This window comes from Apostichopus japonicus, chromosome 10, assembly GCF_037975245.1.
Source record: "Apostichopus japonicus isolate 1M-3 chromosome 10, ASM3797524v1, whole genome shotgun sequence".
Lineage (NCBI taxonomy): Eukaryota > Metazoa > Echinodermata > Holothuroidea > Aspidochirotida > Stichopodidae > Apostichopus > Apostichopus japonicus.
In genome coordinates this window covers 17925840-18214197 of record NC_092570.1, presented here as the reverse complement: position 1 = coordinate 18214197, position 288358 = coordinate 17925840, and the positions used below count along the sequence as shown (strand labels likewise).

Here is a 288358-nt window from a genome sequence, read left to right as displayed (position 1 = left end):
GTGATTTAAGGATTACAGGTTCGAGCCCTGGCCAGATCATTGCGTTGTGTCCTTGGGCAAGGCACTTTATCTCCATTGCCTCTCTTCACCCAGGTGTAGAAATGCAGACTTGTGAGGTAACTTGTAAATATAGTTGCGTGCATCGGTTTGTGGCTGCACCTTATGGGAAGACCCCAGGGGGACACATGGTTGTGGTGCACTGTGGTGCCGCCCCAGGAGAGATTGTTTGAATTGCGCACACTTTGGTGTGTAGGTGTGACAAGTTACCAATGACCAAGGCTAAGTTGTACACGCTATAGTACATTTAGCTCATTTGAACAATTTCTGTTGACTTTGGCGCTATATAAATGTCTTCTGATTGATTGAGTGAAAACAATACATTAAATGTAAAGCATTAGATATAATATGACCACAAGCCGACCTTTGACACTTACCCTAACACATGCCACGGGTAGCCATCCTTCTCGACTACCGATATGCCCCCACCACCAATTATTGTCGGTCGTGTCTGTTATCTCGATGACATCACCAACTTGAAAGACCAGTTCTGATTCATCCATGCTGACGTTATCCCATATTGCTTCTGCAAAGACTGGCACATTCTCTTGGTCATAACACTACCGATACAGAAACAAAGCAGATATAAATTATTATTAATTAAATTTAATAATCGTTGCTAGTAATATGAAAACAGATATCTGACTGGAAAAAGTTTTTAAACTTATTTTGATAAGCAAAGCAATCATTACTTAGTACAGGATTCATATGATGAGTGGCTTCAGGATAACAAATCCTGTGCTGGTGATCCGTATGTAAACAAATCCTGTGCTGGTGATCCGTATGTAAACAAATCCTGTGCTGATGCTCCCTATGTAAACAAATCCTGTGCTGGTGATCCCTATGTAAACGAATCCTGTGCTGGCGATCCCTATGTAAACATATCCTATGCTGGTGATCCCTATGTAAACATTTCTTTGTTGGAGTGCTAGCCAGAAGCTACAGTACCAATATCAAACCTCAATATCATTAAACACATCCCAGAATGAAGCCACAAATTTTTTTTGCCTTTTTGTGTATGAAAATAAATAAAATCCATGCCTTGCTATAAATAGCATCAAATGTTCTACTCAGTACAATGAAGGAGGAAACTGTTCCCGTTAGCTTTTGAAAGGGGAATGGGGAAGGAGTAGGGGGGACCAAAGTCACAAAACCTAATCTCCTTCGTGTAAAACCTGATTTACTTTTCCTTATTTCACTCTTTTTTCACTCTGTATGTATCTCACATTCTCCTCTCTACTAGCATTTTAATCTGCAGTAAATTCACTATATACTGTGAAATTTCCGCACAAATAATCATTATTTAATTCACAATTTATGGTCTATAATCATTGAGCATGCAGGTAGGTTGAATGGGAAGGGAGTGGTCAATGGGTGACATCAGCATTTTATTACTTTGGACAAGTCTTTACCCCCCCCCCCTCCATACTGTGGATTTATCCTTTCCCCCTGCACCCCTTTTCTATCCCCTTCATTCTCCCTGATCCCTAAATACAGAATAGGAGGTGTCCATTCGTTCTGCTCTATATGTGCACATTTCGAAAGTTTTTTTTAAATCTTTTTGACAGACTTTTGACAGATATTACTTCTGAAGGGTGGGGCAAGGGGGTGGGTGATCTGGTTTGTTTTGTAGACTTACCTCTGAGAGCCTGCTCCTTGACTTGTGTTGAAGCTTTCTGTATCTTGGCTTGCACCTTAGCAGCTCTCTATCGTCACCTAAACCTGAAAATGTTTCAAGGAAAGAGAGCAGTTTATCAAAACGCCTCATAGAAAGCTTGCCTGATTGGCAATGGATGGGTAAGAAGAGGCAAAAAGGCATCAATAAAAGTGAAATATTAAAATTGCTTGGGTTTATAATACTTCACATCCAATTATCTTGTTACCAAACACAGTTTATTAGATATTTGAAGACCATCAAAAACAATTTTATATAAATCTATAGACTATGGTTTGCCTTTAAAGTATTTAAAAATATGTTCATTTCAAGGCGATGAAATGCACAACTTCCACCACATTCAGAGGTTAGCGAGGAGAGGCTAATTTCTGAAGAAACCTTTGATAAAACAGACCTTGAAGCAACAGAAATCTGTTCAAACCATTTTCCTTCAGAGACAACTAAATATAAGAGAATAAATGTCCTAATTTCTCTCAGTAATGTGTGGCAGGTGCCTCCCGAAAAATTCCTCATTCCAAATGCACCTGCTACTCGGAGCATTTGATAAATGTTTCTCACCAGCAGGTAATGAGAGAGTTCTGTTGATACTGGACGGAGGTTGTGAAGTTGCCTCGTTCAACGTCGTCAGAGACCGACTGCGTGGCAATTTTTCAGGGCTTTCTGTTTCCGCCACTAATTGCAGAGCGTCAAAAGATGAACTTCTTCTTTGCTCCAGCTTTGCCAGTGGAGAAGTCGGCTGAAAAACAAACAAAATGTGATGAATTATCCGTCGTACGTCACCAGTCGAGATGCTGAACATTCCAGTGAGTCTGTTATTTTGGAGAGCAAATTATACACAGAACGGCAGTGATTACAGTAGCAATCTCCGCCTTACAAGAATGTGTTAGTATTCTCTACATCCATCTATCCTGTAAGCATAGCCTCATGCTCTGTCAGAAGTAGCATAAGGGAGAAGACCCCCAGTGCAACCCTGTCAATGGACCAATCATGTGAACAAAGGCACATGTATTCTCCAACTCTTTCTCCCAACCCCTTCCTCACTGCTACCTGTCATGTTGGATACGCTACCACTTAATTATAACACATTATAACACCTCCCCCTCCCTCCCCCTCCCCCTCCTCCACCCTCATATTTTTCAGGCTACCTTTCACCTATGACCCTCAGTGCCAACAGCACCAATTTGGTTGTATGGAGGGAGCATGCACAAACTATGACTAAAAAACTATGACTAGCCCAAACAAAGCCAACAAATAAACTGATCTCTTTCAAACTGTGAAAGAAAATTACGCAGACTTTCTTTCGAGCATTTTTGTTCCCTATCACACCCACATTAAGCAAAAGTATATTGTCCTGTTAAACAAATTCCTGACAAAGTTCATAACTCTTTCTTTGAACTTTTTCATGTAGATAACCTTGAAATTGATACTTACTGATTTTTCTGGGGTTCCCTCATGAGAAATATGTCCTAGCTTTCCATATGCAGACAAAGGACGCCTCTGGGAAAGGCTTTTCCTCCTTCTTGTGACCTCTGAGGAATTTTCTGTAAAGTTGAGAAATGACATCTTATATCAACATTTTGATTCCTTGATTCCAAAAACACTTGACAAACATCTTGAAGATGGTTTACACTTTTTAAGCCAAAACCAAATCCTCTTTGTAATTTCTATGCCAAAGATATGAATGATTTATTAAAATTTGGTGATACATTGTGCTAGTTTCTGGCAACATAAAAGTGAATGATGTCATGGCAATTGAGCATAGCTAGTTTGTTGTTCTCAAGTTTTTCTCAACAATATTTAATTTGCTTAAATTCACAGAGGAAATTCATATTTCTACAAAAACTGCAGTTTTGATGGAATCCTAAATACAAAGAACATTAAAAACTAAGCATACATTCCAAAAATATCAACAATAAATCAACAAGAAAATTATACTAGGAAAGCAAAGCTTTTGAATGAAGAGTATCTGCCATGACATTACACATTCAAACATTATGTTGTCTACTGTCTGAATATAAACATGAATGCATACCTATCTGATGTAATATTGGTATTCAAACATTGTGTTGTCTACTGTCTGAATAAAAAGTCTACCACATATCCACATACATAGTACCTAAGCCTAGTCTACCACACATTCACAACAGTGGTAACTAAGCCTAGTCTACTGAACATCCACATACATGGTAAGTAAGCCTAGTGTACCACACAACCACATACATGGTACCTAAGCCTAGGCCACCACACATCCACATACATGGTACCTAAGCCTAGCTGTCTACCACACATCCACACATACATGGTACCTAAGCCTAGTCTACCACACATCCACAACAGTGGTAACTAAGCCTAGTCTACTGCACAACCACATACATGGTAAGTAAGCCTAGTGTACCACACAACCACATACATGGTACCTAAGCCTAGGCCACCACACATCCACATACATGGTACCTAAGCCTAGCTGTCTACCACACATCCACACATACATGGTACCTAAGCCTAGTCTACCACACATCCACAACAGTGGTAACTAAGCCTAGTCTACTGCACAACCACATACATGGTAAGTAAGCCTAGTGTACCACACAACCACATACATGGTACCTAAGCCGAGCCCACCACACATACATGGTACCTAAACTTGTGTATTCTACCACACATCCACATACATGGTACCTTAGCCTAGTCTACTACACATCCACATACATGGTATATTAGTGTATTCTAGCTACCACATATCCACATAAATGGTGCCTAAACCTAGTCTACCACACATCCACATACATAGTCCCTACGCCTAGTCTACCACACATTCACAACAGTGGTACCTAAGTCTAGTCTACTGCACATCCACATACATGGTAATTAAGCCTAGTCTACTACACACCCACATACATGATACCCAAGCCTAGTCTACCACACATTCACAGCAGTGGTACCTAGCCTAAACTACTGTACTTTACATATAAAAATCAGGGATAAACATGTCCTTGTCAATAACTATTGTGACTAAAACTACTGCTATTTAAAATTGCCACATTTTAAGCACAACCAAACCATGCATTTCAATATCTTACTAAGTAATATTTCTTTACAACATGTTTTAAATATGGCAGTACAATTAACATACATTTCTCCTACAGTACACACACTCACACACGCTTACAGGTACTTTCTATAACACACAGTGGCTGCTGCCACTTACCTTCAGTTGAAGTTTCCTTCAATTCAGCAAGTATAGCTTTGAAATCTGTTGGTAAATCCGATCTGCTTCTCCTCTTTGGGCGATGTTTCGGCTTCGGTGGCCTCTCTACAACATCCCCTCCATCTCCTTTCTGTCCGGACTCATCGATGATGTTGTCAGCGCTCCTGAACTGTGGAGACATTGGCAAAGATTGTGGGGCATCGTTCATCTCAAGGATGTCTTCCCTGCTAGTGTTGTAAGGAGTCCTATATGGACTCATTGGGGCAGATGAAGGGTACAGGTGGGGTCTGGTACAGAGCGACTGAGGGCGAGAGACGGATCGACTCATGTCAGATGACAGCGTACCTTTCCTTGCCTCTGGAATGAGCTGCAGTGATATAAAAGTTGAAACAGAACCTCAATACTGCATTGACAGCATGCCTTAACACACAAGGTTAAACAATCACAGTATGCACAAACAGGTAACAGACATAATTGGAATGGGAAGTGTCGAGTCCTGAAATATTATTGACTATTTTGTCGTACGTCAGATGGGATTAACCTCTCGATCACTATTCATTAATTTCAACCGGAAGGAAGTTACAATGCAGATGTAATTATATCTCAACCGATATTATGTCATTAATTGACCTGTGAGTACACACTGAACATTAATAACAAGTGCTGAGAATACTTATAATATGTGTTACTATAGTAACAGTTCATTAATTGACTAATAAAAGAGATAAACGATTATAGTCACTGAAAACATCCAAAGCAAAATTTGCAATTTATATTATGAATATTCATAGTGAAAGAAATTGACTCTGCCCCCTCCCAGGGTTATAATTTAACTGATAAAATAATTCAGTTTGTCGTACCTGGGATCATCCGATGCAAATTAACAGAACTGTTAATTTGCATCGGATGATCCCAGGTACGACAAACTGAATTATATCATGCATATTCACAGTGACAAAACAAACATCCATTAGGTTATCATTTGACTAATGAAAAGTACTAACGTTTATAGTACCTAGATCATCTTAAGCATTTGAGTGATGAAAGTGAAAATTAAACTTAATAACTGATTTGACCTATTTCAAATGAAATCCTGACATCAAGTGGCACAAGTGAAAGTTGAACTATGCATACTTATCATACATAATCAACCTACCTTATCATACATAATCAATTTTCATAATACTTCAAAATACTAACCCTCAGTTACAAGATCATAAGTTGACTTTTAATTCCAGTCTTTCCCCATACCAAATGTCTCTGCTTCCCATCTCATTTGACTCACATGACGTAACTTACAGTATATTATTATGAAATGAATATTCATCAAATTTAAGGAAACTCTCCTCGGTTGCAAGACCATGATTTGAAATCTTTTTCCCATACCAACCATCTCATGTGACTCACATGACTAATATTATGAATATTCGTAAGGGTTAAACCTACTGTACTCACCTCGGTTACAAGATCATCATTTGATTTTGAATTCCACTCTTTCCCCATACCACTGTCACTACTTCCCATCTCATGTGACTCACATGACTAATATTATGAATATTCGTGACAGTTAAAGCTACTCACCTCGGTTACAAGATCATCATTTGATTTTGAAGTCCACTCTTTCACCATCCCACTGTCACTGCTTCCAGTCTCATGTGACTCACATGACTAATATTATGAATAATCGTGACAGTTAAAGCTACTCACCTCGGTTACAAGATCATCATTTGATTTTGAAGTCCACTCTTTCCCCATACTACTGTCACTGCTTCATGTGACTCACATGACTAATATTATGAATATTCGTAAGGGTTAAACCTACTGTACTCACCTCGGTTACAAGATCATCATTTGATTTGGAAGTCCACTCTTTCCCCATACCACTGTCACTGCTCCCTGTCTCATGTGACTCACATGACTAATATTATGAATATTCGTAAGGGTTAAACCTACTGTACTCACCTCGGTTACAAGATCATCATTTGATTTTGAAGTCCACTCTTTCCCCATACCACTGTCTCTCCTTCCCATCTCATGTGACTCATATGACTAATATTATGAATATTCGTAAGGGTTAAACCTACTCACCTCGGTTACAAGATCATCATTTGATTTTGAAGTCCACTCTTTCCCCATACCACTGTCACTGCTCCCTGTCTCATGTGACTCATCGTTTGTGACTGTTAAGGATTCTTCTTCATCTAATTGCACAACTCCCATCTTCCTACTAATCTTTACCTCCTTTGGTGAGCTTTCTTTGTTAACTGCATCCCCTTCTGCATCTCCTTCGGATATCAGGGCTGAAAATGGCCAGGTAAGCCTCACACCATCTCCTTTCCTGCCCGGGCTTTTCTTCCGCAGAGATACTCTGGTCTCGGTTTTATCAGCATTTGAAACGAGAGATACTGTTTCATTTCTAACTGCCTCGTCGCTCACCTTCGTGGGTGACTTTAACGGACTAGAACTTTTGGGTGAGAGAATTCTGTTTTTCAAACGTGCTACGAAAGTTGGAGAGGCAGGTTTACCTTCAGATAATTTTCCAGTTGAAGTATTGACATCAACTTGTAATCTTAAAGCAGGTTTGAGCTTTGACCTCTTTTGAGGTGAACTGGTTTTAGGGCTTTCCTCTGGACTCGACTGAAGTTTTTCTTTCGACCTTTGACGAGAAAGCTTCGAGTTGCTGCTGGATCTCCCCATAGACGATGAGGGTCTGACGTCCAACGGAAATTTTTGTCTTTTTGGCATCTGTGATTCAGAGCCACTCCTAGTAAGTATGGGGGTTGATGAACTCATTGCTTCGCTGCTCAAGCCAGCACTGTTTGTGCTAGCAATGCTATGTGACTTGGTGAGTGGAGGTTTGGCCCTAGTTGTCTGTGATGTTGGTTGAACCCAGCTGTCATGGGCTTTTAGATTAAGCTCATCAAATTGCTGATTTAATTGATTCAATTGTGCAATTACGTTGATGTCAGATTCAATGTCTAGTGATCTCTCTGTGACATCGTTCATATCGAGCTGTCCGTCTTCGAGAGCTAAGATAAGGCTATTTTTCCGATGGACTCTAACAGGATGAGGATCCCCATCCACACAGGTTCCAAATCTACTACTTGCTTCTGTCGATGCAGACACAGTTTTCAGATTATTGTTCTCCTCCTGCTTGCAGTTTCTGCTCTCCGAAATCTGGATGATTCGATCGGCGATTTCGAGCTGCTTTTTAATTTCAAGATGACCAGTGTTTGGATAGTTTGATAGAACAGGTTTTGTTCCCGAACACAACACATCGATATCTGTTTCCTGTAAGTTGGTGTTCCTCTCCATACCCTTTGACACACAGTGAAACGACTCAACTTCTGCGACTGTCTGTGTTTCCTCACCTGTAACTAATCTTGCTATTTTGCCTTCTGTCCGTGGCGCTCTCATTTTATCTCCAACAATGGCCCTCGCATGTTCCTCATCCTTGGACAATGAGTCGTCGTCCTCCTGCTTGCTTTGATACCAATGCTCTGCAGCTGGACTATCCTTCCTTTGATGATCGTTCTCCAGTCTCTCCTGTTGGACTAATTCGAGTTTCTGACAGAGTTCCTGAGGCTGAAGAATCCACGGGTCCTTGGGTTTGTCCTCACTTATCTCTCCTTGCTGCTTTGAAGAGACTTGTTCCTCTTTGTTGTCTGAAATTTGTTGTTGAGAGAGCTCCTCTTGATTCTGCAAAATAATGTAAAGGAAAACAAATTGTTACTAGTATTGTTGAAACAGTTGAGAAAACTGATCTGCTGGCTGAGTGGTGCAAAGGATATGAATATTAACAATAAAATGTTGTTTGATGCAAGACCATAAATATCAAACATGTTTCAAACAATATTACTAATACTTAAATAACAGTTTCTCCTCCTCAAACCTTTTTATGCAATTTTCATGCTGTTGTCTAAGCTGTACAAATTTTTTTCGTTCACTAAATGAAAGTAAAAGTGTGTTCATATAATAATCAATTTCTGTAAGTGCTACAGGGGGTCAACTACTTGAGATTATGATATTAATGCCATCTGCCACGTACAAACTTCTCATTTAACAAAGTCATAATGATTATCACTTCAACAAACCTCTGCACGTAATGCAGCAGAATACTAGCACTGTGACAATATCAACTGTAGACTACTGCACAAAAACATTAAATATACTTAAACTAAACAGAACATTAAATTCATTTAATATGCATGAAAGACTGTTGAACTATAGAGTCAGTAGTGGACTCAGCCGGTTTGCCTAGACATACTGTATGTCACACTGGATGAGAAGGGAAAGTAGAGAGTCATGAGGTGGAGAGAGAGAAGGGAAGGAGGGGTTGGGGGGGGTTGGGGGGATGCTAACAATACCACTTAGATTAGTTAGTACCTGAAGTCAAGATAAGCCCTTACCTGATGGTATCCATATTTAGTAAAGACTGCCACATTGTTAAGTTGATGTTACCAACAAAAACTTGTTAATTGATATTTTTTTGGCACAAAATTTTACAACCAGGCAAAACCATATTCCAACACAGTCAAACCTAGCTATTAAACACACAAAATTTTCTGACCACTATAGCATATCTAGAAATTTTGTGCCAAAGCATATTCTCGATGTATAGGAGCTGTTTTGGTTTGGTGGGCAGATTTACCAAACCTTTGAAACGTTACCCAAATAATATTGCAAATACGTACTCAAATAAAGTGATCTTCCTGCATTTATTTATTATTTCTTTAGTTTTTGTACAAAATTTAGGCCACAGAGGGAGTACTCAACTTAGTTCCATTCGGCATATACTATAAAGTTCTCAACATTTCATTCCCCAAATGCTTTTCTTATTCCAATCAATCACATGTTAACTGCAACCTGTTGAGCAAAAAATTTATTCAAAACATGCTTTTTATTTTACCGGATAAAAGTTATGACATTGTGATTGTGCAACAAATCATCCAACACTGAATGATCCAATTATCATGAGATGTCACCTCCCTAACATACCCTACCCCCCCCCCCCTTAGGGCTGATAAACATCATCTCCTTAGTATACAGGAGACAGGTAAGCGGGGAACAAAGTAAATATATGAAATATATCCAGAAAGGCAGATTACTTTGATAATTCACTCTCCATAGATCTCTAAAGCCGTTAAAAATCCATGATTTCTACAGATTTCAGTATTTCACCACAATACAATTACTGTATGTAAACCACCTCAATACAAAAAGTATTATTTTATTTCAAAGTTGAACTGCCTACAGCCAATAGTCCATGATACAGAAGAAGTGCAGCGAGAATAAAAACTTTCTCAAGATGTAACCTAATATTGGACACTCACCATGACCTGGCCAAGTGTAAAATAATTTAGCCTCAGGTTATAACTTCTTTGACAATATCTACAAATCAGGCCATTCAGGCATGACTTTAAATAAATTAAAGAGGTAGAATATTTTTATATACTTGGAAATATCTTCCCTAGGGACATGCATTTCACTGTCATCTGCAACAAAATCTCCTGTTGCCCCCCCCCCCCCCCCCCTCTGAATGACTAAAGAAAATATATGAAAGGAAAACCTTGTCTCATGGTATCCCCTTGAGGGGTAACAATGCAGTATGTCTTATTTTGCCATGTTTTCTTATTTTTTCTTTCTTTTTCCCAATTTTTTGGAATAAACTAGTACTGTTTTCTTCATAATACACCCAAAGGGACTTTGGAAATGATGAGAAAAAGTAATGACAATATCAAGGCTTTATGACAGAAAACACAGATCTATATAAATGTATTTAAGATCAATCAGCCACAGGCTAAAAACCAATTTTTTGGGTTAAAATTGGTTTAATTTCCATATTCTGGCCTTTCTTCACCTTTCCCACTTTTAGCAACACTTGAGTATCTAGTTGGCAAGCGTGTTTACGAAACCCATCAGGATTTGAAGGATGATGGAACAACATTTACATCTACACCAAAACTAGCCTTCGCAATAAAAAGAGAAGCAAACCCAACCAGTCTCCTATCCTCCCAGATAATAATAATGATAATAAATGAGACTTATATAGCACCAAATCAGTAGACAAAAGTCACTGCTCAAGGCGCTTTACAAAGGAAAGCAGATAGATTGGGAAAATACCATGACATGACTCATGTGAGAGCTGGCTGCCATTTTTCCTGACTATATGATCTTGAAGCATGACACAAAATTGACACAGTTTAGTGATTAACTATATAGACAATGGAGAAGGAATAAGTCTAATAAACATGTTCTATTAATAATAGAGCTATTAAAATGAAAAAGTTACGAAAACTAGAGTAGGAGATTGAAACTTGACTTAACAAAACTGACCATTAAAGCAAAGATTGATAAATAAAGCAGAGAAAACCATAACTTACCAACTATTCACACAACTGCAAACTGGACAATGAATTGACATTTCTGCTTTCACAAGCATGGAGGGTAAAACAGAGATACCCAAGACAATATAATAAGTTGAAATTAACACTGGAAAGGTGAAACCACATCAATCACAATCAGTGTATTGAAGATGACCTGAATCACAACAATTACACACTCTGTGAGATCCCTTTCATTGAAAGCGAGTCTAAAGGCACAGGTCTATCAACTGTTCAAAACCACAACCATCCTGTCATCAGACCACAAAAAATTAACCATCCATGCAATCTCCTCTCATTACAGTCCTGGACAGTAACCAGACTCGTACCACCAACAACACCATTATGTCTCCAACTCAAAACATTCTCAACATTCTAAAACATTCCTAGTTGCTTTCGATCCATCCACAGGTTCTCTGCAACTACATGTGTGTTTTCCCAGTAACTGATGGTTTTCTTCACTATCTACACAATACCTACAGGTGTTTGGGTGAGACTAGCTATTAACTATGTGGCCTGTGATGTCATATTCTGTCTTGGGGATTGACTTACAGAACCTTTAAAGGCTAACCACAAAAATATTAAAAATATTTCAAGAGTTCTACATCCCACTGAGGGCTAGAAGCCCACCAGAGGTCATGATTAAATCAGGAAATTATTAAAGAAGTATATACCTGAGTGTATTACATACTTGAAATTCATTACTGCAGTCAGCACTGTGAAACAGTTAAAGAAGTAGGACTCAATCGACGTCAGTGGTGTTGAACATGCCACCTACACACAGCAGCAACATACCAGCAAAGTACAAATCGACTCTACAATGTGCGGTCCAGAGGGCCAGTAGGGGTCAAGGTAATAAGGCCCCTGGAAGGTCCTAGAATTTAGAACATTTGTGATACATATTCTAGCCCTTATGACACTCTACTGCACAAAATAAAGTTGGATCTCATTTTATCTTATATTTTTAAAGCTAATTTGGAAGTCATTGCTCTGAAAATCAGTTTCGTAGGGGAGGGGGAGAAACTAGACTGAATTCCATCAGTCCGTATCTATTCAGAATATTAGAAACATTTGTAGGTAATTATGCAGAGTAACTGCACAATCAGTTGTGATAAGAATTTGACACCAACCCTAACTCTAACCATTCACTAGAGAACTGTCAATATGTCATTTTTCTTCTCCAAATTAAGTTTTTTATTTTTATGAATAATGTCATATTTTCACTACCCTTTTTTAAAGTACTTCTCTTCCTTTTACAACATGTCTTATAGTAAATAGTCATGATTTTTTTAATGTGAGTGATCAAAGAATGTTGAAATGTAAGAGGAGAAGGGTCACTCATCCATCCCTCTCCCCCCCCCCCCCCCCCCGCTAACTGCCATAGGCGTACGGGACCATTTCAGTTTGGGGGGGCAGAACATTTTGTGCCCGAAAGTTCCCATGACACTATCTAAGCGGAGCGCCACCATCGGTTGGCGCGTAGCGTACAAGAAAATTTTTGGCACACAATGCCTCTCAGATTGCCGGAAACGGCACTTCTGAGGCCTTGCAAGTTGTATCTAAACATTCTTTATTTTATAATCTCACGTTTTAGAAATTTACACTTCCCCAAAAATTTGGTAAATTAGAAGAAGAAAAAATGGTAACATCACTTTGAAGGGGAAAAATGGGACAGTATATTTTTTAAGCTCCTATATTTAGTTACCTTATTTATTATTTTAACACAGTACTCAGCTACCTCCAGAAAAACATTCATTGTTCAACGACACGTAGGCGGGATAATGTCGCTGTGTCGGGTGAGACTGCAATTTGTCTCACAAAAAAGTATAAAATATAACAAAGAATATGATAAACATGTACTTCTAGGCTTGTAGGCACTCCCCCCCACCATCCATGAAAAAGAAAATGTTTCTTATATACACTCATATCGGGGATGTCCAGGTCAAGCGCGGCGGAAGCACTTTTAATCTGGGGGGGGGCACATAGGCGTAGGAGGCGGGGGGCTGCAGCCCCCCCAACCAATTTTTTTGGTGAAAATTCGGGCAATATGCTTAGAATTTTTCGGGCACCTACTGGAAGAATAATAATTTGCAATGTGTTTTTCATTTTTTTTGGGTGAAAATTCGGCAATATGCTGAGAATTATTCGGGCATCTACTGAAAGAATAATAATTTGCAATGTGTTTTTCAATATTTTGGTGAAAATTCGGGCAATATGCTGAGAATTTTTGTCGGGCACCTACTGAAAGAATAATAATTTGCAATGTGTTTTTCAATATTCTGGTGAAAATTCGGGCAATATGCTGAGAATTATTCGGGCATCTACTGAAAGAATAATAATTTGCAATGTGTTTTTCAATATTTTGGTGAAAATTCGAGAATAAGAATTTTTTCGGGCACCTACTGAAAGAATAATAATATGCATTTTTTTCACAATTTTTTTTGGTGAAAATTTGGGCAATATGCTGAGAACTTTGCGTGCACCTACCAGTGGCGGAGCGTCCATACAGTCAGAGGGGGCGGATGCCCCCCCCCCCTGACGGACTCAAATGGACTGCTGGCGCCCTTTCAGCTTTTACCACTTTTTACTTATTCGCGATTATTGACTTTTTTATTGCGCTCTCAAATACCTATTGACATTTGTCACATTTTGTTGGTGCAATTTTCTGACAAATGGCGATGACACCTATTTATTCTTCGTTTATCTGCAAATTAGCAAGGCTCGGGAAGGGTCATTTCCGGCGATCTAGGGAGTAACTTTACTCAAAAAATTTCTGTACGCTCCGCGCCAACCTGTGGTGGCGCTCCGCTTAGATAGTGTCAAAAGCGCCCCTACAGACCATTCTCTCCCCCCCCCTGACCAATACCCCCTAGCTCCGCCACTGGCACCTAGTGAAAATGATGAAGAATTTGCAATGTGTTTTTCAATGGTTAAACTTATATTATTATTATTATCATTATTGTTGTAACGACTTCCCCAATAATTCTAACCAATATGGAAGGGTAATAACACGGAAAATGATTTTATGTTATTGGCAGGTGATTTAATAACTGATGGAAGCCTATATGATATGCACATTAACATGTGGAACGCGCGCGGAGCGCGCGAAAAAATTTTGGTTATATTTTTCGGGCAAGTCGTTACAGCCCCCCCAAATCAAATGAGGCTCCTACGCCTATGGGGGGGCACCGACATCAAAGGGCACTTTGCAGAAATTCGATTGGACTGATGCAGCCTTATATTAAGTACCCTTTATAACTCTAATTGTATTATCTTATTTGTGTATACACATCACTCCATCAACGCCCCCCCCCCCCCCCCTTAAGGAAAATATGCATACTAGCACTGCAATATCCAATGCGCAAATTGGGAAACAAGAAACAAGTTTTCTTTTGAGACAAAATGAGGTGAAATCATGCTAGTTGCTAATGTAGGAATCTTCCGAATTAGAGTTTTTTCCTTGTTAATATCTTAACAAATTTTTTTCCATTCGAAATAGCTTTGAGTTTGACCCACAGAAATTCATTAAAAGTCACGGGCTTAGCCAAGATTTGCAAAGTTGTATGTACGACTATCTGAGCGGAGCGCCACCATCGGTTGGCGCGGAGCGTAGAAAATTTTTGGTTTTACAAACCCCTCAGATGGCCGGAAACGTCCCTTCCCGAGTGTTCATTCTGGTTCCCTGGCCTCTTGCTAACTTGAGGCACCTCAATTTTTATGTAGAAAAAAAGGCACATTTTTAACCTGAGGAAAAGAGGGGGGCACGTGCCCCCTGTGCCCCCGGTTCCGCCGCCCTTGGTCCAGGTATACAATTGACTAGTTAGAAAAAAATTGATCGTGCAAAAAGCGTGGTAGCCCAGATGAACTGCACTTACGGTGGTGTTACACGGAAATATTCGGGCATCATGATGCCAAATAAAGAAAATCATGGAATTGTCGGGCAAAAATTTGAAAAAGATTTGGGCAAGCTACTGCATATTTATATATATATATATATATGAAATTCGGGCAAAAGTCCTGAAAAATTCGGGCAGCCTAAGAGGAGAAAAAAAAAAAAATATATATATATATATATATATATATATATATATATATATTTTTCTCCTCTTAGGCTGCCCGAATTTTTCAGGACTTTTGCCCGAATTTCTTGTCCTCTGGAAATTTGGGGGGGCAGTCTGCCCCCCCTGCCCCCCGCCTCGTACGCCTATGCTAACTGCTCTGCTTGCTCACTCTCCTTTATTGAAGTGAATGATATTAAGTAATAACCTTCCTTTCGCTTTCCCTGTACTATCCATCCAGAAAGACTATATGGGCCAATCCTCAGCTAGCTGTGCTATACAAACATCCATTACAGGCCAACAGGGAGATACATCACATGGATACACTTCTGTATACTGACAGTTGAATTTCAAGGGCACTTAAAATGTAAGTTATATTCATCTCATCATACATAATGTTTCACTATAATATCTAACTTGTATACATACAGTTCCAACATGAGAGAATGAACCAATCAGGAATCAGCTTCTTATAAACACAGCATCCTGCTTTAAGGTAGTTTTTGTCAACTTTAACCCCAATTTTCAACAAATTTCACATTCAGACAGTGCCTCTCATATTTAGCTGGAATGAAATATCCTCCAGGGAAGAACAAAATGCAGTTTTTTTTACCACTTGAACAGAAAAATAAAAGGGAATATTTTTAAGGAGGGATAAAATACCTTCACCATTAGAGTAATAGGTAGATCAAGTTAAATATTATCGACCAGGAATACTTCAGAGATAGAAAGAACAACAAAAGGTTTATAAATGTGGGATGCATGAATGTTTGTAAACAGTAACGGGGTAAGAGTACGATAAAATGAAAGAACCAGAGAAGAGGAGGATGGGGATTGAGGGAAAGTGATGAAGGGGGGAGGGAGGGAGGGGCGGAGGGGGGAGGGGAGTTAAAAAAAAATTGCTGAAAGAATGCATAATAATTGTTTCAGTGCTATGACATGCTATCTGTAGGCTTATTAATATAACTGGCACACAAGTGTGGTAGGTAACATCGTCATGGAGACACAACCAGCTGTAACTATTGAATATATTTACATTCTCCTCCTCAAATCATATGAAAGATAAGTTTCATCATTATACACTGAAGCCCAAACACAAACTGACACTGACTTGACCACACAGAATCCCAATTTTTTTAACTCTAACTTGACTTTTGGCAGTTGCAGAAACTTGGTCAATACAATTGTTTTAATTAACTGTTTATCAATAAAAAGAGAAAAAACAGAGCAAATGGACAAATTATTTGCTAGGTTTCAATATTAGGTAATTGTCTTCAATTCCATGTTAGCATGCACAGTAAAAGCCCTTAGTACACAGATCACATATGTGTGCATGCCGCATGGCCATGATTTAGACATGCTGTGAACCTCATCATAGGGTCAGGGGGTCCCACTGGTTTCTGAACTCATCTCTTCAAAAACCAAGAGATTATAATATTCCTGGTCAGAATTACTTCAGGTAAGTCCCAAGGCTAGTTAAAACAGCTTTTTTGAGTTAATTTCAGGTGAGATTTGGATAACATTTGTAACTTAAATCTATTAACAAGGTACTTCCAATAGCTTGTCTGTGCAAATTTGTTATGTATGTCACTTAATTTCAAGAAATTTTAACACTAGCTCCGTAAATTAGGTGAATTGACAAAGACAATAAAAGCTGCTTAAAAGGAGCAGACTCATTAGGAATGATATACCTGTATGAAATATTCTCTAGGACAGAGAGAACCAGTTGAGTCTGACCTGCATCTGAGATCAATTCAAGGATCGCTGGAAATAATCTCTTGCACAGTATAATGGATAATGAGGCAAATTACATGGCTGTTAGCTTCTTCGCTTTCATCAAAATTTAATTCATCCTACTCTTAGTCTGAACTTACAAGAGCAGCTATGCACATTCCATAAAATAATACAAATTTTAAAAATTTTCCTTCCAAAAATCTCCTCAAGTATCAGTGAAAGGGTAGAAATTTGCATATTGGTTCAACATATCTATTTTTCTTTAAATAAAACCTTGAGAATTAAGCAGACAACTTGAGACAAGGGCAACTTGTTTTCAATGATTGTTCACAGCAGAGTTACAATGTACAGATTAAGAGGAAATAGTATAAGCTGTGTATTGAATACCCTTGAACAAGTGAAAGTTAATATCAATTGTAGTGTCTGAGTGTCTTTATAGGCCATATATATTTCATGTCTAGGAAACTAATAATGGGTACTCTGGTCGGTGGAGGGAAATATTTAAATTTCATAAGTAATGAAACACAATGGAGAGTTTATCATGTTATTTAATCATACTCATTTCCTATCATTTGTAATCTCTGCAACATGCACACACAGCATAGAACAAGGGGAAAAATTTACATCTTTTAGCAATAAATACCATAATCCCCAACACCAAATAAACATTGAATTATCTTCATGTTTTTATCAAAACCACACATTTTGTTTCATCCATCCATAGTCTATCCATTTATCAAATATTAATGTGGAATAAAAATGGAACATCAATTTTCATGTATCATTGTTTATAAACATTTAAATGTGGAATGAAATAGATGTTATTTCATATTTTACAACAGCTGTAGTAAATGTTAAAAGTGTGTTTTGAATAAATAAATGTTCTGCTACATAATAATCTTGATTATATTTACTTCTATACTGTATATATGATGCACCAATACAGGATATGATTCACTTTGAGCTCATGAATATTCATGAATATCCAATACCATGAATATTTACTATTAATCAGCCAGTTGGGACAATTTCCTAATGCTTATACCTCTCTAAACTGTACACCAATGCTCTGAAAGCACTGGTATTGACAGTACAAACAGTTCCTAACCTTAATCTCATAGAAATATGATATTCATACTGCTCGTACTGACAATACAAGTGCTCTGAAAGCGGGACATGACACAACAGTATAGAAAAAATTGTCCCAACTGGGTGCTTTTTATGAAGCCCACTCCAAGTACCTGTCCCCCCTGCCTCAACAAAGGCCACCTACTGTAAGAAGTGGTTTGTCAAAAGATCCCATTAGGGAGCTACTTATTTACCTGCCCAAGCTCATTCACACAGAGACCCTTTAGAATAATTCAATATACTGCCTAAAAATAGAGTTTCCCAGTGGATCGAGGTGCTGAGAGCTATTATAGCTGTTTTGCTAAATGGAAACCTTGACGAATACAAAGAGCTTGTTTACATGATCTGTGACTGAGATGGAGAACATTGTTCATACGTTGAATATGCATGAAGGGTTTAATGTGAGAATTTGACATAATGGTGCAATTCTTCAAGTGCCATGTGTTTACAGCCACAATAAAATGGGGAATGCAGAGAAGAAATATTTGGTGGTAAAAGAATTCTTCTGATTTTGTAACAGAATGAGATCGTACTTTTAATCTCAGTCTGAATTTTTGTGTCCCATGTTCTTGTTGGAACTAGATAATTAGCAATATAAGGCAACTCCTGTACCAGGGCTGGGTGATAGTAAGTAATTCAGACCATGCAAAAGATTTTCAAAGGTCATATGCATCACCAATCTGTTGTTCCAATTATACACCTCCCCCCCCCCCCCTTCCCACCATGTAACACATGTTTTTGATGAAGCTCATATGTAATCTGTATAAATCAGAGATTTGAGACAATCTCAAACTCAACATGCAAATTTAAAGGTTGTTTGTATATGTTTACAGGCATACATGTACTAACGAAAAGTTTCAATATGGGTTATGATATGTTCGCATGCAGCTGTGGCTGCTCTGAGTGACGGTGATAACAGTGAATATCGTTTTACCTGAACTTTAGTGACATGTGCTATAATAACCTGTACAATTATGATAATATGAACCTTGACCAGCTGCTGTGGCTATTGGATTACAGTATTGGATCAATGCACTTAGACATGTTGATATAGAAAGTCATTTAGTCACTCAACATCTGACGGATAAATTTGTAATAGAAACCTACCAAGAGACTGTTGGCAGTGTTTTATGTCCTTAAATTGGATCAAAGCACATAAAGACACTAATATAACATTTATATACTCATTAGCTTAACCTAACATATAGGCTACATTACTGACAGCAATATAACACCAGTTCAATCTAGACTCTATACATCAAGAGTGCTAATGATGTGTGGAGACAGGTGTGCAAGGTATTAGTACATTAAATATAGTCTCCTGTTAAACGGTTGTTTTCAGACATGCAACTTTCCCAAACTTACAAAAAACACCCAACATTGTGATTTAAGAATAATGTACATGTTATCATGGAATTTTATCAAATTTTCAATGTTTTATCGCCCAAACATTTCTCACATAGTAGCATCAAACACATTAAATATATACAGTTACAATTAGGATATATGCCAACAAATTTTAATTAGCACTGAAAATACAACTTACCATGTATCCAAACCTAACTTCAACCTTATATACAATGTATTCCAACCTTACTTCATACCTTATATACAATGTACTCCAACCTAACTTCATACCTTACACATGTATCCCAACCTTACTTCATACCTTATATACTGTGTATCCCAACCTTACTTCATACCTTATATACTGTGTATCCCAACCTTACTACATACCTTACCATGTATTCCAACCTAACTTCATACCTTATATACCATGTATCCCAACCTTTCTACATACCTTACCATGTACTCCAACCTAACTTCATACCTTATATATATACCATGTATCCAAACCTAACTTCATACCTTATATACAATTTATTCCAACCTTTTTTCATACCTTATATACCATGTACTCCAACTTAACTTCATACCTTACATACCATGTATCCAAACCAAACTTCATACCTTATGTACAAGGTATTCCAACCTGACTTTATACATTAAATACCATGTACTTCATACCTTACTTCATACCTTATAGGTTTACACAGCAGAACCCTCACAACCCTTGCAGTATATATATTCAAAAGATTTCCAGTCACATACAAAATTTAAAATATGAAATTTCCTTCTAATGGACTTTTTTAGCAATTAAAGTACTTCTTTTCTAAATACCACAATTAAAGAAAATAGAAACTACACACATGTGACTCTACCTATTATTTGATCAAACTTACAGTTTTGGTTGAGGCAATCGATCAGCTGATCTGGTTTTAAGTATATATCTCAGTAATGACTCTGTAAGATCCCTTGAGAATTTCACTCTTCTTCCATCTCTCAAAACAACTTCACAAGAAAGAGGAAGCAATGAACTCTATCAGAAACAGCTCCTCTTCATCACACATATATGCCAGGAATGCTGACATCAAAGATGACATACCGCTTGAAACAATCTCAAAAATTGAATGTCTACACTTGTTTATAATCTCCCGAAGGAGATGCAGACAATCCAGCGCTAGTTACGCAGGATCTCTCGTCAGAACCAGCACGGATCTATTACAGACTCCTTTAAACAAATGAAACGGATACAGAGAGCACTGGAAACAAAGGCTTGTTAAGAATTATCTATTTCTTATAAACAGAAATCTCAGCCATACAAGATGGCAACAATAGCTTCCTAAAAGAAAAGGGGTTGTTTTATATTTCAAACAAGGTGACTGACCGAATGGATTTTCACAGGGTGCCAAAAAATTCGCAAAGAAGAGAGTGCGTTGTTCTCCGCAACAAAAGATGTAGATTCTATAAGGATGATTTGCATACAGTTCGTTGCACAATGACATTTAAACCTAGCAAATCGTCATTGCAGAAGATCCGTCCTTTGTCCAGGGCTTAGAGGGGCACAACAAACCCCTCTGTCCTCCTTTTTCCCATGTTTCCAAACTTTTCCAGAGGATCACAAAGAAATAATTAAAATCCTCTTAGAAAAGAATTTGGATTTTTGCAAATTCCTGAGCAAAAAAATTTAACCACATTTGCTTTGTACTTTCCAAGTGGTTAGGGAACTGAATAACTGATACTTAACTGAAAGGAGAGAGCATAAGTCCATAAACCATGGAGTCTTAATTTGTCAGTAACTTGAAGTGAACAGAAGCTATGGATACGGCAAAATTATTCAAAAGTTGAAACTGATGAATTCTGTTTTAATTATAATGCTATATATAAGCAATTGCCTCCTGCCCTCACACCCTTCCACCACTCCCATCTCTCTCCAACCTTCCTTTCCACTCCCACTCTTCTCCCTTCCCTCTCCCATCCTTTTGCTTCCATCCCACCCCTTCCTCCTCCCCTCCCCCCCTCTCCTCCACTCCCTCATGACCCATTGATGTGACTCATAACATAATTAACACACATCGATTCAAGATCCATATTAGATGCAATACACTTACTTCATTGAGTTATTAACTCGGTAAAAAATAGGGGCATGTTTTACACCAGTATTGGCGGTACTTTCAGGCTTCCCGGCCTTTGGTGTGACGGTTCAAACACACCAACTGTATGTTATTGCAATTCATCGCTATACAATATTGATGTAACAAAACAAATGACACACACAACACTGTGTCAGAGTGAAGTTTAAGGTACTTTAACTTGATACAGAAATAAAAACATCAATTGCTACCAGTACCAAAAATTCAGTGATGACTTTACTTAAATCCTTATGATACTTGTGAACTTTTTAAGATTGTAATGATCATAATAATCAGCAATTATTTTTACAACGCTCATTAAGTGACCACAATTGTGGGAGAAACCTGAAAGGGCTTATGGATTACAATGGCTTCCAATTCAACATTTTAACTCAAATTTGGGAATCTTTTTAACTAAAAAAGTCATTTCAAATGGGAAAACCGTAGATTGCTTTTTCCATGAAAAGCCCACCTTACTATGACCTGGCCAGGAATCGAACCCGGAACCTCCCGCAGGCGCGTAGCCAGGAATGTGCCAAGGGAGGGGCGAAACTGTAGATTCGGCAATGCAAACTATCTAAGCGTAGCGCCACCATGGTTGGCGCGAAGCATACAAGAAAATTTTGGCTGAAAATGCCTCCCAGATCGCTGGAAATGGCACTTCCCAAGCCTTGTAAGTTGCATCTTAGCATTTTCTCTTTTGAAAATACTAGCGATATCATAAAAACATTTAAAAAAAAAATAAAAAATATGCTCAAGGGGGGGGTGGCTGCCCCCTTCGCCCCCCTATCCCCTTGGCTACGCGCCTGACCTCCTGATTGCTAAGCCTCATAGCTTCAAATGCCACCGCCTTAATCCAGTAAATAAAAGAATATCATGAAAACTGGTATTGAAAAGTTTACCAGTTCACTCTTTACACAGGAAACCGACTGAGAGTGCTAAAGTTGTGAGGGAACAGGAAAGCAGGGAAGTGAGTTAAGGCATTGTTTTGTTGAGGCAGCTTGAGAACTACTTTTGTTATAATAACTTGGAAAATTCATGATTCCCTACCTTTTTTTTCTGATCTGAGAGTTTGAAATTAACCGAAAAGCAGATACAAATATCAGGCTATGATTTTAAGTCCATGCAAACTGCCATTCCATGTGAAGAACAAATGGTTTACAGCATCTTCATCTACTCTTTAAAGTAATGATATTATTTTTAGTTAAAAAACAGTAATAAGAAGAAAAAAATTACAACCTGCTGTAAGATAAATCATGAAAAGGTTCCAGAATAGAGATTCTCTCTATATCTGTAGTGAATCTTATTAAACTTTAAGTCAGATTACAAAAATGAACGACATTTCTGATTTGACCAAACAAAGACTATTAAAACTACATGACCAATAGTGGGTCAAATCAAATCAATATAAAATACAAATACAATACCATCTGTTTGGCAGAAGGATATGTGCCTTCCTATTTTCGATCTTATTGCGATTTCTTCAGAAGAACATCATATTTGCTCACACAATATTCTTCTTTCTTAATCATTTTCGAACTTACTCATTTATAAGCTTGAGATGACAAACAGCTGGTTCAACTTTCCAGTTTGGTTGATCGCCCGATTAACTTTCCAGCTTGGTTGATCACCCGAATAAACACTTCATCTGCAAAAGTGTATCATCTCCTCCAAGTAAAGCTATTCTCCAGTTAATACAATAATTTTAATCATAGTATATCAATGGCTATAACATGACTGTCACTGGCTACAAACACATACTAACTATCATCATAACTTCAGGACTCCTAAGAATCCTAAGATCCCGTTTCAGACAAGCCCTATACTATATGTGATGTAATCAACTAGCTTAAAATAGACCGCATTGAATAGCGGCCAGGCAGTATTAACCGCTGAATGGTTAAGGGCAGTTGTACCTATGTATGATTGCTGGAAGACTTACGGATCCCTTAGGACTTAACACTTGAAATACATCAAACAAGAGTCAAACTCTAAGCCAATCCTTTCAAGACAACTTTCTCTTCCCTCTTGTGTGCAAATGATATTAAAGTTAAAGAAATCCTTGTAGACCATTGAATGGATGAATAAACTGGCTATTTAAGTAAAGGATGAAGTTATTGAAGTGATCACTCTGACCGGGATATTTTGTTACAACAATGTAAGGGGACCTTCCTTGTTGGTGGGAGTTTTGTAGTATCTATTGTTGGGAACTGAGATTATTATAACTGTGTATAAATGTCATCACTAGGAGGCCGGTCACTGTGCACCCAACGATATACCCCAAGCTTAGTGGATATGACCCCTTCCTACTACTCCATAGTTGTGCTACTAGTAAGAACATAGTGTATATATGAGCCCTAGCTGCCAGTAAGAACATAGTGTATATAAGCCCTAGTGGCTATCCTTTAGTTGTGTTACTAGTAAGAGCTTAGTGTATATGACCCCTTCCCACTACTCCATAGTTGTGCTACTAGTAAGAACATAGTGTATATATGAGCCCTAGCTGCCAGTAAGAACATAGTGTATATAAGCCCTAGCGACTATCCCATAGTTGTGTTACTAGTAAGAGCTTAGTGTATATGACCCCTAGCTTCCAAATTTGAGTTAAAATGTTGAATTGGAAGCCACCCGACATTTAAGTTGTAATCTATAAGCCCTTGCGGGTTTCTCCCACATTTGCGGTCGCTTAAGCGTCGTAAAAACAACTGCTGATTATTATTTTCATTATTATTATTATTATTAGTGTCTTAACGGATGACTTAAGGTAGAATTTTTAGTCTTTACTCTCAAAGTCCAACTTGGGTGATGGTAAGGTTTCTATCACGATTCCAGTTCACCTTTAAAATATGCTCAATCTCTGAAATGCTCCTTTAAGACCAAATTGATGATATTAATCCATTTGCTTTATGTATTCTCATAATCCAACTAAAACATGTGCTTATCTCAGTTATTTTAAAGGGTAATTTCTCAGAAAAAGAATAGTGTTCTTGATGTGCAACTTGGACTGATAGAGGTGTCTTTCAATGGTCCAAAATGATGTTTTGCCTAAGAGTGATACTTCAATGACTGTACAGCTACTATGCCAGTTATAATATTAATTCATATCTAATAGTGAGCCATTCTAGTGCACTGATATATTTTAAAGTAGAACAATCATGACACTAAGAACACTTATGAATAAAATCGTTTATTTTTTTCCAATGCTTGAATGTCATTATTGCCTTACTTTAATCTTCCCTGAAAATGAACTCATTTTGCAAAAGTGTTGGAATATACCCCTTTCCTAAGCAAAGAGACACAATAGTGTCCCAGAATGATTCTTGGGCGATGGCAATCTCCAGAGGTGAGTGAGGTTAGACAGGACTGGTCTTGCCTGAAGCAAAAGTAATTATAGAGAAGGTAGTGCTTCTACCTCTTTTCACAACATAATTATATTTCAATCAAAATCCCTTCTGTATCCAAACTCACATATTTGAATGGATGCAAGAAATATTTCAAAATGAAAGCTGAGATAAATTTGGTAAGAGTTCAAGAGAAGATTTGTTTGAATTAAATTTGATGAGTTTTTGGTATACTTTGGATTTTGTTTTCAATGTGGAGCATGGAATCATTTATCTGGCATAGCATAGTAACATAGTTTCTTTGGCATCAGAGGAATAAAGGCAAGTTAATGGGACACAGCCACAACCCTTCAATTTCAGTCTGATTTCAGTCTGATCAGGCATAGCCAGCTCTTATGTTTATTTATGGTGCTACTTATTTGTGATATGTTGTGTTTAGTTCATAAGTAGAACCCCACATCATTCAACATTTAGGCTGTGTGTACTCATGTTCCATTGACATGGATAAATCTGAAGCCACTGTAAAACATATGCTGTCTACATACACTTTCATGGTAACAAGCTAGGACTATTTCTTAATATTCTTTCACTGCATTGCACATAACACTCTGTAAAGTTGCAGTTTCTTAATTGGCCAAAGTTGTTTTAACTGTGGGTGAGAGTCAGTGTTGTCAATGCAAAATTCCACTTTATTTAATGGGGCTTAAATTTAAACACCAGCCTGGAGTTTATACCTACAGCCCAATGGTAATAAATCTGAGAAACAGAGTGTTACCACATGTTCAAATAAAATGACAATACCATACCTGAGGGATGGCAACCGTCTTATGTCTGAGAGGACATACAGGAAGCTTGGACCACATGCAGATAGGGTACATGGATAGCTTCTTGTAAACACACCTACCAGCGAAGTGCAAAGCTGCTACACTCACTCTTAACATTATGTAGCTGAATGTGTCTAAACCACCACATAGCCAGACTACCAATCTATGCTAATTGCTTCAGCATATTTGTAGGGTAGTCTACTCTTGTAAATGTCTTCCATTTTGCTGTGGGTCAATTGCAATGTAGCATAACCCTGACCAAGCTATTGAAAATTCATACAATTGTAAAATAGCTGTCAATCTGTCTAAGATATCTATGTGCTTAAAGATGATCAGTATTGATCCCAATTGTTCTAAAGAGTCAAATAAAGGTCACCCAACCACAGTCAAATTTCAACAAACATTTGACTCCTAAATTAGTTACCATAGTATTTACTGAGACACTGGATTGTCTATTTAAATGATCTCTTCAGTTTGTAGGAATAATTTGTAGGATTAAGGCCCGGTCACACTACAGCGATATTTTATCAAAATACGGTCCGATTTTTCCGATTTTAGGCCGAAGAGTGAGGTTTGTGGTAGTGAATATAATGAATGCAGTAGAATATTCGAATACCTACTTCAAATCTGAGGGGTTCTAGAACTGACTACATTCTGAAGTGACGTCACATCGAAAAACGATAAAAATCGGAAGAGAAATCGGATAGCTAACCGATAAAAGGAAACGGAGTCAATATCAAAAGTTAGGAGAGGGCTATTCCACATCGGAATGGCTCAACAGATAGCAAATCAGGTCCTTTATCACTGTGGCTAGAAGACCCGAACGAAAAACTGTCTGTTTCGATTCCTCTGGGAAAATCGGATAGTATTCCGATAAAATATCGGTATAGTGTGACCGGGCCTTAAGATCCTCTAGGAAACTACTTTTAGAAACTCCTAGCTGATGGGAAACATTTTGTGTCCCACAAACCTGTAACATAACTCCTAGCAGATGGGGAATCATTTTGTATCCCAGAAACCTATAACATAGAATTTGTTAAATTAATCACTTGCAAAACCTATAAAGGTATTACATCAAACACATATTTGTCTTTTCCTGTAACATTTTTGTGGACTATACAGTAGCAGGTATATTTTCATGTAAAAACCAACACAGAATGCAATATGCTATGGGCCAGCACATATTAAGACACTTCACATGTTGTTAATACTCTACTTACCATAGCAAATATGCCCTCCAGTACTGGCTTCAGAAGCCAAAGGGTAAGATACATAGTTAATCCCATCACTAAAGTGGCCTCTATAAGCATTCCAATACTTAACTCCTCCATATCAAGGCAAGTGATTAGCGTTGGTAAAGAGATCGCCGTTCTAATAGAATCATCATAACTACCTAATTTCCAGGTCATGATTCGTAATCTGTGAACCTTGACCGATGTTATTTATGATATGCTGCATCCAGTGCTCACTCATCTAATTTTGGAGACGTTGGTCAAGAACGACGAATGTCTGCTTTCCATGGTTCGCCATGACAGTCAAGATAATATCGCATTAACACACAATTATCACTTGCACAATATATGTAAACAAACATCAGACAGTAATCAGCCCGGATACAGCTCAGCTATATGCAGAACAATCCAGGAGGTATACTTCGTCAATCGCATCAAAAGTGAAAGTGACTTCTCTTTAAAGTTCTGTCAAATGCCTGGACAGAGCGATCTGTCTAAAATCAATGCGGGTGGTCTGAGCCGAAGAATTTTAATAACTTATTAACAATAAAAGATTTAATACTTTGCACAGTGCATAGGACTTAGATTCCAAACAGGATTAAACACCACTTCTGAAGTTCTGATACATTATAGGCAACTGATGCACAACTGATGCTGTTACACTGCCTGTCTTTCCGTCCCTGTTTATCATTCCTTCGATCCACTATTGGTAGCAAACAAAGATTAGCCCTAGGAGAAACAACCTGTCTTATTTGATTCACTCCCAGATCTTTCTCCTCTCTGACAAAGCCAAAGGTCATACATAGAAGAGTTGGAATCAATTTAGTTTTTTTCTCCTGATTTTTCAGACTAAACTACAAGTTTATAGCTTTAAGTCTCCTGTGTATGTAACTGTATCCCAATTGGAGAAAGGTACATATACAGCTACAGTATTATATCATTGATAAAGAAATCCAAGATGAGAGAAAAACTAGCACAGGTATTAGCTGGATAGTGATGGTAATTGGTCTTTAGTATACATACTAGACTATTACCCACTCTTTGATAAATGTGAAACCTACTCTAGGAATCACTGCATGGCACAGCTGCAGCTTTACAGTAGATTAGTGAAATAAAATCACTGCATGATATCCGTCCGAAATGGTCAATGATTTTCCACAATAGAACAAAGATGGTCAAACAATATATGGGAACAGACAAATGAACCAACAGTCTTTGTCAGCTCAGCATATGGTATACAGTACTTAGATCTTGACCAAATGTTACATGTTTCTTGTTCTGTTACTAGATTTAACATGAAAAGATCGCTTTTCCTGTGTTGGTAAAAAGTTAATCCTCATCCAAGTGGAAATAAATCTCCTCGAAACAGCAGCATGATTGACCAATTATCAGTTCTGCTTACACAAAATCACATCAATAAACCATTTTTTAAAGAGATTACCAACATATGACTGCCAACTTTACACTTCTATGAACTACAAATTCAGAGATATGAGTTCCATTTGAGGAATTCCCTCCAATTGACCAAGACCCCTAGTGGGGTCATGCTGTCAGCCAAACATCCCATTCCTCGGTGAGATGAGGCCGGTATGTACTTTGACAATTTTCGCTAATATAATCCATCAAGCAAACTGATCATGTGGTTAGTGCCATTCATCCCAAAAGAATTTTCTAAAAATTACCACGAGGCATCGGGCGCATATTCTCCGAGGAACACAGTTTTCAAATGGCTGGTTAGAGACGAAATAAGCACAGGCTTGTTAAATCCAATTCTCAGCGTCATCCACAAGGACCATATTCCTAATTTCCCATGAAATCACTTGATAGTTACTACTGGTTATCTCAGAATTGTCATGGGATATTATCTATGCCAAACTGTACCTAACCTTGCAAAAACAGTGATAGTGTTTAGGTCTTGTTACTTACTTGTCATATACAACACTTAATCAAGGAACCATATGTCCGTCCTCAAAGGTTATTGTCATAGTGGCCACCTGACTATTGAAATATATATTCTATCTGAGAGGTAAGTGACCAACTTGACCAAATGATTTGTGTCGCTAAATCACTAAGCTGAATACAGGAGCAAAACTTTTAAGAAATACATTTTGCTCTAATAATGATAATTACCTGAGCACTGTCAATGAAATCAGACCTATTTCTTAAAATTGTCCTCAAGACTTCCTGCTCCTTTTAGCAACCTGTTAGCAATGTTTCTGTGTAAAATGCTTCATTCAAATGTACTTTAACATGAAAAACAATCTTGGAAACAAATCACAGATGATAGCTTACACATCACTCCACTACAATAAACGATATACTTCTCATAAACTGAAGAATATTACAGGACAAAAAGAACCATATGCTACTATTGCTCTGCCTGCTAATCAATACAGTAACTTATCGCTGACAAAGTAGACACCACACAGTGGTCCTATCTGCAAGTAATGTAACAGAATGTTCTTCTGATAAGAGTCCTTCTGTCCTATCAACATCCACCTTCATTCCTTATGTCCTTTTTGACATCCACCTTCAGAACAGAAGCTCATTATTTTCACTTTTTCGGTCCAAAGAAATCCCTCAATTGAAAATGTCTCTGAGTTCATTTTCCTCCTGTTTGAAACTACACATCATGCTATTCATTCCAAGGTTCACACCAAGCTGTCACTAGCTAAAAATCCACACATTTCCAACAATAACCCATCATTTGTCAAGCAAGGGAACAAGGCTGTATGTAGTCAGATCTGCTCTCCTGAGTGCACATATGATCATGAGGATGAGACTGCAAGTATAAGCAGAACCTTCCAACTAATGCATGCAAGATCAATACACTGGCTAGGCTTTTTATGCATTAATTATCAACGTTGCTTGGCAGTAAATTCTAAAACAATGTTAGTGTAATTGCAGCTTGCACAAATAATATAATCATAATAAATGAGACTTATATAGTGCCAAATCAGTAGACAAACGTCACTTGCTCAAGGCGATTATGAATTTGAGAAGAGCATTAGTCGAAAACTTCTACTTGAGGAGAACAACATACTGCTTGATGTATGAAAGGCAGTAAGTTCAGAACAAATATTTTGACAAAATCAAGAATGAGTTAATAATTTTTTTATCAACCTTAGATTTGAAAGTTATGTCGTGCAGTACAAATAAAATAATAATTCACTTTTATTGAATAAAGAAACCCTTCAATATTTTTTTTTTCCCATTAGAAATAGGTCATGCATGAATTTTCAAGAATTTATGCATCCTGCATGCCTAAAGATTTCACAGTTCAATTGACTGTATCTACCAGATCCTATCATCAAAATATATTACAGATACATTCAGTGGCAGTTATTAATTTACCAGGATGAATACCAGATTAGCTATACCAAGACGGCATGATAGCTTCGAGTTAATCTAATTCATTATCATAAAAATTTCATCTTAAATAAAAGCTCTCTAAAAGGTAGGAGTGCTCACTAATTAATCAAAAATGCTTGCCCATAAAATTTGAAATACTGATGCACTCACCCAAATTGAAACCAAATTGAAAGCAAACAGGCACGTAGCCAGGAATTTGCCAAGGGAGGGGTGAAGCATGTAGGCAAACTATCTAAGCGTAGTGCCACCATAGGTTGGCGCGAAGCGTACAAGAAAATTTGGCTGAAAATGCCTCCCAGAATGCTGGAAATGTCACTTCCCAGGCCTTGTAAGTTACATCTATGCATTTTCTATTTTGAAATTACTAGCGATATCATATGAAAATACAAAAAATATGCTCGAGGGAGGGGGGGCGGTCGCCCACTTGCCCCCCCTTTGGCTACGCGCCTGAAATCAAATGTGCTCTTAAATACGAGAACTTCCAACAGCCAGAGCATGAAGATCATTATACAGTCACCATTGGATGAAGTACACTGAATCATGATACACATGCAATGCATCCATGTGGAAGCTGTACCAGTGTAAACACACCTGGGTGATTCCATGTAGATGCACACACAGATGTTAAAATTTCAATTTCTAACTAGAATTCCATAAGTAGTAGATTTTGGTAGAAGAATAGTTAAATTTTTAAGTTTTGAAGGTTTTGTATTGGGAAAATTTAATTTTTGTGATGAAATGCCTACTCATGCTAAGAAAGTCTGTTGAGCTATTAATAAATTTTGATATATGTAGGGAAAAGAGGGAAATATACACATAGTAACATTTGATTTGAAGGAAAATCCCAGAAAGCAATTAACAGTTGATATTTGAAAGTACACTTACTAAAATTTATCGAATTTGTATTTTGCTCGTTAGTCATTAACTAAATTTCCATTAATTGCTATGTCCCGTATGACATATTTTTCTTAATGTTTTTTCATCTGCACTTATCAAACTATATGAAATTCCATTTCCTTTCATATCCTCTGTTAAGGCCTCATGTAATCCTATCAAACAGTTGCTTCACAGTATCTCAATTAAAAATAACCATTAATTAATTAATGTCCCGTACGACAAATTTAATGTTGTACAGGACACACCTTTCGCTTTCTGTACAAGAACTTCAGTTGAAATTTTGACTCAACACATAGTTTAGTTTACAAACCAGGACTATATTATACTGTATGTAAGTCATACAATGTTTAATCCTCAAAGTTCAATCAACTCTAAAACTCTTATATTGCATGTAGAGTTAATAATTTCATTACATTTGCTGCTAAACAAATCTGTAGAACAAGTTTAACCTTGAAGAAGTTGAACGATGAGCGTTATTCAATTCCTCATCAAAATATCCTGGTATCATAAATTTTCTAACTAAAATGACTATTTATAGTTCACAATACATACTATGGATAATTCATCTTGAAATGAAATGAAATATCGCATCAATATAATTAACTAGAGCCTTTTTTTTTTTTGCATAAGGGACGGACATCAATAGAAATGACAATCTTGACATTGTTTTATTACAAAGGATTCTTTGCTGTTTGATAACTTTGTCCTGATTACAGTACACAGTTTTCATTGCTTTTCTTGCCTTCATTACCAAGGGTGATTGTACTGAATAGCTTGCTTCACTGTAGGGCTGACCACTTGTACAACTGCTTGTAGACATAGGCATACGAGGCGGGGGGGGGGCATGGGGGGCAGACTGCCCCCCCAAAATTTCCAGAGGACAAGAAATTCGGGCAAAAGTCCTGAAAAATTCAGGCAGCCTAAGAGGAAGTAAAATATAGTTTGCCCGAATCTTTTTCAACTTTTTGAAACTTGCAAGGCCTCAGAAGTGCCATTTCCGGCAATCTGAGAGGCATTTTTTGCCAAAAAATTTCTTGTATGCTACGCGCCAACCGATGGTGGCGCTCCGCTTAGATAGTGTCACGGGAACTTTCGGGCACAAAAGATTCTGCCCCCCCAAACTGAAATGGTCCCGTACACCTATGCTTGTAGATTGAGCACAATTAAATATCAAATCCTCCTCAAAAATTGCAGTACTGTATCTACACTATTAGAGTCTATAGTACAGTTAATATAGTACTAGATGTCCCCTGTTGCTTTTTGCCCTTTTGCTGATATATAGGAGAACATTGAGTTAGATTGACATATTGTATAGAGACCCTGTACTGTATGTATCGTTATTCTATGTGAAAATTACAGACAAATTGTCCTGTAAAATGCATTTTTTATGTTTCTTACCACATGCTGATTTTTGCATTCCACCCCACCAATGAAAAACTTATAATGACTTTAATTGGCTAATTTACTGATAAGATCAACATGTTTTACTGATTACATGTAATTACAAACCAGAATGCAAAAACGCATTGTGGTTTCGATGATGTAACATGAGCAGTTTCTTCATGAATCTGAAGTAATGTATAGTGAGGGTGTACGACATACTTGATCTTAGTAATATGTACAGTGAAAAGCAATGTGATGTGACAAACAATGAATTCACAATGACACAGACTGTCCTGAAAAGACAATTTTCAAATGGAACAACTTCAACTTTGGCACTACTTACATCAGCAAGACCAGGTTATAAGCACTTTAGTGTGAGGAGTAAAAGACACAGAAAATAATAGATGGGTATTACTACTAGAATCAAGTAACTGAACACTCTTCTACTGGTAGCAGAGTTCTTCTATGATTACAACACTACAATAGTTCCTATTAAAAGGAAAACTTTTTTTACGACAAGTTCCAATGTTAAAGATGTACATTTACATAGCAAGCTGCAATTTCCAGCTTTCTAAATGTTCATAAATGTTCATAAACGCATCTGATGTTACTGAAAATATAGGTCACTGTACTGTTTATGTGAGACTCAAGGAAATGGTATGTATACACAGCTTTTGTTAACTAATGTTGAAACTGTCTCAGTATATACACTACTTACTTAATTAAACAAGATATTGCACTCACAGGGTGGCTGGCTCAAGGAAGGAACAGTAGGATCATCTTTCTACCTTTATAGTTTTCAAGCAGACACTCTGACCAACTAACCTTTAGTCATACTACAGTGTAATCCTACACTGGAGTATATGCCAAACTGGATGATTTATGTAAAATCATTACACCTACTACTTTCAATTTCTGAAAACCATAAGTTTTAAGATTGTTTGCCTGATGGGATTCAAAGCCATAAATTAAACTGATACAGCTGGGGGTAGGGGGGGGGGGATCTGCAGTAGAGCCTGAAAACATAGACAAATGTATTTTTCAGGTAAAAATGAGGAGGCGAAGGGGAGGGGGGAAAAGGGGAAAATGTAACATTTATACTTACTAAGCACTGCAAGCTGGAAAACAAGCCTGAAAACTTCAAACATATCATTGCTTCTCTATATGTCTAGTGAACACTCCACTGATGCACGCATAAAAGATAAGATAATTATGAGCTTATTGCTTGAACCATCAAAAAATATGTTGCAATTTTCCTTAACAGTTGATACTTCATTGCCCCATGGAACACAGCAACACAAATCTTGATAGTAAGATCTCCTTGGTTGTGTTCTTGACCTGTTGTAGTTTTTATGTACACAATATACAATAACATTCTCCATCATGGTTGAAATGACGTCTGCTATTGGTTTCTAGGTCATACCTAGAGAAAGCTCATTACTACTCATTTTATTAATTATGCTATGAAATCTATATTCAGCTAAATAATATAACATGCAGTCCTTATCAGTTTCTATCTTTTCAAACTTTTTTGTAAGTTCGCTCTCTAGATATTAAAGACATACTTTATTTAAAACAGCTATTTCCTATTGAAAATCACACCATTTCCACATGGATGGAAAAGCCATGAAAGTTTGCAGGTCAATTTTTTTGTATTTCAGGGTTATATCAATAACCTGGAATGGCTATTGTAGGTACTCAAGTCTAGTCAGATGGTAATATAGCTTCCACACAAAAAGTAAACCACTTGCAAAGATATTAATAGCAGTCAACGATCAATACATGTGGTGTGCTGATGAACTCTGCAGTACGGAATTACTGTACTATCCACCAAGAAATATAACATCTGGAAAGTAAACACACAATTTAAAAAGTGATAATGATCTTGGTGCAAAGTTAGAGGCCAAATCACAATAAATTCAACTCCCATGAGATAGTCAAGTAGTAAAACATTTCATGTAAAATTGTTGACATTCCTATACATGTCTTTATAAGGTTATCTCCAATATCCTTTTCGTGGTTCCCCAGACTGTTTTATTCATTTTCCTGTTTAGGAGAGTGGTACTGTCAGTAATTAATCACTTTCATTGAATTACAAGTTTGCAACCTTCTATCCAACAGCTTATTTCCTCATTGCTATCTCCTGTAAACTTCCAGCAGTTTCCTCTCTACAGGGTTCACCATTTAAATATCTACACATTGACTGCTCTTTGTGACACATATCCAGACTTAAGCATACATGTATGTCTCAAGAGTAAACACGAGACGTCCAATAATATGAGGCTTTCAAAATTTAACTATTTAGCATGTTATATCATAATCACTTTTCATGCTTTAAGTAATTTATAGGAGTGCATGTATGATTTTACATTTCACTTTTCTCTGAGAAAAATACAGTAAGGAGTAAAGTCCACTCTACTACCAGAAGTAAATGATTAACATCTCAAATATAACAAGAATTTGATTTTTTTTTTAGTTTTTAAACTATATCTGAGAAGGGGAAAGGAACAAATATTGGCTAAATGGGATTTAAATTAGTGACTGCAGGGTTAAAGGTCTTGTAAGGCCAAGGTCATCACTGTATGGTTCAAATACTATTCTAGCCAAAATACACTTTTGCTCTTTAGATCAAGTCGCTTTCCACAGCGATTTAGAATTAGTAAAACAGAATGCAAAACTTGATCTCCTTAAACTTTGGAGTATCATACGTTTGATTTCCACGGGAAAACCTTGTCATAAGATCTGATCCGACAATGTCAAATATTTAAAAAGACCTACCCAGAGTAGCAAACTTACCCGACTTCTGTAAATCCTTTGAAATGACACTTGTCGTATTTAATACTGTATTGTTCCTTTGCAATCGAAGGAACAATACAGATAAGAAACACAGCAAAAAAGGGCTGAGAATTTTGAAACACAGTATTATTGCTCTACATTTTGACTTACTGACATTTTGAAAAGTCAAAATTGTGTGAATTAATATTAACTTTCATATTGTTTTGCTTATGGTAATTTACAAACCATTTGCAGTGAAAATAGTGCTTGAAAGTTCGGAAATGCCTAATTGATCAATTTTGTCATCTTTGCTGTCCTTGACTCCCAAGAAGCTCTTTCAACACTTGTTTTGATTGATATTTTTTATAATTTTGCAGTAAATTTTCCATTCTTCATTTTTCTATATATACAGTATAATATATCAGAACTTCTTCCCATCCCATCCATTGTCCCCTCTCCCTCCTCTCCCCCCCCCCCACCTTCACACATGTAAAGCTATCTTCTTATATTTAAGCTCTGATCACAGCTATGGCATAATGAAGAAAGATACTGAATATAGTCTTTCAACTATCCCTACCCACTGCTTCCTTCTGCCTTCCCCCTCCCCTTCCCTCCCCTCCCCCTCCACTTTCCCACCACTATGCTCCCAAAACCCAAACAAAAGAGGTAACCTCAACTTGTACTTTTTACATGATTACAATCATGGCAAACTCATATAGACTGAGTTTGAAGTCATCCCTTCATTGTTTAATAACTACCATATATATATATATACATCAAGATCCAAAATGAATTTTAGCTTTAATAATGTTGTCATAGCTCAACTCTATTTTCTTTTGGTCTTCCTTCAGCCCAGATGCTAATTAATTCAATTCACATTCCAATAATACGACATCTGCAGTCAATCTCATAAATGGGAATTTTACGAATGATGATGATGGAAAAACATCAAGTCATATTTTCATAAGCCTGGTTGCCCATGACAACTGGGGTTCCAAACTATAAAGTTTGTAGCCATCCAACTGTGTTATAAGCGGTCATTGAAGTCTACAGCTTGTAATGCTCATTGCAAGTATTCCAGTATTGTATTTCAAACACATAAAAAAAAATCACAGCGATATTCTGATTTTAGTTGGATGGAGATGGGAGTAAGCAAGAATTGTTTTTATTATCTCTGTTATTGTGCATCTTTTAGGAGCAAAATCAAGTGGAATCTTAGAGCCAGACAAAATATGTGTAGGTACAAATTAAATAAAAGAATATACAGATGAAAATTTATGAAAAGAATGCCATAATATTGATGGTACCTCAAAATATTTAGACTAACTTTACGCCACTATGTATTGGACAAAAGACTTTCCGGAAATTCTGGTACATTTTATAAAGTTAAACCAATTAATTCTCATAATTTACAGGTAGATATAGCAATGTATACATCTGTGCATGATGAGAAATCAATTAATTGTAGAACTTAGGGTTTGGGCACAAATAGTGATTTTCATGCATAAGGCACCTTATCTCTCCTTGAAGATTCAAGTACGATACAACTACATTGGCAAATCTAATGCAAAATACATTTTTTAGTTCACCATCTATTATACTTTTCTCTCTTCCTCATTCTGCTGTTAAATATGATAATATTAGAAAGCATTAAATATAGTGTAAACCTAACTGAGATTATGACTATATTTTTAAACTACCTCAGGGAAACTTTTAGCTACTACAAATCCTTTTGACCCTCAGTCCATAAACTTTAACCACAATTACCTTTACACACTTTTGATACATTCTCCTAGCTGTGTTAAGCTGTTACTCAAACTTACCACAAAAACAATCACAGTTTGAACTTTTACTCAAGACAGAGAGTATGCTGCCCTTTCTTCTTTCGGATTCTGATCAAATTGATTGAACTTTTCCAGAGTGCATTAACTTTACACAGATCTGGCCGGGCCAAGAATAAACTTTACAATCCAAATATTGATGAATGAGGGTTCACCATATGCTCCATACTCAAACTGAGCTGCAAACAAATTTCCTGTTTCAAATTACTCTCTCATCAGTTAAACTTTGGGTTAAGGCAGGCCCAGCTAATGGTATATCCTCTTGCAGGATAATGCTTAATTGTGTCATGAATAATGGCCAATTGTTCGGGTAAAATCTCTTCCAAAGGATTTTTCATTACTGGCTTAAGGTACTTGAGTGTTTGTTTGGTAGACAAAGGACTGAATAACTGAAAAAAAGGAGGGGGATGTAGTGAGAGACTGAGGTTCCTCCTCTTGCAAGCAATAATCGTTGGACTTGATTATCCTCTGTTGGAGTCACCCAGTCATCGGAATACTTTCAGCCTCACAGTTTATGATTGTGCCTAGATACACTGGCTCCATTAACTTTTTTTTCTTTCTTTCAAAGGTCATTTGAACTGCCTACCACATTGGATAGAAAAACCATCCAACCAGACAACCACTTGCTTCATAATCATTTCTTGCCACATTTTTCAAGGATTTGATCTTTGTTGACTTCAAGTCATCAGGATGGTTCTTACACTCATCAGGACCTCTACACATCATGTGTTTTATGTTCCAAGCAAAACAGAGGTACGATCATTCACTTCCAATTGTCATTCCTGGGAAGGTCCGTACCTCAGTGGCAATTATCCAAAAAGCTAAAAAGGGGCCCCTAAAGAGGCACCTCATGTGTTTGAGATAAATGTGTTACATTCCCAGACTGAGTAGCTTCTGCATAGCCTACCAGAGATTTGAGACATTAATGAGTAAAGATAGCAATTAATAATAATTCTATGCTTCAACACTTGTCTACTATTTTCATGCTCCGTTTACTGTCTGAGTATGTGTGTCTCCTCCCAACTTTTTCTATCTGTACCCCCTATGAAGAACTGGTGCTCCTATGTACCACTTTTTACCACTTCCACAACTGATCAAACCTTTCTGAAATGCCTTTAACATTCCGTCTTCATTCTTTCTCTGGCCTTCTTCAGAGGAAAGAAAACTTAAATCAATTAAAGTTTTAGCTATTTGTAATGCTCGTACCCACTGTTTTACTCTTAATATGTTTATTATTTGCATCCTGCGTTAAAGATCTGCTTTATTGGCACCAATTATAGCACACTATAGCTAGGAAATTTTTTGATTACATAATCGACCTGCCACGGTCTTAAATCGACCTCAGGCTCTACAATTAGCCTGCATAGCTTCTTAACACCATTGGGCTCTTTGTGCTAACACCGTGTGGAAATATGTACATGTCTACAATGTAGTTAATCATACAGCATTCACACAAATACCCTCATACAAGAAAAAATATGTGGCAGCTGTTGCAGACTAATTGGTAAAAAGAGGTCATTTTACGATCAAGGCAAGAAACTTTTCCATGATAGCGTGCCATAGTTGGGGTCTATAAAGCAGACCTTTAATATCTGTGTGTGCCTGGGAGCCCTGCATCTCCACACATTTGAAGAACCAAGACAGAACAGAAAATTCAGTAATTGAGGCAACAAAAAAAGTTGAAGAAAAACTAATGACCTTTAAACGTTTGGCCATATGTGGACATTTCAATTTTTTGTTTTATCATATTTTGGAGATAGCACTATTTATGAATTACTTTCATGAAAAATATTTCTGTCAAATTAGAGTGTCTTGAAAATTAACAAATTTATTTTCACATGGTTTTTCTGCGCTACAGCAGTTATGATAACACTATTATGTATAGTTAGTGACTATATATAGTGACTACATATTAGTGACAATATATAGTGACTATATATTAGTGACTATATATAGTTAGTGACAGTAGTTTCTTGTGCTTATCCTGCATCTTAACAATGTTTAGAAGACAGCTAGCTTTACATATACTTACCATCTTTGCTATTTCTCCGTTGCCTTTCCTATTAAAGTGTCTTAAACTTTGTGTCTTCAGGCTCACATTCTTTATAAAAGTAAATTCCATGGTTCACAACCAAGAGAAACTCCAAATAATGATTCCCATGCACAATATCCGCTTTAAAGTGATTCCATATTGTAAAAAAAAAAATTGTATTGCAAATTTGCCTTGAGACACAATTCAGTCAATGTTCATGCCTTTGGTATCTATGAATGATATATACTTCAATGCAGGATTACTGTAATATACAGCAACAATAAAACAAATATCCTACCCTGATCAATGTTTACAGACAATGGGTAAAGGGCAACTGTACTTCCAGTAAAAGATAAGGGTAGGATCATGACCAAACAAATAAATTCAGCACACTCCTGTCAAAACAAACAGACAAAATATCCTTCCTTTTACAGAGGTGGAACAGATCCTGGGAGTTGATAAAAGTAAACTCAGCCTATATATATATATAGAGAGAGAGAGAGAAGAAATTTAACACCCCTCATAACAGGGTGATATAGAAGTTACACAGAAATGTCACTGAGCTATCTTACTGCACATTAATTTTTCCAACCCTTCTGAGCTCAGGTGCTATTTTGTTTTTTAAAGGGATCCTTTCAAGTAAGAGTTTGTGTTTGATATTCTACAAAATTACCCTCAACTGACCATGTTATATGGAAAATCAGATTACAATTAATTAATTTTTAGTTATGATGTTCTTCTAGCCTTTTCACCCTATGGAGTTTAAAGGGTAGTCAGTATAGGCCCCAAATTATAGCCCGCTATAATTGCTAGAGGTTATCGAAAAGTACTTTCCTGGAAAGTCTTTACTCTCCAAATTGTTCTCTGACATATTTAAGAACACACAAGATGACTGAATGTCCCAGTGAGAGAAATTTCCTCAAAGGTTGTGATAAAATCAGTTTAAAAATGTTGACTAATAACTGACCATATTTGAATATCTAGCATATTTTGGGCCACTACAGCATAACTTTAATGAGTCAGGAACTTGACACAGATTTGGGATTGTGGGAAGTGGGCATAGGAGGAGGGGAGGAGAGGGCAAGAGTCAGTCAGACCAATATTCTGCAGTGTTCAAACTGCTGCAGTTTCCACTAGCACATTTTTCATATTGGTCAACTAATATGACTCAGCTATTAAAGAGAACCCTGAGAAAGTTAGAAAAATTAAATGAAGCAATTGTTTATATACGGATTCACACTGCATGAGTATTTCCCGCTAGTATCGACCAGTGAAGATGAACAGAACCCAGGAAACCGAACACATGTTTGAAATTGGGAGGGTGGGGGGTGCAGTCGTCGTAGCAATGCTCACTGGCACTATAAATGGGAGGGGGGCAGTAGTCATAGCAATGCTCATTGGCATTGAAATTGCCATCTGTTGAGGTGTCAGACCCATGTGCAAAATATGCTTGTAAAAATGATTGGGGGGGGAACATGACCGGGCCCCCCTGGTATGAAGGGCCCTGTGAAAGAAGCAAAGCTAAATTGAAATGCTGAACAGAAATAGAAGGTTTGAAAAGAAGGCAATAGATAGTCAATAAAATTACCAAAGTATGATTGAAAATGTAAATCCTCTTGTAACACATAGTCAATAAGCTAAACAGATTATGAAAGTACACACACACACCTATACAAAACCTTGGCTGCATTAAATTAGACACTCTGGATTATTAATTACAGTAAAAAACAATCAATCCAGGGAGTTGTCATGACAACTGTCTGATCAATCAAAACATATTCAGCAAACGATGCTTAATGAAATGTATCCATATCAAATGTCTTCATTGTTACAACATGTGTGCTATCATATTTTCAAGTGCACCATTTTCACGTTGACATCCAAATGGTGCCTAACAGTGCTTTATGAAGTGTCACTTTCTTTCAACAAGAAAGGAATGAAATCTGATTTGCAGTTAACAATGTTCCCATCAAAATCAATAGTATTTTTACCACATGTAATTATTATTATATAGCTGATCAAACTCAAATACCCTCCATGTTTTTTCCTTTGAGAGAATAAGTTGTAAATTTATGACTACCTTTGATCTTTACAAATTTGCTGGACAACCCATTTGTCATGCAATCATCAGATTGATTCATCAAAGAGAAAATGATGGAGACAAACAGTACCAAACAGTATCAAAATATTTTGAAAATGAAATTCATCAGAACAACAAAAATATGCAATTAAAGCTAAACTTGTCAGTGGATCAGCAAATAGTGAAAAATCTTTGGACTGTGAAAAAGATTTGTGTATTAAAAGGTTTGAACATACGGTAAGATAGCATAGTGAATCTGGCACCTAAAATATGCTTATGTTAAACTATGGTAAAAGTCAAAATAAAAAGTAAAATAAAACAAAACAAAACTGTTAGCAAACTGCTTATCCACTAAAGAGCCTGTGTAAGAGAATGTGTAAAAGTATTGTGGGCCTGACTTTTGATCCTAGCAGGATCTTCTTCAGAGGCTGAATATTGTTCAAGTCAACAGAACTGTGTGATACATAGTAGTAAAATATCTACCTTAGCTCTCTGTTAACATCATTTGTTTGGAACTCCATGGCACATTGTGTACTACTTTACTGGCACTGCATCTTATAAGTAGCGATAGATTCATTTACAAATGTTGTGTTACAGTTGAATAACTATAGTAAGCACTCGAATTGTCGACCCTTTATGCCAATTGTCCTGCTCCTAGTATTATTGCACTCACCTTTTCAATTGGACTGAGAAGAGACTGATGGGGGGGGAGGGGGAGGGGGAGAGGGCAGGAGGGTTGAAGGGTTGCACATGACTTATGTTATCGAATGTATGCTTGACAGGGGTAGGTAAGTGCATAGAGTCTGCATTGCAATATATTCAGAGCAATACATGTATTGTTTGTTAACAGGGATTAGCCAATCCCTTTAAGGCAGATATCCTGTCAGCTGTACTGAAGCTAAAGCAGCCAAACCTCTTCAAAAGTTATCCCTTTGGTGTGAAATTTGAAACTGAGTGAATTATGGTTTCTGACAGCTGAAGCAAGTCTTGCACTACCAAGGTGATCAATACTGCGGGGATTTCTCTCACAAAGAAGCAGAAACACTGGCAGGGAGGGATATTAAATCGTGGAGAGATTTGTTTACTGAACTTTACGCTAAGACAGTATTTCATATCGTCAGTAATTTCATGTGTTTGGTAACCATCCAGGAACATGCATGGAAAAGATAATTCAATCCCAATGAATGGTGGTGACCCTTCACAAACATTATTTTACATCCCAAAGATATCCTTTACTCTGAGCAATTTACCTACAGAATGTGAACCATCGTAACACAGAGTAAAGCAGAACAAAGTTTGGCCGTGAGACCATTATGACAAGCATGGACGGGCATCTTTCTGACCTTCGACATCAATTCCTCGTGACTTTTAGATACATCTGGTACTTGATGACATCCAGTTCTGTTACATAGTTGTTGGTCCTCAAACAAAGCAAAAGGTTCCCCTGCCACTTACAATAGAAGTATACATTGACAGCTCACCAAAAGTGCTGCACTCATTTTGCCACCTCCTTTTCATTACAGAACTGTCTATAACTTAGGGATAAAATTTACATCTGAGTTTGACAACTTGAAGATAAGTCTAGCTTCCAAGTAATAAGTTGGGTTATTTAAACTACAAACTTAGACTGACTATGCATGCAATGCATGCAGGTGTAGGCCACAAACTCTTAGAGATCCTTTTCATAGTTACTCACCAGGCTGTCTATCACCTCAATGCCACTGTCTCTTTTCCCTCGTCCAGCTACTGCAATCCCCTCAGACCCCATCATCTCTGGGGATAATCCTGTCATAGCCATCCTCTTCTCTCCTCCATCACAAGTGATGCCTTCACACCCCATCATCTCTGGGGTTAATCCTGCCATATCCATCTCCTTCTCTCCTCCATCTGAAGTGATGCCTTCAGACCACATCATCTCTGGGGTTAATCCTGCCATATCCATCCTCTTCTCTCCTCCATCTGAAGTGATGCCTTCAGACTGCATCATCTCTGGGGTTAATCCTGCCATATCCATCCTCTTCTCTCCTCTATCTGAAGTGATGCCTTCAGACCGCATCATCTCTGGGGTTAATCTTGCCACCTCCATCCCCTCGGTCCTCTCTTCACCTCCGCCTGAAGAAATCTCTTCACTTTCACCGACACCGCTAGACATAATATTCAGCTTTATTGACATTCCACTTTTCTGTTTCATCTCTGAGGACATGTCTTTGCTAAGATCTTCCTCACTCTGTGACAATGATGACATAATCAAGGTTTCAGGAACGCATTGCACATTAACTATGTCATACATCAAAACATCATCCAAGGATTCTAAACTCACATCTGCAGAATGTTCCATAGTATGTTTAGTCTCATGGGTAACCTCTGTTATGGTATTGGCACGGATTTTCCCCTTTAGCTGTTCCATTGATGGAGTACTGTTAATGGACCAATTAGGGTGATTAATTTGCATAAGTTGAGGTTGACCAGCCCATGAGACTGGTCTAGTTGTTTTAAGATGCTGTTGTTGCCTCTGTTTCTTATTGCTGAAGTCACTGCTGGCACCACATTGGCAAGAACAGGTGGAAAGATTACCGTGAAAAGACTGCGGTCTGGGATAACTATTTGGCTTTGGTGATATCATTGGCAAGGAATTTCTCTTAGGTCGACTCTGCCTGTTTGACTTAGCTTGCCTCGGTATTCGACCGTTACCGTCACTTTCTGCTTGACCCCCGACTCTGTCTAAGGAAACAAATTTGGGGACGAGGCAGGGTGACCTCTGTTCCAACCACCACTGAGACATTCTAGCTGCTGCTCCGTCCTGTACGTGAATGGAGGGAAAGGACTCCATTCTTCTCTGGCCGAGGTTTCTTCCACATTTATCACATCCGTTAAACCCATCCTCTGTCGTGACTGACGGTAAAGTTACATAGGAGCCATCATCAGACTTAACACTATCGGAGGTCATCTCTCTCTTCATTGAGTCGGACTTCCCTGTCTCCGGGTGGGTCTCTCCTTCCTGAGGAGAACGTTGCTTTCTCTTGGCGCTCTTTCTCCTGAATGAAAGACGTTGAGCCCATCTACCGAACAAGGAGGGTAAACTTCTCCTCTTGTTGGATAGGTTACTTTTATCACGTTTCGATTTCCTCCTGACCAGTCTTGTCGGTACCATTTTCTCTTCTCCAGTCTGGTCCCTCATCTTCTCCGGTGGTGTCTCTGGAGGACACGTGTTCCTCCTCTTGCGATAATGGTGCCTTCCGCCTGGCGTGTACTCTAAGTCTCCATCTACATCCAAGACGGTCACAGACGGGCCAGAATCTGTTATAAAATTTCTATTGCCACTAAATGAACTTACTTGACTTTCGACCGGAGACGACACAAACGACGATGGATCCGAGAGTTCGCCGTGCCTTGATGGTATCAATGGCTCCACCACCACTGCAGGGGTATGATTCTGTGATGAACCCATGGACGTGGCAGTTTCTGGTGTCGCGGCCAACGAAGACGACAACTCTTCCGTGGATGACTGTAACGAATCCTGTTGGTTCCGTGGCTCTCTCATCACCACCAGAGTTTCACCGTCATCTTCAAAGCTAAGAACGTACTGCTCATCTGGACGGATGGTACCCCCTGGAGGCTGGTTGGGAATATCCATCAACTTCTCCAGGATCCACAGAGATGAACAACTACCGGTTGGTGATGCCATTGTTCTCTCGTCTTTGGTTTCTTTTAACTGAAAGCAATGAAAAAGTATTTGGTTATCAAAAAGGTGACAGAAATAAATAAATACATTTTTAATCATTTTTCTTTATTCTTCTTTACTATGACCAATAGGAAATGAGCTTGATATCTGTGATTGATAAAATGTCCTTTATAACTGTGTGATCTTGTCCAATGACATACAAAGACTCTCTCAAGACCAGATGATACCAGCCCCATTTAAACATGAAAACATGTATCATGTACCACCTTTGGTGGTTGCAATTTGGTTCACAAAATACTAAACAATGAGAATCAAAGAAGGGGAACTCTACCACTGAATATAATTTTTAAGGACCCCCTGTTTTAATTCTGTACTAAGTTTTTGAGTCACAAATTAATGACATAACTTTTGTTGGAATACATGAATACACTCTCCTTGCCCATCTGCTTCAGGTAACTTGATAGTTACTCAGATATACCTTCCTTTTCCTCCACACCCCATCCCCACCCCTTCCCCCATGACATCTTGCTATTGTCGCCTTCCCTTTTATCTTTTTCCTTTCACATTCAATAGGGGATCTGTTTGGTTACAAGTTAAGCCCCGGGACAGTTTCTATTCTTATCGATGGAATTTCTTTGTTGTAGTTTTTTTTCAGTACAAAATGTCTTCTTCTAAGATATGTAATGAACGGTCACCACAAAGACCCCAAAATACTGTAAAGTACATGTGCCATACAGTCATATCATCTCAGAACTGCAACTGGTTTTGCCATATTCTTATTTTTTCTCTCCTTTTTCTTTTCCTTTCTCATTCCTGCAAAGGCTCATTTGCATTTTTCAATATTGTTCTCTTTAGTCACAGTGTCCCTGAAACAGATGCAGTAGTGTCCTACTTAATTATGAGCTAACTAATGAGCACTTTACAGAGTTAATACTATATGTATCAAATTGTAACAAACTGATATTATTTTGCATCACACTGTTGATATCAATCTGATATTGTGAAACAACTGGCAACTCCCATGAAAGACACAAACCAAAGTTCAAACATGTCTCACGTTGAATAAAACTTTCACTTTTATTCTTCACATGCTTATATTGATTTGTAACATGCTGATATAACTTTTGATATATATGTTGATATTGAATCATAATATCTTGATTTTAATATCGGCATGCTTATGTTAGCATACCTTGTAACATGCTGATATTTTCCCACTACTATTATGAAACAGATGGCGTTCTGTATAAAATGACTGGGAAAATAGATAGTACAAGAAGCAGGGATACCCAAGTGGGGGTGCTATTTATAAACTACAACCATTTGATGCCAAGATATAACCTCCTCCATCTAGTTGTCTGATTTGTTCTAATTCTGCTGCCTGTTTCCAATTGCACAGTATATAGGGATGCATGCTTCTCTCATTGAAATGCTTAATAATCACCATGGCAACGACAAAGATGGACGTCAGCCTAAATGTCCTGCCATATGAATTATATGAATACAGTTTGTTTTAACTGTTTATACTAGATGCGATGCATACTTCACTAAGAAAATATAGCTTTATAGCATGGCACGTCAATTTTCAATTTAAGGAATTTTCTGGTGGCTGAAGTTGATAACTTAACGAAAATGCTCATCATTTTGGCATCTGTAGGTCAAAATACATCCTGATCCACATTTTGTATAGCAAAAATATGAATTTGTCAAATTTGGTGAGATTTTGTGAATGCGACTGGCAATAGTTAAGTACACGATATCACCATGGCAATTGACCTGCCAATGTTTTTGTTTATCGTTACAGTAACTCACTAATTTATCGTTACAGTAACTCACTAATCCAGGGAGGAAAATAGTTTTCTTTCAAAATGTTGCATTTTGATGAATTCTAACTACTGAGAATATTGACAGCCAAGCAAACATTCTAAAGGTATCAAATTTCAAGGATAAATTTAACGAGAAGATTATAACGGGAAAGTAAAGCTTTTGAATTACATTTACCAAACTGACATCATGTGGCACCACCCCTTGGTAGACTCAAAGGGGTTAGCGAGTAACAATAGGCTTAATACAAAATGTGGAGGATCACAATAAATTAATTTATCATTGGTTTAAAACCTTCTTTAATGAAAACAGTCTAGTAGCATATTCCTTACTCACTTATTGCAATTCTATGATTCTGACTACTGCTATGATTTGGTGAACTTAACTACAAAAGCTACCTCAACAGAAAATCCAAACAGGAACATCACTAACAGGCCTAATCCCCCAACCCCTAACCCTCTCCTCTCCTCTCCTCCCATCCCAGTGTCAGAGGCCCTTCTCCCTGAGTCATGAATGACCTACTCAGTTTACCTCAACGTCATAAATCAAAATTCTCATAGAACAGGAATCGTTCAACAGGTGATAAATGAAATGAAACTGGCACCATGTGACCATCTTACAGGCCACTCAATGTTTCTGTTTTTAAACATTCTGTGAATGATGACAGTATTTACTTAATAATGTTTGTTCTTCCTCTATGATACACCAACAATGCTCCAGCTGTTTAATACCTTACTGCACGAGAAAACTCTGCAAACCAATGATATGCATATAAAAATGTACTGTTCACATACAGAGGGATGAATTTGTTCATCTAGCATTTTTATGTCTGGCACACATGAGAGTAATGCAAAGTGCAGTCTACTATACTGTAGGTCAGCAGATTGCAAAGCTGTCACAAATTCTGCTACAGACTGCTACAAAAAACTTGAAAAGACATTATTTGCAATTTTGGGATTTAAAATCCAACAGATCTTCCCACAGGTGCATGATTCAAAACATTTTGTATGATACACCATTTTGCATTGACCTATTCACAATTTAGTGACTTACAATTCTTGACAAATCAAAGGGAAAATAAGGTATCAAAGCATAATCAGTCACCTTAATAATTCACCAAAATTACATTCCTAATTGCAAAGTAATTAGCTAAAACTTCAAAAGTTTGCAAATTAAACTTTCTGGATTAAAATAAATGATTGATATAACTCCTTTATAAGGTACAGCCAAATACTTGTAAGATCTCTTAGTTTGACATAGGATAATCCAATGAAGTGTATCATACATTCATAGCAGATGGTCCCTGCTTTGTATATGTAGTGATCTAGGCTAAAGCTTTTATTTGCTGTTCAGGGAATGTATACCACACATTCACATATTCATAGCAGATGGTCCCTGCTTTGAATATGTAGTTATCTAGACTGCAGCTTTTATACGCTGTTTAGGAAATGTATACCACACATTCACAGACCATGCTATGTACATGTATTAGTCTAGGCTTAAAGGGTGTGAAGACTAGCGCAAAAAGAAACGTCTAATGCCGGTAATCTGACCTGGTTTCGAATGAGGTATAACAGAAGTGTTAGACACCACCATCGATCACTCAAAATACACACACACAGCTTGCTACCGTCGGTAATTAGACACTAGTATACAGTCAGTACATACAGCTGCGGTCAATACCCACAGCACAGTGTACAAACGATACAGCGATGGACATCTCAGGTCCAGCTTAAGATAACAAGGTATCACGTTTCATTACTGTCTGCATTTTGTAGCGACACGAAAAAAACTTCACTTGCAAACAACGGAAAGTTAACTTTTTCAGATGGTCGCACGCGGTTTGGGGCGAGTCTTCAATGCCTTTAAGCTTTTATTTACCTGTTCAGGATAACTATCAGCTAATTGAATTTTAACAGTATCATACAGAACATTTCTTCAGTAACTTGAGGGCCTAGCTTTGTATGTCTGTCCATATGTCTGTCTATCTATTTAAATATTCAAATTCCACATCTATGTGGAATATCCTCGTTGATATCCTTACTGCACTGCAACTAGAACATGGGTGATATATAACAACTGTACATCTTTGATGAATACATGATAAGGTTAAGTTAAATTAGTATGCGAATATATGCAGATCAAATATTTACTTTGGAAAGCACAGGTAGGGAGGGATGCCACAGTGCCTTTACAAACGTCTACAGCTGTCACAGCTCTGGAAAATAAACATCTTTATCTGAAAGAAACAATCAAAGTTCAAGTTAACAAAAGATGTTAAGTACCATAAGGATGTAATTAACAAGTCCTTGGAAGTATCACATGCTATATAAAATAACTTTGAACACAAGTTAATGCAAACCTTGGCATAAATATCCCGGGAAAAATAAACACAGGGACCTCGCTGGCACGTGTATACAGTAACTAATAAGAGCCTGCCCAACTACCTATAGATTCTATGCAGATTAATGAACATTAGACTTCTAAATCTCACGTAGCAAACGTAGTAGTGGTATATTAGTGTGTAACACTGTGTTCAATGTGTTGCCTTCAAGGGGACTGTATCATGCTGTTTTCATTTACCCACCCACCTGTGTTCAGTAACACAGTGCTGTTACACCACTGACCTTCTGCCAGAAATTAATGTCATTTTAAATGCACATATATGACAATTGTTATTTGATAGGACAATTATGGTTGCAAAAGAGAATACAAAATTTCAGAAAGAATTGAGGGTTTTTTGCCCAGACCTGTACTAGGAGACAGGGGAGAGGAAGGGAAGGACAAAGATTGGGTTTTTACCACATAAATGGAAGCCTCTCCTCACACAAATGTGGTTGTTTGTTGGTATTCTGATATTTGGTACAAAAATCACTGATATTTAATCAATAATGGAAACTTCCGACCCCTATGGCTTGTTGCTCTGATTAGAACATCTTACATGTAAGTAAAACCCTGTAAGATCACTAACGAAGGATAAGAAGTGTAAGTGTTTTAAACTTGTGATTTCAAGCTGACCTTGTCTTTTGGATAATTGTCAAGCATTCACATGGAGCAATATTCTTCAATCAGCTACAAATTGACAACATTTCCTGATATTCTACTACCAATAATAATTTTACTACCGTTTTTATTTTGTAGTGGATGACTTTATCACCGTGGCCTTCAAATTTGATTTCTTATGGAATGACATGCAGTCGGCATAGGCACAAAGCCCTGGATTAAATTATATTTGAATTTTTGAAGTCTATCTATGGTATGATGTAATATCAGCTTTGGTCTATTTGTATCTTCATAATTAATGTTTATATTACAATATCACCAGAGAAAATCACTTGTAGAAAATTTTAAAAATGAAATTTATGTCAATTTCAACATTGGATGAGCAAACAAACTGCTTTTTTTCAGAAAGGTTGTAGGTGCTGGTAAAGGTTGTAGGTGTTGGCCTCAAAACTTATCATGCCAAAAATTGCTAAAATTTACTCAATGTCCTTTCCACATATCAAGGAGGGTAAATTAGCCAAATGAATGTTTCCATGACAAAATGTACTTTGGAGACATTAGAGCATGGATGACATTTATTTTACTTTACATTGATTTATTTTCGTTAACAAAATGAATTTTAATACATTGAGAGCAGAGGAAAAACATGATAACTACTAAAATCACAAGAGCACTATGGTTCCTTGCTTATAGTGGAATATTTAAGTGTCGTATGTTATCAGGGAGTTGTTATGGTGCCATAATAACTACCTGATGTAATCACCCTATAACAAAATATTTATGCCCACATGCACCAACTATTAACCAACAATTGTATTCCAAGTTTGGATACAATCTGATTTAAGGTTGTGGAAATTATTTCAATTTTAAAAATTTGGACCCTCCCAAATATTGGGCCCAATTAAATTTTGTGCCTAAATGGTCCCAAATATATTAAGCCAAAACATAGTGGCTTAAAAATATATTTGCCCCCAAAAAATGAACCCCCAAACTATGAGCCCAAATGGTTCCAAATATATTGGGTCCCACAAATTCAGGCCCAAAGAATGTGTCACAATATGAACTTGCAGTGGAAATCAAATCTGGGCCTACCCTGCCAACAAATGGGGCCCATAATTTTTCAGTTTGCAGAGTTATTACAATGTGAAGATTTTAAGGTTTGACCCATAACCTCATTAATATTCATAAGGTCAGTGCCAAATATATTAGGGCACACCTTCTCACTTTAATGCACATGCATACAAACGCTAACCTGACTGCAAAGGTTTCCTTTGCTTCTAGCCAAAAATGGCAATTGATTCTTAACTTTTAAGTCTTCAGTAATTAATTATTTGAATTAGTAATTAGTAGGAGATAGGTTTAGAGAGGTGCGAGCTAAATACATCAAATCAAATACTTGTAAAAACTCTGAATTCTTACTCCTTTCTTTGAAAGAAAGTTTATCTAGTTTAAACATAGTGAAATGAGTTACTGTTAGTACTGTATTTGAAACATCCAAAGTCAACTCAATGTTCAGTTCCTTTTCATTCCCAGACTCAGACAGTTGGATATCAATGGCTGCTGAAGTCTAGAATTAACATGAATCACTGTGGGGATTGAAATTAGCAAATTGCATTAGTAAAGTTGATTTCCGTGGAGAAACGTTTTCTGAATGATTGATCTTCGTGGTAAAATATTGTTAGATTTATAATGGCGGCATATCCACACCTGAGACACAGCATTTGCATTCCCTTACGAGAGTACTTGTGAAGAGAGTGCATAGATAATGAATGTTACTTTAACCAAGATATGTAAGGCAAGAAGGGAAGCTAACATCAATGTTGTCTGTCTGTTGTTATCTTCACAGAAATTATACACAGTATAGTAGAATGTGTATTGCACAATGCAAGTCATGTTTGAGTTTGAGTATATTTCCACAACAATAAGAGAGGAGTAGTACAAAGTCAAGATAAAACAAGGTGGTGGAGGAGGACTGTAAAAAGCATTAGCTTGTACGAGCATTCCCCCTTAAACAAGTTAAACAGTACAGATATACACAATACAACAATAGAGGAAAAGAACAAAGAAAAAACACAAAGTTAATCAACAACTAACAAGCAATCATGATTTAAAAAACAAAGATAATTAACAACTTACAAGCAATAATGACTTCCCAAAAAAAATATGAATGTTCCTATTAACTTGAGATATATCAATTCACAGTCATATGTGCAAGCTAATTAACAGGTTCATAAGAGACACTTAATCATGTGATACCATTAGGTGAAATATTTAGCAAAGATGTGTATAGTGGAAATATTCAGCAAAGATGTGTATAGTGGGGATGTGTATAGTGTATTCAGCAAAGATGTGTATAGTGATGTAATCCATCAAGAAGAGATGGAAGTCAATGTATCTCAAAATGTAAGCTTTGTGGAAATTTTGGCCCTATCTGCAACCATATTATACACAATGAACATATAACATGGTGATGTCACATATCCTATGGTGATATCACATTAGTCACATATTTGTCATATCTGTAATGTTATGATGGATGTCACATCTACCATGATATTATATTTGCAGACCATGGTGATGTCACAGCTACTGTAACATGATGATATTATATTTACATACCATGGGGATGTCATATCTACCATGATATTATATTTGCAGACCATGGTGATGGTCTCCATGATGATATTGAACCCTGATCTGCAGACCATGATGATGTCACATCTAACATGATGATATTATAGACCATGGTGATGTCACATCTAACATGATATTATGTCTGCAGACCACGGTGATGTCACATCTACCATGATGATATTATGTCTGCAGACCATGGTGATGTCACATCTAACCTGATGATATTATATCTGCAGACAATGATGATGTCACATCTAACATGATGATATTATTGTCTGCAGACCATGGTGATGTCACATCTAACATGATGATATCATGTGTAAAAGTATGTGGGCCTGACGTTACGATCCTAGCAGGATCATCTTCAGAGGCTGAATGACAAGTAACAGAAACTTAGAGACAATATGATGAAATTACATCTTCAGACCATAGTGATGTCACATGATCTGCCATAGTGATATCTCTCATCATGATGTGATATCTGTCATAATAATGTTATATCTTACCGTCATGATGTTGATGTCAGATCTAACATGGTGATATCTGTGTCAATGTCTTCTACAGAGATGGTGTTAATAAATTCAGATAAATTCCAAATTGTTCTTAACACTTATTAAAATTCATAACTTCCTTGAATGCAACATACTATTCGGATACATGAAGGTTTTACTTAGATTATTGAAACTTTATGGCACACTTAAAGAACAAAAATTAGACAAAGCACCACCATATGAGAATCAAAGCACTCTCTGAGTGGTTTTCTTAATTAAAGATAAGAAAGGAATTATCTTTATTACGGTGCACACCTGACATTTATGGTCAGGTTGTGCATTATCCACAAAAGTTTAATAGAAAAGGTGACTTTATAGATTTTCCAGAAAACAAGAGCACCAAAAATTATGGCGATGATCTGATAATCATGTGTTTTGGAATATACTGAATACTAAAGTATGACTTGCTCAATTTAGTCTTTACTCATATTTTCTGGGGCTTCAAAGGCACCAGAAGAGCTTCAAGAAATAATCTGCATTACATTCACTACCATTTAGCATGCAAATCTGCAATGGAACTTGAAGTGAGAGTCTGCATAGAACTGTATAGTCAGTCAGAGAAAATATACAATTGAACAGTTCCAATGCCAAGATTTACATTATAAGATGTGAGCGAGAAAGAAATTAAATGTTGATAAAGTTGGTTGTGTCTTCTGGATAGGCATGTCAAGTTGAATTACCAGATTAAACTTGAACACATGTGACAGTATTCATACTGAGATATGCCTTGCAATCAAATTATAGTCATTCAAGCGATAAATTAAAAGACATTTTAATGCATAGATTTGAGACTCTCATATATTTTAAATCTGCAATCTGGGGGGGGGGGGGGGAGGGGTATATTGCTCGAACAGATAGTCAATAACCTGCCGTTGTAAAAGTGTTGTCAGATATGATATTCATGATTATCATAGTAAGATCAGAACTAACGATTTAATCACAATGGTGATTACTATTGGAGGATTGTATCGCATCAGAGTCAAGGAAGATTTGAGTTCATGTTATTCCACATCAGAATTGGCTATCTGTGTTGAATTTTGTGGTGGAGGAATTTTGACATGCCTGTTGTTTTGGTTATTACTGACATTGTTGGATATTAAATAATAATAGCATTGAATTAATTCCAAAAACTTGAAAAATATCTTAAACTCAGTGACTTCGTTTTTTTCTGCATGTGATCAACTTATATTTACAATTATATTATTGTTTTATTATTCTATATATGCTATACCTATGGGGCTCACAAAACTTCTGAGACATTCCTTATATAAATAACTAGAGCATTTTCTATTTGAGGCAACTTGGGCCACATACTGCCAATTTAGAACTATTTTATCTGAGTAGCAACATTAAGTACAATAGATACAGAATACTATTAAGCAATTTGTCACTTTAAAATATAGGTTATGTCTGCAGAAAGAGAGAGAGCACATGTACTCACTCAGTGATAGTGACAAAGCTTCAAAGATGTGCACAAAAGAGTTGTCATAGCAACAAACAGAAATCCATGTATCAAAGGTGACTTTACCACAGACAAAGTGGTTCATGAGTCCAACATGATCACTAATTTATCAAATATGAAGAAGTTATTAACATCCATTATTTCCTGATATGAAGTGGGAATTCTCCACAGAGGCACCTTTGTCTATACTGTATATATATCTAAAGGTTAAAAGATACAGAACATGTCTGGCTGTTCAGAATAACCTATATTCACCAGCTCAAAGTTCAGGACAGCTTGTAAAAAAAATTTATCTTTCCATCTTGTCATATCATCTCCATTATCCGAAAAGTAAACTATGGCGGGACTAGCACAGAGGTAACTGAAGTAGGATTAGTATCCTGGCTGGAGGCCTCAGACTTGCCTATCACAACAAGGAACACTCTTCACTTTGATATTGATCCCATAAAGATCAAAGAAAGAAGAAACTTTATTGGTGAATCGATTCACCACTCCTCAGCTTGAATGGAGCCCTAGAAGATACCAAAACAATCTTATCTTGGGAATGTTTTCTAAAAGTCACCCCCGTCCCTTGAACAATTCACATTTATCTCGTAGTCGTAGTTGCTTATATACATTAAAATGATACAGTGGTCCGTGCACTGACAGTACCGACAAGTCATTGGGCACAACAAATGCCGGTTAAAGCCGCTTTTTACATTAATTTGGGTGAATTTTCAGTAAAGCACAATCTATTAGCTTGATTGCAAATTTGAGTTAAAATGTTGAATTGGAAGCCACCCAACATGAGAGTTGTAATCCATAAGAGACCTTACAGACCTCTCCCACATTCGTGGTCGCTTATGCATTGTAAATCTATCTGCCTGATACTTATTATTATTATTATTTATAACAACCTACAAACACATTCTTAAGTACTTATTGGTTATCATAGGCAAATATGTTCTATACCCACAATAGCTTAAAGGTTTGCTGTATTGGCCTCAAATATGCTAGATATTCAAATATAGGCCTAGTCACCTTGGGTCAAAATTCTAACCTGTTTTTATTACAACCTTGGAGGAAATTTTCCTCACTGGGACATTCATTCATCTTGTGTGTTCTTCTTTACAAATGTCTGAGAACGATAAGCGAGTAAAGGCCTCAAGGAAAGTACTTTTTGAAAACTTCTTGCAATTATAGCGTGCTATACTTTGGGGCCTATACTGACTACCTTTAAATAGAACATCCACAAACTTACAGGGTTTGCATATAAATTTATGAGCAACAAGATGATAACTAAATCACACAATCCTATTCTTAGGATGTGATAATTACATAATTTTGCCCTCAAATTCAATCTTCACATTCTTGGGATAGATCTAAAATCTGTAATCTGAGCAAGCATCTTATAATATTTATACATGTAGGATACAAGTCATTACTGACAGAGGTCAACAGACATGGACTTTATAAGGTCTTCAGGATCTTTGACATGATGACCCCATTAATGTGACACCCTGAAGATTCTAAATTCCAAGAGTGCTCTAAATTATGTAGTCTTTAGATCTATGCTTTAATTTAAACTACGACAGAAGGTTCTGGTAACATCATTAAACTTTGTCAGCTCACACTGCAATGCACAGAAATAGTTAGTGCACTATATACAAACCTACCCGATTTAACCAATTTGTCTTCTGGCCAAATTGCCTTAAAAGAGACTAAAAAGTATTTCATGGTCAAATTCCTGAGCTCCAGGGATATTCTTAACACTTATTACGATGAAAACAAACCGAGTAAAATACAGTTTGGGGCTAGAGTTTGATAAAAGACCCAAGATGCTGTCCTCTCATGGAGCAAAGACTGAAGTGTTGCTGCTGGGTATATTACTTAGTCAAATGTGTTCAAACCAGCATATATTCCATTGTATACATGGAGTCGATCATAAAATTAAAAAAATATTTAGGATCCCTTAAGCTTTGTACTCTTGACCTTCATCATCCTGTGAGTAATCAGAAAACTATTGATCAGTGAATCGCACTACTGGAAATTGAACGATCGTTAGCTAGCAGACTATTACTTTTACTCCAGCCAACAGATGAAGGGTAGAATATACAAACAGTACAAGAAGTGATCAGAGTAGAAACACTAGTGCACTGAAGTCCACCACCCACAGAGTATACAACTCACTGCTCTCAGAATGGGAAAATATAAAACCTCTCCTACAATTATTCTATCCATATAGCCAGCCTTATGCATCCAGTCTTTTCATTTTGTAAACTGCTTGAGAAAACCACAAACTGTCATGAAAGCTACCCCTTCAAATACCCCTTTGCTGACCCCCATTGAGCCTCTGACCACAACCCCTACCATTAAAAGGTAATAAAGTTGATTTGTGGTTTGACAAGTATATTACTTCTCCTAAGGAAACAGACAGTAAAGGCAATTACATGTACCTCAAAAGATGTCTTTGTATAGTGGAGGCTTTCAGAAACCAGCCTTAAGGTTGATGATATCTCTAATGAATAATGAAAAATATCAACCAATATCCATGAAGCATTCAAATCTGTATTACTACACACTTAATTAATAGAAACCAATTTCCTGGAAAATTTCCCTTTGCAGATGTACGTGACAGATACAGTCCACTGTTAGACAATGTGGGTCATTTGATATTTGTGCTAATTATTCATTATATGGTTAAATAGTTTATTGGTGCGAGTATTATCTGTGGACAGTGTAATAACTCTGTTATTAATATTGTTTCTGATTTCCAGATTGACTATGGGTCATCAGTATCAATTGGCGCAATCGTTTATGGCACGCATAACATTATGATTTTTCAAATGTACTTTCTTCGATGTACTGATTCTCCATATTATTTTCAGCTGATTATGGAGGATTTTTATAATAGACATAAATGTCTAGCATATTTGGGGACAATACCAATGAAATTTAAACTAAATGGGAGGAACATGTTTTTCTTACAACGAATATTGGTAGTAGTGTAACGCTAAACTCAGTCTCAGATTCCGGGGGCGCCCAAATATTCCCTACGGAGGACTGGTGGGGGTATGGAAACAAATGTGGCTTAGATGGTTGTGTGTTAGTAATGACGAGCCTTGAATCTCGCTATTACATGCAAAGAATATAACACATAGATAAATGAGTAAAAGAACAAGCGCTGAGTAGATTATGTTATCTATTGCTTTAATCAGCCACGGTACAGACAATACATCGGCACAAAGCCCCCAGTGATAAATAGAAGAACATGCATTTGAAGGAAACTGATTACAAACGAGATCTCAATACCATAGTAGAGTCCTATAACAATACATATGTACAATAGCGTATAAAAGACGAAATTCAGAACAGGAGCGAAGACTGATTAACAAGTCTCGAGATCTGATCCACCTCAGCTGATGAACAGATGTCACGTGACCTGTAATACTGACTTCACTGTCCTCAAAACAGTGACATGTAGCCTAGATAAATAGAGGGCGACAGATATGATGACCAACGGCATCACACTAGGATGTCAGACTGAATATTTTCATATTACCTGTCAAAATTCCGCAGAAATTAGGGCAATCTGTCACAATTGTATCACAAAATTTTCCTTCATTTTTTGTTGGCAATAAACAGCTGTGAACTGCACTGTGTGAAATTTTAGTATCAAATAACATAGAAGACAAAACCCTGCTTTAACGGTTGTCTCCGATCAAATCCATTCCGATGAATGTCTGAGATACAAACACTTTCTGACAATTTCCTATCGATTTTTTTCGTGAAATGTTTGTGACAACTAAATGAGAGTAATGAGGAGTAGCAGCCAAGGTTGAAATGTATATTCCTCCACCCCCTTTACCATTACAGAAACCCTCCTCCCCTGACATTGACAAATCCAATCAATTTTAACATCATCCCCGAGACATTGACAAATTGTAATAATGACAAAGTTAGATTCTACTGCACGGCTTCACGTCTGGGATGGTTACTACTCAATGTTCCGTCCTCCTCGTCGTCGTTGTCATGGCCTACTTGCCCTCTTTTTTTGTTAAGCCCTTCAGAATCAGGTCAGTCATCATTTAACATCATCTCCGAGGTTCTTAATTTAAAAATATCCTCCGTAACTAGACATTCAAACTAATAAAAGGACCTAATGAAGACTTACGCCTACCGTCGTCGTCAGCTTGCTAAGTCTTCCTCATTTTGTTCCGTATCTATTTGCCATTCTAACTATGACTCGGTACTTCAAACGAGAGTATATATATAGTAACTAAGGGAAGTAGATACAGTGCAGTAGAGTGTTAAAATTAAAATGCAAACAGCAATACTGGTATGGGCTTCAGGTGGGGGAGCATTGACAAGAAATCTCAAACGCAACTTCTTTGGAAGTTCAGTAACCTCACTGGAGGAGATTAAAGCAACACCAGAAGGTTTTAAAATATTGTTAGGTCTTTGTAAAAATGATTGTTTTCCCACAAGAATTCTTGAAAAGTTATACTATTCCATGATTAACTATGTAACAGGTTATTAATACTTCTAAAAAAAAAGAAGTTAATCCTAGGGATGATAAACTCACAAACTCAGATTCAACAAGTTAATAAAACTCAAGAAAATTACAACAACAAAAATTATATTAAGAGTCACCATTTTTAATAATCCAGCTTTTTAGGAATTCCCTATTCAGAGTACAGTACGACACAGTGAATGCTGCATCTGTTATACAGGTCTAGAGTATTATAGATTTCACTATGTAGAGTACAGTACGACACAGTGAATGCTGCTTCTGTCATACAGGTCTATAGTATTATAGATTTCACTATGTAGAGTACAGTACAACACAGTGAATGCTGCCTCTGTTATACAGGTCTATAGTATTATAGATTTCACTATGTAGAGTACAGTACAACACAGTGAATGCTGCTTCTGTCATACAGGTCTATAGTATTATAGATTTCACTATGTAGAGTACAGTACAACACAGTGAATGCTGCTTCTGTCATACAGGTCTATAGTATTATAGAGTTCACTATGTAGAGTACAGTACAACACAGTGAATGCTGCTTCTGTCATACAGGTCTATAGTATTATAGAGTTCACTATGTAGAGTACAGTACAACTATTTAATTAAGTTAATATTTATCATATTTTGTTGTAAGAATTTAAATTTGAAGTCACAGAAAGCTAAGAAAAGAAAGAGCATTGTTTTAATATTATTTGATTTATAGGAGACCTTTGCAATGAGGCACAGTGTTGCATCAGACGATTGTATCCTTCGGTTAGAGATGAGCTTTAGTTCTAATATTTAAGTTTAGTACTTCATGCTCAACAGGTATTGCAACATGGTATGATGAACTTGTCTCCATCCATACTTCTTTTCTTTATCGACTTGGCTGTAAACATTGTAACAAAGTAATTTCAATTGTACATAGCTCCCTCTACTTGGCATACTACCTTCTACATTTAATGAGGCCTTCTCAATCTACCAGTTATAAACACTAAATACAAGTGAGTTGCAGCGGTTGGAAACTCTTCAGATTCTACCTGCGTAGATTATACCGTATAATCGAGATTTCTTCACAGTTCTCTTTTTATACCAGCCAGGAATATAGTCAGTTTATCGACCATACCGTGACATTCATTTGGCGACAGGTTAACCATTGAATTTGATGAAACAGGAAATTGAGCCACGATCTTGTAAACAGCTTTCCAGATACAAATACATAACGGTTGGATAAAAACAGAAAAGGTGTTTTTTCAAGTTTGGAGTCCTGCTAGTTCATTCAAATCTGTCACAGGTGCAAAAGTTCCAATTGATTAAAAACTTTAACATCACCTCTCGCTGTGCATACTTGGTGATGGGGCGACTTAGTAATTTCTGAAGGGGCAACTAATCACTTTGACTTTCATGTTGTACGAGATGATATCAAATTACTCCAGACACCAATCCACTTCACTTAAGTGCTGTTTTTATGTCATCCGTATTTTGGTGATAAAACAAGTTGCAAGATCACCCTTCTACTCAGCCACAACAACAAACTCATCCATAGGCCTACTTCCACAGCTAGCAAGGTAAAACGATGTCAGAGTTAGACTAAACTGAAACCTCCTTCCAGGGCTTGAATTTAAACAACACTCTGAGTTAACCCCAATAATAACAACCAAAAAACATTTCTTCCTTACACATCTTGGTACACAAAGTATTCCTATTCCTACTGTAAAGAAGTGTTTTTTACTGAAAAAAGTTGTTTACAAGATGGAGATTCTTGATGCCAGAGTAAGCACTTAAATTGCTCTCATTTCCAAAACCTCACAAAGTTAAAGAGATTTATTCTTTTATTACAAATTCTGTTCAATGTCTTATTAGTTGATGGGAAATACGTTTACAACAATTAACTGTCACTTTGTACAATTAGTTGTAATACTACTACATTTCTTATGTGTTTCAATCATATATTAAACATGTTTCATTCCATACAACTGCGATCTCTAAAAATTCCAAATGAAGGTTACTGACCTCTTGCAAACTTTTCCAACTTTAAATGTGCCCTATTGCCTTTTTCTTTTGCTTTTGTTTTATGCTAATTTTTACCGCATAATCAATACAAGAGCTGTTTTATATTAGGCATGGTTACACTTAGGAAAGGACCAACTGGGAAGAACTTTGTGGAAAGCTGACAAACACAGACTGATATAAACCAATTGTTATAGCTACTGTACATGAGATTTTCAATGGTATCCATTACCTCTCTGGCAGAATATATTTTCACTCTTCTTTACTGTACAACTGTTTTGCTAGTACTCTTTCTGGAATTCTCACGAAACTGATACTCCAAAAGTAGAACTACTTCTCCATGGAGCAAGATGTTCAGGTGATGAATGTTACAGACCAAGAAAGAATTTGAAAATTAAAAGTGTATTTGGGGCATATTCCTAATGGCAGATTGACTATAAATTTAAGCTATTTTACCTTCAGTGAGAAGTGCAGTGAATATATCTGAAACTGACTACTAAAAGCCAGCTGCAAGGCACCCCCTAAAATGAAACAAGTTAGCTCATCCATAAAATATTTAAATTAGAACAAGCGGGTACAGCTGCAGCTTCAGGGAGTGAGATAGCTTAACAATGACCTAAAGGGGTATGTGTTTGTAAGGGCACAACAGTCTCTTTGGAAAGATCCATCTTCCAAAAACAATCAGAGATGGCCAATTAAGACCATTATCTCTACCAAGCGCAGGAAATTTCAGGGACTTTCTCCAGTCAGGTGCAATTCTGGTCAGTAATAGACATCAATTCCACGCATGATTTGAAACTTGGAAATGACAAAAGAGTTGAAGCATGATGAAGACGATACGGAATTTATTCCTGTTGTTGACAATAACATTGTCAGCAGAGCATCAGGACGGTTAAAAGTATGTTTCTCTTGACTTTCTGCTCTTGGAGGATGTAAGTGACTTTAATATCAAAGGACTTTCTGCTCTCTGAGGATGTAAGTGACTTATCAAAGGACTTACTGCCCTCGGAGGATGTAAGTGGCTTAATATCAAAGGACTTTCTGCTCTCGGAGAATGTAAGTGGATTATCAAAGGGTTATCTGCTCTCAGAGGATGTGAGTGGCTTAATATCAAAGGACTTGCTGCTCTCGGAGGATGTAAGTGACTTATCAAAGGCCTTTCTGCTCTTGGAGGATGTAAGTGACTTATCAAAGTACTTTCTGCTCTCAGAGGATGTAAGTGGCTTTTCAAAGGACTTTCTGCTCTCAGAGGATGTAAGTGGCTTATCAAAGGACTTTCTGCTCTCAGAGGATGTAAGTGACTTATCAAAGGACTTTCTGCTCTCGGAGGATGTAAGTGACTTATCAAAGGACTTTCTGCTCTCGGAGGATGTAAGTGACTTATCAAAGTACTTTCTGCTCTCAGAGGATGTAAGTGGCTTTTCAAAGGACTTTCTGCTCTCAGAGGATGTAAGTGGCTTATCAAAGGACTTTCTGCTCTCGGAGGATGTAAGTGACTTATCAAAGGACTTTCAGCTCTCGGAGGATGTAAGTGGCTTATCAAAGGACTTTCTGCTCTCGGAGGATGTAAGTGACTTATCAAAGGACTTTCAGCTCTCGGAGGATGTAAGTGGCTTTTCAAAGGACTTTCTGCTCTCGGAGGATGTAAGTGACTTATCAAAGGACTTTCTGCTCTCGGAGGATGTAAGTGACTTATCAAAGGACTTTCTGCTCTCGGAGGATGTAAGTGGCTTTTCAAAGGACTTTCTGCTCTCGGAGGATGTAAGTGGCTTAACAAAGAGCTGTTATACCACTCTACAACATATATATACCTATCAATGTGAAACTCACCTCCCAATGACCTAATGAACTTTCAAGTTCTTGACTTAATTATTCTCAATTTATATACATTTGGAAAAGATTATGTTGTTTATTAACTCAATTTAAAGTTTATGAAACATGGAAATGCAAAGTATGGATAATCTATAAGTCTGCTTACAATTTTCCAACAAACCGTTCACTATCCTTTCAACCAAATGACCGATGATAATTCCATGAAACATCAGGAAGGGAGAACACAGAGGGTTGTAACATGGGTCCAATCAACATAAAAATCATGTTTTAAATAAAAGTAGGTCATGCAATTAATGTACAATGATATCAAAGTTGCAACATGGCTGCAAACTTGATATTGAGTTACATTTTTATTTGATGAAAAGTGAAACAGTGTTGTCAAAGTAACAGTTATAAAGGGTGTAAATATCGTCTTTTCATTTGCAACCCTTTGCAGGTTTACACCAGTACCATTGTTCTCTGGTGTGAAATTGGAGGAATTAAAGTAACAATCTGTCAGGAACATTATTTATCTACCACACTTAACTGTATTAATCTCAACAGTTGTTAAATTCAAACTTTTTGAGAATTATGCAAAAAGTATATTATTATGTAGTTATGTGGAATTAACTTTTATCTATGGAATGACATGTTGGGAATGTTTGCATTCTCATGTACATAGCTATGTGAAGATTGTTTATTAAACAGTGCATCATGCCATGTATCCACCTTTCTCATATCCCTGTCTAATTTTTATTATTATTATTATTATTACAAACCAGTGCATTCTGGGCTGATATCAGCTTAAATTAGATTGTGTTAAAGCATAGATCTCTCTCAAAATCTGGCAGGCTAATCACTGAATCTGTCTCTTGAGGTGTAACACCCAGAGGCATACAGGCAAGATATCTCTTTACAGAAAAGTGAGAACGACTATTGAACAAGGTGTGAAAGTTGGTGAAGAAGTTACATACCGACTGGGACCAAACATAGATATCATCTTTTGTTTTGAGGGTCTGATCAAATACTGCATGAGAATGAGAATCATATGTCCATCTCAATCAATTTACCTTTAAAGGAGGAGGGTTGGATATTTCTCGGGGAATATGAATATTACCCAGCCGGGTGGGAAATAGTGGGAAATACCGGGCAAAGTTGACCAATTTTCAATAACATTCTGTAACTATGTTGGACTTAAGTTGGTGACAACCCACATGCAGATAGCATGTTTTCTCCTTAAAATTATGTTTAACATTATGTTCCTGGTAATATGAAGGGTGGATCCAAATAATGTAAATGTAATAGAAGTTACAGTAGCTTTCATCTCCGAAATATTGAAGGTTGTAAATTGCTGGGAATAATATATCCAGAATCTCATCGTAAAATGCTGTGCAGAATTGGTAAATCGTGATACATGTACAAAGATGCAGAGTATCGCAGTGTTTGTACACAGGAGCCAGGTATAGTATTCTATAATATGAGGCTAAATTCTGAGCCATCAAAATTGCCAATAACAGTAAATGATTACGAGACTGAGTCAGGCGCGTAGCCAGGAATTTGTCAAGGGAGGGGCGAACCTGTAGGCAAACTATCAGAGCCGTAGATTCTGCATAGAAAACTTTCTAAGCGTAGCGCCACCATGGGTTGGCGTGAAGCGTACAAGAAAATTTTGGCTGTAAATGCCTCCCAGATCGTTGGAAATGGAACTTCCCAGGCCTTGTAAGCTGCATCTTAGCATTTTCTCTTTTGAAATTACTAGCGATATCATAAAAACATACAAAACAAATATGCTCAAGGGGGGGGGTGGCTGCCCCCTTCACCCCCTCCCCCCTTGGCTACGCACCTGGACTGAGTATTGTTTAGAGCACAAACCTCTTAAAGTAAAAATTGTAAATACGAACCGACTGTGAAGCTTCGCTCCTGCTGGTCTGTAGATCCAACTTGCAGACCTGTCTGTACCACTTCTGCACACCAAAGTTATCCAGTATTAAAAGTTGTCTGTTTCTAGTTGTCTATTTTCTGTACAAACAAGAGTGAGAAATGCCTTTGTCTTGCTTTCTCTGTTAGGAAACCCAATCTGTTTTGCCCTGCAATGAGGTCGTGACATATATTTCTTAAGTCTTCAACCCTGCTTGGTCAATAGCCTCTTGACAGTCACACTAGGGAATCAAGCTTAAATTTCTTGACCGCATCATGTCTCTTTATTGCATTACAGATTTGTAAGGATACCACTAAATGAAATTATGAACCAGAATCAAATGCTTCTCAGTACTTTTTTCTAGCTTCATAGCTTCAAGGTACAAGATTCAGGTATTCAAAAGGCCATCGAAAGACAGAAATGCCTTGTACAGCGGCCTCTTGTTAAACTGTAAGATTATATCGTCATTAATACCAACGTTTCTTGTAAAACATGTCACAGCACACAGACTTAATTTACTGCTTTGTGTGTGCGCAGAAAAAGTTACTACTGATATAAACCTCACTCACTGTGCCATCAACCCTAGTATTGTACTTGATATCAGGTGCTTCATAAGTTTGACACAAGCTCAGAATTGGATAATATATGCACGTTTGCTCAAAAAGTTCTATCAATAACACCTGGGCAGGCCTGACTAGAGGTGGACATCAGAGGGATATAGCCCCCAAGGCCGAGTGTCGATAAGGGAGTGTTAGAAAGTTTGGGATAAGGAATAATATCATCTTTTTCACAATATACTTAATGAAATATGAAGACTTGAAAGAGAGCGCCTGGGGACATAATTTGCCAAGGGTTGTGCATCTGACAATGCTGGTTTAATATGTTTACAATGCTGAATTAGCTGCATGAATAAAGCTCATCTGCAAAAAGTAAAATAACAGTAAAAACATTGCTGTGTCATTAACAAGTTCAATAATGAAGTAAAATTAACATACATCTTCTGAAATGTTGCCTCAACTGTTTACGAAATAATTTCCAAGTTTTCAGGAATTTTTATAATAATATTGTTCAGATTATGCAGGATAGGCTGTTTAAATTCTGATTAATGTTGTCCAAAGTCTTGGCAACTTGTTTCAAAAGAAACGTTTGTCCAATATTTTCAACCTTAAAATTATAATTTTTACTTGAATTTTAAACAGTTTAAGTCAAACTCTGATTTCTTGGTTAATACCTGGAAATTCAAGGTTACTTCACTGTGCCATTGTTTCCTAACGTACTAATTTTCTTGTATAATGCTATCCATGACAAATATTGTATCAAATTTGTTTTCAGATTACAACTTAGACCAGTTGTTGTGAGGATGCTCTAATGAGCAAATTATAACTTGTATTGCCTTTTGTTTCCAAATCTTATCACAGTATTTTTGACATCTAATTATTAATGGAGAAAGTACAAACAACTTTATATGCATTGGCTAAACTATCAATGTTATTACTTTAATACATAATTCTGCCAAATATAGACAGGTGGTCATTCTAATTGTTTTTGGAAACTGAGCAAGCTTAATAATAATAATAATCAGCAGTTATTTTCATGACGCTTAAGCGACCACAAATGTGGGAGAAAGGGCTTATGGATTACAACTTACACGCCGGTGGCTTCCAATTCAACGTTTTAAACTCAAATTTGGAATATTTTCAATTTAGAAAGTCATTTCAGATGGGAAAACCATAGATTGCTCTTGGATGAAAAACCCACCTTACTATGACCTGGCTGGGTATCGAACTCAGAACTCAGAACCTCCCAATTGCTAAGCCTCATTGCTTCAAATGCCACCGCCTTTATCCACTCGGCCACAGCAACGGTAGCTTGATGAAATATAGACTTACGGCAAAAATAATACCAAAGCAAATCTCTTCTATAGGCACAACTGATTGACGAAGAAATCGTACATTTTAAAGTATCATTACAAATGGCAGGTTTGGTAAAAATTTTGTCTGTCTTGCACTACTATTAGAAGGTTACACACGTAACACATGAGTGAGAGACAAAGATTTATCAAGATGTTTATAATCTTCAATATTGTCGAACATGATGATGTAAAGCCAAAATAAATTAAGGGCTTACAGTATACTGCTTTTTACATCAACATCTTTATCGTCTGCTCGATGAAAAGTGACAGCGAAGATTTCATGGTTATATGAATTTTGTTTTGATGGCATTAAGGATCTTGAGGGAGAATTTTGTGATTTATGAAAATATAAAAACAAAAAGTGCAAGAAAGGGAGAGGAACTGCAGCTTTTGACCGAGGTACTCTGGCATGGCATGAGCGTAGCTCTGAGTCTGCACTATTACATAAATAAGAGATGAGAGTCATCCAACTCTTACAACTGAAGTGCTAAAATAACTTTCTGCATAAATTTGTGTCCCAATATATCAAATCAACTATGTCAGGAAATAATCTAGTGTTCAATTTTTGTGTAGCAGTTTTGAATTTATGATTTTTTTCTTTATGTAAAATCAGATCATTCTGTATAAAGAATGGCTCCATATCTTTGCACTATACTATAGGAATTTGCCCATTCTGCTATCTGATGTACAGGATAAATTATTAATGTAAAGATCAATTTGGTAAATTTCAAAATCTTAAATCTTACTTAATTCACTATATGAAAAAAAAAAAAAAAACTCCTAACGTCTTCTTTTTCATTCCTTATCTTGTTTTCATGAAAATGCCAAACCTGACTGGTTTGGATATTTACTTCACTCCTCGCTTACCTGTCTCCCCACAACCTTAGCACCCTCGTTCTACCCTGCCTAGAATGATAACCTTTTAACACTGTGCACCCTCCTTCCTTTTCATCTACCATCCAAAGTGCCAGCGTCGTGCGTTTTTTCGTCTGGATTTTCTTTATCTGTAACTGTGACCTTATCTTGTTTACATGAAATACTAAGGACACTAGCTACAGTTCTGCCATTTAAAAATCTGCTACAGTCCTATATCTTTGTATCTGTGAACAATTTGTGCATTTTTCATAGCACCTTGTTACATGATTACAAAATTCTCTGATGTCTTCATACTGATATGTTTACAACAGAAATCTAGTTATAAATATTCCAAACATACTCTACCTTAAACTACTGCTTGATGTCATTTGCATAATGCATTAAGAAATCCAGTACATAGTTACTGAGAACCCATCACACGTTAAAAATGGAGAAATCTCTCGGGAATACCAGAATGCAGATTACCGTAACACATTTTCATTAAGAGCTGCAATCACTGCCTTAAGGATGTTTCCAGCTATCATATTATCTTTGCTCTTTAAGAAAACATCTTCTCTTAAATCTATTGTTTTTGCTAATGAGGATAGAGACATTTCTGGAAGCAAATCAAGGGTAGTTTTACTGATTCATTTTTTGCCTAACCTTTTAGCTGAAAGTTTGAGGAAATATTAGGACTCATGTAAGAAATATTTTTAATAAAATGTTGGGAGTGTTAGCTCAGTGGTTAGTTAACACCGGTGCCTTCCAATCATAAGGTCCCGAGTTCGATTCACTCCAAGATTATACATGTCGTCCATCCAGTTACAGAGTTGTTGACAATTGACAATTCGTAATCATGGACGTTAAATATGAATCTAAGAGACTGACTTTGGTCAGCTTGCGGCTTTGATAAGCCAATGATGGCTTCTTCGCGGGTTCCTGCTTGCAGGAGGATCTAAATACATACATAGAACTCAAAAGGCTATTGCTATAAACGTTCAATGATCAGTAATATTTCTTTTCATATTTGTTATTTCACAGGTATGACATTAAGTTCATGCACTATCACCTTATATTATACATATCAATTCTGATGTTATTAGTAGTAATACAGTTTGGCACCAAATTGTCATTTTCATCAAACCTATAGTACCAACTAGGAATAATCTATACTCACAATGCAATGGAAATTTATGAATTAAGATGGAAATTCTAAACAGAATTTAATGTTTTTTTTTTAATTTCTTGAATTGTTCAAAAATAAAGCTTGACTCTGGGTCAAGATGGTTAATGCATTGTTGAAGGATTTGAGTATCCAAATAACATCAAAATTAATACCAATGTCAACTGAAAAAGTCACTTAACTGTCATCAGTATTGGCTTGGAAATGTAAGAATACTGTAGATTTATATAACGACACTCCAGGAAATGAGTAACTGCCCACGACGCTTCAAAAAGTGGAAAGCATCAACACTAAAATTCCCAAACAGAAAAAATGAGTCTTCAGTAAACTCTTAAAAGTGGATAGATTTGAACAAGTTCAAAGATGGTCTGCTAACTGATTCCAAAGACTTGCGGCAGAGTAAGTCAAACTTCTGAATCCGTAAGCCTTCACACAAGGTTAAGGTACACAGAGGTATGATTTGCTGGTCGAACATAATGTCAGAAAGTCAAATAAATGTTCACCAATGATTCAACTTGAACAAGCATTTTACCCTTAAGAAATTTTTCCTTACTGTGAAATTTACACCCCACAATGTTCTGGATAATCAGAACTACCACCACATGTAATTTGAATACTTCTAGCTAAAATTTGGAGCCAGTATTGATAAACTTACTTGGATACAATAATGCATATATATATATTCATTATACAGAACTACAGACAATCATAAGGATAATACTGTATGTCACAGCAGGTGAATTTACCTCACATATTTTGCCTATGTTTTAGATGTACAGTAATTGTAATTATCATTGTAAATCTTTGATGCAGATTTAATGAATCAGGGGACCTACATTATGACAGATGATATAATGAATGTATCATATAAATCATCAAAATGAAGGACAAGACTCCAATCGCACATACTGTAGTAATGTACAGACAAGCCACGATTTCACATCTAGGTACATACACCATTAATGTCAGCTTGGAAGCCTTGGGTGTTATTGACATGCTTTGGGAAATGAAGAATACAACAAATTATGAAAACTGCTTACTTTTTATCATTTCCAATTTCTTTTCTTTTTGTCATCTAAACTACTGATTGTAACATTATAATGAAAAGAGAAATAGACAAGACGGAGTTGCAGGAATATGATTTGAGGAAATGACCTAGCTTCTAACAAAATGTGACATAACTACTGTTATATTCCTAGCAGAGCAATCTAATGTTAGCTATGCAATCAGAGATATCACCTATTAAAGCATAATCAGCAATATAGGGAGAACAAAAATGTTATATGCATCCTAACCAGTCAAATTTGCTGTTATTTGCTTACTTTACATAGAGAGTACTAAATTTAAGTATTATTAATTTTAAATTTATGTTACTATATTAAACATATGAAAATAGCAAACCAAAATTGTTTTCCAATATTTTCACATATATTATTTTTAATGAAACATGAAATGTCAGGTTTAATGAACTGCATCTTTATAATATTATTAGTTTCATAGAATTTTCCAAAATCATCTCAAAAAGTTACCACTCATTAATGATGTAATTTGCTATGGTAATTAGTAGTGTAAATAAGGTGCCTAGATGTATCTGCTAGGTGAAATCTATGATATATAATGTTGACTTATTGCTTAAAATATACAGTAAGTGTGTCTCACCAAATACTAAAACTCTGATCAAATGCATTCATACTAATTAATTTCATGTGTAGCTTGGAGACAGACTTACTTCTTACTGTTATTAATACTTCTTACTATTAAAGCATACTTACCTGTACCTGTATTCATAGGTGCCCATATGGATTTGAACTCGTACTTGACAAAAATCTATCATAGAGTTTAGTGCAAGAGGCTTTTATTTATGCTTAGAGGCTAGAACCCATACTCATACCAAATGGGGGGGGGGGCTCTTCTTGTACTGATACTCATGCTGTTTTACTACAATCAACTCTGTTAACAATGTATTAGGCCACTTGATTTATTCATTACCTGGAGGTATAATGTTGCAAATACAGAACTGTTGCAACTTTCTGAGTAAATTTCTTGAAATTTCTTTCAGATAGAGATTGCAATGTTCAATGCAATTTGCCTTTTTGCATATAATTAATATGAAGAAAATTTGTTTGGTTACCATAAATAATATTTCTGCCCAGACACTCTTTCATAGCACTTATTAATTATACATTGATGCAGAATATGCAAAGTGGAAATTTGAAAAGTTTCAATGTTTAACTTTGTTATTTGAGACAAAACATACTTCACAAAAGACAAGTTCATATCATAAACCACAATGTAGTGTGAATTTAATATCAAAACAGACAGAAGAACTTATCACAATCAGCTAATACTGAGCACATTAAATGCATATATACATGTGTGGACTTTGGACTAAGTTATCATAAATAAACAGAGTAGCATATGCATTCAAATACATACTAATTAATGTGGTGATCTTATTATATTACAAAGCAGTTTATTATGTGGCAATCAATGCTACATGAATTCCAACACCTAAGAATGGATAATTATAATAGTCTTGTACTTCAATAACAGCGCTTTGGCAGGTCAAGGCAAAGAGCTTACTAGAGTTTTCAGATGTTTAGTTTAGTTTAGTTTAGTAGAAAAAAGGATCAGGAGGGACACTTAAGTCCCCATCAAGGACCCTATAAAGAGAGGGAAAAAAACTGAAGACACAAACACTCAGACCCGATTACAATGCTTAAAGTGCTTGTCCAAAGCATTCTTAAACCCATTGACACTACTTGCAAGTACAACTTTCTCAGGCAAACTATTCCACTCATTCACAACCCTATTAGAAAAAAAGTTATGCCGAATATTAATCCTACTATGCGACTTTTGAAGTTTAAGACAATGACCTCTAGTACAACTACTGTTTGCAAACATGAAAAAGTCGGTAAAGGATAAATTGTCGAAACCATACACAATCTTGAAAACCTGGATCAAGTCCCCACGTAACCTCCTAAGCTCCAGTGTGGTGAGATTCAACAGTTGTAACCGCCTATAATAAGGAACCCTCTTTAACGAACTAATCATCCTAGTAGCCCTCCTCTGGACCCTTTCAAGTACTTCCTTATCCTTAGCAAAATAAGGGTTCCAAGCCTGCACAGCATACTCCAGATGAGGCCTAACCAACTGCTTATAAAGCCTAACTACGATGTCCTCTTTCAGAAAACTGAAGTTCCTCTTGATCATACCTAAAACCCTATTACCTCTTTTAGCAGCTTCAAGACAATGTTTGGAAGGTTGCAGAGACGAATCAATGTAGATACCTAGGTCTCTTTCAACAGAGACCTCCTGTAACTCCACACCATTTAGATTGTAGGTAAACTTTTGGTTACTACTACCAATGTGCATTACCTTACATTTATCAATATTAAAAAGCATTTGCCACCCCTGAGACCAGGAAAAAATCTTATCTAAATCCGCTTGAAATTTCTCAGAATCGCTTTTGGAAGAGACCTCAGAATACAATTTGGTGTCATCAGCAAACTTCTTAGCTGTACACAAAATATCTCCGTCGATGTCATTTATATAGGCAACAAACAACAGGGGACCTAATACAGACCCTTGTGGAACCCCACTAGTAACGTTCTGCCAAGAAGAAGCACAGCCATTAATTACCACCCTCTGTTCCCTATTACCAAGCCAATTCCCGATCCAAGACAGTAAATTCCCTATGACACCCATGCTCTTCAGCCTAAGTAAAAGACGCTGGTGGGGAACTTTATCAAAGGCCTTCTGGAAATCCAGGAACACAACATCTACAGACCTCTGCCTATTTAGTGAGCTTGTTACATCTTCCATAAACTCAAGGATATTAGTGAGACAAGACCTTTTTTGACAAAAGCCATGCTGAGACTCTCTGATCAAAGACTGACTGCTGAAGTGACAGACCAAAGACTTTTTAACAATAGACTCCATGACCTTACAAACTACACTAGTGAGACTAACGGGCCTATAATTACAGGGCTTAGTCTTATCACCCTTCTTGAAAATTGGGGTAATATTAGCACATCTCCAGTCCCTGGGAACATAACCTTCATCCATAAATTTACTAAAAATCAACGAGAGTGGAACGCAGAAATAGTGTGCAAAAGTCTTCAACAAATACGGATGGATTGCATCCGGTCCAGAAGCTTTAGAAACATTTAGACGAAGCAGCTCCTTTAAGACAACGTCATCCGAAAATAAGACCGTATCCAGTTTAGGCCTATCACTGCCCCCCTGAAAATCTGGAATACTACTCGTATCTTCCCTTGTGAAAACCGACACAAAATAGTCGTTCAAAAGATCTGCAAGATCCTGACTATCAGTAACTATCTTATCAGCCTGTGGTGCCCTAATGGAAACAATTGCATCTTTAACTTTCTGCTTAGACCTGACATAAGAAAAGAAGGCCTTTGGGTTATCCTTAATTTTTAGGGCGATGCTTTTTTCGAAATTCAATTTTGCATCAGAGACTAAGCATTCTACTTTCAGCTGATGAATTTTAAACTTGGCCAAAAGAGATTCAGATTTAGTCCTCCTAAACAACTTCCACATTCTACGTTTTTGCCTAATTGCACATCTAACTTTCTTATTCATCCAGTGAGGCATACTGCTTTTACGACGACGATTCTTCCACGGAACATGATTTTCCATAATGACCTTTAATTTATCAGCAAAACAAATCCAAGACTGAGAAGCACTCATATCACTAAACAAATTAATCCAATCTGTACCCTTTAGTAAAGTTTCAATTGCCTCTGTATCTGATCTCGAAAAATCAGGTACTTTTTCCTTGCTAATAGAACTTACGACCTTACAAACAACATCAAAAGCTAGTATATCATGATCACTAGTTCCTAGTTTTCCTAGACCGGTCAAATCAACAACATTGCTTGGATTAGAACTCAAAACAAGATCCAGGATGTTATCCCCCCTAGTAGGGAAAGTAACATGTTGATGTAAAAAGCAATCTTGCACAACATCTAGAAAATTACTACCTTTCCTACTACTAGAACCATCTATCCAATTAATGTCAGGAAAATTAAAGTCGCCCATTATAACAACATCACCTTTAGCAGCCTTTCTAATTGAATCAAACAGCACGACATCATTATCATCGCTGCTGTTAGGAGAGCGGTAAACAACACCTACAGTGATAACGTCCCTGGACCTCTTGGAGTTGTTTGTGGACAACTCGCACCAGACAGAATTAACAAAAGACCCTTGCAACTGAGATTTCTCAACACTTACAATGTCATCCCTAACATACAGTAAAACTCCCCCACCAACCCCATTATGAGTATCCCTTCTGTCCTGACGATACACAACATACCCCGGGTGAGAAACCTCAGCACTATCAATGTCCTCCCTTAACCAAGACTCGGTGATACCAAACACATCCGGTTTCAGATCCTCGAGAAGCACAGTAAATTCAGCAAAATTTTTACGAATACTTCTAGCATTGGTAAAGACAATCTTCAGCCTATCCCTGAAACTAAGTACCTTAGCATGCCTCCTAAAGTTAGAACTATGACTATCACTTATTTTGCTCTCAAAACGCCTATAATCGCCTCCACTAGGAACATAATCCTTATCCAAACTAATTCCTGACTTCATCGCCCCCCAATTTAGTTTAAACATAGCTGTTCAACAGAGTAATTCACCATCCTACCAAACAACGAGGCCCCAGTATTAGCTAAGTGCAAACCATCCCTGGCGAACAGATCCCTTCTACCCTGGAAAGATGACCACATGTCAACAAATGTGAAGCCGAAGTCGGCACACAAACTATACAATAAACCATTCAAAGTTACAATCTTTTCTGACAGAACCTTGTTGTCAAATCTTGGCAACAAACTACATATGACAACTTTAGCCCGAGTTGATGCTAGTCGACACATCAATTCGTGGTACCTAGACTGAATAATGTTTTGCGACTCCTTCTGCACATTGTTGGTGCCTACCTGGACTACAACCACCTCCTCATCTGACACGATTTTGTTTACCCTTTTACTGACATCCTGGATTTTAGCACCTGGCAAACATACCCTGACCCTTTTAGCTTTATCCGCCCTGCAGAACTCTCGGTCTACATACCGTACTAATGAATCCCCACACAATACCATTCTTCCTTTCGACTTCTCCTGTCCCCACTTACCGCTGTTTACAACCACACTACCATCTCCTATCACATCACAATCACCACGCACTTCGTCCACTACTAGCCACTCACTATTTCCCTCCTGGGAGACTTCATTCCCATCATCAACATCACGCAACTCCTCCACAGGTAACACGTCAAAACCATTACAAGTTGGAACAACCTCGCAACAATCCCTTTCAGCAACTGCACTACTCACAGCCCTACTATTCCCGACTTCCGTCCATACACAACTACAGCTTTTCAATAGCTCCTCTAATTCCTTAAGTTTCACACACTTATCGCAAACAAACACAATAGCTTCACTAGACGCTGATTTAAAATCACATTCCAAGCCAGAAATCTCAAACTCAATCCACATATTACACGCATCACAGCAGACTAAACGATCAGGCACAGCCATAACGAAAATACTAAGTCAAAGAAAAAAAAAAACAGCGTACACAGAAAATCGAACACACAACGGGCAGCTTAGGCTAACAGAGACTGTACACTGAACGATAGGATACACTGACGCTACAGACCTAAAACCACGGACAGAACTGAAACAAGACAAAAACAGCTCACATTGAACACAAAAACATGCAGAATGAAAGTTACAGACAATAAATAACGAATACACTAAGGCACAGAAAACCCACGAACACAGAAAATCGATACTCACGATTAGCAGCTTAGGCTTAACAGAGACAATATACTGAACGATAGGATACACTGACGTTACAGACCTAAAACAACGGACAGCACTGAAACAAGACAAAAACAGCTCACATTGAACACAAAAACATGCAGAATGAAAGTTACAGACAATAAATAACGAATACACTAAGGCACAGAAAAACCCGCGAACGCGGAAAAACGATACTCACGATTAGCAGCTTAGGCTCAACATAGACTATACACTGTACGATAGGATACACTGACGCTACAGACCTTAAACCACGGACAGCACCGACACAAGACAAAAAACAGCACAGATTGAACAAAAAATATGCAGAATGACAGGAACAGACAAAAATAACTCCAAATAAACAACAAAACGAAACACAAGGTGTTTGATAAAAAAAAAACGATCCCAAAAATCCCAAAAATGAACGAAATGCAAGAGCACCGAAAAAGTACGTGTATACGCTTCAACGACCAAAGAGGCAATGTCTAGATGGAAATAACACAGCACGATTAAGCTACATAAAGGTTTTTTCCTCATCCTTTTAACATCAAGGGCAACTTTTTTCCTTCTGTTTCCTGAAAGTCATGTGATCAGAGGCAAGTAGTGCTGAAGAGTATTAAGTCGTCACAAGGATGATGAGCAAAATGAATGAATGTCTAGAATAATGGATGTAGTGAATTTAGAGAAAGATCTGTTCACCGTAGTTCTGAATGAGGCAAATTGTGCAGTATGTAGTATTTTCCACGTTGTATTAAATGGTATGACAGTTCACTTATCTATGTAAATGGAGCCGAACACAAACAAAATAGTGACAGAAATCCATTTTGCTTGGAAAGTCACTTTATAAACTTGCTGCAAAAGTTATAAATTCTTCTAAAGTGATGTAAAGTATAAACAATAAGGAGAGAAAAAAGCAATTTCATCTTTGACTGTGTTGGGGGAAAGAGTACTCCAGTTTTCTTTCTGTGGTGCAAGGTAAACATATTTGTGCTAATGCTTACAGCCTTGATTTGAACTCATACTTCAGGCAATAATAATTTATCTAGTATTACAAAATAAAGTATGCAAATTGGGTAATTGACTACACAAGGGCAGTGTGCAGAATTAACTGCCTCCAAAATCAACACTAAAGTATATATTGCCTTGTTCTTATACATCTACCGAGGGGAATTTTACGTGTACTAATAATGCAGTACTGATACAAGTATAACACAGATGAGACAAACTGTACTTTTAGTGTTGTAACAGAAGGTTGCAACTAATGGTAATTGTGATAGGATCTACATGTAAAACAGAAAATATTTTTTAAGAAAAAGTCACCCAGGAAAGAACCTGGGCACGAAAACCAAACTACCGAATGACTGATCCGCTCTCAACCCCAGTCCCCTCGCATCGGGACTGTGACTGTGTGATCATCGTGAGGTGTGTATCACCATTCCCCTCGAGAGGGAACAGATACTACACATGATCTTAGCCAAAAGGCCGAGAAACAGAAACAGAAAATATATACAGGTGATCAACTGTAGCTGACTGTATGTTATTTAGCACAGAGCCTGGCTATTCAGGCAAACTTGACAGTACATTTGTAAGTCCTTTGTTCATATTTGCTCTTTACAACACATACCAAAGCAGACTGCACAATAATTGGAGCCAAATAAAGAGAGGATTTATCTAAATGTCAAATAAGTGAACGACCACATAGTTTACCTTAGTAACCACTTTACACACCTGTGAGAAGAAAACTTCCTAATTGTAGTAGTAGTGATGACTAGAAGTCAATATTTGGATGGTTTTAAGACTCTGAGATTTACTCTGAGTTTCTACAACAAACTCATCATGGATGTTGCATGCTAAATCATTCCTTAAGTACCACAAACTGTAAAGAGAACAACCAATTATTGATTGAAACAAAAGCCAACCAAAACAAGGATAACTGAACATTGGGCCAAGTTTCACATCAGGCAAGTTTTCCACAATTTCATTTGTTTTAAGACAGGAACGCCGACACTAGTTTGTGATTTGTGGGAAAAGAGGGATGGTGCAGGGAGGGGAGGGGAGGGGGGGAGCAGCACTCATTCTAATATTCACTAGTGCTGAAACTGTCACCTGTGAGGCTACCACAGCCAAGTGAAACCACTGTAACAAATATTAATGGGCACCTAGCACCTCCCTGACACTGACCCTCCTCCCCCTCCCTGACCCTCCCCCTTCCCTCCAGCACCCCTCCTCAATCCCCGATGGCAGTAGTCCAGCAGAACTAGTCCGGTAATTTGAAAACAATGGCAATTGGTAAAATCAAAAGAAGCTGTTAGTTAGGACATTTCCAAAAACACGGCCATGGTCAATTTAACCAAGAAGCTAAATTAGGGATTTAACTGTGCCTTTCGTCATGATGAAGAACAATAGTTGGCTTTGTTTACCTTTGAAGTATGTTGGAAGTGCAGCTGTGCTTACTCCTAACCATTCCACACTTCACATCACAATATATGATAAAATATAGTCATTGAATTACCGCATTATGTACACAGTATGTTATTATTAACTCCCGTCCTATGCTATACTTGGCAAAACTAGTTACTTGTGAGATTCAACAGAGGCAACAAATTTGTAGCAAAGAAATACATTCACTGTGTCCTTTTAGTGAAGACTGTGGCTTCTTCCCCAGTTGAAGCATTCAACCAAAGAGTTTCTACTTTAAAATATGCCTAGTCTAACCATGGAGGTCTGTTTTACCTCCATGGTCTAACCTATATCCTGATAAAAATTGATACCAGGAGTTTCACTTTTACATCAATCACCTACTAATAAGGGTTCATTTTCCCAAGACAAGGACATGACCTTGAAGTTAGCACCCTTTGTTGGAAATTATAGCACAGAGGTGAAACCTTGGTAATGAGCTGTTAAATCTAATGTCATTGAAGAAGACTTGATTTTAATGAGATCCTCTATGAAACTGAAACCAATTAGGTGCAATGGCAATTTGAGTAATCTGTAATTCAACCCAGGAGTGGCCACTGGGTTTCATAGCCCAGGCTCTGTTTATTCAGATTTGAACCTGAGGAAAAATTGGGATATTAATTGCAAATCACCCTTAGAGTTGCATTTTGCTTTGGGTTGTCATGTATTTGTCATTGAATATATATATATACCTTGTACCCCTCCATCAGTCTAAGAGATCTAGGTACCGGGTTTGAGGGGAAGATAAATTGTAAATTCAGCAAAAACATAATGACAGCATATCAATTTGTTTGTAATTAAGGCCTCACACCTTCTCTTTCATCAAATAAATATGTAAATGTTTCATTATTTGATGGAAATGAAATAATCAATGAAATTAATTTTCTAGAATCTGGTGGTACTAACACAACTGTTAAGGAAACACCAGGTCCTTCTATTAAAATTTAATCTGCTACTTTAGTCGACCATAAGTGTACCATGAAAGATAAAACTAGCCAACGATTTGTAAGCTAAAACAACAAATACAATATGTATAAAAGTTTAGGACAAACTTTTCTCTACAGAATGAAATGTTTGATACTGTGGAATAGCATAAAATGCAGGACTCTCACTTTAGTTGGTTTTTTTCAGAACAAAACAATAAACAATATGTCATTATTCCCAACTGGTTTATAATAACAAAGTAGGTTAAATAAGATGTAAATAATGTTATACTGAAAATTTATGCAAGAATAATTAGTGCATCCATCCACCTGAATATCCCTCAATTAAGAGCTGCCAAACAGGAATTTCTCCTGCTGTATTGCCTTAATTCCACCAAGCTGTTTTCAAACAGATTAATTACAAACAAGAAGCAGGAAGTCAATCTCAAGAAAGACAAGTGAAAATCAGGAATTTCTCCACAACTTTCATAACCGATGATATCATCTGTAATATCAGCAGGTGATTTCCAGCTAGCTGCATGGGGCCCTCCTTGTTCAGTTTTAGACCTGAGTCACTCTGCAACTACATAATTCACTAAATTACACTGAAAAACCTATAAACTATTTATGGCATGCATTTGTCAGAGCTACAGTACCAGGTAAGGCACAGCTTGTTGTGCAACTTGTGTAAAAATATCAGAGGGTGACTAAAACCCCATTCTTGCTTTACCTTTGACCTTGGCACTAATAATGTAATTGTGGTTTATATACCGTAGTGCCATTTACAGTTTAAGGGTATAGTAAAAGGTAATTTATAAAAAATTTATAAATATTTACTCTTGGAATAAACAGATAATACAGGCACTATCATAATTCAGAACTAGTTTTAGGCTTACATAAACTGGCCATGAATTTACTACGGGGTTAATTTACTACACATAATGCATGGATTCAATGGAGTTGGAATAAAATAATCAAATTTAAATATTCCAATTCTCTTTGTATGTGTGATTCATAATACTTAAACATTCATATAGGTGTCTGTGCCATGATTATTTGCTCAGTAACAGTCATATGGTCAAGTTGTGTGTGTCTTGATTTGTTAATGCAATCGAAAAACACTATAGATTAGATCAAAATGTCCATCAAAAACATGATAGGTTTTTGGAGTTTTTTCAGTAGGATTGGGAAATTTGGTGCAGTTTCCTAAAAACAGGCAATTACTAGAAACAACTAAATTTTCTTGGTAAATGTCATCACCATGGAACAAGAAATATGGAGCAGTCACCAAGTCTTTATTGAAGGTCAGACGGAGGCTAAAAACAGCTTACACTTCAGAACTGATCTTTGAATTCACCAGTTGCATTAAACATGTGAACATCCACCTACAGTACTACAACATATGCAGACACCTAAATCCATGCAATTGACACTGCTACATGAATGTCAAGATCGTATGGCTGTAATTAACAGGAGCCCTACTTACAGTAGAATGATGATATTCTGTTTCAAAGAACGCAGCACAGTTACATTATTACCTGTGATATATTTCCACTACTTGTTGTGAATAATGACAGCAATACAGAGTAATGTGAAAATGCTGCTACATTAATAAATTATAAACATGTACAGTACTGTAGATAAACAGGCACAGGTGGCATTTAAAGCACAACTCAAGATTATGTGCCATATTTTGTAGCTGGAAGAGATATGAAAACATTTCAATATCAAAATGTCAGAAGTTTCGGTACAGTTACGCCAACTATGAACACATGTCAAGTACTGTATATGAAGTTTGATTTCTTATAAACATGCTGTGATGAGATTCAAGATACAGTAAAATTACTTATTTCATCTAGAACTCAGTGCCATTGTGAAGTAAGCCACTACTACTGATCAATAAGTCTATTAAACGTTAGAATATTATGACTGAAAACAGGATTGAGATAGTGGTGGAGGAGGGGTGATGCCAAGGCTCAGTGGAGTTGAATTTGACCATGCTAGTGTGCAAACTATAAATTGCCGTGAGAACAGTGCCCTAAAACCCCTGGTATTTGGGGTACTGAATATTTAATGTTTATTGATATAAATACTACTTACTACTTGATTGGGCATGTTCTCATATGCCACATGCAATCATGATATATCTCTTTTGGTTGTAATGAAGTCACATAATAGGACAATAAATGGTGCATTACTGTATGAAAATTCTAGCCATTCTCAGCAAACCAAAGTTGAGATAGTAAATCCCACTTTACATCAATGGAAACACAATGAGCCCCAGAAAAGTATTACCAGATACTGCAGTACACCTTTACAAGTAAGAATGAAACTGTTTAATATTATTTCAAGCATAACAGCATATATACAATAACAGTACACCTAGCTTTTTTTTAAGTGAGGAATTATTATGTTGAATATCTTTATATTCTTGACAACTGCATGGAACATAGTATTGACAGGGTTATAGACAGTGGCGGAGCTAGGGGTATTGGTCAGGAGGGGCGAGAATGGTCTGTAGGGGCGCTTTGGACACTATCTAAGCGGAGCATCAACACAGGTTGGCGCTTAGCGTACAGAAATTTTTTGAGTAAAGATACTCCCTAGATCTCCGGAAATGACCCTTTCCGGGCCTGGCTGATTTGCAGATAAACGAAGAATAAATAGTTGTCATCGCCAAATTACACCAACAAAATGTGACAAATGTCAATAGGTAGATGAGAGCACAATAAAAAAGTCAATAATCGCGAATTAGTAAAAGTGGTAAAGAGCTGAAAATGGCGCCAGCAGTCCATTTGAGTCCGTCAGGGGGGGCATCCACCCCCCCCCTGACTGTATGGACGCTCCGCCACTGGTTAAAGATGAACTAAAATCATTTACAGATGATGCAATGGTGGTGAGCAGTTTGTCCTCATTCTACTAAAAGCTGAGTACTGTAGTATCCGTGACATAGATGAACAGTCACTACAGGTCAGTGGATATTGACGGTTGTTGATTAAAACTTACTGGTGCTTGATATCTATATAGCTTGCTTGCTTACATGTCTCCTCACAACTTTATCACGCTTACTCTGCCATGTGTAGACTGTAGTAAACCCCCCCTCTTCTTTATTTCGCAATCCGTACTTATGCAAAAGACACTCCCAGTCCCATAATACTGGCAACATCCGGTTAGAGACATGGAAGGATCTCAGTACAACTTAAGTGTAAATGCATCTAGATCAACATTTTATTATACCCTGGAGAGATAACAAGGGCAGATAAAGGCCTTGATCACACTTAAGAACGCACCCGTACTTCAAGTCTGCAAGAAACGATTAATACCCTTAGTGTGAACGCTCGCGTACTCGTACTTCAAGTCAGCCTGTGGTCTAAAGAATGATGCTCCTTTCGTGGTTTCTTCAATCCTCCTTGCGTTCTTAATAAATGTAATGTGAACGGTCAGAGACTTAATGGTGACTCAAGATTTCTGTTGCAATTAGGCGGGTACTTCTGAACCTGCAGTACGTACGTGTGTTTGTTTGTACACGAATCAGAACGTTGCCTTTCTTATCCAAGCACTACCAAACGACGCTAAACATGAATCAATATCATTTTATTTCAAAATGGATGATTTTAGGTTCGGTTGCTACGGCAGTTAGTAAAAGGCTACAACCATTACGTCTGCACTGGCCTATAATGAAGTTACATTATCCTATGCATATAGACCTTACTAGGTCTTTAGACCCAACATTAATTGCCTGCGATGTTGAATTAGCTTCAAATACGACATCAGCCGTAAAACACTGACTGAGCAAGATCGTTCGCTCATCCATTTGAAGGGTATGGAAAATATCAAATCTGGGTTAACGTGCAGTGGTAATGGTACAGAGTGGTTAGAATACAGTATAAATGTGCGATGATTGAACGTTGCAGCCAAGTGGTGTACGCAGTGCTACGTACTAGTACAGCACATATGGCAATGGCAAAGCACAGGGAAAATGTAAACAGCTGATATGACCTTTTCACGCCTGCGCAGTATATTAATCTTGCAAGCGGACTTAATACGAAACTCACTCGTTCTTAAATGTGAACACATCTTGTTCTTAAAAAGATGATCCTCCTCGCGAACTATAACAATAATCGCCCTTGCGTTCTTAAAATGCATAGCTGGAGGCAAAACAAAATTTCTTCTCATTTTTTGGCTCATACTGAAGTATTTTAGTACACAAACAATACTGTGGTTCCAGTTTAGTCAAAAGAGACAGTAATTTAGAGAAATTTGATGTAAAAGTTAGCAGATTCTCACTGACCAGAAACGTGAAGCGTAAAAGCTCATTAACGTACAGGTCACCGTGTGACGTCATTCTGCGGAGTGTACCGCGAACGCGAAACAATAACAATGGACTTTCCACATATTTCTCCTAAGAAAGTGAACCATTCATTAACTTTACCCTTCCAATGAACACACAACTACAAGAGAAAGAAATGGTTGTAAGAATTGTTCACACATTTGTTAACTCATTTTGGGTAGCATTTCTTTCAATAAAAAGTAAATTATGGTTAAAAAAACTACCTAAACCTCTGGTCATAGTTCGTAAGATTTGCTGCTATTATAGGCCAGTATACATATTGTGTGATACAGTATGGAGGTCTTGCCGCAATTGAAATTCCTCCCTTGTGAAATATGTCAACATCTCCGGAATTTCTTCATTTGTTGCTGCAATTAATCGTGTTTGCAGTTAGTTTCCAGTCAGTGGATGCAATATTAATCGAATCCAGGAAATATAAAGCTTTAGGTATGTCTCAGTCTCGCTGCCATAAAGTAAGGCTTTCAGAAAGTCACAACTCCACAAAAGCAGATACACAAGTGATAAGGGAACACCACGGTAAAACTGAGCACCTAATAGATTCCATATTCCATATACGATTTTCAAAAATATAAAATACAAAAACTTTTACCGTCTCAGTACCAAATATACATGCCTACAATTCATATCGTCAGTACGTGTTAGCATCTCTAAGTTAGCTCCCTGCCTAGTGTCGTGTCATTGGTTCTGCTAAAGAGAACTATAAGTCACACAGGGCCTATTTTACAGTGCACTTTTTTGTAATATAATCTTTTTTTCCTGCACCTATGGGGAGAATCACAGCTGAAGATAAACAATTGAATATGCACATTAGAATAACGGGCAATTGCGGCTATTAAATGAGTTTAGGCATTTATATCAAAATTAGGAAGACTTTACCTTTATAGGGCCTCTGCGTAGACAATACTGCCTATGATATGTGTTTGTGTCCAAGTGCACTGAACAAATATTCACCTGCAGAGGGGGGAAACCCCGGGAGCAAGAAAGTCTTTGCGGGTGCTACTTACAAAAGTCTGCGATGTTTATGTCGGTTTGATGACTGGGAAATGAAAGGAAACTTAAATTTCGGATTTGAGAAGTGTTTCTGCAACCTCCTACCACGCAATTCGTTGGCATTTTGATTTGAACAGTATGATAGGGTGTCGTATCATCGTAGTGTTAGTGCTGAGGTGAATAGCTTGATCCAAATATTTCCTCAACTGACTTGGCACATACGTCATAGGTGACCTGCAGTCACGTGAGCGCTAAGGAATTTCTGTGAAAAGAGCAAATTCCTTGTCCAAAAGTGCTACGTTTGATCAAGTTTTACCGAGTCCCAAAAGAAAATAATACCATTTCCCATTTACATCAATGGAAAGGTACAAGTGTAAATTTTCAATGTAAACATTGGTTTGAACGGATATGATGTTGAAATACCACCAGCTATGCCTTTTAAATATGAACAAGGCCAAAAAACTAGTGTAAAAGCACCCCAAATCTCACCTTGTTTTGCACTTACCTCAAAGGTATATATACAGTAGTTACATGTAACATTAGCTTCTCTCTCAGTATATTCCTAATATATCATTCCATGGTCTCTAACTGCCCACAATTAACTACACATCAGGGTCGAGGAAACTATCCACGATTTTTATTTCCATTCTTTTTAAAGTTCCAACAGAACTCATATAAGAAAAGAATGTAAACATCAACAAGACCACAGCCATAGAATAAACATCATTTCCTCCATTATAGCAGTTTGCTCTGATTCAATATTGTCTTCTAATTCTTTATTATTTGAAGAAAACCCAAAGAAATGAGGTTAGCCAGTTATTTGCAGAGCAGATCTATTCCACTTGAGTGACCAAGCCTTTTAAGTGGTAATAAACTGAGAAACAAGTGAGCAGAGGAGACTAATCAATGGAGTGAATTGAGATTTGTTGACATTGGAAAAGTTAACAAAATGTAAGCATTTTGTGAATAAACTAGATTCAAAAGAAACCCGTTGTTTTGGCCATTACGAGATTTCCTACTGTACTCTAAACAGATTGCGGCTTGAAGGTTGAAGTAGGATATTTACACACGCAAACCTATCATCACAAGCTTAGTGTCTGTAATCAGAGTCTGGAATAATGAGATACTTCTACCACTGTATTCAATAGGACATAGTCATCGCATAAAGGTTTCTCTACGGAAATGAAGACAAATCGATATGTATTTGCATCTTTTTCAGTTTTACTTGATGTTGTGCAAACAGCTCTAAGAAAAAAAAGGATGACTTTTAGAAGCAAATTAGATCTCCAATTATATGTATATTTATAGCTCATTTGCATATTCAAAATATAATCAAAGAGGTACCTATTGTGACATTGTGCTTTGTACAATGTTTATGTTGAATACTGTACAAATGACAAACATATCATACAAGTGTTGAATATTCATTGCCCACTTTGCTTATTATGTAAGTTATGCAATGTGGGCTTAATTGCTCAGATCATGCAAATTTATGGCTACAAAATTTAGAAAAAGGTTGTATCGCAAAAGTAGAGTTATTGGTTTGTTTTACGTGCTTTCCAGTTGGTCAATTGCATAATGTTCCAGTTGATGTTATACTGTTGAAAGTGTCATTAAAGGAATAATAAAAGTAAAGAAAAAAAGAGAAATCATGTCAAAATTATGTGAATATTGCATTGTTTACCATTGTGTCTGTCTGTCTATGTGAAAACATGGTTATGAATACAATAAAAATAGCGACTTTAAACTGTCACAGAAATGATAAACATTTCATAGAATTTATTGTCTTCTTTACGTCTATCAGGTTTTTCTCAGAACAGCATTTTACAAGCTCCACAGTCCTTCCTTCTCATTTCCACAATCAAGAATGTCAAAATGTAAGAAGGAAATAACTTTTAACTTCACAATATACTTTTTGCTTAGTCTTGTAATTCTCCAGATTGGAGTGTCTGATCAATGTGCTAAAAAGCATCCAGTCAACTGGAGTTAAAAATTTACTCAAATCAAGTGAGACATTTTTCAGAATACAAATGTGTTACTCTCTGCTAATTCTAAAAGGTTTCTACAGCAACATTTTTGCATTGATTTAATCATTACATAATAATATAATATAATATAATAATATAGTCAAACTATTAATACATCTAAAATCTCACGACAAAGGTGCTCACAGTGTTGGAAAACCTTGTTCAATTTCCCGCGAACACACTTCCGATTTCCCGCCGGTGTTCACGCAGCGAACACGCCGAGCATGCGTAGCGTGCGAGCATAAAGGCGTGGGATCCAGGGGCCCGCCCTAGGGGCCTGGTAGGGTCAAGGGGTGGAACCCCTTGTGGGGTTGAGGGGGCAAAGACCCCAGAAAATTTTGGTATTTTTGCGTGGCTGGCGATAAAAAACCTGCAGTTGAGGATGCAAAATACTGACAACTTCTTGAATTTAAATTGTCACAAAGCTGATGAAAATTTGAAAATGACAAGTTACAGTAGCTATATTATGCTATAAAATGAAAAAAGATTTAATCTGCCTTACAATCTTGAAAAAGTTTAACTTACAGAACTTCCGATATTATGAAACAAACAACGTTCGGCAAAGCCCCGTTTATAGACTGCCTAACAATGAATATCGCACACTATACGTACATCAGTTTACAACTGCAGTACGGTCCCTACTTATATACTACGGTGGGCTACTTACTGTACATGTGCTGAGAATTTTCCCAGGTATATACTGTACCTTACCAAACAACTGCGCGCTCATCCCCTGTCTTACACCTGTTTGTTAACATTCATACGAAAGAAAACGTTTACTAACTTACATAAAATATAAGTATAAAAAATGTGGAATGGCAATATTGTTCAAAACATTTCCCGCGAGGCTGATTTATTACAGCAACCTACCCGCGCTGGGCCGTGTGTGTCCGTGTGACATTTCCCTTTGTGAGTGGGTTGGGGTCACATCATTACTCGTTACAGGCTATTGTGACTAAAATTGCGAGCACGCTCTCTGGACATTTTTCTTTTGTTTCTGAAGCTTTTCTTCTGAAATTTTCCTTATTGTTTTTACAGATGTACTTTTTGGCTCCTTCGTGTTTTTTTAAAGGTTCGTCCCATTTTCTTTTCCCCGTTTTTTTTTACTCCAGCCAGGCTGGATTTCCCGCGAGCATCGCGGATTTCCCGCGAACCTGATTCGGCAGGTTCGCAAGGTTTTCCAGCCCTGGGTGCTCATTGGAATATTTTGAATTGTTCAAAGATTCCCTGAGCAAAACAGACCACTTCAGCTTTAGCATATAATTTATATTACAGTTATATATAAAAGCATCTGGGTGACCAAATTCTAAGAATGAAAAAAAGTCATTACTTGCTAGCCAACATGGTCATTACCTAATCAAGTCAAATTTTTTACTGGTTTTGATTAGTTCTCATAGGTTTAAGTAATCTGATACAAATTTGTCCATCAAACTCAGTTTAACCTAATGCTCCCATATATGGTGAATCTCTTGCCCAGATGTTTTTCTGTTTTTGTGCAGTTTTCGGAGATCAAGTTTTTGTGTGTACTGTACCAGGAAAGAATTCTCACTTTACCCAATCAAACATGTTGAATGTGCTGCAGATATAATCATTTGTTTTGATGATCATTATCGCCGTTGTGCCATATTCAGTTGTGAGTGTGCATAAATCAAGGTGCGATGTGCTCAAATTCGTCCCTTAGGCAAGCTCAATTTCATACAGATCTTTATTAATTTTTCATTTTCAAGTATTAAAATATAAGCCAATTAATGATGTAGTCTCTGAATCCTGACCTGGATGTATTGTTCCTATTCTTTTACTAGAATACTATCCAGGTATTAGTTCACTGATGTGTGCAGGAAACGTTCAACAGAGATAATACGGAGTGATGATTATATGATGAACTTTGAATTGCAATTAGACATTATTTTTGTGTACTTTGCACTAGCTTTGGACTCCACCTTAAAAAACAATAGCACTTGGTGATATGAGATTAATGTTTACTTTTATCATTATGGTTATGTTGTTCTGCAGACTAAAACAAAAACTAGGATTATTTTACATGCATCTGCAAACTATCAATGGGCAGAGGGAATGAGACTATCATGAGAGATAGGGTTGGGAGAGAGTGCATGGGAGAGAGGGCTGACGAGAGGGCATGGGAGAGAGGGGTAAAGAGAGTGAGTGAGCTGTCAAAAATCTGATGCACATAATAGTTATATATAGTTAATATACGACATGTTAAATCAATAGATCAATTTTGTAATTGGGTTGACTAATAGGGAATCAGGAAGTAATCCAAAATGGGCCTTCCAATTATTGAAACTGTTTCCAATGACAAACTTGCCATTGGTTGAAACAACTTTAATATGCATTAAATCAGGATGGGAGTGCAGTACACAATGCAGGGAGACACATGATAGGCTGCATATTATTGGTCAATGGCAGTGATTGGTGATTGTCCTGGGATCTATGCATATTCATATTCGAAACCTTCAAAACAAAAGTACAGTAGATAGGATAGATCTACAACAGGCTGTTGTGATTACTGAACACAAAGACTGGCTACACTATAGACAAAGGTACTGTTTTCCTTATGCAAACATTTCAGACTACCTCATTCATCAACACCCAAAACACCTTCATCAGATTTTTAATACCTGATAGAACAGAGATGTTCCAATCATTGCCAAACAGACTGTGATCATATTTCCAGAATATACTTCCTGCTGTGCAAGTTCAAGTCGTCTAAAATTTCTTACAATCACTCAAGTCACAGTGACTATCTATGAACTGACACATATAAAGAAACCAAAACTCCCACTCTTATAACATATTGCACTTACACGATAACTGAAGAAATAAATATATATCTAGCTCTCCAAATAAATCTCTTATTTCCTAAGAATTAACAGCAACTGAAAGAAAATATGTCAAGAAGCTGCGTAAGTTACATATATTTTTAGCCGTGTCATTAAGACCGAGAGGGAATGGAGAACACTAACGGCTTAATGAAGGAAAATCAAATTAGTTTCAACTAACTTGAAAACAAGGACACGCTTGAAGAGTTCATTATATCAGTAAATTAAAAACTTTAATTTAGACCAAGAGAGAAGGGAGGACACTAACAATTTATTAAGAAGAAAATTCAAAATAGTTTCTCCTAAATTTAAAACAAAGACACTTTCAAATTCATTATATTAGTACATTAAATGCTTTGATCCAGATCTAGTGTTAGATTACATCATGCAAAAGTTTGCATCTGAATTTTTCTTCCATGTCATAATTTCATTCCAATTAATGTTTACTTATTAGCTGAAAATGATATGAATATCCAATGTACCGTAGCCATTTTTTAGTATTTTTAAAATGAAAAGATGCCAAAAGAGTGTTTTAAAATAGAAAACTACTAACAAATTATCATGTTACAAGAGAGTAGAATGTTTTTGCTTTTGACAAACTTTAACTTGGTTAAAAAGTGTTCCTGTGAAATTCATAAATCAAGTACTTCGTTGAAAGCTCAAACTATTTTTAGCCAAAAGAAAACAGCCAAAAGAGAGAAAAAGAAGAGTTCTTTGATGACAGCTGAAATCTATCAGATGAAGAAATTATAACTATACAGTACAAACTAATGAACCGAAATAAGCACTGGATAATTAAAGATTGTCCTTAACAAATGCACTGGATATTTATTGATTGTCTCTAATGAATGGAAATTTATAAATTATTTTGAATAAGTGCATTTAATCTTCTGTATTTAATCATTTGTACCTAAAGGAGATGCTATAGATGTCAGCTACAGTATTATACTTAATGATTACTGTTGCTTTAATTTCGACCTTACCAACAGAATAAATTGTTGTCACTGAAAAGTTTTCACAATTCACAGATTCCAATTTAAACCTTTATTTAACTTGACTGTGTGTCGGCCTTGATTACTTTGCTTATCCAGTAAGTAATGACAATTTTATTCAGAATTTCTTCATGTTGAGTTTTACCCTGTAGTTTTTTAACTGAAAGATGACAAGAGTCACAAGACTTCTAACTACAAAAGTGCATTGTTAAGGTCGACAGAATTGGGCAGTGATCTAATATAGAAATTGCTGATAAACTACAATTTTCACAAAAATTCTGGCACTGGAAGGAAAGAAAATGTCAATAGAATTGTCAATTGTTCTTATAAATTTGTAAATTCTCAGCCAAGTTTCAATTCCTGATTTATACATATTTCTTTTTTTCAAATATTATCACTGTTGATTCCTGGGTTGTATCTAATTGAAACAGGGATATGATTTGTGATTTACACAGTATACCAGGTAGTACCTACTTAATGGCTGCAAAGACGGAGCCAGTTATAGATAAATTTTATAGTCACCAATTGATTATTATCATAAGTTTCATATCATTCTTCTCTCCAATTAGAAATATGAAACATGTTGCTTTAGATCCTCAAGAATTATTTCTAACCATTATTAAGTCTCACTTAAAAGCTATTCAAGTTCTTATTAAGTCTTTAAAGGGGTCGAGGTAAACAGTCATTGTAACCAAAACTGGATGCATATCTAGCAAATTTGTGTACATCTGGCATATTAAGAGTTTTATGATACATACATGTATTGTCTGTCCTCTTCCACTATTCCTTTCCAATTTATATGAAGTCTAAAGAATGTTCAAGTTGATCAAATTAACTTTCCACAACGTTATAAAAGCCAAATCGATGGTAACCCACACAGTTTGGACGAAGGTGTGCATTCACGGTGTCTCTAATAACACTTTTTACAATAGTAGCTAAAACAATAACAATCCATGAGCAAAATTTGTTCAGTTGCATTTGTACTATGAACAGAGTACAGTACACAGCTACAACTCCTGGTGGATACGACAGCACTATAGGCGGTAACACAAAGTTTCATTGATTTATCATTTTACAGGCAGCTAACATTTTGGCTGTGACAACAAGACCAAATTAAGAGTACATGGCAATTTCTTTCAAGAAGGAAATTATTCAAAATAGGTTTTTGTAAATCATGGGAACCGTGTATGTATATGGCTATATACGATGCAATCAACAGAATATTGCTAACAATTTTTCAGAATATATCTTCACTTTTTTCCCCTTCTTTTTGAAAATTCTTTTGCCACACTGTGTTTAACAGGAATTAAGAACCAAGCATATATATACATTCTTGATGGTAGTGCTTGGTTCTATTTTAAGGATGTTTTTCCCAAAACTGAAATTCGATAAATTGACCTAGATTTTCTGTGTCAGAATGAAAACTAATTGTTAAAAAAATATGATATTCTGTGACAGCAGATGGACAGACAGTTTCAAATTAGATCCTGTAATTTAATGATGTCTACAGTACATAGAGAGCATGACGCATCACTACAAGCCTCATCATGCTATTAACACAGTACAACATCTTTGTGTCGATCTCTTGGGCTGTTTGGACAGCTTTTTGTCCAAATGTTTTCATAGAAGGATATATATTGTGTGAGGAATACAGCTACACTATACACAGGAGAAGTTAATGCAAATGTAGTATTAGCATTGCCATTGAGATATAGAACATATACATACTAGTATTCATATAAATTTAATACAAGTGTGTGTGTAATTTGTACTGGAAAAAATATTTGAAACAAAAAAATTATTTGCACTGATTCTAAAGGCCATAAGAGTGGAAAATGGTGGTGGAACAGAGGAGTTCATATTAAATTCTTTAAAGGAGAGGGTTAAATTTCTTTTGTTTGAATATGCTATTCAGTGACTGTAATTAACTGCACTGTAACAGCAGTTTTGGTAAGTTGATGTTGTTTTAATGATTTAGCAAACAACAGACATGTGCTTTAAAGCTGGAAATCTGTTAAACAAATAACAGTCAATGGGCAAAGTGCACAGAAAAGCTTAGGAGGCTATTTTCCAGTAGTACTAGTAGCCAAACCCAGGGCTCCCAAAACTGGGGAGGTGATGGAGGGTGCCTGCCTCCCATTAATTTTTGTGCATACTACCATCACAGACCAATGAAACTGATCTGACTAAGTACTGTCCTCTCAAACCTAAAACGTAGCTTCTCAATAAGAAAGTCAAATACAATGAACTTCTTTTTGTATGGGTCAACCATACCTGGTGAGGGAGAGGGGGAAATAAAACGTAACATAACTTTCATGAACATGCAGCCTGCACTGCCACCATTGGTTACTGCCATCATAAATTAGAAAACCTAAATATTTCTTTCTTTCTGGTGAATCTCTAAGATACTGCTTAACATAACAATTAATAAGTGCTCAACTAACATAAACCATTAGCTACAGCAATAAAAGTTCCTCTTGTTTAAAGTTGTGGTATATTGTAAATCAAACATGCAAATCTGAAAATCCAAACATTCTATGCTGGTCTGAACATATCACATTTTTTATACTTGAGGTATTCTTTCTTCTGCTCCCTCAGGTTTATCTTGGATTTGTATCGAAATCTCTCCCCCCCCCCCAATAAACCCTTGGGTAGACCTTGCAGATCTGCTTCAGGTGTGTCGTAGGTCTGTCTCATCCTGTCCTGGGTGAGTCATACTTCAAGTTTGTCTCATATAATCTATTGCCTCAGGTGTACTGTCTTAGGCTGTGTCTCATCCTGTCCCTCAGGTGTGTCTTAAGTTTGTTTCAAACTCACAATCCCTCGGGTGCATCTTTCTGTCTCATAATATGTTGTCCCAGATCCTGTTGTTGATAACAACTACTGTTCGACAGTCGCAAATTAGAAGACTGCTCTAGTTCTGTGTCCAATTCCGACATATGTTCCACCATCCTCCCTCTGGTTGCTATGTGAGAGCATGACCAGTGATTAGATTGTTATTGATCCTTCCGATTTAGCGCATCTAATGTAATTCTTTCCGGCATAAACATGATTTCAAGCAAATGGCCCGCAGATGTACAACAGTTAGTTGATTTCACACCGCACAAATCTCACATATATCATACTTTATGTACAGTAATCTCAATGTCACTGGAAACTGTAAATTGAAATATATGATTAAACTTAGGTCAACCTACAGAAAATGAAATTTATTTTTCATTGCTATTCCCTAAGGGTTATCAGTTTGTTAACCTTGGATGATATTGAAGCTCTGTTTTCTGTGTAGATGAACAACAGCAATTCTACAGATGGGGTTAGTTACATAGATCTATATACTGTACTCTGCTAATTTCTTTCTCATAAGTGCCCCTTGATATATATAAAGTCTTGAATATCACACAGTGGGTGAGTGGGGATGGTAGTGAGAGATTATTGACACATTGCATTATGAGACAAACATGCAAATAATCCAAATTCCCTATTTAAAAAGGGGTTTTTGAGCAATTCAGACATGTAGCAATGATCCCAGGGATGGATCCAGTCATGGAACCACTCCATATGCAACTCCATGTCATACCATTCCACAAATATACAAATCCACATACTGTAGGCCTAATCATTCAACATACCATTCCAAATCTTAATTCCACTCCATATATGCCACTCCAAACATATACCATTCCACATATACCATTCCACGCACACCATTCCACATATTCCACTCACATATACCACTCCATACAGCCTATACCACTCCATATTCCAACCTTGTTTTATAAATGAGTGAAATCAATCCTGACAATTTCCACTTGAATATCTCAGCTATATATATATGCAAAGTAATGAAGAGTGATCTTCAGGAAGATACTACCTCTTTAAATTAATTTAACAGAAGAATCAAGCATCATATGGATTGTACTTTGTATCAGTTAAGCTGAGTTCCCAACAACATGTACAGTATTTTGCCAACATGCCTACAAACCACAGAGAAAAGTAACCTGACCACTAAAACATCCTAAGAAATCAATATTGTGAAAAATGAGATGGTTTTTAAATAAAATGCATCCTCACAACCATTTTCCATTAAGGCAGTGGGCCAAGGACATATTGAACTGTAGGTTTTGGTATCAACCGAAGGAGATTATTAGACAAGGATTACGGACGTGATGCTTTAAACGATAACAAAATAATTCTCCCTCAGTGTCATTCACACACGACCACTTTAGTTTACTAGAACTATTCCAGCAAGCACAAGGATCAACTTTCATTTTCCAACCCAGCATGTATCAGAGATTTAAAGGGATATTCTGTTGGCAGTGATGTCATAATGACAAATGTTCTTTATAAATTTTATTTTTCTATAACAATCTTTCTTGCTGATTTAACCTTGAATACATTTAGAATGGTTGCCTAGCTGTCAATAACATGCAACTTGATGTTTTAACGTACAGATGCAGAAATTTTCCGAACTTTTCATGAAATCAAATGCAGCCTCTAGACCATCCCTTTAAATACATTGCTTTGAATTCAGTGTTAATTTCATTCCAAGATCAGCTACACAGTCTTCAATCTATGAGACGAGTCTTGAAATTTAAAACACATTGCAGCTGAAAATTTACTCTTACATGTTCACCATCATTATTTTGGTTATTTTACAGAAATGCCAGAAAAACACTGTTTGTATTAAAAAAGAAAGACAGATTCCTTAATTGTCAGAGCATCAAACAATATCATAAGGGGTTGCAGAAAGGAATACGAGTTTGCTTACTTGACTAAACAAAATAAAATCAAATAAATATATAAATAAAAATAGTGGAGAATATTGCAGAAAACACCAATAATGTCTCCAAACGTCCTTGTATTAAAGATTTAAGCAGGTTTTTACGTGATCATATTCCTTCCAGACAACTGACAGGAAATTATGATTTACGGAACCTTTACAAATTTAATTCCATCCTTCAAGAGGAGATTTTCGTCTGAAATCCTTCACTTGGCAAAACATTTCTCGGCTGAAATTTTTCATTATGTCGTTCTTTCCAGCATCAAAAAATTCGATATATGAAGCAGACAAGTTTCTATTTCCAAATTTGAATTTTAAGATTCTCCCTAAGGTATGGTTGCAAAATTCTATTTGATAGAGGTTGAGATGGATTTAGCTTGCGACCTGAGGTTCTTCTCAGAACTGATGTCATGATCTGTTGTTATGATCAACCAGAAGGGTGAGTTCTTATGTTTACATACATGTACATACAATTGAATGATTCAACAGAATAACTGAAGCACTGAACACTAGTATACTCATCATACACATTCATGATATAACTATACAACGATGTACAGCTGTGACAGATGTCGATCAATCAAGGGTTAAACATTGTTAAAATTAGCATTCAACAATCTAATTTCAAGACAATACTGTTCTTTTAACCCACTCATGGAGTTAGACCTTCTGCTATCACTGTTACACAGTATCATCCCCCTCCCTCTTCTCCCACCCCCTCAATATTATCCAAAAACACAGATGTTGCATCCATTCCTGGCTTTAAGCACACTCCAATAAAGTCCAATTTTTTTCCAAACAAAGCGATTTTTTAATGAATGAATGAAATACTTAATGTTATGTGTGTTTTAGATTTCAAAGGGTTAAATTTAGCAGCTTCAATCTGCTCTATGTGGAAATCATGAAATGCTACCTCGCCAGTGTTAACAATCACTTTCAATGTAATACTCTTGCATCAGACATCTTGATGAGATATGACATTCAATATGTGTGAAATCTCTGTGGCTGACCACAATAGTTAGGAGTGGTATAGTCTTGGCCAAGTCGTTCGAAATTAATATTTTCCTCGCGTGCATACATGCCTCAGAGTCCGTTTATGCCTATCATGAATGTACTTGCCCACTGATTTTTACATCCCCAAGGATCGGTCCGTTACAATGTCTTGGACATTTCCCCAAAGAGGGGCGTGAACTTATGCAAACCACAAAATCTTTATTCATAGTTAAGTTCCATTACACCATAGGGGAAAACAAGTTCCCTAATGAGACTTATGAAAGGACAAAGGCGTCAATAAATGTTGACAGAAAAGACTTAATTAATTCAGGCTATGGATTGGAGCTTGTTTGTTTTTCATCAGGAATAAATTCTTGTGGAATGGGGAAATTCCCTGACATTTTCAAAATTCACATTGTTTACAATGGGAGTACTTGAATATCGATAGTATTTTATCAACTTATGACAAGTTTTAATTCAGGAATATAACTTAAATATTTATATATAATAAAAGTAAGGTTTCTGTCAAACTTAATGGATAGCTTATTACATTTATACATTCATTAAAACAGACTTAAGAGTATATATGATCACTTCAGATGAATAAAGCTAAAAGTTAGTAATACAAATGGGAATGAACTGGCTTCAAACAAGAACGTTGTAACTGTAATGTTTATTGCAATTGTATCTTAAAGGGAAGGGAAGCTACTAGCACTACACATATAGTGTATGGTTTTAATATTCAATGTATTGGAATTACTGTGTTGGATGGAGGATTGGAGGAACGGTATAAAGGCAGAAGATCATAAGCATTATAGTTTTTCTGCATCCATCTTTAAACAGCACAAAATTCTTCAAATGTACAGTATGCTGTCAATTATTTAAAACCCTGGATATAACCACATTTACAACGCATTACTTTAATTCTCACCAAAACTCATTTTGCAGCACGTACTGCACAATAAGACCTAATTTAATACTTAATTCTAGATCTCTTTGCTTTCTGTCAAACAAATGCATTTTTTAGCTTTAAACTGTTCAAGGCGTTTGTGTTCAACAAAGTAACATGCATACAATCTTTATAATACAAATGAGGTGACATCTTTATTTTCCTTCTTCTAATATTTTTTTTCTGTGAAGCCGTTACTGTAATGAGATTACACTGATGTAGTTGATGAAAGTAGTTTATATAATATGTACATTTATACAGTATTAGAAGTAGGCCTCAGTAACAAACCTAGAGTCTTTTCTCCACTCAGGCAATAATGTTTATGCAGGGTTCTGCCGCTGCCGGTCGGCGCCGGTCGGGCCCGACCAGCACGCTGAATTACCGACCGCCACAATCTGCATGAGTGACTTTTCCGACCGGCACTTATTTTCGATAGGAACTCCAAAAAACAGCTCCATAGCCGGAGGGTCGAACGTACAGTAACACTGCAGTAATAAACGTTGTTCAAAGGTTCACTGCATGATATCGCCCAGTTGATCGGAGTTATTCACTAGTTTACTGTTTATTTGTACATGAAATTACACTCAGATTTTGTATTCACTACTCGATACATGAGAAGCAGCGTTAGTCGCTCAGTGTGTATATCATAACTGTCGTAAATAACTGTCCATCTAAAATTATCATCTCAGCCTGAATGATTTATTTAATAGGCACCACCTAACTTTTTTCATTAATTATGAAAAATTCCAGACATGAGATCTCATTTCAAAGCTGTCTACATGTGGCTCAGAAAACTCGGGAAGGGCCGTTTCCGGCCATCTGGGGGTTTCCAAAACCCCAAATTTTCTTGTACGCTCCGCGCCAACTGATGGTGGCGCTCCGCTTAGATAGTCCTGCCGGCACTCAATCCACCCTTGGCAGAACCCTGTTTATGTATCTTCTACATTATAGTGTAAAAACCATCCTAGATTGATCCAAGGCTATCTAAGATTTTAACACATACACCAAGTATTACAAAACTAAATAAAACTTACAGTAAATACTGCAATTATTCCATTGTTCTCCATGAATTCTGTCAAGTTTTCTGGAAGTTTTCTCCTTACAGTTCAAATATGTGAAATTAATGTTTGATAACCACTTTATATTGTTAAATGTATTTAATCTTAGGTTCCACAACCATGTTTTTTTTTTTGGGGGGGGGGGAGGGTCCAGACTAGAAAAGCTTACGCTTATTCTGGTTCCTCTACCATCAAATTATCTGGTTTAATCCTACATCAGCGTCAGTCTGAGCAAACGATCCAAACCATGTCTTATCTATGCATACATGTATGTAAAGTAGTGATGAAAGAAAAAGGGAAAAAAAGCTACTAGGTTACACCTAGATTTAATGCATACTCAGGTTCTATGGCATGCATGGATCTAATGAGTTTGGCAAGCTTCCATTGGTACAAATCAGACCCACAATGTATTTCAATCTGGCTCACAATGTTGCACAAAAATAGGTATGCAGCTCCTACACTACCATCTAGGCTTGAGCACCCAACCAGGCTTCTTTACACATTTCTAAATTTAGCTATGCACAGTCAGTCCTTCTACTCTTTGTTACAATTAGTGCTTTTTTTTTGCTGGCCATTGTAGCTAAAATAAGTTGAAAAGCCCTGGTCTGTGGTAAAGACTAGAACCAATTTGTTTTGAATTCTCCTACTTTGTTAAACATAGTGATTGGTCAGCTGTTGATGACTAAATAATCTGTTTTTAAATCCACAAGATCAACATCATTTGATGGGGCTTAAAATTTTAACACTAGCCCCTGAGGTAACTCCTATAACAACGATAAAACAATAACTCGGTAACATGGTTTCTTTCCTGACCGTAAATGGTGTTACCTCACCCTCCGAGAATGTGAGAATGGCTACTGTGTAGCTGGTGTTCCTGTAATTACATGCTATAACATTCTAGGTTATAAATACAAACCAGCTGCTTGAAAACATTTCATCTCTGACTCAGATTATATTACTCCTCAGCTCTGTCTCCTTGGAACTCCAAGTCTAGATTTCAAAACAAATGTTTCCACCCTCTAGCAAGGATAATTAAGGTAAATTACTGTCTGGTTCTTGAAACTAACTGAATGAATCAGTCTGGTTTCACTGGTTTAATTGCCCCCACAGTTATCTTCGTCACATGTGTGATATTTAAACACCAGTTTCTAGATATATTTGTATTTTATTTTACAGCTTATCAATTTTATCATTTATATAAAGTTCAGGACTATTGCATGTTTGGTAATAAAAAACTTCAATCTAATTACCAATGCATCAGACCTTGAGTCGCTCTATGATTTTTGTATCTATGCAAAGTGCGATATAAACGCAGACTTTATAATTTACTTGTACAAGTCTATCTGTACACACAGTCATATGACTCACATAAAATTAAGATTTTCTTGTCACAAAAGTCAGTCCCTTTTCTCCTTTCTCAGCTGGGTACAGTTTTCAGATGATTGATCAATTATTATACACCATGGTATGTATTTGAGTTCACTTCAATAATCCTCCCAAAGACATAGAAAATATATTTTTGTGGGTTGTGAAGGTCACTTCTCCTCAAAAACAGTATGATAACATATTTAGCACACTGTACTGGGAGTTGTATACAGTACATTAGGAAGTTATTCCCAGACAATAGTATTAAAGCCATATAATTTTTACAATAAGATTTCTGCATTTGTGAGCAAATCAAGAATATGCCACGGTATATTTCAAGGTACAAGTGAGGTTTTAACAGTTATAACAGATTTTGCCATTTATACATAATGGAAAGCGAATTACGTACAGTTAGTTGCATATTGTACTGTACAGTGTAAGGTAATATACATGTGCAGATAAGTCCACTCAACTTTATGATGGGCTGATGTGCAGTGCCCTCCATCAGACATGACTGCTTGATTGACCCATGTTATGTCCGCCATTAGTAATAAAAGGATTTGAAGCAAAACTTGACAATTATTATAATTTCATTACAGTAATATTTTCCAGCTTCGGATTGACTGTATTGAAATATCGTGAGTTTATTTATTGTGTACATTTACTTCAGCGTTATCATTGTGGAGTGTGTAATCTGCAGATGCTTTGGACCATGGTTTATGGTTAACAGCCCTAGTCATCTCCTGGAATTGTAGGTGTGTAATTCATTTCGATGGCATTCCCAGGCACATGATATTAAATAATGGGATTTTAGCATCAACCAAAATTTAAAAATTTAAAAATTCAAAATCTATCAGACTCATCTAAAAATAGCTGATTTACGACTGGACGTATCCAAGAACATTAAACCAGTAATTACAGTACAGCTATCATCCACAATGTAACATCGATATATGTATCGGGATACATTGCAGCTGACCTTGTCATCATCTGCCATGAGTGACACAGTGTAAATAAAATTACTCTACCATGATATAACCACCAATTGCACACTTTAATATTCCAATCCATAACCATTCATTAGAGCTGGGGTAATAATCGATGCCTTGTAGAAGATACTGAGTTCAGGAAGCTGGCACAGGTATTTGGCTGGTTTGTAATGAATAGGTGTGAAGTGTGATTATTGACACAACGTCCAGAACGGTATGATCACAGAGAAGCAATCTCGTGCAGCGTTCCTGTATTCACACAGTTTGGTATATTATGACTATCAATTTCATAACAAAGGAAAACAAAAGGAACAATGAACCATGGAGCTATTACCAAGCTCCATGAATGAACTGACCAGGAAATCTGGTATCGCAAAGCTTCATGCTACATGATATAGGCAAACTACTTGTACACAAAGACAGTGTACAGCAGTTCTTGTAAACATAACTACAGGATTTTATGAAAACAAAATCCATAAACATGAGAATAGCTATAGAAATTGTGATCACTGTGTACATTTCTTGGTAGCTATGCAAAGCTCCTACACTTTCTCTTTAACAAACTTTCTTTTCTTTGCTACGAATGCAATCTAGAAGTAGAAATTAAAAAATTTAAATCTATCATTTATAAGTTCCTGATAAACAAAGACATTTGTTGACTATATACAATCAGGTATGCTTTCATTAAGAACCTTTAAATGATATGGTCTGTTACATCAAGGTTGCTACATAAATGAATAAAAGGAACATAGCACTGAAGACACTAATTTTGCACTGATATTTAATATTGTATTATAATCAGAATAATAATCAGGCAGTTATTTTAACGACACTTAAGCAACCACGAATGTGGGAGAAGCCTGCAATGGCTTATGGATTACAACTTTCACGTTGAGTGGCTTCCAATTCAACATTTTTAACTCAAATTTGCAATCTTTTCGATTTAGAACGTTATTTCAGATGAGAAAACCATAGATTGCTTTCGGATGACACGGCCACCTTACTATGCACCGGCCAGGGATAAAAAATTGGAAGTTCGTGGAACCTCCCGGTTGCTAAGCCTCATGACTTCAAATGCCACCGCCTTTACCCACTTAGCCATAGTACTGATATATTTCAATGATATTGTCTGTTATATATTAAGGTTGTTACATAAATGAAGACACAGGAATATAGTACTTAGCTAATGACCCTCATTTTGCACTTATATTAACAAGAATCATTTTGTATTCATGAGTAAATACAGCCTAACAGAAAAAAGTCTATATCCAAAGACAACCATGTATGTATGAAGTGTTTCCATACAACAATGTTTACATTGTAAGTACTGCCAGGCTTTTACACAGTTCATTTACAAAAAGGAAATCATTAAATGACAAATTGATATATAAAATAATGCAAACATGACATGTTTGCAATGCAGTAGGAATTTTGTCAAATGGAATTCAATATCATCCAAGGATGGTTTATGAAGTTAAAAGAATACATTTTGGTTGAGGTATTACAATTTATAAATCAATGGATTAATATTATTAAGGCCTGCAAAGAATATCCAACATAGTCATCAATTAAGCCTTAAAGGGTAGGTGAATATCTTGGATACAAAAATAGCTTACAGGTACATAGAAAACAATTCTAACACTCAGTTTTTTTCTCTTGGACTTTAGCAAATGAAGACTACAATTCTTCCTAAAGTCATCAATTAATGCAGGCAAAAGGATACTTTCTGGAGATTTAAAAATACTATGGAAATGACATTGTTATTAACAAAAACTTCAACCTATTAATAACCAACTAAATATTAGTAGTCCATCCAAAAGCTGTACAGTACTGTACAAGCAACGCATATATGTATCTCTCAACAATATATATTTTATGCAACACTTTATTTTAAAACATTTGCTCATAATGAATGTAGACCTAACATACTGTAAATTGCCACAGATGGTAGTTATTGTAGTTTAGGATATATCATTGACAGATGGGTGGCTGCCTGTTGGACAATGCAAAACTTGATGTAGATATGGTAAGTTTAGGCAACATTCAGCTTCAACTAAAAATGATTGTTGGATAATCATATCAGTATTTTGAAGTTCAAAAGAACTCATTTCAAAATTCAGGATAGCTTCTCTGCCCAGAATATTGTTCAGATTTTTTTGAGACAATTTTTTTTAGTGTACATATATGCTAAGGGTTGAAGCATTTACTTATACCTGGTTTTAACATTTGGTCACTTCAAATGCCTTGATTAAAATGAGGACTATATCAGACTATCTATGTTTAAGGTCTATGGGTATGCCGGACAATTATGGTGCACACAACATTTATGGTAGATTTTGCTCACTTTATGATAAATTCCACAAATTGTTACATATTAAGCTTTTTCAATGTGTTAACAATATTCTCTTCTATTTTTTCGTTAGGTTGATTTATAAATGAAACTCTGGGCCATTCCCAAAGAAATATAATAACAAACAATGGTGTTTTCTTTTAATAGGTTAGGTAGTCCTACTTAAAAGTGTGGGATGCATCTATAGAATTGACTAGTACAACCTATGAATATCTTTGGGCCCCACTAGTTAATAATTAATCAAACATAACCAGTACAAGAAGTAAGGCCTAGACGAAAAAATTGTGATATTTCTTCATTCTTTACATTGGACACAAACAAGAAACAGGTGTACCCACTGTTGATATATACTGTAGGCCTTTAACTACACAACCCTACTTCAACACCAAAAAGATACTGGATGGTGATAATTTGGACTTACAGTAGGCGTAGCTTTCCAATGTTACCTCAAATTCTTATTTCACTTTTGTGAAAAGCACATTGGGAGTATTGTAAGCAGATTTCAAGTTGGACTTATTTTCCGTTGCTATGGTAAAATTATGACAATAACTGGTACCGCGCCATAACACTGGTAACTTACAGTTAGAACTTAGACTACCAATATACTTACAGTAACACGAACAGTTAGGCCTAACACTAAGTATGTTATCAGTATCAGTAATTGTTAGATCACCTGTTTAAATTAGACATGAAATTTTAAAGCTTGTCACAAAGCTTTCAGAACTCTCGTAACTATATCACTTGGGTAAAGATAGCAAACGAACCTGAAGATTATATCCAGCGAGTTGTTATTCAATTTTCTGTTTCCCACATCGAATGACGGTTAAGGATAAACTCTCTTGATCGTGTAGATCTCCTCTCGCTTTGTCACTCTGCACAACGATAACGACAGACGACATTACAATTTGTGCGGTAAGCCCGTGTACTTGTGTAGAACGAATTAATTATTAGTCTCGCGTACACATGTGTGCTTGTTGATAATAATTTCAGATTTTCGATCAGGTGATACAGGAGATCACATGACAAAATGTTTCACCAATCAGACAAGTACTTGTGGGTGTGGTTTCGTTTCTCGTAGAGCCATGAATTTGACGTTTTCAGGGGAACTTCCCCAGTTAATATCGCCACCCTAATAACAGGGAGCGTACAAATGCGAAGTTAACTCTGGATACCACAAACTCCATGTGTAATACGGCAAAATTGGTCTCCCTTCAAATGATAGTGTTCGTAATGTTTATAAAACTAAAATTCTCTGTTAACGATAGGTTGTGCAGGCTTCGGATCTGTAAAAGGTCCGTGCTCGCGAATTTGCTCTTCAGCGAACTTTTTTGACTCCGTGCGACTATCAGGCTTAACGGAACGAGGCATAATGGTGAAAACATAAACTTAGAATGAATCACACGAAATAAAACAAGCAAACCTATCAACTTACTGAAAACAACCTTCGTAGAAGTAGCTTCTTCACGTTCACCGACCATCATTTTTAAGGAAAAGCTTAATTGAGTTTAAGTAAAAACAACAACTTCTTTTTCAGAGCAAGGCTTCTATATAATGTCACAAACCTTTGTTAAATTTGAGGATAGTGGACTGACTACAAACTGTCGTGAACCTATATTAAATTTGTTTTTTAATGATCAGTTACAAGTGATGTAACCTATAGCCTAAAACGGTTAATCAGTTTATGCTGGTTAAAGTAGTGGAGATTACAGCTGTATTACCCGGGCACAGGAATTCCTTTAATTGAATGTCAATTACATGTCAATTTCACATAATGAAAGTAGCTTCTTATAGAATCACTGTCTGTCCGCAAATTTTTTAGACATTTGTGACACTTTTTTCAAGAATTTTTGGCAGAAATTCGAAGATGAAGTCTTTTAAGAAAAAGTCTAGATTTCCTACTGAAGGACATTTCAGACACGTCGTAAACCAACGTAACAAACCTGGCAGGAATCCATCACGGGGTAAACATTGCATTGTAGCTAGGCTTGCATCAGACTTCCATCAGTACAAGTGCTGCTCGTACATTGCTCAACAGCATATCTCTACCAAGTCCTGTTGTCAGTAGTTCAGCCAGACAATTTGAACATATACTTAAAACAATTAATGAAAATGATATGACAGAAAAGAGGGGTATAATAAATAAGACACTGGAACATGGTGTGGACTCTCAAATGACTCATTTTTGCATAAAATGTTCCCCATAATTATGTATAACCCTTTGCCAAAGCATAACCCTTTGCCTAAATAAGACTCCATTTGCTCCTGGTAAGTCAGTGTTGAGGGTGTCACAATTATGAGTTAACTTGAAATTGGTTACCATCACAGGAACACGTTGGCAAACTGAAAACATGATGTGGTCGAACTGTGGTACATTATCCAGGTTTCCTGCGAACATCATAACCAAGTGACGCTAGATAAAACTAGGCTTTGTAGAAAACTTATCTATGGTGAGTCGGTGACAGGCTGAGGTGACTGCTAGTGCTAGCAGGGAAAAAAAACCTCAAATATGATCAGTATAAACTTGTAAAACGTTGTTAGAACACTTATGCTGCCTTGCAAAACTTGGTATTCATTCCAAAGGCGGCCAAGTGTTCCATGCTGGGTTCACATAGCATATCATATCATATAGTATACATCGAGAGTATTAATAAACACATTACAATATATAGGCTACCGTGCTTACTCAGATGTACACATGTACCGTATACCAGTTAATAGAATATGCTATGTACACCGTACAGAATAGACTATACATATCGAACACGCTACAGAGGGTCAGGGAACTGTTGTAAATATCATCTCCCTGATACGATAATAAACAATGTGATATGTATGCTATAATATAACGAGTAGCATACCATGTACAAAGTATACTAGGCCTATGTATACCTACAGAATTGATATACGCACATAGCTCGAACCGTTTAACCTTTACATCGTAACCCTCTATACATTAATCAACGTTTGATGGTAAGATCATTAATGTTATTCCCAGATTAAAAACTTTTCACACAAAACGCAGTTTTCTTAAAATTGGCATATTACTTTGTTGTTGTTGCATAAAGGAGCTCCATGCTTCACATAAAACTACTAGCTTTCAAAAGCACAGACCTTATCAACTTTATACCAAAGTCATTCTCAACGACTATGTAAGTACAGGGCTTTTAAAATTAACAAAGGTCTATTCTCTTTCCCAGTGGCGTAGGAAGGTACTTTTGAGTGGGGGGCTGGACTGATGGCCGGCCTGGGGGAGGGGTCTTAGGGGAGGGGGTGTCCCCCTCCCCTTTGGATTTTTTTGCATTTCCAGGTGGCCTCAGATGCAATTTGGTGCAATATAGCATACTTCAACCCACCCACTCCATTTTGTAAATAATTTTGCATTTTCACCTGGCCTTAGATGCAATTTGGTGCTCCAAATGAGATTTTTTTTCTCATTTGGAAATGAAAAAGGGGTTTTCTGACTTGCGAAGCGGGGGGCGGAATGATACTTCCGCCCCTCCACATTTTTCACTGGGGGGGCTGGCGCCCCCAGCCCCCCCCCCCCGGTTCCTAAGCCCTTGCTCTTTCCATCCTTCGAACATCTGATAGATCCATTTCAATTTCTGGATGAAATTTATAATTAAAGTTTCATAACAAGCCTAGTTTCATATTAGCCTATATAAATATATATATATATATATATGCTGTAGGTCTATATGTTCATATCAATGTAAGTGTATTGTAACACATATTACTCCATCCTAATACCTACTACATCTAAATTAAATTTGTGTAAAGTAGGTTAATAATGTATTTTTACGAAACATTCTGAAATTATATTTTCTGATATAGGCAGTGTGATCTTCAGTATTGAATTTCTGATACTCATGCTAAACATCATTGAATTTAATGAATGTTAGTAGAGGGTGCCAAAGATCGATTACAAAATCGATTTTGGTAAATTCAAGAAAAAAGTGACAAATATCATATGGTCATTTTTTATTGATTGACATTTTGAGGGATCAACAACGTAAAGTTACCTTTGGTGATATAGAAACTTCTTTGGCCATTGCTTTTTTGTTTAATTAGTTCTAAAACGAAACTGTTCATGTAGTAGGGATATTATAGCTTTACCGCTCAGCCTTTGACAAATATGGCAACATAAATTATTTAGAAAACATAATGAATATTAAAATTTCTACAATATGAACTACATATCAACAAATGCTGGGGAAAAGAGTGTACCAAATTATGATGTGTTTACAATATATTGTGTCAGATGTTAGTATAATGATAGGGGTTTATTGCAGTCCTTGTATATATAATTGATGATATTATATGATACTCTTGTATGTGAAAAGAGTCAAGTTCCCGAATTTCGTTCGTTTGAATTGTACCAAAAACATTTGATTTACACCTAAAGAAAAGAAGGGGGGGAAAAAAATCCGTTTTAATTATTTGTTTTTGTTATATAGCCTTTGGTTAAGCTCATGTGTAGCATTATGAATACCGTGCACACCTACCAGTGATCACACATTCATAGTTTCGATGCAAGGAGACAGAAGTTGAGAGCCGATAACTGACTGGTTTTTCGTGCCCAGGTTCTTTCTTTGTGACTTTTCTTCTTAAAACGTGTTAAAGTTAGATAGTGAGCATAGGCTTGTGTACACACCCTTCCCCTCCCCTTTCCCACCATATATTCACAGCTGTGATTTCAACTTAAGTTCACGCGGACAAAGTGCTGTCACGGCCGGCAATCACAATACAAGTGAACAGCGGTCGGATTTATATCTCCCCCAACCCCCTCTCTCTCCCCACCCAGTCAACCATCCAACGTGTGTTGAGATCCCTTTTATATTCCTCTATATATTTCTTAAATTGAACAACTAGCTATGTGTCACAACCAATCTATTGCGGAAATAAAAAGATGGGGCTATGTAAATTTGGAAAAAGGAAAGAATGACAGCAGTTCGATAATTGCAACACGTCTACAAAGCTACAATTAATTAGAGGGCAGCATGGCTAAATATTGGCGGAAATCACTTCGTAACAACTGTTTTGCTTTGCAGATGTCCCAGGGTTTTTATTTAGCTATTTGGTTAGAGACCTATAATGTGTCTGTTTGTCTAAGAAGTATGGTAACTTTATATGAAAGCATGCACCATATATGCTTAAAAAAGGTTTGTTACCGTAAGTAAACGTGGTTTGGAAATGAAATCTAAAATCAGTCGGTCGCTTGCGTGTGTATCAATTGCGAATTTAGGAGACTTGCAGGTATGCCTTTCAGTAGGCATGTTTGAATAAAGTGATTAACAAAAGTATTACACAACTGCAGGAAAAATTATGTATTGGAGAGTAAATAGGCCGATCAGCGATGTAGAATACCTTCTCAAACCTGGAGACAAAGGCAACTTATTTTTGACACTAGTAGTATATGTCGTGTGCTACTTCACCCCCCCCCCCTATCGGGAGTCCAAACGGGCGAACTCGGGCGTCATTTCGGGAGCCCCCGTTTTTAACTCGGGAGCCGTTTTCGGGAGCCCTCGTTTTTCGGGGATACTTTTCGAGAGCCCCCGTTTTTTAAAAGTATTTTATTAAAAGCGGGCACCCTTTTTCACACTCATCATTTTAGGTCAAGGTGTGCTCTTTTGCTCTTTGAGTCACACATTTTGTGCTCGCGTGTTCATCGCATTCACCGCATCGTGCGTTTTTTCTCGGCATTTACCGTTTCTGCTTCACTGTCACTGATGCGACTATCCGTTCTGGCAACATGTTCAACTTGGGCCTGTCCTGCATGTAGCACCACCGATCCCCAATAGTTCGGTGTGACCAAATGTGAAGTCGTTTATATCTAAGGTTCGGTCAATGTGAATAGCCTATTGCGAAAACTTCTTTTGTACCGATTACATTAATCACGCGTTACGTAAGTTGTTTGGGACAGTTCATGCATGGAAAGTCTACATTCTGCATTGGCAGGTCTTGCAACTATCTCAGGTTTGGTACTAATTAAGACTTCTGTTACGGGAGCGCTTGGATCCCAGCGTGTACGTGTATACACTCCCTTCTGCAGTTTGTGTACCATGTAATGTAGAACCATGGAGGTAAAAACCATGGTAGAACTAATGTACTGTCTAATTGGAATATCCATAAATGGTAAAAAAAAGGTTACATGTGGGATTCGATAAGACTCCTAAACAGATCAAAAGCAAAGCTGCCGAAACGCATGTACATGTGTAATTAATTATTTAATTAAATGCCTTGTTATAAATGATAACAGCGTCGATGTGAAAAACGGATACCCGCTTTACAAAAGAAAGAAAATTCAATGTAAAAAATAACGGGGCTCTTGGAAACGACTCCCGAAAAGAACCCCCGAAAATCGGGGCTCCCGAAACGACTCCCAGTTGGCCCCAAAAAACTGGGGCTCCCGAAATGGCGCCCTAGTTTGCCCCGTTTGGACTCCCGTTGTGGGGGGGGGGGGGTGAAGTAGCACGGCATATACTACTGACACTAACAATTGTTTGGGTGTGGCTGCAGTACTTTCGCTTCGGCCTTTCGTTTGAAGACAGAATATGTAATTTTTGAAGTGTAAATATGTAGAGCATGAGATCTAAAAAATATATGTTGTCTATAGATGAAACTTATTTTGGGAGGTGCCATTTCCGGCAATCTGGGAAACTTTTTTGGCAAGCATTTTCTTCCTACTCACGGCATCAGTCAGTGCATCGGACCCAGCGTATCCTGTTGTTGTTGAATATAACAATGCACACTGAATATCAACAAAAGTTTGGTCTGCCGTTCAAACGAGATACAATTGTCAAATATCAGATACATGCATTATAGATGTGAATACACATTAATAAGTTTCGGGATGACAACATATTGGAAATTATTAACTCGTTATTTCTTAACATTTCTCTCTTTTTTTCTACTACAAAATAACTAGAGGATTGTATCTTATTGGTAGATTATGTTGGGTAGCCGACAACGTCAATGGGGTTTCTTTTATATGACTGCAAGAAGTGGAAACGAAGCGAAATCAATTAAATAATAAGGCAATTGTAGATATAAATATAAGAGAAGCTCCGATGAAAGTTGGCCAATCCAAGTTCTGGTAAATGATGACGTCATAGAGATATGATAATGGTATACACACTGTCAACAGGACACATGTCGTCTGCACTGTTTCTGTTTCAATGGCTTTAAGATATGTCCCTAGAGTGCTGATGGCCAACGCTCCGACTGCAACAAACATAAACCACTCTGTGCAGGAGTCCGGGAAGTCCCACGATGATGTCACCGCTAAAACTGCCGTCGTGATAGCAATACCAACCATTCCGTTCAGAGTGAGAATTAAAAAGGCGTCATCTTCGTTTCTGTTGACCAAGAAACGTGTCAGGACAATAAAAGTCACATTGAATGCCAAAGACATAAATGAAAACAGCACGCCGAGAATGGCCAATGATGAGCCTTGATCTCCATCATCTTCTGAGCTTGAAACCGGGAAGAGAAATGAAGGTTTAGACACAATAACTAAACCAATTCCGTTGATAATAATCAGAAAGACTCCTACTATATTCAACGATTCTCCTAGAAATACTGCAGCGGTTAAAGTTGCAGGTATCGGTGCGTTTTGTGATATCGAAGAGACATCACCCATAGGAATGTACTGCGTGGCACTCACTAATAATGTTGCTATCAACACATCACATATTCCGCATAGAATAAATACCGCCAACGTAAGCATCGTGCTTTGCGAATGTGCTTGCCATTTCACTCCGACAGACATAAAAGAGAGGAAAATACTACGAGTAAAAATCGTTTGCCATGGATTGGACGTTGCAGTAAGCGATCGCAAGGCGTATATTTGAAAACTCATGGAGAAGGCTGAGAGAAGAGCCCAGAGTAGCCCCCGTCGTCTGTGTAAAGTAGAGAAGATCGACTTGATGATACTTGATTGGATATCGTCCTCACTGCTCACTAAATTCTCTTTTGCATCTTCCTCCTCCTCCTTCTCCTCCTCCTTCAAGAGATGATCACGCCTCTTCTTGGGGTCTTGGAGAGATTGTTCCTGCAAGAAATATATATCAACTTGTTAGCCATATACAACACTTGTTCCAGATTACAGGGACAGGGTGAAACTACGACTGAGCCCCCTCCCCCCCCCCCCTCTACGGAGTCCCCACTGACTGGCAGAATTTTACAAAGTCCCGCTTGTACAGTCATAAATGAGAGAATCTAGAATAGGATAATCTTTCAATCATCTTAATCAGCTTAAAGGTCCATATTATCTTTATCTAGCATTTTTAGCATTCCATTGTCACTTACATTCATTTACATACCAGCTACTATGCGATTGATGATATGTTAAAATCAACCAAACGAATCATCCACATCACGTGACGTCAGACATAACAAACCGCCTGTTTCACGCATTACTTTCATTGATGTACTAGGCCCATAGAAATTGATCAATTTCTATGACTAGGCCTAAACTACTAACTGTTATTGTAAATGTAACTGAGCCATGTGCAAGTTGAGCAATTTCCTTTAAACGTAACCATAACTGCCAATCAAAACCTCAATCAAAAACAGATAAGAAAAAAGGGGGGCTCTAAACAGACGTATACAAATATTCGTTAGGCGTATTGAAGCTTTCGTTAACGCAAACGAGCTAGCCAGCAAATCATATCATTTATTTATTTGTTTGCCACAAAAGTAGAAAGTGGAGGAAGTCTTCCATAAAGCTTAAAAGCTTAACAATGTGGAAGACTCCCTGAAGAAAGAAAAGAAAAGAAAAGGACAGAAAAGAAAAAACAAAATATATATATATGTGTATGAATACATACATAGATATAAGTACAAATTAAATGTTCAATATATATATATATATATATAGTAATTACATACAGGTAAAATTTAGTTTTAGTCAGTAACTAGCTATTATTTCCTTACAAAACCACTTCCTAAAGGATGTGACTGACTTTTTACTCTTTAAATCGTTCATTAGAAGATTCCATGTTTTTGTTGCACGGTTTTGTAGGCTTAAAGTTCCAATGGTGGTATTGTAGAGATTATAGTAGGCATGATTAGCATGCCTCGTGTTATGATTATGTACATCTCTGTTACTGGTTAAAAAATTGTCAAAGGCAGCTGGTAGTAATCCATTCCAGGTCTTGTAGGCAAATAATGCAAGCTTAACTTTAATGAGATCGTGCAATTTTAGTAAGTTGAGTTTCTTAAATAGGGGACTGGTGTGCTCACGTGGGGCTGAGTGTGTTATGTGGCGAATGGCTGCCTTTTGGAGTATTATAAGATTGTTAAGGTTGGTGTTGTATGTACCAGACCAAATAATAGAACAATAAGTGAGATGCGGGACAACCAGGGTCTGGTATAGTGTTCTGAGTATGTTTTCCGATAGATAATATTTCAACTTAGATAATATGCCAACATTCCGTGCAATTATACTGCAAATAGTTGAAATATGGTTGCGCCAGCTAAGTTTACAATCAATATTTACACCTAAAAACTTAGTAGTATAAACTTGCTTAATTATTTTACCATCCATACATATATCTTTATTCCAAATAAGTGTATTACGAGTATTAAAGACAATGTAATTACTTTTTTGTACATTTAGTGATAATTTGTTGGCTGAAAACCAATTACAGAATTTATTTAATTCATTTGACACGTTGGAAGATAATGTGATTATGTCGTCGCTCTCGAAGAAAATACTGGTGTCATCAGCAAAGAGAATGATTTTGGCTAGTTTGGAGACATGACAAATATCGTTAATATATAGAATAAATAACAAAGGACCTAAGACTGAACCCTGTGGAACGCCGCAACGAATTTTAGCAAGATCGGATCTAGAGTTTTTATACAAGGTATACTGATATCTGTTCGAAATATAGCTTTCAAGCCAGTTGAGAGTAGTTCCTCTAATGCCGTATGAAAATAATTTATTGATAAGGATGGTATGATCGATCGTGTCAAACGCCTTCGAAAGGTCTAGGAATACACCAATGCAATTTTTGCCATTATTCAGACTAGTATGTAAACTGTTAAGTGCATCTGCCAATGCCAGTTCAGTAGAATGTTCGGGTCGAAAGCCGTACTGTTCTTTACAGAGAATATTATATTGGTTAAGAAAATTAAATATGCGATTGAACATAAGTCGTTCTATGATTTTAGAAAAACAGGAAAGCAATGAAATCGGTCGATAATTCTCATATACATTTGAATCTCCCTTTTTATAGATTGGTATAACCTTTGCCGTTTTAAGTTTATCTGGGAATACGCCAGTGTTAAAAGATAAATTACATATATGGGTCAAAGGCTTAGCAATGAAAGGAATAACATTTTTTATAATACCAGATTTGAAATCATCATATCCTGCTGCTTTATTGGGTTTCAAGTTGGAAGTTGCGATTTTAATTAGTTCTTCTTCAGTGACTGGGAATGTGAATATTGAATGACTATTGTTATCACAGATGGTTTCATGTGATTTACCTTTGTTTTTTATTTTACTAGCAAGCGATGGTCCAAGATTTACATAGAAATTGTTGAAGTTATTCGCAATGATATTTTCATCACTGGTTTCTTGGTCACCATCTTTGAAAACAGCAGGATATGATGATTCTTTACGGTTATTGTGCAACATTTCATTAATAGTACGCCATGTATGATTTGCGTTATTTCTGCTCTCATTAAATTTATTGTCAAAATAGAGCTTTTTCGAAAGTCTGATTACTTGATTAAGCTTATTACGATACGTTGTATACATAGACTTGTACATAACTGTAGGAGACTTTAACTGACGTCTGTAAAGTTTGTGCTTCCTTTTAATGGAAGTCAAAATGCCATTCGTAATCCATGGGTGTTTCTTTCTAAAACGCTGTTTATGATTGATTTGGCGAATAGGAAAACAATTATTGTAAGTTGAACTGAGATAATTAAAAAAGGTATTATAAGCAGATATATTATTTGCCTCCTGTATTCTACTACAAGTATACACAGTACCTGGACTGTTCAAATGTGCATCATAACGGCGGAGTTAATGTGTGTATGTATGTATGTTTGTATGAATAAATTCTGCCCCCCCCCCCACCTGTGACTACGGATTGATGCTATAATACTGTATAAGTGTATTGCTAACAAGTAACGTAAGTTGGTGTATTAATATTACACGTTCGTGAAATGAATCAATCTTGTCAAATACATGGCTTTTAAATACAATAAATAATAGACTAGGCTTACGCTAAATGTCCTAAGCCATTAGGCCTTCGATATAATCAACGGTATGTTCCCAAAAGTTCGCTAACTGTTCTCCAAATTTCAATTTGACGTGTGTAGTTCACATTGACCAATCAGTTTGTGGGTATTTTCTGTCAACACGTAAGCATAGACAGTCATTTCCAACTTCGAGCTTGGATTGAGTCCCGTAAACGAATGTTGGTTTTAGTCATGATTTCTCTGTTTATATTGTAAATTTTGACATTTTAAAAGGTGTAATTTCTATTCGGATCACAATTAATGACATGCAGGCGTCAGGCTTTGGGTGATACTTAAACGCAATATACTCACTTAAGGAAAGGGAAGTTTTAGTAATCTTCCTTACCACTCAACGTTATAGTACTTTATAGTTTGTACTGACAGAGCCGGACTCCTCGTAAAATCTCGGAACTATACTTTCTACTTAGGCCTATGTATATGCAATATTTCATGATCAAAACAGTAGCCTATTATACAAGTGTTCAACATCACTCCAGTTGAAAATATGTAAACTATACAACCATTAAATCAAAACCCTTTCCACGCTAATATAATGTTCTCAAAACTTTGAACTTAATGCATGTGATACTGAAATTATAGAGAAGTTAACTTACATCTTTTAACTGCATGTTGTGTCTCTGAAATCAGATGTCAGTGGTAAAGAAAGGTTCTTGTTGAATAAGATGGAAATTGTGAAATGGTCACGATGACCTTGTACTGTCGAATAGAATGAAGTTACTTCATAAAGCAACAGTAGATATATACATATGCATGTGTGTAGAGGTGTATACCCGCAAATACTAAACTGAGCATATATACCCATAACTACAATGCAATTTTATACATACAGCAAACAAGAAATTATCTGTGGCTGAGGTGAATACAAATTGTAGAATGTTTGTTGTGAAGTATAGGCGCAATTACTACAACGTGGACGCCACAGTGTAGTATTACCTATAGCGGTACCTTGTTGTGAGCTCAATGTCTCAGTATATGATAGAACACTGTGGACACGTATATTAATGTCCATATTAATTCGATTAAATATCGACATTAAACTTTTATTTAAACTCCAAATCAGGGGGCATTTTTATATGTCTGCATTAATAATATCATGCAATGCGGACATTGAATCAAATATGATCCAGTCATTAAATCTAATATATTCGGACATACATTCGATTAAAACGAATTAATATCGACATTAAGTCTATTTAATGTAAGCATTGAATCGAATATAAGCGGACATTGAATCGAGTATATGCTGGCATATATTTGAATATATATATATATATATATATATATGCGGACATATACAATAAATCGATTTAACGTTGACATCAATCCGATTTAATGTAGACTTTAAATATTATCAGCATCAATTCTATTAATGCGGACATTAAATCGAATATATAAGTTGACATATATTTGAATATGTTGATGAATAATTGTCTCTGGAAGTAGTTGTTTTGTATCGAAAGTGAATTAATGTCCACATATAAACCTCTACAGTGATTGGTTGATTTAATATACACATATAGGCTAATCGAAGTAATGTCTGCATATATTTGATTAAGTGTCTGGTTAAATTCGAATATATGTCCACATAATGTATTCGAATATATGTCTGCATTATTTGGAACAAAAAAAAACTGCGCATTGATTGTATAGCATTAATGTCTACACCAAATGGAATTAATATCCGCATTAAATCGATTTAATGATGGAGTCATTGTTTCATATACTTCACAGAATGATGGAATCATTGTTTTATATATTTCACAGAATGATGGAGTCATTGTTTCATATATTTCACAGAATGATGGAGTCATTGTCTCATATACTTCACAGAATGATTGAGTCATTGTTTCATATATTTCACAGAATGAGGGAGCCATTGTTTCATATATTTTACAGAATGAGGGAGCCATTGTTTCATACATTTCACAGAATGATGGAGTCATTGTTTCATATATTTCACAGAATGGGGAAGTCATTGTTTCATATATTTTACAGAATGATGGAGTCATTGTTTCATATATTTCACACAGAATGAGGGAGCCATTGTTTCATATATTTTACAGAATGATGAAGTCATTGTTTCATATATTTCACAGAATGATGGAGCCATTGTTTCATATATTTCACAGAATGAGGGAGCCATTGTTTCATGTATTTCACAGAATGATTGAGTCATTGTTTCATATATTTTACAGAATGATGGAGCCATTGTTTCATATATTTCACAGAATGATGGAGCCATTGTTTCATATATTTCACAGAATGATTGAGTCATTGTTTCATATATTTCACAGAATGATGGAGCCATTGTTTCATATATTTCACAGAATGATGGAGTCATTGTTTCATATATTTCACAGCATGATGGAGTCATTGTTTTATATAGCCTTTTTCACAGAATGAGGGAGTCATCGTTTCATGTATTTCACAGAATGAGGGAGCCATTGTTTCATGTATTTCACAGAAAGATTGAGTCATTGTTTCATATATTTCACAGAATGATGGAGTCATTGTTTCATATATTTCACAGCATGATGGAGTCATTGTTTTATATAGCCTTTTTCACAGAATGAGGGAGTCATCGTTTCATGTATTTCACAGAATGAGGGAGCCATTGTTTCATGTATTTCACAGAAAGATTGAGTCATTGTTTCATATATTTCACAGACTGATGGAGTCATTGTTTCGTGTATTTCACAGAATGATGGAGTCATTGTTTCATGTATTTTACAGAATGATGGAGTCTTTATTTCATGTATTTCACAGAACGAGGGAGCCATTGTTTCATATATTTTACAGAATGATTGAGTCATTGTTTTATGTATTTCACAGAACGATGGAGTCATTGTTTCATATATATTTAACAGAATGAGGGAGCCATTGTTTCATGTATTTCACAGAATGAGGGAGTCATTGTTTCATATATTTCACAGAATGATTGAGTCATTGTTTCATATAGTTTACAGAATGATGGAGTCAATGGGTCAAAGTACATGTCATATCGAGTACCGGTAACAAATTTCAATGTTACGTATTAAATTCTGACAGAGCAAGCATTACATGACTTTTGTGCAGGTACACCAAATGTTCCGTATTGGATTAACACATTTGCTGATACTATTTAATTAGTATGAGCCAAACGGTTGTAATTAGATTTCTTGGGTTATCCGATTACGTACAAAGATCACATGGCTTAATCAATATGTTTCAACGGCAGAACCGGAGGCAATGTACTCTTAAAGACGTACAAATCACGAACTTGTCATAAGTAAGCTTTTCAAGTATTGCTTACTGCTGATAAGGAGAACATAAGTATAGAAAAAGAAGCTAGACCTAACTAGAATCGGGAGGGGAGGGGAGGGGGGGGGCAGTGCAAAATGTACCACAGAAACCTCCTGATACAGAGTCCAAAAAGGTGTTCGAAAGACATACATTTATAAAGCAGTACCTGCCAGACTGCCACTGTACATACGTGTACGGTTGATATAACCCCCCCCCCCCCCCCTTGTTGAACCTAAAACAAAGTATACTTAGCAAAACCTTGCGTTTAGGGCCAGTACTTCATTATATAGACTGGAGGGGGGGGGAGAGGAAGGACCCCAAATTCCCCTAGATAGGGAGGGCTTCAATGACTCCACGGCAACACCCCTTCCATTATAAAATCCTCCATTCGCCCCTGCCACCCTCCCTCTATAAAGGTACAAACTCTACTTTATCAGTGGAGGAAGTTTTGTTTTTATTATTTATTAGGCTGCACAACCATCCACCATTTGGCGTTTAAATATTATTTGGGGGGGGGGACAGGATCCCCTGACTCCTAACCTAGGAGTCGGTTTCACTGAAACCAGTACAATCCTCCTCCAATATAGAATCCTCCATTCGATTCTGGCCCCCAAAGTCTCCTTCCTTAATCAGTCGGGGAAGTTTTGAATTTACCGCCCCCCCCCCCCCCCATGCACGTTTGACATTATGTGCAGGCCACTGTTCTACATGTGAAATTAAATATAATAAAAAATATATTGAAAAAAACTCAACAATACCCATAATTACAATGTTCACAGGCGCCATTACCCCCCAAAAAAAATCTTTTTAAAATTTTTAATTTTGAAACATTGAAACTTTTTAACTTTAAAAAAATACAAACTTACAAAAAATAGAGATTAAAAGCAGTTCGAATAAAGGTGTTTTGACGCTACTTCTAACAAAGTTACCAGATTGACTAGAGCACGATATTTAGGCATTATTCCATCACTCATAGACTCTTTCGCTAGATATCATAAAACCTGATCAAAGATTTTTATCAGGAACGTACCACTGAACAAATTCACATAAATAAGAAGGGGCTAGGCCATGAAGGGCTTTATAAACTAGCAACAATAATTTGAATTGAACTCTTTGGGGAACATGTAACAAATGAATACAGCACTTTACGGTACTGATAGTGAGGGAAGCAGTGTTAATGCTTACCATCTGACCAAAGAATTTAAATTTCTTTACGCATGACCCTTTACAATCAGCTGGTAGATTTATGACTGAGTGAAACTTTTGAACATGTAACGCCACGTACCTTCACTATATTCACTTCAGTAATCAACGCAGTCTTCCACACGAACAGACGAACGTTACCAGTGCAGTCACTGAAGTGATTCTATAACAACTCCCTGGTTATACAAAGCTGACAAAATTCCTGGCATCGGCATTCGTTGTGAAGTTAAAGCGTGACTTTATGCAGATTATTAATATGTCATTATCAAAGTAGGGCCAGTAATGTTTGTAGAACTGTTCCAGCTTTTAAGTTATTGACCTTTTAAATATTTGTAGCAAATTCGACGATGACATCAGCTCCTGAGTACAGGTCTCTGTGTTAATATTAATAAAAATTAATAAAAATTAAATATGTTCTTTTTTAATGTAGGTATGTAAATAAAATGCACCCTTGACAAATTGCAGGATTTTAGTACTTTTAGAGAACAGAAATTCGCTAAGATTACGTAAATGCTCTTATCAAAATGTGAATTAACAGATATTCTTCTATGTGACTATGTTTCAAACGGGACATTCGACCACGTTTTTAGTGCAGTATCGTATCAGCTTTGCGGGAAGCGATAATCAATGAACACATTAAATATGGTGGCTTTTTCGGCGTTCCATAGTACTGGATTAGTTAAGGTTTATTTTCCGTCCCATATTTTATGTTTGCTTAACGTCATTCCACACCATTCAAATTGATGCAGGGCTCAGGTTGCTCCGTACCCGCAGATATAAACTATACAAAAAACTCACAGCAACCCTGACTAATGTTATATACTGTTCAACTCGCATATATATTGACTTTCAAACGTAGGCCCTATACATCTTCTTTCCAGCCGTGGCCAACAGTACGTTAGGCTTTCATAGGGTTTACTGACACAGGTACGATGTTTTCGCCGTGGTTACATCCGAGTGTCCGTTGATGGGAACCCACAAAAAAAGCAAGAAGGCGAGGAATCGCTCAAGATCTCGCTCTCGTGATTCTGAATATTCAGAAGGACACAAAGGGAGCAAATCTAAGCGTTCTCGCCGACGGAGAAGTTCATCAAGAAGTTCATCGAGTGATAGCAATAAGGGTGATAGATATCGATCACTGAGCAAAAGTCCAGACAGAAGACGAAAAAAGAAATCAAAGAAAAGGTGATATTTTACCGATCTTTTTGTTCCTAATTACCAGGCATTCCACATATTCGATTTCAATTATTACTTAATTAAAATCTCAAAAATCAAGATGTTGACCCAATCATTTGAGTAGCTTGGCGGTACCAGAGAGTGGATCTAGTCGATCACTTGAGTTAGGGGTCTAGTAGTTATCTAAGGGCAGTAAGGGAATGTTTTTCCTGGTAAACAAGTTAACCCCAATTGCACTTATAAGTTATTTGCACGGATTGGACAAGAATATCTTCACAAACATATACAAAGTTTCAAGCCAACAGGTTTAACTTTAAGCAGTAAGCACCTTATTCCTTAACTTATGTTTTTTTGACATGTTTTACATTGATTACAATTTAGGATGGTATACTTTAATGTCACATTACTAAGGTCTAGGAATAAACATTTCTTCATGGTGGAAAGTAATGATGATATTTAGAAGAATTTTGACATACAGAGACTTGGCAAGTCTGTCTACCTTGGTTGGTCTCTATGAGTAGATAAGGCACCAGTTGCCAAGCTTAGTTGTAACTTGTGTGATTAACTTAATACTAGAGTTCATGGCACCAAACGTAACACAATTATCACAATTAAGCTATTGATTAAGCATGATTGGCTGATTTGGAACTGTAGAGTGTCCTCTTTCAAGCTTCATGAACATTCCTTTGGTCCTCAGTCGGAGCAGATCAAGAGAACGTTATGCAGAACGACAAACTACGCGGAGATCCAGATCCAGAAGCGTATCAGGAAGTCGATCGACACAAAGGTAAATTAACATGTTTTCAAGCACAGTACGCACATATCACATGTGTTATAGTCAATTTCTATCAATTTATTTTTATGCTATCCAGTATGAAGAGTCCTAATCATGTAGCTAATTAGTTCTACTAGTTATCTGTCATTCCCAAACATTAAAATATGAATAAAAATGTTTGCATGATAACAATTTTGCATCTTGTATATGATAACTACTAATATGAAAATATGTCTGGACATCTCATGTTTACAATCAATTCAAATTCATTAATTACTTGCTCATAAATGGTCATTTGGTACGAGTAAGGTGTCTTACTGTAGTTATCAATTACAATCTGATTATGAATGGTACTCAAAAGGTTTGGTGAAATTCTAGACCAAATGCCAAGAAAATGCCATAACCAGATATATGGTTACTGAATATAGTAGATCCTAATCAAGGTTATTTACCATTTCATTTAGATAGATAAACATATGTACTAATTAATATGGCACAAATTGATAAATTGATTTGGACTCTGTGTAAATAGACCCACCCGCCTTGGTTGTATAGGTCAAAAGTCAGTTGAGTCCAGCAAAGCTTAAAATGTACAGACTTTGTTATCACTTATTTAGCAAAGCTACTTTTTGATGTGCCTCAAATATGGAGACCCTATAGTGTAAAATGTCAGAGACAGCAATTGGAGCATGATACTCAATTATATCAATTCATTTTGCCAATATGGTGTTTTCTTGAATGACATTGCTCTAATTTCCAACTTCCTTTCTTCTCAGGTCTCGTAGTCCGTCTAGGAGCAAAAAACGAAGAAGATCCAGGAGTAGGTCACGTAGTAGTGATAGATTAAGCAAGCTTGGTTCCAGATCTAAGGAAACCAGCAAGACGGCCAGTCCTTTATCCTTTAAAGATGTAAAGGAGGCATCCACTGTGGCAGAAGAAGTAAGAATCAGCTATTAAAGTTAAAAAAAATAAATAGTGTCTGTGAGGTATGGTGGTGGAGGATGGGAGGGGAAAGGGGGAGGGGGAGAAGAGGTTCCTGGACATCTGAAGTATCTATGTCTCAGAGAGCTATAAGTTCTTACTGAATTTCATATCTTTATGTGGCTATTGGAATTATGTGTATATTTTATGATCATTTAAGCCACTTCCTCTTATCTGCTCATTTCATTATATGTTCTGTTCAACAGAGACCCCGGGAATCACTTCAAGAAAAAATGCAGAGAGCTTTAGAGGCAGCAGGTAATGACATTTTCATTGATGTATGAAAGTTGTAATAATTGACTTAAAATAAATGAACTGTTGTAATGTACTTAGCAGCTTCATTCAAAGGGTGGAGAGAGCAGCTTCATTCCAAGGGTTGAGGGAGCAGTATCTTTCATAAGGTTAGGGAGCAGCTTCATTCATAGGGATCGGAGAGCAGCTTCATTTGTTGGGGGTGGGGAAGTAACTTCGAATTGTGGAAACAGTTTCATTGGTTGGATGGGGAAGTAGCTTCATTGTTTGGTTGGGGAGAACAAAATGGCTTCTACTTTACACTACGTGTGGAGTGACCACCAAAGTGTACGTATGTGTCCACCAGAGGGTGGATCCAGTATTTTTAAGGAGGAGGGGTCTGGCCATGAGCGAGGTGAAAGGACAAAACGATTACAATTCTAGACTTGAAATGGTGCAATCTGGTTCATATTTTGGCTATAAATTAGGTCTACATGCAAATTACTTCACTAGATTGTTTGCTATGTTTCTGAGAAACAATGTTAGGCTGACCTAGCAAAAGACAACACTCTTACTACTTTGTTTATTTTGTTTATTGACAGCGACTGCTGATGCCCAACTACGTCAACAAGGCATCTTAACATCCATGACCAAAAATGGTAATTTACAATAATTTAATATTCTGAATTAAAATATTTGGTAGACATTTGCTTTGTCTTCAGAGACATTCTGGTGGTGACAGTATTTCTATGGAAAGTTAAAGGTTGAGGAACTTTCTATGAGGCTTTGTTATACACAAGATTCTAAGACCATATTTCAGTAATTCGTCATTTATTTCCATATTTTGATTCTTGTCAGAACTTTAGAGCTTCTAAACAAGCTTCTAGTCTCAAGCAGGGAACAGAATATTCATTCATTCATTCGTTCTTTCATTCGTTCATTCTTAATCCAATAAAATAAATAAGGAAAATAGGATTTAACCAAATAAAACATTAAATGTAACGCTGAAAAACCTGTTGGATTTGACAGGAGCATAGTCCTTGCAAAAGAACAACATCAACTTGTGAGTAAAAATGAGATTGGGGACTGGGAAAAAATGAATGAGTTAGAAAGTGAAGAATACAATATCCCACCCATCCTAGTGTGTCCTCATTCCTTAATGAAGATAACTGGAGTATGCTAAATATAATCTTCACAAGTTTTTTTTCAACATGGACACTGTGGGTAAGAGGGGGTGGGGTGGGGCAAGGTTGGGGGTCATATAATGCATGTGTTGCCATTTTCTCTTTTTCTTAGATTAGTTTGATTCAAAACATGCATGCATTTAGATCTTTTAGAGATGGCATGTTGAGAATCAAACCTCATAAATCACTCGCTCATTAATGTTTCCTTTTTGGAAAATTCTCATAGTTTGATCAATAGCAATCGTAGCAGAAACAGCATCCAGGAGGTTTTGGAAAATATGTCGACCGGATGCCCAAAAAAAAACTACTTTAGTTTAAAAGAGGATGATAAAATAATTCTGTGAAAATTGAGGAAAGTTTATCTTCCTTGATTAATATTGGTACCTTAGGCAACTGGTGATATTAAGAGTATGTCTTGGCTCCCTCAGTTTCTATTGATAGAAGTCACCCACAATATTGGTTGATCTTTGAATTTTCACAGAAATTCTCACTCAGAAAGAAGAACGGGACAGACAGAAGAAGTTGGCTTCAATCGAGAAGGACAGTTTCCACATTCAACAATTTCATTCGTCAGCGCAGGGTGCAAATTCGGTATGTCCTCTCAACCCCTCAGCTCTGAATAAATGGAATGCTTTGGCCGGGGTGGAGAAATGACACTTTATGGGAATGAGCTAAGATTTTGTCAACCTTTGAAGAAGTTGCAGAAGATAAAATTGATTCATCGTTCTGCTTAGACCTGAATGACGTCTAAAACAATTGTGAGGGTGATATGTGCACGAGACTACAGTAGAACAGTTACCTTTTCTGATGAACCGCTGTTTAAAAAGTCATTTCTTCAAAACATATAAAAGTGGTGAAGTGATACAGGCTGAATTGCTAGCAGTGGTCTTTAATGGTTGACAACATGTCAAGTTAATTTTGTGCAAATAGATACAAGCTGAACTGCTAGCAGTGGTCTTTAATGGTTGACAACATATCACCGTTAAGTTTGTGCCAAGAGTCACAAGTTTAAATGATGAATGACTGAGATGGAAGTTAAGGAACTTAGGGGATTAGTAAAATATTGTTGCGGATGTTGTAATTATCAATTAATCTTATGGTCGATGATGGCATTTCTTTGTCCGGTCATGTCTTCCATTTATTTGATTTTTTGATTTTGGCTATTCATCAATCTCATTTAATTAGTCAGTAATGTTTTTTGAACTCATCATTTTATAACCGCACGGTTCATATGGATTTCTTGTTTTCTTCGGTCAGGCCAAAGCTCAGCAGCCAATGTTTGGGATATCGAGGGACTGGAACCATGACTCTGCAATCTTCACTACTAACAACATATCAGACCTACAGAATGCTGCACGCTACTTGGATTCTGTTCAACCAAAGAGGAATGGCAAACTAGCCAGTGATTTTGTAAGTTGTGGAATCTCTTTCCACTTGGCTCAAATGTGTCCTATTTGGAGGGAGATGGTGTATTTTTTGAGGGTTAATGGATAGAGGGGTAAGGGGATGGACTAAGTGAATTTCAAACTAAAGGTGACTGATGGAGCTATTTGAGAACACTTTTGGCTTTAATTTTCTTTGTGAAGTTATTCCTGATAAAAATAGTATTTTTTCAACTAGTTAGTATCTTTTCCTTATCGATACTCTATAATTCCTACTTTAAATGGGAGATCAATTGTGGAGTTGCTTGAGAAGTTCTCTTAACTTCCATTTTATCATAAAATTATTTCCGAGACGAATTCTGCTCTTTTATTCATTCATTTATGAAATGCTGAATGTCCTACTTGTGTTAATCGTTCATTATTTTGATATTTTCTCTTCGATAGCTTTCGGCAAGCAGAGAAGAAAAAGAAGCGAGATGGTTCTTGAAATTACAAGCTCTGAGGAAACAGAGGCTGGAAGGGAAACCTTTGTCGGGAAGACGGAAAGAAGAAGCAGGGAGGAATGGAAGATGACGTTGATGTCTGATTATGAAAATTCCTTGAAAACTTAATATACCAGAGGGCAAAACAGTGCCAAGATGGAGGGATTCTGGACAATGGAGAAATTGTTTAACTGTGACACTTAACGAAGAGACCATTTACACATGTTAGTTTTATAACATTTGAGCTCGGTTGTACAGATACTGTGTTATGGTTTGACCTTAGTCCTAATAGCTAATTTCATCTTGGTTGTGCTGTGTTGCCATTTCAGCTTGATCTATTTCTGCCAACTGTCACATGTTGTACTGGTAAACTGGCTGTTCTGTGTATTGTCTCACGGTGGGAACTCCAATTCTCACATGCAAAACTCTATAACTGTTTGAACAAAGTAAAAGCAGATTTCCATAGAGTGTTAATTTTTAAGTGTTAAGATTTCCATAGAGTCTTAAGGGGGTGTTAGCTCAGTGGTTTATGCCGGTGCCTTTCAAACATTCGGTCCCGAGTTTGAGTCACTCCCAGATTAACATATGTCGTCCAGTGACAGAGTTGTTGACAATTGACAATTCATAGTCATGGACGTTAAAATATGAATCTAAGAGATTGACTTTGGTCAGCTTGCGGCTTTGATAAGCCAATGATGGCTTCTTTGCGAGCTCCTGCTTGCAGGAGGATCTAAAATACATACATAGAACTGTGGATAATCTTTTGTATAAAAATGAGTATTGTATGACTTGAGAATGCTTTATCAATGTCCAGGTATTTTTTGGGCTTTTCTTTTTTCTTCTTCAATTATAGTTTAGGAGGTGGGGGGGGAGGTATTAATGACATACTTGTAATATCTTTGATTTCTGACCAACAATATCAAGTTATTAAATTCAATCTAGTAAAGTTTCTTGTTTTACTCTGTGATTAACATATTCAGTACTCCATGCCCTATAGTTGAAAATAGTCAAACACAGGACAGATTTTTTTACTAAACACATGGAAAAGTGAAAAAAGTTAGAGTAGCTGCTTACAATGGTTGACAATGAAAACAAAGAAGTTATACTCTTTTATGATATGATTGTTTTCACACCAGCTCTCTAGCAGGAGTTCTGATCCATATCTGATCCTCCGCTCGAGATCAAGTTCCTAGTATGAAAGCTTCCACACTCAGGATCTGACCCGAGGTCTTAATCCTCTTTTTGGGGCTGATCAGGTCCAGTTAACTGTTGAGAAATCTTGATGTGATCAAGGTGACCCGAGATCACGATGACATGATGTCATGTCCTGTTTCTTGTCATGTGCCACTTGTATCTGATACAAGGGTCAGGGTGCATGCAACCATTATGTGTGGAAACAGACGTGACTTGATGTGTTCTTCATAACTTCCTGTTTGTGATCACTTGCTCACAGTCGTATTGCCAGCGGAGGATCCAATGTGAAGGCTAATGAGAAAGTGGAGAGAACTATTTGTGGTTTTGGAAACACTCTAGTAAAGTTTGGAGGGTTAAATATGAAAGCATTGTATTATATTTGCTTTCTTTTCTCTTGAATGGCTTTCAACCATTTAATCCCATTTATCATTTTTGATTCCTTGCTGGAAGCAAAGGAACCTATACAGTCAGGTCGGAGTGTGTGTGCGTCTGTGACACTTGCTTGGGTCTGCGATAACTAAACAACAGAGTGATGGATATATGTCAAACTTGCTATGTAGATGTATTAAACTTGGAATACAGTTGTTGTGTAGTAGCTCGCATATGTGGGCATAAATATTATGATATTGTATGCACCATCAATATTCCACTAAGCAAGGAACAATGGTGCCTGTTGGGCTCTTGTTGAATAACATGAAATGAGAGAAATGATCAAAAGATTTTGAAATTCTTTGAGTTCATGTTTTATGAGTTAATAGATAATTAATTTCTGCTGTAATAATTTCCTATCATGTCAGTGTTTTTGAGTTGGAAATCTCTTCCTTTCTCATTTTAAGTGAAACACAATAAGTACCTGTTGGTGAGGTTTTTGTGGCAAGCTGGAAAACATGTCCCTGCAATATTTCTGATTAATGTAATAAAGACGGTTAGGGGTGGATAACTAAGCTCCTCCCCCACCCCCCCCCCCCCCAATTGTGACACCACCATATGTACACTGGCTACAATACATTATTACAAGTATTGTGCCCCTCCTTGAAGTTTGATGCCCCCTCTCCAACGATTAATTCCTTGCTACAAATCTGCACATGATTTGGCATATCGTAGCACTTGACAATTTTCTTAGATTTTCGGCTAGAAAGATGAGCAAGTTTGACATAATGTAGCATCTCACACCATTTTTACGTTGATTTATCTGTTGTAACATACAGGCAGAAAAAGCAAGAAAATGATATCTGAAAACATGTCAAAACAATCCCCGCATTAGGTAATTTGTAGGAACTTTTCCCACCAAGGGTTAGCTTCTTGAATATAAGTACATTACTGTACCAGTGGAGGAAATAGTTCCTCAGTATAAAGGAACTCTAGGAGGAAAAAAGGTTACAGCGCCGCCAGTTCTTGTTTACGCGTTGACTCTCTTCTGGCGTCGTAACAGCTTGTCAGAACTGGCATTTTACATGGGTCAAATTTACCTCTGGGATATTTTAGACATGTGAATTCCTTTAAAAAAACACAAATGATACAGGAAAGAATAAAATGTTAGTTTAAAACGTCAGTATGTTCCAAACAATCGATTACAATATTAATGTCTAATTAATCCCAAATTAATGTCCAGTTTAATTATTATGGTGTATTAAAATGCCTAGAAGAACGGGAGAAAAGTGGCACATACCACATGAAAAGAGAGACCATTACCATATTCTAACCTTTAGTTTCCACACTTCTTTTCATTAAAATGATATTTCCTCTGTTCTAATTCGATATTTTTTACGTCCAATTTAACGATATGAATAATTGACACACCATGTAAATCGAAGTTGGAAGTTCAATTTATTGTGAAGACCGACTGCCAGAGTGCTCATTTACGTCACCATACAAATTGTGAACGGAAAGACAATTTTGTTAAATTCCATTAGATACTATTAAACTGTTAAAACAGAAGCCCCCTCTTTGAATTTAATCCTGGAGCGGCTGTCGAGCATATTATATCAGGATTTGTTACTACAAGTGCATAACACGCTTACATTTATTGATATTGAAACAAGTAAACCCATCACCAGAAAAAAAAAAAACTTTACGTAGTAAACGCCATACACGGAGCACTCTCCGACAAGTCAACTTTGTACCGACCGAACTACTCGTCATCGCTGCTACACTAAGCTAGCAGACGACCAACTGCTTTCATAACAGAGATCGTGAATCTGTACTGTGGACATGTTTCCATAAACAAACAGAGAATGAACTAGCCTACGATATTGTTACTTTTTTTACCAAGTTTCTTTTTGCTCCACAAGCTGACAAGAAAACCCTAAAATGCCAAGCTTCTTTAGACGAGTTACCGATGCCATGGTAAGATATTATATCAAATGTTCTGCAACAAATTTGAATCTGATAATTTTTACGCGGATTGCATAGGTTAGGCCTAACGACAGTTGTCACTGTTACAGTAACTTAGTATGATCATTGTAGCCGGTAAACATCTAAATACTGAAAGAGGCCAATGTATTGTACTTAAATTATAGGATCAGAAACAGAGATTTTGCGAAACATAAACAACGGATTGTCATAGGCGTTAGGCAGTTATCATTTTATTATATTACAGTTTACACTTCAAGTACAAGTTACAACCTCCGGTGATCAATTCAAAGTGTAAGAAGTCCTAAGTTAGGCTTGCACCTTTTTGCAAAGTAGGCTAATTTCATACTGGCAAAAAGTGTATGATTTAGTGTAGCCACTTTCCTGTCAGAAGTTTCAGACAGCTGTGCTGTAGGATCAAATGTTGCTAGCCCCGACGGTATAACCAAGACCCTATAGCCACATGTGATTCAATTTCAAACGCCATACGGTATAGTCAGTAGTGCGAAGTTCGGCATACTGCGAAGTTCAGACACCCTAAGAAATACACGATTTTAAGAAGACAACTGACAGGAAGAGCCAAATTTCACCAAAAAGTACGAAGCTACAGTTATTTTCTCTCCAAAATGGCCCGTGTGCAAGAAATTACTTACATATTAGTCAATAAAATGACGGAGATCTATGAAGTCTGTTATATTACTGAAAAAGCAACTGCGCCACCAATTTTATCACCAGCGCCACACTGTGGGTTGCGTGTCCGAACTTCGCAATACTCTAGCAAAGAAATACCAGTTCCACAATCACGAAGAATCTTCTTGGAAAACAACGTTAAAACAGTTTGCAGGAAAGAAAGTTTGGCCATGTATCGTGCTATAACACAATTCTCCCACCATATGAAGTATATTTTCTGGTGATTTAGACCAGAAGATTTAGTTTTGGGGTGTTTTAAGTCTTAAGTGTCCGAACTTCGAAGTCACCATGCTATACATACCATGGCTTGAGTGGATTACAGTATTAGAATTTTCATAAAGTATCTAGATTTTACTTTAAGCATGTGCAATTTATGTAAACAATGGTTAGGTAGTTTGAACACCACAGTATCAATCTGTAACAAATTTACCATGTTATGTTATTTAACTGTAAAAACAAGAATAAAATGCCTAGATAATGTTTGTTCAACATGTATACTGTATATGCTGACACAATTGGCATGAAAGCACCCACTCCCATGTGGACACCATTGGTCCAGACAAACTGGTCGATTGACTGAAGACCAGCTTCTGCAGTTTTGATGGGTTGAAGGCCGAGCTGTCAACCGACAGCGATGGCAGAGCGTTGGTACGACATCCTTCAACCCGTCTCTTTTAATTTTTCTAACCATAACACAATGAATACCGTCTCACTTTGGAAAATCTTGTGAACTTTTGAAATCAGTTGATCCCAATGATAACTTTTCACTAAAGGGAACAATTTAAATGGTCATGCATAGAATTTTGTAATGCAATAATGACCACATCAATGCTAAACACAATACAACAATGTTTAAGCACTTAAAAGCATTGAAGACTCGCCCGAAACCGCATGTGGCCATCTGAAAAAGTGAACTTTTCATTGCTTGCAAGTGACATTTTGTTTGTGTCGCTACAAAATAGACAGTACAGTAATGAAACATGATACCTTGTTATCTTTAGCTGGACCTGAGATGTCCATCGCTGTATTGTTTGTACACTGTGCTGTGGGTATTGACCGCAGCTGTATGTACTGACTGTACACTAGTGTCTAATTACCGATGGTAGCAAGCTGTGTGTGTGTATTTTCTGGGATCGATGGTGTTGTCTAACACTTCTGTTACACCTCATTCGAAACTAGGTCAGATTACCGGCATTAGACGTTTCTTTTTGCACAAGTCTTCACACCCTTTAAGTATCTAGACAATGTACTTTTTTTTATTTAATGGTTCACACAATTAACAACATCCATTTAATATGCAAAATTCAAAGTACCAAATTATTCCCTGCCCTGTGTTTTAAGATAACCCATAGTTCACTCAGGAAATGTTACCATGGAAACAAACATGATTAGCATTCTTTGTACTGAGCAAGCTTAAAATTGTAATGGTGCAGTATAAATTTCAGCTGTTCTAAAATATATGTTTAATTGTGATGGACTATTGTTATAAGATAATGAAATGCTCTGTAATGGCAATTAATGTGATGTTTGCATTGATTGTCATTGGATAGCCTTCAGCTCAAACTATATCATTTCGTTTGGAGCAAAAAGTGACATTAATACATATAATAATTAGTCGATGTTTGGTAATCAAAAGATTACAGTGAACTCTGTACTAAATCTGGAAATGAATGACTAAAACCATCGCAAAATACCTTCTTTCTTAATTAGCATTCTTTCTTTTGGAAATTAAACCAATGCCCTGCTGAATCGAATTTTTATATACTCTACAAACATACAATTTATTTGATCAGAATGATTTCAACTAAAAAAATTTTGTTCGTTTGTTCATCAATCACCTCTCATGATTATCCTAGATTAGTGCTTTTATTAACTGTGTATATTTATGCATATTTTGACACTTTGGAACAGTATATGCTTCAAACAGTGTGATAAAATATCAGATACAGTATGTTACATGGTAGTATAACAGTTAAGTGTAATAAATAATCTGTCTCAGATACAGAGGCCTGCAGCTGTAATTGTCATTAAGACATGACGTATATATGGAAGTTACTGAACTGTGAAAATGAGATTATAGCACAGTTTAGTATTTTGAAATGTGGGATAATGTTACAATCAAGTATATACTGTACATCTTTGGAAGGAGTAAGCAGTTTCTACTGTTTAAACATAAAAGATGATTACTATTTACAATATTTAGATTTTTTTGTAAGCTTCATTTTATCTCTTCTTTACTGACACATCTCCTCTTTACTCTGACATTTCCTTATAATGCTATAGGAAAGTATAAATCTTGTAATCTTTAACATACTGCATGTCAGCCTACAGTAGGCTATTGTGTCAAAGGTCACCAGTAGTGAATACTGCAGTGCTAGCATACAGAAATATAGGCCCACAGCCCTGTAATGCTTTCTGTAAGCTAGAATTGAAAATGATCTTATTATTATACCAGATGTAAATGAACAAAGCTGTAAGTATTAATTAACCCAGTATGTAAGGGAGACAATAAGATAGGGCCAAATGGATATAAGATAGGGCCAAACTTTTAAGGCTTTTCTCAGCAAAGTTTGGTAGTTTGAAAAATTTAGTAAAATGAAAATGTCCAGTATATATCACTGTAGGATGTTCATTGTAGGAGAGATGTATAGGTTGGTGAACAGAACACCAGCTTTGGGAGTGATAGCAATTATCAAACCTATTTGGGAGTAGGCCCTATTAAGTTACAATGCAAGTTGAAATTTGATGTAAACAACTAGTTTCTGCCAGACAGCCAGTAGGCACAACAGATAAGTAGGAATAGTTTCAAGACAATGCACTTTTGTTTGCCTTTTTTGTTTTCACATTGTATTTTGTGTTATATATACAGTACAGTATGACATCATTAAGACTTCAATATTGTAAGGTTCTTATTTGGCTAAGCCCAAAATTTGTTATAATTGAAACCTCCAAATATGTGATATAAATACACTAGGCATTGTAGAGCAGACTCAGTGATCCGTAACGTATAAAGGTTCTGTGAAGTGATCCAGAATGCAATGCACTTTTAATTGAGGTGAGCAGTTTTCTTTAGAAGGTACATAGCTGCCTATACTTGAACACAATATAATTAATCAGGAACTCACACATGTAATATTACCTTGTCCATACAGTTCCATTATTCCATGCAGTGAGCCATACATGAGTATGATTTACAGTAGTGTTACGTATACTATTTGTCTACACCACACTATATGTGAACTATTCTATATTGATTAAATAATTTATATTGACATTTTCTTCATAATTTTACTGGGGCACATAGACTTGAAATAGAGCACAAACAAAATTGGTTGTATGTTACGACAAAATTTTGTCAATTCTATACATGTATAGTAAAATGTCCAAAGATAAAGGTCTATGAGTTGGCATGTTTCGGAAGATACTGACAAAAACATTGCATATTAGGTGGGAATTTGGGATCAGTCAGACCACAGTCACAATAATTTGTCCTTTTTCATTCAGAAAAGGGATGAAATTTGAGTGTAGAAATTGCTACTTTTGAAGTTTTATGTTCTAAAGATGGATTTTCCATCTTAAAATTGAGTCATTGGGTGTGTCTGCCCACATCGTGCGATTCTTTAAGTTGTTCATTGAATAAGGGAGTTGTTACGTATACCAAATCCCTGGTTTAATCATAGTCATAGCATACTGTACTATGACATAGCTTACAGCTCAGCAAGGAGTAAGTTGTACAAACAGAACCTTTGGACATCTTTAAACACTCTTTATTTTGCTTGAATTACTTATTAACCCAGAGTCTTACGTGTACTATTCAAATACTAAATAGTTAATTACACAGTAGAGCCTAATTGCGGTAAAAGCTTTTATATTTGACATATGTACTGTACAGTAAAGTAACAATGTGTACAGTATCATCTGCCTTTGATACTATTAACTATTAACTACTTTTAACTATTTCTTAACTGACCCGATCCGGCAGAAACCATCACACAAAGATACTGTATACTATTTATAAATATGTAGAATTATTTAAATGTAATAAATATTATTCCAAAGTCATGAAACATCACTGACAACAACAATTTTGCTCAAGGCATTTTTAAGTGGCCAAATCTTACACTGTTTGATATGCGTGCTATGAGTTGTACAGTACTGTACATGTATGTTTGCTATGTACACAACCTTGTGCTAAAGTTGAATTTTTATGTAAATCCCTTGTATGGGTTTTGAAACCTTTTAACAATGTTAATGCACTGTACAACTGGTGAGAATATTAAAGAAAAGGACAAATTCAATATATTCAGTGCTGTATGATGTGATGTAGAAACAACTACATGTATGTTAGTGGTACTACTGTAAAAGTTTTGCATTGCCAACAGCACTCTTTGTTTTGCCATAAAGATTACCTGTAAGTTGTTTCTACTACTGTATGCATTACAATTTTGATGTGATTTGTAATAAGCTCTGTAAACCTCTACAGTGCTGGTATGCAGTAATATGCATGTAGTGTAAATTTTGTTTTAGGGTTCACATCATATTTTGTTAATTATTTAGCTAAATATGTCTATTATATTCATCATTAATGGTATATTTTTGTAAAACACAAATTGCAGCAGAACTAGACAGAAGTCTGCTTGAAGGTCATCGGTATTGGCCTCAAATTTTAACATTCTAAAATTGAAGTGAAATGCTTTCACGACTGCTGTTCCTTTTAGTTTGAACATACAGTAAGGACCTTTATTTGACTTTTCTTCTTTATTCAACCAGCTACTGTACAGTACTAGCGATGATCTGTACAGTACAGTAAATTCATATACATTTCTGCACATTGCTGAATACTAGCTAAACTCATATTGTTAATTATTCTTGAAATGCTACAGTAATCTATGTTTATACTGTATGTACTGTATGATGTCTGCTATATATGATAACTTACGTAGATCATGTTACCCTCCGTCTCCAAACTGAAACCATTGTACTCACTGATCTGAAACTTGTTCAATTTTTCTAGTTTCTCATCACTGCAGTTTCATTTTGAAAATACTGAAAGTTTGTAGCACATGCTAGTCTAGGATTCTTTTTCGTGTTATGTGTACGCTGTATGTCACCAGTGGCAGAGCGTCCATACAGTCAGGGGGGGGGGCGGTGCCCCCCTGACTGACTCAAAGGACTCAAATGGACTGCTGGCGCCCTTTTCAGCTCTTTACCACTTTTTACTTATTCGCGATTATTGACTTTTTTATTGCGCTCTCATCTACCTATTGACATTTGTCACATTTTGTAGGTGTAATTTGGCGATAACACCTATTTATTCTTTGTTTATCTGCAAATTAGTCAGGCCCGGAAAGGGTCATTTCCGGCGATCTAGGGAGTATCTTTACTCAAAAAATTTCTGTACGCTACGCGCCAACCTGTGGTGGCCCTCCGCTTAGATGGTGTCGAAAGCGCCCCTACAGACCATTCTCGCCCCTCCTGACCAATACCCCTAGCTCCGCCACTGTATGTCACTTGATCTAACACACTTCGTCGTCCGAATCTTTCCATGCAGGGCTGTACCCAGCGGCAGATGCCAATCAATAGAGTCATTTTCGTAAACCACAAGACTCAAGAGAGTGAAGGATCATCCCCTGTAGAAGTGTCCTTTAATGAACAACAGTACCCGGATAATACGGTTATGTCCTCCAAGGTTAGTAATGCACTTCTCCTTAAAGGGCCAGGGTTGTCTTTCACATGCTGTCATCAAGCTCAGCTTGCACCAGGTGTACATATATTGCAATGCAACCTGTTAGGTGTACATGCATTGATACAGTGCTCTTTCACATGCATGTATGTGAGAATGTATGCAATGGAGCTTGTTTGAAAGCTCATAGGATGGCAAACTAAATGATTCACTGTCTGGCTGAATCTGTTTCATCCATCCCCACTGAATGCATATCAAATTATCAACTCAGTACTCATACATGTACCTACAGTGTACTACTATAAACACCTTATACCTACAGTGTAATACTATAGAAATGTACCCTAAATGTACCTTGCACATATGTACAGATAATTTAGGCTTCCTAATTTGAAGTCTATAACTTCAAAACCCACATTCACCAGACATTTGAAAAAGGAATTTATTAACTTGTACTAGTATTATATAATCTTTTCACGTATCCATCTCAGCATCATTAGGATATTATTACTGTATATTTAATCCTTACGTATATTCTGTTTTATATATATTTGTACATTATTCTTTTCTTTTCTCCCAGGGAGTCTCCTACCTTGTTAAGTCTTTTTAAGACTTTATAGGAGACTTCCTTTCCCATTGTACACAATTGGCGATAAAACAAATATATAAATGAATTCAATTGTCACTGACATTGTTAATATTTCATGGCAAGGTTTCCCTCTACATGTCAGAATACCGATCAGGGACCTTACCTTCTTGTTTGATAGGAAAACTATACAACTTTGCAGGCAATGATTGCACATTTTATTCATTATATATATATCACATAATCTCCCATGTAAATGAGTCTTGATGAGAGAACATCATATCTGAAACTTTCATGACTGACTTTGTATATTTTACAAACCAAATATGAATATCTTCCCATCAAATGTTTCCATCATCATGTATTTAACTCTTTCTGCTCTGCAACATCACTAGACAATTTAAAATCATTTCTCAAGGCATTTTACCATAAAGGAAGACCATTGAGACAATGGCCTGAATTGTGTGCTGAAAATTTCATTGATTATTTCATGTGCTTCATTTCAATAGTCAATATTGAGTACAGATTGGTTGCTATGATAATTTCATGCATGATACTAATATTATGAAAATTTGTACTAATTTTTACTTTTTGATTGTTGTTGTGCATTTTGTGTTCCAAAATCAAATACAAATGGTTGATACCAGCTCCCAAGTATTCGAGTATGCACTGAATAAGTCTACACAGTAGCTACAGTACCTACAGTAGTAGTGTGCAGTACCAAGTATGACACACTGTTGGAAATTCTTTGATTTTACCATAGCAACGTTAACCAATTTTAAGAACATTTTGTGAAGAATTTCTTTTATAAGAAATTTGAAGCTATTTGCTTCAATCAATAGATTGTGAATATTTGCTTTCTGTGACCATATGCCCAATAAGGATTAAAGATACAATATTCTTTAGGCACCAATTCTAATGTCACCACATCACATTTAAGTACAAAATTAACAGAGGAAATCTTTTATTTTGTTTCTTCACAGTACACTGCCCTATCTTTCTTTCCAAAGAACCTTTTCGAACAGTTCCGAAGAATAGCCAACTTTTATTTTTTATGTATTGCCATACTACAGGTAAGTCTACAATAAAGACAGCCCTTCACAAAGTTGGTTCTCACAATTCTGTGTATTTTCTTTGGTTTAAGAAGTAAAACCAAGGAAGTACTACAAGAATAGGATTTCCTAATCCTATGAAATGGATGCAAATGGCATTTTCACTACACAGTGCTCAAAGGCACACAACATCAGTCATGTATAGCGAGTAACTGTACACGGCACATTTACAGTGTGGATACCGTTGGTACTGCAATCATACCTCTGTAAATGTGACGAGTTAATGCAAGCATTACACCTCAGTTTAGCAAACATTTGATTGATTTGCACAGGCCCTGATAGTACCTCCAAGGTTAAGCAAAAGTTAAAAGTATTTCTAAGGAACACGGAATTCAGATTGTTTATTCTTTTTGTGTTAGTAAACAAACAGCTGTGACATGATGACATCATATGTGTGTAAATTTAGAAATGAGGTCTTCCATCAATTGAACTCAGTTCATTCCGATAATACACAAGGAGCTCACCTACGTAGAGTAACCGCAGTACAGTATCTAGAACACTGGAACACTGCCTGTCACTGTAATCACTACTCTAACAAACCTTCATGAATAAATATTGTGATACATGTGACCATATGGGCAAGGGATGAGAGTGGCATTGTGGGTGTATGGGGGGTGGGGAGAGGGACTATTTGCTTTGTAATTTAATAGTGTTGTTGCATGTGACCATGTGGGTGTGGGATGGGATTGTGGATGTGCGGGGGGAGACTATTTTCTTCATATTTTAGTAGTGTTGTTGCATGTGGACAAGGGATGGGTACGGGATTGTGGGTGTGTGGGGGAAGGGGGGGGAACTGGTTTCTTTTTATTTTAGTAGTTTCGTTGCATGTGACCATGTGGGCAAAGGATCAGAGTAGGATTCTTTGTGTAGGGGTGTGGGTCAGACTATTTCTTTTAAATTTGAGTAGTGTTGTTGCATGTAGGCAAGGGATGGGATTGTGGGTGTTGGGGGGGATTAGTTTCTTTTTATTTGAGTAGTTTTGTGGCATGTGACCATGTGGGCAAGGGATGAGAGTAGGATTGTAGGTGTGGGGGGGTCAGATTATTTCCTTTAAATTTGAGTAGTGTTGTTGCATGTGGGCAAGGGATGGGATTGTGGGTGTGGGGGGGGGACTGGTTTCTTTATATTTTAGTAGTTGCATGTGACCATGTGGGCAAAGGATCAGAGTTGGATTGTTGGTGTAGGGGTGTGGGTCAGACTATTTCTTTTAAATTCGAGTAGTGTTGTTGCATGTAGGCAATGGATGAGATTGTGGGTGTGGGGGGGGATTAGTTTCTTTATATTTTAGTAGTGTTGTTGCATGTGACCATGTGGGCAAGGGATGAGAGTAGTATTGTTGGTGTGGGGGTGTGGGTCAGACTATTTCTTTTAAATTTGAGTAGTGTTGTTGCATATAGGCAAGGGATGGGATTGTGGGTGTGGGGGGGGATTAGTTTCTTTTATATTTTAGTAGTGTTGTTGCATGTGACCATGTGGGCAAAAGTAGGATTGTGGGTGTGGGAGGGGGGGGACTATTTCCTTAGTGTTGTTGCATGTGGGCAAGGGATGGAAATGAGATTGTGGGTGTGTGTGGGGGGGTGGGGACTATTGTATTTTTATTATAGTAGTGTTGTTGCATGTGTATTTGTAGTAAAAATTGTGTTTCTTTGTATTTTTTTTACTATTGCCATTTTGTAGTTTGGCTTTGTTCTAAACACAAATTTTTTATACATAGTTTTAATATTAGGTTCTGATTTTAGAAGGTATATTTTGTGTCCTGTAATTTTGCAAGAACTTACTCAAATGGTTAACCTGTGTTTCATTGCTATAATAGTCATGGACGAACCCAGTTAACAATACGTTGAAAGTGCTAAATCAAGTCACAAATCCTGCCCAATGTTTCATAAATACACATTTAAGGTTTGTAATTTACATATGATAACCAAAGATGTTGTAATTTGTATAGACAACCTCCTCCCCCTGCCCCTCCCCTTCCCCTGCCCTTCCCACTTCTATTATTCTTCCATCTCCTCCTTCCTCTCCCATGTTTCTCCTCTGAACCAGTTTAATATGGGAATGTAAAGCCATAAATTGTGTCATTGTACAGATTTGTACCTGAGATGTGTTTAGCACAGACTTCAGTACCCTTCACAGTAGTGCTGGTGGAATGATGATAAAGTTTTAACTATATAAATTACTACCAGCAGCTTCCTTAAGTTTAAGTGAGGTACTAGGAGTGTCAAGAGGACTTAGTTCTAGCATCATGTGATGCCTAGATTAAAGAATCCAGTCACAAGACTTCATTTATATCGTCATCTTCAATGTAGCAGAATTCTGATATTACTTTCACAATTTTGAAGATGTGCAGCTAATCTGCCATTTAACACTGTTCTCAATTTTAATATTAAAAAATATTAAAAAGTTCAGTGATGGTATTAAATATATATATATTTTTTAACATAAAACTTATTATAATATATTTTTTGTGTACTTTACAATAGGTCAACAAAGAGGTTGGCTGTGTAGAACAATAATATACCCACATATACTCAAGGTTTCCCTCTGTTGTCTTGACTTGTCAACAAGTCTTTGGTTAAAACTACTAAGGGAATTATGGTCTTGTTAATTCTGTAGTTCTCATCCTCATAGACAATGCATTCAAGACCCTGTCCTATATTTCTATCTATCACAGCAAAGTGGGTTCTTTCCCTTTCATGACCAACCCAGTTAAATTATGAACCAACACTTGAAGTACAATAGGCATCTACTTGTGTACACAAAGTCAGGCTTTGGAAAGTTATGGTTAAGTAACTATCGATATACTCTGAGTCCAAAAGTTACATCAAAAATACTTCCTTATTTAACTTACAAAAATGGAAAAAGAAACTTTTTATTAGCAATAGTGAGCAATTGTGATTTAAGGAATAGGGGTACTTCTCAGAGGTTTTTGACAAATTGGGATTGTACATGTCCCCTGTGTTCCTTGATTCTGCTGCCCCGTAGTAAATAAAGTATTAGGCTATATAATTTTCAATACTTATTTTAAGGCATTTAGTGCATGCAAACTGCCTTATAATCATCAGAAGGAAAATATGCTATATATCAATATATATATATATATGAATATATAACTAGGTAATTGATTGAATGACCCTTACTCTGAAATTGCTCCACCATTCTTCTGTCTGTGTCACCCGATGCTTCAAACTAAAAATTGATTTTTCTAACACCCAACACCCAATTATCTTTGGCTGGGAATGCAGCAGTTTCGTTTAGTATGCGTCTGGTATAAAATACTTGTATGTTTTGGTATCAAATTTAACACATAACTGCCAAGCTATGAACATTTGGTATTGTTTGTAACTTTATTTTTTATACAAAGGTGCTAATACTGTATAATACCAACAATGCCTACAGACTCTGTTGTACTGTACATGGTTAGTATTCACAGCCATGATTGCACTGTGGTACAAAAGGTAGATTCTAGTAGGAACTGCTCTATAACAATGCCATTGTAAGTTATCAAACTTTAAACAGTATTTCAGTGTTCAGTAGTGGTACAGTAGTTCGGACTTTTGTAAATTAAAAGAACAAACTGCAGTTCTGGAATATAGTTTGCCTTCAAGGTGTTCGCTGTCCAAAGTGATAGTATTTTGAATATTACCAATTTTTAAGCCTTAAAACTCTGGTGTTACAATTGGACTTGTTTTCACCAAGTCCAATTTTGTTTGCTCTTTGAAATATATTTGTTGACAATTATTTCAGTTTATGTTTTGCTTACAAAAGTATATTAGTTTTCGTCCATGCTGGATTTCCTGCAGAATCAGTGTAATATACAATGAAAGTAAGCAATAAACTGGATGAAACGTATTAATGATTGTTTATTGATGGACCAGATTGGATGGATTAATAATGACAAATCTAGAGGAGTGTCTTAGTTCAGTTGCAAATCTTTTTGAAGTAAAACATAGCTGGTGTGATAAAATTGCTAATAAAACATGACCAAAGAAACAAACACAAATCAAGGACAGAATACAGATTCTGACATTCAGATCCTTCCCTCTCCTCCTTCCCCCCTCCTTGCCCCTTACCCCTTCTTCCTTTCTCTTTGGCAGTCTTTGCTATTTTTCATTCCACTCTCCCTTTCTCTTCCCATCCCACTTCATTCCCTCCCCCCATCTCACATTACAGACACTTTGGTATGTTCGCCTTCCTATCGTCGATTCCTTGCCTACCACTGCCATTGCTTGTGCACTACAAGTTGTGTTAAGTACATGCAGCATGATTCATCATACTCTCTCTTATTGAAGGGGTGTTAATTGACCTTTGTGCTCCATAAATTTAATTACTCACTCAGTTAGCTGTGTTTTTAGAGTGCTGTTATGTATTATCTGTGGTCAGGTTGATGGTTGCCATCGATTGTGGAAGACGTAAATCAGATATAGTTAAAATTACTCTCGACTGCTAATGGATCATAAAATTCTATGGTTGAAGTAGTGTCCCATCAATGGTAGGAGCATAATGTGGGTGGGGTAATCCTTTTATTATCCAAGTATTATACCTAGTATATGAGTATATGGGTTTCAATTGCACTTACTAAGTACTTCAAGGGTTTTAATGTTTCTCTACAAATACAGCATGTTGTTATAAAGCAACAAGTTTAGCTAATAACATATCCACAAGCCTATTTCTAATATTGTTTCTTTTTCTTTAAACAGCTTACCATTGACAGTCCTGTTGCTCCTTGGACCAGTATTGTGCCTCTCGTATTTGTAGTTTCTGTAACAATGATCAAACAGGTACGTGTAATACAGTCCATGAAGTCAAACAAACAGTTGATAGTGCTAACATTCATTAAAGTTTATTTAACCATAAAAATTGTAAAACACAAATTAGCTTCAAAAGGAAACATGATGTACATGTAAACCAAATTTTAAGTCATTTTTGTTACTTTTTAATAAATTAATGTTATAGTTTTTATGTTACTTTATACAGTAGTCTGTCTAATACAGATGCATGTTTGTCTTTTTAGATTAAAACATACAAAATAATATTGTGTAAACCTTGAGAAAAAACAACAACACAAAGGGAAAAACAATATACATTAGCAGAAATAAATGAAATACATGTATATTTTGAGAGATTTCTTGGAAAGTTTTCAATTGTTAACATAATACACTCATTTTTGAACTTTGGACTAAATGTGCTGCAACTACAAGCGAGCTGACTGTACATACATAATACTGCTTTGTGTCAACCATTGTACCATGTGCTAACAAATCAAGTTACCAAGGGCGAGATATAGTAGCTTGATTTAACATTGTTGTTTCTTTTGTACCAGATCTGGGTGTAAAAATGTGTATGATACTGCTGAGTGTACAAATGTGTTGAATACCGTAGTTGCCAGGACTCACAATTTTGCTGTAGATTGCCAAACTGTACTGTGTCCAACCTTATATAACCAACAATAGAAATGTGTATTCAAAACCATTGTAAATGTAGTCTGCTCATTCCTGGCAAACAAAAAGGTTTTTGTTTAAAAGTTTTGATGTATACTCCAAACAGATCAACATTTGGGGAACAGGAAGTGGTTAAAACTCTAGAAAAGAAACTTAGTAGTTCCCTATTTTCCCCTACAGGTTTGATAGCTAAAGATCAAAACCCTTGAACGATTTGTTTGTAAAAGTTGGTTTTGTGTGTGTTGGCAATGTAGTTAATGGTTTCAGTGTACATAAGTGATCTTATTCTATAGCATTTGATTGAAAAGGTTATAATAAATAGGTATTTCCCCTATGGTCCTTCCATGTTTTTCTTTTTATTGATTGATTTTATTCATTTAAATAAATATGTTTAATAGGCACATTATTCACCAACACTTAGACCCGACGATCTGTTTGTATGTTGATAAACATTCTACTGAAAATACATTGGAGACGTACTGTCTGTCTGCTCCTAAATGGATATGTGTGATGACCTTTACAGTCAATTAACTGCAAAAAATGTAATAATTGTTGCCATGGAAATGAATATTAACATTAACATTGTGAACTGCAATCAATATGATTAAAGTTTATAATTTTCTTAATGTTAACATTCTTCCTATTTCCATCTCACTGCAGGGTTATGAGGATATTTTAAGACACAGGTCAGATAAAGAAGTGAATAACAGACCAGTCCAGGTTGTGAGAAATGGGAAAAGAGTTGAGGTGTTGTCTAAGGATATTAGGGTAAGTCTGTTGTCAGGTTTCTGTCTTTCTGTGGCATGATACTATATTTATGAGGATTAACCTAGCTAACATTAGTAATAACATACTCAAAGTATCTTGGAATAAATGATTTTTGTCCGCGTAATAAGTGGGGAAGGCTCATCAAAGTTTGCTTGACCATTTACTCTTCAAACATGAATGATAAATAGACCAAGAAAAATAAGACAGGCTAATATTATGAGCTATAAAGACTGAATATACGACCATTTTATCACATTTAAACTAATATTATGAGCCATAAAGACCAAACTAAACAACCATTTTATCAAATTTAAACCCCTGTTTGAGTAAAAGCTTGTCTCAAGTTTGTCAACTGATTAATTTTCATTGCCTTCTTAGCAATATTTTATGGAACATCTTGACTATATTGCAGTACAAAATGAAACTCCTACCATGAGGATTAAGATATTAAGATGATCCTAATCCCATTCAATTTTCCAAATCAAATATCAATAGTAGAAAAAAAAAATAACTTTTGGATATTCTATTGAGTGTTATGTTCATGACTAATGAATTTAATAATTTATTATTCCTTTAGATGTATATTGATGCAAGAAATAAGCAAATGATGCTACTTAAATATCCTCTTATTCTGTGACACAGGTCGGAGATATTGTTTGGTCCAGAAGTGATGAGGAACTTCCCTGTGATATGGTATTGTTATCATCTCAAAATCCAGATGGAGAATGTTACGTAACGACGGCTAATCTAGACGGAGAAACCAATCTGAAGGTTAGACAGAGAAAAAAAAAAAATTAGGGAGGAAAGTTGAGGTTTTGGTGGATTTTATGTAATTATTAGGGTCCACCTCTAAACTGTATTAAAAAGAAACTAGAGTAATATGTATTGATCAGGATGTAGTATCATTGGATGTTTGCTTTACCACACCAACAGATAATGAAGCTGTCATACACAGATCTTGTCTCTTGTTTTTTTAATGTTTTGTTGAATTTTTATTTATTCCTCTTTGGGTAATAAGTATGGTGAAGGTCACTCTGTTGTACTCATTACTCTTGTCTTCAACGCTCTTGATATAAGTGTCTATGAAATTACAAACTATGACAAACATTTTAAAGTTGCTTGTTGCAATGGCTGAACAATTTTTACCAATTCTACTGAAAAAATACTCAATGACATCAAAATAAACTGATTCAAGGTTAGCTGTGTGGAAGCAACTTTTTGGAGCAATCTTTCTTCTCTTTGCTGCTGTAAAATCATGATTCTGTTTGTATTTTCACAGATTTTTAGATCTTTACCGGACACGGCTATCCTTCAGGATGAAGAGAGCTTGATGAGTTTAAATGCTGAAATACAATGCCAGCAACCAATCACAGATCTTTACAAGTTCGTTGGTCGGATGAATATAAGGGCGCCAAATTCACAGGCGGTTCTAACAAGGTAGGACGGAGGAGATGGTCTTTCTGCTCAGTTCATCTCACTATATTTACTCGGCTTCCTCGCATACCTGTTTCTCACAGCTACTGCTCTCTTGCTCCAATTCATAAGCAAACTCTAAATGGTGATATGGTTGGTATCACCCCCCCCCCCACCCCGTCTTATCTTATTCGGTAATGCTGCTCTTTGCCTTTGCGTGTCACTTTCCAGACATTTTGCCAAAAAAACCACCATAGTTCATGACACTAAAAATTGTAATTTCTCAAACTAATGATGCCTGCACCAGAGACCACACATCATTATACATTGATAGTTTCAATTTTTAACTGACCTTTGAATATGAAGTGTGATGTTGCCAAACTCATCATCTACTTATTTAATATTTCATTGTTTTGTTTTTTGCATTTTCACTAATTGGTTTAAATTAAGAAGAAATCAAGCAAACAACAGTGCTTGTCATTTATGAAATAAGAGAATGGCATAATTTTGAATGGCAAGAATGCATTTATACTGTGAAAGTTTTGGTACATTTAATTATTGCCAAGCATGCCATTTTATACGTTTTTGCCTTTTTTTTTTATAACATTCACTGAAACCTTTACAACATCAGCATGGTTGTTCCATATGAAACAAGTATTACACTAAAATTATGTGCCAGGCATTGCATTACATAGTTGTTCACATAAAACCATAATCCTGGGTTAACTAACTGTGTTCATATCATCTTCACAGATCTTTGAATGCTGAAAATTTACTTCTTAGAGGCTCAAAGGTTAAAAACACTCCATACGTTTACGGTGAGTTAGATTTATAGAGCATTTCTTGCGTGCTAGACATTATAAAATGTGTTCGAAAATTCAGTTAACTTAAACTATAAGAATAAGTAAAAAAAAAGAAAAAAATTATAAAACATTAGAAAAATACGAAAATTCAGTTGGTAGTCTCAGATGTTTTGCAAATGTTTCAAACCCCTTCAAGCATAGACATAAAAGTTTTATTTTAATTTGATTTTAACTGGTCTTTCATTCGCATTCCGTTTAGTTCTTAGAGAGCATTGGTTTTAATCATGTTTTCTGAGTGTCATCTACTGTTAGGTAACACTAGTTCTTCTCCTTCAGTTTACAAACTTTGTTCAGTTATTGTAGCATTGGGTTTAATATGTTTTGTAAGAATTACCTACTACACTGTGTTTGAGTTTTCCTGTAATCATATTATCTTTCTCAAAGTCTTCATATGTTGTCTTACCATTGTCGCCATTCTGCAATGTGGATCAGATCTTAATCATGAAATTGCTTTAAGATTTATATCCTTGTTGTTTTGTCTGTTTTAGCATTTTATGACTGTTATGATTTTAATTAATCTGTTGCATTTGTAATGCTTGCCAAGATTCACCGGCTATTTAGATTACACTGTGTTTTGGTTCTCTTGTCGTTGATGTCATTCCTTCCCTTTGTGAACATATTCCCTTAATACTCCAAACATCCATATCCTGTCTGTATCAATATTGTCATCCGCTTCATGTATATCTTTGTTTCAGGTGTCGCAGTTTACACAGGAGAACAGTCCAAAATGGCGCTCAATTCTAAAAAGAAAGGCCAGAAGTTTTCCTGCATTGAAAAGTGAGTCTAAAGAATAAATTTGTCAACTATCATCCTGGAAGTATTGTTTATGATATAAAACCCTTAAACCTCTGAGCCTCATTTATCCAGGTTCCCGGTTTTTTTTTTAGGTCACCTATTAAATCTATAATTGATTGTTATGTTTAAGAAACAATCAAAATGACTCAGAAATGTATTAGAATACACAAAAAGTCCGTTCCATGCTAAAATACTCACAAAGTGTTTACAATTTTTTGCACTGGCGCATTTGATACTCAGTACATTCTGGAAAAGTGGACGACTTCATAGCTCGTCCACATAATCTGTGTTGTTGCCGCCGATCTTTTGGTACTGGATTTCATCCACAGGCCTCAACAGAAGAGTTACTTAAAACACCTTATGTTTTCCTGGTAAATCTATAGATTTGCTTTTCCAAACTATTGAAGAATAATTGATATGGACAACATAACTTGTTTCTACCTGTGGGGGAAATCCCTTCAATCTCACACATGATTTATTAAAGATGAGAACTGTTATCACAAGCCAAAGACAGAAAGGCTACCCCACATAGCAACCTTTGGTTCTAGATTTTTCCAAAAATATCCTTGAAAAGGTTGCAAACATGTTCTACTTCTTGCTGTGCTTGGCTTCCAACTGTTTACCTATTAGACAAATAAATATATCCATTTAAAGAGTTGCAAACACATTCTAATTCTGTTTTACCACCTGCACTGATTAAGAATTATTGATGAAATGTACATTAAGGCTTTTCTGAGTTCCATTTTCATAATAACTTTCATAACCTGTATTTATATATGTAAAAGTAAGAGTGCCTAACATTTAGACTGTTAAAATCTTTATATTCTTCAAAGGCGATCCGAGGGAAGATCCTGGTAGGATCAACCGCCACGCCCTATAACTTTCATATATTTCAGTACACAGCTTTTTTTACAATAGATGAGCAGTCTGTTAAACAGTCCTTTCTCGTTTTGGTAATTTTTGGCTTTTAGTTGAAACTTTTTGATATTTTCTTTTGATTCTTTCAGATCAATGAACAAGTACTTGGTTGCTATGTTGGTGTATCTTGCTGTACAGACGATATTAGCGACTGGTTTAAAGTACTATTTCAATAATAAGGCAAACACAGAGCGGTCATGGTACTTTTATCCTTCAGCCGTGCAAAGCCAAGACTACAGTGGATCTGTGAGTTTTTATCATTCCTGTCAGTTTTATTTTCATAATATGATGTAAGAGGTCAATTTCAAATAAGATCTTGTTGAAACTTAAAGCTGTATATTTTTATTGAACTTGTCACAAAATCGGGTAGTGCTGGCATTCACCAACCATTAAAAGCAAATTTCTGAAGGTACCTGAAACCATAATCCAGTAAAGTTTGCTATTGCAGTGAAGAACACATGATGGTATGTTGGCATGGTTTTATTTCTTACTTTGGGTTTGCCAAAAGTTGTGTCAATCCCAAATATTTTGCAAAGCATCTACAGTATTGTTCATTTAATCTGTACTCTACTGTGGAGTGTACAGTGTTGTTTATAACAGTTTGCAAACAGTTGTTTTTGGTGACTTTTTAATAAATAACTTATTTAAATTTTTGTTTGCAGGCTGGAAAGTATTTTGAAGATTTCCTTTCATTCTTGGTGTTGTTCAACTACATCATCCCAATCTCTTTGTATGTAACCTTAGGTAAGTCGGAAAATTTGAAAAACAAAAAAGTGGAAAATGGTTAGTGGACTAGGAGTTGTTATTGACAGGAAATAGTTGGGTCTTTACATCTAATAGATTTACTGGATCAAGTGAGAATATTGCAGTCACATCTAATGCACATTATGGCTGTTTTATACATTGGAATGGTGACTACACTTGTACTGGATCAAGTGACAATACTGCAGTCACATCTAATGCACACTATGGCTGTTTTATACAATGGTATGGGGACTTCACTTGTTCTGGATCAAATGACAATACTACAGTCACACCTAATTACACCACATTATGGCTGTTTTATACAATTTTATGGAGACTACACTTGTACTGGATCAAGTGACAATACTACAATCACTTTTAATGCACACTATAGCTGTTTTATGCAATGATACCCAGACTATACTTTTACTGGATCACATCATTGCTGTTTTAACTTGAATATAACACCACAACAGTTGATTAATCGTCAGTATTTTCTGCACATTTGATATGCAACAATGCTATAAAGTTGTGTCATTTCACAGATTTTCTATATTCACATTGTATATCTGCACATTTACTATTCCACATATTTCAATGACTGAATTACACTCTACTGTCCATAGATGAAATATCTCACTTACTCAATAACTGTTCTCTTTTTTTTCAATGCAATTTATTTAGTTTTATCAAATTTTTGTCAATTTAGAAATGCAGAAATTCACAGGATCGACTTGGCTTGGGTTGGATATCGACCTTTACGATGAGGTACGAAAATACTTCTTATAGTTTGCTTTTTTTTTTTTTTTTTAAATATTGGGAAGATTTCAGAAAACTGACTGTAAAATTATTAACAAATTTGAAAAGAACAAAGAAATTATTGACTACAGAAGGATTAAAATTCATTGTTTTTGATTGGTACCAGACTAAGGTTAATGATTGGATCCCATTATATTTGATCATTTCTATTTGTGGCTCTATTGAAAAGCAAAATATAACCTGAATGTTTATGAAATGTTGTCATAGCAAGACAAAAGTATCATCTAATTACAGAAAGGGATTACTTAATTAATTAGAATGATAACAACCTTAATGACCCAAAATAAGAATTATTTCAGAAGACAACTATGTTAGGTTGCTTTGCAAACACATATATGCATGTGGAGGCAACAAAATGACTTGTATCTTTTGCAGTCAAGTGAATAAATTTAGCTCAATTTCCTATCCTTTTCCTTTTTTTTTCAAATGACCTTTTGGATGAAAAATCTAAGAGTCCTTGTGAATGACAAAACACTAGCCAATGCTTTGACGCTCAATATCCCCAATGCTAAAATTATCTTTTTTAAAACCATTTTCTCTCCTCAACCATTAGTTGAGTGAAAGATATCTGGCTATCAATAACCCTTTCAGAGGTACTACTGAACTAATCTTTAGTCCATTCTGTGAAAACATTGCTCTTAATTCATTAGGTACTACACAGATAACGTAATACAGTTTCAAGCACTAAAAATGACAAATTAAACAAAAGAATGCTAGGAATATGATTCATTATCATAATTGCTCATTTAGATTCTTTAAAAATATAAATATGTATATATTTGTTTTAAATATTTTTAGGTAACAGATCAGAGAGCCAGAGCCAACACTTCTGATCTGAATGAAGAACTAGGACAGGTAGAGTACATGTTCACAGACAAGACAGGGACGCTGACGGAGAACGAGATGACGTTCAGGCAATGCTCCGTCCGAGGGTTCAAATATATCGAAGATAACAGGAGAGGCCTTATGCCCAGTGGCAATGAACAAGCTTCAAAGGTCAGAATAACATTATATGTCTGTCAGTAGTGCCTTACCACAAATCTGTAAATTGTCTGAAAGTTATTCCCCAAAACCTTAGAAAGAAGAAGCAAACTGTAAAGGAGACTAGCAACATGGCTAGATCTGTAACCCCCCCCCCCTCCACCAGTTTGGTTGTCCTATGGAAAGTAAACAAACACCCTGATATTAAAAATTAAAAACAGCTTTCTATCAAACAAATAAAGTCCTATACATATCAGATACAGGTGTTTGTGTTGTTTATACCATTAACCATTGTTGTTTATTCCATTTGGAACTCACTTCCACTGCACATCAAGTCGGCACCCAACGTTAACATTTTCAAAAACAGACTCAAAACTTATCTATTTTTGACTGCCTTCCACTAGCGCCACTGAGCATTGGTTTTCCTCTGGATATTGGCGCTATATAAATTTGCATTTATTATTATTATTATTATGATAAAAGTTGAGTGCAGAATGCTTGGAATAGTTTGTATTGAATTGATTATAATTGCTTCATATGTTGTGCTTGTTTTTTTAGTCTGATGTGAAGTATTTCAAACTTGCAATGGCTCTCTGTCATACCGTCCATGTGAGTGAAGATGTAGCAGATGGCAGAGCAAGGTCAAACTCTGAGTTGAGAAGAGATTACCAGGCCTCATCACCAGATGAGAAAGCTCTTGTAGAGGCAGCTAACAGGTAAAAAATAAACTTCAAAGAGGATTGGCCCTTCAAGTTCAAATTTCATTTTCCCTTGATATTATTTAAATCTGTTATATATTTCCCAAGTCTCAACAATTCACTGTTTTGTAATCCAAGTTGCGCATGCTTACACACATTCAGTATCTGTTACATCTATATTACTGTTAAACTAGTCAATGTGTTTTTATTCTGTATTTTTAGGTATTCTATGGCTTGGATTTTGACCCTCTTTAAGCCTCGTCTGCAATGTTTGCATGTATCTTTCCTCAAAAAGAATTATTTGTATATTTTTCCATTAGGTTTGGGGTCATACTGATAGGCGGTACACAGGAGTACCAAGAGATATTGGTTGATAATGCACGGGACAAGTACACCATTCTGAATGTACTGGAGTTTGATCCTACCAGGAAGTGTATGAGCATCATACTCAGGACTCCTGAAGGTGAGTAAATACTTAGTACATTCCATAGTATTGAATAACATTCAGTTCAGTTACCATTAACAGTAGTAGTGTTGATTGCATATTATATAACATTCAGTTCAATAGCTGTTTACAATAGTAGTGCTGAAACTAAAAATTGAAGAAGTAAATGTCTTTCTTATTAGCTGTTATAATTGTGTTCCTATTTAGGAATAACTAAACAAGTGGTTTTGTGTTTTGTTTTTTTCTTCTTTAGGTAAAATTTGGATGATCTGCAAAGGTGCTGAGTCAACTATTATTCATAAAAGCACCTCTGGACCAAAGGACGAAGTCCTTCAACATGTTAATGATTTTGCAGTGGTGAGAAAATATTATATTTCTGTATTTTTGCAACAAATCAACTGACCTATATCTTCTATATTGAAAAGCAAAATATGAACATAACAGAACTGGATGCTTTTTGTGCTTAAAACATACTGGAAACCTTTGTTTCTTTGTCAAAAGTTTTGGTAGATTTTCGAGTAATTTCTCAACACTTGAAACTTATTTTAATAAAATATTACATTGTTTTGATGTTTAGGGTGGTATTGTTTAACAATTGCAGTCACCGCCAATGATTTATAAGTTTGTATTTTGACAAACTTGAATGTGGGGTTTCTATGATCGTAAAGAATATTTATTATTGAAAACTTTTTTAAATTATTTTCTTCTTGATCTTACTGTATAGGAGGGACTTAGGACACTGTGTTATGGTACTCGTACGTTTTCAGAAGATGAATATGAAAACTTGAGACAAATGCTGCACAATGCATCAACAGCCCTGGATGCTAGGGAAGAGAAGGTTTGAAAACTCAGTTTGTCAGTTAAAATACTTTACATTATCTGTAATACATTATCTGTAATAGTAATAAGGGAATACTATATTTATAAGGGAAAGGTTTAGAGTATTAAGTTGATATAAATACAGAAAAGCAAATTTTTCCAAAATAAAAAAGAAAAGATAGTTTCTCAGAATAGAAATAATTTGTGGAACAAAGTAAGTATACTGGTGGCAGACAACGTAAGACTTATATTTGAATATACTACACACAGAACCTCATCTCAATATCTTGTTTCTAACTTGAGATATATGGTTGATTAAATATAATCTACTCCAGGAGCTGGATCACAGTAAGCGGTTCTATGATATTTACTGTGCTGGTATGCATAGGTGCAGAAGGTGGGTGGCTGCCCCCCCCACCCCAACCCAAACTTTTTGTGAAAATTTGGGTAATATGCTGAGTAGTTTTCAGGGCCCCTACTGAAAGAAAAATAATTTGCAATATGTTTTTCAATGGTTAAAATTATGTTTTTCTTATCATTATTATTGTAACGACTTTCCCAATAATTCTAACCAATATGGAAGGGTAATAACACAGAAAATGATTGTTTGTCATTGGCATGCGATGTAATAACAGATGCATGCCAATATGATATGCACATTAACATTTTTAACATTAAAATTTGGTTATATTTTTCAGGCAAGTCATTACAGCCCCCCAAATCAAATTGACTAAAGCTTAGCTTTGAGAGTTAAATTTAGCCGCATGCATTTTAGGATTCATGAGTACTGAATGATTACTGTAAATCATTAAGATTAAAACAAAATTTAATCTCCCCTCCTAGCTCAAGAGAGTTTATGAGCAAATAGAGAACAATCTTGAACTGATCGGAGCCACAGGAGTTGAAGACAAGCTACAAGATAAAGTCAGCGAAACCATTGAGAAGCTCAGAGAGGCTGGGATCAAAGTAAGTATCTGGAACAAATTAATGATGACTTTTGTCAAATGTGTGTTCATTATGCAGTTGCTATCCCCCATTCTGAGATTGTTTGTGCTTCAACGACAATTTAGAATAGCAAAACAAGTTTGGAAGTAGGTTTGTAATTTTTCATTTGGTGGTGGTTGTTTTCATTCATATTATGAGCACTCATATGAGTGGGATCAAGCCCAACTCATCATTCAGCTACAAGGTAAACTTTAACTGATTTCAAAAAATATGGACCTTTGTAAATTAGTTATATTTCCTCTCTACAAGAGTGTTCTGTGCATTGTACTTTTTCGTATTACAACATGTTTTAGCTCTGTCTTTCCAGAATATTCCACTGAAATATGTTGCCTTATATTTGTCTCCCATGTTTTAAGTTGGCTTCTTTTAATAAAACAAGGAAGAATCTAGCCTTTTTGTAGAATTTAGAATTTATAAGCAAATTGAAAAGAAACATAACATCCATTCCCTTTCTTATTTTCTCTAATTGTAAGATATGGGTTCTGACAGGAGACAAACAAGAAACGGCAGTAAACATCAGTCATTCTTGCGGACATTTCCAGCCAAGTATGAGAGAATTGATGCTTGTTAAGCAGGAGGATCCTAATAAGTGTGGAGAGAACTTGGCAAGATTTGCAGAGCAGTGAGTGACAGTATTGATTGATTACTGTATTGAATGTACTCTACAGGATTTATCTACTATTGGTAGCTTGACAGTATTGATTGATTACTGTATTGATTATACTCTACAGGATTATCTACTATTGATAGCTTGACAGTATTGATTGATTACTTTATTGACTATGATAGCTTGACATTATTGATTATGGTAGCTTGACAGTATTGATTGATTACTGTATTGATTTTACTCTACAGGATTATCTACTATTGGTAGCTTGACAGTATTGATTGATTACTGTATTGATTGTACTCTACAGGATTATCTCCTATTGATAGCTTGACAGTATTGATCGATTACTGTATTGATTGTACTCTACAGGATTACCTACTATTGTTAGCTTGACAGTATTGATCGATTACTGTATTGATTGTACTCTACAGGATTATCTACTTATGGTAGCTTGACAGTATTGATTGATTACTGTATTGATTGTACTCTACAGGATTATTTACTATTGATAGCTTGACAGTATTGATTGATTACTGTATTGATTGTACTCTACAGGATTATCTACTGTTGATAGCTTGACAGTATTGATTGATTACTGTATTGATTGTACTCTACAGGATTATCTACTATTGTTAGCTTGACAGTATTGATTGATTACTGTATTGGTTGTACTCTACAGGATTATCTACTATGTGTTACTTGACAGTATTGATTGATTACTGTATTGATTGTACTCTACAGGATTATTTACTATGTGTAACTTGACAGTATTGACTGATTACTGTATTGATTGTACTCTACAGGATTATCTACTATGTGTAACTTGACAGTATTAATTGATTACTGTATTGATTATACTCTACAGACAGGATTATCTTCATATGGTAGATTAACAGTATTGATTGATTACTGTATTGATTGTACTCTACAGGATTATCTACTATTGGTAGCTTGACAGTATTGAATGATTACTGTATTTAATGTACTCTACAGGATTATCTACTATCGTTAGCTTGACAGTATTGATTGAATACTGTATTGGTTGTACTCTACAGGATTATCTACTATTGGTAGCTTGACAGTATTGATTGATTACTGTCTTGATAATACTCGGCAGGTTTATCTACGCTTTACAGTATTGATTGATTACTGTGTTGATTATACTTTACAGGATTATCTACTATGTACATTGATTACAATTGCATTAGATATTCTGTTGAATTGCAATATTTATTCCTTTCTATAATATTAATCTCTTCTCTTCTTTTTTCTTACATACTCTGCTTTACTTAGACCTCCTCTGCTTTCTGTTCAGAAACTTAAGCTTTTTGTTTCTTCATCTCTAAGCCTGCTCTTTGTAACAATTAAATTTATAGTCATTCTTATGATTCTGTTTCTCTGTTCAGAAAAGTAGACGTTTATCTCGAATCTTGAGTTCCTTAAGGCTTTTTTGTGAGAAGGACTTTTCGTCTTTGTTATTGTGTGCATTAGGTTCATTCCTCAGAAAATTGTATGTAGAACACAACTGGTAAAAGAGTCAAATAACTGATATAGTGACTAGTCATCAACGGGTTTAATAGTCCGATGCATTTGTATTGAAGGCTGCATCAGATATGTTTTGATAGTTATTTGATGTATTAAATCATTTTACTTTCCTAGAATGAGATTAGACACTCAGTCAATATCCATATCTTATGCCCTGGTGGTGGATGGTCCCAGTCTACAGTTTGCTCTTGACAATCACGAAGATGCCTTGAGAAACCTCTCGTTGAAGTGTTCAGCTGTTCTCTGCTGTCGGATGTCACCTCTGCAGAAGGCTTTAGTAAGTTGCAAGGGCGTAGGAGCCGGGGGGTGCCAGGGGGGTGCCAGGGGGGTGCCAGGTGAAAAATATGGAGGGGCGGAAGTATCATTCCACCCCCCCCCGCTTCGCAAGTCAGAAAACCCCTTTTTCATTTCCAAATGAGAAAAAAATCTCATTTGGAGCACCAAATTGCATCTAAGGCCAGGTGAAAATGCAAAATTATTTACAAAATGGAGTGGGTGTTGAAGTGTGCTATATTGCACCAAATTGCATCTGAGGCCACCTGGAAATACAAAAAAAAATCCAAAGGGGAGGGGGACACCCCTCCCCTTAGACCCCTCCCCCAGGCTGGCCATCAGTCTTCAGCCCCCCACTCAAAAGTACCTTCCTGCGCCACTGGTAAGTTGAGAAGTTACAAGAAACAAAACTACAGGCACTTTACACTTTACTTCATAAAAAAATACAATATTAATCTGTCTTGGCTTGCATTTTGTCCTATCAGAATCTCATCATCTCTCTTTAATATCAATTTGCAAAGAACACTGAAATTGTTTGAAGAAGAAATGCTACTTAACAGTAGCTTTGCTGTGTTGATAATCAAAATTACACCTTTCAGCGCATTCATTTGAGTTACTATGGCAATGAAGTTTGTCTTCTTCTTGTTCAAAAGATGCAATGGATCTGGTTAATTATCATCACAATTGATAAATATTATCATGACAAGTTCATCCTTTATTCATAGTGGGCAAAGTTCACCTTCTTTGAAAGTCAAATAGATGTAGGCTTATTGGTGATATTTGTATTAAAAATTAAACAGATTTCCGTTTTAAAGTTTTTGTTTTATGTAAATGCATCAATATTCTATTATATATTTCCATCCAAGATTATTTGATAGTAAGTGCTGCAAATTTCACCAGCTGCTTAAATTGTTGTTTGAATTGTTGAGTAAAGCCAACCTTTGTAATGTTTTCTTCCTCAGTCGGCCTATAAGATGTCACTAGATAATGATAATCTTTTACTCTCATTTATCAGGTGGTAAAGTTGGTGAAAGCTTCCCCCGAGAAGCCTTCCACCATGGCCATAGGGGATGGAGCTAATGATGTCAGCATGATACAAGAGGCACATCTTGGACTAGGTTAGTCTTTAAATATTTCAAGACTTCATTGGAATTAATGAGGATAGTGTGGGGAGGGGTGGGGAGGGGGGTGAAGGGCTTGTGTTAAAGGAAGGATTCATTTACCATATTATTAGCCATTGCTGCCTTACCAAAGGACAGTGTAAAACAAGTTATGATGAAGAGACATTTAATCATATCATAATTATATAGGAACAAGACTTTCAAAGCTAACGTTGAAATGATTCTTTTCATGTTTATCACAGGTTCATTGAAAAGTAGTTTGAAATATGAATAACCCTTAAAGGGGTTGTTAAAACAGAGTATTTTGATCTGTTTATGTTGAATGCAAGGCTTTCATATAATACATCTTTACTTAACGTTTGTTTTCGGTTTATTTGCAGGGAAGTTCTTTTCTGTTAAATTTGTAATTTTATAATTATGTTCTCTCTCTCTTGCAAGGCATCATGGGTAAAGAGGGTCGCCAGGCTGTCCGGAACAGCGACTATGCCTTTGCTCGTTTCTGTTTTCTTGAGAAGCTTCTATTGGTTCACGGTCATTGGTATTATAACCGCATTGCAATAACTGTGCAGTATTTCTTTTACAAGGTAAGATCTAGGCTGGATAATATCGTATAGCAGCAGTACATTGATGTAGGTCATCTCCTTGAAACATGATCATATTAAAAGATATAAATATTAAATCTCAGTAGGTACAGAAGAATTTAAAGTCTACACACTTACAGTGAATATGGTGTGCATACACTGTCAAAACTTAAAGAAATGTATTTAAAAAAATAAGACTCTAATGCAAAAAAAATGGTACAAAGAGCTCAAAGAGCTACACGAGACTGACTGTTGAGATACAAAACATTTGACACGCTGATTATAAACAATTAAATAATTTGACCAAAAATATTATGCAAACTTAATCATTAATATTCATAATTGAAAACAGACTGTATGAAGAAAGGCATGTGCCAAAGTATAGTATACATTAGCATCCACCCCCATCAGATATTTGAGGTAAGATTGACGAGATTGGTTTCACGTAGCAGTGAATCACTTTTCAGTAATGGCATGGTTGATAAAAGAGAGTTGATGGCTAACCGGTACATTAAGGGATATGTACTTCACTACAAATCAAACACGATATTAATTTATTATATTTTCATCATTTTTTCTGTTTCCATTTTCTAGAATTTTGCATTCATCACTGCTCAGTTCTACTACGCCTGCTTTTCCTACTTCTCTCAGCAGGTAACGTGTTTCATATTTTTTGGCGTCTATAAATTCAGCACCTTATGGCTATGAACTATCACTGTTAAAGAAACAGGTTTCTCAATTATTTTGTCTGAGGGACATAGGAAAACAGTAGTTGGTGCAAAGGGCCAGACATAATAAAAATCTCACTGTACGTAGGTTGAACAATGTGCAGGTCTAGGCCCATTACTCCTATGGGGGGGGAGGGGGAAGTCCAACTCATCATGATAATCCTGATTAGTACAAGACCACCAAGACCAATGTGCAGGTTTAGGCCCATTACTCCTATGAGGGGGGGGAGGGGGAAGTCCAACTTATCATGATAATCCTGATTAGTACAAGACCACCCAGACCAATGTGCAGGTTTAGGCCCATTACTCCTATGGGGGGGGGGGGGGGATCAAGCCCAGCTCATCATCATGATAATCCTGATTAGTACAAGACCACCTAGACCAATGTGCAGGTTAGGTCCATTACTCCTATGGGGGGGGGGGGATCAAGCCCATCATCATGATAATCCTGATTAGTACAAGACCTCCTAGACCAATGTGCAGGTTAGGTCCATTACTCCTATGTGGTTGGGGGGTGGGGTGGGATCAAGCCCAACTCATTATCATGGTAATCCTGATTAGTACAAGACCACCTAGACCAATGTGCAGGTTAGGTCCATTACTTCTATGTGGTTGGGGGGGTGGGGTGGGATCAAGCCCAACTCATCATCATGGTAATCCTGATTAGTACAAGACCACCTTGTAAGAACCTCTTGTCCTGACCAAAGAACCCTGGGTTTTGTAGCTCACATCTTTCCACTCAAACATTGGAGAATGTTTGGCAAAGGAAATAATTTAGCATAGCTGTATAACATTGAACAATTTAAATTGCTTCAGTTTTATTCCTGTTTGTTGTGACAGCAGCTGGCAGCAGGTGGAACCTTGTAAATCATTATTCCATTCTTCATCTTGTGTATTAAAATGATGCGTTTTCTGGAATTTCCTTGTGCTAGTTGATTCATATTTTTTTCGTCGTTTTCATTTATAGACGGTTTTTGAAAGTTTCTACCTGACCATATTCAACATCACTTGCACTGCTTTACCTATTCTCATCTTTGGGATCATCGAACAAAACGTGAAAGCTGAAGATTTGTTAGCCAATCCTAGATTATACAACAGACTCAACCGTAACTCAACAATGTCACTGCCACAGTGTATCTATTGGGTGGGCTTAGGTGAGTTTATGATCTCTCTATTTCATCTTTATAGCAAGGAGTGTTAGCTCAGTGGTTAACCGGTGCCTTCCAATCATTAGGTCCCAGTTCAAGTCACTACAAGATTAATGTATGTCGTCCAGTTACAGAGTTGTTGACAATTGACAATTCATAATCATGGACGTTAAATATGAATCTAAGAGACTGACTTCGGTCAGCTTGCGGCTTTGATAAGCCAATGAGGCTTCTTCGCGAGTTCCTGCTAGGAGGACCTAATATACATAAAATAAATAGCATTCAAAATGTGAGAGCTAAAACAATCCAACTCAAGCTCATATTGTATCCTTCCTTTCTTTTAGTTTGGTTTCTTATTTGAGTCTCACAAGGTATGTTTTTTTTTTCCAAAACAGGAATTTGGCATTCGCTGGTATTTTTCTTTGGTTTTCGATTCCTGGTTGGCGAGGATTCCTCTGTCAGACCAAATATGCAAGTAAGTTGACCCTCTTTATAAAAGTAGTTCAGTTTAGATATACTGTTTTCAAGTTCTTCTTCGAGCAAAATATAAATTTTAATTAATTAATCAGTACCGAAGAGACAAAATAAAAATAAAATTGATAATTCTACACATAATATGCAAAGTTGTTCAGTTTTCAAATTTTTGCAGGCTATTCCAGTACTGCTGTACCTTGCATAGTTACACTATTACTGTTTTCTTCTTCGAGTATATAAATGCTCTAAAATCTACATTTGGTAGTTATTTGGTATATATCAAGTGTTAGTGTTAATTATTTACAGGAAATGGATCAAATATACCTTAATTCTTGGGACCTTCTGAAATCATTGACACTATGCTTATTTTTTTTTCTTAGTAAATCCTTTTTTTGTGATTTTGATGTCTAATTCATCTTTATTTTCATATCAGGTTTCTGGAGTCTGGACATTTGGGACCTGGGTTTATACCATATGTGTTCTAGTTGTCAACTTGAAGGTAAGGAAATAATTGCCATATTGTGGATTTTAAGCCAGTTTTGTGGCTTTGACATTAGTCTGAAATTGTAATCAACATATGCATCGTTTGAAGGCTAGTAATATGGGGGCTTCCAACAGCACATGTGAGGAAATTTATTTTAAATGAATTTAATTAGGAACAGTCACATTGAATTCTGCTCAGCAACTTTATTAAATATTCTTGAGCATCATAATATCATATATTAATAATGTTTGTCATTTTACATATTAGCATCATCATATGATATTTAACAATGTTTGACATTTACATGTGAGCGTCATAATATATTAACAATGTTTGACATTTTACATATGAGCATCATCATATGATAACAATGTTTGACATTTTACATGTGAACATCAATTTCATATATTAACAGTGTTTGTCATTTTTTATGTGAGCATCATATTATCATATATTAACAATGTTTGAGGATTTATTCAGTATTTTCTATTTCATCTGATATGCATTTTTTCTTTTCCAACTCTTTCTCCATCTGTTGACTCAGAAGACGATAATTGATTTCTCTTATTTCCATTCTATTCCAGCTTTGCATAGAGACATCTTATTGGAATGTAATAACCTTCGTGGGGATGTTCATATCTATATTTGGGTTTCCTGCCTTACTCTCAATTTATTCAGGGGTGCTCTGGTGAGTCTTGAGGATAACAAATAGTTTAGCTACAGTTAGATACAGCTTTTTCTTTTGACTTTGTTATGTTTACTGTAGCATTGACTTTGGTATGTTTACTGTACTATTTAATAATAAAATCCTGGAACAATGGAACCCTTTAAATGAGTTATCAACTTTTCACTTCTAACAAATGTAAAAAAAAATGGAATAAATGTTTGCAAGTTGCTTATCTACTGCCTAAAGCCTATGTAGGTAATTATGTAGGACCTGACGTTTCAATTCCTAGAGGATCTTCTCAGGGGATAACTCAAACGAAAACTAAGAACAAATTAAGAGATGCAGTTCAATTTAACAAATGAGCAATGAATGAAAAAGAAGTAAAAAAAATTGTGATTAATAGTAACATGGAAAATGTCTGTGAATGTTATTTCTCTGACTTTTATACATTAGTTGCCACTGTACATAGTCTTTGGGAGTAGACAATCAGTTTGTTAACAGTTCCTTGATTCTTTACTTTTTATTCTCTGCAAAGTTATAAATTTTTACAAATATGGAAATAAAAAAAACTGAAGTTTACTCCAAATGATGTACTGTATACATTTGCTGATTTACTCTGAAATGTAATTTTTATCTTTCATTTCTATTTCAGGGCTGATAAACTTCAAATGTAAGTATAATTTTTATTTTAGTTATTGATGTCACTAAACGTTTAACTAATTCATCTTCAGTCATTAAAGTATTTGTTTCCAGAGAAGAAGAAAATGTGAACAAAAGCAAAAACAAAGAAGCCAATAAGGATTTTGATTCAATCATGCTTTCTGGAAGCTTGGTTTCTGGGATTAGTGAATTCGAATAAAATGGTTAAAAAACAACAGACCAATGGCAGACTAGGTTGCTCACCTCATCACAAACTGGTCCCTGATTTACAAATCCTCTTCTAGTTTCCAAATCAATATTCTCCTGCTCTAGGAGACTTTTAGTTTGCAACTTATGAATGACGATGATACTTTATTCTGAGTAATTTATAAACATTTTGTGAAGTATTGGAATGTTTCTATAATATTGTAATTAATTAATTTCATTTAAGGCAACATCCATACTGCTGCTTTAAGCCATACATACTTGACTGATGTTAAAATGCCTTGTTTCATCTCTTCAATTCCAGATCATTCTTTGATACCACCACACTCTATTTTGTGTTCTTTGAGTCTTTCAAGAGTTGGTCTGTCTGGTTTAACTTCCTGCTTCTCACCGTGCTCGCATTTCTACCAGACTACATCTATAAAGCAGCAGTATTGTTTTCTCAGCAGGGACCGAAGGCTCGACGACAGGTACGTCTTGTGTTACTCCTAATTTGGAAGAAAAAAGACAGACAGGTTTTTCTTACCAGTCAATGGGGCTGTGTATGATAAAAAACAAATGTGGTTCATTCATCTTAGAAGGATGTACTTTGGCAAAATGAAAGCCAGAACTTATTACAAAATACACAGCAGTTGTACAGCTTACTACCATGTGGAATTTAAAACAAACATTGAGTTGGTTTGGTATATAGCAGTATTAATCAATTAATTCATAAGGGGAAGTAGATAAATGGATTTGTTTAATGTTAGTATTAACCAAGTACAGCAAGTGTTCTTCTATCTATGATAACAAGACCATCATCTAATATATTACATAGGTATCCTATATCATTATCCTGATTCCATACTTCATCACTGACTTTGAAACCATTTCCACCAATACCAGGTATTTCATAACTGTTTTCAATATGTAGGTTATTAGTGACTTTCCATTCTTTTGCAGGTAGACCTTGTACCCTCCCCACTCACATGCCCCCCCCTCCCCTTGCCTGCTAATGATCTAAGCATATCCTTCATGTTACAATTCCTACTGTAGTTTCATAGTTTGTCAAATTTATCACTGTATCACTAACGCTGTATAATTAACAAAATTAATCAAAACAAAAGTATAATTAACAAAAAGTAGAGGGTGTTCACTTTGGTGAGCTTCATTCACTCTGCCTACGTTATTTGTCATCAGTTAAATTTTCTTTCAGAGAATAATGAATCTTCTCTCTCATTCATGCTTCATCCCATGCTACAGTGGCCCCCATTTATTCTTCCTCACTTCCTAAACTCCATCTTCTCGACATCATCGTCCCAGGCTGAGATCCCAGAAGAATTACTATCCAGCCAAAGTAGTTTATCGAAGAGAGGCGTAGACGTACGTACAACCCTGTTTGCAGTGTACCTTTGATGTGGTCATTAATTTCACCTTTGTCTTCAATGCATGATGAGCTGAAATACCCTTTTTTTTCAGAGGATTGGTCTTTTTTCTAAGATTATTATGATTATTTTATTTTTCTGGTATTTCCTTGTGTGCTGAGTTGAGTGGAAATAAACACCCGCAATTTTTTATCTAACATCACTTTATTCGAAGTAAACATTCAATAAAAGTTAAACTGTACTATATAATGCTGCATGGATTAGTCTAATCTGCATAAAGCCAGGTGGGTTAGTCTAATTTTCATCGGACTGAGTGGGTTAATCTAAACGTCATAAGACTGAGTGGGTTAGTCTAATCTTCATAACAATGGGTGGGTTAGTCTAATCTTCATAACACCGGGTGGGTTAGTCTAATCTACATTAGACTGAGTGGGTTAGTCTAATCTTCATAACAATGGGTGGGTTAGTCTAATCTACATTAGACTGAGTGGGTTAGTCTAATCTTCATAACAATGGGTGGGTTAGTCTAATCTTCATAACACCAACCAGGTGGGTTAGTCTAATCTACATTAGACTGAGTGGGTTAGTCTAATCTTCATAACAATGGGTGGGTTAGTCTAATCTTCATAACTCTGGGTGGGTTAGTCTAATCTACATTAGACTGAGTGGATTAGTCTAATCTTCATAACAATGGGTGGGTTAGTCTAATCTTCATAACACCAACCAGGTGGGTTAGTCTGATTTTCATCAGACTGAGTGGGTTAATCTAATCTTCATAAGACTGAGTGGGTTAGTCAAATCTTCATAACAATGGGTGGGTTAGTCTAATCTTCATAACACCAGGTGGGTTAGTCTAATCTACATTAGACTGAGTGGGTTAGTCTAATGTTCATAAGACTGAGTGGGTTAGTCTAATTTTCATAAGAACGGGTGGGTTAGTCAAATCCACATAAGAATGGGTGGGTACGTCTAATCTTCATAAGACCTGGTGGGTTAGTCTAATCTTCATAACACCAGGTGGGTTAGTCTAATCTACATTAGACTGAGTGGGTTAGTCTAATGTTCATAAGACTGAGTGGGTTAGTCTAATTTTCATAAGAACGGGTGGGTTAGTCAAATCCACATAAGAATGGGTGGGTACGTCTAATCTTCATAAGACCTGGTGGGTTAGTCTAATCTTCATAACACCGGGTGGGTTAGTCTAATCTTCATAACACCGGGTGGGTGAGTCTAATCTCCATAAGAATGGATGGGTTAGTCTTCTTCTCAATCATCTTTCTTGAGAATGGCTTGAAGTGATGTCCACTCTTCTACCTTTATAATACCATCAAAGATGGATGCAAACCTTCTCCAGTTCTTTCTGCCTTTTACCTCTTTGGTTTGCCAGTGTTTTGCGATTGCTTGTAACAAATGTTTTTTTCCACAGCGACCTCCTGTCATACTGTTCTACTTACTGTCTATGCTCACAGTAGTCTGACAGAGTGCTCTTGTCAGATAACAAGAAATGAATCCAGAAATATCAAGCATATGTATTTCTTGTTGTTTGAAATCATCACAATTGCTATCCATCGAGATATAGATCTTAAAGGCCTGGTGTGATGTCACTATGTGTGGAAGGGGAACTTGAATTATTGGAGTTATTATAGTAGTGCTGTTTGCATGATAAATGCTATTATATGTGTCATTGGAACAGTATCTATTGAGCACTAGGTTAATCTCTCTCACAGTGATTATGTAAATTAGTCTTTCGGCTTGTTCTATCCTGCAAAGTGGTCACACACAGCAAGAATGATGTTCTGGGTACAAATGCCTGAAGTTGAGATATTTTACTAGGTCTGTTTGGTCGGCCATGGCCTCCTGTTTAGTTTCCTGAACTAGGAAGCTGTTGTTGTTGTTTATAAGTTGAAATGATAGTTATTGGAGTAACTATGAACTTCTGAGTTGATTTGTAGTATACCTCACAGTGTTAGTAAAGGTAATATGTTTGTGCATCATCAATTCATCAGATGAATTTTAGTTAACATGAAGAAGAGTATTGGAATGAAGATGTGCTGAAAGCAAATTATTTTTAATTATTTGCTACCGATAACTTATGATTTACTTTAAGCCGAACTCTTTGACCGTTATTTCGCTAAAAGCTTTACCATGATTTATACATACTGTATTAACATACCAGACTCTTGCCTTTATCAAAACAGGTACAAAGTTGCAGAAGCAGTAGCAGTCAAATTGGTAGGACAAAGCAAAAATCAGTTTGACTGTAATTCTTTGTTCTGTTCAGCTTATTCACTTCCTCTTGTTTATATACAGGGGGGTGAATATTCTGAACTAAACTACTTCAAGCTGTTTTCATACCGTACATATATGCTTCAATATATGTGAAAAAGCTGTGTTACACCTCCCCTCGCATGCCTGTAAAACCTTTATATTCCTTTCCTTTATTACTCCGATTTATGTCTTAAAAACTGAAATGTTTTCAGGAGAAAAGAGACCCATGGATCTATTACAGATCCTCACAATGAGACCATCCTTAACACTTGTCAGTATCAAAATTACACTACACCAAAATATTTGATGTTATTGCATGTAGCAGCATATAATTACAAACAGACATTGTGGAGGACACCGATTATAATTTCTTTGTACCTGCAATTGAAAATGACAAGTTTTGTGCCAAATTGAAAAACAAAATAAATTACGAGATGAAAATTGAATTTGTCTTTAAAGGTTCCCAACAAGGAAAATGTGTATAACAAGGATTCCTTCCAAAATGTATAAACTTTGAAATCTGTGATGGAAGTAGTTTGTATGGTTTACATCTCGAATGATTTGTTAATATTACTAAAGTAAAATGATTTACGTCATTTTCATACATTTTTTTGTTGCTGCGAAACAGATGACCACATTGAGTAGTAAATGTTACACAACGATGGAATAAATTTACTTTCGGTTCCTTGAAACGAATGCCGTCATTTCAAACTGCCTTTTCAGATCACTCACATGATTTGTTTCCTCATGGAATTGTCAGCAGTAATTTAGAGAAAATATCTGGAAGTATTAAGTAATCAGAATTTCACAATGACATTTTGAGGATCACGTGAAATATAGGATATCTAAGCCACTCTTACACAAGCTGTCAAAATACAAACGCAAGGCTTTTTAAAGCCCACAACAAATGAAACAGGATAAAAAATGATTTTTGTTTCCATTTGAAAATATTTTTTTTGAGAATCTATGAGAGTAGATATAATGAGTATCAGCTGGTTTAATTTCAAGGGGTCATGATTGCAAAATGTTCTTGAACTTATAGATAGGGAAGTGCATGTTGACCTTTGCTGGTGATGGTCATGAAGTCTAATGCAATGTTTGTGTAGTGTAGCATGATGGCTTTTTTTAATGTTTTTGATGCCAGTCATGAATGTCATTAATTTCATATTTTTAGCCTGAAAAATTGGTGGATTGTTTTAAGTCTCTGTGCGGTTAGTTTTTAGTAGGTTTTATTCATTGATGGCTCGGAATGCTCATATTTTGTATCCTTGGTACATGTGCATAGTTCAAATCTTGGCTGCGTTAAAGCTACAGTCTTGCACTGAATTTAGTGTAGTGGCAATTAACCTTGACCTATCAACGATGGTGAGATACCCGACTAGTAAAGGTGTCGCCAAAGTCAACCAAAAATTACTCATGGGAGGATGAAATTAGGCATCAAGTGAAACAATACCGACAAATATGAAATTTGTGGGATGCAAAAGTTTCTGCGTTGAATTTGTACCGTTAGTAAACTGATAACGAGCAGCTTCTTAGATCCCTTAATTACTATGATTGTGAAGTATCCAGTTCTTGCATTGTGTCACAGGCTAGTGGTAGTTTATCTCGACCTGTTTTTGCACCCCCTCGGTGGTTAAGAGGAAACTATCCACTCACCCCCTTTGATTTAAAAGAAAGAGTGGATTTGGTCCCTTCTTAGCCTCAACCACTCAAATTATTTTAGCATCAGAGTAGATGTTTCAGTCCCTCATCTTATCCTGTCTGATTATGTGGCACCTCTCTTACAATGATGCAATGTGCCACTAGTGCCACTGTGCTGCCACTAGTCGGGTGATGAGTTGTCTTCTTCCCAATTTCATGCATGCTGCAGTCAATTTGAAGTTTTCCATTCCCATCGTTGTTCTTATTCCTGCTGGTCTTCATTACCTTTTCTAATAACTTTTGTGAATTATCTTGCTTGTCAATATTTTCCCAGTGAATCTTGGAATGTGATGGAACCGTTTCTTTGGTACATAAATGTCATCATTATCACCTTTAAACTGTTTAACGCTCTAAGCGATTGCTGAAATATTTCAAAAAGTTAATGTCCAAATTATTTCCAGATGCAGAGAATTATTAAATAGGGTAATGAAAATAAAGGTAAATGCTGTGAGGGGAGGGGAGGGAGGGGAGGAAGGGGAGGGAGGGGGGGTTAGTCAGCAAAATGTTTCAAGCCTTAGTGACCATTATTTTGACTTTCTATCGAGAATCAAATCGAGTTTGGTAGTTTCATTATCGCTAGTTCGTACAATATACATTAACTTTAACTCCACAATAATTTCTGTAAAGTGGTAAAATCATGGGTTTGACTCTGTGGACGTCAATTCCATTCTTGTCCATGACAAATCGGAAGGTTTACGATCATACTTAACTATCTTGCCAAATTTATATCAGATACAATAGAACAGGAACCAGTAGGTGGATTCTTTGTCGCCGATAAATAATTACGCAATCCTCAACTCATTCAGATCGTTTATGCACCCTGTTACGAAATCCTAAAGTGAAGTCAGTTGCAAAAGTACAGTTCTATATATTGGATGGTTTTGTTTATATACATGTGACAGTTTCATTATCCATCATGAGCTAAATAAGAGATATTTTTTTCAGAAATGAAAATAGAATTAGCTCGTTTGTTATGATATAATGCTTCTATTTGCAGTTGGCTACATCATATTAGTTAAACTTTAGAGAATACAGACAAAACTTTTATGGAGATACTATCAGTAAAGTTGTCTGGAATTTTAGCAGAGTTTATGACTAAAAGTCCAAAACACACAAGTCAAAGAACATGTGAAACTTTGAGGTGTGTTTCATTTGAAATGTGATACCTAATAGGTTAAAAAACATAACATTACTGACCTTATGAACATGCAAGAATTATTTACATCAAGAACAGGAAAATACTGCTAATGATCTGCTTGTATTTACAAAAAAAGCTGTATTTCTAGGTAGAAATATAAAAAAAAATAATATATACCCAAATGTTCACTTCAACCCTAACAGGATTATATGCAGACGAACCTTTTACAACATGTGTACATCCTGAAATATTTATGTCATAGGATTTGGGTTTGGCTAAAATTTTGTCAATTTTAGTTTTAACTATTTAACCCTTTTACTTCTGGTATCTTAATTTTCACACTTAAATATTAGAATATTTCTCAACCTCTTTTGATTGTCTGAGAGTTTATATTCGGTCAGTGCGGTCATACTTGTTTTTCTGCATAATTCATTGTTTGCAGGGTCAGTATTTTCTTTCTGATGCAGAACAACGATAGTGCATCCTCCCCTCATCCTATGAATCTTAAGATGCATCAAGGTTAATGCATCCTCCCCTCATCCTATGACATAACCTCTCATGATCATAGGAGATAGATGACTGATGTCAAAGGTGACTTGAAAGATAAATCTGAGAGAATAGAAATCTTAAACTTTCCATTCCAATCTCTCATTGCTTCCAAAATTTGCATAAAACAGAATTGCAACCAACCCCCCTTCCTCTCCTTCCCTTTCATTCTATTTGCATCAATTGCTACAAGACCACATGGAAGGCCTTTTCGCTGTCACTGCTTTCTACTCCTCCTCTGCCGATGGTCTTTGCTCCCATCTCTTGCCTCCCTCCATCTTTCGTCCGGCAGTCTATCGTTAAACAGTGCTCCGTGTCTTCGCTTCTTCTTTCTTGTCCTGTTTGCTGGTGGCGCTGTTGTCTTTTGTAAGGTTTATTACGCTCACAGGTCTGGCCTTCAATTTTATTCTCTCTCTGTCTTCATACTTCATTCCATCGTCAGAGGGGCTTACTATCTCGCAAGGTGTTCCCTCATACCATGCCATTCATGAGAAGGACTTCCAGTCTCCAGGAGTTACTCACTTGACCCCTAACCCAGAGGTAAGAGGTCAATTCTCATTGGCTATGGCACAGAGAAAACAGCATGTTAAACAGAATTTGCCCTTTTTTGTTTGGAAAGAAGCAAATTACTTGCATGGTTAGTTCACTGGTGTTGAGGGAACTGTAACCAAAACTTCTTCTTGATGGTAACAAGAATGCTGTTTGGTATGTCTGCATGTTCATATACTTGGTGGTAGCTATTAACAGAATGAATGCTGGAATCACAGAAGCTGGGATAAGAGTTATTTCATTGCACATCATTTTTTTTTCTTTTCTGTTGGAGATTGGCTAAAAGGAATTGATTAAGAGCAAAAAGAAAAAGAAAAAACAAAGCAATAGTTACTAAGTTGTCAGTATGGAAAGAGATATTCATGTTAAGTCTGTTTTGAAAGTATTACATGTTAGTTTATTTTGATCACTTAAAAGGATGTGTACCCTAGTCTAGTCTACAAACATCTTCAAGTACCCTAGTCTAGTCTACAAACATCTTCAAGTACCCCAGTCTAGTCTACAAACATCTTCAAGTACACTAGTCTAGTCTACAAACATCTTCAAGTACCCCAGTCTAGTCTACAAACATCTTCAAGTACCCCAGTCTAGTCTACAAACATCTTCAAGTACACTAGTCTAGTCTACAAACATCTTCAAGTACCCTAGTCTAGTCTACAAACATCTTCAAGTACCCCAGTCTAGTCTACAAACATCTTCAAGTACCCTAGTCTAGTCTACAGACATCTTCAAGTACCCCAGTCTAGTCTACAGACATCTTCAAGTACACTAGTCTAGTCTACAAACATCTTCAAGTACCCTAGTCTAGTCTACAAACATCTTCAAGTACCCTAATCTAGTCTACAAACATCTTCAAGTACCCTAGTCTAGTCTACAAACATCTTCAAGTACCCTAGTCTAGTCTACAAACATCTTCAAGTACCCTAGTCTAGTCTACAAACATCTTCAAGTACCCTAGTCTAGTCTACAAACATCTTCAAGTACCCTAGTCTAGTCTACAAACATCTTCAAGTACTCCTGACTTTAGTCTTAACGAAGAAACATTCTATTTAGGGCTTTCTATACTACCAGATTGTTTACCAAACCTGAACAGATATACTCTATCCTGCCAATTTCATTATTCTGCAACAAACAGCTCACATCAATGTCTTTTAAAATTCTGTAACATTTAATCGCAATTTATGACATTTCAGTGCTCCCAATCTACCTATTTGGTAAAAACTATTATGTTTAACATTTTCTACAATTCTGTCTGTGTTGCATATTTCTTATAAGATTGGGTTGTATATATCGTCAAGTAGCTTACAAGAATCTTACACTAATGTCAGGATGGAGACTGTATAAGACCTTCCCTCGTGTTGTTTCAATGAAGCTGTGCTCTAATTTCTGGAATGCATAACATGCAAGTTATTTTCTTTTCTGTACAAACTATTGCACACTCAGTACAGCAATCTGCTGCACAATTTTTTTGTTTGGGTTTTCTTTACCACACAGGTCGTATACCAGTACCATTCTTGAATTTTTCTTTCTTTTTTACCTTCTTTTTTCTTTGTTTCTTCCTTTCATTTCCCTTCTGATTTATCACGTTGGGTAATTTTGGTGAAAATAAGTTGCAATCAAGCAAAGCATCTAGTTATCTTGCAGCCGTACACAAGCTTTACATTTCTTGTAACATAATCTGACCCTGTGAAGTACCTCAGTGGTAATAAATTTATCATTGTATCCTGTGTAAATAACATTATCCTTTCCCCAAACTTCCAGAAATATACCAGGCTGTGTTACATTTTTGGAAACCACATTTTTGCATTCTGGTTCTTTTCCTTTAGATTTAGTAAATGTTTACCTGCACTTTCCATTGGGAGTTATTTTTTTTTACAATCTTCTCGTTTCAGATGAAATTTACTTCTCATTGCAATAAACTTTCATTTTAAAGACAAATATTGAAACAAGTGAAAACGTAAGGCTGAGGTCACATATATCCATCCAGTACTTTATCTTAATATGAGAATGAATTTTCTGTCACCCTTACATTTATATGTGTAATAAAAAAATATAAAAAAAAATATTTATAATACAAAGTCTGTGAAAAAGTTCAAAAACTTGCCAAACTTTGTAAAATCACTGGGATTGTCTGATTTCTGGAATTCATGGAACGATTTCTTCTGTCATAGGAAGACAGCCTGAGCCAGGAGGGTAGGTAGCTTCCAAAAAGTGGCGGGGGGGGGGGGAGAGGGCACAACATCAGAGGGGCACTTTCTCATTCCACAACCACCACTCGTTACATGCTATAAACCGATACACAACGGCCATATCACTTAAATATTTATGATGTGTTCGTATGCTATCAATAATATTATGGTGCGCTGCAACAGTGGTTTTTGATTGATTGAGATTGTTTATTGTTAACCGTGCTACAAAAAGATATGGGATGCCATTTAAAAATAGCATGTACAGACTAAAAATAAATAATTAGAGTAAACTATTAAATTAACAAAGGCTTAAGATATCCAAAAGACACTTCTTCATCAAAGGGGCACATTTTATTTGCCAGTAGGGCACATTTGCTATTTTGGAGAAAAGTACTTGGTATTACAGATTTTTTTTTAATGTTTCATATATGAGTCCCTGAGGGTTGACTAGAACTTTATTCAAGAAGATAATTTGTCAAACACACTATTTTAATCCATATGTGTAGTACACTTGTATTATGTTGAAATGATGTAATTGAGGGGGTGTAGGAATTGTGCAGGAGCGCCTGTGATCACCTTGTTTGTTCAACGGCTCTCCCCTACCCTACCCCCGTCTCCTTTTAGGATCCGTAGATAAAGAACAGAAGAAGGAAATGCATAAAAGGAAAATGATTTGGTCATTAGAGAGTATTATTGACAAATGCTCAATAAATTTAGCAACAAGTTTCTCTTTCAGTTAGTAATATTATATAAACTATTTAAAACTTACGTTGCTTTGGTTACGTTGAATTTTGTATCATAAGAGAGAATTTTTGCTATTGGTTCCTCTGCATGATGTTGTACACTATCTTAGTTGTAAATATCATCATCCATGATTGGGAAATAATGCACATACTTTTTATCAAAGATCACCATTAATTACCACATTCTCACAAATATTAAAATGTATGAACAGTGCTCATATCTGTACCATTGCTGTTGTATGAACAGTGTTCATATCTGTACCATTGCTGTTGTATGAACAGTGACATGGACAGTGTTCATATCTGTAGCATTGCTGTTGTATGAACAGTGATATGAACAGAGTTCATATCTGTACTATTGCTGTTGTATGAACAGTGTTCATATCTGTACCATTGCTGTTGTATAAACAGTGACATGGACAGTGTTCATATCTGTAGCATTGCTGTTGTATGAACAGTGATATGAACAGAGTTCATATCTGTACTATTGCTGTTGTATGAACAGTGACATGAACAGTGTTCATATCTGTACTATTGCTGTTGTATCAACAGTGACATGAACAGTGTTCATATCTGTACCATTGTTGTTGTATCAACAGTGACATGAACAGTTTAACTATTATCTCACTGTTGCTGCTGTTGCAAAATAGCAGAAAGGATGAGAGAAGTAAAATTTGCATGCTAAAGATAAAATAATCACTTTTGTCTAAATTACTTCTATTTTAAAACTGCATCAAAAAATATTTTCTAAGAATGTAAAAACAACGCAAATAGCTGGAAAGGTAACTATGTTTTGCATGCATATATCATTTGTAGCAAAGATCTTCTGTTTCAACATTAATTTCATTGATATGTTGGTTATAAGCTAGCACAACAAAGCAAGCACTTTTTGCACTATGTAACGTTACAATCGCTCAATTAGCATGTTGCATACACTGTAAGTTTGTATGTTATCGGGGTACTTATATTCTGTGATTATAGTCACTCATTTCCTCATTTAAGTTTCAAAAAATATTATAACATATCTTATATTTAAAATGTATTTTTTTCTTATATTATACATAATCAGCTATTAGAAGCTTTAAGCTGGACTTCCATGGAGGTTTTAGCTACTCTTGAAGTTTTCTCAATGAACCTTCCAGTCCAGTGGCAAATTTAACACCACTGGAAATGAATCCTTGCAATGTATATCGGGTATACAAGATATTAATCGAGCATGCAAGGCGAGAAGGAGGGAGGTGGAGAGGGCCAGAAGAGTAGGGAGGGAGGGAAGGGGAGGAGAGGGAAATGTCTTAAAGTGTTAACAGTTCATTTACCCAGAGAAATAGAATTTTAGCTACAAAAAGTACAAATCTTAAAATCATGTTAAACAATTTCCATGTATCCCTCAGTTACTCTACTGTACATTGATTTCATCATCATCATCATCATCATCATCATCATCATCATCATCATCATCATCATCATCATCATCATCATCATCATCATCATCATCATCATCATCATCATCATCATCATCATCATCATCATCATCATCATCATCATCATCATCATCCTCATCATCCTCATCATCATCATCATCATCATCATCATCATCATCATCATCATCATCATCATCATCATCATCATCATCATCATCATCATCATCATCACTATCATCATCACTATCATCATCACTATCATCATCACTATCATCATCACTATCATCATCACCATCATCATCATCATCATCATCATCATCATCATCATCATCATCATCATCATCATCATCATCATCATCATCACTTTCAGCATTATCAAACAAACTTATAGAATAAAAGTGAACACAGGTTTCTCGCATTGATAGAATAATGTGATTAATTTGTTGACATGTCCCCTACAATTATTACTCAACTTCTGGCTTGAATCCCATCTTCTCTGAAGGTTTAGCATTCCCAATGTCAGCGGATATCTCTGATATGTAGATTGTTCTAGTTCAATGCATCTTCTTTCTGCAGTGTGATGTATTATGGGATATTCTATAATATAAATCATTGTCGTTTTCATTATTATCACCATCTCGCATGATTTCACATTAAATATATTTGTGTAGTCATGATGCAAAATTTTATTATACTGTGAAGCAATTGTATCTGCATAGCTTTGGGCATGTTTTTACCTAAATACAGAGATAATATTTTACTCTACAGTCATTAATTATCACATTTTATATTTTCCTCTGCAGATCTCATCTTTGCCGTATGGTGAAAAAGGCAGTTATGTGAACCGTGGCTTGGATTTCAACGAAGAAACAGATGGAATGCCCAGGGTAAGCAACAACCACAACAGTGTTGGTCAGAGGAATGCCAATAATGACCACACTATGGATTACCAGAATGCCAAGACGGCAAAAAACGGAGGAGCGGACATTCCCTTAGAAGATCTGTCCCCTACGAAGAACTAGCGTAGATTTGTTTTTGCGGAAGTGATGCTAATAGAGCACAAATAATGAATCCAAATTGTATAATCCTATCAAAGCCAGGAAACTTCCATCAACATCATGGTTTGGTTAATCAGGGCATTTACATGAGTGATATATGAAGAGATATGCGAGTTTGTGTTTTATTGAACAGTGGTTGGTTTTGGCACAAGCACGATCATATATCACTCACCTGTTGCATAAAACAATTTTGACATATTCTCGGAGCGAACAATTTTGTGTAAAGACTTTGAGTATGCAGTTCAGTAAATTGCATTGTCTTTTATTGGAAGTACTGTTGATTTTCCAAGGGTAACTAATGTCAGTGGAATACTGTACTCAGGTATTTGATGAAGAGATTAGATGCATCATTGGTTGAAGGGATTAGATGCATCATTGGTTGAAGAGATTAGATGCATCAGTGGTTGAAGAGATTAGATGCATCTTTGCATTGGTTGAAGCTATTAGATGCATCCTTGGTTGAAGAGATTAGAAATTTAGATGCATCTTTTGTTGAAGAGATTAGATGCATCTTTGGTTGAAGTGATTAGATGCATCGGTGAGTACTTTATCTGCAAACATTACTGAGTACAGTACAGTCTCGCTTAGTACTAACGTTCAAAGTAAAACACCAAATTAAACGGTTATTTTACTACAGTATTAGAGTATGAACAGTTTTACTATGATACTAATATATATTATACTATTATACATATACAGTAAAGAGTTATTTTTACAGTAGTTGGCCATAGTTCAGTCTCCACAAATGTCTAAGCTTTAACTATAAATAGTACTACACTAAAGAGTTATTCTTAAAGCAGTAGGCCATAGTTCAGTCTCCCCAAATGCCTACGGTTTAACTATAAATAGTACTATTTTGGATCTGTTTCCTTAAACCTTTTAAAATTAACTATGACTCGTTCAAGAGTAAAAGAGTGACCATATTCCTAATTCATGGGATTGCTCGAGCTCTCATGATAGCATTTTCTGCACCTACAGATTGAAAACTTTGTAATTTGTTAATCTATAAACTTGCACAGTTGTTGTGCCAAAGAATTGGTATTGAAGTCTTTCCAAGATTTTTTGTTGTTGAAATTCAGAGATAGTATTTGGTGACGGGCAAGGAAATTGTAGTAATTATAAGAAATAAAATATGCAAATTGGTATGAAACTTATCTGCTGCCTAAATGGAAGTTACGACATTAATTCATTGTACTTTAGTTTAATTCGCCGGGATATGTCATGTCAGCAGTTTTACATTGATTTTTGCAGTTTCCATCATAATGTAGTTGATTTACCTGATGTTACCTGATATCCGTGAGATATTAATTCTGTAGGGATTTCCTGAATCTGAACCAATGATTATGTTAACATGAAAATTTACACAAGGGTATCAAATTACAAAATTAGTCTAAAATATTGGTTGTCAAAGCTCAAATTTTTACCTACATTACACATATTGCAATAATAAAAAGAAACAAAATTCTGTTATCGTCACCATTAAATGAAGACTCTGCATATTTTCATATCCCGCGATCATGTAAGCTTTCGTTATATTCTTACAAATCATGAATGCCTTAATTATAAAAGTTAATTAGTCCAAACTTCTCTTGAATTTTCCTGCATTCTTTGAGCTACTTCACTATCTGTGACCTTAGACATAGTTTCAACAAATCTACTGTTTCATTATTATTATTTTCTTTGGAGGGGGAGGGGAGGGAGGGAGAGAGGAGGGGGGGACTAAGGGAACATTCTTTCATTTTCAATTTAGCCTTGATATGTAGCTTTGTCTCTTTGTTGAAATGAACATTTATGTTCATAATATGTTCTTGTAACTATAACTTAGTTATGACAATCAAATTAAACTTGATAGTATTGCTTTAATTTACTATAAGTATAAAAAAAGTTGATTGTTAGTGTCTTGTATTGTCTTAAATTTTAAGAAGCTTCAGTCCGAACAGGTTAGCATCAGGAAGATTTTGCCACAGGAAACAAGCTGGTTTTTATCTCAGTTACAAATTATTCTTAACTCCCTTTGTGTCCATTGTACTTCAAGTTTAATATTTGGTAGTATCATAATTGGTAGAAAACTTTATAAAAAAACCAAATATGTATCTTGCTTCAGTGATGCCTTCATCAAAACTTCATTCCTATGACAAGATTTAATTAAAAGGATATTTCTGGGCAGGTTGTTAAGGTATTGGTGTGTGTAATGAAACCTTGATGATGTAAATCAATACAGGTATGCTGTATAAAAGTTTTAAGTTTATGATGCAATGCTTTAGACAGTACATAATGTAACATTAATCATATACAAAACACAATCAACTTCCTCAATGATAGAAGATAATTGAAAATGTGAAGATAGATTTATCATATAATCCCTGTTAAAATAACAAAAGTATCAATTTATTGTTAGTTAATTTTAACATGTGATGATTTGGAAGTTGGGGGGGGGGTGGGTGTGGGTGGATTGGGTTAGGTGTGGGGGGAATTAAGAATATCATGTCATTAACCATCCTTCTTAATGTGATACAAGTAAAGCCAATATGTCCTCTCAGACTGACCCAAGAAATATTCCCTCTTGAGTTAAAAATGTGTCTGGTTAGTTTCAATTGGTAATTTACTGCCCTGAGAACATTTATGTTGGTTTTGAACTAATTAATCAATCAATTAATTTGACGTTAGATACCTCGTATTAACCACTGCTCATATCATCTTAACGTCGTGTTTACTTTTGTGTTGTTTCAGTTTCATCCCAGTTTTTGATTTGACAGTATATAAATTTTAAGTTTGTTATTCAAACAAGATTAACAGTAAAACACTCACTAATCATGCTAGCTAATCCGTTTAATGTGATGATTAGTCTAAGCTAACTGCTTCTAATCTCAAACAAATATAACATTTTTGATATTATTATTATTATTGTCATGGTGATGTGGTGAAAATTAATTTAAAAAGTAGATTTTTATCAGAACCGTGTGTATTAACCAATCAGGTGCTAAGGCAGGAATCGTCTTTCATCCATACTATAAATCTATTTATGACAAGATCTCGTCAATCTATTGTTTATTCAAACATAATTGTTTTCGTAAAACTCACACTTTTTGTAATTGAGCTTTTCTTCATCTTTATAACAAGCTTAGACAATAAGGAATGCCTTCAAACAAAAGCAGATTATACATAGTGATTTCGTAGTTATATCTATCTTAAAGTTCTTTCATCATTCTTCTACTAATCGGACAAACCAAATAAGGAAAGAAAGAAAAAAAGAAAAAGAAGAAAAAGAAGAAAAAAAAATCATAATTCTCATAATTAATTGTAATGAGTGGAAAATTATATATTGCTTGAACAGCATCTGTTAGAGGGGGGGGGGGGGTTAATATTTATCAGTGTTGTTTAAGTATTAGGTTTAATACACTGTGCATCACTATATTCAGGTAGCATCCATGCATCTATTATATTGCTTTAAAACTAAATATATTTCAAGCTCTCTGGTCTCTTATCACCTTTCTAACAGCAGATTTTTATTTTTATTTTGGTTTGTGTTATCTATCATTTTCAAGATCAGTAACACTAATTCCTTTTCTTTGGGGGGGGGGGGGGTTGGGGCTGGAGGGGAGGAATGGTGACCCTTAACTATTTTCATTTGTATTTCATTTGTGATTAACTGGTAATGAATAAGGGGCAGTTAATACATATGAACTTTAAAATATGGACAATTCCATTGAATGCCTTGAAATGTGCTTTCAGCAGCCTCTGGAAAGTTCTTGAGTTTGTCTTACGAAGATTGGGAAACATAAGAGAGAATTTTAATTGTGCCTGAGAATTTACGTGTATATAATCTTAAAGTTTCATTTCAATTGAATCTGTAAAGAAAATAAATATGGAAATCATGATCACACCTTTTTTCTCTTTTTTATAAACTGTTTCTTTTACTTTATGAGCGAATTCTTTAGTGTAAGATGTGTAAGTGTAAGACATACAGAAACACCCTCCCCATTCCCCACCCGGAACTATGCAATGGATAGATTTCTTTAGCTTTTAGTGCTAAATATCATTCAATGCCCATAGGAACAATTATTGTTCAAAGCAATAGGAATAAACAAAACCAGACAAGATAGTTATTAAAAATATTAAAAGGTCAAATTTTTCTTGGGCATTAGTTTTAGATTCAAATGAGTGTTTCAGTTACCATGAATTCCTGAGTCACTGATTACAGCAATTCTTGGTTAAAAAATAAGCTTCACAATACACGTAAGACTAGTAACCTAGCCTATATATAATAAACGTATGCCAGTCGGTCGAGTACCGGGAGAAAATGCACTGCAGGATTATTTGTCCCTGATTCTCAGTACCGAGTATTAAAGGCTTTGAAGACTCGCCCCAAACTGGGTGCCACCCACTGAAAAAAGTTAACTTTCCATTGCTTGCAAGTGAAGTTTTTTCTTGACGCTACAAAACGCAGACAGTAACTATACATGATACCTTGTTATCTTTTATCTGGACCTGAGATGTCCATCGCTGCTATGTACACTGTTGTGGGTATTGACTGTAGCTGCTTGACTGTACACTAATGTCTAATTACCGACGGTAGCAAGCTGTGTGTGTATTTTCTGGGATCGATGATGGTGTCTAATATTCTGTAACACCTCATTCGAAACTAGGTCAGATTACCGGCATGAGACATTTCTTTGTGCGCGAGTCTTCACACTCTGGCCTATTGTTTAGTGGTGACCTTCCGCATCATTATAAAGAAAGATCATACCGTTTGTGATGTACACCGTAACATTTATATCAATTCGACCAAATGAAATATAGCAAACGATCACTTCCCACTCAATTCAGATATATAGGTTTGAGCTAAACTACTAAATTGTAATCAGCTTACAGATGCTTCATAAGAAGTCCAAGTTTTTTCGATTACACAGGTCAAACCCCCACCTTCAAGATGATACGTTCGTTGTGTAAGTTTGAATTAAAATTTTACGAAAGTAGCCTCAGCAAAATAGGCGAAACATAATTACTGCGGGAATTGTTTTCAGGACGTACACATCTATGATTTACAAGAATTTAAGTCCGTATTTTGTCTTGATGAAGCATTGAAAATCTTTCTAGAACATGAGCGCTGTAAACTGACCAAGCTTTTATTCGCAGCGTCTCCGTTTTAAGTCGGCCACGTTTTCTTTTCACAAAACTTCTTACAGGGACTTGATCCCAGAACTGAATGGTTAGTACTACCAGATTCAGCTGGTGGAGGGGGCGTGGGACAGGGGTGTCGAGAAATTTAAAAGTCAATCTTCATTTCATTTATTCGCTGAACCGCTCCTAAACTCTATGCCACTGACCAATTTTTACGGCGCCTGTTGACGTCATCAACCGATCAGCTGTCGTTTGTAAACAACCAGCTGAACAACGGATAAGAATTCCTCTAAACCAAGATAAGACATTTAAATTCCACTCTGATGGCATAAACATTATGTGGAAAATCTATAAGCAATAAAATTAAGCAAAATTCTTAGCTATTATGATTATACGGGTACTCTCTTCCAGTGGTATTAGGCACAACTATTACCAGCGTCATGTGATGCCAATGAGCACAACAATGCGATTACGTTTACACCATAAATACAATCCCACACAAAAGCACAACGAGCCAATAATCTACGAACCGAGGCCTGTTATGCGAATTCAACATGACTGCAGGTTGGTACAAGTCTTTCTCTCTTCTGGAAAAAGGTGCTTCGTCTTATTTTTTTCAGTGCTATTATTATAGAAGTCATGATGTACACACAAATAAGCTAAAAAAAAACTTCATGAAAGGTCACAATATGTACTACCGCTAGCAACAGTCCCACAACAACATATCGCATAGCTTAGGCCTAATGTAAGTTGTAGCATCCACAGGCGTACAGTACGATTGCTAGCCTAGGCTACAGATCTAGTCCCATAGGGTACATGTAAATAGTATAGTAATTACTAATTAGTATATAGCAAGCAAACGTACGTACTTAGCTGTTAGCGCATGTGTTAACTTCAGATTATTAGCTTAGGAAGTGGCTCTGTGGATAAAAATTGAAAAGTTGTAAGCAATTGCGGAATACCACGCAACACGCAAACAACACTTGATGAAACGATGGCTACGCTGTCAGCCTAGGCTAGGCAATTTTTTTTAACAGCAAAAGCACTCTTTGACAAATTGCTTTTGAAAATGATGCAACATACTTTGTTGACAGCTTAGTCCACTATTAGCTAGCTCTGTTGGCTCCACTGGCTACATTAGAAGGTGGATTTTTCATGTATTGGAAGTTTGTACAGGATTTGCTTAACAAGTATTCAAAGTCAAACATTAGCTAGCTCTGTTGGCTCCACTGGCTACGTTAGCAGAATGCCCTTTCTCAATGTGACATTAACAAGCATTCCATTGCATGCTGATGGCAAAGCCAGTGTAGCGGGCTACGTAGATAAGTTTCTTTAACTGCATTGTATTCTGCAATTGTGCCAAAGTTTAATACAGTACATGTATGATACATGGTTCAATAGCACATTATTTCGATAGTGACACAACACAACAGACTAAAGACCAATTCCTTTACCCCAGAGTGGCAATGGGAATATAAAGTTTGATACAGTACATAGCTCATTAAAGTATTATTTTGTGGGTATTTGCTCAGCAGATGGGTGGAGAGCAATTTATTACCCCAGTAATTGTTCGGCAGTTTATCACAATTTCAAACTTGATTATGAAATGCCAGGCGAGGCTTCAACACGATTGGTGTTCACATTATGTCATTCTTTGAATAATGAATAATGTTCAGGGAGTACTTCACAGAACTTTATATATACTTTTCAAGATAAAAGTTGGCATATTGAGGGGGATATCCCCAACAAATCAAATCAATACCATTATGAGTATCAATATGAATTTATCCAAAATATTGGCTGAAATCCCCTAGGGTGCCTTACCTTAATAGCCTACCATGGCACTTATCTGGACTATCCCAGTGTGTGCATGTAACAGATTGAAAACTCAGTCTGTAGTCATTGAATTTTTCTAGGACCACATATGACTTTCAGAATGGGATTACATCCACCATCTAGCAGCAGTGTGAATAAGGAAATGAGTCATATATTACTTGACCAGCAAAAATCAAAAAGAATGATATCTAATTACCGACAAGAAATGGTACAAAAGTGTAATGAATCAGTTGCAGATAGGATACTGTAGTTAATGCCTATATGAAATTGTAAGAAATATGTGAGATTAATGGTTTAGTGGAAAAAGATCAAGGACCAGAGTCAATGGTGTGCACACAAGATTATCCAGAATATCTCTCCTTTAAGGCATAGAATTTTAACTTAATTCTCCCTTTTGCTAACTAAATGTAAACTTGTGCGTAAAACACAACTGGCTAAAGTGAAGTGGTCACTTGCATTTTCCTGAATTGCAGTACACATCAATTATTGTAAAGGCTATTGAGAGTAAATGCTGATAACAAGCAGTAATAAAGGGCTTTTGTTAGGTTACGGTAGTAACCAAATCATGCCAATTGTTGACTGATGACTTGTTGACCAACCTTATAACAAATGTTTTTTTCTTTAAGTGTTCTGGTAGAAAAATGAGAGTCTCTTTTTTTTTTCTAATGGCAAAGAGATAAATCCATTTGCAATTCAGCATCTAACCCAAATTTTGAGACTTGCCTTGTTTCCCTTTCATCCATATGTACCGTACTTTCATACTTTTGTTCATTACCTTGCTACCCATGCCCATTTATCATTTGTTTATATCCTCTCAGGAAACAAATTATGTAAACTATGTCATTTTTGAAAATAAATATTTAAAAGCTAAAACTTATGGCAATTCTATAACTGCAGCGTATAGTTAGAACAAATGCACACCAGGAACACATTATCTGTTGTCTTAGATTTTGTAAAAACTGTTCAGCCAATGTATGTTCAGTAATGGACCATACTCCTGGACAGCTTGACTTGTCAGGTACTGTTATAGGCATGTCTGAGGTAAGGGTGACAACTGACTGAAACAAATCATAAATCAAAATAGACCTAACGTAATTAGTCAACGTGTTAATGGTCTTTGCATTTGTTTGCTCTTTTCTGTAATACTGCCCCCATGTAAATGTAGGATGGCATGGAAAGTAATTTTGAAGTAGCACTTGACAAAGTTTTTCAAAGTTCACCGTTAATTGACCAGTTTCAAACTTCAAATGCAAATTAGCCAAAAAGAACAAGTAACCAGACAGTAAAATTATCCTGCATGCCTTTTCAGGAAATGAATTACCTTGTTGACAGTTGAGAAAGTCATTTTTTACTGAATTAGATTCCTATAAGTATACTTTAAAGAACAAGGGGAAATGGCTTAATGCATACCGAACTAGAGATGTGTACTACATTGTGCAAGTTTACCTAGAAATAAATAGTTAACAGGGTGGAAATGGGGTGGCATGTAGCTCAGAGTAAAATTCCATCAAAGCTAAAGTTACATACTGTACCTCCACGAATCAATGAATTTGCAGTGGCAGGAGTTGTGAGTATTGGCTTTTTCTGATTAGGGTACATCTTCCATTTGAATGGGCACAAGGTCTGGTTATTAGGACCTGAATAACCCTGCTGTGAGTTTATGTTTAAAGCCAAACCAAAGACTCAAATATGTGGTAGGATTTGATTTATAAGGAAACTCCTGGAGATCATGTCTCCTCTTGTTTTGATACTCTTAAGTATGGTTGTCATGTGTTAAGTAATCTCATGTCATTTAGTTCTAACCTACAGTACATTATTTCTGTCTGCATTTAATGTAATGTGGATCAACTGAACAATGCATTGCACCCGAGCACTTCGTACAAGACATCCTTCTCCTCAGGAAAACATGTTTCCTGCAAAATAGCCAGTACTTTTTCTTAGTTAAATGAATGGGATCATGAGGACATATTTATATTCCTTGTACAGTATACATTTCTCATAAATGATTAAATGTAACATAGTAGTGTGGAATGCAGCCTAATTCAATGGACCAAGAGTATATAATACATGTATATATATATCTTTACTTTTGCTTCTGTAGTATAAAAGTATTGGACAAACACACAGTGTAGACCGATAAACTGCTGTGTGATACTGTACCATTGTCAGATCACAGTGCAATTTTCTTTGTAGAGCAAGTTGAGCCATGCAGGCATTAAAGCTGATATCACCTTCCATTATCTTCTATAGCCATTTATTGTCCAACTTTGGGGCCTGGGACTGATGTATATAGTAAGCTGTAGAACACTGTAAAACTAGATTTGGAAGGAAAATGGTATTTACCCAGAATTGGGTCAGTCAGGAAACAGTTCAGTTTCTTCTGTGTCCGTAAAATTGCAATGTTCGAACTTACCCAGCGATCCAACTATACCTTCCCCTCCCCTGTTCCCCTGCCCCGTATCGTGGATATTATTATGTACATAGCGAAGTTTCATTGCATTTCCTGACCAAGATTCCGTGAAAACTACATTGCTCAGTTAATGTTTGAACGTGAAACTTTTTGCCAGGTACACAAAACTGTGAATTTAACTTACAAAGAGGTATTCAAAATATACTTTACCTTTAACAAGTTTTACTTCCTTTAAGTAATACGACAGTACATACATGCAGAAGTGGTAATTTATAATCACTTAATGATAGATACAGATATTTAAGCACTATTTTAAGTCCCTCCCCCCACCACACCCCGCCCCCCCCCCCCCTAATGGATGGTCTTATATTGTTGTCTTCTATCTTATTGTTTTATATACTTACCAATCTGTGCTATCACCTATGTACAGTAAGTAACATGATGATCCAGTTTTACCTCAAGTCTTGTAATATATATAAACTGTATGTCTGAGTATCCGCCCCAGGTATGCAATGTCATAGTGTTCCAACTGACACTTTATTAAAGGTCTACAGACACCTATGAACAACATTGTCCTAATCACTGTAATAGGTATCAGAAATCATGAAAATAGCTGCAACTCCCATCAAAATCCATCTTAGATTGACCATTCTACAACATTGTCCTAATCACTCTAATAGGTATCAGAAATCATGAAAACAGCTGCAAATCTCATCAAAATCCATCCAAGAATTGACCATTCTACAAGTCTTTTCTTTATATTCTAGTTTTATTTATATGAATAAACATTAGCTAATTATACACATTGATGATGAAAATGGAGTGACTGCCTAAATTTCTGTTATGTTATCCCTTTTTGTTTTCATAACCTTTCCACGTTTCAAGGACACTAAACACAGGTTTGTGGGCCACAGACAATTTTTTGGAATATTTTATTGTTTTCTTTGAAAAGTGGAACATCACATTATTCAAATGATATATGTGGGCTTCTAAATAAAAGGTTAACTTACAGTATTAAGTGCTAAAATAAGAAATGTTGATGAGTGCAACACTCCAGGTCATAGTTTACACATATTCAATGAGTTTCCCAGATTTATCAAAACTTTTAAATTTTTGTAATATATATCTTGGAAATGAAAAGAGCTTTTCAAATTAACTTCAGAAGATTTGAATTATAAATCACACACAACAAATGTACTGAATTTATATACCTGGGCAAATTGTTTACAGGTGTAGGTGTCCAACTGTCCGTAGAACCTTAACCATCCCTACAGTTTAATAGACAGGATGTCAGATTGTTTGACAATTTCCTCATTCTCTTAACTGAGAATAAATATTGAATCATAGATATTTCTGTATTCTACGGGTAATACGTACGTTTTAAGCAGACTCGCACTTCCTAGTTGATAATACACTATGCTGCACTTCTCTCTGTGTCGTACCATAATTAAGCTCTTATTGATGATCACTTATGTTGTGTTTACCTAAGTTTATATCTACATTACCAGGTCTTGAAGAGTTGTTATAGATAATGAACTTAACACTTTTGAACTTGAACATTGGCATAGAAAGCAAAAGACTTTTGGCAGGAAATTTATAAAGTTCTAAGTAGACAAATATAGTTCTCAGACCCACACAGTATTTAAACAAAAGAAGGCAAAGAAAGGCTGTTGGAAAAATTCCTTTCATTTTTTTGTTCCTAATTCACGCTCATCGTTGTGAGTAACTATTAGCTCATTGGCGGCACGATGCGCCAGTCTAGTTTCCTTTCAGCCATCATTACGTCTAGTCTCACTTCTCTATATTGCACAATCCAGAGCTGTTGACTGTCATAGTAGGTTTTGAATTTTGTAATCAAGACTGTTTAGAAACAGTTTCAAATAAGACCCTTGAAATATGGAATCATTCAACAGTTTATCATCATCAACGGAATCAGGAGACTTCATAGGTAAGTTATTGGTGGATAAAAAAAGAAGGTCTTTGTCAATTTTTTCCAGAGGAATTTTTTCAAAACTCTACATGCAAGTTAGATGTAACAATTAAACTTACAAGTGTGACCCTGTGCGAAATTTTCTCAAGCCAATAGCGTTGTTGGTTTAAAGTTTTGAATGGTGATGCCTGGGCCACATTTTCATTGGATTTTTAATTGTGCGTCGGAAGTAAAATACTGGAAGTTTTCATCGTGGGGTGAGTTAATTACTCCAAGCTGGTTGGCAGAAGGATGGAATACTGTACAATGTCAGTGTTATTATACCCTGGACTTGGGTTTTTATCTAATGTTGTATCATGTGTACCCAGGTATATTATCATATGTATTGGGTCACTTATTGATGTAACCAGTAGAGTTTGTAGATTGTATCTAGTGCTATGATAGAAGATTACTGTATTGTCTTACTGTACAGGTGGTACGTTTAACTCCTTCATTACCTGGGGATGGTGGTGAAGGGATCATGAGTTCAAGGATGAAATTCAGAGACAAGCTGATAGATGGATTTAGTATGGGTATAAGATCATCATTATATTTACAAATATAGGCAGTTTACTTCAGTGAGCTAATTGTTTAATTTCATCTTGAGTAAATATTAATTTCTGTGAAGATCAGGAGACCAGGATAGTAATTTCACGTCTACAGTAAACTTAGGAAATACTGTAGATGACTACACTTCATGTTTAGTATCACATGACACACATGCTTGAAATTTAGTTATAGTGCACCCTCAGCAATTGAGGTTGAGGTTTTGTGTACAGTAAGTATAGGTGTGTGAATGGCTGTATATGTCATGTTAGTACATAACACACAGCACTGAGAAGTACATAACACACAGCACTGAAACGTACATAACAAACAGCACTGAGAAGTAGGCCTACATAGTACATAACACACAGCACTGAGAAGTACATAACACACAGTGCACTGAGAAGTACAGTACACACAGCACTGAGAAGTACATTTATAACACACAGTACTGAGAAGTACATAGCAAACAGCACTGAGAAGTACATAACACACAGCACTGAGAAGTACATATATGCTTTATATATATGCATATATGCTTTCTTTTCAGATTAGATAGTTATGTCAACATAACCTTGAATGGAACTAGATAATTTCCTCTCATGAATTTGCATTATTTTGGAAGATCTTTTCCAGATATCAAATTATAGCTGTTTTATAGGACAGACCTTCACTAGAAAGAAAGGTTACTGTTGTGAACTTGTGGTACGAACTGTGTGTTGTGCAGTGATCAACTTGGCAATCAACAGCTATCCAGTAGATTTATACTTGATATGACTACTGTGTCAAGCAGCTATTGTACATTCCCCTGCAACAAGACTGAATCAATATGAAGAGGTTATAATCTCTCCAGATGCGTAAGAGATTATCTCTCCAGATGGGTAGTGCCTAGCTATTACCAGAGATGTGGAGCATGGGGTAGTTCTATCTCTCTTACGCACCCTCTCTGCAGTAAAATGCTGCATCAGGCCTACAGAAGTGACCGTTAATATAACATACAGTATGCTAGAATTGCAATATTTTAACAGTCTATAGTAGGCTACACTCAATTTTATAATAACCACTTCTTAACATTGTTGGTATTTATTACACTCTACTTTTTATTAGCCATAGTGTGAGTAGCAATAAAATATATCTGCATTTAGTGTACTGATTTTTTTCTGTAATCTGTACTAACACATAATTGACTCCTGTTGTTGGTTCAGCACTGCCCACAGTCCAGCTAAGAAAATATGAACTTAATCATCATTCAGGTTGTTCACAGACTTCCTCTTTCACACGAAGGTGGAAGAAAAAAAACAACTCTTTTATATACTGTAGTTTCACTATGAGTTATCATTATCAACAAACTATCCCTGTATGATTGTAGTAATGCCTACAGAGAGGTATATATAGCAATTAGTTATCATTATCAACTGACTTTCCCTGTATGATTGAAGTAATGGCTACAAAGTTGCTCTGTGTAATATTGCATTTATAGTTGAATGCCAATAATGTGTACAGGACAGTTACATACAATTACATACTATAAATATCACAAGGCTTTATTGCGATATTAAGGAACAGTTATTTTCTAAATGTGAGAAATCAATGGCTATTGTAGAATTGAATAACTTAAAGAGCAGAGCTACCTTATTGTGTTGATTGTATGATGTTTTTGTACTAAAATGGAGACCATAAGGTGAAGTCAGTTGTCAGTAATTTGCATATGATTAGTACTCCTTTCGTTGTGAAGTTACTTCTCTCTTCCCTTACCTGTCTCCCTGCAACCCCACAACCCCAGACCTGTGTCAAGCTAAGACGGTTGTTACTAAGTGTAAGGTGCTTTTATACACCACTGTTTTTTTGTTCCTGTGGGGGTGGGGGGTGGGGGGTGGGGACGGGAGTTATTTGCAGGATTTTAAAGGAAGTGATGTAACATGAATGCAGAAAGGATGCTTTTGTTTGATATTTCCGTATTTAACTTCATTGTACCGGTCTAGTCTTGCTTTCTTCAAATTATATATTTTCTACTTTCTCACAGCCTGTGTAACCTATGAAAGCATCAACAGTGTTGTGGTGGAACCATTTCCTCCACAAAATGCTGGCCCTATGTGGATTCTTGGGAGACAATTTGACTGCACAAGAGATCAACATCAAATAAAAGAGTTTGTTCACTCAAGACTCTGGATAACTTACAGAAAGAACTTCTCACCAATAGGTAAGTCCTTAAGAAACATACAGTGATCTGCATTTACACTTCAAATGGGACCCTAAGGTAAAGGCACTGTACACTCAACACCATGCCAGTTCGTTGGTGGGTGTGAATCAGTGAGCTGATAGTCGTAATCGATTAATCGCTAGTAGTCGCGATAACACTTTGGAAGTTCGATTAATCGCGCTCAAAACCTAAGTTGCGATTACTCGACTACAAGCTAGCACTACACATAATCTGCTTTGAATAAAAACAACACTAAAAGCAGTTTGTCAGCAAATATTGCAAAAGTGCAGGTTCTCAATGCTACATTAGCACTGTGCTGTGTTAAAAATAAGGGTACTCCAGTTAGATTCATGCATTTGCTTGTCAGTACGATAGTTGTGCAGTTCAACATTCAGTCCAAGCAATGCTTGATTGTAAGTTATTAATCTTTTACGATTGCCAAAGTATTTGTCATTTCTTCAAACATGGTTACAGTTACCTCATTACTGACCTGGTTCACATTTATGGGATGTCTGATCGAGTGTGCAGATCGAGTGTGCAAAATGTATGCCTGCTATCGCGCTAGGCTAGAGCCTTGCCTAGCGCGATGAACCAGGGAGTTGTTTCCATAACAACTCCCTGGTTGAACGTCCTAGATAAGATTTACAGAAAACTCTTGCATATTAATCATCACAAGGCTACAAGGTGTTACTGTTTGCACATTTGCTTTAATTAGTGCTAGTTGTTGTAGTAGCCTCGTAGATTCATTGAAAGTTTTTTATTTACTATGAAGGGTTTTAAGAAATGTTGAAGATTGAAAGTAGTTCACAGGTTTTATTTGGTACAGTAGATGTTTTTACATGAATTAGACAACACATGTTTAGATACGAAAGAACAAATAAAAACAGTGCACCATGAACAAAGATTTGTGTCAACTGTATTTCTGCAATGTAAAAATGACAGTGATGATGTCATAACTGGAACCGAGTAATCGCAGTAATAGTACAATTATTTAAACATAATGGAGAGATATTGTACTACAATATCGCTCCATTATGTTTAAAGGAAGTTTATAGTGGCAGTCTATTTGGGTATACAAAAAAACTCCATATTTTTTCATCGCCACAGTCCCTAGTTCAGGAGTTTACTTCCTATGATATATTTTGAACAGTGAAGAACGATGAGCGACTGGATGTCATCGCAGCACTCCATTTTGGGGGTTGCAGGGACGCTATCATTAGTTAGCTACACTGTAGCGAGGAAGTTAAAATTTCTGACAGTAAAATAGAGATTTTGATGATTCCCGGTGAAGTTGCAAGTTAGCAATCTTTTGGAGGGTTAAAACATTCCAGAATTCCCTAACTAGTTCTTCTTCAAGTTCATCATATGTTGTTCAGATATTTGTTATTTGAGAGATTTTTTGAATCACAGCTGTACATTAATTCTGTACATTTTCCTGTGAGTGTATCAAGGCCAAGCTAATAGTGAGATCCGGCCGAGTCTGACCAATGTGCCTCACTGACGTCACCTATCGACGTAAGTCAGTGTAAGATTCAAATTTTTTGGCAGGATGGGCCAACATTTCCAGCACTCCATCACAGAAACTAAAATTCATCACAGGGCAAGGCTTAGGGCGAGAGGAAGACAATAGATGACATGACCGGAAGGACTGGTTCTGATATTTCACTAAAAAATCCTTTAAATAGATCTGCATCTTTTAAGAGTTTGTTCTTTTTGTTTCAGGTGGAGTTGGGCCAAACACAGACCAGGGTTGGGGATGTATGCTAAGATGTGGTCAAATGATGCTGGCACAAGCTCTTATATGCAGACATTTAGGGAAAGGTTTGTAAATTTCTTGATTGAATCCACACTTGTACACATATTCTAACATACTGTACATCAGTACTCATCTTACTTGTACTCGGGGCATTTTTCTCTGTTACGTGATTGACAGCTTGGTTGTCCGGTTAATCTGTGATGGTTTTAGTCATCATCTCTTTGTTTATATTGCAGGCGCATGCTAACTAGAGTACTGTTTATCAACATTACACAATATAGCCTAGCTTTGCTCTACGATAAAGGACCAAACGCCGAAACTGGCTTCCAATTCGTGACCAAAATAAAGTTCAAAAGGGTTGCACTAACAAAGACCCCTCCATTGAATATCAACAACTAACTAATGTTGACCTTCACCACGCACTACAATGACACGTATTTATATACAAATACAGTTGTTCTTGTTTGATTTGTCATTTGTTAAGAATTCCTAAGTACTCTGCTGTCAATTCTTGAGTAACCATGACAACGGTCATTCCATTCAAGGTGGATTGAATATTTTACAATCTGATGGTGCCAAAATGTAAAACTGAAAGAAAAGATAACATCTGTCTGAAAACAGTTTCCACCAAATCACAAAAAGACTAGTTTGATTCATTATGCAAATTATGCTTCAACAGTTTTTGCATGAAATATCAATAAATTACAGGAAATTGTGGGACAGAAACATTTACGTAGACGAATAATCTTGCAAAAATTGCTATTTGGATCAGCCAGATAGTTTGATCTTTTAATTATATTAAGAGGATATCCAGATATAGTCTGTATGTGTAAATATCACATAGCTTGGTGAAGATTAGAATGTCTTACTGCATATTGTTATAGAGTAGTACTACAGGCATGTACAGTACAGTAAAATACACTGCAGTAGTTTGAACCAATTTTAACAAGTCCTTTTTTAACCGTGCTTGGACAGAAACAAGTCATACTGCTTTCACTCTGCAAATTGAAACTAAGTTTCCTGTCAATATTCGTTGCAAATGATGATATACTACTATACTGTGTATAAATACTGAAAAACAAATGTAAATTACAATACAATAATACGCTTTGTCATTTGTTGACCTCAATTTAGGAAACCAAGTTTCACTCAGAAATATTTGTGTCTGATTCTGGTAATTGATAATGGTAGATTTCAGTTGACCTCTGCTTTGGGACAACTTATCAAATATGCAAGCATTGGATACAGAAAAGAGAGTCAACTGTAAGTGATTTATCTTCATTAAAATGATATTTTTTATTTTATTTTTTCAGATTGGGTGTGGAACAAACACAATCCAGATGAAGATTATATTAAAGTTTTAAAGATGTTTCTGGACAAAAAAGACAGCTCTTATTCAATCCATCAGATTGGTGAGTTGAAAACAAGATTATCGGGCTATATGTTGCATTTTAACTTCATTTGACTCCACTTTTTCAAGTTTCCATAAACCCAGCCTTCACCTATTCTCCTGAACATAGCATACTTAACTTTATGATGGTTCATATAACTATTTTACATGTTTTTTTTTCTCAGCACAAATGGGTGTCAGTGAGGGTAAAGATGTGGGCCACTGGTATGGTCCAAACACAGTAGCACAAGTTTTGAAGAAGCTAGCAGCCTTTGATCGCTGGAGTAACATCGCTGTGCATGTAGCATTAGACAACACAGTGGTCAAAGAAGATATCAGTAAGTTTGATTCAAACTGACAGGTTTGGAAATCTCACGTAGATACTATTAAAACCAAAATGTACTGGTACTGGTACTCGCACTGGCACTCGTAATGGTACTCATATTGGTACTGGTACTGGTACTCATACTGGTGCTCGTACTGGTGATCGTACTGGTATCGTACTGATACTCGTACTGGTGCTTGTACTGGTACTGGTACTCGTACTGGTACTCGTACTCATACTGGTACTCGTAATGGTACTCGTAATGGTACTGGTACTCATACTGGTCTTCATACTGGTGCTCATGCTGGTACTCGTACTGGTGCTCATACTGGTACTTGTATTGGTGTGCTCGTACTGGTACTCGCACTCATACTGGTACTGGTACTCGTTCTGGTCCTTCGTGTTGGTGCTCATACTGGTACTCATGCTCATTTTGGTATTTGTACTGGTGCTCATACTGGTTCTCATACTGGCACTTGTACTGGTACTTGTACTGGTGCTTATACTGGTACTCGTACTGGTGCTTGTACTGGTACTCATACTGGTACTGGCACTCATACTGGTACCTGTAATGGTACTCTTACTGGTACTCGTGCTCATACTGGCACTCATACTGGTACTCATACAGTACAACAAGGGGAAATCTACTTGTACTTGTTCTCAAGCTGATTTACTCATACTGTAAGTCTGCTAAGAGTCATACCCAACATTTGGCCATATAAATCCAAAACTATATTCTGTATTCTGCTGTGCTGATACAAATCTTGAAAAATAAACTGAAAACACAGAATGAGTCATTGATAATATAATATATCAAGATATATTGTAAACATGTGTTAGACCAACCAGATCTAAAACGAGAATAAAATATCTGTTAAATTTTGTCATAAATGAGAATGATGACATACCAGTGTCCTTTATTACGTTGGACATTATATAAAATATGCCAACATTTCTATGTCAGTTGGTAAACCTAGGACTTTAGCCCCTAATATTATTGTATCTTGTTTATATGTGATGTGGTCCTTGTAGTATGACAGATGAAACTCTATAAATGTGGGTTTCTAATTGAAAATTCTGCTTGCTTGGGTAATTGTTTCCTCTTTACTTCCCAAAAGAGTTCTGTCGGTTTTTTGTCTTACGTTGTCAAGACAACAAAAAATACATACGTTGCACAATTTCAAAACTCAGCAGTTATTAATTAAAGGCATGAATAGTTTCACTTCCTGTCTTTCCCAAAGATGAGGAAGAAGTAGATAAAATACTTTTCACAGTGCCTCTTTAACGTATATATCACTATTCTAAAGTACATTTCCTTGTCAAGGATATCCAATGTTGATGTCTCATATCTATTACATTATCAATATGATACCCATTTTAGATCACCCACCCTAGCAATCCTAATTTTCATTTCATAATTTCACAGCTATGTTCATATTCTCGTGCCTTTCACCTTTCTCAGGAGCTCTTTGTCGTACAGCTGTCCAGGGGAATAAACCCTCGTTCCACAAGCCCAGATCAGAACACGTCTTTCAGGAGCAGGGAGCAAACGGTCCTCTCTACCTTGCCGCATCAGAATCGTCTTCGTCGTCATGGAAACCTCTAGTACTATTCATTCCTCTCAGACTGGGACTCAATGAGATAAACAATGTATACATCAATAGGTTAACAAACTGTTTTAAACTGCCACAATCCTTAGGAGTCATAGGAGGCAAACCGAACCATGCCCACTATTTCATTGGCGTTCACGGTAGGTAGTCAAAATTCTCTCGGCCCCACTCCTTCAAAATTAAAACAAATGTGATGTAATATTTGTACTGTTGCCCATTTAAGCAGTATTTGGCCGGGGAATCGGTTCTCAGACAAAATATAAAACCCATTCATATCTAATCAAATATGGCTTTTCCTGTTAAAACATGTGGAGCAAAACATTTATTATGAATGATGACAAGACTAGTTATATATATATATATATATATATATATATATATATATATATATATATATATATATAATGCAATATATATATATATATATATAATGCAATACTAATTTTCTTGTTTTTAAAAAAGTGAAAGAAAAGTGGAATCATTTTCAGTTGCATTTTTTTGGGGGGTCAATGTAACTTTATACATCTCTTCACTAAACACGACTAAATCCTTTCAAAATTGTCTCTGATGAAGATGTACTCCCCCTCCAAATTAAATTTAACATGCAGAAAAATAGCAAAAATGAAAATCTTCTGTAACAAATACTGGTATTTTTTCGTTTTATGTTACTTCTTAGATAAAAACCTTGTTTTCCTGGATCCTCACACGACACAGCCGACGGTGGACTTTGATCAGTGGGGCCATATAGCAGACGAGAGCTACCACTGTGCATCTGTCAGTACCATGCTCATATCTAGTCTAGATCCATCCATAGCCTTGGTGAGACAAATAATATATAAGTGCTACCACTATCCTAAATAAATGCAAATTTATGTATGTTTTTACATCTATGTTGTTATATCTAGTTTTAGATCCATCCATAGCTTTGGTGAGAAAATATGTAATATATAAGTGCTACCACTAACCTAATAAATGCAAATTGATGGATGTTGTTAAGGAGAATAATTAGTGCTCAAATCGGTGGTGAAAGATATCGTATAAAATAAGATTGATGAGGTTTTGTATAAAAATAAGATTTGTGTAAGGTAGGTAGTTAAGCAAGATTGAACAGCAGAACTTTTTGAACAAATCTCACAAGCATTTGATTATACTTTTATGGCACAGTGTACATTGTTTTGGTCTAAGCAATGACTGCACTATAGTAAACATTTAATACTACCACAGTAACCAGAGGCAGGTTAAATAGGTGACATTTGAAAAAAAAAATTACAAAATCCTTTCTCTTTTTCTGTTTATTTCAATTTTATAAACAGAAGAATTAATCATTGATGATAAATCTGCAGAAATAATTGAAAATCCTGCGTTAGAAAGTCTGCAAGATTACTTCCTTTGTGCATGTACGATTCATTTTTTATTTGTTTTGTACTTTGACTGAACCTGACATTACCGGCCTGTTTTCTGTATTGCTATAAATAGCAACTGATGTAATGTAGTGATGTAATGTAACTATTAATAACTCATTACGTTTTAACCTGAAAGAGAAACTTCCTGAATGTGAACTCACTCAGTTTCTGCATGGGTACCTTGGAATGACGTCATCAGCAGTTCTGCATGGTTTCATTTTACTATTGTTATGATGCTGTTTATGATTAATCATTGATTCTTCATATAATTACCCCCAAAACATAAAATCCTGGATTATTTGGACGTTTTAGGACAGGAGGATTGTCTAGAATTTTGCCTGACAACCATCAATCTCACATAATTATTTGGTGTGCTAGTGGGGTACCATTAATCTATTGGTCGGACATCCTGGGTTTTCGGTGACCTTAGGTCAAATTACAGTGAATGGTGTGATAACATGTAGTACTTGTGCACACATTTGAGGTTAAAGTCTGAAAACATTGTAAACACAATAACTAAAGGACTGTGGGGTGGGTGAACTTCAATGTGGTATGTGGATGTACCTTATTGAGTAGAAGAGTAAATTTAACTGGAAAAAGTTTGAAAACCTTGTGAAAAGCCATAACTCAAAAAATAAAGCTGGGATGGATGTGTAATAAGGCTAGAAATCATACATGGATATGTTGATAAAACATGCAATGAAAATGCAACATTTGTTAGTAAATAACATTCTTACAATGAAGCAAAGTTTAGAAGTCCCATCAAATAACCATTTGTTCGTTCCAAAATATTCCAAAGTGTACAACACTGTAATTAATACTCTTGCTAAGGAGCAATTGATGGTAAATCAGTGCCTGTACTGCATAGTTTTGTCTATTATTAGCATTTTTATACACCCAAAAAAACTTTTTCTAGACAGGTAGTTCAAGGGTGTCAACTGGGGTGAAGAAAAGCCCTGTCATTAAACAGATTTGCATGGAAGTGATTAGTATCCATTTACCAGTAAAGCACATTTGAAGCAAATGTTGTTATCCTTAGTAACTATGGAATGGTTCTAAATGGATGCAATAATTAGGTGGTTCTAAGTAGATGTATTTTGCTTAAAATAAATGGGTTTTTTTTCTCTTTTTTTTCTGTATGTGTCCTTTCTTGGTTAGCCTTTAATCAAGGGGAGAGGGGGGGGATGTCTTTTACTGGAGGAAGTAAAGAAATGCAGAAGTTGGGATTGAACCAGGGACCTTGTGATTGTCAAAAATTTTCTCTACCACTAGACCATTAGATGGGACACTGTTATTTAAGGATTTTCTAATATTTAAAGATCCAGTTGTTTGGACTTGCAATCAGGGAAGCTTGTCAGGGGGAGGGGGTCCGCGCAACTCACCTTGTCCGCTTGGGAACCTTGTCAGGGGGAGGGGGTCCGCGCAACTCACCTTGTCCGCTTGGGAACCTTGTCAGGGGGAGGGGGTCCGCGCAACTCACCTAGTCCGCTTGGGAACTCGCCTCACTTGGGAACTTTGGATGGTGATAACCCAGCCAGGGCTTGAACCGTGTTGATCAGGAAAATTTAAATCGCTCACGGCACAACCAAATACACCATTTTGGTTCCCAATGGATAAACTTTGTTTTTATCCTTTATACTTCCACCTGCCACAAAGAACAGAAAATTAAAAGGCTCTGGCTGGACTTGAACCGCAGACATGGAGATTGTCTGATTCTCCCAAGTCCAGAGCACTAACCACTGCACCACTTGAACTGTTTAAAAATAATGCTCGTTTCTAATATTTGAACCTCAGAATGGAAAGGTTAAAAGAGCGAAAAATTAAAATGCTCTAGTTGGACTTGAACTGCAGGCATGGAGTTACAAACTCTCTCCAGTCCAGAGCACTAACCACTGCGCCACTTGAACTGTTGAGAAATAATGCTCATTTCTAATATTTGAACCTCAGAATGGAAAGGTTAAAAGGGCAGAAAATTAAGGTACTTCTTCTTGAACCCAGACAATTAGTTTGTGTTATTCTTTCAATTACAGAGCACTAACCACCGCACCACAGTAACTTTTATTTAATCCCATTTTACCTTTTTATATCTGTACCTTTATTCATTCATTGATTCATTGATTGTTTTTATTTTTATAACATGAAAGCGTTTTTGTGTTGTCTATAGTGGAAGTATTTTCTGAAGGTGTTACATTAAAATGTATGTGATAGCTGTGTGGTTGGGTCTAATAAAGGAAAACAATAACAGAATGTAACTTTTTAATATTCATTTTTGCTTTCCTTTCTTCTAGGGATTTTACTGCCGGACAGAAGCTGAATTTGAAGATTGGTGTCATAGAATACAATGTGTAAGTTTATGTTAAGTCTTGTATGTTGTTGTTGCTTAAAACTAGTGGGCAGTTCATCCAGTAGGTAGATGAGGCCCTAAAAAAATATGGTGGTCAAGGTTAAGGGGGCCTTTATTAACTCAAGACAAGATGGAAATGGCAGTTTTCTAGGTGTGGGGGGGGTAGGGAGAGGGGCTGGGGGTATCCTAGGTCCCAGAGGATGTTAATCTGGTACTGGTTAATCCGATGCAAAGTGACAGTGCTTTGACTTTCTTAATCCCTTTAATAATCCTTTTAATATCCTAATTTCCATAGTTTTATTAACATTGTGGAAGATTTTTGCCGATTTCAGCAAAATTCGATAAGTGTTCTACTCATATTAGTCCACTATAGATGGCTATAATATGCCAAGAGCTCGATAATGAAGAGTATTGCTAGCTATTACAGAATTCCCAAAGTGATGTTTTATCACTTTAACACTTAGCCGTTTTATCAGTATTACTTTGTAGTTTGGTCATAAAATAAACTGCTTGTAATATTTCTTCCATCCAGCATTTAGTAGTCCCCTGTTCTGTCCAGCAGTTAATAATTGCCCCCTGTTCCCTCCAGCAGTTAATAATCCCCCCACCCCACGTTCCTTGCAGCATGTAGTAGTTGCCCCCAGCTGTTTATTTCTGCAAGATCTTTCAGTGTGGCTTCTATTTAAACATTAAGGCTATTAAACCCTGTCATCCTATCATTATTTGAATCATCACTTGGTAACACAGCGTTACCTCACCCTCCGATACGACTTGGAAACAACATATATGAGATGAAATATGTTGAAAGTTTGGTTTGCAGGAGTCGTCTTGGCTGCTCCTTTATGTTTATTAGAATGCAGTTAATCTACTTTTATCTATGTTTGGATCTATGTGGAAAGAGCTAATGTGATATGGTCTTTGTTCTGACAGGTTATTAGTGAGAAGGAATTCAGTCCTATGTTTGAGGTGACAGAGACCAGACCCATCCACTGGCCACCATTTCATGAGTCTGGAGAAACAGAAGAGTCCTTTGGTAAGTTATCAAATCCTCTCATAATTTACTTTGTTCCTGGCTTACCTGTCTCCCCACAACCTTAGCACCTCCTACCATGCCTAGAATGAACTGGTAACCTTTTAACACTGTGCGCCCTGTATAACCAGACCCCCCCGGTCAATGCCCTTCCTTCTCATTCTACCATCCAAAGTGTCAACATGGTGCGTTTTGTTGTCCAGATTTCCTACAGGGATTTTCGTACGGAATTGGAACCTAGGTAATTGGTCTTTACCATAATTTGGATACTAAAGTATTACCAAGCGTGCACATAATTAGTTACACTTCATGTGTGCATACTTATACATTAATATAAGGCCACACCTCTTGTGGATCTCCCTCTCCTGTTGCTTGCCGAGTGGCATCGATCGAAATGCAGGTTGTGTCCTCCACAATTTGGTATGCGAGATGATGCAATATTTGACTGGGAGTCCCAGGGGGGAAGAAATGATTTAAAGAAACCCCTACCAACTGGACTTGTTATTTATTGCAGTCACTGACACAACTGCTGGTCTAGTCATAAGTCATGTATTTCTGGTATCTTTTTTCGTGTTTATAATTTCCCATTTTAGTTTTTCCCTGATTTACTATTTAAAAGACAAGTTTTTGCTGGAATCTCATCTCTGCTGCTTTCTGGGCTTGTGTAATGAAACTGACACCACCACCCCCTACCCACATAATATTTAACCCCCTCCCCCAGCAAGAATAATTAGCAGGAATCACTCTCTTATGACTGGAAGGCTGTTGTGGAAGGCTTTCCTTGTTCAAACACTTTTCTAAGTAACAACTTCCTTGCATAATTCCGGTTCATGGTACCCTAGGTTGAAAGTTATCTAAATCATTTGAGGGTGGAGTATTCAAACTGGGATGACATCACAGTCTCCTTCAATTTGGGGAATCCCATTTGGTTTTGGGGATTTTTTAATTTACTGTCCATATTCGATTTTTTATTTATCGTCAGAAATAACCGAATTTGATTATCCAAGAGAAGATGAAGATTCTGATGGTTTTGAACATGTTTGATAGTCAGCCACAGATGTTGCTATGGTAACATCTATGAACATTTTGGGGACATCATCTGCAGAAGGCACCTGGGGTCAAAAGGTTAATCCTTGATGCCTTTTCACATGACGACGATGATGATGATGATGCTGGAAGGCTGTGAGATTGGTCCTGGTTGTATTGCTCAGATTTTAAAACAGGAAAGAGGTTGGTAGATTTACACAGGGAAAGGCCTCATGAATATTAATTATTTATGGTGTTGCATAGTCATAAACAGCGCCCTGGATGTGTGGAAGGGTATTCAAGTATAGTCCTATTGCTTCATTGCTTCAATGAGGTTACTGGAGTCGCAAGAATTTGGCAAAAGTTGATAGAAAATACCTTAGGAAAATATACCGTGAAGAGGTTACACAATGGGTGACATTTGCTTCATGAGAGGAAAGGAGTTTACAGATATACTGGCAGAATGATATGCTTGCCATTCTACAACCCCACCCCCCTCCCCCACCTCCCCCACCATCTATCAACTTTTGCAGGTACATCCAAAAATAGTTCCCTTCTCTTACTTACAGATGAAACTCTGCTTACTAATGGCTGAATGGGTATTAGTAGGTAGAGGGCAGGATGTTGAAACATTTGGTTTCCTCATTAGTTATTTCTTCCAACGGCTGAATGGCTATTAGTTGGCAGAGCACAAACAGTTTCAGAGGATATTAGGGATAATCCTGAGCTCAATGGTTTGAATCCCATGATTAGCAAAGAGTTTTGGTAACATTTTTTAACCAAAAGTTTCTTCACAATTTGGCCGCTAGTTTTCTTGTGTTGCTCAGTTATTAACGCCTTTTTAAGTTGGAAACTTTATTTTGACAGATATCGAGGTATTTGATTGTATTTGTTCCAGTGGGGTGTGATTAATGGTGCTATTTATTTGGTCACAGATTTTGGAAATAGCAGCTGAAATGTAGTTTATAGTGAAGGATCGAGATTTGTACTTTTGCTCTACCACATCTGATAATGGATAATTTAGATTGGTCACTTGTGGTGTAATGATGGTGTAATGATAATGTAATGATGGTGTTATGATGGTGTTATGATAGGGTAATGATGGTGTTATGATGGTGTTATGATAGGGTATAAATGCAAGTATCATCTACTGTAGCTATTGAGAAACATGTGAATACAAAGACATGATATTAACATTGAAAATGTTTAGCCAAACAGAAAAATCTGCAAGTGAAGTGGTTTTATGGATGTCAAGATAAAACATTCCAAAGATAATTACTGTTTGTAACAGGGTCTGATTAAAACATGATGCGATATCCTTCTATCAGGCAGCAGTGGTACATGCTCTCTGGTAGGAAGGTCATGAAGGTCAAATGAGACAAAAAGTGTCCATACAGTTAGAACTGATACTGATGAAACTTGAACTTTAGATAGAAAGTTCTTTTGGCAGTTTTTATTTGTCTGATTTGAAACTATATTTGCAATTATCACATACATGATTTTTTTTAATATATCAGTTTAATGTTGGCATGAGTTGGAAGTAGCATTGGCATAGAATAAGATTTCATGCATTTTCATTTTTTCCCTGAAGTCTAAATGCTGCATTTCTGTATATACAGTGAAAATTTCAAGTGCCAAAGTTAACATTGATAATGGTCTAATTTTTGCAAAGGAAAATTATTTTCTTTCTGATGTACGATTTAGCCTAACTGTAATAAAAAGGTAGAGTTATTGTTTGGGCCCTACATCATCACAGTTAGGCATATAGTCTTATTGATGTTGGTAATCGGATGGATTAGACCTGAAGTTTCAAATTGGCTTGGTCTTTATTTCCGTTTGCTGGTATGGAGATGGAAATATTATCATAAAATAGTTTATTTATGGATAAGTGGGAACTTGTAGTAGACATTGGTAGTCTTTCCTAACTGTTTAAGAACTAAAAATAAAATCTGAAATACCATGTGTGTTGAATATTTCTCATCGCCAGTAAGATAGGATTAAGATCATACTGTTGCAGTTTCCTTTAGGAGATTATTTGGGAATTAAAGGTGCAAGAATTATTTCAAAGTAATTAATTAATTAAGCCATGTCAGTTAATTAATGTAGAGAGAAATTTGTAGAATGAAGTTACTACTCAACAGTAACCAGTGATGGGTTTTAATAATGCTTGTATTTACTAATGCAACATAACAAATGTAAATGTTTCATTGTTTTATTGTAAGAAGAGCTTAGCTACCTCTTCCGAGAGAGTCCATGAATGAATGCCATTTTCAAATCTTTATTCTTTGAAATCAAAGTATCAAGTAGCTGTGCCTCCATGACTGCTTAATGAAAAAATGTATAAATGCTTCAGTATAAATTACATTTTGAGTTCCTGAAAATTTCTAGCTGTTTTCAAAAGTATTTTGATAGACATTCTGACCCTTTAAATCATTTTGAAATATTGAAGATATCACAGAGAGACAGAGTACTTGGAGGAAGCAGTAAAATGCTTATTGAAGTGTGAATATGAGTGACCATTTCTAAAGCATGTTTGGGGCTATTCTGATGAATTTTAAGAATCTGGATGTTTTTAAGTACCAACTCAATATTTCAAAATATGTGTGAGTCATTTATACAAAATATTGTTATCATGGTGGCTGGATAGTGAAGGATGGATAAAACAAAAAGTTCTAAGCTCCTCCAAAATGTAATTTTTCGATGGTGTTTATGAACTGGTAGATTAGACAAATAAGATGTTCTGAGAGATAACAGGACATTTGCAGTAAAAACGTTAAATGTGAGTGACCATTTTTTCACTTTCTAGCATTTTTAGGGACAATACTGATACTTCTAAGTTTTTGTAGTTTCATCTCATTACTTTTTAAATGTAAGTAACAATTTTGCCATTAACAAGTTTCTCACCGTTTGTCACATTTTGTCCAATTTTGTCACAATTTCAAGTGTGCAGATTTTGATTTACTTCTCACAAATTCTTGTCATCCCCTTTTGTTTTTCGCTCTCTGTTTCGTAACTTTTCAAAGAATTCTTGAATTTGATGAAATGTTATCCTGATTATATGTAAGAGGGTTCAATCTTTAATATCTTACCAGTAAATCAAAATTAATTATTAACTTATTAATTTGAACTTGATTTTATCTCAAAGTTATTGTTGTTATGAAACCGAGAACTAATTCTTAATTCCTCCGATGGTGTAGTAATACAGCTACATCATCATTGCATGATTAAATGTCAGTATTATTCAGCTCGTAAAAGTGTTTTTCCCTTGCTGTTCCATATTTTGTTTCTTCATCTTCTGGTTTTTCTTCTTCAGTGTGATATTGGTCGTGTGCATGTGTTAGTTCCTCCTCACTTACAGTAATTTAAATGCATGAGTGAATATATTCTGTGGTCATTCTATGCTTCCAAAAATTGTACATTAAACTTAATTTATTTGATCAGTAAAGGTATGATGCCAATCACCAGATTTTATTTTGGTTTTCTTATTTTTTACAAAATATTCAGACATATTAAATAAAGATGAAACGAACAAAACATTTCTCATTTTATTTGCATATTATTTGCATAGATGTAAATAAATCATGATGGCCATCAATGCAGGTCCTTGCTGACTGACAATGTAAACTCGATCCCAGGGAATAAAACCGTCAATATTTCTGTTTTTGGTTAAGCAGAAATATTGTGACACAGTAACATCAGAATTAACAGATGATTAAACTGGTATTAGTTTATGTAATGTGTTTGACTTGCAAATGATCCCATGACCCTCCCCACTCCCAACCATTCCTGACGACCACCCCAGACCCGCCATAGACTATTTCTGCATCCAACCACCTGATGGGTGTTTAGTTTGGTTATAGAATCCCTTACCCATCCTACCCCTTCACCATAGACTGTTTTATCGTCCGACCAAGCGATGGCTAATTTACCCGCATTACATGATTCCAAAACCATAGCCTCACGACCTGCTTGTTACAAATCCTGTACTATCGTCCAACATTAATACTACTCTATCATATTGGTCGATTCCATAACGTCACGTCAGAGACGTAAATTAGATCATATATATATATATATATATATATATATATATATATATATATATATACATATATACATATATATATATATATAAATATATATATATATATATATATATATATATATATATATGTATATATGTATATATATATATATATATATATATATATATATATATATATATATATATATATATATAGTTTTAGGAGGTCTAGTTTACTCATGCAGACCAGAAACATAATTAGAACATATAGTGTTGAAGAGGTTTAGTTTGGATTTGGCTCTTTTCATGTTTTAAAATTGTTCAGTTCCATCGAAACAAGATGTTTTTTCCCACTGTGATATTTTTCTTAAGGGCCCCCAAAAGTTATAACAGCGATCATTTTATATGCGTGTGGTAATTTGAAGTCACATTTGCCTTCAATTATTCGTCTTGAACATTGGCCGTCAGACATTTTTAGGGACAATACTGATACTTCTAAGTTTTTGTAGTTTCATCTCATTACTTTTTAAATGTAAGTAACAATTTTGCCATTAACAAGTTTCTCACCGTTTGTCACATTTTGTCCAATTTTGTCACAATTTCAAGTGTGCAGATTTTGATTTACTTCTCACAAATTCTTGTCATCCCCTTTTGTTTTTCGCTCTCTGTTTCGTAACTTTTCAAAGAATTCTTGAATTTGATGAAATGTTATCCTGATTATATGTAAGAGGGTTCAATCTTTAATATCTTACCAGTAAATCAAAATTAATTATTAACTTATTAATTTGAACTTGATTTTATCTCAAAGTTATTGTTGTTATGAAACCGAGAACTAATTCTTAATTCCTCCGATGGTGTAGTAATACAGCTACATCATCATTGCATGATTAAATGTCAGTATTATTCAGCTCGTAAAAGTGTTTTTCCCTTGCTGTTCCATATTTTGTTTCTTCATCTTCTGGTTTTTCTTCTTCAGTGTGATATTGGTCGTGTGCATGTGTTAGTTCCTCCTCACTTACAGTAATTTAAATGCATGAGTGAATATATTCTGTGGTCATTCTATGCTTCCAAAAATTGTACATTAAACTTAATTTATTTGATCAGTAAAGGTATGATGCCAATCACCAGATTTTATTTTGGTTTTCTTATTTTTTACAAAATATTCAGACATATTAAATAAAGATGAAACGAACAAAACATTTCTCATTTTATTTGCATATTATTTGCATAGATGTAAATAAATCATGATGGCCATCAATGCAGGTCCTTGCTGACTGACAATGTAAACTCGATCCCAGGGAATAAAACCGTCAATATTTCTGTTTTTGGTTAAGCAGAAATATTGTGACACAGTAACATCAGAATTAACAGATGATTAAACTGGTATTAGTTTATGTAATGTGTTTGACTTGCAAATGATCCCATGACCCTCCCCACTCCCAACCATTCCTGACGACCACCCCAGACCCGCCATAGACTATTTCTGCATCCAACCACCTGATGGGTGTTTAGTTTGGTTATAGAATCCCTTACCCATCCTACCCCTTCACCATAGACTGTTTTATCGTCCGACCAAGCGATGGCTAATTTACCCGCATTACATGATTCCAAAACCATAGCCTCACGACCTGCTTGTTACAAATCCTGTACTATCGTCCAACATTAATACTACTCTATCATATTGGTCGATTCCATAACGTCACGTCAGAGACGTAAATTAGATCATATATATATATATATATATATATATATATATATATATATATATATATATATATATACATATATACATATATATATATATATATATATATATATATATATATGTATATATGTATATATATATATATATATATATATATATATATATATATATATATATATATATATATATATATATATATATATATATAGTTTTAGGAGGTCTAGTTTACTCATGCAGACCAGAAACATAATTAGAACATATAGTGTTGAAGAGGTTTAGTTTGGATTTGGCTCTTTTCATGTTTTAAAATTGTTCAGTTCCATCGAAACAAGATGTTTTTTCCCACTGTGATATTTTTCTTAAGGGCCCCCAAAAGTTATAACAGCGATCATTTTATATGCGTGTGGTAATTTGAAGTCACATTTGCCTTCAATTATTCGTCTTGAACATTGGCCGTCAGACCAGGGTACGGTCACCACCATGATCAGGCGCGTATCCAGGATTTTCTAACCCGGGGGGCGCGAATTACTATCTAAGCGGAGCGCCACCATCGGTTGGCGCGGAGCGTACAAGAAAATTTCTGGTTTTGATACCCCCCAGATCACCGGAAATGGCACTTCTCGGGCTTGAAAATGAGCAACCAGATGTACACTTTTGCCTGAGAACCAAGTATTTCCCAAAAGTTTTTTCCATCCATAACCTTTTTGAAGATTGTCACCAGTCACACATCATGTTCGACCTGATTGCATGTCCTATGGATCATTGCTTTTGTAGGTGATTCTACGTCACGGCCCACAATATCCGAAAGCCCCACTTTTCCAAGTTTTAAGCCCATTATTTGTTGAGAATTTGAAAATTCACATTTCTCGTGAATAAAATCACTTCAGAACATACCCATAATGTTGCAGAAAATTCAATCTATGGACAACCAATATAGAAAAACCTCCTTGAACCCCTAACAGACAGGTCAAAATTGCACGAGTAGAGGAAAGTATGATGAAGAATGTTGGTGAGGAAATTTTCGAAAATTCAGACAGAGTTAATTTATTGGTGTACAAATATTAAAAACTCTTATAATGGCTATTATAAAAAGGAAATGAAATGAAAAATAGCAGATATTTCCGATATCAGGTATATCGAAACCGAACACTACACACATAGGCGTAGGTCCCGTAGGAGGCGGGGGCTGCAGCCCCCCCCCCCCCCGCAACCAAATTTTCCCCATTTTTTTCTGGCACCTACTGAAAGAAAAATAAATAGCAATGAATAGCTTAAAAATGATCTCCTTGGTAATTAAAATAAAGTTGTAAGCTTGGCCGACATTACTACTGTAAAAGAGAGTTTTGACATAAATGGATCTGTATGGTTTTTCTCCATCTACATAAGACATTTGGTTGTTTACATTAGCATCCGGCGGTATACTGTGCAACTTTGACGGACCGTACGGTAAACGATGGCATGCGATGTAATGACCGATGCTTGTTTATATGATATTGGCATCGATATGTTGAACGCGCGCTTCGCGCGCGAAAAATTTTGGCTTTTTTTTCTTCGGGCAAGTCATTACAGCCCCCAAATCCAATTGGGCTCCTACGCCTTTGACTACACACATAGACAGTTTTTGGGGCTGTTCATCCTGGAACATGCATTTCAATGCTCACTGATATGATGTTATATATGCTCTTTGCTTTACAAATTCGAAAAGGCGTGTAGCGAATAATTGCCAAGGGAGGGGCGAAGCCAGTAGGCAAACTATCTAAGCGAAGCGCCACCATGAGTTGGCGCGAAGGGTACAATAAAATTTTTGGCCGAAAATGCCTCCCAGATCGCTGGAAATGACACTTCCCAGGCCTTGTAAGTTGCATCTAAGCATTGTCTATTTTGAAATTACTAGCGATGTCATAAAGAAAATTTGCTCGGGGGGGGGGGGCGGTCGCCCCTTCCCGAAATGCGTCATGTTCCCCGACGACTCGGTCGAGTTCAAGACCAGCCACAGTTGGTTCCATATAGCACAATTGTACAATTGTTTAAGGCGTCCATACACACACACGCGTTATGATAGACCATATATAGTATTTATATAGATACATTAGTGAGAGAGGAAAAATGGAAACGTCAAAAATGGAGTTGTCGGTGTAAGGGGTAGGGTAAGGCGCACACCCCCTCCGTAATCCTTGATCTGTCACTGGCTACCCTGTGTATATAGTAGGGATCAGCGCTTTAACTATGGCTGTTCCTTTTTCTCTTCCCGAGGTCTTGGCTATCTTCTACTCCCCCCCCCCTTTCTCCTTTTTCTCTTTTTTTTTCTTTTTCTTTTCCCTTCCTTCCTCTCCTCCTTTTCTTTTTTCCCCCCTCCTTTTCCCTTTTTCTTCTCTTTTTTTCTCTCCTCTTTTCCTTACCCGGGGGGCGCGCGCCCCCAACGCCCCCCCCTTGATACGCACCTGATGATAAGACCAGAGGCAGATGTCTTTATCATGCAAATACAGTCAGGGAACAGTCACCTTCGTGATACGACCAGAAACAGATGTCTTTATCATGCACATATATATAGCAAACAAAGTTTCATTATTTTCCATGATATCTGCATCAGCTTGATGGAACATGGAGCTATAAACGAGACGGAATAATGCTCAGATGTAGATACGCTAATCGACTGGGGGTTAATTTCTGTTTTCATTGTAGCAAACTAACAGTCCAGCAATTGAAAACACAACTCATTACAGGAAATACACTTAGTACAACGAACCCTCGAATTCCTAGGGCAACCATGTGTACCGTCCAAGGCTTCACCTATCACGATGACAACAGGTGACCATTTTCTGATATCATCTTCCAGCGTCCTAGTTGATTTGATGGTACTACTACTTTTTAATAATCAGTTATGCAAACAGCCTATATGACGAAAACCTTCACCTTGAAAAATGAAAAATTCAGACGATACTCTTCCCGCGTGATCAAATGCCTTCTGATCGTTACCGTGACGTTACGATACCAGGTTCTCGTCGCCCCCGCAGTGTTAGTAACTCACCTGTCATCGCTGTACAGCATATGGGGATATTTCTCTCTGTCAAGCATCGTCTGCTTCCAAAGTCACGACCAACACCTGTCTCACCCTGTCATCCACAGTTATGCCTTCACTACGGTGTTGCCCTTGACTATGCCATGTGCTTGGCAGCAGTGGCAATGTGGACCGCCTGCGACCATCCGAAACCCTGCCGGACTAGCAGTTGCAAAATAATGCTTTGGACCGGGTTACTCATTCTAGCTGGCGAGTTGGTCGTTGGTGGGTTTTCTATCGCTCTTACCAATGAAGGTCTGAGCAAACTGGCAGAAAACCGTACAGGCGAAGAAGCCGAGCTACAGGCAACCTCTGAGCTTACTCCCTCCTGTTTTAGAGGTAAGTATACATCAGTTCTTAAAAGTTTTTTCTTTAATTAAACCATACGACTTTTTATTTTTTATTTTAGGTTTAATTATTCAAATGAATGCATGCTCATATATTGCATGCTCGTAATTGATTGATATGTTCCTGTGCGTTACTGTGGTAACCAACATGGGTGGGGCTGATTTTTGCATTATGTCATTGTACCAGGGGCTTTAGGAACTCCGAAGCTGATTCAGTATAGCTAGCTGCGAACACTTTTGTGCCCTCCGACCGAATTCCTGTTCCTGAAACGATGACTTTTATTTTACATTATGTTGAGTTTAACTGGCCTAATCCGTTGGTATACATCTTGTTCGAATGTGCCTTACACACAATTTCAACGGGTATGATGAAGCATCAGGTTTTATCTGAGAAAAAACAAAACAAAAATATCTCATAATTATTTCTTTGGAGAACACACAGGAGTATTATGGTATTTGTGAATACATCATGGTGTCATCAGAACGTGAAAACCAAAACGATGTATTACTTTAGAAGTTATTTTCTTGTATACTTCCTACAACCAGTACACGATACAGTCGTCCGTGGTTATGATTAGTGTGTGTGGTGATGGGGGGGGGGTGAGGGGTGAGGGATGGGCTGAGATACGTGTTGGAACCCTGTCCCTCCTTGCGATACCGTGTAAAAATACAAAGATTCTTAAAACCTGTATAATGTACACTTTACATATGCCTGGCTCTTTGCTAAACCAGGGAGGTGTTTACTGAATACAGAACCATTTCTGCCAGATTTAATGACACATGTCGAACGTTTAAGAGGGACACGTCCGCCCTTCTTGTGTTTAATAGTATCTTGAACAAGGCTACTCCACCCCCAAATCCCCGATCCATAATATATCAGCAACTCTTCGGCGTATACGATCGGTATTCGGAGGGTTCGAGGCCACAAGAAAAACAAAAAACAAACAAACAAACACATAGTCTAAACTTTGGCCTTTAGTCCATCAATATTCCTTTAAAGCTATTTGTTACTTCATGTTGACATCCTGCGACAAAATGTTATTAATGTTATTATGACTGGAGTGAATTAAAAGATGTTACATATTTCGACAGGTCTAGGAATCCCGTAGTCATAGCAACCTACGCAGACATTCCCTCGAGTAAGCGTACCGTCTGACCTATAAGGAATCACATTATTATATTGATATTGTTCTTGCATGGGATCCTCCCCACGTATATGCTCAAAGGCAAACCCTTCTGTTTTGTACATTATAAAGAAGTTCCTTCAACATTAACATAGTCATATGGAAATGAACTAACAAACTGATTTGGGTGGTCCGAATCCCATTGGCGTACTATTCTTATCTCATATATTATTCCACACAGCGGGGCGACCCCATGTTTGAACTTTCAAAATGATCACCATTTCTTTTTATTGCAGCAGACTAGTTAATACCGATTTTTTTATTATTTTTTTTTTATAAACATTCAGGATTTTCTAAAGCATCTGGAATAACATTCAGGGAAGGAATGAACTGTTGAAAATTGCTCGCAAATCTCTAGCTATGTTTTTAAAATCATCAACATTATACCTTAAATATGCTAGAGAGTGGTATTTTACTTTTAAAGGTCTGCTGTATAGACCCCAGCTATAGCACGCTATAATGGAAAAGTTTCTTGAGATTACGTAATCGACCTGCCTTGGTCGTAAAATGACCTCTTTTTACCAATTAGTCTGCAACGCCTGCCACATATTTTTTCTTGTATGAGAGTCTTCGTGTGATCGCTGTATGATTAACTACAATGTAGACATGAAAATATTTCCACACATTGTTCACACACAGAGCCTAATGGTGTTAAGAAGCTATGTAGGCGAATTGAGGTCGATTTACGACCGTGGCAGGTCGATTATGTATTTAAAAAATTTCCTAGCTGTAGCGTGCTATAATTAGAGCCAATACAGTAGATCTTTAACTTTCAGAGCGATCTACTTTTAATTTAACCTTTCGGAATGTTTTCGAAATATTTTCCAGGGTCTCAGCCCATGTACCAACCAAATATCCATCATCAATCCCATTCCGCTCACTTTACACCGCCTATACCTCCTGCACCCACCGCCTTACACCCCACTAACCCTCCACCTATCGCCCATTTTCATATGACGATTACTTTTTAATATTCTTCACCACCACCCGGCCATCACCCCCTACCAACCACACACCAAACATGGCCAGGACTGTCCCTCTTACATTACACATGCTTTCGCATTGATTGTCTACAGTAACAGGAAAACATAGGCATCCAAATTATCATGAACCATCATCGATAATCAAAGACGAGCCAGTGAATAAAAAGTGACACATTCAAAATATTACTTTTGAGCTAATAATTGTGGTTGAGGTCCCCTAGTTCAGCTAGACCGTACTTCTGAAGTCTCTCGAAACATACCAGGATTTATTAATACTGGTGAGACCCCTAAAAGCCATTACCGCCAATCATCTCAGAGTTTATCAACGAATTTACGACTCTGCTCTGCTGAAAGTTGAGGAAGGGCAAACCGTGGAGATGTCAGTCAGTCAGTGACCCGTGTAATAATGTACAGTCGCAGTTTCTTCGGAAATCTCTCATGAAGCAAACCATCTTATCAGCAAAAAGCTGTCTGGAGGGAGCTAATGGGAGATCGCAATCCTCAGACCATAATAAATAATCTAATATTTGTAGCAAGATGGCCTCCGTATCTATGTGAAGAAATATAAAAAATAAAGCGCACTTCTACAGCGACCGATGAAGTTATTCTTCTGTGTCAGCATATTCTTCGGCGAGGCCACGGACATCTCACCCTCACAGTGGGGAAAGAATGACGTCGAGATATGTGGGGGAGATGGTCCCTGGGGGAGGGAGGAAGGGGTACTCAGACAACCGATCTCAACCTATCCTCTTCACACCTAATATTCTGACACTTCTCAGAGACTATCAACTGCATTGTTCGTTAGGACAGTGTGCCTATGACCATTGAGCTGGTAAAACAGCTTCCTATTCAAGCCAACTATGTCCGAGATAAGTGTGACCACAGTTCACCATCTGGAAAATGTTAACACAGGCCTATGTTTAAACACACATGACATCATGAGAATGGATACCCTTATGACCTCACTCCTCAGCCATCGTGAAACCTTTTCATGTGTCATCTACTGGGGAAGTTTTGTTTCAATCATATCCATACAGTAATTCACTGACTTTATGTACTGTCGATGGCTCTCCCAAAGGGGTCTGTATATGCGCGATTTATTCTGACACTTGATCTCGCTGAAAGAAATCAGAGGAATGCTGTCTTCGCTGGCTGCTAACATTTGTGTTGCCTTTATACTTTATATAAAATCACATCGGTTATTTCATGGCCGCCGCCATTCGATCGACCTGAAAGAAGAAGTTGCACTGTGACTAGCAAAGTTAATAACAAATATGACTGCAGAGTACCGCTGGTTGGATCGTATAAACCAGAGACGATACGGGGGGGGGGGGGGGGTGTGAAAACGGGTAACGCCTCCATGATTTAAATCTATAATAGCCTACTATTAAGTCTATAATACAATAGGCCTATCTAGGAATTAATGTCCAATATTTTGCTGTTCCCCCCCCCCCCCCAATTTACAAGTAAGTCTCATTCAAAGTTATTTGTTTACATTTGATTACAATTAACAAAGTACGAAAAGAGATCATTAATAAATGATATTGACAACATCAAAATTTGATTTTGCTACCCCATCCCGCGGAGGACAAATTCAAAACTCGCATTAATAAAAGCGGGTCAAGAAATTCGTGTACCTTATACCGAATATACCCTACTGACCGCATATATTCTCCGTCTTACAAAAAAAAACAGTCAAGTTTACCACCCCACACAGACATGATCAGAGCGACCGACTTCTCGGTAAATAGACCCATCACACTCAGAATAAGCCTCCATCATCATTATTTTATACACAAATCAGTTTCGAATGTTCCAATTACATGTAGACCGATAGCCGGAGCCTAGCCTAGCCTAGCCTACTTGATGTGGACCAAATGTTTTGAACGCCAAATAAGTATACACGATTACAATTAGATTCTCAAAATATATAGGCACAGTGTTCATTCAAATTCGTACTCGTCAAGTATTTAGAGCAAGTTTAATTGGCTATATGTACAAGCATCTAAGCATCGAATTAAGTACAAAACAAAGGCCGCGACATTACCAATGCATTAGAAACTGAAAATATGTCACCTAATTTTTTTGTGGTCACTTGAGTTTGGGTTTATATACATAGCCTAATTGTTAAGGTGCAATAATGTAAGTCCTTCTCAAGGTCGGTGTTGGCTTCTGGGTTCATATACTGAAAGTAAGACACGTGTTAAAAAGCTCAATTATTCAAAACTAGTTAAAATAATCCTCTTAAATTTTGAAAGAAAAGATTTAGAGTGAATTTATTGAACTTAATTGTGATAGGATACTATTATCACTTTATCGAAGATTTAGCGAACACAAAAGCTGCTCGAATATGCAAAACTTATCTTGCAGATAGTACTATCCTAAAGAATCGAAACCTGATCAAATCGAGTGCCCCTTTTTCAATCATAAATTAGCTCAAAATTTCTCATCTGTCGCCAGTGCGAGTGTTGATCAAGAATATTTAAGCTCGTGCTAAAAATCATAACTTTCGTTTACAAGTTGTTTATGTTTGTTTTAAAAGTATTTAATCCGTCTAGTCATAAATTACATCATCTCGAATAAATGACACCAAAGGTTTTCTGAGTTCACAAAATGAACCACCCATGATACTGGATGTGGAACATTTTTTTTTCAATGTCCGTGGGAAAATCGATAACCATTTATTTATTAAATTTATATCATGATGAAATCATATTTAATCATTTCTCTTGCGGTCAATTTACCGACACTATATCAGCTCGAAATGTTCATATCTACAAACCAGATGTTCTCATACTGATAAAGGTCATCTAAAAATAAAATATTATCCTTGGAATTTATTCTAATCGCGGTTAGCAGAATGGGTGAAAAACCATAATTTGAAATTATACAACAAGAATATAAATAAATTTGTTTTTCGGGGAATATGACAAGATGTTCTGCAAATTCAAGATTATTCGCCAAAGGTTTATTAAGAACTTAGATGGTAACCCACTTGTTACTTTTGAAGATGTAATAAAGATAATCAGAGAGCAGAGTTTAGTAGTGAAAGGTCACTTTCCTCCTTGCCTAGACACAATGTTCATATAGAACATTTTAAGACTATGTTAAGTTAGCTGCTTAAAAGCTGTAACTAGTTAGAGTTAGTGAATTTAAAGTTAAGATGAGAGAGAGTCATTTTCAGTGACATCTGGCCACTAAGGATCACTGGTTATTAAATAAAATACCGCCATGGGTGTATAATATAACACGATGATTGTAAATAACCATGGACCCATTCATGGCTTCCAAATATGACAAATCTGCATTTTGTAATCTACTGTATGTACAGGAACCCCTACTCCCCTCCCCACCCCCACCGCATCCCTCTGTTGTTCCCCGCAAGAAATCATCTAACGAACAAACTGAGAATATACTTTGGCAAACAAAATACATTTCTGCGTACTCATTAATCTACAGCAGAGCTAGTTGGTGGGTTTTATTCTCTTTTCCTTTGCAGCACCATTTACTTTTCATCCAGAATACTCGGGTATTAGTGATGATACAACAACTAACAATAAAGAGGTTCATGGCAGGAACTTCTCCCACTCAGACAGTCTAAGCAGAGATAATAATCAAAGATACCGCGAGTATCGTGTTTTTCGTCATGTGACTAAACAGGTGCAACGAGCTCCTTACGACAAGACTAGTAGTAGCAGGGCGAGTAGACGGACGAGGAGGAGGCGTGGTGCCACGGCACAAACAGGGAGTCTATGGTCCAATGGTATCATAGCTTACACAATAGACCATAAGTTTAAGAGTAAGTGCCTTCATTCACTTTTCTTTTATTAACTTGTCAATTAACTTGTTAACTTAGTTAATTTCTGAGCAGCATGTTGAATACATTTAAAATAATTTTAATGCTAAGACAAGCCTTGATTGTTGATTACATTGAGTATTGTCATCATATAGTTGAAAACATTGGACAGAAAAAAGGGGAGTGGGGGAGTGGGGGAGTGGGGGTGGGGAATCGATATCTCTTTGTATGTGTTAACTGTTGTCTGAGAAAGATCAAAACTGGCTGAATTTACCAAACGGTATTCGATTTTCGATTTAACAGAGATTAGGCGTATTGGGGAAGGTTCCAATGTTTCGATATCTTCATTCCAAAAACAAGTACCCAGCTCCACAAAAACAGCGAACACCATTACATATTTATGTATTGTTTTGTTCTTAATGTTGTTTGATTCTAATGAATATTTAGTATAATTGTTTTGTGATATTTTATTTGTTTGCAGATACAACGAAGGATATGATACTGCAGGCAATGCGTCACTGGGAGAAGCACACTACATCCTGCCTTCAGTTTGTGGAGCGAGATCAGCAAGAAGATTATGCATTTTTCACCAAAGGAATCGGGTAACTTATGAAAATAATTCTGCAAGTTATCATCAATTTAATTTCCGTTTCTCCTACTTTATGAAGGAATTGATAAGGTCCATAAGATGCGTTTTTCATAACAATAAAAGGGGCATAGAATAGTATGGGAGGGTCATAACGCGGTCCTGATATTGTTACCCCCCCCCCCCCCAAACCAAGATGATAACAAAACAATTTATTCACAGCCAAGTATAAAACAAAGAAACACACGAGCATTATGTTAAAGAAAGGAAAATATATAATAACAACCACGATATCAAAATTGTTCATCAACCTCAGCCTTATTAGTGCACAAAGTTAAATCGACGGCAAATGACACAAGGGAAAATTTTCCCGCCATCTTTGCGCTCATTGAATGGCAATGAGCTGTATGTTCCGAATGACATTCCCACCGATACAAATGATTTTTTCCATTTAGGTCTATTTCTCAGTCGAATCTTTAAGTATGTTATTTATAAAGTTACCTTTCTTGGCCATAACTTATGTAACTTGCGAAAGACTACTCGACGTGCTATAGGGGCTTCAGGCACGTCCGGTCAACCAGAGGTCGCCGAGAATCCTCTTCGGTGGCTCACGTGAATCCTTGCCTGATTGGGCCAGAGGGTCTGACTACCCTTTGCTACCAGCATGTATACAGCCCATGTACACTTAATACGTGGCCCGATGAGGTTTCATCCTACAGAGTGCCCACAAAAGCTATAAAAAGAGCCATCGCAATAATTCATGAATTAAGTGAATTCATAAACAGCGCCATCTTTTTCAAGTCTCGCGTATCCGAGTTTATATGTAAAAAGGCTATGATATCAATACAAAATACAAAACAATGTGTCGCCAGTTGTAACTCAAACATATGACATCATTATGACGTTATCTTGAGGTATCACTATATATAAATTAAGGTTTTTTGTTATTGATATTAGTATTTGATTGATACCACCTCAGCAGTCAAACATCGTTATACTTACAGATGCTGCTCTTCAATTGGGAGAAATGGTGGAATGCAGATGGTTATAATAGGGTATGGATGTGAGACGTTTGGAACTATTCTCCATGAAATAGGACATCTGGTTGGGTTTTGGCACGAGCAGAATAGGCCGGATCGAGACAACTACGTCACCATTCTGCCAGACAATATCATCCAATCAGAACTTCACAACTTTAACAAAGTTTCTGATGACACGGTAAGAAGTTTCACGAAACAATTTGAAGAAACAAAAAACCCATTTCAACTTCAACATGTAGAAGGCGGTTTATATTATAATGGGAATGAACATATGGCCTCCACAGATAAGAAACCGATCGTTTCTCCTGAACAACCCACTCGTCACCACTTAAGAATAATTCGGTCAACCCACCCACCGCTGTAGACCCACTTGCCCACCGATACACCCACACCACCGAACCACCATCCCCATTCCACCCTCTTCCAACCGATCAGTTTTCCGATCCTATCTCCATCCCTGACATTTACGGTCATCCTATAGTTGTCATGGATACTTTGTTCTCCCTTTCACAGGTAGACAGCTTCGACCAACCATATGACTATAATTCTATTATGCATTATGGGGCTCGTGTGTTCGGTGTTAACAGTAAACCAACAATACAAAGCAAGGCTTCTCAGCCCTTAGGCCAGCAGATAGGCCTCAGTGTGGGAGATATTGTACAGACGAGAATATTGTACAGATGTACAAGCATATCAGGTAAGGCTGACCAGAAACCATTGTTGTAAATTAATATTATCTATTGACTTATTTCAACTTTATCACTTGATTAGCAGTTAATCATCATCCAGATTAACTGCTAAATCACAGAGAGAATCAATTGATTAGCAGTTAATAATCTTCCACAATACCCTGCTAAGTCATAGACAGAATCACTTGATTAGCAGTTAATCATCTTCCACAATAACCTGCTAAATCATAGACATGTTGAGAGTAAAAGACGTTTATATAGTAACAACATGAAAACTTAAAATAACTTACTGGTTAAAAGTGACTAAATAACATTTTTTTTCTGAATTAAGCGATGCTATTTATCAGTTTTATGATATTTATTTTTAATATTTTTAAATATTTTTGTAATATCTACATAATTACAATAACAACTAAAACCTGTATTACCGATACCTCTTTTCTCTGGGTCTTGGCTTATCCTGACCCAAATCCAATCATTAATCTGTTTATAAATTGCAAATATTACGGTGCATGTTTGCCATACCAACAGCACATCACTTTATACAGAAGACCTTCTTTACAATTTTCCCAATACTTAATTTACAGATTGTGGTGGTACAATTTTTCAAAATCAGGGCTTTGTGATGTCACCGGGATTTCCCCATCCGTACACAACGAACCAGACTTGTGATTGGTCAGTTGGTGTGGATACAGGGCATGCAATGCGTATTGAGTTTTATCATATAAATATGCCAGGTGAGATAACCTCAAGTTTATTAATTATAATTATACAAGATTGAATTATACAAGATGATATTTTTTTCAACCGATCTTTTTAACAATCAAGCAGCATTAAGAAGGATTTTATAGTTTTTCATGAATTTATTAGTTTTTCAGTTAAAGAAAAAACACGTAACTGGTCATGATTTTATGGATGAACATTTGTATAGGTACAAATTAAAACAACTGTCTGGCAAATCCGGAGCCTTTTAGCTTTAAAGGTAGTCAGTATAGGCCCCAAATCTTAGCGCGTTATAATTGCTGGAAGTTTTCAAAAAGTACTTTCCTGGATGTCTTTAATCTCCAAATTGTTCTCAGACATTTTTAAGGAACACACACGATGACTGAATGTCCCAGTGAGGAACATTTCCTCTAAGATTGTAATAAAAACAGTTTAAGAATTTTGACCAAAGATGAAAATATTTGAATATCTAGCATATTTTGGGTCAAAACAGCATACCTGTAACCTTTGTTTTCCCAGAGTAAGTATATAGTCAATTTACTATGCTAATAATAATAATAATCAGTAGTTAGTTTTATGTTTCTGTTTCAATTAATTAAAGACTCAATTTCTCATTAACATATTTCATTCTTTTACAGTTGGGACAAAAGGTGTTAAATGTCACGATACACTGGTAGAGGTTAGAGAGGGGTATGGTATACTTGCGCCACAAATAGCCCTCTACTGCGGATATAGAAAACCAAGGCCCTTAATTCTTGATAGCGGGAAACTGTGGCTGCGTTTTCGTTCCAGTTCCCATAGAAACCATCGAATGAATGGTTTTTTGCTTCGATTTCAATCGGTGTGTAAGTATTGTCTTTCCAGCAAGTGTACTTGGGGTTTGATGTTTTAATAAATGGCGGAGGAAGAGCAAAGTTACATCAAATGTGAAAAGATTTTGTGGCCCGACATGGGAATTATGAATGTCTTGGGTATGTTACGAAGGAAGAAATAGCATAGCTTTGGTGTAGTCTAACGGATGGGGGGGGGGGGGGGGGGGTGATGTCAACTTGTTTAAACTTCTTTCAATGATAAATAATGACCGCAGGTAAGCGAGTTCTTTCAACTTTCAGCAAAATAGTGTAAGGTTTATAAAAAACTTAAGTTGGACCAACTAGTTTCGTTGTAGCTTACCTTTCGTTTGTTTTGATATTGAAAAAAAAGTTCTCCCAGTCTGTTAAATTCAATGTAAGTAAAGGATGGTTAAATTTGGTATAAGTTTGGCCCGAATTGTCTACAAGAGTAGTATATTGCCCTTTAATGAGCCTTTGAGTTTTCGTCCCTTTAATTATTTTCTAATGAAACAAGTGATTTGCGTCACCGATTACACTGGGTGCGACAATCTTCTCCTCAATTTTACATAAAAAGCTCCGCCTCGTGTGATGACGTCATTACAGGGAGCAATCAAGAACTTAAACTACCCATTGCCTTTGCCACCTGAGTCCAATCAAGTTTGGGTCATTACAATACGGGAAGGGTTATTTGTTCTCCTGAAGGTCCTGAACCTAGACATCGCTGGTGAGTTTTAATTACCTGAACAACTTCGTGCGGTAATTTATTTTCAATCTTGACTATATTTTCCTAGGCTTAGCTTAATTGAAATATAATCATTGAGAAATTGTGGTATGTAGCTTATTTATAAATCGAAAAGAGTTGATAATTATTAAGTTGATATGTATTAATTTGCTTGATAGCTGAAGGTGAAACAAAAATTAAGGATAAATTTAAACAATTTACATGGCAACCCTGCTTTCAGAGAAATATGAAAGGACTGAATCTATGCATCTAATTCAACGTCACAGATGTATTTTAATAAATTACACCATTTTATGGTAACGGTTATATTCAATTATTCCTATTAATAAATGTGTATAGACATATAAATTCGTGATTGTTCTTTCGAGGTTTTATCAAGTTGTATCTTCATAAACAGTGTCGACAAGAACTGGTTGCCATGGCGATTATCTTCTTATTCTGGACGGACCACACAGTTACTCTGATGTCATCACTAAACTCTGCCAACGTCAAAGTCACGTGGGTCTTGTCTCTTCCGGCCAGGATTTAAGAATAGAGTTACATTCGGAACCATTCGGAGCTGCAGATGGTCAACACACGAGTCTCCAAGCATATTATAAAGCTAGAGGTAGGCCTTATATAATTATGTAGAAAGCTGGTACATAAGCAGCATCTTAGAGACTTTTAAAGGTACCCTATATATAGTACTTCAGCTGAGTACTATAGTACGGGTACGAGAAGAGACTAGAGTTCTATAGTTATGATTGAAAACAAGACAGGTTATTCAAAACATAATGATGCTCTCAAACCAAAAACATATAAAGCCATCATTTTGCCCAATATATATGTATATATAAGAGTGTTGGTACTTTACCTCACCTCACCTCACGCTTACATATGTGATTTTTTATTCATCCAAAGATGTCAATGAATGTCTCGTCAATAATGGAGGCTGTGCTCATGCCTGCAAGAACATATTTGGGTCCCGTCTCTGTGGATGCAGATACGGTTACAAGTCCATCGCCTTCTCTAACTGCGAAGGTTGGTCTAACAAATGGCTGGGGGTAGATGAGGGAGGGGGGAGGGGGTCACCTAGACGTTTAAGCAATAATTAGCGTCTTTCAGATACATTGCCATTCCCACCCCCTTTCCGAAAAATTCAGTTGGGATGAAAATGAATATACATTTATTATTATTTTTTGGACTTTTATAACCAAGGAAAAAGGGTCTAGCTTTTATAGAGAATATAAATTAGGCAGAACGATTTTCAGCCGCTGTTTGCCAGTTTGTTATCACTTCAATATAATACTGCAGTGTAACTGGGATTGGAAGCATACTATGACTCCTATGTCGCACACCTGAGCATGGTACAGCATGTAGAAACCAAGTCATTAATGTGCTTTGGTCCCACAGATATCGACGAATGTGATAATCATAACGCAGGCTGTGCAGGTATCTGCGTGAACACAGAAGGGTCTTTCTATTGCGCATGTCCAGAAGGTTACCAGCTTGCACCCGGCAATAAAACTCACTGCATAGGTAAGGGAATGTTCTATATAATTATATATTTGAACAGTTAGGCTTTATTGTATTGCCATATCCTGTAGAAAGTGTTTTTCCAGGAACAAAAGAATGCACTCTCTGTGCATATAAATCCTTCACAAAGAAGAACAGGTGTGGATAACAGGGTGCCCACGTGCACACAGAAATACATGAATATTCATGTTAACGTGCTGAACAACATCTTTACTTATCATAGTTAGTAAGAGTGTAAGGATATATCCTATAGAAAGTGCATTTCCATGAACAAAAGAGCACACTTCCTACGCATATATGTCCTTCACAAACAAGAAAGTTTCCTATGGATATTTCCTAGTGATTATTTGGATACTTTAAGCAGACTAGAGGATACATTAGAAATATTATAATAACGACTAAGGCAATTTTCTCTACTTTTCCTTTTCCACAAAGTCCCTCGAAAATCCTCAATTTTCATCACAGACTGTCAGTGTAAATGTAATATAACCAACAAGCTGGCCATTATACGCATAACCAGCTTAAGGCCAGAGGCCTGTGTTGTTCGATTCCGAGACGGGTATCACTATATAATTATGTAATGAACATGGCACAAAGGATATCTAAACAGAAATGTCACTTACTGTATTATGTAGGCGTTAACCCGATTCTATACGCCCAACAAGAAGACAAAATATTGAATTGACGAGATTTATCATAATAAGAGATAAATTTATCATTTTGCTACAAATTGTTAAAATAGGACCTTATCATTTTTTCTATTTACATTTTGCAGCAAAATGTTAAATTCCGCACATATCAGATTCAAGGAATATATTTATAACTGAACAGTCAATCATTTTGTTGAAAATTGCTCCTATATATGTACAAAAAGATCTTAATATTTTATAGGTTCCTTCTGCTACCTTTAATATTTGTTTTACTGTAGTAGATGCGTTGTTCTGTGACGAATTACTAATACAGGCTACGTGCATATCGTGTCCAGGAACATTTGTAGTTATTAACACGATGCGATTCATGTAATAAACCATGAAATATATGAAATATGAGAAATACTTTCCAAAGATTACAGTCGGCTAATTCATCTATAAAAAAAAGAGTATACGTTTCCTTGTTGAAGTTTCTCCAATCGATGTTGCAAGTTTTGGAGAGTTTTGAATTTCAAAAACAAGTCTAGATTGATAAAAGAGGGAATAATAAACCCAGAAAGCTGTGTAAGCTCTTGAAAGAGAGTCATTTACAAGATTATAAATAATTAAATACCAATACTAAATTGCACTAACGGTTGACGTACTGTTTCACGACACACTTCACCGTCACCTAGTTACACAGAAATATAACTTACCGCAGGCCTATAAAGTAACGGGAAGGTTAAAACTTATAATAGTTTCATTAATCTTTCACAAGTTGACGCAAACCTCTCGACACCAGCATCAGGTTACAATTTAGTCACTTAGGGAATGCTGACCTTTAGGCATCCAGAAATGGCGCGCGCATCGCATAATTTTAATGACATATAAACCCAGAAAAATGGATTATTGACCTAAACTTTTATATGCACATTCCGGTTAAAAAACCTAATGGAAGCCATTAGCAGCTTTGTTTACAGATAACATTTGGGCATGCGCACTGATAGGCCCAAGCGTGATCATATATCCTCCAACACAACTTCATGCAGTTTCCCGCCAGAATTAATGTCTGCTCATCCGTCCGTCCGTCCGTCCGTCCGTCCGTCCGTCCGTCCGTCCGTCCGTCCGTCCGTCCGTCCGTCCGTCCGTCCGTCCGTCCGTCCGTCCGTCCGTCCGTCCGTCCGTCCGTCCGTCCGTCCGTCCGTCCGTCCGTCCGTCCGTCCGTCCGTCCGTCCGTCCGTCCGTCCGTCCGTCCGTCCGTCCGTCCGTCCGTCCGTCCGTCCGTCCGTCCGTCCGTCCGTCCGTCCAATGATTGACAGGCCATTGCTCTCAGATCATTTGCTGATTTTTTGTTTTACCATTGTTGGCGAAGTCGTAACATGCATGGAGGGGGGGGGGGGGGCTGGGATTGGTAACAATTTCAGAAAAATTAGCAGGTCAAAGGTCATTTAGGCTCATAATGCGTCAAGGTTTGATATCACGCAAAAGCCTATACCCCTCTTAGGGTTTATGTTTGATTTTGACTTGGCCAGTGATTCAATAATGGTGATTCCTAAAAGTATTTACTTTTGTAAGGTTAAAGGTCACTTGGGGGTCATAATAATAATAATAATTCTACTCCTTGCAGGCTTTGAATGTTTTACTTTGACCAATCTTTTCAGAGATCAAACACCATTTGGGCGGCAAAAGAAGCCCAAACAGGGTCAATCACATTTAAAGACCCTAAGTGTTAAAGATTTGTTTACAGTAAAACTTTGATTGGAGAAGATGTCTCCCTGACTGTCATTTGTTTAATATACATGTTAAGCGGTAGTCACATTGTATATCAGAGTGACTACATTTCCTCAACTCGTATACTTCGCGTGACATTAATCTGTGAAGTTACAGCTGTTGAATTGAAATTATTTTAATCGTGTCCCCCGATTACGATTTCTGCTGACACATCCCTTTCCTCTCGACTACATGGCGGTACATGAGAATATAGAACTATTTAATTTGACACGTACGAATGCAAATTTAATCACTCAAGGCGTTTGTTCGATAAGCCCTGGATAATTACCTCACCAGTTCAAATTTTTACCTTGTCCTTTTTATAGATTTACAAGTTTAAGTCCTGCATCCCGATGCTTTGCAAGTCCTCGGGTCACACACCCTTAATAGGAATAAAAACATTTTCCGCGAGTTTTCTGCTCAAAATTATTGGAGCGGATGATTAAAGTTATCTATCCAATCGGACACTGGGTGGGTAAGGGAAGGGGGGGGGGTTGTCAGGAATACCTCTTGAGAGGTATATAGGCATAAGATCTAATTTAGGTGTCCGAATTGACAAAGCGCGCTCTAGTTCGAAGAAATACATCCTTGAATCAAAGGCGATTTTCTCACCTATAGTATACAAACCACTGTTAATCATTGTTGGCGGCCAGTATACGTTAGGTCATAGGTCAGGTGAGTTGCTATGCAAGGTGCATTGTTCTCAATAATTACGTCATGGTGCTTACTAAGGTCATCTATTAGCAAATAAACAACAGAAAACTGATTTGGAATCTGAGATGTGTAAAGTTCTATCGCTGAAAGCTTGATTATTATCAACAAACAGAAGAAAAACAAATGTTTGTATGTTGACTGACGTATTGAAATTTCAAAATATCGAACCAGTTCTTTCTTATACAGAAAATTTCTCAAACGGGAGGTGTTCCCGACACTCACCTCCCCTCAACAAAGCGAACCTCCACCGTCTAAAAATCTTTGTATGGGGAAGCTCATGATACACTTTCAACTAACATTTCGCTGATAGAGTCATCGTATTTTGTCATCCCTGAGAAGACGTGATATCTATAAAGGTTAAATATGCCACGTGATCAGTAATCTCTTTAATCTGATTGGCTTTCAGTTTTCATCATGCTAACATGTAATACCTTGCCACTATGCCTATATTCCTGTTGAGTCCGGTCCTAAAAAACCTCGGAATATTTTCTTGACGGAGTTTTCAAAATACATTTGTTTTACCGACATTCATTGGCTTAAAAATACATCTATATAGTTAACAGAATGAAACAAATAACCAATCGAGTGTCCCAACAGAATATTAATGCGTTCTTCATATATATAGGAAGGAACAAAGTACATGAATGATGATAAACTAAAAGAAAAACTGATTTTTGATTGGTGACAGAGGAACATATTAGTATCCTGGTAAAAATTGGAAACAATACCTCCATTATATTTGAAGATATTAATAGTTGAAATTATCGCAGTTTGTGTCATACGTCAGTGAACATCAGAGAATAGCTGCTTCATTATCCACAAGCTGACCAGCGAACTGCTTCTGCCGCATTGTCGCAAAGTTAATGTCAATCTATGCGTTCCATGATAGATTAGGAAATGTTCTTTTGTGGTGCCTCTAAATGGCGTGAAACTTAAGTAATTCCCTCTCTTCGAAAAAGAGATTTTACGTCACATTAACAGGTTTACAGGCAAATTTTCATGAATCATTCTTTAGCGCGTATCTATCGAGTTGTGATATGTAATCGTGTGGGTGTGAGAAACTATTGAAAATTACATTGTAACAACATTTCATAGCCAAAACCGGACATTATTCTGTTAGTTAATTTAACACTACCTTCTAGTCCGAATATACCGACTTTTAACGCTGATTACAGTGGCGGAGCGTCCATACAGTCACCATACAGTACCCCCGTCCATACAGTACCCCTGACGGACTCAAACGGACAGCTGGCGCCCTTTTCAGCTTTTTACCACTTTTTTCTTATTCGCGATTATTGACTTTTTTATTGCGCTCTCATCTACCTATTGAAATTTGTCACATTTTGTTGGTGTAATTTTCTGACACCTATTTATTCTTCGTTGATCTGCAAATTAGCAAGGCCCGGAAAGGGTCATTTCCGGCGATCTAGGGAGTATCTTTACTCAAAAAATTATGTACGCTCCGCGCAAACTCGTGGTGGCGCTCCGCTTAGATAGTGTCGAAAGCGCCCCTACAGACCATTCTCGACCCTCCTGACCAATACCCCTAGCTCCACCACTGGCAGTTTATTGTATAAACAGTAGTATATGTGTTTGTCAACTGCCTACTTAATGGATGCGTGATTGTGACCAATGAGAGGTGAAGGGACAGGGCGTGGGGGGGGGGGGAGGGGGTTGCGGTTGGCTTGTCTTTAGACAGTATATATATCTAGCCAATAATACGCTACTCTATATAGTTCCATGTGTCGCATTGATCTTCAAGAGCTGTTACACGTACGTGTCTTTCGGCCATACCGATGGGATCATGGCTTATTGAGCTGATGTAATGTCTTTTTTATGCTCAATTTCCTTTTTCATTTGTAGCTGGCATTTTGTGATTTGTCTTTTACTCGTTCCCCGACTGAATGTACCCTCAAGGCCAAGTCTTTATTGTAGAATATATATTTTCAGTTTTTTTGTATACAATTTCCTCTCAATTTGCATAAAGATGAGGACGAATGCAGTGATCCGTCTAAGAACAATTGTGAACAAGTCTGCGTTAATATTCAGGGCGGTCATCAATGCAGCTGTGAGGAGGGTTTCCTCCTGGATGAAGATGGGATCAGCTGTGAAAGTAAGTAAATCTGTAGAATACTGCTTCATGCAACTATCAGCAAAACCCCTCTCTATCCCCTCCCCCCCCCTCCCTCCCTCTCCAAATGCAAAGTGGCTAAGTTTTGCCTTATTTATGACGTAACAGTGCCATATGAGGTGGAATGTTTTGATTTATCTTGTTTTTGATTTATCTACAGTGTTGTACCTGGAATAACGCCAGTACTATATAATTAAATCTTAAAATAAAAACCTGAAATATCACAGCAACATTTGCAAGTGAATATTGTCAGGTGGGAGGAGAGGGACAGGGGCGTCGCGATTCAGGTCAGGCCCGGGTAAAAACGTTTTCATGGAGCTCTCATTTTGCATTATTCATCTTTCCTAGATATATTGAAAATTAAAAACTCTCATGTTTCCAATATTCTCCCGGGCTATATAGCCCCTACTGCCCGTTGTCAGGCCTACGGGGGGGGGGGTTACTCAGGATACACGGGAAGGGTGCATGACCAGGTGTTGGTGTAAGTTGAAAGTTAAATTTGGAAGATGTGAAACATCTTTTACTCCAAAGTGTCTCACCCAAATCAGAAGTAGTTCTAATTAGTTATTATATAAATTTCCTAAATATGTACTTTATATATATATATATATACTTTATTGTAATTCTCCAGTGCTCTTCAACTGTTCACGAAATTTTACCCATGAGTACGCAGGTGTAATACAATCACCGATTATCCCAGATAATATCCGGACTTCGGTTAACTGCTTTTGGAATATAATCACCTACAAGGACTTGACTTTAACCCTGAGGTAAGTATCCACAATTTCCCCGGCTGGTATATGTTGTTCCAGTTGTATGCAGGTACAAGGGAAATGGTGTTCACATGATTTTACTAAGAGTACTGAGAGAGGGGTTCCATATGGTAAACTGCCATGGGATCGTGGCATGCTAAAACGTGTCCTAGGTGTTAAAGTAAAGCTAATAGGAACGGCAATACTTGTTGAATAAAAGAACATTTCAGTGCACCTACGTACAAAATGGTGTCAGATAGCCACCGCCCGCAACCTCTCGGTCCACAAGTATGTAAAAGATAGTCAAGGGGGCGGGGAGCACTCCCATTGCCACACACGTGGTTTAATGATACGAAGATAATATGATCCGATAAATTCTACAAATACTATTTGGGGGCACGTGAATTACAAATAAATAATTTGCGTTAATCACGCGTCTTTTGTTTCTCTTCTACAAAGGTTTCTATTCAGAGACTGGACGCCAACTCTAGGATGCGCAAACTATATACATGTAACAGCTAATCAAGGTGCAATACGCATGCGTGAAGAGTCATTTCAGATATGCTCTGGCGTGTTGGAGTTAGCAGACTATCATTCGGATTCGGATTTACTGGAGATGCAGTTTCATTCTGAGTGGCCACACGGCAGCAACTTCACACTGGAATATTACACACGAGAACACGTTATTGATTGGTCGAAACAATGCGGAGGCACGCTAAAAGGTTGGCAGATTCATGTAGTCAAAAACATCTCATTTATTACAAACTATCGTAATACATTAATTACAAAATTAAACAGTTCACCGCGCAACAATCTGTAAGGTCATCACCGACCAGCACAAAATATTTTTTCCCCTTTAAAGTGGAAATGATTAGATAACTAGAAGGGGAAAAAATATTAAGATTTTTGTTAAATAATATAGTATTGTTTATGAGCCCCAATTTGCACCAAACGGTAAAAGAGGAGACGCGGTTATCCAATCAATCATAATTACCAAGCAGGTTAATTAATGACTACAATGGTTGTTCGTGTTGGTTGTTTGGCAGCAGCTTCGTTATTACACATACGCTAATGATAATAGCTGAATTTTGACGGTCCTTAACTGGCGTTGCAATATACATCCGTATTATCTGAAATCTTAGCTACTTTATTCCCGTTATGATGGCTCTCTGTACAGCAAGTATCGTAGCTTTGTGTTTTACGTTTAACGCCGCTTCTGAGTAGCTGTTTCTGGTGCAAAAATCGATGAGTTCAGGATAATTTTGGAGCCCTGAAATAAGTTTAATGATCGGCAAGAGAATAATAAGGGCACGGCAATCGTTGCCGTCGGTAACAGGGCAGTACCACAAGTGACAATGTTAGTTGTAAATATATGTTAAAGTAACTTTGCAGTCCGAAGATGCATGAAATGGCCTTAGAGGTATCCACCGACCCCCCCCCCCCCCTACCCACCTACACCCTCGTCTCCACAACGCCCACTGCCATTCCAGTTGAACTATAATTTGTAGATTTGACATAACGGCTAAACCCAACAGGTTGTTTTTGCATACTTACCGCACATCATACATTATATATTGATTTCTGCACGAAAGGACTTTAATCTGAGTTTTGAATTTGCAGATCTATATCAATTTAATTAATATTATAATAATGTCCTGTCTATAGTCACGATACTCAACGAAAAGAAACGAGTTTATATCAGTGATTCCTGTTTTCTAGCCCTGCAAGTAATACTGGTAATTTCATAAGAAAATATTGTCAAATTTTGCCCTTTTACTGAGGAATTGTCAAAATGTAAACGTGGTTTCGAATGTAAACAGGAATATGTTATAAACAGGAATATGTAATCGCTATAGTAATCAAACAGTTAACCTTCCTGCCATTTGTTTTCAGGATCAGGTGTCTTACAATCTCCAGGATACCCGAAGTTCTACCCGCCAAATACCAAATGTCTATGGCAGGCCGTTGGTGCAGTCAAGTTGAAATTTCATCTGTTTGATCTAGAGAGGGAGGAGGGTTGTCTCTATGACTACCTTGAAGTGAGGGACGGAGAGGGCGTCATCGGAACAAATATCAGGAGGTACGTGATTGACCGAAACTATCAATGGTAGCCCATAAGAGACATGTTTTAATATACAGCTTCGCAAGCTAAAAAAAAAGTGTCAGTTGCGAAAAGAATGTTGATTATGGAAGAGTTTTTTTTTCGATTAATAATTCATTTTTGCTGTATGCATTTGACTGCATTGTTTTGTGTATACGGACTGTACATTAATATATTATTTTCCAACTCTTCATCTAGGTTTTGTGGTCGGAAATCACCTCCTGAAGTTCTTCTTACGAAGACTGGATCACTATTTATAGAATTTCGTTCAGACTCTTCCATTCAGGGACGAGGGTTCGTCGCAGAATTTCATACCGAGACCATTTGACGAACTGAGCATTAGTTTCATCATTGATCTTTTAATGCAGTGATTTGTTTATAGTTTTCAGCAAGTTATCGTTAGATAAAGAATTCACTGGTGGGTTCTCCGATTGTTAAACTTTCCGTCATAGGGCCAGGGGTATTGGGGGGGGGTGTAGGGGAAGTTGGCGAATATTGTGATGAACTGACCACCATATACAAAATACAAAATATGTCAATGCATCAAGCGAGAAGTTACTCCTCCAGAAAGATGAGTATATAGCTCACCATGCAGCCAAGCGTCACAAAATCAGCCGTACCACGGTTCTGTGACATAGCCTATTATACATGCGGATAATACTGCAGAATAACAGAGGAGTGGGGATTGCATGAATTAAAGAAACCAAGAGCCAGCAGTCCTTGCTTTATGAAAGATCAGATCAAACCTTTATAGGAGAGAGAAGTACTAGAAGATATATCACAACCGAAGAAGCAAATGAAATAAAAGGAAACATCGGCGAAAAGGAGATCTCTCGCATGTGTAATTATGATATGATATGATGGATTTTAAATGCAAGAACTGAATCTGACTTATTAATTTACTAGTAAAAATTAAAGGGCCATGTTTAGACTTTTGAATATAATTTTTTTTTTTAAATTGGGTGTTCCAGCAGTGACAGTTTTTGTCGCAATATATTAAATATTATAAATTATTAAACTTGCTCTGTCAGGATTATTTGTTGTTTATGCACAAAGCTTTGCACCACTGGAGGCCTGCCTGGCACAAGGAGAGGGGAGGGGGGGGGGGAGTTCACCCCAGGTGCAAAAAATGTCCCTGTTCTATCTGGAGCTACCCCTTTAAATAAAAAAAGATTTCTTCCATAGATAAAAGGATGCTTAAAATGGTTATCACTACTGGCCCCAAATTTTAGTATACCATACAATGACCAACAATGTTTACAGATTATCAAAAGTTCTTTCCAAACTCTACGAATTATTTTAGGTATTACAGAGGGTTTATAGGTTCAGGATGTGTGACCCCTTTTTTCGTCTTTGGCATATTGGCATCAATTGCTTAAAAATTGGCAGTATTCCGCCGTTTTGCAAGAGTAATTTCTTGGCAACCACTGCAAGCCCGTGTTCCTGTGATAAATATGTATCTTTATCATAGACTCTAGGTTTGAGTGTCTCATGACACAACGATAACAGCTTCGCTTCTAGTCAGTAAAATCTTCTTCAAATGTTCCCGGTGGATCGCTTATGTTTGTTCAATGTCATGTACACTGGGAATGACGCTTCGACAAAAGCACGTTTTCACACCTTTTTGACTTATCGTTGCTCTTAAAACGGTCACGCACTGTCACGGAAAATCGTTTGGAGGGAATAGCTTTATTTTTAGGGAATATTTTCCCCTTTTTCGTGAATAGAAGGAACTGCTTTTAAGTGATGATGAGGAGACGTAAAGACTAAAAGTAAGGAAAAGACGGAAGGTAATATCGACCAAAGAAATGGCTTTGTATTTGATCTTGATATAGGTCTATAAAGTGAGCACATTAAGCCATAAAGAACGTCATCACAACTTTCTATAAGACTCTCTCTCTCTCTGGGTTTGTGGGTGTGGATGTGTTTGTGGGTGTGCTTGCGTGTGTGGGCGCGTATTTGAGGGTGTGTCTGTATGTGTCTGCGTATGTGAGTCAGCTGTTCATTGACCATAGTGATATCTTTCGAAGTATCGGGGCACGTGTCTCTTAACACATGAACACGGTAGAATTGGCGCTTTTCACGTTTTAAAGCACAATTATGACCACTTAATGCGCGCTCTTGCACAGAAATTCGCAGTGGGTGGGTGGAGTCGGGGTTGAAGAAAGCTTCTTTTTTTGCCCTTGGGTGTACATTTGAAATTCAGTTCCCCCCCCCCATTACCAATGTCACCAATGCGAATGGATAGTAGGACTATGTGAAAAGGCTTTATGCTGATTAATCAATTGATTACATCAAAGCATCTTTTACGTGGTAAAGATTTACAAAGATCTGATTAATAAGTTGTAATATGAAACTTGTCAACTTCAATCTGACAAAATTAACTGAACACGGTGGTCGCTGCAGTGGGTAATATTAACCCTGACCGATTGAAAAAGGTTACAGTTTGAAGAATAATATGTGTAGTACTCAGTACGTGAACAACTTAAAGGCTTACCGTAACTAAGAGCTCAATTGTCTGCATCATGCGCATGTCCATGATAACTTCAAATACTACCTGCAGACAAAAAACCCCGACTGCTATGTAAAGGAAGCAACTGACTTAACCATTAACTTGATTAAAACGAAGGTCTTATATTAGGGATAACAGTTGGGAATATGGATCAGTCGTACCTATAGAGGGAGACAGAGTGGTGAGTGGGTATCTAGTACAGAGGGACACAGAGTGGTGAGTGGGTATCTAGTATAGAGGGACACAGAGAGGGTTGAGTGGGTATCTAGGATAGAGGGAGACACAGAGGGTTGAGTGGGTATCTAGGATAGAGGGAGACACAGAGTGGTGAGTTGGTATTTAGTATAGAGGAGGTAGATAGGTGAGTGGGTATCTATTATAGAGGGAGACAGAGGGTTGAGTGAGTATCTAGGATAGAGGGAGACAGAGAGGGTTGAGTGGGTATCTAGGATAGAGGGAGACACAGAGGGTTGAGTGCGTATCTAGGATAGAGGGAGACACAGAGTGGTGAGTTGGTATATGGTATAGAGGGTGACACAGAGGGGTGAGTGGGTATGTAGGATAGAGGGAGACAGAGAGGGGTGAGTGGGTATGTAGGATAGAGGGAGAGAGAGAGGGGTGAGTAGGTACCTATTATAGAGGGAGACAGAGAGGGGTTAGTGTGTATCTATTATAGAGGGCCTATATAAAAAAAAAGTCAGGTCAGAGTACAAGCGAATTGAGTTTTTATTTCAAAGTGTATAAGATATTTTAGCCAGACGTTACTGGTAAATGGACGTTTACGAACAATGAACAAGAACACATAGTAATGAGTTTACCGTGCATTAACCATACTGTTAATACACAGTCAGCTGACGACATCGGGCCAATCAGATTTGAGAATTTTTAACAAGGATGAATGAACACGCTGTAACATTTTGTAAAAAACTGAATTGTTCTAATGTTGACATCTAATACATCATTCTATTGTAGATTTAAATCTTGTAACATGCATTAAAATCATAATTCTTCAGTGCAACAGTCCTTAAATGTCAAGACTGACGTACAGTTATGTATTCATGTCGTTAATGCATCGATACTAAATAAATTAAGATAAAATAGCTCTCGCCTAAGTGACTAATGAAGGACACCTAAATTGCATCGGTAAATTATTTTGATTTTTAGTAAGATACACAAATTATCCCGAATTAAAATAACGATTTTAAGAAGATTACATAATTACTGTATAGTTCCTCGCAACTGCAAGGCCCTCCCTGCATTTTATTTATTGTTCATAGCTTTGGGGTTGAAGGATTTTTTTCGTTCTTTTTAAGTTATTTATATATATTTTTTTACCTTAGTTTATTTCACTACATAGACGTAACTTTCATGTCTGGATATAAAAAAAAACACAACAACCAAAACTTTAAATCAATGCAAGTCACACTTCAAACTAATGCCAAAAATCAAATCAACAATTCTTGGTTATCCCATTGATCAGAATTAAACGTAAAGAAAAGTTGAAGAGACCCTTTCTCTCCCTCCCCCACCCCTCCCTTACCCCAACACCTCCCCCATGATTTGAGTTAACCGATGATGCAAAATGTTCCACCATTATTATATTTGAAAATCCTATATTTTTTTTAACTAAGGAAAAACCTGAACAGTCAAATTTCTATGACCTCATCCGTTTCTTGATGAATGCATTTTTTGAATTTATCAAATGTTTTCTTAAAAACCAATACAAGCGCAATACGGTTTCTTTCTCTGATCAAGGCACCCTTTAATATATCCACTTTCCAGTTCAATTGATAGTTTGAAGACACAATATATAAATAATGCTATTATAAGATGCTTTTAGCATCCTCTCATAAACACGCCTTATCCTCACAAGGATTTCCTAAAAGCTTGACTTGTTTATTGCAGACGACGAACATGTGAACTGCTGTATGTACATTGCGTGACATGTCGATATCACTCATTCCTAACACACATCTACGATGGTATAGTACACAAGGTATTCTAGATTAACCAGAAACGGAAATTGATCATGAGATATATATACTGGATCTGGATACGTCAGAGAGAAATTCGAATCGAAAAATAATATATAATCGCTCTTTATTTGTTTCCTTTCTAATCATGAGAGTTAATGTCAGAGGAGTAATCACCTTCTTGTGTCCCGGGGTGGGGAGAGGGCGGAGAGAGGTGTGCCTCCAGGGGTGGGAAGAGGATGGGGAGAGGGGTGCGGAGAGGGGTGGGTCCAGGGATGGGGAGGAGTGTGGTTATATCATGGTGGGGCCAGGCAGGAATGAGGTCACAAAGAGAGATCCTACTCCTATTCGTATGTAATATTTTGCTCCAAAATAATATTAAAAAAAACCTCTTACCCCCTTCCCCGTATCTATTCTGAGCATTCAGTGCCTCAATCAGCTAGGGGAGTGGATGTAGGGGTTAGGGGTAGATGGGGTAGGGTGGGGCAGAGAGGATTTTAGTCGCAAAGGGACATCATCTTGGCCTACGCGTATACGTTATACCTTACTCCCTCTCCCCACCCCTGCAACCAACTACACCGGTAACGTTGACTTAAACGTATACAGACATATAAGGAAGTTGATTAAGGGAGAAGTGAGGGTCTCCTTTTGTCTTAGTAATCATCTAGGTAGTACGTAGGTAAGAGGAACAGGGCTATAGCAAAATAGTAAAATTCTATATTATCAAGATAAAAATCGCCAAAAAGGAACTTAAAGAACGTCCAACTCTGTGTAAACACTGCAATTAACAAAGATTCGCAGTTATTTCCACCATTTAATTTGGAAAATAAAATGAGAGACTATGTTGTTGATTATGCTAACAAAATGGAGCAACGTGGCATGAAAGTTGGAAGTTGAAATTGTAAACCCTTTCTACTGCTTTAAGTTCTAATATACTACCAAGTAGCTATTTGACGTGACAATGGAATTGGAAGTTTAAAGTCCAACGCCAATATCAATAATCGAGGAAAACTCAATCAGATGTTGTTTAATAATATCGAAGTGTAAACAATACTAATCCTCTTAATCCCGGTACGTTGCATTCCCCAGTGAAATCTGCTTCCCACCCATCCATTTTCTACTTGCTTTGCCCTTTCCGTTTTTGCTGCCATGTAGCTGTCGAACGTGTAAATGCTTTCAAAGACAAAGAGGAGGGGAGAATTCTTAATTATCCAGAGGGGGAGGGGTGATTCTTAATTCCCCGGAGGGGGAGAAATTTTAGTTCCCGACTGAACTATTGAACGGGCATGAAATTTATGAAAGGGCCAGCTGTTGAACGTGTAATGATGCTTTCAAAGGCAAAGAGGAGGGGGATTCTTAATTATCCGGAGGGAGAGGGGGGTGATTCTTTATTTCCCGGAGGGTGAGAATTGTTAATTCCCCGACTGAATTACTGAAGGGGCATGAAATTTATGAAAGGGCTAGAACCGAATGAAGATTTTATGAATTTCGTAGTGAAGCCGACGTTCACGTGAGAAGTGTGATGGGGGAAGAGAAGGGGCGTGGAGGGGGGGGGGGTGGATTTCCTTCTCCAAAAAGAATATTAGACGTCAACCGGGGCATTCTGAGGCATGGGTGCATAATTGGGTTTAAACGCAAGTTTGTGGTAATAAATACCCCAATGAAGTGTTAGCTCAGTGGTTAACGCCGGTGCCTTCCAATCAAAAGGTCCCCAGTGCGAGTCACTGCAAGATTAATGTATGTCGTTCAGTTACAGAGTTGTTGACAATTGACAATTCATAATCATGGACGTTAAATATGAATCTAAGAGACTGAATTCGGTCAGCTTGCGGCTTTGATAAGCCAATGAGGCTTCTTCGCGAGTTCCTGCTTGCAGGAGGATCTAAAATACATACATACAATCCTTTCCCAACTGACCGTTTCACCCGATTGGCGATGGAGGTGTGGGCAATTCCCCCTCCCGCCAGCCACTTCCCACATCGACTGGAGATGGAAGTGTGGGCAATTTCCCCTCCCACCACCCACTTCACAAATCGACTGGCGATGGAGGTGTGGGCAAATTCCCCTCCCACCACCCACTTCCCACATCGACTGGCGATGCAGGTGTGGGCAAATTCCCCTCCCACCACCCACTTCCACATCGACTGGCGATGGAGGTGTGGGCAATTCCCTCTCCCACCACCCACTCCGCAATTCTCTTCTACTTGAAGGGGGAATTCGAACTAAGCTCTAACAACCTAATTGCAACCCCGTCGTCTAACTACACCAAACTTGAAAACAACTTGCTATCTTACAATGCGTATATAGATGTTTGGGTGGGGGGGGGGGGGGTTGTCGGACGGTGACGAGGATAATACGCGAAAGGGTATTTTCTAAACTGCTAATATGGAAATTTATTTGGACATATTCTTGCTTTTTTTCAGTATATATATTTGGAATAATGCATTATTATGAAATTAACTTTACCACTATCATAATTCCCGCGTAAAACTCCTTAGCTGGCCCATTATTCCGTTACATGTTCACCGATGGAATATTTAACATAGACTTAAATATCAACGGAACTTCAATAAGTTCAATCAAATCAATAGAGGCTCCAAATACCCACAAATGTTTGATAAATTCAAGTTCATTGCACCTATAATAACACCCTTAAAATATCTTCCATTTTATGGACATTTCCATTCAAATTAGAAATTATCCAATGACTTCAAAATGGCTTTTGTGTTTCTTAAACTGAAATGTTAACATATTCCTTTGCACTATGCGTCTGAAATTACATACTACTTATATCCATAGACAAAGCTAATTAAGAAGGGACCCCCCTCCCCCACACCCCCATCGACCGCTTCTCCCCGAACTGCGGAATATACCTCTTCAAATTCAAAGTAGGCACTCAGACAATATGACCTAAATGCATATTGCTATTACGATATTGCTATTACGATATTGCTATTTACGATATTGCTATTACGATATTGCTATTACGATTTTGCATATTACATATTGTATTGTCTTGTATACGTGTATATATTATGCATGATTTAGTCATATTTCCGTATTTATAACTGATGTCAATTCACTTTTTTCTTCTCATTTGTCTTCGTTCTATTTGTAATTATTACAAACCCTTTTCCCCTCGTTACTTTGTCGTGTATCAACAGGGCAAAGAAAGTGATAAATTTGATTTTAGAATTCCATTTCATTTGACACGTGTCCTTAGAGACTTTAGGCAGCTTGTAAAAATTTTCCGCCACGAGACCAAGCTTAACAAATTCTTCCGGAAAGTTGTCTGGTTGGTGACAAATAAATTCAGTATACACGACAAATGAGATTTTGTTATTTCTCATTCTCAATCAAGTTTTAACAAGTAACTTACATAGAGTGTCATCGTCAAGGGGTACTACTGCGGTGTATATATTATATAAAAAAACGACACACCGGAATACTTTCTTTTCCATAAAACATCGATGAAAACTGTCCTTTATTGAAGAGGGTGGAGGGGAGGAGGGGGGGGTGGGTGAGATGAGATGTATTTTCTTCCTATAAGACTCCTGAATGTTAAAATAACGACATAAATCAGCTACAAGCAAACTGTTTATCATTTGGAATATTATTTTCAAATTTGTATTTCTCTATCATCTTTAAACTAGGCTTTCAAGAAATGAATGAATATGAAGGGCGCCCCTCGTAGACCCTGACGATAGGTAATGGCATGTATACTTGTTAGTGCATAGTATGCCCTTCTTTTCAATCAGTCTTGCAACTGATTAATTAAATAATTTACTTTTTAGAGTTACTGGTGTATCTATGAGTATTGTGGGTCAATGTTGATTCTCAGTTATATATAGTTGCTATTACGCGTGTCATCGGCATCCTACTGTCGTACAAACAGTTTAGGCCTTAACCTCATTAAGTCTATACCAGTACATTGTGAATAGATTTATGTAAACTTACTAAGGTTAACTAAATATAATTCTCTGCCTTTGACAAATATGTAAAACTTTCAACCATTTCGTAACACAGAGTTGAAATCTACACACAAATCAAAAGGGCAGCTTCAATATATATCGGTGTGTATAAGTTAGCATTTTATCTAGTCCGTCCGATGCAAACCTTACGTTCATGCAGTACATACTTGTGTATAAAGATGCAGGAACTGATTAAAATGCGGTTGTTCTCAAAAAAAAGGAAGCTTGTAGGTTTTTTTTAATAATCTCCAGGAATCAGGCTGTACGAGGTCTTCCACATGTTATATCAAACAATAACACATTTAATTTTATATGAAAGTCACAAATTACATTATTCGTGTATTTGGGATTGACAAGAATTACAATTTGTGTTCTAACTCTCCATTTTGTCAACATCCAAAACCTCTTGGAAGGAGGGGGGGGGGGCACAGAAAATACCAATTGCTGTTATTACTATTACGTTAGATCTAACGAAAACTGCCAATTAGCTGACCTGCCGTCGCATTGGAAATTAGAACCAAACCCGTCGTGGTGTTTGACATCGGGATTCATTCACTGTATCCCTGTCTGGTTGTAACGTATACCATGAATCTAACGCTTATTAATTATTCAATAAATACTACTGTTCAGACTTGAGTCATAATGTGTACTCACATTGTACTCGTACTAGTCCTAATGAATTTTAACTCAGTAGGTGAGTCATTTTGGAGATATTTAGTCACGAAATTTAAGTGTGTATTGGTTAGAACAGCTCAAACTCCTGATCCCGAAGAAGAATATATAACAGACACTATAGCCCACGATTAAGTACTTATACTAGTACACATAAAAGACCTTGTACTTTTATTTGTACTCATACCAAGTGCAATTTAACGTGTACTCATAATAATGTTGTACTAACTCGATCTACATGTCTGCTATATAGTTCACATATACGATAAAATTGAGTACTATATCACACAGTATGTATATGACAATATCTGAATTGCGTTCTGCCATTTTACTTTCTTCGCAATAACGCATTCCTGCTCTTCTAAGCTTTGATTCTCAGCATAGATTGTAACTCTGTTCTTGTCACAATATTTCTCAGCATAGATTGTATCTCTGTTCGTGTCACAATATTTCTCGGTATAGAATGTATCTCTTATTCTTGTCACAATATTTCTCGGCATAGGTTGTATCTCTGTTCTTGTTACAATATTTCTCGGCATAGATTGTATCTCTATTCTTGTCACAATATTTCTCGGCATAGATTGTATCTCTCTTCGTGTCACAATATTACTCAGCATAGATTGTATCTCTGTTCTTGTTACAATATTTCTCGGCATAGATTGTATCTCTTATTCTTGTCACAATATTTCTCGGTATAGATTGTTTCTCTCTTCGTGTCACAATATTTCTCGGCATAGATTGTATCTCTGTTCTTGTCACAATATTTCTATACTTCGTTTTATTTGCCATTTGTCTAGTATTTTAAATATACATTTATATAACATTGATAACAAATACACGTCTCTGCTAACCTTTCGATTTAATGGGTGTCCCTCCTGCAGAAGCTAGAGTGTACTTATTCACAAGGCCGAGGATCTTCGAAGAACATAACAAACAAGAGATTCACCGGACGAACAGCCATCAAAGGGATAAAACGCTCAACAGAGATAAAAATATTTTTGCTCGGAATATTCGTGAGCAAATTCATTCTAATTTCAAGTTTGCTCGGACTGAGAAAGCTGTGATATACGTGTACATAGCTCTGTCGTAATGAAATGGAACCGTCGCATCAAGCAATAAAGAAAAATATATAGAAGAATATTCTTACATTTACGGTTCCCTTTCAACATAATGGAGAAACCCAAATCACCAACTATTAATACATTTACGACTCCTGTCAACGTAATGGAGAAACCCAAAACCGCCACCGAGCTCCATCAGTAAAACCTGAGTGTTGTTAAGAGTGCAAGTTACATCTATGGTCTGTACAGTTTTAAAGAATCGCCCAAACAGTGAACGTGACAAGGATTTTGGAAAAAGTCTTCAAGTTTGGGATTTTTGACGAGGAAAACCAAAAAGCAACAAACCGCCAACATGATGTTTGATATAATCAAAGTCGTTTTGATCGCCATGTTAATGGGTAAGTAAAATGTTGAATTTTCTTGAACCATAAATTCTTGTATTGTCCTTTTTTTATATGTAGATAATTTAGCTGACAATTCGTTAGTTTTCTAACATAATTTCATTCTTTTATTTTGAAATCTTTTCACTCTTGTAAGATTCAAACATATAGTCTGTAAGACATTGCTCTAATAATAAAGTTAGGATTCCCGTAAGATTCACGGAATCCGATTCACGAAATCGTTAGGTACGATATTTGCATGAAAAATCAGTTTATATTATTTCTTGTTGTAAGATAATGTTTTTTTGCAATCTAAGATGAAATTAATCCACATGTTGTCTCCGTATTAAATGCGATAAATACTGTTCATGTTAAATCACGTAGTAGGTTGATAAATATCCAAGCAAGAAGAATTGTACCTAATTATAAAATAAATGTTTAAAATGAAAAATGTAAAAATATAAACAATTGGTCTTTACAAGCCAGTTTTTCCATGAATTCCTGATCAAATGCATGGTTGCAATAATCATGGTTTAATGACGGGTAGATTTAAGTTCTCTAATTGCTGTTAGACAATTTACAGGGAAAATATTATTAACATGTAAGGTTACGACTAATAATCATACATTTATGCGTATTTAATTAGTTCATTGATATAGTTATTATCCCCGACAAAAGGGGCCTGGGAGGGAGGGAGGGGGGGGGGGAGACAGGGGCCTCATTAAATTTCAAGTAGGCGTCATTTTTTATAATGAATATATATGATGGGTTTTATATTAGTCTGACTCTCCCAGACACTATTTCATGTATTAATATATTAAATCAAATGGATAAGACTTCATCAAATGACTGTTGAAACTGTAAAGAATTGTGTAATTTTGGTATTTAAGTATCGAAAATTATCCAAAAGCATCGCAAGAAGTTTTAATAAGATTACAAATTAGGCCACATTATTGTACACCCCTTTTCAACTCAAACACAAAAGTGATAAGTACGGTAACACAACCTTCCGTGTAGACTTACTTTTAGATCGTATTTATAGCCTAAATATGTCTACAAAATGTCGCATATCATGTATAATATTTGATTTTGTTGAGGGAGGGGGGTGGGGAGGAATAATAGATTCCCTTACACGGAGACGGATTCAACAATCCTAGACCACACAAGTACGGTAACACAACCTTCCGTGTAGACTTACTTTTAGATCGTATTTATAGCCTGAATATGCCTACAAAATGCCGCATATCATGTATAATATTTGATTTTGTTGGGGGAGGGGGAGGGGTTGGGGGAGGAATAATAGATTCCCCTATACGGGAGATGGCTTCAACGATCCTAGACCAAACAAGTACGGTAACACAACCTTCCGTTTAGACTTACTCTATAGATCGTATTTATAGCCTAAATATGTCTACAAAATGTCGCATATCATGTATAATATTTTATTTTGTTGGGGGAAGGGGGTGGGGAGGAATAATAGATTCCCCTATACGGAGACGGATTCAACAATCCTAGACCACACAAGTACGGTAACACAACCTTCCGTGTAGACTTACTTTTAGATCGTATTAATAGCCTGAATATGCCTACAAAATGCCGCATATCATGTATAATATTTGATTTTGTTGGGGGAGGGGGAGGGGTATGGGGAGGAATAATAGATTCCCCTATACGGGAGATGGCTTCAACGATCCTAGACCACACAAGTACGGTAACACAACCTTCCATGTAGACTTACTTTTAGATCGTATTTATAGCTTAAATATGCCTACAAAATGCCGCATATCATGTATAATATTTGATTTTGTCGGGGGAGGGGGTGGGGGAGGAATCATAAATTCCCCTACACGGGAGACGGCTTCAACGATCCTATACCACACCCCTCTTTCCACCCCGGTAACTTACATGTTTTTGTCCTACATTTTCTACGTTAAGCAAGTTTATTCTATAACTCGAAATTTACAAGGCAGAACACATAAACAGCGTATTTAATTTAATGCATAATATCAGTTGGTTTTCTCTGCTGTCAACACAAAATTCAGACATTTTAACATTAATCCTTACCAAATTAATTGATTTGATTTCTCGTCTCAAGAATTTTGTCCTAAACTTGTCTTGCATATTTGTATAAAATCCCTGGATTTTTACAAGTACCTCTTATCTGCCTTCAACATTCCTTGAGTGTAAAATGCGTATGGCAATAAGCTGCAGGGAGAATAACAAAATTGATTTATGAGTTATTATTATTATTACTATAACTCATTCGTCATGATGATTATTTCAATAAATGTTCCGAGAATGATTTATCGGTTTTGATGAATGCTATAAGACGAGAGCAGATCCAAGGACAACTATGAAGGTATAAAGATAAAAAAAAATGGAAATGGATCCCTAATTTACTTTCAGTACCAGGAAAAATTGTGTTAAATGTATATTAGTTATTGTTACGATGAAGGCGTATGCCTAATAAATATACATGGCCTTGGTGTGGCTAGCTTGCGGGATTTGATCATGGGTAGTTTGTGACATTTCGACCAGACCATTCTTAAAGCTGTCTGTATTTGCATTGAGGTGTAACTTAACGTCATTCCGATGAAACAAGGTAATATTTACAGATATTTAATGGATAACTAGTAGTTATATGTGTGACTTCAGCCAGTTTGGTGTTCCTAATTAGCGGGGATTTATTACTGCTTATTATACAACTACAGGAAATGTTCTGGTCCAACCACTTAGTAAAACGTTTTGTTGTTGATTTCAGTTTTAAGTTTGCAAAGCATTACAGTATAATGACATCTTTCATGAAGTGGTTTGGTTTACTAAAGTAACATATTATGTTGTTGCCTTAAATAGCTTTTCTTTTATAAGGCGAGAATGCAAAAGGCCGACGAAAGCAAATCCAGTCAAACTTTAGGGCACAATTCAACTCAAAAAGTCAAGGGGTAAAAAATAAGAGCAAAATTCACAGATGAAAGGTGCTCATAATCCATACAACAAGTTAGCTCAAATTCCGCGCAAAATTTCTGCAAAAATTAAGCGCCAAAACAAAAAATGAGCGTTACATTTTGAGGTTAACTTTTATGGCAAGATACAACTAAAAATTCGAAACAAAATCAGCGCAGAAAAAGAAAAGTCTGTTTTAAATATATTGTGCTTTTTCATTGGCTTTCAAAATCATAACAACATAACCTCACCACACATGATTCAGATGCATGTATCTATCATCCTAGTCTTATTTCATACATATACTCTCCTTATATCCGTTTAAATAGTACCATGTTTCCATAATAATATTAATCGGTAATTAATTCCACGGCGCTTAAGCGATGACAAATGTGGGAGAAACCCGCAAGGGCTTATGGATTACAACTTACACGTCGGGTGGCTTCCAATTCAACTTTTTCTACTCAAATTTGGAATCTTTTCAATTTAGAAAGTAATTTCAGATGGGAAAACCATAGATTGCTCTCGGATGAACAACCCACTTTACAATGACCCGGCCGGGGATCGAACCCCGAACCTCCCGATTGTTAAGGCTCATTTCTTCAAATGCCACTGCCTTTATATACACTTGGGCACAACACCGGTACTGGAATTTTCATAAGTTCCTGCATGTAATTTCCTTCTCGTCACTGCCAATCATACTTTTTATGGATATAACCAAACGTAGTTATCTTTTTAATAATTTAAAGAATGACTTTTGGCACGAAGTTGAATTATGTTATGTTTTATGACTTTAAAGTACGACTATTGCATGTAAAATATCTAAGTAGTATATTTAGAACACCTGTGTTTGAGAAGCGACCAACTTACGAGGTTTATAAAACAAAGTTACTGGGCTACTTAGACTAGCAAAAAGACCGCAAGAACAAAAGCAATACAATAGGAAAACATAAGACATATCATGGCTTCAAATAACATGTTTGTAATAGTGCATAATAAACTTTTCAAAGACAAATGCTGTTGGGTGGCATACATGTTGCTTATGTAAATTTAACGGAACATTTTGTTGAGTTACTAGAATTTATAAAAGAAGTTATGAATATAAAGAAACAACTTTTGAACCGAGGAGCCGGCGGTATCATCGATTTAGCATTAAAGGGGCATTCCAAAGGTTTGAATATTCCGAAAACTAGAATAGCAATAAAAACAAACACTGGGCTAATTTTTGTTCGTTATCGTGAATTGCAATATGACATATTAACATTAAATTCTGACGTCCTTATTTAAGAAATTTAATGAAGACAGCGGAAAAATAAGCTGTCTTATCCGCCTAACCACACGTCTCCTTTAATGTTTACTGCTTTGCGGAAAGAGGTTTCTTACGTTCTTTGCAAAACTTTACGCGCTACAGGAGCGCATTTGGCCTCCGTATTTTCCCTCAAAACAGTTCGAAAGGGATTGGTCCTTTTAATCACGCAAATATTGTTCTCTCTCAAAATTTGATTCGACCAATGACAATCCAGAAAATATTAAGCCGTTGGTTCAAATATAATCATAACAAACTTCACATCTGTTCTCGTTTAATTTTTAATGTAAAATTGATAGTAACCGAGATATGAAACAACCCATCCATAGAGAGAAATCAATTTCAGACAAATCGATTGTTCCCATTCTGTTCTTTTTCTTAAATTAAATATATTATTTTCATAGTATTATATCATTTTCACTGAGAAAATTGTCCTGCCCTTAATTGATACAGAGGTAATCATGCAATGTTGTGATTAACGAATGGCTTCGTTGTATAAACATGAGTTTTCGCATTCTATTTAAAATACGTCTAGGCTGATCATATAATGTTAATATCATTTTAATCCAGACATCCAGCTGTGATTGTTTAGTATCTCGATATCTAATATCTATTTTCTTAACAGGCTACAGTATTTAAAGACTACAAAAGAGAATTAATTTCCAATGTCTGTAAAACAATAGTTAGGTAAATAAAGAACTGTTGATCCAGCTTACATGGTCAAATGGTTTCATCAGGGTGGAAATACTCCCTGAAGATATCGATGTGACCTGCCCCAAATCGCACAGTACGGTACCCCCAACCTTCAGAGTACTGTTCTATATATGTATAGTAAAGAGAGCAAAATGAAAAAAAGAAATTGGTCAAATCATGGCATTCGTATATACGTGACCCACAGTCTTACGCTTTCTCCTTGCTGAGAAATGAACATCATCTGCAGTCAGAAAACTTTATGTATAGGCTCACGACTCCAGAGCTTCCACAAGAACTGGGCCACGACCCACACTGAACCCCACCCACCCCCTTGGAATCGGTGTTCAGAATGCGCGAAATCCGGGTCCATCGACTGGATGTACATTTAGCATGATGTTAATCCATAAGCCCCTGTGGGTTTCTCCCACATTTGTGGTCGATTAAGCGTCGTTAAAATAACTGCTGATAATTATTATTTTATTATTATTCTTAGGTAGGCTATTATGCATGTTGTCGATGAGTAATTGAAGTAAGTTATAACTAAAAAATAATCAAGTAATCAAAACATAAAATTATACATAGAATATTTTTAACTGATAAAGTTAATTTTAATACTGTAGAAATTCGCTGATTCTAAAACGGTTGAGAATCCATATGGAAAGAATTATGCACCGGTCGCGTCCCACATAGGTTACGAACATATAATCTAGTACGAAAATACTACGTTATCCTGAGATCAACATTACTGCCAACCATACCGCGTGTATTACTCAAAACAGGATTCCATTTCATCAACAATTAAGCACCACATTGTTTCTCCAAGCAAGGAAAATGTAATCAATTATTCATTTATTTGGTTCCAATTCCCAATATTTCGTCACCCCAGCCATTTGAAATCAGTATTATATTACTTTGGTTTTACATTATTTTGAAAGGAATTTTTCTCTAGTCTTGCAAAAGAACTGTACTATAATGCTATGTTAGTATCGAAGAACAACAAGGACTCAAATCAACATGGTTATAATCATTTGACAATTATTAATCGTTAATACCGTCATTACAGTTTCACTCACTGTGAAAACTAATCCCTCAAGAATATTGTGTGAGCTAATATATCACCAGGCGTTGACAACTTGTGGCGAATGATTTTTGTTTTCATTTGAATTAGATAGTGACCACATCCATGTGTAACAAAATACGAACAAGTAAGGCTATGTGAGACAATAAATTCAAGTCCTTTCCCTGGAGATCTCCTCTCTGACGAGCAACGCATCACGTTTTCATTGCGTGTGATGGAGCCTTGTGTTAACAAATTGGCGTTTATATGTATGATAGGCTAACCATATGATCTTGTGAATTGAGGATTACACATACGTCTGAAAGGAGAAGTGTTTTTCATGCGGTTATCACGCTATTCAGTGGTCGTCTTATGATTGTCTGGATGCCAGATTATTAATATATGTACTACGTTGAAAAAAACTCGACCAACGTTGGACAAAGTTGCAAAAATGTAAACCTTTTCGTATTGTCAGTTTAAGTTTGTTCAAAATCAAACAATTGTTGATTTTCTTACTGAATGGAAAAAGGTTTTTCCAAGGGTGGAACTCCATTCTCACATGGTGGGTCGGTTATATTACCTTGGTGGGAATTTCAGCAATCTATAGTGGGACTATCACAGAATGAAATATCATACTGTCAGTGTGGCCTTCTCACACTACAACTATAGATCTGTCATATTTTAAAGATGGGTGTCATACAATAAGGGACTGTCTTTTTACAAAATTGGGACTGTCGTACAACCAAGTGGGACTGTCATATACTACAAGGGTGAGACTGTCATACTACCAGGGTGGGACTGTCATACTACCAGGGTGAGACTGTCATATTACCAGGGTTAGACTGTCATACTACCAGGGTGAGACTTTCATACTACCAGGGTGAGACTGTCATACTACCAAGTTGAGACTTTCATACTACCAGGGTGAGACTGTCATACTACCAGGGTGAGACTGTCATACTACCAGGGTGAGACTGTCATACTACCAAGTTGAGACTGTCATACTACCAGGGTGAGACTGTCATACTACCAGGATGAGACTGTCATACTACCAAATTGAGACTGTCATACTACCAGGGTGAGACTGTCATACTACCTGGGTGGGACTGTCATACTACCAGGGTGAGACTGTCATGTACTACCAGGGTGAGACTGTCATACTACCAGGGTGAGACTGTTATACTCTGTTGGACTGCCACATAACCCAGACGGGATTGCCATACTACCAAGACGGATCTGCCATACTACCAGGGTTGCAATACTAGCTTGTAAGCTAAATTTGCAATATATAATCAGGTACATATGTATGATCTATAAGCTTTACCTAATTTGTATGACAGATTGTAATCCCTTCTACATCTGTTATTGTTAATCATCTAACGTCCGGAGACATGTCGACGACCTACCGTACTTAATATATATATATATATATATATATATATAATGCATAGACACAAGTGTCTGCCAACTTTTCGGTTGAAAAAGTCTTCTTTTCTTTCTCGACTCATTGCTTTCCTTCCGGTGGAAGTTTTGATTATATCTTAAGCTGTACTAATCGCTTAAAGGATATGAACATGGTGACAATAACATAAATTATATAAATTATATCTGGTTTGTGATTGGTGACACATAGGCTTCACAAACACTTTCTTAACTTATCTTTATTTCTCTAATCTAATAACTGATGATGAATGGAGAACGAGACGTTTCCTCGCATTGTAACAAAATACATTACAAAAAGTTTATTTATTGCTACATACATTACATAACCAACGGTACAATTCAAAGAGATCCGAATTATTCGGTAACTATCTGTGAACCTATTTTGCGTCGTTTTTCTAACATTTCTAATGACAATTCCACGGAATATTGGTTATCAACAAACAAAGATGGTATTAAATTACGAACGATGGCTTTCTCATGAAAGAAAAACATTAAGGGTGGGAGATGGTGATTATGCATGAAGAAGGTACGACACGGTGCTCCGTCATTGTCTATACCATGTTGACTTGAAATTGTAAAGAATGCAATCAAAATAAGTACCTTGTTGTTCTTTACGTGTCAAGAAACCCACTTTACATGAAGATTCGGAAACACCGATGCTGTAGTCAAAATATGACATTCACTTTTGAGCTAGCTATATGAAGAATGACACTAGATCGCTCATTTTCGTAAATTGTCAAGGAAACTATAAAGAAACTGCTTTATCGATTTGTAACGGTCAGTATGGCTTTTGATATAATTAAACTATTAATATAAAAAAGTATAGTGACATGCTCCTGAATTATAAATTAATTTCTCACTTTTAAATTGAAATGACATTCGCGTGGAACGTATGGATTCATGACAGTCCAATAAAGGTACAGAGTAAAATGTTTGCAAAATGCATAATCGGAATTGATGATTTTGATGACATCTTCAAAATAACAAAAGTTATTGTATAAGTGTTATGACAATGTATGTCTCGGTGCATTATTATCTTATATTAAGCCTGAATAAATTTCTATAATCTCAATTTTAGGCCTGTCCGACCTCTGCCACCTCCCATCAGTCCCTCTTCTGTCTAATACAAACCTCCCCTTCTAACTCTCAATATAGAATTTTCAGTTAGAAAATTAGAATATTCCTGAGAGGGTTTAGTCTTGGCTGCCAGATGTTTTAGAAGTATGAACACAAACTCACATCTATTCTATGTTAGTCTCGATTTACATTCAAGTCATTTTCTGTTTATTGATTATTCCTTGCGGCAAACCGTCCTAATGGACGGAGTACCTCTCTCTACATTCTGCAAGTAGTTCTCCGTCCTGCTATAGCCACGAGGAAGCATGGACAGATATACATTTAATGCTATAACCAAAACACCATCTGGTCAAGTTTTGTTTTTGCCCCGAGAAGGCACTTCATGACTACGCATGGCATTTTTAAAGTAAAGCCGGCGATTGTTCGGTGGTAACCTTAATTATGGAACTATACTGCTTTATCACCCCTGGTAGTTTATTTTATTGTAAGGAAATGAAACTCTTAAAATTTACTTTGATATTAGAAATGCAGGCAAGGATAAACTGGATGATAAAATCACGGGTAGAGAGGCACGGGGAACCTTAACACGTCTGATTATATACATTTTATTATAAACGGACTTATTGAAACAATATACCTATCCTAACAGCCGAAATGGTCTCTGTCAGTACTGATAATATATAAAGACGCACTTTTCCTTCAGACGTTTCGCAACGAAAGAAAAGCCAGTTCAACTTGAGACCAAATCAAAGAATTGACATAATTGTTTTAATTAAAATAACCATGATTGGCCCAGCTGTTGGAATTCTAAACTAGGACGTTGTCTGTGTTCTAGTTCAATATTTTGACCTCATTTTGTTGACCTATTTTGACCATATATATGTTGGCCCTAAACTATACGAGTATTTTGTACTCTGCTCGAGTGAAATAGACAAATAAAGTGTTGATTTCCAACAACGTACAAAAAGTCAGTTCGCTGCACTAGACTGCACACCTCACTACTAAAGTTATCTCCGTCAACATTGAGAAGTATCAGCAATTATAATTAATTAATGATAATTACTTATTAATGATTAATATGTATTCCACTGCTCTATATAGACGCCAAAGCTAATATCAGTTGACGTTAGACAAAAGTAGCATTAAGACAACAGTAAGACGAGTAAACAAATCAGTTGGGTTTAAGATCACAGAGTAAGCGCTCCGGCCAATGTCAAGTCGATAAACAATATTTGAATATTTAATTTTACATATTATCTCGAAAAAAATAGGCCAATATAGTTACAAATTTGGACATCGGTTGGCAACAATTTGTAATAATCGAGGCTCGGGAAGCTTCGGAGAATTTTAAGTTTTTTTTTTACATTAGTCTTATAATGAGGCCTTTGGAATCTTATGATTTTGGATTACAATTTATCTTACGATATATTGATTTATCCTTCCATTTATCCAACTGTTTTAACGTTCCAGAGTCTTCTTATCTAACATACTATACTAAATCCACCATTGTGTTACAACTCCCCCACCCCCCTCCCCACATCTCGTTTATTAGTCAGTATACTGCTTTAACTTTTTCTCGTCCATTCCCTCAGCTTATCTAATGCTTTAACTTTCCTCATTCATTCATTCATCTCAAACAGTCAATGTAATATTTTTCGGTCTATTAAAGATCATCAACATCAAACGTATATTTATTAAGCGATCTTGTCAAGGTTTTTTTGTTGTTGTAGAAAACAGTAAAGATAAAATCACACGTGACCATGTTAAAAAGCAGTTATAAACCCATGACTACACAATTGCATTATGGTAATGATATGGAAGGACTAATAACAGAAGCAAGAAAGAAAATAAAAGATGACATTCGAAATCATAAACAATCATTTGTAATCATAATTCCGCGCAAACTAGAGAGAAATTGAACACTGTAAATATCGTCTTTTATATAGAAGTAATTCCAGAATATCGGAGTCCACATGGATATAATTACTGTTCGCTATATTGCGATATTTTTAACACTTTCAACATACTGTCATGGACAACCCCCGGACAAACTAGAATGGGTATGAACAAGTTAAGAAGAGGTACGAACAATATATTGCTGGGCACAGTACTCAAATTCTGTAACTTGTGAAGTTTTAGTATATATTGTGGTGGCACAGCTTAGGATGGGGCGCAGTACGGGAGATTGTGGGTACGTCCCCGTCCATTTGTCATGTACCCGAGCCTGGCTACGGGTCTGCATGGTTATGTGTTAATATCAAATTGTATTATATATATATATATTCATATAAAGTTATATTCAACATGTAATAACTTTACATATCGGACAAAATACCTTATAATGTCTCCGATATCCAGATATTCAAGTATAGACTGACACTTACAATATAGGCTAAGCATAGACTATCGTTCGTTTTGTTTCAACAGAAAAGTACTGGTATTTGCTGCTTCTTTTTAGCAAATAATTTATTTCTTTTTGACAAACAAGTATTACTGTTTTACTTGTTTATTCAAATAAATTGTCAAAGTCAATGCGGCAAGTGTGTGTTCTACATGGCATTAACTCATTCACTATACTTAATTAGTATAAAACGCTGACATGGTACATTAATACTGTCAAGAGGAGATTTTGCCGCATCAGAGCTCTACAAGGCAGCTTCTATGAATTCTCCAGAATAGATTGTGTCGAAAATGGTTTCATTCAATGACATATACTTGCACATTCACAACTTTTAAGTAAATTGAAATTAAAGGTTGAAAGTTCTCAATGTCATAGCTAATATTAATAATTGAGAAAACAAATATCTTGTCACAGTTTATTGTTAACAGTGTAACAAAGAACCATTGAGCATAGAGTACAATAACCGTGATAGAACGAAATCAACTGGCTGGCTGTATATGACTGCTGAAATCACTCGCCTCACCCTTCGTACCCCTCCGTCGCCTCTTGTCTCCCTCTTTATGAATCCTCCATTTTAGCAAACTATGTTTTACAACGATGTGCGTGATGATATGTTGTAGGCCCTCCGCGGGTGGACTTTTGTAAAACAAGCATCTGTTCCCGACTATATGATGAAAGCAGCCTTCACTTTTGTATGCATGATGAGAGCCCAAACGTTTTAGTTTTAGTAAAATGAAGTCCATTGCTATGGATTTCATCACAGTTGTCAGTTGCTATAGCAAAGCCCCCATATTATGACACATAACATGTATTGGTAGCATTTCTGCGATAACTCTCGGCTAAGGTGACGACAATCGATTTTACAGCTGTTCCGTCTATTTAAGTTTAGGCCTATATCCTTCCTATACCTCAATCTATATAGCCTCTGTAACATACGCATACTTTGGTCCTCATAGATGGTTCGTCGTACAAGAGTTGGTCATGCAACCATTTGAAACCGGGACTGATGTTGTGCAAGATTAAATTCGAGAGTTTTGACGGACCGTCATGTCCTTGCAGCCAGTATGAGCGGTATTCATATATGTATACACACACACATATATATATATAGACATGTATAGTATTTTATAGTATTCTATCCCACCTTGAGAGAAACCCGTTATAACCATAATGTCCAAGATGCAAACAACACAAAACAAAATTAACTAAAGGAAAGATTAAAGATAAAATAATACACGGTATTTTATGGCTGATTATGTTATCTGAGTTTTTTTTTTGCATATAATTATAAACCAGCCAATCGAGTTCCTTGTACATAACAATATCATATACTGTTTGTTTTCTTACAAAACAAATACAGATACGACAGATTAGAGAAGATCAAAGCAAAGCCCTCAGTTTAAGATGAAGTCATATACCATTTTGAAAGTGTTTCGTTCATACAATATCATCGGCCTTGGTTCCATTTATTTCTGCAGACTACAAATACTTTAACAGGAATAGACGAAGAGCAAACGTAAATACTGTGAAAACTCACCCGTATGCCTTCAATCAATTCTTAGTCGTTGATCAAGTATAAATTATCCGCTGTAGGCAATATATATCTTCTATTTCGCTGGATTGTTATATGCATTATTATTATTATTGTTATTATTTAATAAATTAAGTTTATTACCCGAGGTCATCTAGAACTAATCTTAAGAACCAACATTTATGTTAGAGGGAAGTAATTTAATGAAAGGTGTCTGTGTATATAAAATATATTTTAAAACCTGCCTCCAGCAATGGTTATGTATAAAAGTTCTATATACATAATCTATACAACAGGAGTAACTTAACGTTCAGCCTTTTCATAAATTAATTCCCCAAGTGACAAAATTGCGGTCATTTTAGCAGCTTGTGACGAATATCACATATCCTTTAACCTTGGAGGATTTTTATGTCAGAGACTGGTCTTCAAGTGCCGATATAACTCTCTAATATTCAATTAATCGATCGACATACAGTAAGGTTAGACTATGGATGAATGCTCTGCAATAAATGTTCATATGCAAAAACCTTCCTTGAACCTTGTCTCAAATTAATATTACATATGCATAAACTGTTCATTTTGTCTTCTTCTTGAGCGATGAAATCATATAAGAGACGGTGGACGAGTATTCGAATCATTTTATGTCCCACTTAAGTCTTTCATTTCAACGAAGACGGGAGGCTTTTTGCTTCTAGCGAGTCTGCCTAGCTGTGCATTAGGTTAATTCATTTAACGGTAGCGTAACATGCACACAAAACATCCTAATGCACTTGTCCTGTCAGGTAATATTTGCGCGCTTAAGTGGAAATTTTCCACGAGTCAGTGATAAAAGAGATTGATTAATCTCTTATCATATATCTACGTCTACCAATACCATATAACGATCAAATATTTTCAAAGCACGGTAAAGATTTGGCGGAGACTGATGGGTAAGATAACGTATAGGCCTACCGTGAATAGACATACTTAAAAACCAGGCCTACATGTTGTGTCCTCATTGAGAGCTATAAGTGGTCATGTCAATCGTACTTTACATCGACATTCAACATTTGAAGAGTCTCTGCAGGGCCTCTGTAGTTTCCCTGCTTCGAATAGCTCTTATGAATTTGAATAGATTTCCTCTTGTTTCGCCGAGGGCTTTAATTGTCACTAATAGTAATGAAGCGTGCTATGTTGACAGCTATTGATTTGTTGCTTAAATTAATGATTTTATTTCTCGACAAGAATTTAAGAGAAAAAACAAAGGATGCCAGGTTTCAAGAGCAACGAATTTATTTTTTAAATAGAACCGCGGCAAGTTAAAGTTCTTATTAATACGTTTAGGCTTTTCTAGCAATTGTTTGTTCTTGTCGACATCATCAACCCGGGATTAATACAATCTAGATGATAATTGCAAATGAGAGAGTAGTAGCGGGACATACATCTTGTTAGAACTTTAGAGATTACCGGAAAGAGTGGTTTTGCCAAATTTGATTGATCTCACGACATGGAACATTCATACCAAGAATCTCTTTCAGATGCAGGTCATATATTAGTACTGGTGGTTATTTTCTCTCTGATAGTACACACATTGAATACACTTTAATGGCCTTTGTGACTTTAAACAAGGAACACTGCATCGGTAGCACAGGAGGGTTAGTTAGTGAACCTATAGCTTCACATTAACGTCCATAGTGACTCTCAATAAGGAACACTGCATCGGTAGCACAAGAGGCTTAGTTAGTGAACCTAGCTTCAAGTTAACGTCCATAGTGACTCTCAATAAGGAACAATACATCGGTAGAACGAGAAGGTTAGTTAGTGAACCAAGCTTCACATTGACGGCATTTGTGTCTCTAAATAAGGAACACTGCATCGGTAGCACAAGAGGGTTAGTCAGGGAACCCAGCTGCATATTAACGGCCATTGTGACTTAAAATAAGGAACAATGCATCGGTAGCACAAGAGGCTTAGTAAGTGAACCTAGCTTCACATTAACGTCCATAGTGACTCTAAATAAGGAACTCTGGACCGGTAGCACAAGAGGCTTAGTTAGTGAACCTAGATTCACATTAACTTAACGGATATTGTGACCACATAGGAGTAGTAATTTCACTGTAGACAAACAACGGTTAGTGTGCCCCTGACATTACAAACATCTGGTACACGAGGCAGTTATTTTTACCACATTGGAGTACCATATCGCTATCAAATATTCTCTACACATACTTACCGTTATAAAGAACCTAATGCAAATGTATAATGAAAATATGGTACTGTGTTTTGGTTTGTTTGAGGGTCTCACAAGTTACATAACGTGTGTCATGTGAATTTGAAACATCCCCTAGCACATGTACTAATTCGATGTTAAATGGAAGGATTTCATATTTGTGAATTTGATCGTCTCCGGTTTGCAGTTTTTTCAGAAAAACGTTCATCATGCGAAGGTTGTACAGAAGGACGACAAGAGAATGTTCCTTAGAGTTATCCTCATCCCTAAATCTGCCTCTCAGGTTCCATCTTATATTTGAATTTCCTCTTCATATTACACACTTCCCTTTCCTCAAATTGTTCAGTTGAGTCCTCTTGGCAGCACATCAGTATTCTCATCACGAACATTTCACAAAAAGTTAAACAATATTGCTTCGAGGAATCACGTGACTTCTGCCAGAAGACGGCAGTCGTTGCAATAAACCCATAAATGATTAGTAGTAGTCCTTTTGACCTTTTACAATGTATAAGCTTCGAGCCGCCAACTTTCAAGTCGATCTAAATCAAGGAACTCTCATATCTTAATATATATTAGCATACCGCATTGCAATGTATTAGCTAGGCGAATATGCGGTTTCGTCTCCATTCGTACGGTACATGTTGGTGTTGTGCCCTTCACTAAACAGGCTTACCTATCATCGTATTTACCCATTGTATTCTCGTATTGACCATCAATTTAAATGAAAAATCTTTTAGTAAGAAAGTTCATAGCTTTAATTCACAGAAGTGTTGGCTCACGGTGGTTAACGCCGGTTCGAGTTACTCCAAGATTAATGTATGTCGTCCAGTTACAGAGTTGTTGACAATTGACAATTCATAATCATGGACAGTATATATGAGACTGACTTTGGTCAGCTTGTGGCTTTGATAAGCCAATGAGGCTTCTTCGCGAGTTCATGCTCGCAGGAGGATCTAAAATACGTACATATAAATACATACATCATGTGGCCTACTAGCTTTGAAATTCAATATTCTTATGACGTAAGCACAGTGCATGCGCAGTATCTATGCGTAGAACACCTTTCGGCCTTTTAGGTTACCTCTTAGTGATCTATTCTCCGTCGAAAGAACTCGTGATACTTCACTGTACCTAACAATGTCATAATTACATTATCACATCAGTTCCTATCAAAGGTGAACTTTGGTTAAGAAAGGTTCAAGTGGTTTGGTTTTCGTGTCCAGTCTCCCATCTTGGGTGAATTTTCCTGCAAAGTATTAATCGTCATAGTTCAAAATCCCAGTGTAAGGGTACTAGAGGGAGGGGGGATGGGGGCGGTGAATCACAACAGTGGATGACTTCTTAAGAAAAAAAAAACATTATTTCAGTTAAGCACTATAGTGACTCGTATTGTGACGATTAAAGCCTACGGGTTTTCTACTGTAATGTTACGATCCTGCAAAGTCAGGACTATACTTCGTTCACTGACATTTTGCACTGAATAGTATACTATACTATAGTATACCTTCTATACTATACTCCACCACCTGCAAACTCATGATACCACTAAGGTCCGGGCTATCCGTTTTTATATGAGGTATGAACCTTTTTCTCATCCAGCTGTTTGCGTAAGTGAACAGCGTACAGTGACATATTATTGATATGCAAATAAGGAAGCCACGCGTGATTGAGTGTTGATTAATACTATGGTTAAGGGGTCACACGTTTCAGAAAGGTCCCCTGCATCAGCCTATACAAACGCATTGTGTTTTAAGTTAAAAGATGAATATGCTAATCTTGCAATAAATCTTTTGTACACCGTTGGTCGTTTAACATCGTTTAACATTCTATCCGAAGAACTAACGTACTTTGCCTAGATGCATTTTCTTTCTTCGCATTTTCAAAATATTTACTTCTTCTAATTGTACAGGCTTTGGATCTGCTTCGGAGGAACAGCATCGACTGATTAATTTTCTCTTCAATTCAAGTCGATACAATCCAGTCGTTCGACCAGTCGTAAATGAGAGTGACAATGTAGATATCAGAGTTGAAATAGAACTGGATCAGATTAGCGACGTGGTACGTATAATGTACTTAATGTACACTTTAGTATTCTCAGGGGTGTATATCACACTATATGTATCGCAGACAACCATACTCGTCTGTGGTTCACTGCCCGAGAAAAAAAAAACGGTTTTCTTTCACAGGAATCAAAGCACATACGATTTGCTCAATACCCTCTCACCCACCCCCACCCCCATATTCACTAGAAACCAGCTAATCCCTCTTATTAAGTACCATGTGTTGTAATCTGGCGATTGCTCCTTAAAAGGCATTGAAGACTCGCCCCAAACCGCGTGCCGCCATCTGAAAAAGTTAACTTTCCGTTGCTTGCAAGTGAAGTTTTATTCTTGTCGCTACAAAATGCAGACAGTAATAAAACGTGATAACTTGTTATCTTTTATCTGGACCTGAGATTTCCAGTGCGGCTATGTACACTGTGTTTTGGGTATTGACCGTATTTGTATGACTGTACACTAGTGTCTAAGTACCGACGGTAGCAAGCTGTGTGTATTTTCTGGGATCGATGGTGGTGTCGAACACTTCTGTTACACCTCATTCGAAACTAGGTCAGATTACCGGCATGAGACGTTTCTTTGTGCGGGAGTATTCACATCCTTTAAGTAGACATGAATTGATATGATTTACATTTTGGAATGTGCAATGGGCTTTGCTTGCACTCTCTTCATTTAAAAAAAAAATTAGCCATCATTTATTGTCAAGTCTTTTCCATAATAAACAAACTTATATAAAGACATATATATGACAATTAATTACAGTTTGGTTACAAATATTGTATGGTTGTATGATAGAGGTCCTCGATGTTTACCATGATCTAGGTATTCCTCAACTTGTAACATAAATTTTAATTTATACAAAAATTCGTTAACGTTGGGAATGCTCATATTTAATTTCTTCTGGAATATATAGTATTTGATATGAAAAATTAAAAAAAATCAACGGATGCTCTATAATAATAGTTGATAGCCGAAAAACATATCCGACTTGGAAAAATAACTTGTCTATTAAAAAATGTTACTCAACAGCTAAAACAAAAATCAAAAATTATTTTACACTCCCAAAACAAATGTTCAATAGTCTCCTCCTTTAGGCCACAGTAAGTACACCGTGAATTGTCAATTAAACCCACCAAACTCAGAAGATGGTTTGTCCCAAGTATACGATGCAGAAAACAAAATTGAAAGTATTGTAATTTTGTCTCCTTTAACGACTTGAAAGGAATTTGAAAGATAATAGGACATTTTAGAGAGCTATAACCGAAGTTTACATTCCACTTAACAATACACTTTGGAATAGTTATACGTGTCCCTGAATAAGCTGCTTATAAATGAAACGAGATAGTGATGCATTGTTAATGAATGGTCTTTAAAGGAATTTCCTCGACACTATTGCAGGCATCTAATGACCTTCTCAAATGACCTGAGATAGCATTTATAATGCCACAGTAAAATGTGAAAGGACAATTTATATCGAATTTTCGTTTAAAATCAAGAAAACTTAAGAACTGGCGATTTGCATCTAAAAGATTATGAATATGAATCAGGTTTTTTTCTCGTACAAATGTTTGTAAAAATTAACATAATTGTTTACTTTAATATTGTGGTTGTTCCAGATAATTTAATCAATAAAATTACCAGTATGATTCGTATAAGCAAAAAGAGACCAAGCATATGGTACATCATTTATGAAATGATTTTCCGTTTTAACGTCGCCTGGCATAAATTTACATTCAAATAGAAATTGTTTACCAAACTTTTTAAGATAATAGGAAAAATACATTTCCTAATGAGCCTCAGTAGTGTCAGTATATCTCTTAACCCATGTACATTTTTAAACCATTAATAAAACTGCTTATATAAGTAACGTTTAATCCTCCCTCTGAAATTGAATTAATCATAACAGTACGTTTGATTTTATCGGGTTTTCCCGCCCAGATAAAGTTATACAAAACATTATCCACAAGCTTAATAAAATAATTGGGAGGATTTGGCAAGCAATGCAAACGTTTTCACCAAAATTATTTTACAAATAGGAGTAAGGTCTCTACATGACCAGAAATTCAATGACTTCTTTAGTTGAGACAACTTGGGCACGAAATTTAACCGAAAAATTTCATCGCCAGCATTGCCAATTTCAATACCCTAAAACAGGTATTTCACTCTCTTCATGATATGCGTACAATATAGTTAAATGTGGAAAGATTCTGTTTGTTTAAAGCCATCGTGGTGCCGAGTGTTTTATCAGAGAACAAAAATCCTGGTTTTATCAGATTCAGGGACTGCCATTTAGGCTATATACGGTACAAAAGCATTCTTTCTGACGTATATCAGCATGCTCTCAGATTCACGCCTTGGGTCTCTCATATCATGCTTTCGACTCACTTGAATATACTTTTGTATACGCACCATATTACCATGTAAGGTAAAACTTAACTTCAATGAAATGTCAAACTGCAGTAAACTTTCAGAGCAATTGAAATTAGTGGATATTCTCAACATTACAGGAATAACTAATATTACTCTACTATAAGATTACGTTATAGAGTGTTTTTTAATGAATTTTGATTTACCTCCGCACTGCATGTAAATCTTCCGTTTAATATTACACCACAATATTACACCACAGACCTTACACCATGATAACGAGCCGAACACTTAAAAGTGGATACATCCGTCTTGTGAGAAGTGTTTTGTCCTATGATCTTTTTATTCATCTTAATCTCTATCTTTGGGCTAATCTGTATAAGCTGTTTAAAGTGTACTCGCTGACACTGAAAGTTGTTTTCTGGTTTAACTACGGTAGCTAGTTTTCCCTTTATCATATGATTTTTGCTCTCGGAGGCTCAAGTGACTATAGACGTACACTGAAGGTTTCCATCCTACATTATTAAATCAAGCTTGACTTTTGCGTTTTTAACGTAACGATAAATCGCTTCAGGTCGTTTATGAATATTCATATTACTTCTATTCTATCTTGAATCAATATTACCAGCTTGAAATTTTCGTCTTCGAAAAGCCACTCATTATTTCCCGCCAGTAGTAAGTAATATTTATCTAAAACGTTGAATTCGAACTTTAGGGCTCTCTTTCTTGATAAAGTAGTAAACTTTAAACTCTCAAAAAAATGAGAAGTGTTTATATTTCTCTTAGACGTAGCCTAAAATTTTCACCTTCCAACGGCCAAATCAGAAACGAGGTCGTTTTAATATATTCGTTGTGAGTACAGAACTATCGGCATTGTGTTTGTATAGGAATCAGTGGAAATGTAAGGAACGCCAAAATAGAGAGTATTCCCGAAACTTATTATGCAGTCACAAGTTGTGTGACACATAACGACATACCATCAGCAAAAGGAAGAACCTGTGACTGCATAGTGAGTTTACTAAAATAATGTCTCTCTTAGCGTTCCATAGAAATACAGTTACGTTGGATGTGAAACTGTACAGGTGCGTAGCTATATACAAGTATGTTCCCGTACGCGTTGAATTAGAGTTAGTTCAGCAATCCTTAAGATACATACATTGCGCCCCACCCCCCTCTCCTCTTCATCCCCTCCTCCTCGATATTTGAGAAAAAATGCATCAACTAACTGAGATGGTCTCCAAAACACATATTCTTTTCTTTTTAACATTATAGCCAATGACATACAGAAAGGTGATTATTATAAATCCACCAAAGAAGAAATACAGTTGATCAGATGATGACATTTTTGTCAATGAAATGAACTTAAATTAGCGATTAATTATAGGTTATTATTAATTGTGATTACGGGACACTCAGACATATTTTACGTATTATTTCAGGAATTTGAAGATTTTTTTTACCTCTTCAGTTAGTACCATACACTGTAAACAATACTTAGTCAATATGACTTAAAAAAATTAGTCACAACGATGTCTCTATCGACCAGTTTTTTCTAGTCATTTGACTATATAACATTAGTTTTGTGACTAATTAAATTGAGTTTTCTGACTAATTAAAATTAGTCCTACTACGATGCCTCTATCGACCAAAGCTTAGTCCAGTGACCAAAAATATTAGTCATTGCAACTGTGACTACTTATTTAGGTCACAAGACTAGTTTAAGATTAAGTACTGATTACTTAAGAAATGAGATAGTGACACACATTGTAAGTTTCATGGTAATTTTTATTAACATTCAGTATTAATGCAAAATATGACAAATAAACATTCCATTTAAAAGTCATCTCATAAAGAACAGTAACAAACAATAAAGGTTAAAGAACATTTAAAACTAAAATAAATATTTATGGGAAAATTGGGAAAACTTATTTTTACAAAATTGTCAAAATCTTTTCCCACAAAACATCTTGAGAATACTTATGGGATTACTTTGAAATGCTCCTAAGCCATTAAGTTGGCAGTGTTCAACAGTTTCCAAACAATTAGACCCCCTGATGACCTATACCTACAATTTCTTAAAGACCCTCATTGTCCACTGACCATGCATCATTATGGGCTCCATCAGTTTCATCAAAATAGCAGCATGGAAGAGATGTGGGCAGACAAAGGGAAAAATTGCGAGTACACAGCTCAAATATAAAAATAGAAGTTTAGCCAAATAAATTATCTTAATTAATATTTAAATATACATAACATATATTTAATATACACAAAATAATATATCACATTTATAAATTTATTTATAAATATAATACCCCATATCAAATCAAATGGTATAAAAAGGCCTTGAGTAGCTCTATATGACCTTAGCTGTTAAAAAGGGCCAGAAAATATCCTTATAATCTTCATCTCGAATTAGGAACTTGGAAGTGATATTATTATCAGTTTCTGACCATAGATGTGATGGTACAATATTAATGCAGAACATGTAAGTTGAATATGTTATTATCCTTGACGCAACATTAGGGTGGAACAGAAAACAAAGTAGTTAAAACATTTCTAGAAGTACTTTATCAGAAACTATAAGTTATGTCTTGAATGGTAGAAACAATGCTGAGCTACAGCTACATGTTCCCCAGGGGACATCCCATATCATTGCAGCCATGAATTACCTCCCAGGGTACCCTATACACCTGAGTAAAGAGTGGCAATTGAGATTAAGTGTCTTCATTAAAGATACATACGTATCGACCAGGTTGGTACATGAACCTACGATCATGGAATCATGTGTTCAGTGCCCCAACCATTCCGCCACAACTTCTCTTTGTCTTTACGTACTGTGGTTATTTCAGTGATTGCATAATGCGCACTATATATCACAGATTGTTCCTTATATGTAACTTAAGGTAGCATAAGCCCATTTAAAGCCCCATTGACTTACACACTAAATCACAAAAGTAATGTGGTCTCTAAGTCTAAATAGAAGTTTTCACTAGCTAAATGCTACCTATCACCGGATAGCTGACAAGTTGGCCTTTCATGGCACTAACAATTTTCTGTATCATGACCATGTAGATTTTTTGCTATTCGAGCCGGAAGTTTTCGTCCCTTGTAAACAAACCTCTTCACTCAGAGGTAAACAATTTTCCTACGCTGCTCCTGGGAAGCCTAAAGGGGTCTAAAACTGCCTCAATTGACCCAATTTTCTCACCACATGTACATTCATGCTCTTCAACATGCAAGCCACAAAAAACTATATTATGATTGATAACAGGTCAAAAAGGATGTTCCCCGCTGCTTTTTGGCACTTTTCCTGAAGGAGAACAATCGAAGGGATGGATATAGACTCTAATAGGAGTATGCCAACTTAAGTGAGAGATTAATTTTTTTTCATACCAAAATGATACTTTTTATAGTCGTCACAATATAAACCACAACATATTTCAATGCAATTATCATTTTTGGTCCATAAAGATGTCTTTTCAGAGATTTCAGTATGCACTGTGCAGTGTCTAAATACACATATGAGCAATACTGTGTAAGCAGTAACCAGGTCTACGTCTGCAACAACATTTCCAGTCACCAATTTTGATAAACTTGACCAAGTTGGGTGCATTTATGATTCTTGCAGGTTTTATTGGTATCTGGATCACAGTCCACTTGGTCTGGCTTGCCATACCTGCAGCAACATCATCCAGAGAAGGGTCAGCGGGGAGGGCTTTTTCGTCTCTGGCTCTGAAATGTGATGAAATTGAAAACTACTTTTGTTTAGCTCAGTTGATTCCTCCCAAACTGACCTACAGGACATATCCCAATGTATTTCTGAACTGTTTGGAACATGTTAAACTGATATTGCCTGTCACTTCAGTGCAACTGTTAAGTTACTTAGAATAAGAGAATTGAAGGTGTTCTTTGCCAAAACTGGATCATTGGGATTTGTAAACCACAGCCTAACTGTAACAGTATGTACAGTAGTCTAAAGGAAAGCTTACTGAAATGCTATCTAAATACACAGTTCACCTCAATAACATATCCAGTCCATTTAAAGGTTTATCCATAGGTTGTTACAATGTATTAAAGACAGGTGTAGGGGACAAGAGGTAGATAGGGGGCATAATTTGTGATAAAACATTCAAATTTGTTGCTCCTCAAAGAACAACAACGTCAAATTACCTTATTCTCCATGGGTGGCAAGCACTGGTTCCTATAGTTACTACAGTAGATCTCCCATGGAAGTATCAGGATATCTATTTCTGCTGTCAGAGTTGTTTGGAATTTGTTGTTACCTCATCTAACCAGTTGAGTCCATTGATACCACAACCATTCAAAGTATATAGCTGTGAATGCTGAGGACTTGGCTCATCAACTTTCTCTGAAATTGACAAACAACAGAAAATTAATGATAGGCTGAGTAGGCTCAAAACCCCTTGATGCACATATGCAGGAGCAGAAAATGCATACCTTTGTGGATTATTTGCTAAATAAGACTCAAAACATTCTCTGTCCAGGGTATTAGCACTCAGCAGCCACTCCACTTAGGATACAGAACCCTACAACATTGTGCTACAGCTGGTGTAGACTTGGTCTAGGAAGTAGGATACTAACATAGCGCCACTATGAACCTGAGGCCTAGGCCTAAGCTAACAACATTATGGGTATTTCATGCATTGAAACTGAGTTTTTGTTCTTCAAAGTGACTATTCTTACGACTAGTCGTAAGAATAATTTCCGACTATGCATGCGCAGTTGCTATTTTTATGACCAGGAGTACTATTTTTACGACGAGGAGTAACAATAATTTCCGGTTAGGGTTAGAGTTAGGGTTAGGATTGAGGTTTAGGGTTATGTTTAGGGTTAGGGTTACCCCTACTACATGCGCAGTTGCTTTATTTACTTTACTGCGCTTGAATTCGCCTTTGTCGTAAGAATAGTTTATAAATAACTGCTACGACTAGTCGTAAGAATAGCCACAGCCTTTGTTCTTAGTTAAACACCAGGTACTTCCAACTTTATAAAAAATAACCTAAAATATGAGTACCATGTACTTTGTACCATGTACTAGAGCAGAAGGTAAGTACCACTCCGAAGATCTTCAGTTCAGAGTGCACGAAATGCAGACCGGGTTGGTGGTCGACGAAGTGTCTAGAAACTTGACGTATACATGCTAGCCTACACCACAGGCGCTCGTAACATTATAGAATATAGGCCTAGTATACTAGCTAATAATACACATTTATATAAAATATGTCATATAAGTGTGTATTACTGCTTCTATAGTACTATACATCTACGAGCGCATGTGGGCTACACTAGGTAGACTAAACTCCTAGCCTAGCTTCGTCCTAGCGTTAGCCACAGTTTTGCTTGCTATGGCCTAACGTTATAATTTTACCCATACTTTCCAGCCAAACATATCGCGGATATTCAAACCTTCTTTGAACATTATGTCAATTGTGTCAATTATTATTTATTAGAATTTCAGTTGTGATTGAACTTACCTAACTGACCACATTTTGAAACTGCTTCTGACAATTTGTTAAATGATTAAGAATCTTCTTATTTTGTTGATGGCCCTGTTCTATCTGCAGTTAGGTAATGGTCGCAATGTACGACGTACGACGTACCACGTACGTGCATACAGTATACATGTAATCGCCGGCCGTCGTCTGAATTTTGATCTCTGATCAGCTGAGCACACGGTATTCTACGGTACGATGATTGGATAAAAATAATGACGTCATTGGTCAAAGCTGAAGGTTATAGAAAGTAAACAAACAGAAGACTAGAATATTCTCGTCACGCTTACATACATGACATGCATAGTGAGTGTCAACAAAGTTCGTACAAATTTATGTGACTAATTTATGTTAGTCGAACGACCATGCAAATTGGTCTGCAACTAACGAATTGGTAATGACTAGCTAACTCTAGTCACTGTGACTAGATTTTTGCCATTCGTGACTAACTAATGTTTACAGTGTACGCTATGTGAAAGCTAACAATTAAGGCACGTTATACAATAAACAACATTTTTATAAGATTTTGATTGGCCTTATAATATTATAGAAACTTTTAATAAAGTCACTATAAGAAGCTGTCTGATAAAGAGAAGTAGGTTCAAAGTAAATGGCATTAAGGCATAGTAAATCGACTAACAAACTCACGACAGCTTATCATATACTAACCTTGCAGAACAGTCGTTTGAACAGACGAAACTAACTATTTGTTAGATAGAATTACATCGATCAATGTAAAGTTAATACGGGTCACTGCCTTAAGTTTTCTTTTACTATTTCTACTATCTCTCGCCGTATCATTTGTTTTTTCCCAGTGTTACTTTTTCTATTTAGTCATGTCATAAGTAAAACTTGATATCAAACTAAACGAGATTTTTCGAGGCCAAAACTGGTAAAGATAAATGATACGTATAAAGCCTAGGTAAAACTTATCTTGTCAACAAGCTTCTGAGGTGTGTATAGAATTTTGATTTTCAAAAAACCGGCTGGATTGCTCCATGCATGCTTTTGCAATAATTACGAGAACTGTGGGCTTTTTCTCTTTTTGTCTGTGAGGACTGACAAGTTATCGATCATTTAACGAAAAACATAATACCAGTTTTCCCGAGATATTAAACGATATACGTCAGTGTTGAAGAACTGCATGTCATATCTTACTGTGATAGAACGGTGACTATAGCCTTCAGACTACAACAAGAAATTGGCACTGTCTAATTTTAATTCCGGAAAGAAAAAAAGGAGATATTTTGACTAATGGTTTAGGAATCCTGGGAGACTTCTCGTTACATTTACTGAAGATATCTTACATATTTGCAGCTGACGAGAAGCAAGAAAAAACCATAATGTTTAATGTCTTCTCACGGTGCTGGTCGTCACTTCCACTCACACACAGCTATATATGTATTCTGAAACCAAACAATTACGGGTGTGAAATCTGATGCTTTTTCGGGGGTTTTTTTAGTCGTATTTATTTGCTTTTGAATCAAAGATGTGGCATCCATTACTGACAATTCCCGGTGGTTGGATTCGCCTTTTATTTAAATCACATATGACGTCATTGATAGGGATTGTTGGCATTTTAGGAAAAAGGAAAAAAACATTGTTCTGAGCTATATACATATATACATATATATATATATATATATATATATATATATATATATATATATATATATATGTACTATGCAAGTAAAACTGTATATGGATAAGTATAAATAGGAAATTATAAAGACGATACGCGGCGAGTGTCTGTATAAATGATTACGAAGGATCTCATTCAAACCGAAACGTTTTGACTAGATCGATCATGGTTTTGATGTTAAACTTGGGTTTAATTAATGAACACTATAAAATTGAAGGCAATAGTGTATATATAATCGTTTTAAATAATATAAACACTCGTTGGCATTAGCTTCCACATTAAAAAATGGGCGATCTGCAGTGACAATGTATACAGATGATGTGAAATAGATTTAAACATTAAAGGCCAATTTGGTTTAATTTCAGTAATTATTACTAATAAAAAAAATCAATTAACATATGCAAGTCTCCAATATTTAATCAACAATTTCAGGAGTTATGTATGTATGTGGATATATTATTATATAACCCCTCCCCCCTTCCCTTCCCATCCAAGATATGTGATGTAGCTCAGTCTGTAGGCTCTTAACCTCTGTACGTTCTTACATGCGCAATGTTTGTATTCAACTAATTATTGTCATGTTGCTCCAAGGTATGGCCCGAAATATGTTCAGTTAATCAGCGCGTTAAGTCAGCTAAAGTATGTTAATTGCATGTATACAAGGCTCGGGTCTCTATAGCCATACCAACCACCCTAACGGCGGGTAAGACATAAATGCTCAATCAATTAAATGTAATCTCCATGTTCAAAGAAAGAAAAAAAAAACCAAATAGACCAATCTGCCTCTGTATTTGAAAAACAAAATGCATTCCTAATATTTTGCCATTCCCCGATGTACTTTGAAATAAATATAAATACATGAATATATGAAGTTAGGAACTAATTATGAAACTTTTGGTTTTCCCTCGAGGACTCTTAGATGCGATATTAATCACATTTCGCAGAAAATAATCCCTTACATATTTCGAATATAAAATATAAAAACATTTATAAAAGTGAGCTGGTTAATATAGGTCGGGTTACGATTGTACGTTGTAGGCTTTCTCTGATCGTACAATATATAGTCATATATTTAGTCATATATATAATCATATATAGTCATATATATATAGTCATATATTTAGTCATATATATAATCATATATATATATTTTTTATGTGACAACCCATAGCTGATAGTATGAGACTTCTCCAAGGCTGTATATCCTTTCTCGATCTTTCAACGAAATCACATTTATTAATTCAACACATTCAAATATGAGTTATCTGCAAAGACTTAACTCAAATCTCTCACAAATTCCTTGATATGTTTTTATCGCAGATTTTGGCACATCGCCCAGGGTATAACCCTCAAAATTTATGTTTTTACCCTGCACTGAGAGCGATGTGGGATCTTGACATTTGCATGCATCGAGGTTGTAGGATTCTCAAACAGGTCTTGGAGTAGTTAACCGACGTTAAAGAGATACTTCTGGTTGGGCCCCCAATTTTTTCCTGCTGGTAGTTTTTTAAATAATTGCTTTGAAAGTTTCAGAACTAGCTTCCGTCAGGTAGCAAGGAATCTTAGAGGCTTTAAATTTAAATGAATTTCTGACAGTTCACTGCCTATATGAATAAGAAATAACAGCATACAGACATATGTATATAAATAAATGGAATTAACAGTGGGAAATTAGTCTTTGAATAACCAATTTTTTAATTTCTGATGGATAATTTGTCGCACTGGTTTAAGCAGGACCTCACTTTGTTAGAGTTTTTAGCTTAAGAATATTCATACAAGACGTATCAATGTTTTAAGATAACAAGTGATATGTCAAAAGTTTATAGGTGTGAACAATGTTTTAGTTTATTTCCAAAGACGGTTTATGAATCCTTTTGATGTTGCTAAACTATCTACAATATGCATCACGTCATGCTGAAAAGTTAAGTATATATTTCTTTAGCCACTCGCTGGAGAATAAATCAATATGCCGGAAAATACACGAAACATCTTCAACGTTCTCGACATAAGTCATTATACTGTTACATTTTTTGACAAGTAGCTAACAGTCAGGCTCCAAGAACACTAATATTGTTTACAAATTCTAGACGGTCTCTGTTTTGTGTTTTGAGAGCAGACAACTAAGTCACTCAAAGCCTAGTAAACAATCGTCGAGTACACTGCATATATAAGCATCTGCCAAGTTTGAGGACCATGTATAGCTTTGCCAGTAGCTAAATTATATAATATTCAATATGCTAGATATAAGTGTGAAAATTGCTAGAAAAATACTCTAAGCCTTACTGTAAAAAAAATTGAGAACTCCTACCTTCTTTGGGCGGCTTCAAGAACATTCAGATTTCTTTATATTTGCTATCTGCACTTCTCCATATTGCCAGACAGAAAACAAAGAAAGCATTATGGTCTGTTTTGAAAGCTGCAGAAAGTTTAGTCAATTCACTGCTCCCAAATGTCGACTTATAACTGCTTGTACGCATGTGACATGTCAGGTGACGCATCTACATTTCCTCGTGGCTAAATAATATATGTTACAATACGCTAGATGTAACAGTGGCAATTTCCACAAAAAAATAAATAATAATCTTTAGGCCTAAATGTAAGGAAACCTGACACTCCAGGGGGTAATGTGTTACAACTTATATACGTTGTAGAGGTCTGGCTATTGTTCATCTGTATTGTTCACTGTGACTGACCAAAAAGTATGCTACGTCACCATAAATATGCATTGTACCTCCAGGCTTGGATCAAGCAATTCCAGCTAGAGATAAGAATTTATTCTGTGTCACGCCACGGTGTTGATTCAAATCATCGGCTTCGTGTCTCAGCGTAATTTAAAAAGGGCATAAAATTCTACCGTTTTTCTATACCAGTTAATATTGTTTCGATAGCCTACAACAAGCGCAGCTCCCTCTTCACAAAAATGAAGTTGTATAACATAACAATTCAGTTATATCTACGTTATACTTACAGATAAATAAAAGAGGTTCTCTCCGCCTTCGAAACCAAGGGGATCTCGTATTCTACTGCTGAAGTAAAAAAAGTCATAAAAGCAAACTGTTTCCTGAATATTTGTGTATTGTATGTAATATAGGATTCTCATGACAAGATCCTTTCACGCATTTTGCATTTTATTATTGAATAACCACTACAAAGATGTTATTTATTGTACGACAACAGTACTCCACAGAAGCTTTCAATATTGCTGAGTGTAGGTCCCATGTGTGACCATATTAAGCTATAGAGTGGAGCCAAACAGGAATACATACGGAACTATGTCGAACAAAGCGTCAAACTGAGAGCAGTGCAGGGAATGACGCTGCGATCTTGAACGGATCAGGGAGCTCTAAAATATCATCATTCCGTTGAAGATCCTGTTATAGGATTGAAACGTCAGCAAATCGGTTTATTGTACATCAAATAAAAATAAAAATACTGAGCACTGTTGTCTGAAAACCTAACGTGATACAGGCGTGTATATATGAGAGGCTTTATAATGGAAGGCTGTTGAGTGAATGGACAGTATAGGCTACTGTAAAATCTAATTTTGTTTATCTTTAAGTTAGCAAAATAAGGGATAATCTCTAACCGTCTAACTTCAAAACATTCTAACTTTTGGCCATGCCCAATCACGGTTAACCTCCACAGAATTGCGCATGCGCACGGGTAGGACTGGTTCTACCAGCACAAAGGCTGAACTTGAGAAATATTGTTGGCGACAATGGCGAACAATGGATCATCTCAGCAAGTTTTGGAGAGGCTACTTCATGCCGTGTCTACACTTCTAGTCAGATATATAAATATATAATCTACTTGTATAAATATAAAATCTACTTGAAAGAGGAATATAGACTTAGCACCCCTGTGAAATTTGCAAACAATTCCTACTTAGCATTTTCGAGATTCTTGACTCTCTACAGATTGCACTTAAGTGAAGTCAACTTGAAGCAAACAGGTGTGACGTCATGTATAGTTACATACCGACAGCAGAATACTTTCTTTTTCACTTTTATTGGTCCGTTTATGGGAAAGTAGGATATCGGACGTAATAAGTGCCCTCCTATCACAACCGGTTGGGGCGGGGGGGGGGGGGACTTGGGAGATATTTTGTACCAAGTAGTTCAAATTTACCAAAAAGAGGCTAAGAAATAATAAATCTGTGGTATGATCTCCTGCATCGTACAGCAATACAATTTTGTTTAACTGATAGCAATCTTTTTTCTGTTACAATTACAGACAGTGGCTAACCATCGACTTCTGATAGATTTTCAGGAAAGACAACTGTTAATGCATATTCATGTACATACGAATATGTACCTAAAATGTGCATATATTAAGTTTGTGCTTATTGACAATTCGACATACAACAGGGGTATTTATCATTAAGTCAAATTGGATTGATAAAGACTATAGAAGGTTGCCATATATAAGTGATTTCAAAATGGCCACACCAGCAACAAGCTCTGCTTCCATGCGTTATAAAAATAAAAATTACCACGGTCTGAGAACGGCAGCCCTTCCCGAAATGTGTAGGAGAGTGTATTCGATAATGCTGTATATAGTACGTCACTTGTTTTAGTCATTTGATCATGCTGTGCAAACCCTACATCACGAGACTCTTATAAAAACCAATTATTGGTGTACTGACAGTCATAAATATAGGGAACCAAAATATACACACACCTCGTATAACCTGCGACAGATGTTACAACACAAGGTAGTAGATTGCCGTAAGGGCATGTACAGAAATATAGGATATTGTACATACAACATGAAATAATTAACCACATACGATTGTATGGTAGCTTTAAAGTGCCACAAACAGAACAGATATTTTAATGAAAGATCAATGTTGTTATGTCATCAATGCATAGAGAGTTATTACTCATTAATAAGACGTATTATAATTAACGTAACACCATCTTACCATAGTAGTTCACACGGTGAAATAATTCCATAGTAACATGCTAAGATGTTTGTACTGTATTATGATAATAATAATAATACTACTAATAATAATAATAATACTAATAATACTAATAATAATAATAAAAAAAATAAATAAATAAATAAAATAATAATAATTATAATTATAATTATAATAATAATAATAATCAAACCAGCGTTTTAGACAATTGTTTACAGTCGCACGGTGATCTGAATCAATCCCTTCAAGAAATGATGTTTTTTATTCACGGAAGGTGTGGGGACGGGTTGTGAAACCTTTTGCTTTTAACTAATTACTTTGTCCATCTCGCAAGCTCTAGTTTAAACGCGTTACTGACACGGTATCACTAAACAGTCTGATATTTTACAACCAGCTCCATTTAACACGCTTTCATAATTTATACTTTCCTTGTTTACATATGGTGCTATGTTGATGATTATCCACCCTAGCAACCCCTCCCACCCTACAGAACCTCTTTACTGGAACCTTTGATTATTGATGGGATGAAAACATGGAAACAAATTTCAGGTGTTCAAAGATTGCTATATCTTTGATGTCTCCCATGTATTTCCATAGATATTTTGATTCACGCGGTTTTATTTCGCCGGTTTCTGATAATGGCAGTCAATGTACCCGCGTCTTGCGTGTGTTTCAGATATATATGACATGCAACTTATACATAGCACAATCATAAAGTTAATTGGATACACTCAACTAGGCGAGTTACTGGCTTGTCACAAACGTTCAGGTTCAATAACTATCAAAAAAATTAGCAAATATTATCTCTATGAATGATTTTTTTTAACTTCAACAGAAAAACAACAACGTGGTTTTAACAATATATTGGAGATATTTCATTGCAAAATACAAGCGTTGTATTAATTTCTGTCTATTAACTAAAGTTGTCTAAAAGCACTAGTTTGTGATGAGAAAGTGAAAATGAAATGAAAAGGTATAAATGCTAAACTATATCAATTATGCACCGCAGAATTGTCATTTTGGAATTTAAAATAACCAAATGACGTATATATTTACCGTCGAAGTTACTATATAAGGGAATTGCTTTCCCTATATTGAGTGTGCAGTAAACGCCAGTACAGTGGTGTATGCGACAAATATACAGTTTCAAGAAGCTGTTTTTGCCATAATTCAAGATGGCGGCCGGCAATTCCTCTTGTTTTTTTAATTTGTTTTCTTAAAGATGATGAAAACCGAACTAATTGTAGGAAAAGGACAAACTTCTAATAAAGGTTAAGTGACTAATTAAGTATTCAAGTAGGATTTAAAGAAACAATGAGCGGTAATATTAATGTTATCGGTTTCCTATAGCTTGTAGTGCCACATTACCTGACATACATGTCGATCACATCACCGAGATCTTTCTCAAAGAGGCTAATTAGCTTCTCTTCTGGTCATTCATGTTTATAAGTTCATTATGCCTTTGAAGTTTAGCCATCTTGTGGTATGAATTGACATTTGTAATATGAAGATATAGACTACTATACTGAGTTATCACGATACCAACATCTTACAGGCTTTGAATTTAATAAACTGTTGTAACTTAGCATGACCGCTGGCTATATGCTCATGTGTATCTCTGTGGTATTGACGAGTCATTGTGTAATTGAGGAGCCATTTTGTGTAATGGAATATTGTGTGGGATATGCTTTCTTGGGTTTATTAAGCAGGCTATAATCTTGGTAGCAGATTATATGAGCCGTTATAGAGTCCATCGTTATATAGCAGTATTTTAATATTACTTCAAATTAAAAACGTCGCGTGACGTACTACCCGCACTAATGATAGACGAAGGTTGGACGCGAGAGATAATTTCAAAACGTATAAACTAGAAAACTTGTGCGAACCTATATACGTTGGCTCATAAACCGATTACCTTTCATACACCCTGCTAACCCACCCGCCCCCCCCAGCCCTTAATCCTCTCTCGTCCGTTACTTCCTTCCTCTGATTGAAGTATGTCGCCAGAATTAGACTTGCTTTATAATGTATGACGAAATAGAAAAAAAATATGATTTCAATTCAAAGTTCTCTCCCGTCCCCCTCCATTGTCCCATTAGGGTCCCTACGCCGACCGCCTATTAATTTAATTTGTGTCGCAAGAACTAGACCACATTTATTTGCCGTGATATCAAGAAAACAAAAACAAAACAAGAAGAAACAAGAAGATAATTTCCATTACTAAAGTTCTCTTACACGTGCCACCTCTCTATACCCCTTTAGGGACCCCCTACGCATACCGACTTTAATTAAGTTTAATTTAGTTATCTTTCGCTGAGATGGTAGAGTAATGATTGATATAGGTGAAGTAATGATGCGTGGTGATTGTAGGTGATATGTAATAATACAACGTTCAGCCATCGATAACTTACACTAATGGTGATTGAAAATATACCGAGAAGATTAATGCACAACAATTACATGCACATGCAGCTGTAGTGCTAAGAGAACATAGTCTGTACAAAATATAACAGTGTCGGAATCCATGATTTCTCTACAGGGAGAGGGGGGGGGGCGGGCGTTGAGACAAGCACGGTGCTAGATACAGGAATTATTACAGCAATAGCCATAGAAAATATAGAAAACATATATGAAATGCCAACGCTCGACATGTTTTTATTCTGTTCTGTATTTACCCGCGTTTTGAGCATAATTATGTTTTTTTCGCGGCTAATTGGTGCTGACAAAAAACAAACAACAATAAAACAACAACAACAACAAAAGCATTATTGAACCTAGGCACGCGACGAGCAAGGTCACTCGGGCTTATCATCATAAGGCTATGTTTGTTTAACGCGGACATGGACCATTACCGTTACATGTGAGACGGATAGCACAAAACAGTTTGTTTCAAAATCAAACATTGCTTGTCTGTGATAATATTCGGTAACAAGATAGGCAGAACGTTAGGGTATATGAATTTACCACAAATATATTTTGAAAAATTACATGTCGACGCTGTCAGCCAGAAACGAGACCCCAGAGATATCATAGAAAGTCCTTCGTGCATATCATGTTGTATGCATAAAAAGATGATTATCACAAGTTAAGAAAAAGTTTGATTAGAAGTTCGGCTATATTTTCCAAGAAAATAAACTGACTGCTGTCTGTTGTTTTGTCGTTCAAAAGTCAAACTCATTTTCAATTCATCAATTTGTTGAAATGTGAGTCGAGCCTCATTTCCCTGGTGTAAAGTACATTCCTATCTCAAGGCAATTCACACTTGAGTAAATATAAAATAAATTATTCAACAAGTTGACTTGTGTTCTTGCCTTCATGAGACCTATATAATCGTACATACAACGAAGTGCGCCTCCACCCCTCCGCCCCCTCAACCACTCCAAGTCCCCGCCCAGTAAAAGACATGGTGGTTGAGCCCTTGGGTTATACTTTATTGTACCTATACGACCACGTCACCAGCTAATATTTCTTGGATTAGGTCAAAATTAAAAATTCAGCGTAAACTATTTTTTTTAAGACAAGAAACAAGATGAAATAGAGGGCGTTGACTGTAATTAATGAAATACAGACATTAAAAGCGATTCGTCAGACAGTTTCGTCAAAAATTTAACTAAGTCTTTTTTTGTCACTGAAAAGTAGCAAATATTTGAATATTTTAGTCTTTCCACAGTCTACATGGTTACTCTTAATGTACACATAATTAACAACAATAATTAATTGTAATTACTTTCTAGTTTGTTAAATATTAATGCGTAAAGATTGTACCCTGCAGCCATAAAGATAAATGTGTTATTTGAAATTTAGTTCATTTACTATATATGTATTATATGATTACATTTTGTTACCCGAGGGAAGTTACACAAATATAAAGAAAAGCGGCAACATCGCTATGTGAACTTTTCAATTATTTAACATGTCTACAAATGAGATCAGATAAAAACAAATATATAAAAAAACACGAAAAATAAATACTGAATATAAAAAGTAAAATTCAATCATGAAAACGAACACGACACAATTGGATAAATATGTTTGGTTTCAATAACTTAGAGAGTTGTTCACCAATTTGTCTCAGGGCATGCGACACTATACCTTGTAGGCCTATTTTTCGTGCTTAAAACAACGTTTTTGGTTATTTTGGGGAAATTACGGGGAAGTCCCATAGCTAGTTAGAGTTCATTCGTTTCACTAGTCAAGTTCTTCTTTCAAATATAATGAGGTAAATGTAAGTAATAATAGAAATAATAATATCAATAGTAAGAAATAATAATAATACTGATACTACTAATAATAATAACAATTATTATAATTTCAAATCCGTTGATGAACGTAAATGTTATAAAGGTTAGGTCCATAAATTAATAAGAGAGGTTAAAAATATAGAATAAAAAAACAGAAGTTGAAAACGAGAAAACCATCTAATCCAGTGAAGAGACATTCAGTTTTAATTGCATTGGTATGTAACCCGTGTTGTGTTTCATTAAAATCACTACTGAATTTAGTTAATTGAAAGAATTGACATTTTTCCTAGTATTGCACTCCAACCTCCAAAGTTTGTGGCCTTTTAACTTTTTATTTGTTGGTAACTGTGTCTCTAATTTTGTCCATTCAATTATTGGATTCATCAAATTGTTTTTTTTTTCTTGCAATCAAATCATAAAACAAGAAACCGCAACATTGTGCCAATTAATTAATTTCGACATAACATTGTAAACTGTCACATATACTATAATAGACTTAAACAGATAAAAACAATTTTTTTTTCAATGTTGAGGTAAGGGGAGTGGGCAGGGAAAGGGGCATTGGGGGTGGAGGTGTTATGGGAAACCGTTGGGGCTCCTTCATTGAGTACGAACAACGGTTCGCTGTAATGAATTCCAATTGACATCTCGGAGGATTTTTATGAAAGATTAATAAACCCTCATGTAGGCACTAATTCAAAATAGGAAAAGTGGCGGAAGACAACGAATATTTGCTCAAATTTGCTCACATAGGCCTACGTGCGGGTGACGCATAAAACAAAGTTGGAACTGTGTCTGATTATTTGGATACCTCTCGAGTGACTTACAGTAGCTATTTATCTGGACTTTCTGAGACAAACAAGAGACAAGATACCAGAGTTAATTTCAAGTTCCCTAATAAGACCACACAAGACTGGGGAATTTCTGGGGCTGATTTTTCAAGTCCAAAGTTGTCGATAATTCAGGGAATATCTCGCAGAATTGATCGTATGCTGAATTTAAAACCAGCTACAAAAACACAAAAACACAAAAACAAAAAAAACCTGGAATAAATAGCAACGACTTGGCGAAAAATACAAACATGGTTTATACACAGTCAACTAATAAACGTGTGATAAAAAAACGACTGATGGTTTCAGTTTACGGATTAATGGGCGTGGCTTTGCGATCTTTATCTGCAGGTTAGCTGATACCTTGGACTCATTATTATATTCCGTAGTCTATAATTATAGAGCTTACGCATTAGGGCGTTGCGGGGGTGGGGGTAGGATACAACAACAACAAAAATGAAGAGAGAATTTGATTTGCTACATGATTCCAACGTCTTCATGCCTTATGAACATGCCAAATTTTCATCGTACTAAACATGTCGACTCCTTGATCGCTTAAACGACCAGTAACCTAATACCTCTGCTACTAGTGATATACGATGGAAAGTTCTACGATAGCGCCTTTAGGATGGGATTGTCGGCAAAACAACCTCTTTAATAGACATGACATTAAACAAGGAACGGCTCCTTCTCTCCGAGGACTGCAGACGACAAAAGATAAAATTCACTTTACAATCCTTAAAAAGGAAGAGTCTCTCTCGATCAGCTCACGGGAATCAAAACTGCGTGAAAAGCTTCGATAATCGCCATTACTGTAATATTACCAGCGGCGAGTGGCGACATCGCAAATTTGTAAATCGGTTATTGACTGTCCGTGCGATCAATACATACGCCGAACATCTCCCTAGAAAGATGACTCGGAAACTCCGCGGCTTGTAAAGCCAAAACCAATACAAATATACTTGCACAGAAGACAAATATAACTTGATTGCTGTCCTATACCGTATACAAATTCCGCAAACGTTCTGAGCTAGGAACAACACGAAGAATAACTACAGCATGATTTTTCTTTTAGTTAAATTGAAATGTGAAGTTGAGATATTTACGATAATTCTAAATCTCCATTAAAGGCAAGTCTGGGTACAGCTTTTGTTTGAAACAAATTGATGTTATGAAAAAGGGGTGTGATCAGTGTAGGGGGTCACCCCCCCCCCTCCCCTAGCAAAAAATAGAGGTGAAATGGTGCAATCTGGGCATCTTTAGGCTATAAATTAGATCTATAAATAGATCTACACGCAAGGTTGTGTTGCAAACTACTCTTATTTTTTTTCTTGGGAGGGGGGGGGTGGAAAGGGGGAAGGGTCTAACATGCACTCCTGGATCCGCCCCTGTTTAATAATTGATTTGAAAAGAATCCATGAATATTCAGAGGTAACTCTGATATCCATGTGTTTTAGGCATTCAAACGCATTTTTCTTCTTATTACGTTCGAAACAGAATGTGCTTATTGGTTACATATCAAGTTGTTAATGCTCTGCGGCGAAAAAAACTGTAATGCTGATATAGTTTTTGATTTCCAGTCATTTTCAGGAGTGCAATTACTCGGAACTTAATGCCTCAGAGCACATAATGGACAATACAATGGCATTTCCGATAGCTGACATTTACAAGTAAACACTGTACACATGGTTTGGGAAGAGGCGCCATACAAAATGTAACAGTAATATATACGATCATATACCGGGCTACACGGCAAAAGTAGCAGTATGAGCCTATATAAAGGTATAGACATGGTACTTGTATAGTTAACAAAGGATACAGTTTAACGCTTACAGTTTTATTAATCATATCAAATTTTCATTTCATGTTTCAGTAATCCCCTATATCAGTCTAGTCAATCTTTTCAAGTCTGTAAATATGTCCATCAGAGACACTGCTCAATTGATCGTCGTGGTTGGGGGGGGGGGGGTCTCCGATGCATGCGTGCATGGTCTTGGTGTAGTTGCTATTAAAAGGCAGTATAAACAAGCGGTAGAACTTTTCATTTCCAAGTTTAATTTCGATGGGTTGTTTGCTGGAATGCTAATGATCCATTTAGTCATTCATGCGATATTTGATCAAATTATTTTTACCCTAGCAACGCAACGTTCGTAATTTCCGCCGATGTCTTTCCGCAAACATTCACTTTTAAATACCGCGCTAATATATTCGCTGGTCGAAATGTTTTATTGCGGTCTTCCGCGAAAGATGTCAGTAATTAAAGATAAACCCTCCAATAAAATAGTTTAATAACCTTATCTATAAGGAACTTACAGGAAAGTAAAAGTTTTGAAAGTGAAAGTTCATTCAAAGCGTAATATGTAGACATATATTCTTCGGCTTTATTTGTTCACGCTTTTATACTGGCCTCTCCTACAAATATTACACCTACAAGTTTTAAACAAATGTCTATATGATGCACCCGCTTGAAGCCTTAAGACGGGGAATTCATGCACAAAAAGAAGTAAGCACTGTTGTAGGCAAGAAGCCAGAAATTCTGAGCTGGGGAGCACCGACAATTTATGGAAGCGTCGCAAACAATTAACTAGGAGAGGCACGGTATATGTTGGCCGCGGTCCCGGCATCTACCCGGCGATACGCCGGGCCTACATTGTTTCTTAGATATGGCCCAATGAGATCAATAATTAGTAATTTCCCTTTATCTTTGAGGAGGACAATGAGATACTAAAGTGGACAAGTTATTGCCTCGTGTCAGGACTGGGATAAGGCTGCAACTGCAAACTTATATAAACTGAGATAAACTGCAAAATACACTGCCAGTTCTTTCCATAAATACCTAAGTGAAGTTTACACGATCTAAAAAATCGGGAACCGGGTATACTCGAGAGCCGAAATTGTTTATCCTCGTGTATCGTGATTTTCAAGAAATTACATATTGGATGCTATAATAAATGAATTATATTCTCCACTGACAATGTTGTTTTCATGTTCAAATACGTAGGTGTAAGATAAAGTATAAAACCTTCCTCAATAATTTCTATTTGCTTTTGATTTCTTTCATTAACTTGTTAATAACTTCATATAATTAACATCCCTACTAACATCGCACTGCCGCCGCTGCTTTTGTGTGCTCTCCACCTCTATTGGATCCGTCCATATAAATATCCAATTTCTTAAACAGTTTTTACTACTACTATCTCTATGCAGGCCCTTGGTTCGCATTAGAGCCGCGATTCGCGCAATTTGATCGCATTTGGAATGAACGTTTAGTATATAATTGCCACTTGCGCAAGGGCGGCGGAAGCACTTTTAATCTGGGGGGGGGGGCACCGACATCAAAGGGCACTTTGCAGAAATTCGATTGGACTGATGCAGCCTTATATTTAGTACCCTTTATAACTCTTATTGTATTATCTTATTTGCGTATACACATCACTCCATCAACGCCGCCCCCCCCCCCCCTCTCAAGGAAAATATGCATACTAGCACTGCAATATCCAATTTGCAAATTGGGAAACAAGGAACAAGTTTTCTTTTGAGACAAAATGAGGTGAAATCATGCTAGTTGCTAATGTAGGAATCTTCCGAATTAGAGTTTATTTCTTGTTAATATCTTAACACATTTTTTCCATTCGAAATAGCTTTGAGTTTGACCCACAGAAATTCATTAAAAGTCAGGGCGTAGCCAGGATTTGCAAAGTTGTATGCACGACTATGTGAGTGGAGCGCCACCATCGGTTGGCGCGGAGCGTACAATAAAATTTTTGGTTTTACAAACCCCTCAGATGGCCGGAAACGGCCCTTCCCGAGTGTTCATTCTGGTTCCCTGGCCTCTTGCTAACTTGAGACACCTCAATTTTTATGTAGAAAAAGGGCACATTTTTAACCTGAGGAAAAGTGGGGGGGGGGGGGGGGCACGTGCCCCCTGTGCCCCCCCGGTTCCGCCGCCCTTGCACTTGCGATTATCATTTTTTTGTTATCCCGTCTTTAATCCATTAGTAACATCTCTTAAAATTCCTTGTCAGTCATTCCTTTATGAAATAAACGAATGAATAAATAGGCCTAATAATTGTGAGAATTCTTTCAATTTCTTCCACGTGATAGCCTAACACCTAACTAAGTCAATGGGGAAATCTAGCCTAACTATCTGTTTATTCGCTGAAATTGTGACGCAGTTATAAGATATCCATGTAAAACTTTCATTATTGCTGTTATATTCGACCACATAGTAGCCTTACACCACACTAAGTCAATGGGGTAATCTAGCCTAACTATCTGTTCAGCTGAAATTGTGACGCAGTTATAAGATATCCATGGAATACTTTCGTTATTGCTGTTATCTTCGACCACATGGTAGCCTAACACCACACTAAGTCTATGGGGAATTCTTGCCTAACCACCGCGGTTTGCAAAAAAAAACAACCAAAAAAACAATCGGCACTTTGCGTAGGATTCGGGTAATAAATTAGGAATCGGGAAGTATGGCGGATCCCCGGATATCCAGTACAAACACTACCATTAATGTCACAAAAGTCACTAGTCCACTAGACTATAGCCTACCTACATCAGCCTAAACACGAATCCTATACCTATATAGCCTAGCCTATACCTATATAGCCTATATCTCCATAGTCAATACCTTATAGCTCATACTTGAATTGCCAATACCTACATGGCCTATAGCCTACATATATATTGTCTATACATTTATAATATACTGACCCACCGTAGCAATTATACCAACATAGCCTATAGGCCTACATTTATAGCATAAAGTAGGCTATACCTATTTATACAACACCTAATTGTATTCTGGTCATTTGATTGGTCAATTGCTCGTTGATTGCATGAAAAATCCGCTCTATTCCACTCTATGAAATAGAACCATGGGTTATACTTTTTTGGTAGCACTTTTTTCAATGGTAAGAGAGCAGAGAAACCTGTCTGTTCAAAACAATCTGTTGCAGTGAGTGCATTTTACCCATCTTAATATAATATGTTGTATAAAACAAATAATGAATGGTTTCCATTCGTGCAATAGTGCAAATATTTCATTCGTTCAAAGATGTAATTTGTTCCATTCAACTCGGCTGCGCCTCGTTGAATGGAACATTCCATCTTTCAACTCATGAATATATGCACTATTGCACTCATAACCATTCATTATTTGTATAAAAGTTTATGCATTCATGTACGGGCTTCTGTCACTATGTATGTGTCGTACTACAATTAACTGCTCCATTGACCAACACATGACTATGTATGCAGCAGTCTTTTCACCGTCTTTCACATGCCTAAAAGAAGCTTCCATTCTATATATAATACCACTATCATACTGTGCTTATCTTACTGCACTTCTGCGTGGGCCAACAGCTATCCTTCGCAACTACAGAAACTTCATGTTCTCCAAAACAAAATGGCCGTTCGTTACATAAGAAAGAGTCCTCTACTTCTCACAATAATCCTCTTTCGCTAAACTCAACCTCCTCATGATATAAGACTTCAATAGTTGTCAAATATCAAATGTTATGTTCTAGTTTTGCAATGGGGCTCTGCCCAAGTTTTTCGAATTCATCTTTTCCAGTCGTTATTCAACCACGTACATTAAGAGTCAGCAACTCTCTCTCAGCATTCCTGTAAATCCTTTGAATTCTACTTATCATTGTATCTGTTTCATATGATCTGGAACTCTTTGAGTGATCGTCTCTGTACATATAGGGCCTACCGTTGATAAGATTATAATTGTTATCAAAGCTCCTTTGTTAACGTATTCCTAACAGCTGTTGCTTTCTTCTCGATGTATAATTGTTTTGGTTCACTGTTGCGTGGTTGTTGTGATGTGGGTTCTTGGTTGGGTCGGCGAGAGGGGGGGGGGGAGGGCCGGAATGGGGTAACCTTTGCTTTGTCTTTGTAGTGTGTTTGCTTTGTATTTCTTACTCCCAAGGGACCTCGGTTATACATATATCCATCGCAGACCATAATGTACTGTGTGGAAAGGTTTTGGTAAAATTGATTTTCGACCTCTACCACGAATCGCGCAATCTCTTCTTGGTACGTTTGAGCTAATGTCTGGCCACCGATGGGTGGATCCATTCCCTGAGCCGGTAACAATTTATGCTCGAGTCCGCCGTGACGTCATGCATTTGATGGACATTTCACAGCTTTCTGTATTAGCAGAGATATAAATATTTTTGTATTACATAGCATATGTAGCCTAATATGTTAATGTGTTGCTGCTGTCGTTCAATAAAACTATTTCACGATTAATGACGAAGTGATTAACGATCAGCAAATTACATTATTGGACGCACAAATATATATATATATATATCTGTGCTATTATTTATAATTAACTTAAAATGAAAAATATTTATTATACATTTTCTATTTTTTCTTCTTCATTGTAACATTAAATTTTCTTCTTCTCTTCATTTGCCCAGGATGAAAAGTACCAAACCTTGAAAGCGATAATCTGGCTTACACAGGTATATTTAACTGTCATTATTATTGTCTTTTGGTAAACTATTTCGGTTCTTGCTTTACTGTTGGTGCTGTTTCTGATCGGCATACTACTCCTGCATCAACATCAACGATGCAACAGTTTTCTTACATTAATATTGTTGTTGCTATTGTATTTGTTTTCATATCACCAACGCATAGGCATATTATTACTGTCGTTGTTGATTGTTTAATTACTGTTCATTCATACTTAGTAAAGATTCCTAAATCCTATTGGTCCATTCAGGTCAGCTGACCGTGGTTAATCCTGTGAGTAACGCACGGTAAAATTACGGGGCATCACTTTAATAAATCTTTGGTTATATGTAACCAAAAATGTTTTGTTTTATGATTTTTCCCCCACACAAATGGTAGTGTATGAATGAACGGGGTTAATCAACGGTCTAGCGTGCGTTACTCACAGGATTAATGCACGATCGGGGGATAATGCAAGCGATGCACGAGGGAGGAGATAGCATTAACACCCGGAGTGCATTAATCATGTGAGTAACGCACGCTAGACCGTTGATTAACCCCTTATTGTTGCTTTCTATTGTCTAAACGCGTCAAAATTGTTGCTAGTGGTTTGATTTGCTGTTGTATTTGTTATTACTTCTTGTCTGCTAGTGTTATATTATTGTCGTCAATGCAGCAGCCATATTTTATCATTTTTGTTCATTGCTTTATTTTTTTTGGCTGTACGGTCGTTGTTGTTGTTACTATTGCCATGAGCTATTTGTTTTTCATGTTATTATTGCAGCTGTTAAACAGGTACTAGTTTAAAGTGAGATTACAAAGTAAAATGCATGCGCATGTTGGACAAAACACATTGATTCATTCATCTACAAGCTAAATAACTTGCTCTGTTCTTGAGATGTAAAATATATTGTAATTCTAATTCCAGGGTATATACATTGGGCAGTAATCTGTAATTTTAAATAGGAAAACGACAAATGTAAGGTGAACTCACACATGTGGCCATGACATGGTTGTGTCGGTGGGAGAGACATGAGATAGGCCTGACGAGATTGGAAGGAATGTCGGCCGGGGGGGGGGGGGGGTAGCATAATACACGTTCATGGTTACTTAAAAGAAAAATGAAAGAGAAAAATGAAGGCTTCAAAAGGTGATACAATTGTCCCGGGACTCGAGCAGGCTCTCGACACGGTATAATGAGTGGACGATGCAACAACTGGTGCATATGGGCTTTTCCGGTATCATTTACGTAAAATGGTGTTACATCTAACTGACAAACTTACAAAGACGAGAAAGTTTCCAATGGGACAACCGCCTAACGACACGCCCTTCCAGCTACCCCCTCCCATACAGGCACCCATCATGGTCAGTATGATTACCTTATTATACTTTTATTTATTTCAGAGATGGGTCGACGAATACATGACATGGGATCCAGCTGACTACAATGGACTGGAGGAGATAAGAGTTCCGTCCGATTTGCTCTGGTTACCGGATACTATTATGTATAACACGTAAGACATAGTATACTATGGGGGAAGGGGTGTCCCTCCTCCCCTTTAATTTTTTCGATTTTTGAAGGTGCTCAGATGCCAAATGCCGGCACTTGTGTAGCAATTGACATTTTTAATTTTTTTAGTGAAATATATTATGTATACCTGGTAAAAGTTATTAGTTTGTTTCAAAGAGATTTTACAAGGGACCGATTGAGAGCCGTAAGTAATGTTTCTCGCATGCGTAACTGATGCAATATTAGTCTGTATGATTTTGGCATAGGCTAGGCCCAATTTACGTCGGGATTTTAGATGAAAGAAGTGCTGGGCGGGATTCACGGTTTTTAAGACAGTACGGTAATCTGTAGTGCTGGGCGGGGCCGCCCAGTGCCGCCCAGCGTGGGCAAATCCCTTTATATATATATATATATATATATATATATATATATATTTGTCCAAGGGCGTAGGAACCGGGGGGGGGGGCTGGGGCGCCAGCCCCCCAGTGAAAAATGTGGAGGGGCGGAAGTATTATTCCGCCCCCCGCTTCGCAAGTCAGGGCACCAAATTTGGAGCACCAAATTGCATCTAAGGCCAGGTGAAAATACAAAATTAAGTTTACAAAATGGAGTGGGTGTTGAAGTGTGCCATATTACACCAAATTGCATCTGAGGCCACCTGGAAATGCAAAAGGGGAGGGGGACCCCTCCCCTTAGACCCCTCCCCCAGGCCGGCCATCAGTCTTCAGCCCCCCCCCCCCCCCACTCAAAAGTACCTTCCTACGCCACTGTATATGTCTGTTCAAAGTATCTCTTTCGAGATCCGGCTTTAGGAATCACAAATGATTTCGAGTTGGTTAGCATCATGTTTGATCTCTAGAGTAAGGCAAAATATGTCACCAAAAACAGAACTAGTATTGTTCGATACAGGTGACAAACGCCTACAGTGGAATTACGACTTTCCTTAACGGTTTCGAACCTCATATATATATATATATATTTATATATATATATATTTTCATTTATATATATAGTTTATTGTTGAAAATTAGCCATAGATAACAGAAAACAAAAACACAGAATTCTTATTTTACACGGTTAACAACACCCTTTGCAATGTTGTGTCGTTGGTATCAATCGTTGCTATTAATCTGAACGAAATTCCGACGGTTATTATAGCTGTTTGTAAAAGCCACTGTCTCCCGAGAAAATACCAAATAGCGATGGATTATTCTTGTCAAATCTTAATTGAGGTCACTTTTGGTAATAATCACGCAAGTTGCCAGAACTACATAACCATCCAGAGAATTGGACATCAATTATAATTTTCAAATATCTTCTGCCGCCGAAAATAGTGCTTCTATGGGTGAGATATTTTTATGTTTCATTTCAAATTTTAATGCACACTATCAAACGTGCAATTATTCTGTGAACGGGAAGACTTTATATTTCACAATTTTAAGCAAAAACAAACAAAACAAAACCAATTATGCTCTACGGTTGCCCAGAAAATGACAGCAAAAAAAAAATACAACAAAATATTTTTATTTTTGAAATTTTAATTCCCGTTTTTTTTTGTACGTTAGATTTTTTTATTTGCATCAAATTTTCAACTTGGTCATGTTTAAATTTTGATTTGCATGTTAATGTTTTACTCTTTTCGTTATGTCGAAGTTTCGAGATAAAAGTTGAAATGTCGAGATGAAAAGTCGAAATTTCGACTCAGCACTGTCATTTTCCGTGTCTTCCGGCTTGGATATCCAATGGCAAGGTGTAATAAGGAATACGTCCCTCGTCGAAAAAGAAATCAATATGATATTTTATTACATTATTTTTACCTTCATTTTTTGAAAAAAAAAAACAGGAAATCCGAAGGCTCGAACGACCCTTTGATGACTGTTTATACGAAGGTGATTGTGAAATACACCGGAAATGTAGACTGGAGTGCTCCACTGACCATGATTAGCTCTTGTATGGTCAACGTACACCTCTATCCGTTTGATGTCCAGGACTGCGATATCAAGTTTGGATCTTGGCAACACGATAAACGGTTTATCGATTATGAAATCGGAAAAGTTCCTGAAACAATGCTCAACCTAAATGGTGAATGGGATGTTCTCGGTATGTAAAAATTAGAAATCTTAAAATATGAATATTAACAGTTGTGTATACGGAACATTAACATAGACGCGAGTATAAAAATAGCCGTACATTATAAGTAAGAAACGGCCGCACGTGAAGCATGCTAACATTTCCCCACTGTTTGCCATATTATTTAACAAACTTATGTTAATAGGGAATTTTTAGGGTCAACTATATTTCCGTAGGGGGAGGTATTTTCCCCGGGGCAAAGCCATGGGTCGAGGCAGGGGAGGACTTGTGCGTAAATTGTTACCGGTTTACGGCGCTGGGGCCTTTTGGCGAATCGAGGTCTTGGGCAGATCAACCTGGTCCACCGGTTCCGAAGCGGTATACTGGCGTCACAATGTTTCCATTCTATGCATGTGATGTCTTCCACAACAATGCTTTTGAAAAGGATTTTATACTTTATTGTGGTCAGAACTGGATGATTCCATAATAATCTTGTTTCTAATAAAACAATTTTTAACACTTATACCCTATATCTTGATGACGTAATTGATGACGTTTACTGTAACTCACATCACTTAACCTTTTCTGGTCAATTAATATTTCATCTTTGAAATTTCTTCAGAGCCTCTTAAAAAATTTAAGTTAAAACGTTTGTTGTAAATTCTCTTGATACAGGTCGACCAAATTTCGTAATCATTTACTGCCAATCATTTTCGTTTTCAGTTATCACAGGGGTCAGAACAGATAGAACGTACGTTTGCTGTAAAGGAAAATTTTACCCAGACGTCACATTCAACATAAAGATCAAAAGAAAACCGCTGTTTTATGTCGTAAATTTAATCGTGCCGTGTGTAGTCATCTCGACTATGGCGATAGTAGAATTTGTCCTTCCATGTAATTCTGGTGAGAAAGTCTCTCTTGGTATTACGGTATTACTCTCAATGACAGTCTTCATGTTGGTGATCGCAGAGAACATGCCGGCAACTAGCGACAGTATTCCTATCCTAGGTGAGAAATTGAACCATAATATGATCTGTAAATACATTTACATATTCAACGCATATAGACTGGCAATTCATGTGTAGAGCAATGTTCATCTTATACATACATACATACATACATACATAATATATATATATATATATACGAATCAAGAGAATGTTGACATAATTTGGATTTTAGTTTCCCTTTTGAGCATTAAGGAATAATTGGGCGGAGCATACGGCAGTAAGGTTTGTGTAGTGAGGTGATTGCCTGCATCCATAGACAAATGAAAAATTAGCACCTTAACGTTTCAATATATTTTATATATATATATAATATATACTGTATATTTATGTATGTGATTTGTATATTCTCATTAAAAAAAGTACCTATCTTTCACTTACATTCCACAGCACGGTTTTATGTGGTAACTATATTTCTTGTGTCGTTTTCTACGGTTATGACGGTGTTAGTTTTAAATCTACATCATCGGACGTACAAGCTTCCTCGCTGGATTCGACACGTGTTTTTGGAAGTTTTAGCGGGTGTTCTTTGCATGAGGGATCACATAGCACTGCCATCTCAACCAACATTTTACAAAAGTGATCAAACCCAGTTCGAATTGGTTCCATCAATCGGGGGCGACCGAAATGCAACGAATGAAGTCAAAGACGAAGCGTTGCTTATGACGACTGAGTTCATGGATGTGAGTGAAAATGGCGGCTACAGAGATGGCGTAAATAAAGACAGTTACAAAAATAGTACCGCAAGACTCAACAGGTTGTTGGTTGAGCTCTTAGGAAACGTGAAATTTATGGCCCATCGCTGCCAAGAGAAAGATCACGAAGAGAACAAAAAGCTTGAATGGCAAATGGTTGCTAAGGTGGTGGATCGATTCTTCTTAATTATTTACATCATATGTGTGGTAACCATGGATTTTATTATGTTCTTACAAATCAACAGCATGGAAAAGACTCATCGAATGACTGTTGAAGACGAGTAAAAGACATGACAGTGTGAACTTTTGAAACCCAATCGTGGTTTCTTGCAGATCTGGTTCCAAAGAGAGTGTTGTAAGATAACGAGACGGAAATGTACACACGCCATTATGACATTATGAAGCTAGGAGTGATATGTCCAATACTCGTCACACGTTAGGCTTTTGTTAAATCAATTAAGGTCCCTGGACTTAATCAATAGCCGAATCACAGCAATTGGTCAAACTTAAGTTTGGCTCAACCTAGTCATATGGCTTGCCGTGACCTATCTTTACATTAATCTATATAAAAAGTGACATTGTGTGGAAAGCAATCGATTTTGTTTGTGACATTATTAAGAATTATCATCAATTTGTAAAATAATCGTTGACATTTTCTGTGCAATCTCTCTCTATATATATACATATAATTCAAGAATGCATGCTGTTTAATTTCCTACAACAAGCAGTTGTATACGGTTGTTTCTGACTTACTTCGAAAAGTAAACAATTAGTTTAGTGTTGTAGATATAGTTTGATTATGTCGTGTAAACTATTTCGTTTAGACATATACTGAAATAAGTAAAAGATAAGTATAAACAAAGATGTCCACATAATAATTTAAACATCAAAATAACGAGATGAAACAAATAACAAATCAAATTGTTTTCACTGTCTTCCATGCATGTAAACGGCATTGTTAAAAACTCATTAAATCTGGTTAAAGCAGGCTACCAGCGCCATGAGCAAAATTAACAGGCATTTAGATATTAAATTATATATAGCCTAACAATAACTAAGCATGTCTTACGTGTTGTGCAAAATCTAGCAATTACTATAGTATGCATTATGTGTTATCCATAGCCTAACAATAACCATATTTATATATATATATATATATATATATATATATATATATATATACATATATATATATATATATATATATATATATATAAATATATATATATATATATAGATATATATATATATATATAAATATATATATATATATGTGTGTGTATGTTGATATACATGTGTGCTTGTCTAAGATGTATATATAAATATATATCTATACATTTACATATTAATTTTGGAAACTTACGCTGTATTGCGCAAAGGTTACCATAAGTTGTTAGAAGGTTGCGGTGGTTTTATTCCTAGATATATTCCATTATATTATTTGATCAAAGTTAATGTACTTGAACAGAACACATAATTGAATGATGACTGAATTTACCGGATCAAATGTGACGTTGCTAAGCAACGGAAATTTTGCACCGCACTCTTTGAATATGACCAGCAAAGACTTCCTGACGGTAAAAGAACAAACACGAGACAGGAGGTCAAAAGACCCAAGAAGTGAACACACATTGGTATTTACTTAGTAAAATGGTAAATATTGAACATTACTATATTGTTAAGTTTTATCATCTTGTGATATATATATTGATAGATATATATTGCAGGGAATTCTTTTTGAGGGGGGGTAGGGGGTGGGGGGCAAGGATAACCTTATTGACTCCTGGTAATAAAGATATATATGAATATATTTATATATATAGCATATATAAGCTATATATATATATATAGCCTATATATTAATATAGCCTATATATATATTTATATAGCCTACATATATATTTATATAGCCTATATATATATATATATATATATGTATATTCGGTAGAACGTTGTTAATTATGAATTCACAGGTATGGATTAAGCATTTATGGTACATTTTTGTTATT

At 36.5% G+C, this 288358-nt stretch overlaps 7 protein-coding genes, 1 long non-coding RNA gene and 1 pseudogene across 18 annotated transcripts in view; 5 read left to right on the top strand and 4 right to left on the bottom strand.

Annotated features, from left to right (window-relative positions):
- Window positions 1-103666, bottom strand: part of LOC139974737 (uncharacterized) — a 117367-nt gene extending 13701 nt beyond the window's left edge. Inside the window, exons 1-9 of one of the 3 annotated variants that reach the window (XM_071982119.1) lie at window positions 103496-103666; window positions 49153-49238; window positions 43190-45205; window positions 7029-8639; window positions 4941-5307; window positions 3164-3273; window positions 2291-2468; window positions 1697-1779; window positions 435-617 (exon numbers count right to left, since the gene is read on the bottom strand). In XM_071982119.1, coding sequence (XP_071838220.1) covers window positions 435-617; window positions 1697-1779; window positions 2291-2468; window positions 3164-3273; window positions 4941-5307; window positions 7029-8639; window positions 43190-45178 — 4521 coding nt within the window. In that variant the 5' untranslated portion in view covers window positions 45179-45205; window positions 49153-49238; window positions 103496-103666. Of the gene's footprint in view, window positions 1-434; window positions 618-1696; window positions 1780-2290; window positions 2469-3163; window positions 3274-4940; window positions 5308-7028; window positions 8640-43189; window positions 45206-49152; window positions 49239-54628; window positions 54816-64861; window positions 64980-103495 lie in introns of those variants that run through there. The other 2 variants (XM_071982118.1, XM_071982120.1) reach the window with 2 other exon arrangements.
- LOC139975481 (U2 spliceosomal RNA) lies at window positions 76941-77161 on the bottom strand (annotated as a pseudogene).
- A 4567-nt stretch (window positions 103667-108233) lies between the features above and the next one.
- Window positions 108234-114790, bottom strand: LOC139975138 (uncharacterized). Its single transcript, XM_071982779.1, has 2 exons — window positions 114602-114790; window positions 108234-110781 (listed from the first exon to the last, which is right to left on the bottom strand). The coding sequence occupies exons 1-2, from the start codon at window positions 114614-114616 to the stop codon at window positions 109750-109752; spliced, it is 1047 nt and encodes a 348-aa protein (XP_071838880.1). The 5' UTR covers window positions 114617-114790; the 3' UTR covers window positions 108234-109749.
- Window positions 114791-119190: 4400 nt separating this feature from the next.
- LOC139975328 (uncharacterized) lies at window positions 119191-126669 on the top strand. The gene is made up of 8 exons (XM_071983180.1): window positions 119191-119678; window positions 120367-120456; window positions 121221-121383; window positions 121632-121683; window positions 122259-122315; window positions 123322-123431; window positions 124098-124250; window positions 124667-126669. The coding sequence occupies exons 1-8, from the start codon at window positions 119461-119463 to the stop codon at window positions 124793-124795; spliced, it is 972 nt and encodes a 323-aa protein (XP_071839281.1). The 5' UTR covers window positions 119191-119460; the 3' UTR covers window positions 124796-126669.
- A 1159-nt stretch (window positions 126670-127828) lies between these two features.
- LOC139975326 (phospholipid-transporting ATPase IF-like) lies at window positions 127829-177377 on the top strand. 6 transcript variants are annotated; one of them, XM_071983169.1, is made up of 33 exons: window positions 127829-128244; window positions 134492-134629; window positions 136193-136282; window positions 141019-141099; window positions 142420-142527; window positions 143170-143298; window positions 143807-143964; window positions 144694-144758; window positions 145499-145580; window positions 146606-146762; window positions 147179-147260; window positions 147970-148028; window positions 148878-149075; window positions 149619-149776; window positions 150079-150221; window positions 150457-150560; window positions 150928-151041; window positions 151866-151988; window positions 152501-152649; window positions 154297-154459; window positions 155471-155573; window positions 156015-156160; window positions 156752-156811; window positions 157853-158039; window positions 158429-158508; window positions 158941-159006; window positions 159576-159679; window positions 160311-160328; window positions 160827-160992; window positions 161765-161884; window positions 164085-164118; window positions 167982-168079; window positions 173245-177377. In XM_071983169.1, the coding sequence occupies exons 1-33, from the start codon at window positions 128209-128211 to the stop codon at window positions 173461-173463; spliced, it is 3738 nt and encodes a 1245-aa protein (XP_071839270.1). In that variant the 5' UTR covers window positions 127829-128208; the 3' UTR covers window positions 173464-177377. The 6 variants fall into 6 exon arrangements, with proteins under 6 accessions (XP_071839270.1, XP_071839271.1, XP_071839274.1 ...); XM_071983170.1 differs by lacking the exon at window positions 161765-161884 and having other exon boundaries at window positions 127830-128244; XM_071983173.1 differs by lacking the exon at window positions 167982-168079 and having other exon boundaries at window positions 127830-128244; window positions 173245-173400.
- A 1572-nt stretch (window positions 177378-178949) lies between these two features.
- LOC139975327 (cysteine protease ATG4B-like) lies at window positions 178950-202001 on the top strand. 4 transcript variants are annotated; one of them, XM_071983178.1, is made up of 10 exons: window positions 178950-179217; window positions 187405-187581; window positions 189304-189402; window positions 190651-190749; window positions 190913-191065; window positions 192515-192802; window positions 193339-193481; window positions 196354-196410; window positions 197340-197442; window positions 198422-202001. In XM_071983178.1, the coding sequence occupies exons 1-10, from the start codon at window positions 179175-179177 to the stop codon at window positions 198481-198483; spliced, it is 1224 nt and encodes a 407-aa protein (XP_071839279.1). In that variant the 5' UTR covers window positions 178950-179174; the 3' UTR covers window positions 198484-202001. The 4 variants fall into 4 exon arrangements, with proteins under 4 accessions (XP_071839279.1, XP_071839280.1, XP_071839278.1 ...); XM_071983179.1 differs by having other exon boundaries at window positions 178958-179184; XM_071983177.1 differs by lacking the exon at window positions 178950-179217 and adding an exon at window positions 184616-184814.
- A 4823-nt stretch (window positions 202002-206824) lies between these two features.
- On the top strand, window positions 206825-232369 carry LOC139974915 (bone morphogenetic protein 1-like). Its single transcript, XM_071982468.1, has 16 exons — window positions 206825-207591; window positions 213266-213565; window positions 214044-214164; window positions 215153-215366; window positions 215702-215885; window positions 216465-216614; window positions 217239-217445; window positions 218008-218157; window positions 218573-218782; window positions 219076-219195; window positions 219568-219693; window positions 224791-224916; window positions 225566-225704; window positions 226146-226408; window positions 227580-227766; window positions 227986-232369. The coding sequence occupies exons 1-16, from the start codon at window positions 207153-207155 to the stop codon at window positions 228113-228115; spliced, it is 3066 nt and encodes a 1021-aa protein (XP_071838569.1). The 5' UTR covers window positions 206825-207152; the 3' UTR covers window positions 228116-232369.
- A 5838-nt stretch (window positions 232370-238207) lies between these two features.
- LOC139974916 (neuronal acetylcholine receptor subunit beta-4-like) lies at window positions 238208-287511 on the top strand. Its single transcript, XM_071982469.1, has 7 exons — window positions 238208-238374; window positions 254926-255074; window positions 281034-281078; window positions 282472-282581; window positions 284421-284677; window positions 285371-285655; window positions 286045-287511. Exons 1-7 carry the CDS (start codon window positions 238329-238331, stop codon window positions 286632-286634), a joined length of 1482 nt encoding a protein of 493 aa, XP_071838570.1. The 5' UTR covers window positions 238208-238328; the 3' UTR covers window positions 286635-287511.
- On the bottom strand, window positions 259205-263426 carry LOC139975119 (uncharacterized). Its single transcript, XR_011795669.1, has 3 exons — window positions 262939-263426; window positions 261614-261812; window positions 259205-261175 (listed from the first exon to the last, which is right to left on the bottom strand). It is a non-coding gene; the product is annotated as an uncharacterized lncRNA (long non-coding RNA).
- Window positions 287512-288358: the final 847 nt, after the last annotated feature.

Coding starts and splice junctions, on each gene's coding strand:
- LOC139974915 (XM_071982468.1), top strand. CDS start 207,153: ATGCCTTCTGATCGTTACCGTGACGTTACGATACCAGGTTCTCGTCGC. Junction 218,158..218,572: donor CCTGAACCTAGACATCGCTG/GTGAGTTTTAAT, acceptor CTTCATAAACAG/TGTCGACAAGAACTGGTTGC. Junction 227,767..227,985: donor ATCGGAACAAATATCAGGAG/GTACGTGATTGA, acceptor CTCTTCATCTAG/GTTTTGTGGTCGGAAATCAC.
- LOC139975327 (XM_071983176.1), top strand. CDS start 184,975: ATGGTGATGCCTGGGCCACATTTTCATTGGATTTTTAATTGTGCGTCG. Junction 191,066..192,514: donor AGTGGTCAAAGAAGATATCA/GTAAGTTTGATT, acceptor CACCTTTCTCAG/GAGCTCTTTGTCGTACAGCT. Junction 192,803..193,338: donor CTATTTCATTGGCGTTCACG/GTAGGTAGTCAA, acceptor GTTACTTCTTAG/ATAAAAACCTTGTTTTCCTG.
- LOC139975326 (XM_071983169.1), top strand. CDS start 128,209: ATGCCAAGCTTCTTTAGACGAGTTACCGATGCCATG. Junction 144,759..145,498: donor AAACACTCCATACGTTTACG/GTGAGTTAGATT, acceptor TCTTTGTTTCAG/GTGTCGCAGTTTACACAGGA. Junction 158,509..158,940: donor CTGTCAGACCAAATATGCAA/GTAAGTTGACCC, acceptor TTTTCATATCAG/GTTTCTGGAGTCTGGACATT.
- LOC139974916 (XM_071982469.1), top strand. CDS start 238,329: ATGATGTTTGATATAATCAAAGTCGTTTTGATCGCCATGTTAATGG. Junction 281,079..282,471: donor CGATAATCTGGCTTACACAG/GTATATTTAACT, acceptor TATTTATTTCAG/AGATGGGTCGACGAATACAT. Junction 285,656..286,044: donor CGACAGTATTCCTATCCTAG/GTGAGAAATTGA, acceptor TACATTCCACAG/CACGGTTTTATGTGGTAACT.
- LOC139975328 (XM_071983180.1), top strand. CDS start 119,461: ATGGGAACCCACAAAAAAAGCAAGAAGGCGAGGAATCGCTCAAGATCT. Junction 120,457..121,220: donor GGAAGTCGATCGACACAAAG/GTAAATTAACAT, acceptor CTTTCTTCTCAG/GTCTCGTAGTCCGTCTAGGA. Junction 124,251..124,666: donor GCAAACTAGCCAGTGATTTT/GTAAGTTGTGGA, acceptor TCTCTTCGATAG/CTTTCGGCAAGCAGAGAAGA.